Below are 288,358 nucleotides of genomic sequence, written 5' to 3' on the forward strand. Positions count from 1 at the left end.
CATTAAGAAGATTAAAAGAACAGCCACATCTACAATGCCCATTTAGGGGTTTTGAGTGACAGTATTTTGCACACACTTGGCTATCAAAAAAGGTCAAGAAATTGTCGAAACTGTTACTAAAATTGGCTCATGTCCAGTTCCACATCACATTAATTCTGGTGGAAGCCATACTGTATGGAGTTAGGATTTTCCTTTTTCCTTGGAGGAGGAGATCCAGAAATTTTAAGTAGTCAGTAGCACAACTTTCCAAAGTCATTCATGGGTATAGTGAAGAATATGACACACAAAGTTAGCATCTCAACAGACACACAGAAGAGTGATTCAAATATTAATACCTTCATTTAGTAATGCACCTGCTATAAATCACATAGTCTTCCCTGAACAGCCAACAAAGCCACCCCATATCATTAGTGTACAGCAGGTCCAGTGTTTACCTATCCAGCAGGTGACAACAAATTGATTAGTGTGTCTGTGATGGTTAACCCTCAATGTCACCAAGAGGTAAATGTGAGGTGTGGATAGAAAGCCATTTGGCCAACCAACCATAATTTTAATCCGATAAGTCAGATGAGCTGGCTACAGATGCTTTGTTGTTGTGGTCTTCAGTCTAACGACAGGTTTGATGCAGCTTTCCATGCTAATCTATCCTATGCAGCCCCCTTCATTTCTGCATAGCTACTGCAGCCTACATCCATCTGAACCTGCTTACTGCAATCAAACTTTTGTCTTATACCTTCCACCACCCCTCTTCTCTTCACTAACAAACTGACAATTCCTTGATGCCTTAGGCTGTGTCCAATCAATTGATCACTTCTTTTAGTCAAGTTTTATCATAACACTTTTCTCTCCAATTTACCTCTTCATCTGACCTGCTGCCTAATCTTGACCAGTCTTCTGTAGTGCCACAGCCTCCTCTTATTGTCTGAACTGTTTATCATCCATGTTTCACTTTCGCAGGAGTACACTTCAAATACTTTCAGAAAAAAATTGTTAACACTTATTCCTAATCCAATTCCTTACGCATAATCCGATTTAATTTGACTACACTTCATTATCCCTATTTTATTTTTGTTGATGCCAAATTCTCATATCATACCTCTTTCCAGGATACCTGTTCTGTTTAAATGATCTAATTCCCTTCTTGATTGACGGAATTACAATGTCATTGACAAATCTTGAAGTTTTTATTTTCTCTCCCTAAACTTTAATTCCATTTCCAAATATTCTCCCTAGTTTCCTTTAATGCGTCCCAAATGTACAGTTTGAATAATATCAGGGATAGGCTACAATTATGTATTGCTCCCATCTCAACTGCTGCTTCCCTTTCATGCCCCTAGTCTTATAACTGCAGTCTGGTTTCTGTACAAGTTGTAGATAACCTTTCACTCCTTGTATTTTATCTCTGCTGCCTTCAGAATTTCAAAGTGTGTATTCCAGCAAACATTGTCAAAAGCTTTCTCTAAATCTGCAAATGCTATAAATGTAGGTTTGCTATTCTTCGAAGATAATTCATACAGTCAGTACTGCCAGATGTTTTCCTACATTTCTCTAGAAATCGGGCTGATCTACCTCAAAGCCAGTTTCTATTAGTCCTGTGAATAATATGTATCACTATTTTTCAACAATGACTTGTTAACTAATGATTCATTTGTATTAAAAATTGCCTTTTTTGAAACTGGAATTATTACATTCTCCTGAGGTCAGAGTATTTCATCTGTCTCACATCTTGCATGGCAGGTGGAATAGTTTGCTCAAGATACATTCTCCCAAGGATCTCAGTAATTCTGAGAGAATATGTTCTACTTCAGGTGTCTTATTTTGACTTGGGTCTTTCAGTGCTGTATCAAATTTTTCTTGCTGTGTCTTATCTCCCATCTCATGATCATTTACTTCATCAGTGTTATCTTCCAGTTTCTTCTCTTTGTGTAACCCTTCAATATATATTCATTCCACCTTTTCCTGATTTGCTTAATACTGGTTTGCCATCTGAGCTCTTGATATTCATGCAGTTGCTTCTCTTTCCCCAATTGTTCCTCTAATTTTCCTATATGCAGAATCAGTCTTTCTCACAGTCACGCGTGCTTCTACAGGTGTGTGTGTGTGTGTGTGTGTGTGTGTGTGTTTCTTCCTCTCTAGCCATTTTGCACTTTGTCAGTATCATTTTTTCGTGTGACTTTATTCCCTTCATCTGCATTTTTATGTTTTCCTCTTTTTGTCAAATTCAGTATCTGATGGTTTACCAAAGGATTTCAACTGTGTCTTGTATATTTGATACTCTGCTGCCTTTACTATTTCATCTCTCAAAGCTCACCATTAATCTTCTATTGTATTCCTGACACACACACACACACACACACACACACACACACACACACACACAAAACTAAAACAGCTCACATGAAATTTTAATTGGTTCCAAAGCCATTTAAAGGAAATGAAACTCCTGGTGCAAGGAAGAATATTGTGTTTTGAGTTTGCAGGAAACACAATGTAAATGTGCTAGCACATCTGTACAAAGAGGTAATACCCTTCACAGGCAGGACTGAGTGAAGTGGTGTAGTGTTTAGCACATGACTTGCATTCAGGAGGAGCGAATTTCAAATCCCAATTTTCCAAAAATTGGCTGAGGCATTTGCAGGGACAGTACAGGTAATTTCCTTCCCTGCTGTATCCAATCTTTTGCTCAATCTATAATGTCCTCATTATTGACTGGACTTCAAAACTTTAACTTTTCTGCGGGAGATATCACCTTACTGGGAAGAAGGCTAAAAATGAAGTTATTGTTTGTGATAAATATAACTCCTCAGCTGTTGTTCTGGTTAGACTTCTAAGTAGTTGCTGCTCTAGTTCACACACTACAATACTATTTACCGTACAGTCCCAAAAAGCTTTTATGTTATGACACACTCACTCACCCCTTCTACTCTGCAGTTCACACTTTCAATATCCTATGGAGCTCATTACCTACCTGCCTAAGGAGTTATGTTGTATAGGACTTCACGTCTGATGAGCTGTATATAGTAAACAATGGCAGCCTCTTGCAGTTCAGAATCTGCTGCTGCCATACACCTTTAAAGCTGATCTCCAGCCTTGTAAATTCTGTTCACTGGGAAGTAACTGACAGTCATTCCAGTGACCAGTTAACAGTCTGGGCCCATCTACTACACAGAGCAGTCCTGGAATGGAAGCCACCATGAAAGGTGACCAACAGAGCAAACTTGGTGCTGTACATCCAACTGTCTATTTTCCAGCATCAAGACAGCAACCCAGACTGGGTCGATCATATCACTGATTTATCCAGCATTCCCTCACCTCAAAGTACTGGTTCCCAGAGGAAACAGCTTGAACATAGTTGGAGGAAAAAAAAAAAAAAAAAAAAAAAAAAAAAAAAAAACTGCCATTCTGCCATATAAGCCAAGTAGCATGGCAACAGTTTAAGTGGCAATCAACCGAAGATAATCTTGCAGCCTTTAAGGTTGAGAGAATCATCAATGTCCACTAAATAATCAGACAGGGGTAATGACAAATGTTCATAGACTATCAACCATTATAGCAACCATACCTCAAATCTTTAATTCAACTATTGGTAATCAATCACCTTCGGAAAGACTGTTTGCAATTGGTTTACAGTCTTTCACTGTCAATGCGCTTCAGTAAGTGATGAACTTCGTGAACACTGACCAAAACCAATTGATGTTGCAAAACATACTGATGCTGTTGGCAAAAAAATTGACGAGGATTGGTATGTGACTTACTGTGAGACAAGAGATTATTATTTGGCTTACAAAAAGATTGCAGTTTACTCAGTTCCACATGAAGAATTATTCCTGACAGTCTCCACAATTTGAATGAAGCCCAAAAACTGGATCATGTCAATTATAAGTAAACACACAAAAAATTTGACTCAGGAATTACTGTGTGTGTGTGTGTGTGTGCGTGTGTGTGAGAGAGAGAGAGAGAGAGAGAGAGAGAGAGAGAGAGAGGCGGGAGGGGGGGGGGAGAAAAATTTTGGATACATCTGTTTTAGCAGGAAAAGCAGCAGCTATCAATTGTTTTGGATGTTCCAAGATGAACTGAAATCAAAAAAAGTGGTTTGTTCACTAAGCACTTCCAAGGAAATTATCATTTGTTTGTTTGGTTACAATGGACATGTTGCAACCATTGCTTTAGGTGACTGAATAGTACACAAAATAATGTCCATGGTAAGGACACTGAAGACAATTTCCGGATGGTGGTGGTTAAATCACTGTCCAATTACCCAGATTTTGGTTTATGATGGTGTCTCTAAATCCTTTATGGTAAATGTGGCATGGTTCCTTTGAAAATAACAGCTGAAAACCTCCCCCAATCTCTTATGAGCTTGTGGTCAATGGGATGGGAAACTCTCATACTCCTTATTTATGGCAAGGAGTATAGTGCAGTGCAGTACTCTCCTTCATGGATTATTTTGTAATATTGTCTCTTTGCCAACCAGCTGAACATTTTTTGATTAATTTTCCTTTTATTTCTGCATGCATATTACTATATAAAATAGAATGAAAATTACAAATTGTGTGTTTGTCACAAATACTAGTTAGGAATCAGATGTTTCAATTTGTTCTTATTCCTTTGTAGTGTTTCTGATAGCACAATGCTCTTTCCAGCATGGCAAAAAAAGCCATAAAATAGTGAACCACAAAACAAGAATTTCAACCAACACATTATCTGATAATGCAAAATAAGAGCAGCTCGACAATAAAATTGCAAAGGTTTCTTTGGCACGTTAAATTGCTCTTATGTTTTCAGAATTCTTACAGAGTTGTCAATTCTATTTTGACAATTGACCTAGTTGACTAGAAGAATGTTACAGGGAACTTTCATAGTAAAATGTGCGTAAATTTCAGCAAAACCACCTACCTGTTTACTGTTGTATTAAAGAGCTATGCAGCAGCAAATATATTAAGGGCACCTCAGTTTCTAATAAAATATACTCATCAATACAAAATTTGTGACATGAACCAAAACAAGAAATTCACTTTTTTGATATTTAAAAGGTCCACCAAAAATTTAACAGCCTTTTACCACTGGCAAGGATTTATATATGCAAAATACCCCAAGCTGCACTGCAGTTCAGAATCCACTTTGCAGTAGGTCCTTCTATAACTGACTGGGGTAGCCAGTTCAAAGGGTACAGAAAAACAAGAGTATACTTTCACCAACTGGACCATGCCTAGAGAAGCACTAGGATGTTCAAACCAACCTATTGATTGAAGACAACTCTAGTTTAACATCACAGATAACTAGTATGCGGAAAGACCATTTCTAAAGGGTCCTGCTGTTTTGAATCTGGGGTCTTGTTTTAAACAAATTGAAACAGTTTATTGCTTTACATTAAGAGTCAATACACTTGTAAACAATATCGTTTAATAAAACCAGGCAAATTTTGTTCAAACAATATGATAAGCACACACACAAATTCTCTAGAAACACCAATATCCATGTTCATCAAAATATATGTTGGCAAATTCAAACAAGAACACAAATGGTATTCTCTACTTGAACTTCATTGCTTACTGCCTGGTACAAGGTAATTATCTTCTTTTGTAGTTGACAGACATCAGTTTCTTACATTAACACAATAAGAAATAATATTTATTTCACCTCTACTGCAGTAGAAAAAGAAGTCATGAAGACATTCTAACATCACGCCGTTTCAATAGGCATAGCATTAATAAGTGTTCCACTTTGCTTTCTCCCACTCACTTAAAAAAAATTGCACGAAGTTATATATTAAAATTAATAAATACTACTTATATAAAAAAAGATTTTCCACTATTTTTAATAAATACTGCCTGTGTGCCAAATGCATTCGGATGTTATGTCGTCCATCAGGCTTTGTAACTAGACTCACACAATGAAGATCATTTCCAACAGATGGCAAAACAGTTTTATGTATACAAACAGATGTTTAAAATCCTACCTCTTTTACACAGTTACACTGCAATGAATCAGATACTATGCCACTGTCTGCAAAATTCTCTATTCCGAAATATGTAATGTCCAAAAATCTTCAAAACCACTACATATTAAATTTAGAAGTATACAAATATATACATCAAAAAATAAGTAGTTCTTATCGAAATTATATCAATAATATGACCTATCTACACACACTAACATTTTCAGAATGCCAGTATTGATTATAGCTAATCAGATTGCATTCATAATTCATAACTGGCAAGTAACACATAATATGAGGAACAAAAGTGGTGAAGCAAATAGAACATACGAACTGTATTACATAATATTATGATCAGAATTCATGCCACTATATAGCAGTCTAATCAATTTCTTGTGCAAGAAAATGTGAATGAGTTACAATATAGTGGGAACACCACTATTTACACATCCTTATTACAATTTTTTTAAACATTATTGAATTAGTTAACCACTAATATCTCTATAAATATATGACCACAGAAAAGTGTCATAATATGGACGGCACTGACAAATTTCAACCATTTTACTAAAACTAAAGCTCATTTGTAAGGAAGCTTTGAAAAGTTTGATAGTTAAAATACAATTTCATAATACAGTAAATCAAATACAACAACTTCATTAAAATAAATTTTACCACAACAGTAATTTTTGTACTGAATAAAAAGTAGTTTACAAAATTCTGTTCAAAGTAAATTTCGTTACAAAATTTTTTTAAACCAAAAATGAGTAATGTGTAAAGTATTTACGTTGCAAGCCCAGCATACTTAGTGTAGGACACACAACATAGAAAGGAAAACAGAAACATCTATACCTTAAGGATCTATAGATACCTTAACACTGTGTCTAAATTCCATATAACTTAACAAATTAGGAGCAAATACGTAACTTGCTTACCCCACGTGATTTCCTTAGCTATGTGCATCAGTATTCACACTTAAAACGTTATTATAAGAAAGCAATAAACTCTCATTATGATCACTCTCTTTGTTGACATGACATTTCTTTCCTCAATATTTCTTGCTCCTTTAAAACACTACTAAAAAAGTAATCTAGTCAGAGATATTTTATTAGTTAAAATGCAAAATGAAGAGACAAACTATTAACTATGTTCAACCATACACTTCATCAAAATAAAACATTTAACAATATCAACTGTAGTTATTATAGTTCTCATTACAATAATATGTGTAAAAAAACTCTAGGAAGGTTTTACAATGCAGTCTATATTAGGAACACACACTTCATTGATCAGCTGTCTTCAAATGGAGTTTTCTGATCAAAGTTGTGCTACTCAATACTTTCGATGTATAATACAACAGCACTTTGGTCATTACTTAAGTAAGTAAAAACTATTTTCAGAATGTAAGCTTTCTGACCAGAAATTTAAGGGACAGTCAGAGTCACATTGTTTTTTTTTTAATGTCAGCTTCCTATAACAGATAAATTTGAATGACTACAACACAGTGCTTCAATAGAGAAAAAGAAAATACAGAGAAAACCAATGGCAGGTGTTCAAAAACACTTAGTTTTGAATTAAAAAGGTTATTAAGATATAGGTAGTGTATTAGAAATTATAAATGTATTCAGGTAATTCTCAGTTATTCCCTTGTTTACATCTAATATATATGCTTTTCAGCAATGCAGTCTGCTTATATTTTATCAGTGTTGTTGAGAACACGAGGCATACAATTAATGATACACAGGTTCACAACATGTTCCTCTTATTAGAATACAAATTTATGGACTTAAGCTTTAGAGGAAAACAGACTGTGGGGAACATCCTGCAGACTTATAATGCAAATGATCAAAATGTGCAATTACAGACAGTAGTAGATGAAATCATATACTAAAATAGAAAATTTTTGAAAAATTAAAACAATGTTGGTTAAATTGTACTGATTTACTGAATTCAAAGCATGTGGAACCAAAACATCTCTGAGAACAAACTATATTGAGCAAGAACACAAGCAAAATTTTAAATTCCCAAGGAAAGGCATAAACTCCATATATTACATAACTAGTTGAAATATTTAAATGATGATAAAAGCAGATGATTTCTGTTATAAAACAGTTCTGCTATGTACTTTTTGCATTATGTTAATTCAGAATGAGATAAAGAAAATGTGGAAAAAATTTCAAGCTGTTAAACTACCACTGACTGACTTAAGCATTGATGTAATAAAATCTGTGTGGAAATCGAAGTGGATTTCAAATCATAATGGATTTTTAAAATTATTTTGCAGCAGTGATTTCAATTCCAAGAAAACAATACTGCAGGATGCAGCAAAGTTGGTACAGATAAATCAGAAACTGTTGTACTATGCTGGTAAGGTTATCACCAGCTGTACAGATGGGAAAAATTAAACACTTACCATGTATTTACATTTTGATGTTCAATAAAAGTCAATAATGAACAAGGAAGCTCAATGATATTATTTTAAGTGGGAAAGGATTCAAAATGTACTCATATAAAAATCCTTTTTGGAGAGCAGTCTGCTAATTCTTACGGTACTGAATTAAACAGTAACAATGCAAGGTTCTCATGCAATTTTAGTAATTCTGAAATATGAGATTGTAAATGAAAACACTAATGATGTTGCTGTAAGGAGATGAGCGAGCATTGGGCGTATTTAGCAGCCTCATCAGTGCTTGAATAAATGGTTAAGTGCCTTCCATGATGAAAAGTAACTAAAGGAATTTTATAGTTTTCTCTATTTATTTATAAAATAGCAATAATACATCTGATTAAGTTTGTGAATGCCAGATGTTATTAAATGCTAATTACTACTGGCCACATGCATCTGACAGTCTTAGTGAATCTGTCAACATGTCACCTGATAACAGCTTATTAGATTTGAGCAAAATCTTAAAATTATGTTACTTTTGCTTTGACAGGATACTTTGTTTTTAGGATACAAAAAATGAATAAAAGGAGATAATGACAGCAAAGTTGTGCAAGAATGCAATCAAACTAACACCAAATTTAAAAAAAAAGAGGCAGAATCGTAATAGAATAATATTAAGTGTCAAAATGACAACACATTATTCATCTTTCATTGGAAATCACCATTAGATGTTTATAGAAGTTTCAAATTTTATGGTACTACTTTTCAGTGGAAGGTGTTTCAGAATATGCATCTTGTTTTAACACAGTGAGAGAACCTGCAGAACACTTTGATAAGACTTGTATTTTTTAGATAACACTAATGTGAGGATGAATTACAGTTGCATATGCAAATCACAAGCTGCCCTACTACAGTGGCTAAAACACCATCTCTCTCTTCCATCTTGCTGCATAATCTCATTCCTCCATCCCCACTTTTTATCTATACCAATTATATACAATATAGTCTTAGTCTTGACAATTAACTTGTTTCAGAAATTAGCAGCTATGTAAGCCAACTGCACTGAAATAGAAGAAGAAGAACAAGAAGAAGAAAGTACCTGTACATTGAGTTTTTAGCAACTAGTGGAATACCTAAGCGAATCAGTGTAACAGCACTGCAAAGCAATTATGAAATTATATTGCATGATGTTTTCTTATATTTTCTTGGCTTGGAGTTCAATACTTACTGACAGTGACTTTTTGATACAACTGCTGACATTCATCACTAAAGATTTTCTAAACCCTCAGTAGATGGAAGAGACAGAGAGAAAATGTTAAACCACTTTGCAAGTCTTTTGTTTAGACTCATTTATATTATTAAAAGAGCTACTTTTTTTGCTAAGTCATTCAGTATGAAGTTGGCTCCCAGAAGATTACATACAGGGATTTTATAACATTAGATAAAAGAATTTTTTACCGATTTGTATGTTCACTGAAATTACTGTAAATGATATTATAAATATTACTTATTTGGGTTTGACAATTATACAGATAACGCTTGGAATTTATGATCCAAAATGATTTTCCCTCAGTTCTGAGATCTGACAATACATAGGAATTATAAAGACCATTTATTTTTATGACCGGTTACAAAACATTAAAACTTGTAGAGAGTGAACCTGTCCACTGAGACTGAAATTTGTGCATGTGGGTTTCTTGACTAAATGAATGAAACTTCTGAATAGATTTTAAAATCACTTTCTATCTTACCGCCTTTTTTTTTCCTAATAATGGTTGAAAAATTACAGATACCTGGATTAATTAACTCTACCTTGTAGAGAGATATTGATTATGAAATAAAGATCTACAATTTTGAAACAATTTCCGCAATTAAACCATTGTATTCACAGAAATGTTTGGGCTACAAATAGCTATGGAGACAGGGGTGTAACACACAACTGCAGAAAAGAAAATATTTTATTGGCAAAAATACCAACAGAAAAGCAAGAAACTAAAGTAAATTTTTTTGAACTCTAGCACCCTGTAACGTGTATGCAAATCATACGATATAATGTAATAAGTTTTACACATCCAACATTATTCTGGTTGCAAACTACATCCAATGTTAAAAATATTACAAAATACATTTTACTGATTATACCACTGACGCTTAATGTACAATGAGGTAGATACATTCGGCTTAGAAGCAAATAGATCAAATATGTTATGTCACCAATTTCAATATGCTTATTATACTTCAGTAAACGACTTACAGTGACATTTTTACAAAAGATTTATACCATGGTACAATTTCACTGAAGAGTGTGTGTGTGTGTGTGTGTGTGTGTGTGTGTGTGTGCGCGCGCGCACGGGGGTGGGAGTGTGGAGGGGGGGGGGGGGGGAGGGGGTTGCACACGTGCAAAATGGTTTAAATGGCTCTGAGCACTATGGGACTTCTGAGGTCATCAGTCCCTAGAACTTAGAACTAATTAAACCTAACTAACCTAAGGATATCACACACATCCATGCCCGAGGCAGGATTCGAACCTGCAACCGTAGTGGTCGCTCGGTTCCAAACTGTAGCGCCTAGAACTGCTCGGACACCCTGGCTGGCGGTGCACACATGCATTACACAACAATCTGTCCTCTGGGATATTCAAACACATTTGTGGATATGTGTGTGTGTGTGTGTGTGTGTGTGTAAAGCTGTTTAAACCAGGCATCAGTTCAGTACTATTATGACCTAAAGATGCTACTTCTTTTGGATACTGTATGGTTATTTCAAGCACTAAGTATAATCAATTTTTGGATGTCATCAGTGCTTGAGAGCTGATAAGGCATTACATTTTGAGAGCTCTGCTATGAATTAAAAGCTATTAACTGCTTCGTTCAACTAACTGACTTTCACACCCACATCCCCACATTTTCTCTAGACTTCTGCATTACATCAACGTTTAAGTACCACACATTACATATTAAACCTGAAACATGAACAATGACTGGAAGGGAAAGTTAGATGCCTTACACTTGAAAAATTTGGTGGGATTGTTATCAGATGAAAAGAATCAGATAATGTGCACTACCTTGCAGAAGTATGAATCATAAAGGTTTCCTGATATAGCAAGCTATCATTTGCATCTACATTAAGTTGCCAACAAAATTTTAGTACTGACTTGCTACTAAAAATTCCACAGATTACATTACATCAGTATCACTTAAGACCATTTATATTTGAGCTATATCCTTATCACTTGAGTATTTTGCTTTTGTTGCACTGCACCTGCTACTGATTTTTAAGAGATTTCTTCTTCCTTCATTCCTTTCACAATTATTTTAGTCTGTTTCGTATTTTAACAGTGTTAGTAAAGCTATAAGATTAAACTCACACTGAATCCTCTGTTGGAAAGATATGAGATGTTACCTCAGTGTACTGGTGATACTAATGATGAAAAACAAACACATACTACACCCCCCCCCCCCCCCCCCCCCCCACACACATGCATATGCTTATGCACACACTGAAGACACCTGAAAGAAACAAAATACCTGTGGAATCATCTCATTAAATCATTTAGGGGAAAACCTTTTTCAACCAATGCCTCCTCCTTAGACAGAGGAGAGGCTTCATCATGGTGAGGAAGGAACAGTTTAATTTCCTGTAATTATTTAAACAAACTACAGAAAAAAGTGTACTTAAATGGCCCACTAATTTTAAGTCCAGCATTTTATTGCCTATTCATCCAGTTTCGTCGTATCAGAAAAGTGGGAATGCATTATTTATGCTATATGCTGTGTTAATATGATTATTATGAGAACTGTGTCATTATAGTTTTAGTTTGCCCTACATAAATGTTCATCAGTAAAGTACATCACACAATAGTCTTTCCTTGCCTGTGTTACACACACCAAGTTCTATTCCCTCTTTCCCTTCCACTGTGTGAGAACTCTTCCAATACGACTGCTGTTTTTTAACTATCTTCCAATGCAAGGATGCCCGAAGTTAATGTAATGTCAGCCTGTACTCTGACTATACAAAGTGTTACATTAAAAAACTCTGCAGTATGATATTCCGAGATGTTTTTACCTCTTCTCTTCTTAAACCAATTGTTTACACTTCTACCACTCTCTCTTTCTTGTTTTCTTGTAAAATGTTTACTGATGCTTCTCCTCATACATGCCCTTCTTATTGTCTCTTCATTCCACATCTTATAAATTTATTTTGAAACATTCCTCCTACAACTCCACATTTAAATTTTTTCAGGACTGTCTCTGACTTTCACAATAGACATGTTCAAACGTCATAGAGAGAGATGAATGATTTTAATGTTGTCTGAAAATGTAGTATATTTGTTCTATATTATGAAATTTCAGATTTATTTTGGCCTTCTCCTTCAATTCGTTTACAGTTTCGAAGTTGAAAAACAAAGGTTACAATTTTTCACATCTCAACAAAAATGTTGGGTTTCTGCAGCTTCCCAACTTTTATTTACAAGTCGTCTTAGCTTTATAATTCAGAAAATATTCTGTTCAATTTTATACTGTCAGTAGCTACGTCCTGACCTACAATTGCTAAATGTCCGAGTTTTTTCTCAGTTCATTCTTCAGAATTACATTTCACAGCTGCTATTACTTCTTCAGTAATTCTAACTTTTCTGAAATCAAATTAAGTCTCTAGCATTTCTTCAACTTCCCAGTCTAGTGTAAATCATTTGGTTAATTTAACCACACATAGAAAACAAAGTAAAAAAAGTTCAGCTGAATAAGAATGACAAAAATCATTCTTACTGTTGCTGTTGATCACTAACTTGTCTCTTTCTTAAATCTAGAAAGCAGTATAGACATATGAATTTAGCGAGCAATATGTTTATAATAATGGTGTTTGCTTAAAATCTCTCAAACACTACTTCATAAACCTGGATTTGTGTTACACGATTAAACTAAATACATAACGTGCAGCAGTTAGAAAAAATATTAAACATCAACAATTAATGTAATAAATAAAATAACAAGCCATACCAAAAGCTGTTATCAAAATAGTACACAATTCAAGTGAAGAATGACATTACTCATAAGTGAATCCAATCAAAATACACATTTCTTCCGAGAAAGAAAGAAAGAAAGAAAGAAAGAAAGAGAGAGAGAGAGAGAGAGAGAGAGAGAGAGAGAGAGAGTGCAGAAGTTAAACTTTATTTGTATCACAAACTGTCACTCTAATCTTGCTTCAGATTTCACTCGCAATAAACAAAACTAAAATGCTCCTCTTGAAAACGCTTCAATTATAGTGGGCACCTTTTCATCAAATCCTTTGATCTCCAACATACCAGGATCTGCTGGGTCAATACAATTCAATCCACACATATCTAGTCCAACCGCAATATACCTATAACACAATAACTGATGTAGAATACATTCCTTCTTCAAATTTATAACTAAAATTATAATTCTACTTAACAATCTTAATAGAACATTATCACAGACATTCTTTAGTGAACTTTTTAGTTATTGGTTATTTCTAATTCTTTTAATTTCTCATATTTTGCGAAAAAACTAATGCAAATTGGCAATTTTCACAAAAAATCATTAAATTTGTCCTTCTCTGTATAAAAAAAGTTACAAGTCTGAGGAGTTTGCCAATATTCACAACTTATAGTTACTGAATCTTTAAACTGAATTTTGCCTTCTTTTTACCTCAAGGCATAGGCTAATCCTAAAATGACAGTTCATTTCCCACTTAACAAACTAAGTTGTGATGTCAAAAATACCACCAAAATTGCCAATAATAACATCAGAATTGGCAAAAACACCGAAGTTGGCAATACGTGTACCGAAATTGACAAAATAGAACAATATAATTGGCAAAAAACCAAATATCACAAAAAATATATATAATTTAGCAAAAGATACACCAAATCTGGCAAAAATAGTAAGACTGAATCTGTCAAACAGGTGACACTGAATCTGGCAGTCAAAAAACAAACATCAAATATGACAAAAAATAATCTCGAGTCTGGGAGAAAGTAACATGAAAATTGACAAAACTAGCACCAAAAATTGTAAAAAACATAAGCACAGAAATGTGAAAAACATAACATAACATCGAAATTAGCAAACAAATAACGCCGAAGCTGACAAAAACACTGGATTTGGTGGGAGGGGGGGAACACTAGGGAAAAATAGCACCGAAATTGGCAAAACGACAACACCGAAATTAGGGGAAAAAAAAAAAACATCACACTGAAAATGGAAAAATGTATCATTATAAAAGAAACAATTGGTAGAAGAATGAAGAAACTGACAAAATGAATGATTTTTTTCCTACCCTAGCTATTTCTGTATTTAATCTGCTACTAAAACCAGTGCAGTTCTTGACTTAAAATTAAACCATTTCACTAACTGATCGAATTACAAGGAGACAGATCGGCTAGGCAGCGCTCTCATTCAGGATACCAAATTCCAAGGATTGTGATGCACACATCAATAAGTGGAAAAAAAACTATACTCATATTTTAAAACTGTTCCTTGTTTCCTTAGAAAAGAAAGCCTTAGTTTTGGAGAAGTTTTCTCAAAAGATTTTTCGCTTTTGGCATCATTAATTTATCATTTTGACAATTGAGATAGTAAATGCATCAAAGTAACTGACCAGTGTTCTATTGTATGTAATAGTTATGATTTGCACTTTTTTTTGCCAAAATATCCACTGAACTCTGATTCCGAGTCTGTGTGAGGGCATATGGTAAGCTTATCATTCTTCAGATGGAGTTATGACAGAGGAAAGAGGCAGATTAGAGCTTTATGTCATCCTAGCAGCAAAAAACCAGCTCAGGATCTACCTGACATGATTTATATGGCTTTCACATCATTCCTCCTTAACATGACTCAAGTATTTTACCATTGTGTCACCTTGTATGTCTGTCACAAGAGCAAATTCAAAATGTTGCTAAAACTATGATCTTGCATAAAACCTGGTGCGGCTTTCAGTGCCGTGATGGAGGATATTTCAACATAGACAAGTCAACTAAAAAAATTACCAAAACTATTTAATATGAACATTGTCATCACAAATGATTCAGTGCGACATGATCTTTCACAGCGGTGGTGTGTGAATAAAGAAATTCAATACTACAAGCTAAGAAACTGTGCAATAAGTTTAACTATGTAAATCTGCTAGATCTAAGTACTATGAACTGTGATAACCACACAAGCCACACACTGCACTTAAACAGAAAAGGAGAGGCCAAGCTAGGTTCCCTCTGAAGTGAACTGTGCAACAAAGATACCAGCAGTAAGGAGGAGGATCCAATTGCTCTGGACTACAACCATGAGACTTTTTCAGGACAGTAGTACATTTTCCAACAGGGGTAATTGATACTGTCACAATCTGACATATTACATACTGATGGGGGAAAAAATCACAATACCAAAAAGTAATTAATAGCAGTAATGAAATTTTGGGAATACATTTTTCTAGGGAATATACTTAAGTGATTAAGTTGGAAGATCAGAGGTTAATGTAAGTGCAAGATAAGCCATTGCAAATGTGAAATACTGGTACATTAATAACCGGTGGAACCACCAGAGTGTTGAACGCAAGTATGTAGATCTGCACGCATTGTGTTCTACAGATGGAATGGAGTTCCAAGTCCATTGCACCTGGTCGGTCAATACAGGGACGGTTAATACTGTGTGTGGATAGCGCTGGAGTTGCCGACCCGTGAGGTCCGATATGTGCTCGATTGGAGACAGATATGGTGACTGAGCAGGCAACATGTTGACACCCTGCAGAGCATGTTGGGTTACAACAGTGGGATGTGTGCGAGTGTGATCCTGTTGGAAAACACTCCTATCTGTTGGAAAACACTTCTAGGAATGCTGTTCATGAAAGGCACCACAATGGCTCAAATCACAGACTGACACACAAATTTGCAGTCAGGATGTGTGGGATTACCACGAGAGTTGTCCTACTGTCACACAAAGTCGCACCTCCAAACCCCAAGTCCAGGTGTAGGTCTGGTGTGTGTAGCACACACACAAGTTGGTTGCAGGCCCTCAACAGTGCCACCATGGCACTGAGGCAGAACCAGCTTTCATCAGGAAACATAACTGATCTCCACCCCGCCCTCCAATGAGCTCTCACTTGACACTAATGAAGTCGCAAATTATGGTGGTTTGGAGTCAGTGGAACACATGCTACAGGGTTTCTGGCTCACGTCTGCCCTCGAAGTAACCAATTTGTAACAGTTTGTTGTGTCATTGTGGTGCCAGTGCTGTTCAGATTGCTGCTGCAGATGCAGTATGAGATGCCAAAGCCATACACCAAACATGGTGGTCTTCCCTTTCAGTAGTGCAATGCGGCCATCCAGGGCCTGGCCTTCTTGCGACCGTACATTCTCGTGACCACCACTGCCAAGTCTTTTTCTGTAGTGTCACACATATGGAACATCAAGCTTCTCATAGCATTATTACACAACCTCATTCAAACTCAGTGAGATGTTGATAATGGCGTCTTTATAACGTTAAAGATATTTTTGACTAACATCAGCTCACCATGTCCAATCTCAAAGGTAGATAATACTCACGACCGTAACAGCGTGTATTTAATGCAAACCTGATTTGTATCCTCATAGTGGCACTACTAGCATCACTCATATGCAATTGGTGTGAAATTTGAATAGACATCATCTTTCAAATGTAGAAACATGCCTACCAACTTTCGTTTGTGTCACAATTCCTTCTCGGTGTTGTGATTTTTTTTTTCCATCAGTGTATTTATAGACAGGTCAAGATCAACAGTGACAGTGTACATTCACTTGTTAATGCCCTTTCTGGCCACGACAGTCAATTGCTTATAGTAACCGACATCAATCTGTGCAACAATTCTGTACATTCTTGGAATAAATGATGAGACCATTAAAAATTTTAATTACAGCCAGAAAGAGGTAGACTGAAGTCCAGTTTTCAATGAAACAGATGTAAATAAAAAGTATAGTATGTTTTTAAATGAATTCATGTTGCTCTTAGAAGCTACCTTTCACAAAAAAATAAAATAAAATAATAAAAGAAATCAGAAACAGCTGTGTAAAGACTGACAAGAAAACATGGCTCACTGCAGGAATAAAACATCTTGCAGAAAGAAGAGATGCTATATAATTGTCTCAGAACTTGCAATGACCCAAAAATACAGCAGAACAACAAACTTAACTGTGTTGCCTTAAAAAAGGTAGTTAACAAGTCTAAAAGTATGTGCACAAAATCTGAAACTGAGAAATCAGGAAACAACATAAAAACCATTTGGAATGTGATAAAGCAGGAAACTGGCAGAAAAACTGGGAACATGACACTCTCAGAAATTTTTTTTGAAAAAAAAGGTGACAACATTGTAAACAAACCTGAAGTGGTTGGAGAAATATTAAGCAAACATTTTTGACAGCAGCACAGAAGGCTGGCTGTAAAGGATCTGTGGATGAAGCAATGGTGGTGCTACAGCAAGCTATTAGAAACAGAACACTGCATATATCTCTCCCTTATGTTACAGTATGAGAGACTGAAAGAGTAATTAAGCCAACAAAAAATAAAATATCTGTTGGTATGGATAATATTGCTAGCAAAATATTGAAATATTGTTCTAAATATGTAAATCCAGTATTCTGTAAAACATTCAATACACCTCTGCAAGAAGGAATTGTCTCAGGTTAAAACTGACTGTAGTGATACCATTATTTAAAAAAGGTGATAAAAGTAATGTCACGATCTATCGCCCAGTCTTCCTTTAAACTGTATTTTCAAAACTATTTGAAAATCTCACGCACAGAATGATGTCAATCATCTAAATATCCACATCATCCTCGCCAAGTCAGCTGAGGGTTTGTGCTAGTCTTTCTACCAAACAAGCAATATTCTCTTTTAAAATCAAGTTTTGGAAGCTGTTAACAAAAAAAATGTCCACCAGTAGGTATTTTTGTGTGATCTCTCGTAAGTCTGACGTTGAAAGCAGACTGCAGTACTGAAGGGCTTATCTGGAGAACAGCATCATCTGAGAGGGACACCTTAAGTTGTGATGGATCACAAGACTATTTTAGGTCCACTGTTATTTCTTATTTTCATTAATGAGCTCCACTTTGTTCCAATAAGATGCATAAATCTACCCTTTTTGGAAGATATGACAATTCTCCTTGATGAATTGCCAAAAAGAGTCCTGAACACAGTTTTCATTAAAATATTAAACTGATTTTCTTAAAGCTGTCTCTCACTCAATGCAGATAAAACCCATTACACAAAGAAAGTGACAAAGTGTAGAGATCAATCCATACACAAAGTGGAGGATACAACATCCTTAGGTTCTTGTATAAACAGCAAATGTAATTGGTCAATCCATATTACGAATGACAATAATGACACTCGACACTCAATCGTCAAATTATCATAAAAATTACAACAATTAAAAAGTCAAGAATGATGAAGTGTTTCCAAAAGCCGCACTGCTGTACGAAGGTGCTTTATTCACAATCACTGGTTTCACGTCAGTATAGATGCATCTCCACGATTATAGTGTTATATTTCCACAATATAGATGGACAATACGAAGTCCTAGCTTTGGCACGTTATCTACATTAAAAGTCAAACCACAATGGTGGATTGTTATAACAAAATTGAGTACACCCAAAAATGCTTGTAAAATGTACACAGTACGACTGCTGAGTGAGCCAGGCCTGTTAGAACCATTTACGATATCTTATAAGATCTGGTAGACACCAACTGATAAAACTGACCAGGTAAAACTTAAAACCCTGTGTAATGTTTGTACTTCTGTCTTATTGCTAACAGACCGATGTGGTGTAAGCAGCCCATGGAGGCTCACAATTAAATGAGAGATTGTTTGATGAAAACCGGTTTAATATTTCAGCGAAAACTTTGTTTGGGACTACTTTCTGGCAATTCGTCATCGAGAATTGAGGTATAATCTGCAAAAAGGGTAAATTTATTGAGTGTACTGCTAGCCTCCACAGGCTGCTTACACCTCATCAGCATACTAGTAATACAGAAGAAGTAAGCTGGTCAATCACGGCCAGTAGGATGGTGCCCATAATGACCGGACATCAGGAAACTGCACTTAAAGACTGCACACGTGAAAACCATTCCAAACTCACCCTGAATCGTGTAGTAACAAAGTAATACATGAAACTGATCCAAGTAATACAAATATGGCTTTACTCATAAACCTCTGAACAATAGCGGAACAAAACAAAAGAATCATGCAGAAGGTGCAACATAAGTAATACACAGAGCAACTGATATGCGTGATACAAACTAAGAGAACATAGTGAGAGGGAGTCACTGCTGCCCTGTGCGTATATAGGCACGAGTCACCAGTAGGCAGTGCAGCAGAGACCATGCCACAAGCACACTTCCTACAGGAGGTCTCTAGTGGTTGACCCATGCCGATAACACTCACATGCACTAGCAGCAGGATACAGCAGTCTGTGACATGTTTATTATCTTTCTCGTCATTGCTAATATTACAATTGTTTTGGAACTAGTATTTATTAATTTTGTGTCATAGAGCAACAAGTTGCCCCACTCAAGGACAGTGCAACTTACAGTGCAACTTACAATGTCCTTGTGGTATCGATAGCAATGATGCCACGGCTTAGGTGCAAGTTATTTAGTTCGCACTACGACAGACACTGACGACAGCACCCTCTAGCCAGTGCTGTGGAGGTCTACGAGCTCCGCTACAGATTATGCCCCATTTCATCAAGAGCTGACGGCAGGACATTTCGCTTCAGCTTCGCACCTACGTACTAAGTTATGTATGCCTCTGTAAATATTCATGCACCAGTAAACCACTTTTACTTTCTTGCAGTTCCTATGTGTATTATCTTTTCCTGCTCCTGCCCAAGCACCGCCTTCCAGGTGGGATACAAAAGATGGCAACAATCAGAGATTAAATTTATTTTTTTTCCTTTCATTTCCTATCATTCCCTATTTTTCTCAGTACTGCTTTGGTTTTTTTGTTTTGTTTTTTTGTTTGTGATATTCTCATGTGCCTGAGTGACTGTACCTAAGTGCTCCAACCTTTCGCTATATAGAATTTCATTTGTGTAAACCATGACTTCACCACATGAACAGGCTTCGCTGTCCGATCTTGTTCATTTTCAGGCTCAGCAAATGATGCAGCTGCTTGCTGCAATAAATGGACTGGTCACACTACAAACTGCAACTACTTCAGCGCCTCCGACGCCACCGCCTGTACCAACGCCGTCGCCGACGGCGCTGCCATTTCGTGCCTTCAATTCTGACATTGAACGCTGGCCAGAATACATTGGCCAGTTCGAGGCACACTTCGCAGCTTACAACATACCAGGAACAGAGCGGCTTGCTCTTTTCATTGACAACGTGAGTGTTGTGCTATACCGTGTGCTTGTGAAATTGTTTCCCACCACCCGCCCAGAAACTAAAATGTATGACGAATTGATTGATGCTTTGAACTCCCACTTCCATGACAGTGTAAATGTTGTAGCTGCACGTTACAAATTCTTTTGTCTCTAGCATCTCCCTACTCAGTCGAATAAATCTTGGTTAGCGGACCTTCAGGTATTAAATTCTGATTGTGACTTTAATTGCTCATGTAGACGCTCATATGCAGATATAATGATTAGAGACGCTATTGCGCAGAATGTGGTGGATCAACCGCATCCGCAAACAAATCCTCAAATTTAAAAACCCGTCTTTGCAGGAAATAGTGGACTTGCTAAACAGACAGACATGGCTACTTCCGCGTTCAACGTGACCCCGGGTGTGTGTACTGTTAGTGCGGCAAAACACACGCCCTCCCGCACGGCCAGCCACGTTGCACCGCTTGCGCACACGTAAACACGTTTCAAGCCAGGCACCTACTCAGAAATCATGTCCGAACTGCTTTCGTGCCCACCCACGGGATGGTTGTCCATCCCATCAAGGAGAGCGTTACTTTTGTAGTAAGACAGGACATGTGCAAGCTGTGTGTAGTAAGAGAAACACTAATTCACAACTTGTCTCCCATTCACGTGACTCGCACAGGCGTCACCACAATGGCAACCGCCAAGATCATGATTCACATCAGCCTATGGACTTTAATGCCATTTATTCAAAGCCTTCTGCTTCCCATGCTTCAACAGCTCGTCATGTGAATCAAGTTTTGCCAGACACTTCCTCTCGCATTCAGTGCGATGCGAGGAAACTTTTTGTGACTTTGCACATTTGTGGATGTTCTGTTTGCTTGCAGCTGGACACTGGTGCATCAGTTTCTTTACTGAACAAATCGACTCATGACTTGCTTGGTTCGACCCCACTACGTCATTCACATTCCACGCCGACTGCATTTACTGGACAGGAAATCCTAGTGCTCGGCATGTGTAGTTTGCTAGCCATGTATGGTGCAATGACCTGTACAGTGTCTTTCATGTGCTCCGCTCTAGTGATGCTACGAACATTTTTGGCATGGACGCATTTGAACTTTTTGGCCTCGTGATTCAGGACAATGTACTTTGCATCAACGCTAGTGACCATGCAGACAGTGTTGCCGTCCTATGCAATGACTTTGCTGAACTCTTTTCTGATGGCCTTGGTTGTGCCACAGACTTCGCAGTGCATGTTGTAGTTAAAGACAATGCCATGCCTATTTTCTGGCGCGCACGCCTGGTACCGCACACACTGCGCGACGCCATAGCTGCTGAACTTACGCATTTGCAAGACATTGGTGTCATTGAACCTATTTCTGCTTCGCCATGGGCTTCGCCTATAGTGTGTGTGAAAAAACCAAACGGTCGTCTCTGTATCTGTGCTGACTAAGTCTACAGCAAATCCCCCCACAGTGGTAGCTACATTTCCCTTACCGCGTCCTGAAGACATTTTTGATAAGCTTGGTGCGGGAAAATTCTATTCCACGATCGACTAACGGGACGCATACTTTCAGATTCGGCTTGACGAACAGTCGCAGAACTATTTTGTGATCAACACCCACCTTGTTCAAGTTTCGCTGTCTTCCGTTCGGTTGTGCTTTGGCTCCTACTATTTTTCAGTCTTACTTGCAGCAGTTGTGTGCCACTGTCCCTGGTTGTTCCAATTATCTGGACGATATAGTCGTATCAGGTCGCACCCCTGACAAACATTTGCAGAATTTGCGTGCCCTATTTACTGTACTTTTGCAGGCAGGACTAATGTGAACAGAGACAAGTGCAATTTTTTTCAAACTGAGATTCAGTATTTAGGACATATGATTAATGGACAGGGTATCCACCCCTCGGCGTCGCATCTCAGTGTGATTAGAGACTTGCCAGCGCCCAGGAACTTGAAAGAACTTCAGTCTGTGTTGGGCAAAATCACTTACTACATTCGGTTTATACCAAATGCAGCGCAGATTGCAGCACCTTTTCATCACCTTCGGTGTAAGAACGTCCCTTTTGTTTGGTCTTCGGAATGTGACGCTGCTTTCCATAAGCTCAAATCTGCTTTGCTGAGTGATCACTGTTTGATTTCATTTGATCCCTCCAAACCAGTTGTTTTGGCTGTTGATGCGTCTTCTCATGGCATTGGCGCAGTTCTCTCACACCGAATTAATTCTGTCGATGGCCCAATCGCTTTTGCGTCTAAGTTGCTCAATTCTGCCCAGCAAAACTATTCTCAATTCGAGAAAGAAGCTATAGCTATTGTCTATGGAGTGACAAAGTTTCATGAATTTTTGTACGGTCGAAAGTTCTATTTGGCCACCGACCATACGCCTTTGACTTCGTTGTTTCACCCGTCAAAGCCAGTTCCGGCCCGTACGGGACAAAAGTTGCAATATTTGTTTTTGTCTAACTACAACTATGAAATCTTGTTTCGGCCTACGGCCCAGCATGGCAATGCTGATGCTTTGTCTCGTCTGCCTATTGGTCCTGATGAAGTGTTTGATTCTTCCGAACTGTCCTGCATGTTTATTGATTCGCAAGATAAGTAATTAGTTGATGGTTTTCCGGTAGATTTTCGTCACATTGCTTATGCGACAGCCGCTGATGCTTCTTTGCAGATTCTTTTGCAGTATATTCATACTCAATGGCCTCAACCTGCTACGCAAATTGGAGATCCCCTTGTATAGCGTTACTTTGCGCACCGTCACAACTTATCTATACACCACAGTGTTATCTTGTTACGATCTGACAATGCTCAGTCTCATGTGGTTGTGCCTTGTTTGTTGCAGTCGGAAATCCTCCGCTTACTGCACGCTGGTCATTGGGGGTATAGTGCGGATGAAGCAATTAGCGCGTGTCGTCACTGCTCTTGGGTCGGCATTGATAAACAAATTGAGAATTTGCTTGCTGACTGTCGCTCTTGTGCGGAGCATCAATCTGCTCCCTGCAGCGCTTATTTGCGTGGCCGACTCCTACTGTGCCTTGGCAGCACGTTCATATTTATTTAGTGGGTCCATTCTGGGACACCCGCTGGTTGATAGTTATTGATACGTACAGCAACTTCCCTTTTGTTGTCCCTATGTCTTCTACTACATCTGCAAGTACTGTTCGGGCTTTGACGTCTATTTTCTGCATTGAGGGCATTCCTGAAGTTATTGTCCCAGACAATGGCCCCCAATTCGTGTCCTCAGAGTTTGAAGCATTCTGTGTTGCTAACGGCATTCGCCATCTGACCTCAGCCCCGTTCCACCCCCAGTCGAACAGCAAGGCCGAACGCTTTGTGGGTACGTTTAAGTCGCAGATGAGCAAGTTGCGCGCCACGCACTCTCGCGAGCGCGCGCTCTGGACTTTCCTTGCTTCCTACTGCTCTCAGCCGCGCGGCACCCATTTCCCAGTGGAATTGCTACATGGCCACACCCATCGGTCGCTCCTGCAGCTATTGCACCCGCTGCCATGCACTCCCGCTGATTCGACTCGTTCTGGCTTGACGCTGCTTGATTTGGTGTTCTATCGAGTTTTCTCTGGCAGGCAGCGCTGGGAGCAGGGGCGCATTCTTTGCCAGCTTGGCCATGCCTTATTTCTCATTTCTGGTCCCTCCGGCACTGTCAAGCGACACCGGAACCAGATTAGTTTGTGCTATCCTCGGTTTTCTGCTGCTGGTTGTTTTCCGGCAGAATTGGAGGCTTTCCAGCTTCCGCCACCTCAGCCCACGACTCCACCGACGGCGCCTCTGCCGCTCGCACCTCCACAGGCACACCTGCCGTCGTTGCCGCTGCCGGTCCAGTCACCTGCACCGGACAGGCGCCTCTCGCCGGCACCGCTGCGTTCCTCAGCAGTGCCAGAACCGATGGATGCTGAGGCTGCTGTCATGCCACCGCCGCCCTTGGAGGTCGTTGCTCCGCCTCTTCATCCAAGCATACCCAGAGGCGGTGTGCAGCCTGGGCAGGTTATCCACCGGTTGTTTACCTCATCCCCTTGCGAGCAATTTGGGGTCGCAGGTGGACAGCGTGCCCCGGCGTTCCGCTGTCCACCCCCTCAGATGCACCCTCCACTCGCCGTCGGAAGCCATACTCAATGACGGTATGTCATTTCAGGGGGGAGGGATGTAGTACCGATAGCAATGACGCCACGGCTTAGGTGCAAGTTATTAAGTTGGCACTACGACAGACACCGACGACAGCGCCCTCTAGCCGGTGCTGTGGAGGTCTACGAGCTCCGCTATAGATTCTGCCCCATTTCATCAAGAGCAGATGGCTGGGACACTTCGCTTCAGATTCGCACCTATGTACTAAGTTATGTACACCTCTCTAAATATTCATGCACCAGTAAATCACTTTTACTTTCTTGCAGTACCGACGTGTATTACCTTTTCCTGCTCCTACCCACACGCTGCCTTCCACACGGGATACGAAAGTCCTTATCATACACTATGTGATCAAAAGTGTCCTGACACCAGGCTGAAAATGACTTACAAGTTATCGAGCGAGGTGGCGCAGTGGTTAGCACACTGGACTCTCATTCGGGAGGATGATCGTTCAACCCCGCATCCGGCCATCGTGATTTAAGGTTTCCTGTGATTTCTCTAAATTGCTTCAGGCAAATGCCGGGATAATTCCTTTGACAGGGCATGGCTGACCTCACTGTTTGGTCCCTTCCCACAAATCAACCCAACCCAACTTACAAGTTCGTGGCTCACTCCATCGGTAGTGTTGGAATTCAATATTGTGTTGGCCGATCCTTAGTATTGATGACAGCTTCCACTCTCGTAGGCATATCTTCAATCATGTGCTGCAAGATTTCTTGGGGAATGGCAGCCCATTTTTCATGGGAGCTGCACTAAGGAGAGGTATCAATGTTGGTCAGTGAGGCCTGGCACAAAGTCGGCATTTCAAAGCATCCAAAAGGTGTTCTATGGGATTCAGGTCAAGACTCTGTGCAGGCCAGCCCATTACAGGGATGATGATGTGGCATAACCACTCTGTCACAGGCCGTGCATTATGAAAAGGTGCTCGATCGTGTTGAAAGATGCAACTGCCATCTCTGAATTGCTCTTCAATATATGGAAGCAAGAGGGTGCTTAAAACATCAATGTAGGAATGTGCTGTGATAGTGCCATGCAAAACACCAAGGGGTGCAAGCCCTATCCATGAAAAACATGACCACACCATAACACCACCGCTCAGAATTTTACTGTTGGCACTACACACACTGGCAGCTGATGTTCACCAGGCATTCGCCATACCGACACCCTGCCATCGGATCGCCACATTGAGTAACGTGAATCATCACTCCACACATTTTTTCACTGTTCAATCGTCCAATATTTACGCTCATTACACCGAGAGAGGCGTCATTTGACGTTTACCAGCATTATGTGTGGCTTGTGAGCAGCTGCTCGACCGTGAAACCGAAGTTTTCTCACCTCCGTCTAAATGCCATAGCACTTGCAGTGGACCCTGATGCTGTTTGGAAGTCCTGTGTGATGGTCTGAATTGATGTCTGCCTAACACACATTAAGATCCTCTTCAACTGTCGGTAGTCTCTGTCAGTCAACAGACGAGGTCGGCCTGTACGCTTTTGTGCTGTACATGTCCCTTCACATTACCACTTCACTATCAAATCGGAAACAGTGGACCTACGGATGATTAGGAGTTTGGAAATCCCATGTACAGACATACGACACAAGTGATACCCACTCACCTGATCATGTTCGAAGTCCATGAGGCGCCCATTCTGCTCTCTCACAATGTCTAATGACTAATGAGGTCGCTGATATGGAGTATCTGGCAGTAGGTGGCAGCACAGTGCACCTAATAGCAATAACGTTTGCTTTTGGGGGTGTCCGGATACTTTGATCACATAGTGTATGTTTCATCTTTATTGTCTTCTAAAGTATATGTTAGGTTCTAACTCTTACCACACTTAGCCAAGTGAAAATTTGGTTTTTGTATTCATGTAACTATTTATTATAAAATATAGCATAACTTTGCTCCCTGTATACAGGGTGAGTCATCTAACATTACCCCTGGATATATTTCGTAAACCACATCAAATACTGACGAACCGATTCCACAGACCGAACGTGAGGAGAGGGGCTAGTGTAATTGTTTAATACAAACCATACAAAAATGCACGGAAGTATGTTTTTTAACACAAACATACATTTTTTTTAAATGGTACCACGTTAGTTTTGCTAGCACATCTGAACATATAAACAAATACGTAAACAGTGCCGTTTGTTGCATTGTAAAATGTTAATTACATCCAGAGATATTGTAACCTAAAGTTGACGCTTGAAACCTCCGACGTTCAGTTGCGTGTTGTAACAAACACGGGCCACAGTCGGCGAGCAGCATCTGCAGGGACCTGTTTATGATGACGACTGTGTTTACGAGTGTGGCTGTAGTGCACTGTTGTGGTTTTGTCTAGCTGTCGCAGTGTCCGCATGTAGCACTTGCTGCTATTGTTATTCTGCATTCGTCTCCGCACGCACACCAACTGTAGTACACCGTGTTACCAGACGTCTGTGATAGTGTAGTGTTGTAGGAACTGTGACCATGGTGTATTTGAACTCTGAAAAGGCGGAGATGATATTCATTTATGGTGAGTGTTGACGAAATGCAGCTGAAGCCTGCAGGGTGTATGCAGAACGGTGCCCGGACAGAGTGCATCCAACGTGCCGCACATTGCAAAACATCTACCGCCAACTGTATGCAACAGGTATGGTCGTAGCACGCAAACGGGTCCGTAACAGGCCTGTCACAGGAGAAGCGGGTGCAGTTGGTGTCTTAGCTGCTGTTGCCATGAACCCACACATGAGTACACGGGACATTGCGAGAGCCGGTGGACTGAGTCAAAGTAGTGTCATGCGCATACTGCATCGTCATTGCTTTCACCCGTTCCATGTGTCGCTACATCAGCAATTACATGGTGATGACTTTAATCACCGAGTGCAATTCTGTCAATGGCATTAACAGAGAATGCGTTGCAGTTCTACCTGTTTACCGATGAAGCGGGTTTCACAAACCACGGGGCAGTGAATCTACGGAACATGCATTACTGGTCCGTGGACAATCCTCACTGGCTCAAAAAGGTAGAGCGACAGCGACCGTGGACTGTAAATGTATGGTGCAGAATCATTGGCGACCATCTCATTGGTCCTCACTTCATTGCAGGGGCCCAAACAGCTGCAACATACATCGCGTTTCTACAGAATGCTCTGCCAACGTTGCTCGAAAATGTCCCACTGGAAATGCGTTGACGTATGTGGTATCAGCATGATGGTGCACCTGCACATTCCGCAATTAACACTAGGCTGACCCTTGACAGGATGTTCGATGGGCGTTTCATAGGACGTGGAGGACGCATAAATTGGCCAGCCCGTTCTCCTGATCTTACACCTCTGGACCTCTTTATGTGGGGTACGTTAAAGGAGAATGTGTACCGTGATGTGCCTATAACCCCAGAGGATATGAAACAACGTAGTGTGGCAGCCTGCAGTGACATTACACCAGATGTACTGCGGCGTGTACGACATTCATTACGCCAGAGATTGCAATTGTGTGCAGCAAATGATGGCCACCACATTGAACATCTATTGGCCTGACATGTTGGGACACACTCTATTCCACTCCGTAATTGAAAACGGAAACCACGTGTGTACGTGTACCTCACCCCTCATGGTAATGTACACGTGCATCAGTGAAAAAGACCAATAAAAAGGTGTTAGCATGTGGACGTAATGTGTTGCAGTCTCTTCTGTACCTAAGGTCCAACACCGTTCCCTTTGGATCCCTACGTAATTCGGTGCTCTCCGATACACACGATCAAATAGCGGAGGAGTGGTACTCAAGCGTCAACTTTAGGTTACAATATCTCCGGATGTAATTAACATTTTACAATGCAACAAATGGCACTGATTACGTATTTGTTTATATGTTCAGATGTGCTAACAAAACTAACGGGGTTCCATTTAAAAAAACGTAGGTTTGTGTTAAAAAACATACTTCCGTCCATTTTTTTTATGGTTTGTATTAACCAATTACACTAGCCCCTCCCCTCACGTTCGGTCTGTGGAATCGATTCGTCAGTATTTGATGTGGTTTACGAAATATATCCAGCGGTAATGTTAGGTGACTCAGCCTGTATATTACTCAACATCCCATAATGATACACAATTTTCCATTTATTCAGTATATATTCTGGAACTGATTGGTTGGTTGGTTGGTTGTTGGGATGTTTAAGGGGGACTAAACAGCTAAGGTCATCAGTCCCCCATTCCAAAAACAGGCGAGACAATAATGCACGAAGCAGGTAAAACCCCAAGGGGAAGGATGCTCCCCCCAAGGCCCTAAAAGAACACAAATGCGGTAACGAATACGACAGACACGAAGAGTACAGATGAACACCAGACAAAAAGAAACAGAAGAAAAGAAGATGGCCGGAGACTGGTTGACTGACCACGACAACAAAAAAGGGAAAGAGTGAACCAACCGACTACACACTAAAATCTGCAACCAAATACGAGAGACTCGAGGACAAGAGACACACAAAGGGAAAGGAGCAGGACCTCCCTAAATGGAACCATAAAAAGGACTACCACGGATAAAATTTAAAACGTCATCAGCCACGGAGGCATTGTCGCTTAAAACCAAAGGCAAAGTGCCCGGGAGATTAAAAGACTGCCGGAGGGTGCGCAGTCGGGGACACTCCAATAAAATGTGGGCGACCGTCAGCCGGGACCCACACCGACACAGGGGGGGATCCTCCTGACGCAAAAGATGGCCGTGCGTCAGGTAGGTATGGCCGATGCGCAGCCGACACAGGATTACAGAGTTCCTGTGAGAGGCCTACAGGGAGGAGCGCCACACATCGGTCATCTCCTTGACAGCCCGCAGTTTATTAGGCACTGTCATGCCTCGCCACTCAGCAGACCACACCCCAAGCACCTTATGGCGCAACACCAGCTGCTGATCGCGAGCTGTGAGGCTGATCTCCAAAGCTGGGGCGTCGATCGCCCCTTTGGCCAGCCTGTCAACACGTTCGTTCCCCGGGACGCCAACATGACCTGGCGTCCAAATCAAGACCACCAAACGACCAGAACGGGCAATGGCGGAAACAGACTCCTGAATAGAGGACACCAGAGGAGAAGAGGGATAGTAGCGGTCGATGGCCTGAAGGCTGCTCAGGGAGTCTCTGCAGATGACGATGGACCTAGCTGAGCAGAAACGCATATGCTCAAGAGCGCGCAATATGGCCACCAGCTCTGCAGTAAAAATACTGCAGCCAGCCGGCAAGGAGCACTGCTCAACATGGGCAGTGTGAGCAAAAGCGTAGGCAGTGCGACCATCAACCAGGGAACCATCAGTGTAGACAGTCTCACAGTCCGAAAATGAGGCGAGGAGCGCAAGAAAACGGCGACGGAGGGCCACAGGCGGAACCGAGTCCTTGGGTCCCTGTGCCACGTCCAGACGGACGGACGGCCGGGACAAACACCAGTGAGGTGTAGGTGCACGGACCCGGAAGGGGGGCAGAAGAGGGAATGACCCCAGTTCCGACAGCAGGGACTGGACGCGGACAGCTACGGAAAGCCCAGACCTAGGTCGCCGTTCGGGCAGATGGAGGACCATGGCAGGGAAAAGCAGGCGACGACTGGGATGGCCTGGCGAGCAATGCACGTGGACAGCATAGTCGGCGAGCAGTCGATGGCGGCGAATCCGCAGCAGGGGAACCCCAGCCTCCACCAGTAGACTATCCATGGGGCTGGTACGAAAAGCGCCAGTTGCAAGCCGAACCCCACAGTGGTGTATGGGGTCTAACAACTTCAACACTGAGGGTGACGCAGACCCATAGGCCAGGCTCCCATAATCAAGCCGGGACTGCACAAGGGCTCTGTACAATCGCAGCAGCGTGCAGCGATCTGCACCCCAAGACGTGTAGCTAAGGCAGCGGAGGGCGTTGAGGTGCCGCCAGCATTTTTGCTTCAGCTGAGTAATATGAGGAACCCATGTGAGCCGGGCATCAAACACGAGTCCCAAGAAGCGGCAAGTGTCCACCACTTCAAGCAGGTGGCCGTCGAGGTAAAGTTCAGGATGAGGGTGGACCGTCCGACGCCTGCAGAAGTGCATAACTCGAGTCTTGGCTGCAGAGAACTGAAAACCACGGGTCAGAGCCCATGATGCTGCCTTGCGAATGGCGACTTGCAGCCTGCGTTCGGCGACTCCCGTAGTCGTGGAGCTAAATGAGATGCAGAAGTCGTCGGCATACAAAGAAGGAGACACCGACAACCCCACGGCTGCAGCCAGACCATTAATGGCCACTAGAAATAAGGAGACGCTCAACACCGAGCCCTGCGAGACCCCATTTTCCTGTATATAAGATGAACTAGAGGCGGCACCGACTTGCACCCGGAAAGAGCGGCGCAATAAAAAGGTTTGAAGAAAAGCCGGGAGCCGACCACGAAGACCCCACTCATACAACGTGGCGAGGATGTGATGCCTCCATGTGGTGTCATACGCCTTCCGCAGATCGAAAAATACGGCAACGAGATGCTGACATCGGGCAAAGGCCGTACGAATAGCAGATTCCAGCCGCACCAAATTGTCTGTGGCAGACCGGCCCCGACGGAAGCCACCCTGGGACGGAGCGAGGAGACCGCGTGACTCAAGGACCCAACACAAACGCCGCCCCACCGTACGTTCGAGCAATTTGCACAAAACGTTGGTGAGGGTAATGGGACGATAGCTGTCCACCGCCAGTGGGTCCGCACCGGGCTTCAAGATGGGGACAATAACACCCTCTCGCCATTGCGACGGGAACATGCCTTCGCTCCAAATGCGATTAAATATCGCGAGAATGTGTCTCTGGCAGTCCCTGGAGAGATGCTTCAGCATCTGCGCTTGGATGCAGACTGGTCCTGGTGCTGTATCAGGGCAATCGGCGAGAGCAGCGAGGAATTCCCTCTCGCTGAAAGGAGCATTGTATTTTTCAGAACGACGCATGTGGAATGAGAACGGCGTCCGCTCGGCTCGCTCCTTTAGAGAGCGAAAGGCGGGGCGATAAGATGCAGTCGCAGAGCTCTTAGCAAAGTGCGCGGCAAGCCGTTCAGCAATGGCGGCAGCGTCCGTGCAGACAGCACCGTCCAAGGAGAGCCCAGGGACACCCATAGGGGTCTGGTATCCATAAATCCACCGGATCCGGGACCACACGAGCGAGGGGGAGACATGGGAGCCCAAGGATGAGACATACCTCTCCCAGCATTCCTGTTTACGCCGTGCAATAAGACAACGGGCCAAGGCACGGAGCCTCTTAAAGGCGATGAGGGTCTCGAGAGACGGGTGCCGCCTATGACGCTGGAGAGCCCGCCGACAGTTGCGAATAGCCTCAGCAATCTCCGGCGACCACCAGGGTACAACCTTCCTCCGAGGGAGGCCAGAAGAACGGGGGATGGCAGCCTCAGCCGCTGAAATGATGGACGTGGTTAAAACACGGACCACCTCGTCAATGTCACCCTGTGGGGGAGACTCAATGGTTGCAGCGGAAGTAAAAGACGGCCAGTCAGCCCTGTGGAGAGCCCAGCGGGGCAGGCGCCCAGAAGAATGACACTGGGGCAGTGACAAATAGATGGGAAAATGGTCACTACCACACAGGTCAGGATGCACTCTCCAGTGGAGGGATGGGACAAGTCCAGGGCTGCAAATAGAGAGATTGATGGCCGAGAACAAGCCATGGGCCACACTGAAATGCGTGGGAGCACCGGTGTTCAAGAGGGTAAGGTCGAGCTGAGCCAACACATGCTCCACGGCACGACCGCGGTCATCGGAGACAGTCCCACCCCATAGAGGGTTGTGGACATTGAAATCGCCCAGCAACAAGACGGGTGGCGGCAGTTGGGCTATCAGAGCAGCCAGGACATGCTGTGCGACAGCCCCATCCGGTGGAAGGTAAATACTGCAGACGGTAACAGCCTGTGGCGTCCACACCCGAACAGCGACAGCCTCTAAAGCTGTTTGTAGAGGTACAAACTCGCTGTGAAGAGAGTTAAGGACATATATGCAGACGCCACCAGACACCCTTTCATAAGCTGCCCGGTTCTTATAATAACCCCGATAGCCACGGAGGGCGGGGGTTCGCATTGCTGGAAACCAAATTTCCTGCAGAGCAATGCAAAGGAAAGGATGAAGGCCGATAAGTTGGCGGAGCTCAGCTAGATGGTGGAAGAAACCGCTGCAGTTCCACTGGAGGATGGTATTGGCCATGGCTGGGAAAGGCGTGAAGGGACTGGGGAGGCAGATTACGCCTCCGGGGCCCCTGCTGCTACTGAATCACCACCTGTACAACAGCCATCCATCGCGTCCGAGGGACTGGCAAGATCCAGGTCCTCAGCGGACGCCAGAATCTCCACCTCATCTTTGGACGCAGAGGGAGAAGGTTGCGGTGGGACAGGTGCCACCGCAATTTCAGGATGCTTGGGAGCCGTTTTCTTCGACTGCTTTGCGCGCCGTGCCTTAGGTGGGTCTAGCTGGGAGGGCCTCACTGGGTCAGTCTCAGGGACTGAAGATGACCGTGACGCCCTACGACCAGCGACCGGTGGGTGTTTGACAAACTTGCGGGTGTCTGCTTTGGCACTGGGCAAAGCCTGGGATGGGAGGGCCCCAAGGGACCCCTTCCGGGCGAGAGGAGCCGAAGAAGGCTCACGCTTCTCCGGCTGTGAAGGGGGAACAGATGTCCCCGGTGGTTGGGGTGGTGTTGCTCCTGAAGTAGATGGAGCAGGAGCAACAGGGGGTGAAGTGCCCCCCGCAACCAAGGAGGCCGGTGAATTATGGCAGAGCTGAGAGCGAGCTGGTGTTGCAGCAGCGGCATAGGTAGACGTCATGGGCACAGGATGTAGCCGCTCATATTTCCGCCTTGCCTCGGCGTAGGTCAGGCGGTCCAGGGTCTTATATTCCATTATCTTCCTTTCCTTCTGGAAGATCCGACAGTCTGGTGAGCAGGGGGAATGGTGTTCTCCACAGTTAACACAGATGGGAGGCGGAGCACATGGAGTATCAGGATGCGAAGGACGTCCACAATCCCGACACGTGATGCTGGAAGTACAGCGAGATGACATGTGCCCGAACTTCCAGCATTTAAAACACCGCATCGGAGGAGGGATATATGGTTTCACATCACAACGGTAAACCATCACCTTAACCTTTTCGGGTAAGACATCACCCTCAAAGGCCAAGATGAAGGCACCGGTGGCTACCTGATTATCCCTCGGACCCCGATGGACGCGCCGGACGAAGTGAACACCTTGTCGTTCGAGGTTGGCGCGTAATTCATCGTCGGACTACAGAAGAAGATCCCTGTGGAATATAATACCCTGGACCATGTTGAGACTCTTATGCGGCGTGATGCTAACAGTAACATCCCCCAACTTGTCACAATTGAGCAACCTCCGCGACTGAGCAGAGGATGCCGTTTTGATGAGCACAGAACCAGAGCGCATCTTGGACAAGCCCTCCACCTCCCCGAACTTGTCCTCTAAATGCTCCACAAAAAACTGGGGCTTGGTTGACATAAACGATTCCCCATCAACTTGCGTACACACAAGGAACCGGGGGGAATATTCTCCACCGCCTTCTTTTGCCATACGTTCCTCCCATGGAGTGGCCAGGGAGGGAAATGATCGTGGTTCGTATTTCCTGCCGTTGAGGTTAGACCTCGATCGCTTAGAGACTGCTGGTGGAGGCCCACCAGCGAGAGATGATGTACCACGCTTCATTGCGGGTCATCCGCCCTGATGCCACCTACTCCGACCAAGGGCCCTCCCCACGGGCGCCACCCAGCTGCAGCAACAGCCACCTGGTAGGATGGCCATTGCCGGGAGTCCCGATGCCCCAGGGAGATGGGCATCTACTCCTTGGCATACGTGGGGAGTGAATGGCGCAGGCATCAGTAGAGCGATCCCTGTGTTGTCAGGGGGCTACAACCAAGAGGGTACATGGCGGCCCCACCACAACGGACTGGCTACCGTGCTGGATCTTAGGTGCAAAAATGTCCAAGGTCGTCGTCGCAGTTAAAAGCAACACTGCAGAGTGCAGCGTGGTAATCGCACCCAAGGACATATCCTCGCCCAAGAGATGGAAAACGAGCGAGACACCATTGCAACGATGAAAAAGCCGGCTAAAGGTCTCAATGCATGAAGGATACAGTGCACCATGTAAGGCGCCCTTCCCCAATAATTTAGAAAGATGGAGGTCAAACCCGAGAGGGGACCATCATATAAGGCCGAAACATGTGAGACTCCTTTTAGTCGCCTCTTACGACAGGCAGGAATACCGCGGGCCTATTCTAACCCCCGAACCCGCAGGGGGTCTGAAACCGACATTTTATTTCCATTGTATCATTATTGTCATGTAAGTTATAATTCAACGTAGTGCAATTGGACACTTTCCACATTGTTGCATTTCACTCGCTACCTGGATTTATAAAAACACAATAAATAAAGAAAATTGTATTTCACATAATATTCTAGAGACCTCTGCCCACAGGAAACATGGATATGATTCATATAAAGTAAGTGGGGAATAAAAAAAAAAAAAATTTATCATTCATCAGTTGCTTCTTCACAATTTCTCAGCACACCACATGAAAGTTATGTACTTTTAAATCCAATTAAAAACAAACAAAATGAGCTAGCAATGGGATATATTTTCTCAAGTTTTCAATTAGATGGTTTTGTAGCTATCTGGTACTATGTTCACTCTTCCTGTTCTCTCCATCTCAACAATCACCTATGGATTCTTTGCATACAACCATTCACTTCACTTCACTAATCCAATCATATAACAAAAATGAATGTACATGTGTATTTATATATGTATATATGTGCATACCGCATGTCCCTGTAAACCACTGGAACTGCTTCAACCAAACTTTGTACACACATCACTGACTGACTGGAAAGAACTGCTGTGGGGACAAGAACTATTTACATACCAAAGGGGGAGGGGGGGGGGGGGTTGTAAGGGTGAGAAAGCAGTGTAACATATGATGCACAAATACCCATACTTTATTCTCCCAGTACTTGAGAATGAGAGCACTTAGTGCCTTGCAATGAACTAGACACAGAATTTCAAACCTTTACGAAACAACTACTCGTTGACAACATGCAAAATGACAAAAGGAGAAAGTTTATCACTTGCTAAATTTTTGCTGTTCATGCAGTGAAACTGCTGCGCAAAGCACAACATTTCAATTTTTTCCTTCTTTGCTACTAACTGTATTCGCCACAAATTTTTCAGGCAGTATTTGTGGTGTCATCTGAAGAATGAGGTGCCAAAGCAAAGCTGATATCACGCAATGCAACCACAAGAAACGATATTCGCTGCAAGCCCCACTGACAAATGAGCAGCACCAGCGTATAGTCATGTCCACAAACATTTTGCTACACTGCCACATCTGGATTTCTACTTATGGCTGAGTACAGGACAGTTCTTGCCAGTCTGAGATCATCGACTAAGGCAACAGCATTGTCTTCTAGTAGGCCAGCTGTGTGTTCAATGTGTTAGGCAAAATTCAATGTGAAATTTATTGTAAAATGTACTCTGGGCGAGAGACTATCTTCAGAAAAAGTTGTAAATCCCCTTGACACCCCCTGTGGAAAGTTAAGTAAATTTTCTTATCAATGCTGGAATAAAGTGAACTAATATTTTATGAGTTGTAGTATCCACTCAGTCTCCGCCTGGAGCAAAACAAAGAACCCACAATTGTCCGGTGAGTGTATTTTCATCTGGTACAACAGTATTCAATGTATTGGTAAAATTATATCATAGTATGACGAGTGTTCATGACAGATGAAACTCTGAGATGCACAAAATTAAACTGCATTGTGCAACTCGCTAGGTATGCAGGTGAAATATGCAAACACCTATGTGTGAAATTTACTAAATGTATGTGAAATATACGTGACACTAATACGCACAGGAAAAGCCATGGGTGTAAACCTTATCCTAAACCCCTAGAACATTATCAACCAAATTTGATAAACATTTTGGGCAGAGGAGAGCGGCAGAGGAGATGGGTGGAGGAGGGGGCGGAAGAGGAGAGGGGGCGGAAGAGGAGAGGGGGCGGAAGAGGAGAGGGGGCGGAAGAGGAGAGGGGGCGGAAGAGGAGAGGGGGCGGAAGAGGAGAGGGGGCGGAAGAGGAGAGGGGGCGGAAGAGGAGAGGGGGCGGAAGAGGAGAGGGGGCGGAAGAGGAGAGGGGGCGGAAGAGGAGAGGGGGCGGAAGAGGAGAGGGGGCGGAAGAGGAGAGGGGGCGGAAGAGGAGAGGGGGTGGAAGAGGAGAGGGGGCGGAAGAGGAGAGGGGGTGGAAAAGGAGAGGGGCGGAGGAGAGGGGGTGGAAAAGGAGAGGGGCGGAGGAGAGGGGGTGGAAAAGGAGAGGGGCGGAGGAGAGGGGGTGGAAAAGGAGAGGGGCGGAGGAGAGGGGGTGGAAAAGGAGAGGGGTGGAGGAGAGGGGGTGGAAAAGGAGAGGGGCGGAGGAGAGGGGGTGGAAAAGAAGAGGGGGTGGAAAAGGAGAGGGGCAGAGGAGAGGGGTTGGAAAAGGAGAGGGGCAGAGGAGAGGGCTTGGAAAAGGAGATGGACGGAGAGGGGGTTGGAAAAGGAGATGGACGGAGAAGGGGTTGGAAAAGGAGATGGACGGAGAAGGGGTTGGAAAAGGAGATGGACGGAGAAGGGGTTGGAAAAGGAGATGGACGGAGAAGGGGTTGGAAAAGGAGATGGACGGAGAAGGGGTTGGAAAAGGAGATGGACGGAGAAGGGGCTGGAAAAGGAGATGGACGGAGAGGGGTTGGAAAAGGAGATGGACGGAGAGGGGGTGGAAAAGGAGATGGACGGAGAGGGGGTGGAAAAGGAGATGGACGGAGAGGGGGTGGAAAAGGAGATGGACGGAGAGGGGGTGGAAAAGGAGATGGACGGAGAGGGGGTGGAAAAGGAGATGGACGGAGAGGGGGTGGAAAAGGAGATGGACGGAGAGGGGGTGGAAAAGGAGATGGACTAATAGAGGATTGGGCATCAGAAGTCGAAAGAATTAATTTCAGCTCTGCAATGAAGCTGACCACAGTACTTTTCTCGCTTGTGAATAATTGATACTTGACATCCATTAGTTGAAATTAACTTTACTAGACTACTAATTACAGTCACACAATATACAATATCCATATTTCACATGCTGAAATGCCATACCACACAGTTTCTACAATAAAACATTCTATATCTGAGGTGTTCAACTTGAAACGCCAATGGAGTCTTTCGAAGTGGCACATCTGAATAAAATCTTATCGTATTTCATGCTGTGTCAATTTATTCGAATTGATGTGTCTTCAAAACCGGGAAATTTTATTCTGAAATCCCAACATTTCCAATTTTTACAAAAACTATTTTTATGCCATTTTGTTGTCCCTGCAGTAAAATCTATCAGTAAATGTATGAATAACGTTCACACATCTACAATTATTTGTTATTTTGTTGTATGAAAATCATAGGTTAAATGCAAACCCTGACAATTCCAATGGTCTGTGAATGTCAGAAAATCATTTCCCTTTAATAAGCTCTATCAAATAGACAACTTCACATTTCCTTTTGCCAGCTTCTGCTCTCGTACTTTGATTTGAGTCTCGAGGTGAACTGCTGCTTACGTCTGTAGTTTTATGTAGAAAAGGATCTATGGTTATTACAGTAATTCCATGCACTCCAAAAAGGAGAAGTAAGAGAGAGAGAGAGAGAGAGAGAGAGAGAGAGAGAGAGAGAGAGAGAGATGTTGTTGCCACAAAAAGAGTTGAGTTAAAATTCAGATGGATAGTTTCTGTCACATTTGTTAAGTTACTAAGTCTGTTAGGTTTGTTTACTTTTACTGCTTGTATTTTTATACTGATAGCATTTCACATTCATTATTTATAGGTACTGTACCACTTCATTTCTGCAGTTCTCCAAATGCAGGCACTATGATAAGAGACATACTTATTTCTAGTGGCATCTATTGATGATTAACGACATGAAGCTGTTTCAGTATTTGTTTTACAACAATAAGGATAAAAATCAAACAATTATTTTATTTTGTCTCAGTAAGGTAACCAAAATAACTGTCACAGTTTACAGGGATGCTTTTCTTAGCAGTCTTGGAAAAGTCAGGGTAAGCACATGAAACATCCAGGACAGTGGCACTACAAGTTTTAAAGAGTGAATGCGCAGCCAAACCTCAGAGACTTTACTACCACAAGGTAGGTGTGCTTCGCCAGTCCTGTTTACCTATGTAAAATGATGTTGTCATATGGGATCTGCACATAAACTACCAATGAACCACTGTGTGTTGCCCACATGATAAATGTACTCATTTTGTACATAACAAACACTGGGACAATATTTACACTACAAATTTCAAGAATTAAATGAATAATTTTCACTCATTCAAGAGAAACCGTGAAGATAAGAGGCAAACTTTTCCAAAAATCTGATGTTGATTCAGACTAGTAACCCCCGCCACACACACACACACACACACACACACACACACACACAGAAACAAACATTATGGTGGTGACCAAAAAGACTGTAATGATGTGAGCTTTCTCATCAGATCACCGAGTCAACAGAAGAATGTGATTACATTGAGATAGATGAAGAGGGTCTCTACAACCCAATGGATGAATGCTGAGTGTTATGTATTTGAGGGCTGGTTATTGCAGGAACAATACTCATTCTGATGAGAAAGATTGCAACTTGTTTTTCATAAATGTTCAAGAATTGTCTGGATTCCATTTTAGTGGTTTCATAAAAAATACACAACCTATGTAATATTCTTTGTTTACATGAATACATTTTGGATTCAGCTTCAACATGATGAAATATAACCAGTCTATCAAGTAACCACTGGAATAGTGAGTATCAGATTCAATAGTAAATCCAAACATTTCCAAAATATAAGTTCCTTTATTCTGCACACTATGCGTTTCTCTTGTCTATTTCATACGAAATTACACAGCTGACAACACACAGATCATGTGACAAAAGTATCAATAATATAAAGCACAAAGATTTCACGTAACATGTTTTTCATCTTTCCTGAAAAGTTAGCAGAAGCGAGATGACGATGATGATGTCTGATGACAAAGATTTCATCAAATCTAGTCCATATCAAGTAAAAATGTTGCAGTAGATTACTACTTTATTAAAGGTACTCTGACAACACGCAAAAAGCATGCTAGATATAGTGACATTATACACCATGTGTACCATCAAGATGCATTTAGCAGTCTGTTAAGATGATATGACAGACCAGAACAGGTAATTCATTCCACAGAGTTCATGAATTTCCAAGACGAGCAGATGAATTCCTGAAACAGGCATAATGAATCAAGGCCACAATTTTAATTCACCTAATTATATCCAGGTCAATTATTTGTGTGACCTGTCCACAACTGCAACGAGCTGACTTAGGCAAACTTTCAATCATCCACTGCAGTTCTCACTGAGGAACTGCATAATGTTAGGATATTCTCCTGGTGCCTTGAATATTCAATGTGATGTATGGGAACTTGTGACTAAGTAGCCAGAAACACACCAAATAACACTGGTAAATGTTGGGTGTTGTCTCTTATTGTATATGCAGTGACGACAATCAACTAGGAGAGAGAAAAACATTTTGTGGAGCAATAATTAACATAACACACTGTGGCAGTTCTATTTAAGAAGATGGGCTCAGAGAATAGCTGACTGATGCCATTTACCAGCTGGTGAAGCAGCTATAATGACATCTGAGAAGTGGCCATTACATGTAGTTCTGTTTTGATAAGTGGCATTCCTGCAAATTGGAATCTCATTAAAGAAAGTTAAAAAGCCCACTCTCAACACTTACTACATGGCAATACTCAATTCACGACAACGAACAGCTGCCAATGTACTGGTCTCCTACCAGTTCTGGTATGAACCAAACTCAACATCTATAGTGGAGATGTGCACATAAAAGCACAGAGTATCCTAATATATGAGCCAGACAAAAGCTAATTTCATTTAAAATTTTCAGGAATGTCATTTGCTGCAGAAGACAACCCTTGTAGATCTGGTACAAAGATAACAGAATGAGCCCTCAAAGGACAAAAGGACTCATCAGATGGTCACAGTTGTCCAGAAGTCACTGATCACAATAGAAAGATATACAACATTGCTTAAAGCTACCATTTATTCATCACACAACAAGAACAAGGTTTTATGTATCTGCAGTATAAATGTGGCAGTCACACAAGCATATGTGCACCTAGTGGATGTTTGAGTGAACAGTGAAATTTAGTAAACCTGGCGTGATGGCCTAGGGCTGTTTTACCTGGTGTGAGCTGGGACTACCAATTTGGTTGATGGAAAAAGGAACACAGTTTTTTTTCTAAACATTTTAAGCACTAGTAATGACAGAGGGACTTTTTCAGAAAGACAATTCTTCTATCTGCAAAGCAATGATCCTTTCCTCATTGCGTGGGAAAAATCATGAGGCGTGCTAATAGGCATGGCTTGAGCCCTACTCAACATCTTGCTGGGCTACAGTACGTGTTGTGGGGTGGATAAATTTGCCCAAAATGTGGAACCCCTATTCAAACATGCTTCAGCAAACTAGATTTTAGTGTGAAGTTCTGCTCAAGGATTAAAGATGGAACTGAACAGCAAAAGGAGGTCTTACACCTCTTGATGGAGAGCAATGAGTATCTAGATACTTTTGGTGACATAGTGTAACTAACTCCAGACAAGTTCACAGGATTTGGTCATCAACTTAACACAGATATGTTATCAAAAAAGAGGAATGTAATGTAAATAGATGTTTCAGTTTATTTGGACTTACTTTGTTTGAGGAAGATTCATTTCAGTTCTATACTGATTTAAGTATGTTGGTAAAGAGGCAGAACTTGTTTCATTGTTGTTATTTGTTATAACAACAAACACATCAACTGCCTTTTTGTTTTTCTGTGCCCACATTACAGGTTGTGCCATGTTCACTTTAGCAGCAGAACAACGCTAGAAACAAAAATATTGCACAATTGGAATACTTTATAAAGCTTTGTTAATGTTACATAAAAATGAACATGTGATTAGACAATGCATCAGTAAAAGCATATATCAATAAGAATTATTTCAGTATTTAATGTAAAAATTACTGAACAATTAAAAACTTTTTATTTATTTCCAAACACAAAGAACATGGGTTCCGCACGTTAAATTACCATTGATCAGATGACTGGTTTGATGGAGCTCTCGATGGTAGTCTATCATGTACAATTATCTCCACCTTGCCATAACAACTGCAACCTACAGCCATTTGAACCGGCATACTATACTGTACCTTTAGCATATCCCTCTCCAACTCCCCCCCCCCCTCTCTCTCTCTCTCTCTCTCTCTCTCTCTCTCTCTCTCTCTGCCGCCCCCCCCCCCCCAGCCCCCCCGAAAATAAGTCCTTTCTTCAGCATTCTTCTGTAACACCACAGCTCAAAGAGTTTCTGTTATCTTACCACATTTCACTTCCTTGTAAGGCCAAGACAAATACTTTCAGAAAGATTTTGTAACGCTTCAGTTTATATTCAATGATAATTTATTTCTCTTTTCCAGATAATATTTTCTTACTACTGCCAATTTATATTTTATATCCTATTTACTTTTGCTGTAAGTTACTTTGCTCCCCATACAATAAAACAAAACAATATAATACACAATATGTAATAACCATAAAAGAATTTGCTTATCTTCATAAATATGAAGAGAATCAAAGTTAACACATGTAGTGGTGCCATAACTTCACTAATAATGACTACATTGACACATTTCTACAACAACAACGACTGTAACTCACATTTTAGTACACATAATGAATCATTGTAGAGTGAGCCACACTTTAGAAAAAGAGGTGTTATGAGGGAGAGAACAATGATAATACACAGAGGAAAGACAAACCTATGAGATGACTGCACTATGCAGCATGAAATGTGCACATTGGAAGAAGCATCAGGCAGTTAGAATTTGGCTAAGTAGAAAGCACACATCCTCATTCTATTTAAGTGAGGCAGGGAAACCCTGGAAAACCTAACTCTAGATAGCTATGATGGTTTCTGAGGATGGCCTTCCCTATATTCCATCCTATTTCAGCTGTCATGTGATACATGACATCATACAGAAATTCCATTGGACAGTTCAAGAGAAGACACCTGTGGAAGGGTGATTGTATGAATGGCTACCACCTGCCTCTGACTGACAGACAACAGCAAACCTGAAGCTTGTAACCAGGGACTGCCCTTCCTGAGCACAATGTTGATGCTGTAAAGCAGTTCTCTTGTGGCTACGACTCCAGGTCTTGAGAAGCTGCTGTCTGGTGAATACACAAGGCATACCCAACTTGGGATTTCTGGCAGTCAAAGTCTTTAGAACACAAGATCACAAATTTAAAGCTGATTAACAAAGTCTTAATACACTGGCAGACTGGAGAGTACCATCTTCCTTCCTTGCCCACAGTATTTATTTCTATATCCCTCATATTTTTGCAAAATATTTGCTGTAAATAATTGCTGTGCAGCACACCTTACAGTTTCAGAATATGGTGACATTAATCTACCTCTATTTAATGTCTTGGAATTTGAAATGCTCATTCATGGTTAATGTTCATAAGGTAAAACAAAGATGACAAGTGGAACTTATAGAGCATGACAGACGTCAAGAACATTTTTCCCCTGGTGATATTCTGCACAAAACTAAATCTACAAAATGTAAAAGGTCAAGTCAACTGCATTATGCTCAGCTGCCACAGTATGGCCAGGTAGGAAGACAAATGTCAGAATCATATCGATGATGATATTAGAAGACTATATTCTTCACATAGATATGTTCATAATGTAGTTGCATCAAAATTCTTGGCAATAGCTTTCAACTGAAATAAAAGACATTTGTAAAGGAAAATGTAATTTTATTAACTGTCACATTATTCTCGTAGTAGTTTAATATGAATGCTATTTTTCATTTTATCTCCACAGACCCATCAGCACATCCGAATTTTTTGAAGTACTATACCAGTAAGTGCATTCCACTTCATCAAGGTAATTTACAGAATTCATATTTTATAGAGCAACATTTATTATGATAATAATGAGATAAAAAATTGAGTAAAATGTTATTTTGGTGACAGGTGGGAACACTCGTATATAAAAGCCAGAGCTCAGGCTGTACATGTATCTGGACAATGGCAGAAAACTGTTATGAAAATTTTATCAAATAAAACTATTTTCCAATGAACAGAAACCACTGAACCTTTACTTCTCAGACAATTCTTATAGCAGTCTTATTTGCTTTCCAACATTTTTCTGTATTACTATAAAACAAATTTCTCTGCTCAGACTTTTCTTTGACATGTCTCTGCCCTACCTGCAATATTCATAAGTAGTACAATGTCTGTATTACATTTCTACACTGACACTACTTAATGGTTCTTGGAAGAGTTCCTTTTACAACTGCTGATTCACTAGATTCATCACAGCCGAGTAAAGTAGCACACTGGTTAGCGCACTGGACTCGAATTCAAGTTGACAGTTCAAACCTGCATCTGGCCATACTGATTTAGGTTTTCTGTGATTTCCCTAAATCGCTTCAGGCAAATGGTACCTGTGAAAATGCAAAGCCCACTTCCTTTCCCATCCTCCCCTAATCTGTTGTGACCAATGACCTCGCTGTTTGGTCTCCTCCCCCAAATCAGCCAACCAACAAACCAACCAACCATCACCATCATATACAGAGTTGACCCCATACTTGTTCCACATACTTTTAATTCTTACTCAAATCAAGTCTCCACAGCAATGTGTCCAGAATAGGAATTGTTAAGCATTAGGTACACATCCAGGAGATATATATATATATATATATATATTTATCTATTTATTTAAATTTTATATGGTTATGAAGAAATACGGTAGCCTCTAAAACACACTTTGCGGATTTAGTGACTGACCATAAATAATATAGTTCAACTCATTTATGCAATGATGAGAACATCCTGGCATTGCAAATAGTGAGTGTGCAGTGGCATTAAAAACACACACACACACACACACACACACACACACACACACACACACACCACTGCAAAGGGAGAAGAGGGATTCGTGGCTGAGCTATGGCATGCAGCTCCATGTTTATATGACCACCTACTACTTAATGGTCTTGTGCACAATAAAATACTGGTAGACAATGGTTTACAGTACGGTATTTCTATCAGCTTCAAAAATCAATTACATTCATTTGGCAGTGAAAGTAGCTACACCTGCATGGGCAGATGACCAATAACTTTGAATCAGAATACTTTCAGCATAAATCACATGACCATGTATATATCATCAAATAGCATCTCTTCTATATGGTGAGTAACAATTTATCCTTTTCATAATACTGTTGTTATCCTATTGTGATTTTCCATTGTTTGACATTAAATAACATTTAAGACAAGACAACATCACACCTTTCTGAGAACTTTTATACTTTTAACTTTTCTGAACACATTATTTATTGAGCCTGAGATGAATATAAGTCTTTAACCTTTACCTGAACTTGCAGTTATGAAATCAACACACTAGTATTCAATATAAAGTCTAAACTCATTCTTAAGATATTAAACTTTCTAAAGCGTATACACTACTTTTTGATCCTTGGTATCACGTTCAGTCAATTCAATCTTACCGCTCTCATTGTTGAAATTGTTTCATTGAAAGACAGTGATTTATCCAATGGCACTTCCTCCATATCTGATGCTGAATATATAAGAACAGTAGCATCTGTCTCCGTTTTGTAAATACAATATGTTATCAGGAGTGCAGCCATACAACATGTCAATTCACGACACTGCCAACACTTTGTCAGTATCATATCAAATCCATTGTTGACTGCTATTATATACTTCAAGCCAGTTGGTTTAAGAAGCTGAAACATTTTTCAAAAAATAATCACAAAAAGTACACATCTTTTTGTATTCTTTTAAAGGTTGCAAAATATAATTAAATTTTAGTTTAGATACAAACAGAAGTAAATTAGATCCTGGTAAACATAAAAGTAATACAAGTTAGTTAATGGAGAAAATACTTTTAGGAAAACTGTCTATGAAGTGCACTTACCACCACAACAAGTAACAAATATATTATTTACAATGAAATGATGTTTCTTTCATCAAATAAAGTCATATAGGTACAGTAAGCAACAAATCAAGCAAGATGCCAATACTTTCCATTTTATACAGATCGTATTAGAAAAGGTATATGTTGTTTCACGTGCAACACTGTGTATCTGAAGAGGTGGTGGTATGGGTAGTTTGACTAAAAAGTTAATGTAACAGAGAGAGAGAGAGAGAGAGAGAGAGAGAGAGAGAGAGAGAGTGTGTGTGTGCGCGCACGTGCGTTTTAAATCTGTTGATGCCAACTGTTGATTAATTCTACTAATAAAGCTAGTTAAGCGACATTTCTACATCACATCAATAGTAGATCAAAATTCTTGTGCTAGAAAGTTCTGGTAGAATGTTAACTACTTCAGGAGCAAAGGAGACCACTCACCGAAAAGCAGAAGCATTAGAGACTAAAAGCAGTAACACAAGTACACACACATGTGCACGAGAGAGAGAGAGAGAGAGAGAGAGAGAGAGAGAGAGAGAGAGAGAGACCCATTTATCTTGACCACCATAAATAACTGTTTGTCCAGATGCAAATTACAAAATGTTTCAAACTAATGCTCTTTAGCCATCAGGGGGACATCAATCAGCACGACTGCCTTCATTGTAGCTTTGTTTTTCACAAAGACATGAACAGTGGTACGACTCTCTTAAATGGCACCCTGTATTTTTTATTCAGTAATTCATTTCCTCTCCTAAAGACCTATTCAAAAATTTATCACAGTGTACCAGTCACTGAAACACATTATTAATTACATTACAGAACACTGACATTGACGCTACCAGCACTTAGTGCAGGTACTTGGGGTAATGGAACACATCCACGAGCTGGCGTTGATAGAGGACAAATGTAAACATAAGTAGAATGCACACCTGTCATTCCGTCAACCATTGTCAGTTGAAGAGTTGTGTGAGTAGAATGTACACCAACGAATAGAAGGTAGAAATGCTACTCATCTATGGGGAATGTAGGTTAGCAGAACAGTAACTGCAATACTGTTTTCTTATGTACGGGCACATGTAGTACAGTAGTTTAGTCCTTTTAAAGTCTGTTGTGTAGAGTAGGCATACAGTAAAGGCTGTCCTTCCTACAAACTGCATCAACATAACGTTTCTTTTATTGTTTGCTGTTGAAGGTAGGCAAAATGTTACACAGGCAGCGGAACTCTACAGAGAGCGATATCATGACAAGAACCCACCTTCCCGACGGATGTTTTCTTATCTTGTTGCGATGCTTCAGGAAACGGGAAGTTTCAACCCACGACAATGCAATCGTCATAGCACTCGCACAGAAGAAGCTGCCAAAGTTACTGTTCTCACTCCCGTTGCCATGAATCTACATGTGAGCACATGACAGCTTGAACACGAGATTGGCTTTCCTAAAACCAGTGTACATCATATTCTTACACGTCACCAGTTCCATCTTTACCATGTACACCTACAACAAGAATTGCATGGGAATGATTTCCAGAATCGTGTACAGTTCTGTCAGTGGGCACAGCAGCAAATCCTTGCCAACCCGAACTTCTTCTCCAATGTTCTATTTACTGATGAATGTTCCTTCTCAAACAAATGACAGGTAAATACAAGAAACCTACATTATTGGTCCAGTGACAGCCCCCGATGGCTTAGACAGGTGGAACATCAGCATCAATGGAGAGTTAACATCTGGTGTGGGATGCTTGGTACTACAATTATTGGCCCTTATTTCATCAATGGCAGTCCAAACAGCACAGTGTATGCCAACTTCCTCAGACGAATTCTTTCTCCTCTTCTGGATGAAGTGCCCCTAAGAACCAGAATGCTTATGTGGTACCAACACTATGGATGTCCAGCACATATTGTCTTGCGTGCACGTCATGTTCTGAACCGAAGGTATCCTGCCAGAGGGATTGGTTGATGAGGAACAGTTATTTGGCGTGCTAGGTCTCCTGATTTAAATCCTCTGGACTTTTTTCTTTGGGGATGCATTAAAGACATTGTCCATCATGATATTCCATCAACTCCAGAGGACATGCAGGAACGTATCATGCTTGCTTTTAATTCTCTTCAGCAGGTAACACTGGAAGCAGTAAATGATTCTTTCATTCAATGAGAGCACCAGTGTAACAGTGTCCAGGGTCACCACTTTGAGCACCTTTGAATGTTCTACTCCTGGGTAATGATACAGGAGTGTCAAATTCAATTTTATGTTATTTTTTTTACTTGGTTTTCATTTGTTTTCTGACAACTCCAGCAAATGGACGAGTTTTTGATCCTGGGGTCAAAGTCAATGTTGTGTTATGTAATTAATAACGTTGTGTTTCAGTGAATGGTACACTGTGATACATTTTTCAATAGGTCTTTGGGAGAGGAAATTAACTACTGAATAAAATATACAGGGAACCATTTAAAAAAGTCATACCGCTGTTCATATCTTTGTAAAAAACAAAGCAACAATGAAGGCAATCATGCTGATTGATGTCTGCCTGACGGCTAAAGAACATTTGCTTGAAACATTTTATAATTTGCATCTGGACAAACAGTTATTTAGGGTGGTCAAGATAAATGGGACACCCTATATAGTACCGGCTGGACACATGACTGTGTGTGTGTGTGTGTGTGTGTGTGTGTGTGTGTGTGTGTGTCTGGAGGGGGGGGGGGGGGGGGGTGCGGACTTGTACTCTAGCTTGAGAAAGCATTTATTCCGAGAACTATCAAGTTTTCTTTTCTTGTTGCGCATGTCCCTTCCAGCGACTCAATACTTCTGATCTTCAGTTAGTGGTCTCCTTTACTCTCAAAGCATGTACATCAAAATTTCATATTGCATAATTAAAAAATACTTACAGAATCACTTTTCTATAAATGACTGGTGTCTTAGAAACTAATTTAGGAGAATAATATACACTATGTGATCAAAAGTATCCGAACATCCCCAAAAATATACATTTTTCATATTAGGTGCATTATGCCGCCACCTACTGCCAGATACTCCATATCAGCCACCTCAGTAGTCATTATGCACCGTGAGAGAGCAGAATGGAGCACTCCGCGGAACTAACATATTTCGAACGTGGTCAGGTGTTTGGGTGTCACTTGTATCATATTTCTGTATGTGAGATTTCCACACTCTTAAATATCCCTTGGGCCACTGTTTCCGATGTGATAGTGCAGCAGAAAAAATGAAGGGACACATACAGCACAAAAGTGTACAGGCCGACCTCGTGTGTTGACTGACAGAGACCGAGGACAGTTGAAGAGGGTCATAATGTGTAATAGGCAGACATCTATCCAAACCATCACACAGGAATTTCAAACTGCATCAGGATCCACTCCAAGTACTATGACAGTTAGGCGGGACATGAGAAAACTTGGATTTCATGGTCGAGCAGCTGCTAGTAAGCCACACATCATGTCGGTAAATGCCAAATGACGCCTCGCTTGGTGTACGGGGAGTAAACATTGGACGATTGAACAGTGGCAAAATCTTGTGTGAGTGACAAATCATGGTACACAATGTGGCGATCCGATGGCAGGGTGTTGGTATGATGAATGCCCGGTGAACGTCATCTGCCAGCGTGTGTAGTGCCAAGAGTAAAATTCTGAGGCGGTGGTGTTCTTCATGGAGGGGTCTTGCACCCCTTGTTATGCATGGCACTATCACAGCACAGGCCTACATTGAAGTTTTAAGCACCTTCTTGCTTCCCACTGTTGAAGAGCAATTTGGGGATGGTGATTGCATCTTTCAACTCAATCGAGCACCTGTTCATAATGCACGGCATGTGGTGGAGTGATTACATGACAATAACATCCCTGTAATGGACTGGCCTGCACAGTGTCCTGACCTGAACCCTATAGAACACTTATGGGATGTTTTGGAATGCCGACTTCGTGCCTGGGCTCACCTACCAATGTAGATACCTCTCCTCAGTGCAGCACTCCGTGAAGAATGGGCTGCCATTCCACAAGAAACCTTCCAGCACCTGAATGGAAATATGCCTGCAAGAGTGGAAGCTGTCGTCAAGGCTAAGGGTGGGCCAACACCATGTTGAATTTCAGCATTACCGATGGAGGGAGCCATGAACTTTTAAGTCATTTTCAGCCAGGTGTCCGGATACTTTTGATCATGTAGTGTACGTAAACTTCCTGAAAAGAAGATAACAACTTCTATCACTGTTGGAAAGATTCTAATTTGTCTACAATATTAATTATGGTCTCTTAACTTGACAGAGCCACTGCACATTCAGCCATGAGTCAGTACCTCCACTCCACTACATGTACTGATCACAGCTGTCCAGTTCAGTGGCCACCGAACTCCCTATCTCTTAGTACATCTAACGTCTGCCTGTGAATATGGAGGGAAACAGTCACATGATTGTTTGCATTATGTATATTGATGCTTTAGGAAAGAAAAATGGATATTCTTCCAAATGAACAACACAAATTGTCTGGTACAAATGTTTACACGTGGTTATATTTTTATGTGTAAGGAATACGATAGATTTCTATGCTGTTGAATACAAACATAATTAAGTTCATCTATCTCTGACTACTGTCAAGTGCACCAGCTTCAACTGAATATTTGAATTCCATATAGTACGTGAATGGATGACAAAGTCATTATTAAAAACATCTTATGTCACCATGGCACTTGAAAGTGAAAGTGTTTACCAAAACCACGCCAACCTGCATGCACTAAGGCAGTATTATCCTTGCCAAGAAATGAAAGTGAGTGTTCAGTGCTTCTCACTTTCATAATACCTGCAACACCTTCATACCTCACAAGACCATTTAGTGACAGCATATCACCAGACACTTCCAGTTGTGAAGCTGTTAGTGATACGAGATGATAGGTGGTTAAGACACTGATATTGAAATGAATGCTTCATCTGAGAAAAATGGCAATATTATGGTACTCATACTAATGCTGCTCTTGAACATTATTACAAAACTGACTGTTGTGAAAAAGTGATCTCTGCTGGATAAAATACACCATAAATAATAAGTTTAGTGGCCCACGTTGGTCAACAGAAATAAAGTTTAGAAAATGGAATTTTCTTTCTAGTGTGTTTATAACTTTTTTGTAGTGAGACAGTTCACCAATTAAGCTGTTTTCCAAAATGACTTTTTGTTTGTTTAGGCCAAAATAAACTCCTCACTTCAATTTTCATTGATTTATGAGTGAAGTATACTGCATTTTGGTTAGACTTCTCTTTTGTCACATTACTAACATCTGACATTTCCTGATCAAGTATGACATTTCATTACCGTGACATCTTAAATGTTACAATATAACAGACAATGATTGAATGTTACACCCAAATGAAACAATGTATGACTTTTTGTCTACTCTATTAAAGTATATGATACGAGGATATTCTAGTGTGGTTTGTAGAATAAAAATTCTGGCTTTTGTAGCCACATGGCAACTGGTAGATACACAGACAGAATGTTCATTTCTGTAGCCATTTGCAACACACAGCAGCTATACGAGCTAAAAGTGAATCAATCACATGTTGACAGAACAGTCCATGGATGTACTGCAAGTTCTCACTATAAAATGGGCACAATATTTCCATGAGCAACCCTGTTGCCATCATCAGGTGCACCGATGAAGTGACCTCATGAGGACATGCAGCTGAGTTATATCCACTGCCCCTGGGTCTCTGGAGTAGCGTTCCATACATCATCCATGCCCAAAGTTGCATGCCTGTGGCAGCAGCTGTAGAGACGGTATCAGCGGCGTAGCTGTTTGTACTCCACCCACCTCTCAAGTCATCTCATTGTGTCTGCTGAAAAACTTCTTGTTCTCTCTAATCATAATGAGAGTGGGTTCCCAGGCCTTACTGAGAAAGTAGCTGCAGTCACAAGTTTACCAGTTTGTTTTTGACATTTATTTTGGTGGCTTATTTTATGAACTGTCCCAATATTTCAAACAATAGAAAATCCAGGAGGGAATGTAACAATATTAGAGAAGGAAAGTTGCTACACATCTATAGCGGAGATGCTGTGTCGCAGATAGGCACAACAAAAAGATTTTCACATTTAAAGCTTTTGGCCAATGGCCTTTTGTGTGTGTGTGTGTGTGTGTGTGTGTGTGTGTGTGTGTGTATTGTTGACAAAGGCCATTGGCCAAAAGCTTTAAGTGTGAAGATTCTCACAATTATAGCTTTCGGCCATTAAAGTCTTTATCAACAAAAGACACACACACACACACACACACACACACACACACACACAGTGTGAGTGCATGTGTCTATTGCTGACAAAGACCTTAATGGCTGAAAGCTATAATTGTGAGAATCTTTTTGTTGTGCCTATCTGCAACTCAGCATCTCCGCTTTATGGTGAGTCTCAATATTTGGATGTTCATGCCGAAATCTCCAGATTCCATAGAGTATATTTCAGATAAACAGTGCTCTGCAACTGCCAATTTGTTAGGCTGTAGTAAACAGGTATGCCACTGATGTTCACAGCAACAGCCTAGAAATGTGTTGATCATTTGACCTATATACAATACAGTGTCAATTATCCAAACTAACAAGCTGACATCTACTCGTCATAGGAAGCAAAAAGTGTGACACATCAAAGGAACATGTATCTGCATCACCTTTCAGCAATAGTCTAGTTTCTCAACTGTCCAGGAATTTTCTAGTATTTCCCAGTGTTACACCACTGACAGCAAGTCTCTGTCTGTTTTGATTGCCACATGAAGATGGTTTCACAAAACTGTGACAGTACACAGGATTTGCCCTTTTGTTTATCTAGAAAATAAATTGTCCCACTGTAGCACATTAACTGGCCTTCACAGATTGTTGCGGTTGACATGTCACACCAATGGTGATGACTGAAGCACACAGAGAGAGCCTGAAAGTCCTCCAACACACACTTACTTCATAACTGCACATTATCTGACATACACTGTGAACTATGTATTGTAGACTTCACATCTAGGAGTTAACTGTAATATGTGACCCAACATAATGTTCTACAGTTTTTAATGAATGAGTACCCACATTTTCACCCTTATCACCAGAGAGATAAGGAAATGAATTGTTCAGTTACTAATTGCCTATTAAAATTAACTACCAACATTTATATTTGTAATAAAATAGCAATATATCATTACTTTAATTACTCATTTCTTGATGAGGACTTAATCACTTTCAAAACTTTTTCACTCTTCCATTTTTACAGGAATTTTCTTGTTTTACCAGCGTCTGATGGATAATTTCTTTCATTTGCTCACATTCATACAGAACTTTTCTATATGTATTGGTCCAGTGGGAAATGAATTTCTGACAATTGTGCCATCATATATGAGCACTGTTCTCTTAAGAAATACTTGTATACTGATTAGAGAGGTAAATTTGCACAAAATTTCACACAAATAGTGACTTTCTGAACAATTTTTTGCCTTTTAGTAAACACACTTAACAACAGCACATCAATTTTAAAATTAGTACTGCAATAAGGACCACATTTAGGATCTGAAGAACACTAGGCTGAATACATGATGTGTGCCAAACCAGGGCAATGTTTACGATACATGACATGCAAAAGATAGCATTTCAGAGAAATTTTCAAATTAAAAGCCTATTACACAATCTTCAAGGTTTATTATTTATGAAACTTTACTGTGAAATTGTATAATTTAGTTAATTTCTGAGATTAGAAATGAAAGGATTGGTTGGTTGGTTTGGGGAAGGAGACCAGACAGCGTGGTCATCGGTTTCATCGGATTAGGGAAGGATGGGGAAGGAAGTCGGCCGTGCCCTTTCAGAGGAACCATCCCGGCATTTGCCTGGAGCGATTTAGGGAAATCACGGAAAACCTAAATCAGGATGGCCGGACGCGGGATTGAACCGTCGTCCTTCCGAATGCGAGTCCAGTGTGTAACCACTGCGCCACCTCGCTCGGTAATGAAAGGAACTGAAGTAAGTATGGTATTCAACACTATTTATTAACATAGTTGCGAACAACTATATTTTTTAAAAGGAAAACAAGAAGTGAGATTCATGTCCTGGCAAACATTAGTGTAACATGTGATTTGAGACTTTCTCGGCGTATTCCATTCGTGAAATCTTCTCGGGTGATCAGCCGAGTAAAGGCGTCGTCTTCTCGCAACGTTTTGAAGGGTTTCGTACCCATCATCTTCAAGCGAAGTGTCGAGATGCTGTGTTGCGCGGTCCTATAAAGGCTCCTGGACCAGTGACCACCACTGGCGCGGCGGCCGATTCCGCAGGTACCTGATTGGTCGGCGCTCGGAATCAGTCACTGGTCCAGGAGCCTTTATAGGACCGCGCAACACAGCATCTCGACACTTCGCTTGAAGATGATGGGTACGAAACCCTTCGAAACGTTGCGAGAAGACGACGCCTTTACTCGGCTGATCACCCGAGAAGATTTCACGGATTAGTGTAACAGTTTTAAAGTAACATATCTTAACTAGAGTAAATTAGTAGTAATACAATTATTATGACAAAAATGTTTCTTATAAAAATACCGTCATAACTCTTTTTAAAAACACATTTGGTTTGAATTGTTCACGATCTACTGTCAGATACCATGAATTTTAAAGTATCTTTTACATTTGTAACGATAACTTGTTAACAAATGAAGTTACCTTAAAGGTTTTTTGTTTTTTTTTTTGTTTGAGAGAGAGAAAAGGAGTCCATGTTTGGATGTAAAACAGTATGGAAGAAATTGATTTTTTACAGAACCAACCTCACATGAAACTGCCAAAATTCGGGTAACCACTTTTTTCCAAAGTGTTAGAGACTTTTCAAATTGGAGTGCCACACATTTGACAGTGTACCAGTGGGAATTAGGTGAGAGGAAATGTGATGTCATAAGTGAATGTTAACTTAATTCATATCTCTGTCCACTGAGTAATTTAGCTGAATAAGCCCATACAAAACAGTTATGTCTATGTCTTTTTTAATTATAAGAGGGTCTGCACTACAGTATTAAAACAAAATTTTTATTTTAAATTTCTGTAGTGCAGGCCTCCTTGTGGTGTAAGCCCCTACGCTGCAACCTCGGTAGCCTGTGCATAAATATAGCCCTCACAGCAATACATTTCTTCATAACAACCTATGGTTGTTCTTGAAAACAAAATAATATTTACTCAAATGCTAGCAGGACATGGATACCTCTAGAATCATAACAAAAGAGAAGCTACCAAACCCACATTGAGGCTAGTACCGCTGTTAAAGCACATTGGCAATGAATTTGGAATGTTGGCAGTCAGTGGGGGAGTAGATTGAGCAGGTTGGTATATGGTGGTGGGGAGGGCACATTTATCCTCTGTTCACCTTTAAAAGATGTCGTGCACCATGAGCTTATTGTAGCATAAAACGGGCTCTATAGACAGTAATTAGAAATATTATGATCACAGAGATGTCATGATTTTCTGTCATGTGATACAACAACCAAGCAATATCATGTATTCAATAATTTCTGACATGAGGTACAATTCACACAACAGGTTTTACATATGTTTTACACATAAATAAAAATAAAAATGTAAAGCATATTAAATTTTTGCTTTATACTGCTCAGTAAAGTCATAAAGAAAAGTTGCCAATACAACTGTTCAAACACAGGACAATAAAATTGGTTTTTAGATTTCTGAAATTGCAAGTGACAACTCTGCCACAGACTAAAAATAAATGACATGGCTGGTATTGTATTAGGCAGCTATGATAGACAAAAAAGAAAGTTGCTGTCTCAACCAAAATAACATGTGAATGGAAACTGTGCTCTACAGCCACATGTTGCTCTGGCATGTTGAGTTATTTTATCTATCTTCAACATTTTATGTCCATAAATGGAGGAATATTAATTTCTGAATTAGTTTTGAATCTCTTAAAGTTACACAGGTTACTCACACTGACTGATGTATTCAAAAGTGCATTAGCCGCATCTACGACAGCAGGGTTGACTGGTGGTGGGGGCTTAACTGGTCTTGATCTGTCAATAAATCTCAACCTAAAGAAAAATAATGTACATCATCATGACAGAACAATCACTGCTTCATCAAGAATAAACACAGCAAAGTATCATCAATTATTGACTTTTTACAGAGAGCAACTATGATCATACAGCATTAATTACTTAGAATGGAACTGAATTAAAAGGAATGAAGACTAGGTTTGAACATCCTGTCAGACAGATCTGCTCAAGCCCAGATAGGGCAAGGACAAGGGAAGAAAATTGGTTGTGTCCTTTTTCTAGAATCCATCCCAACACTCACCTGAACAGATTTTGCAGAGCCACAATAAACCTATACTTATATGGTCGCATGCGAATTCGAACACCACTCTTTTATGATGTAAGTCCAGTGTCTTAGCCACTGCACAACACAACTTAGCAGTTGAGTTAAAGGTAGCTCCTAGTTTGCTGAGAGAACACTCCAGAGCTCATGAATAAACATTCTTTAATAAATAAGGTAACAGAGAATTTTAATTTTCTAAATGATGAAAGCACATTTGAAAATTACTGTGTAGAATTTGCTGGTCACAATATTCTAATAATTTCAATACATAGAATCCCAGACAAAGAAATAACTAAGCTATCTCTTTTTAAACCCAGGAGTGTCTTATGTAAACTCACAAAAGATAAAAGAGAAGGACTATGATAGGTGCCAATTTTAACATAAACTTAATAAATGCATTCAGCGAATACAAAGGATTTAGTGATACGATTCAATTATGCGATTTCGAGTTAAACTTCACATAATTCACAATAGAGAAAGTGTGAACTGCAACCTGTACAGATATCATTCTGACAAATTATGCATTTGATTATACAAGAAAGTTCTGCTTTGATTTATGGATCTCTGACAATATTGTATTAGGGGGTGGTGGTTGAGGCATTATGAAAATGTGCATCAAATGACACTTCAACAAAGAATATATGAACTTCCTGAAAGACTTTTGCAAAATATTTCTCCCTTTAATCTGCCATAAAAATGGCAAGCAAACCGGCACTAGCATAAAAGTGTCAAGTTCTTGAAAAAGGCAATCACACAATGAACCAAAAAGCAATACAAATGCAAACTTTATAAATTGTAACTACAAAGTTATAAATATAACTATAAAGTTAAACTGAGAAGGATGGTAAAGTTGGCAAAAGAAATTACACACAAAAGATTCATTCTGAACCACGCATCAAAAAATCAAAAGCATTATGGCCAGTTATAAAATTTGAACTTAGTATCATAGTTGGGAATCCATACATCTCCAAAACTAAGTTCGGTAACACCACCATTATAAATACCCCAAAAATATAAGAATATCAATGATGTTTTAAAAAAAATAAATGAATAAAAATCACATGCTGATGTAAGTTGGAACCTAGGCAATGCACATCCCTTTGGTTTGGATCAGGATAACAGTAGGGCACTATCTAAATTTGAAATAATCACACCTAAAGTAGTAGAAAAGTATATTTTAAAAAAATTTAAATTTTATATGTTTATTTATATCATGAAATAGACAGCAACTAAAAACGATGTTTAAAATTCATCTGTATGTGATGAAATACCTGCTACAGTAATTAAAGGTGTTTCTAGTATATCATCAGGAATCAGATGCACTAAAGTATGCAGCAGTACAGCTGCTCTTCAAGAGAGGCTAAGAATGAGATGTAGGAAACTATCAAACAGTAAATCTTCTCTCAATCAGTATGTTTAAGCAATTATATGAGGAATAGGAAAAATTAATCAAGAGAAACATCTACCCGCAGCAACAGCAAAAATAATAAACAAGTTATACCACAAGAAAGAGTAACCATGATTATCAAACAAATAACTTGAACAAAGTGTTTGAAAACACTGCTGCAACCCAGATCCAAAATTTCATACAAAAATTTATCACCACACTAAATCAGTTTGATTTACAGAAAGGCAAGGCTACAATGCGTGTCGTCATGAAATTTATAGAAACAACGTGATTATACTGATTATCTTTGGGCAAGTCTCAAAAGATCACAGAAAGTTTCTGTGACCTTACAAAGGGATATGGCTCTGAATCACTGCCTACAGCTCCATAAATTACATAGATTTGTCATCTACGACTCTGCTTTGAAATGGTTTAAATCATATTTAACACACTCAAAGCAAAGGGCAGCTGTCACACCATGCAAAGGAATTATATTTCACACTGGAAAGTTATTTCACAAGCAATTCCATTTCAGTTACAATCCTGTTCTAATGTACATAGTTGATCTGCCCTTAAATATAACTTCACACTCAGTTTTATTTGTTGATGGTACATCTGTATTCACTGAAAGTGAAACTATGGAACAAAAACCCTAAACAGATTAAAACATTGGTTTGATCTAAATGGATTAAAGTTAAAGACCAAACTAATGTGATTTCAAACCAAACTGTCAAAGTAACTCGCCAATTACCCATAAAAATCAGAACTTAAGGAAGCACATTCCACCAAATTCCTGGGGGGACACATTTAAGGAAAAAATTATTGTAATCTTCGCATAAACTACTTGGCAAACTAGTTAAAACATTTTTACACTTTCAATCCCCCATGAACCATGGACCTTGCCGTTAGTGGGGAGGCTTGTGTGCCTCAGCGATACAGATAGCTGTACCATAGGTGCAACCACAATGGGGGGGGTATCTGTTGAGTGGCCAGACAAACGTGTGGTTCCTGAAGAGGGGCAGCAGCCTTTTCAGTAGTTGCAGGGGCAACAGTCTGGATGATTGACTGAGCTGGCCCTGTAACACTAACCAAAATGGCCTTGCTGTACTGGTACTGCAAATGGCTGAAAGAATGGGGAAGCTACAGCTATAACTTTTCCCTAGGGCATGCAGCTTTACTATACGGTTATACGATGATGGTTTCCTCTTGGGTAAAATATTCCGGAGGTAAAATAGTCCCATAGTCAACACATTATTGTAGAAAAGATCGACATGAAGCCCATGCCTACCACAGTAGTACAAGTTTATGTGCCAACTAGCTCCGCAGATGATGAAGAGATTGAGGAAATGTATAATGAGATAAAAGAAATCATTCAGATAGTAAAAGGAGAAAAAATTTAATATTCATGGGGGGCTGTAGTATGTAAAACGAAGAGAAGGAAAAGTAGTAGGTGAATATGGAATGGGGTTAAGGAATGAAAGAGGAAGCCACCTGGTAGAATTTTGCACAGAGCACAATTTAATCATAGCTAACACTTGGTTTAAGAATCATGAAAGAATGTTGTACACATGGAAGAGGCCTGGTGACACTGGCAGGTTTCAGATAGATTATATGAAGGTAAGAAAGAGATTTAGGAACCAGGTTTTAAATTGTAAGACATTTCCAGGGGCAGATGTGGATTCTGACCACAATATATTGGTTATTAACTATAGATTAAAACTGAAGAAACTGCAAAAAGGCGGGAATTTAAGGAGATAGGACCTGGATAAACTGAAAGAGCCAGAGGTTGTAGAGAGTTTCAGAGTGGGAATTAGGGAACGATTGACAAGAACAGGGGAATGAAATACAGTAGGAGGAGAATGGGTAGCTTTGAGAGATGAAATAGTGAAGGCAGCAGAGAATCAAGTAGGAAAAAAACGAGGGCTAGTCAAAATCCTTGGGTAACAGAAGAAATATTTAATTTAATTCATGAAAAGAGAAAATATAAAAACACAGTAAATGAAACAGGCAAAGAGGAATACAAATGTCTAAAAAATGAGATCAAAGGGAAGTGCAAAATGGCTAAGCAGGGATGGCTAGAGGACAAATGTAAGGATGTAGAGGCACATATCACTAGAGGGTATGATAGATATTGCCTACAGGGAAATTAAAGAGACCTTTGGAGAAAAGAGAGCCACTTGGATGAATATCAAGAGCTCAGATGGAAAACCAGTTCTAAGCAAAAAAGGGAAAGCAGAAAGGTGGAAGGAGTATGTAGAGGGTCTATACAAGGGCAATGTACTTGAGGGCAATATTATGGAAATGGAAGAGGATGTAGGTGAAGATGATATGGGAGATATGATACTGCATGAGAATTTGACAGAGCACTGAAAGACCTAAGTTGAAACAAGGCCCCGAGAGTAGACAACATTCCTTTAGAACTACTGATAGCCTTGGGAGAGCCAGCCCTGACAAAACTCTACCATTTGGTGAGCAAGATGTATGAGAAAGGCGAAATACCCTCAGACTTCAAGAAGAAAATAATAATTCCAATCCCAAAGACGTGTTGACAGGTGTGAAAATTACTGAACTATCAGTTTAATAAGTCACGGCTGCAAAATACTGACACAAATTCTTTACAGACGAATGGAAAAACTGGTAGAAGGTGACCTTGGGGATGATCAGTTTGAATTCCATAGAAATGTTGGAACACGTGAGGCAATACAGACCCAACGAATTATCTTAGAAGGTAGATTACGGAAAAGCAAACCTACATTTCTAGCATTTGTAGACTCAGAGAAAGCTTTTGACAACGTTGACTAGAATATTCTCTTTCAAATTCTGAAGGTGGAAGGGTTCAAATACAGGGAGTGAAAGGCTATTTACAATTTGTGCAGTTATAAGTCGAGGGGCATGAAAGGGAAGCAGTGGTTGAGAAGGGAGTGAGACAGGTTTGTAGCCTCTCCCCAATGTTATTCAATCTGTATATTGAGCAAGCAGTAAAGGAAACAAAAGAAAAATTCGGAGTAGGTATTAAAATCCATGGAGAAGAAATAAAAACTTTGCGGTTCGCCGATGACATTGTAATTCTGTCAGAGAAAGCAAAGGACTTGGAAGAGCAGTTGAACGAAGTGGACAGCGTCTTGAAAGGAGGATACAAGATGAACATCAACAAAAGCAAAACGAGGATAATGGAATGTAGTTTAATTAAATCTGGTGATGCTGAGGGAATTAGATTAGGAAATGAGGCACTTAAAGTAGTAGATGAGTTTTGCTATTTGGGGAGCAAAATAACTGATGACGGTCGAAGTAGGGAGGATATAAAATGTAGACTGGCAATCACAAGAAAAGCATTTCTGAAGAAGAGAAATTTGTTACCATCGAGTATAGATTTAAGTGTCAGGAAGTTGTTTCTGAAAGTATTTTTATGGAGTGTGGCCATGTATGGAAGTGAAACATGGACGATAAATAGTTTAGACAAGAAAAGAATAGAATCTTTCAAAATGTGGTGCTACAGAAGAATCCTGAAGATTAGATGGGTAGATCACATAACTAATGAGGAGGTATTGAACACAACTGGGGAGAAGAGGAATTTGTGGCACCAATTGTCTAGAAGAAGGGATAGGTGGGAAGGACATGTTGTGAGGCAGATTCAGAAGGATGTAGGGTGTAGTAGTTATTTGGAAATGAAGAAGCTTGCACAGCATAGAGTAGCAGGGAGAGCTGCATCAAACCAGTTCAAAATGGTTCAAATGGCTCTGAGCACTATGGGACTCAACTGCTGAGGTCATTAGTCCCCTAGAACTTAGAACTAGTTAAACCTAACTAACCTAAGGACATCACAAACATCCATGCCCGAGGCAGGATTCGAACCTGCGACCGTAGCGGTCTTGCGGTTCCAGACTGCAGCGCCTTTAACCGCACGGCCACTTCGGCCGGCCGCATCAAACCAGTCTCTGGACTGAAGACCACCACACCAACAACAATCATAATACTGTCTTGTGAAAGAAAAATAGTTTACCACAGATACATCGAGTCTGTTGTAAAATATGACATTATCTTTTGGGGAAATGTAAGTAGATAAATACAATATTATTACAGCATAGAATTATTATTAGTAATACATTTAACAATAACCTTAAGGATTCACGTGTCCACTATTTAGGGTTCTAAGTATTTCGAATATTGTGTTTATTTACATTTACGAATAATTTATCTTCATATATAACAATTTAGAATTATTTACAGGGAACTCCCACAATGTGTATGACAATAGAAACAAAGATGATTTCAGGTTTCCCTCTCATAGATTAAAACTAGATGGCCAGAGCCAACAGGACATGGCCATGAAAATTTATAATACGCCAAAAGAGAAACAATTCCACAGTAGGTTTAACATGAAAAAATTTGTTATTCAGTTGGAGAATTTTTAAATGATGATAAAGCATTCTTTTGTAACATAATGCGATTACTATAGCCACGAAAATTTCATGAAAACTATAACATGAAATTGTCTGTTTTTAGCAAAATAATGTGAAATTGGTAATTTTTATGAGATTTCGAGAAATTTGTAATTTTGCAGTATCAAAATGTTATACATCTGAGAGTGGCAATTTACTAACATTCGTAATGGAAACTTATTGACTGTCGAAACTGCATTCCAACTTCAAATCTCCTGAAGGTTGAATTCATATATAATCTTGGAATGACAGTGCCTTTCCACACAAATTTTGATGCCACAATGAAAATAGCACCAAAACTGGAAAAAATCTGTGAATTTGGTAAAAAGTTAATGGTGAATTTGCTAAAGAAAATTAATATCAAATGCTGTAAAAAATTTACAATGAATTTGGCAAAACATACTAAATATTAACAGTGAATTTCAGTTGTTTATGTGCGTACGTAATAAATACTGGAACCAGAAGAATAAAGTAACTGACAGTTTGTTGTTTACAGGACAGCTATAAAACAACAACCACTCAGAGAATGAGCTTAATCATTCCACCTGTTCTATTCACTGTTGCCATATTGCTCTGCTATTCCAGATGCTGGTTACCATAGAGTAGCTGCAGATGGTGTCTGTGGCCAGTAATTACTGTGATTGCTTTTTGATTCTCTGTGAGGCATATTTAATTTTGGCAATATATTGTCTGAAACTATCTATGATACAGCACATATAAATTATAATCCTTCTACAATCTTGCGAAGGAATCTCAATAATGCACATTATCAGAGGATTGTGTCTATGAATGCAGCATGAAACAGCTTTTGTTGCAGCAGCAATCAATTGCTAACGCAACTAGTTTCACGGCACGTGGCCTGCTGGCGAGTCTGGCTGCCGTGCCTGTGGTGCGGATGAAAGAGTACATAGTAAATATAGTACGGTTGTCACATAAATTATCATACGTGAATATTCTTTGGTGAATAGAATACTTACATTTCTCCCATTTTACTTGAAACATTTACACACAACACACTGTACTGCGTTGTCTAATGAACAGTTGCTACCTGCCCAAGATTTCTACACAAACAACGACTTCGCAGTGGAGGGAAAATATACCCCTCACCAGTGCCACTTCCAGCTGGCAACCAATGGGAGAAAAAATTCCCCACCAGCTGGATGGGTTAAGAACTGATCATCCTGTATTACGCAAATGGGTATGGGAGGCCAATATCACCACCACTTTCTATGCTCAACTGTCTATTATTATTATTATTATTATATTTTAAAATCATAGTACATGAACCATGGACCTTGCCGTTGGTGGGGAGGCTTGCGTGCCTCAGCGAGACAGGTAGCCGTACCGTAGGTGCAACCACAATGGAGTGGTATCTGTTGAGAGGCCAGACAAACATATGGTTCCTGAAGAGGGGCAGCAGCGTTTTCAGTAGTTGCAGGGGGCAACAGTCTGGATGATTGACTGATCTGGCCTTGTAACATTAACTAAAACGGCCTTGCTGTTGTGGTACTGTGAACGGCTGAAAGCAAGGGGAAACTACAGCCGTAATTTTTCCCGAGGGCATGCAGCTTTACTATATGGTTAAATGATGATGGCGTCCTCTTGGGTAAAATATTCCGGAGGTAAAATAGTCCCCAATTCGGATCTCTGGGCAGGGACTACTCAAGAGGACGTCATTATCAGGAGAAAGAAAACTGGCATTCTACGGATCAGAGCGTGGAATGTCAGATCCCTTAACCGGGCAGGTAGATTAGAAAATTTAAAAATGGAAATGGACAGGTTAAAGTTAGATATAGTGGGAATTAGTGAAGTTCGGTGGCAGGAGGAACAAGACTTCTGGTCAGGTGAATACAGGGTTATAAATACAAAATCAAATAGGGGTAATGCAGGAGTAGGTTTAATAATGAATAAAAAAATAGGAGTGCAGGTAAGCTACTACAAACACCATAGTGAACGCATTATTGTGGCCAAGATAGACACGAAGCCCATGCCTACTACAGTAGTACAAGTTTATATGCCAACTAGCTCTGCAGATGACGAAGAAATTGAAGAAATGTATGATGAGATAAAAGCAATTATTCAGGTAGTGAAGGGAGGCGAAAATTTAATAGTCATAGGTGACTGGAATTCGACAGTAGGAAAAGGGAGAGAAGGAAACATAGTAGGTGAATATGGATTGGGGCTAAGAAATGAAAGAGGAAGCCACCTGGTAGAATTTTGCACAGAGCATAACTTAATCATAGCTAACACTTGGTTCAAGAATCATAAAAGAAGGTTGTATACATGGAAGAATCCTGGAGATACTAAAAGGTATCAGATAGATTATATAATGGTAAGACAGAGATTTAGGAACCAGGTTTTAAATTGTAAGACATTTCCAGGGGCAGATGTGGACTCTGACCACAATCTATTAGTTATGAACTGTAGATTAAAACTGAAGAAATTGCAAAAAGGTGGGAATTTAAGGAGATGGGACCTGGATAAACTGACTAAACCAGAAGTTGTACAGAGTTTCAGGGAGAGCATAAGGGAACAATTGACAGGAATGGGGGAAAGAAATACAGTAGAAGAAGAATGGGTAGCTCTGAGGGATGAAGTAGTGAAGGCAGCACAGGATCAAGTAGGTAAAAAGACGAGGGCTAGTAGAAATCCTTGGGTAACAGAAGAAATATTGAATTTAATTGATGAAAGGAGAAAATATAAAAATGCAGTAAATGAAGCAGGCAAAAAGGAATACAAACGTCTCAAAAATGATATCGACAGGAAGTGCAAAATGGCTAAGCAGGCATGGCTAGAGGACAAATGTAAGGACGTGGAGGCTTATCTCACTAGGGGTAAGATAGATACAGCCTACAGGAAAATTAAAGAGACCTTTGCAGAAAAGAGAGCCACTTGGATGAATATCAAGAGCTCAGATGGAAACCCAGTTCTAAGCAAAGTCGAGAAAGCAGAAAGGTGGAAGGAGTATATAGAGGGTCTATACAAGGGCAATGTACTTGAGGACAATACTATGGAAATGGAAGAGGATGTAGATGAAGATGAAATGGGAGATATGATACTGCGTGAAGAGTTTGACAGAGCACTGAAAGATCTGAGTCGAAACAAGGCCCGGGAGTAGACAACATTCCATTAGAACTACTGACGGCCTTGGGAGAGCCAGTCCTGACAAAACTCTACCATCTGGTGAGCAAGATGTATGAGACAGGCGAAATACCCTCAGACTTCAAGAAGAATATAATAATTCCAATCCCAAAGAAAGCAGGTGTTGACAGATCTAAAAATCACCGAACTATCAGTTTAATAAGTCACAGCTGCAAAATACTAACACGAATTATTTACCGACGAATGGAAAAACTGGTAGAAGCCGACCTCGGCGAAGATCAGTTTGGATTCTGTAGAAATGTTGGAACACGTGAGGCAATACTGACCTTACGACTTATCTTAGAAAAAAGATTAAGGAAAGGCAAACCTACATTTCTAGCACTTGTAGACTTAGAGAAAGCTTTTGACAATGTTGACTGGAATACTCTCTTTCAAATTCTAAAGGTGGCATGGGTAAAATACAGGGAGCGAAAGGCTATTTACAATTTCTACAGAAACCAGATGGCAGTTATAAGAGTCGAGGGACATGAAAGAGAAGCAGTGGTTGGGAAGGGAGTGAGACAGGGTTGTAGCCTCTCCCCCATGTTATTCAATCTGTATATTGAGCAAGCAGTAAAGGAAACAAAAGAAAAATTTGGAGTTGGTATTAAAATCCAGGGAGAAGAAATAAAAACTTTGAGGTTCGCCGATGACATTGTAATTCTGTCACAGACAGCAAAGGACATGGAAGAGCAGTTGAATGGAATGGACAGTGTCTTGAAAGGAGGATATAAGATGAACATCAACAAAAGCGAAACAAGGATAATGGAATGTAATCGAATTAAGTTGGGTGATGCTGAGGGAATTAGATTAGGAAATGAGACAAAGTAGTAAAGGAGTTTTGCTATTTGGGGAGCAAAATAACTGATGATGGTTGAAGTAGAGAGGATATAAAATGTAGACTGGCAATGGGAAGGAAAGCGTTTCTGAAGAAGAGAAATTTGTTAACATCGAGTATAGATTTAAGTGTCAGGAAGTCGTTTCTGAAAGTATTTGTATGGAGTGTAGCCATGTATGGAAGTGAAACATGGACAATAAATAGTTTGGACAAGAAGAGAATAGAAGCTTTCGAAATGTGGTGCTACAGAAGAATGTTGAAGATTAGGTGGGTAGATCATGTAACTAATGAGGAGGTATTGAATAGGATTGGGGAGAAGAGAAGTTTGTGGCACAACTTGACTAGAAGAAGGGATCGGTTGGTAGGACATGTCCTGAGGCATCAAGGGATCACAAATTTAGCATTGGAGGGCAGCGTGGAAGGTAAAAATCGTAGAGGGAGACCAAGAGATGAATACACTAAGCAGATTCAGAAGGCTGTAGGTTGCAGTAGGTACTGGGAGATGAAGGAGCTTGCACAGGATAGATTAGCATGGAGAGCTGCATCAAACCAGTCTCAGGACTGAAGACCACAACAACAACAGTACAGGGAAAACCACCACTTCCAGTCAACTGCTGTGAGCAATTATGTTTTAATGACAGAGGCTGCCTTCGGTTATTGTGGACTGCTATAGCAGATTGCCAGCCCAGAGTTCAGCAGATCTTTCACCTATTCAGTGCAAAACTATAGCAACAACACAAAAAGTGAGTAGTGATACTATCCAGAACCACCTCTTCACTATGGAGTACAAAACTTACTCTTACCCATGTAAAATGTCAACTGTATGATGAGCTGCAGTATGTATAGGTTCATGCCAGTGACAGTGACAGGTACAGGTACGCCAAATTCCACATAACACAATGATTCACTTGTGAACAACAGAGCACATTTTTTCTATTTGGCTTGATGGCCAAACACTGGTGACGTAGTGCCAGTATTCTTGTGTGACTGACATTTACAAGGAATGAAATGAGAGGCCTTGACACAACTGACATTGTCTATCACCAGCATTTGATACAGGAACATATTGTCCAGTAATGTGTGCCCATTTCTCCGATACAGCATTCCAACGTGAATTTTACCTTCTGCAAGATAATTTACAACTCCATCACTCTGAAATTCTGTCATAATAGTTTTATATACACTTCAAAGACATGACACGGCTTGAGTGGCATCCTCAGGTCACTTGATCTAAGCCCTATTGGGCACAATGGGACACCTTGGAGCCACATACAACCTTCTCTGGGAGTTGTAAGTGGCAGCTTAGAGATCATGAATCAGGACTGCTCCATCGCACTTTAGGTACCTCTAGAAGCCATCGCCTGATGCAATGCCACTGTCATCAGGCCAAAAAAGGCGCCACATACTAATATGTATGTCAATGTTATACATATAAATGAACTGCATAGTGCACTGTACGCTCTTTAACTATTACATCACAGGCAGCCCACTACACGTTTGAGAGTAGTACCTGCATGAAAAAATGCAAAAATGATATGTTCCTGTGCATATGTGGATCAGCAAGTAGTCACTAACATTTATTTTCATCAACATTAACTGAATTTCTGGGTGTACCAACAGGTAGGAGTTTTCCTTTTCTGGTGTTTTGATAGCAACTCAGTGCTCAGAATTGTGGCTTTATGGTCATGGATGGAGAGAGTTAAAGAAAGTAGAAATTATTTTGTGGAAGATACAGAAACCAGTGCATATGCATTCAGGAAAAAAATCAAGTAAGTGAGTGAGTGAAGCACATTCCAAGTAAGTAAATCTATGAACTCTATTTTTGATGGTTGATGATGACATCAGAGAATACCAGAGGAGAAAAATCCTACAACTCTTAACTTCTCAACTGGAAGCATGTGGCCTTCATCCTTAAAGTTACTTTAAAATAAACAAAATAATAAAATAATTCTTTAATTTCTCAGGTCATCACAAACAGAAGTTAATTTTTATCTTGGGGAAACTGGTGAAAAATCTGATAAGCTTCAGAAGTAGCTTAATGTTGATGTAAATCAGAGTTTCTCAAAACATACTATTTGCCCCTTAAACACTTCAAAGAGACTGTTGTAGCCACACACCTACCAGCTGACTGCATGTGCATAACAGTGTTCAATTTGACATGCATGCATCAAGAGCAGTGTGCGCATCCACTGTCTTACGCCACCATGCAGAAACATCTAATGCTTTTCTATTTAACTGCAAAGTGGAGTGCTTATGTCTCATTCTGTAATGTTTCGTGAGCTAGCTTATCTCTCTCTGCTCACGGATCACTGTTTGTCCGTCTGGTACTGACCAGGCAATGTACCAGGATGATGTATTGAGCATGGTTATGGTTCCTACCCTTTAAGTGTTAGCACAAAAATAGTGATGAGTTAGGTTCATTTTTCATGTGTTTTGTGCAAAATAATGGCAATGTATGCATGTGCATGTTTGGAGGTCATTCTACAAAAGTTACAGCAACAGTAAATGGAAAATCAATGTCACATACAAATGCAGAAAGAAGAACACACGATCATGCTGGACAGGGTTTTGATGGGGCTGATAACGAGACATCAGACTTTACCAGCCTACCCACCTCGGTTCCCTGCCTACTCTGCTATTGCCGAATACTGGCAATCACATGAAAAACATCTATGGCAATCCTTCATGGCCCTCAAGGTAATGACACCGACTCCATTAAAGCTCTTTTTGTGTCTGGGTTCTCCCTGCACATGCATCACTTGTTAGGGAAGTTAGGCCCCCCTCAGGATCTGGAATCTCTATCATCTGACAAAATGTGTTGTTTGCTGCATTCTTAAATCGCAAGTATACTCACATTATTTCTGTAAGAGTGGAGTTTTATCAGTGCACAAAGCAATCTCATCAATCCTATCACATTTGGGCTGTGCAACTGCAGGGGTTAAGGCACAGGTGTAGGTCTGTTACTGGTAAATCTCAGGAATCTTACACAGATAGTATGGGTTTAGGTGCTGTCATGTGGGCAGTCCCAGATAAAGAGGTTCCACAAAGGGCATTGCAATTTGAGGATCCCTCTTTAGAAGAAGTACTCAAGATAGCACAAACACTTGGAGTTTCTCATCCCACTGGCCATCAATTAGATTCTTGGGCCGACACAGCCACAGTCAACTCTAACAGCAACAGGCATACATGTTCTTGCATGCCCTCAGAAGAGGTGGTTGCGGCAGTGCAGCATGCTTTGCTGCTATGTTCTGCACAAACACTAGCATGGTGGAAAATTTTCCACAAGCTCCTGTCCTCCTTGTTTTGTTCAATGTGAGCTTGTCCACAGTGTTGCATGTCATGCTGTATATATGTTGTAAGAAAGATTACATTGCAACTGTGTGCAATACTCAGTCTCCTTCCACAATGCTTCACACATCTCAACCTATGCATATCTACACTGTTAGTCATGTGTGTGAAGATATTACAACTGTTTCAAACAAACTGTCCACTGATGCACATATCGATGAGACACTCTTACGTCTTCAGGTGGATATTGGCACAGCAGCCTCGCTCCTGAATTCTACCACTTATCTACTCCTTAGGGAACTCCACAGTCAGCTACTTCATGCTGTCTATTGTAACTGTACAATAGAAAGCAGATTCTTCTTCTAGGTCAGTTCACTGTGGAAACCACATACAAAGTGGTGGCTCGGCGAGTAACATTTCTGGTAGTGAACACAGCATTTACAGAAAATTTGTTCGGTTTGGAAATTTCCCTGGATTTTGGTTTTTGGTCTCAGATTCCATTCATTTAGGGCCACATCTTGTACCGTATCAGGAGTTGGATTATTTATGCAAAGAATATTCTGTCCTTTTTTCACCCAGACTTGGTAACCTTCTGACTACATAGAGCACATTACATTCAAATCTATGACCCATCCCCATTTTTTCTGTGTCTGGCCCGTACCACTTGCACTTCATGCTCAAGTGATGGAAGAATTACACGGATTGACAGCTTAAGGTGTCATGGAACCAATTTTGCCCACTCAGTGGACTACACCATATTTCATTATCAAGAAGCAGATGCACTAACTGTGTCTTTGTGGTGACTTAACTTCCAGTCCATAGTTGATACATACTCCATCCTCCACCCAGATGAACTCCTGATGAAGCTTGTGGGTAGACAACATTTTTCCAAACCAGATTTGATGGAAGCGTATTTATCGATGCCACTTGATGAGGAAACACATCACCTCCTTGTTACAAATACTCAGTACGCCATCTACAGCTACAACCGATTGGTTTTTGGTGTTTAAAATGCACCTGCCATTTTTCAACGTTACTTACAAGGGAACCTCCCCATCACACCCCCTCAGATTTAGTTATAAGTTGGCCCAGTGGATAGGCCCTGAAAAACTGAACACAGATCAATCGAGAAAACAGGAAGAAGTTGTGTGAAGCTCTGAAAAAAATACGCAAAATATACAAACTGAGTAGTCCGTGGCAAGATAGGCAACATCAAGGATAGTGTGCGCTCAGGAGCGCCATGGTCAACGTAAACAGCTGCGGAACGAGAAGTCCTTGGTTCAAGTCTTCCCTCGAGTGAAAAGTTTAATCTTTTATTTTCAGACAATTATTCTAGTACCTTCCGCCGCGGAAGTCGAACACGCGGCAGAACAAATGGACGCGGTCAGCCCATAGAGGGCTCTGCCTCCGCGGCGGCTATTCCGCGCAGCGGCTCTCACGCTAAGTCACGTGCATACAGCGGCCAATAGCCGCTACCTCTGGTTTCGAACATAGGGGCCCGCTCTGCCCTAGTCCAGCCAGTCTGGTACTCGCTCTGGATTTCATTTCTATCTCAGCGGTACTGCGTTCTGGTCGTTGCTCGTTGTTGACATTTGCCTGGCTCTGGTTCCGAGTGTATTTACGTTTGGTGTTTGGTGTTGTGGTTTCCACAAGCCTCCGTTGTTTATCTCTTCCTCGTTGTGTCGCTCATAGTCGGTCGTTGTCGGCTGTTGTCAGTTGTTGTTGGTCTGTCGTCCGACTTGTCCTGTGTTTACCCGGTGGTTCGTGCTCCACCGCCGGCGGCTTCCCCGCCTGGCGGCTCTGATCCGCAGCCCAAGGCGTTCCCGCTGTTGGTTATGGTTATTACAATCATTATCTGACAAACTCCTATGTTTTCATCACTTTTTGGGAGTGATTATCACATCCACAAGAAAACCTAAATCAGGCAAGGTAGAAGAATCTTTTTACCCATTCGCCAAGCATACAAGTTAGGTGGGTCGACAACATATTCCTGTCATGTGACGCACATGTCGTCACCAGTGTCATATAGAATACATCAGACGTGTTTTCCTGTGGAGGAATCGGTTGACCTATGACCTTGTGATCAAATGTTTTCGGCTCCCATTGGAGAGGCACGTCCTTTCGTCTACTAATCACAGTTTTGCGGTGCGGTCGCAAAACACAGACACTAAACTTATTACAGTGAACAGAGACGTCAATGAACGAACGAACAGATCGTAACTCTGTGAAAATAAAAAAAGTAAACTTTCACTCGAGGGAAGACTTGAACCAAGGACCTCTCGTTCCGCAGCTGCTCACACTAACCACGGGACCACGGCACTCCTGAGCTCACACTCTCCTTGATGTTGCCTATCTTGGGCATGGACTACTCAGTTTGTATATTTTGCCTATTTTTTTCATAGTTCCACACAACTTCTTCCTGTTTTCTCAACTGATCTGTGTTCAGTTTTTCAAGGCCTATCCACTGTGCCAACTTATAACTAAATCTGAGGGGGGTGCGAAGGGGAGGTTCCCTTGTTAGGACTGCCTACTCAACACATTCCTTGTTGTATCAGATATCTCAGTGACATAGGTATTACAGGTTCCTCTACCGGGGATCATTTTTGCAACCTTTGCCTTTTGTTTCAGATCTTGTGACGTGTCTTAAGTGCAATTTGGAAAATCACATTTCTTCCAATTCTCTATAGAATAGTTGGCACATATTATTTCTCATCAGGGGATTCAGCTGACTGACAGTCACATCATGGCTACTGCGACCTTCCCACACACTTTGAATGTGAAGAACTTCAAGCATTCTTAGGCTAAGTCATGTTATTACCACAAGTTCCTTCTGCTGGCAACTTCAGTTTCCTAGCCTCTAAATCAGCTGCTTAAGAAAGGTGCAGCATTTGAGTGGACCCCTGCTGGTTCCCATTTTGCCCTGTGCTTGGCCACCTATCAGAGGGGACTCCAGCTTTTGGTTGCAACAGACACACTGTAGTATGGCATGGGAGCCATTTTGTCTCAATATCATACTGATGTTTAAGAACAGCCTATTGCTTTAGTGATGAAGATGCTTAATGATGCAGAGAATAATTATTCTCAAACAGAAGAGAAGTCTCTTGCTATCATCTATGCTATGAAGAAGTTTCATGTGTTTCTCTATGGTGTTATCACTTGGTGACTGATCACATGCCTGCTTTAGTCCTGTGCCACACCTGGCATATAAGGTAGCTCACAGACAGCAACAGTGGGCCCTGCTCCTTTAAAATTACAAGATTCATTTCCATTCTATGGCACAGCATTAAAACACAGGTGCTCTCCTGGGTCTGTCAGTGGGACCTGACCCTGGTTTTAATCAAGAGAGAGTACTTTGTTTTTACCTCGACAATAAAGCTGGCAGTACTGTGGATGGATTCCCTGCTACCAGTTCTTGCATCGCTCATGCTGACACTTCTAACCCTGTTCCTCATCAATTGCGACGAAACGTTCAGCAATGGTGGCCTAAGTGACTTTTCCCCCCACCCCCCTCCCCCCAGTATATACAATCTTGTCTGCAATTAATTTTTGGTACAACACTCACTAATGCTCTCCGACAGTGTCCTTTTGTTGTTCACAAAAAAATGCTGTTCCTCATTCCGGCAGCTCTCAGTTGTGACATTCTTCACCTTCTGCATCATGATCCGTGGGCATCTCCTGCAGGAAGATGCTGATTCACCACCATGTCTACTGGCCTGGACATGATAATGAGATTGAATATTTAATAACTGCTTGCTCTACACATGCCGACCATCAGGCCTCTACCTGTCAATGTTACTCGCCGTGACTTGAGTCACCACAGCTGTGGGAATGTGTCCATTCTCCAGGCCCTTCTTAAATGCTTATTGATTGGTCGCCATTAATGCCTACTTCCGCTTCCCTTATATAGTCAACTGCGGCACCACTACAGGGGATGCAATGGTGTGGACTTTACTCTGACCTCCACTAAAGACCTGGTCCACACCCTGGTATCTGATAACAGTTCTCAACTCCTCTCTCAGACTTTTCACAATTTTTGTGCTTACCACAGTATACAACATTGAACATGGAGGCAGAATGCCTCATCTGCACTTTTAAAAGGCAACTGAAGAAGTAATGATGCCTCTGTGGATGAAGCCCTCACACGCTTTTCAGAGTTCCTACAGGTCCACGTTTATGAGCAAGAAGAGCCTGGAGGAGCTCCTACATGACTGTCAGCTATGTACAGTGCTGAATCTCCTGTCCTCTACTCTGAGGCAGCACAAGGGGCCTCTGACAGCATGTTACATGCCTGGGACTCCGGTCCGGGATGTGTGTTTGGTCACCGGGAGTGCTGGGCCCGGCAATCATCAGCAGCCAGTGACGTTGGTATATCATTATGCTGCAGGTGACTGACAGATTGGTGACATGACACCACAATCAACTCTGTCACCAAGTGGGGAACCTGCCTTCTCTGCCTCCATGCACACCTCCAAGTACATCTGCTCTTCCTGCACCTGGACCTCCTTCGTTGCCTCCACCTTCTTTCTGTGCCCCTTCCACTGTTTTTGCTCCTGTATGCTACTACGCTGTACTCACCCTCCACCAGCTCATTAGAATCAGGACACGGATGGGCACACAGAGCAGCCGCTGGAGACATGGACCCTTCATCAGGAGCCGTCCCCTGCCCCATCCCCAGCATACCTCCACATATTCCAGTACCAGCATCCGTGCCCCCAGCAGCCGGCGTATCTCCCACGAGCATCTGCCCACAGTCACGCCATCATGCCAGGGTCACTTCTGGATCTAAGTGGAAGCTGACTGAGAGCTCTTTGTGGCACAGACGGCACCCTCCGGTGGCACTCCAGAAGCACTTCCCAGCACAGAGCGCCATCCCCCACAACAGGGAAGGGATGCTGGGATGGTACTGGGTCACACGTGCCCTGACAACAGGCGAGGACTGCCGTAACCCGTGGTTATCACATGAATCATACTGGCACCTCACCCTCTGTCAAAGCTCATCAAGACGCATGGTGCCGGCCCGTCACATGTTATTTAATCAGCCTGCAATGGCGCATGGCAGCAAAGCTTGGACACCAAGCGGTGGCACTTTTAGACAGCACTGGCAGGTGTGCATCAAGAGTGGTGAGTGTGTCTGCCATCCAATGCCACCACACGGCATCATCTAATGCTTTTGTATTTAACTCTGGAATGGAGTGGCTTCTGTCTCATTCTGTAATGTTCCATGCATTAGCTTCTCTCCACTCGTGGATCACTGTTTATCTATCTGGTACTGGCCTAGCAATGTGCAAGGATGGTGTATAGAATATCTCTTCGGTTTCTACATTAAAGTGTTGTTATTGTTACTTACTTTCTCAGTTGTGTGTGTTACTATAATAAGTTTCAGAAGATCCTTCCACCTTACATGAATTTAAACCGACACAAAAACATGTTTTATTGGTTGTGGTGACTAGTGAGCTATACTCACACAATTCTAGGTTTAGCTGTCAACTTATTTGCTTCATGGTCTACAAAAATTATAATACCATCTAGATTTTTTGAAGTTTTTTTCTTTTCAATTCTGGAATCAAGTACACTATAACATTAATTTTCTGTGAATTTACCTGAATTTTACAGAAAACCACAAATGTTGTGAAAATATGGTACACCACTCATCTGTTTTAAAATCAATATAAGAAATTCATATTGATAAAATGGAAATTAAACAATAAAGGGCCACCAACTTTGCTGCTTTTATGTTCGCCGATGTTTGTTCACACTTCCCAGTCTACAGCACTAAAATGTTTTCTTTTCTGATTTATCCATATCTCATCAACAATAACAAGCAAAACCATTTTAAGTTCACTTAAGATGCTCAAACAACAACTGAATTTTCAAGTCACTCTTAAAATTAATAGGAGCAAATGTGATATCAAGTGTGTGTTCAACTTTTAATTAAAATTTTCCAATGAAACATTTGACACAAAGTTATAAAGTATTTGAACAGGAACCTCCACTATCTCTACAAAGTTCATAAATGATAGTCTCTCAACTTTTGGTGTCCTTCATTAAAGATTGCCTCTGTCATGGTTCATGGTTGTCCAGAACATTATTTCTTAGAGATTTTTTCAATCTCATTCTTGTAATACCCTTTTGATTTCCATTGAAATGGAAAGAAACAAACTGATTATTATACGGACATCAGTTTTAAATCTTCACGTTTTATTAAACGTTACTTGGGTAAACAGAAGCATGAAACAATCACACTATGCATGAAACATTCCAGTTATTAACAATTTATCACATAAGTGATTTTTGTGTTAGAGTTAAGTCCTTATTTCTCATTATCTATGTTACTATGCGCTAGGTACCCATTATATGATGATTAAGAATATGGATCCCTCTATGTTCTCGGTGCTTTCAGTTTTGCTTCTAAATTTATTAATATATATGATAGGTAAAAAATTAACACTACTGACTTACCTAGATGATGACTCATACTTTTTTAAGTAGAGCAAGATTTCCGCAGGCTGTACTTTCTCCTCTATAATGGCCTCTTCCTCCTTTAAACGATCCACAATAAGTGGAACAATCACTGACTTTCGTCGAAGTAACCGATATCTTGACAAACGTCGCAGAACCTTCAATATGGTCACCACAGACATCTTTGGTATTAACACATGCCAAATCTGTAAATGTTCAATAAGACCTGTAGATCAAACTGTGTGATCAAGTTTAAATGGCAAATTCAGTTGTAAAATACTGATGATGCTCACATTAGTTAACAAAGTCAATTTATCAATTTACACAATACAGACATGCCTTCATAATATACCCATCACAGGTCAATTCAGATGCTCAATGTACAATTTTAAAATGTTCAAACACCATACTAGAACTGCATTCAAGGAATTGTTCAGAATACGACATGTAGTCAGCATCTTCTGTTTTAGCTACTCTTTTAATAGTGCAATAACTGCTTTGCAGGCAACATCATTGTTTTCCTTGGCTATAAGAACACAATTTGTCTGTTTGGTGACTATAGGTGATGACTTTGTGAAGGTTACCACAAGAATAGCCTGTCATCAGAAAGTCACATTTCAGCATCTGATATGAACAGGTTGGTTGGTTGTGTTGGGGAAGGAGACCAGACAGCGAGGTCATCGGTCTCATCGGATTAGGGAAGGAAGTCGGCCGTGCTCTTTGAAAGGAACCATCCCGGCATTTGCCTGGAGCGATTTAGGGAAATCACGGAAAACCTAAATCAGGATGGCCGGACGCGGGATTGAACCGTCGTCCTCCCGAATGTGATATGAACAGGTTGAGAACAGATTGGTTATGAAATTTCCTAGCAGAGACTGGGACTTGACCCCAGAACCTTGTCCTTCACGGACAATGCTCCTGTCAACTGAGCTATCCGGGCATGACTCATGATCACCCTCACTGGTTTATTTCTGCCAGTACTTCTTTCCTAATTTCCCCACTTCACTTCACAGAAGTTCTGCCACATACCTTGCTGGATTAGCAATCTTTAAGGAAAAACTGTATTAACCTCAGTATAAGATGACCTGAATATAAAAGACTGCCCCCCCCTCCCTTTTTAATAGGCTCCTTGGGAAAAATTTATTTTTAACATATTATGACTAATCAAAATTACAGTTCTATTGACAAAGTATCTGCCAAAAAGTCAACATTATTCCTATTCTAAACTTATGTCATTTATTGTCTACATATTGATAAAACTAGGAGAAATAAAATAAATAAAAAAGTTGGTTTACATTAATTTTCAGACCATTTCCTATCCTACCTTTTTGTTTATTAACCCTGTAGCTTGTGGTATCACTATTTTTAGTTATCATCATCATCCTAATAGCACAGCTGTGAAATTTATGCCTTCATTGTCACAAATATTTGTGTTTCTTCTGAATATTGCTATTTCTGAGGCTGCCGTTATGGTGGGGCCTGAGAATAAATATCGGATTTCTCTCCTGTATTGACATGGGACTGGTTCAATGTATCTTGCTTCCAAACGTATCACCTGCCTGCTGCTCTCTCATTGGCTGCGTAGAACCAGCTGACACACTTCCCTTTCATTTCTGACATTTGTCACAGTGTTGACAACATTGCAGCAAGAAACACATAAGCATGCCACTGGCCCATATATAGACTTTTACCATCTCCTGCAGAAAAGAATACTATTGTTGAGTATTTTCCCAACTTTAAAGTCAATTCAGTTTTAACAACAAATGGATTCAGGAAAATTGCAGTTTAAATCTGGCAGATGTTAATAAGAAGCCAAAATACGTGGTATAGATTCCTATGGTTGGCAACATGACAGAAGTTGCTGTTTGCTCAGTGCTCCCCTCACCTCAATCACCACAGCTTTCACCTGAGCCTTTGTCACTGTTCCCCATCCAAACCTTTCATAGCACTGAGCTTGAGTAACTGTGAAAAACAGACTGCAATACCTTCTAATGTGCAGGTCATATGCAACAATACCAACTACCACATAAATAAAAGATCACAATTACAAATCAGTTCCGTTCTCAAGCTTTTACTCGTCCAGTGATTTAGTGATGTCTGTTGGTACTATCTCCACAACAGGTTTTGCTCCTGTAATTTATTCTCCCAACAACAATTACAGTCAGTTAATATGATTTATTTCCTTTGTTAGACATTTCAGTCTGGATTAATTTTCCTTCTTGTTTCAATTGGATGTCACCATCATGTTCTAAAGCTCATATCCAAATAAACTATTGGTATGGGTTCTGAAGCACTTTTTTTAAGTACAACATTTCTGTTTTTGAATATTACCTTTATTTAAAAAGTGGCATTGTTGTTTGTATACAGTATCCATACATGTATGAGGATGTTTATTGCAAATCTGTTCAGACACAACAAAAATTTGTAATATGGTAGAATTTAATGTTATTTCCTCCTACGTTTCACAAAAATTCCAAATTTGAAACAGAGCTATAGACTGTTGTGGTGGCAAGTCCATACTTTCTTGTGTATCTCTTGCACTAATGCTGCGCAAGTCAGTGTCGCGTGATGTCCATATTGTATCAAATGCTTCAGTGTGCTGGGAAATATTGAGCCTATTGGAACGAGAGTATCGTTTGCTGAGCCCTGTCCTTCAGAGATCTTCAAAATAAATCTGCACATGACCTCAATAGCCAAAGCTTCTTCTCTAAATGTATGACAACCACTATAAATGTAAGACTACTCCTATACACACTACTAAATTGCACAAATGCTGACCTCAGCAGCAATAATTTAATCTGCGAATATAAGGCGACCCTGTATTTTTTGAGTGATGAATTTGGGAAAAAACTTTGTCTTACAATCAGGTAAATACAGTACATTGTGGACAAATGGCTTCTGTAAAGTTCAGAAAGTATGAAAAAGGCACCAGACGAAGTAAAGCTGTGAGGGTGAGACTTGAGTCGCTCCTGGATACCAGTCAGTAAAAGTATTCCCATGTTTTTCACAGGTTATTATGAATGAATGATTCCAAAATTTCATTGCACTGTACATTTTTCTATTTTATTTTCAGTAAAACTGCAAAAAGCAACAGTTTCTCATCAGAATTCATTCTGCATCTGTCTTGTGCAAGTACATAGCTCTTGCCATAGAGATTCAGTAATGCAGATTGATTGCATGCCTAGCAGTCCAATCACATAGTAGTCACACATTTCAGCAAATCAATTATGTGACTAAACGGCAAGTGTGAAAGCAGCTTAAAAATGCTCAGTAACATAGTTGTGGGGCAAACAACAAAAGAGTGACATTCTCGCAGTCATTAATTGCCTAAAAGATGTACAAGTTTCTGAAATAAGGTTGAGAAAAAGAGTTTGTGTTTCCTGTGGTTTCCCTAAATCCAAGACAAGTCTCTAAAAAAGACATTAGTCAGTGGTTTTCCCTCCTTGTCCAAGTGATGTTTTTGTTCAGTCTCTAATGGCCCCAATGTCTGTGAGAAAGTGTAACCATCCTTTTTTACAAACTCACCTTTGCAAAAAGAACTGTTTGAAGCTACAAACAATTTTATAATTGTCATCAGCAGAACTGTGCATGTGGATTGCATAAGTTCTGACTTAAATAAGAGTTATTTTATACTTAAACAAAATTTATGTTCTCACAGTACACTTGCTCAAGAATTGGTCAAGTTTCTTTAACATTTTACTACTGTACACAATATCAAATTTTTATGATACAGATAACAATTCTGTTTTGTACAATTTTGTTGTCAAAACTGCTTATCTGTGACCCAGTCGTCTATTTTTGACGGAAGTGCAGTGACTGACAAGTGATCCTCATATTGAGTTAAGTAGCATGAGAAGACACAACAAAACTTAGGTAAGATAGGTAAACCAGATAAAAATCCAGAATAACAACACTGAATTAGATTATATTAACAAAACACATCTGTGCCAGCTCAAGTGTCATTGGTTGGCTTATTGTTTCTGGATGCTCAACAATTTTATCAGTGTCAATGTTACAATGTTGGATCAACCAACTGCCGACATTTTAACATTGATTGTAACAACTATGACCTTGTATCCATTATGGACGAAATCAAAGTTTATCAATGTTCTTGCTAAAATGGTCAGGTCTACAAGATATTTAAAATATAAACAGACAACATGCATGAAAAAAGAAATACAACACACATCATGCACGAAAAAGGAACTGCACCACCATATCCAAATTCATTCCTGAGGAGGAGGAGGAGGAGGAGGAGGAGGAGGAGGATGATGAAATATAACTGCTTAAAGAAAAAGGGGGGGGGGGGGGCGCTAAGTGACTGGTTGCATGGACTAGTCAGCAACCCTGCTGCAATACATAAAAAAATCTACCCTTCTGTTGCTACACAGAACCTTATAATCTGCACCACAACCCCTTCTCCACCCATATAGAGGGCACATCCTGTATTAAAACAGACAATAACATCTTGCCAATATGTAGACTGTAGTTACTTAAAAAATGGCATAAAAAACTACTGCACTACAAGCATCACAAGCTAGTCAGTCTTGTTGAAGAATGCAGGAATGATATTTTTGTGGGTAATGCCCTGTTCTCAGTCTTGTTACGGTGGCGTCTTTCCACCTGAGGTTGGTAAGAGGTTCTGAAGAACCCGACAGTTGGGTATATGACAATTTTGTGTGTACATTCAGCCACTCCAGTTTCCACTGACAAAATGAACCTCCCTCACTAAAGCATGGAGATTGATTCAGCGGGATGGTATATATTGCTAAAATAATTCACTCATATGCCTCTTTGACCAGTGAGTGAACTAAATCCTTCCCTTTGACCACCACATACCTGGTATCCAGCAGAATGAGTATTAGTTTTTTAGTCATTATAAATGTGTAACAGTGATCTAACTGTATAGTACAACTTTCTCTGCCAGGTATATTTGTATGACACCATGCAGGGAATTCAAAAATCAGAACAGATGTGATACTTATTATTTAGGTGAACCTTCATCTGCCCCAATGTCCCAAAACACACAAACCTCTGCACTTCAATGTAAAAATTTGTATAGATTGCATACATTTCTGCATTTTAGTGTACATTTGAAAGGAATGCAAATACAAAAGATATGGCTAGAAAATATGACTAAACATCTAGCACTGACCTCCATTTAGATCTCGTCAGTGTACATTACAGTAAAGTCACACAGTTCACCATACGTGGAACAAAACTTTATTGTTGTTGTCATGATATTTACTGCAACTGCAAACATTTATGTTATAACTACTACTGGGATGGGTAATCAAGTGTTGAACATTAACTCCAGAATGCACTGTGGAAGTAGATGATCAGTCCTTTAGTTGGCAGAACCCATATTAGATAAGAGTTCATTCATCTCCAAGGGTTCCACATGCATTTTATTAAAGTAATGAACTTTAAGAGACAGAAGTCTTCCTTAGCTTTAGGAATGGGATCACAAAGGTCTTTGGCTACAGACTGCAATACTTTCCATCAAACAGGCTGCTGCTGCTACTGCTACTGCTACTGCTCCTACTACTAATACTACTACTACTACTACTACTCATAATTATCACAAAAAATGCTGGCCTGGTTCCAAAATTTCACCGAAGCAGCTATAATTACAAGCATATGAAGCAAGAACAGTGTTATCAACCTCACTTGTTTCAATAAAAGATAATGCTACCAGCAGAAAAATTGCTTTCATATAATGAAATCATGCAAATCTTAACAAATATGATGCCATGTTAAAGAACTTCAGTCCCATAATTAAACTTACTCGTTCATTATTTAATTTAAACATACTGACGTATCATCAAATACTCACTTCTTTCGATCTATAGAGGCCTGATGGCACACACTCAAATGAAAATGAATGTGCTGATATAAGTAATGACGCTGTAGTGGAATTTGTGCTATGTTTAAGATTCTCAACATTTTTCAGGTACTCAATTATTGCTTGTGCCTCTGGCTTATCATTAAATAATTTCTGAGCTGTCTCAATACCATTTATCACATAACTGATGACAGCATTTTGGGCTAAACAAAGAAACAAGGTGACATAAATGACATATGTTACCAAACCAAAATTAATTCTAATGTATAAATAAATGTCACTAACTTTTTTAAACAAATATTTTCATATGACAGACAACACAATCTGGAACAAATAATTTTAAGATTGCAAAATTTATTCCATTTTTGTAAAATATACCAATACGAACAGCTAGGCAAAAGATGTTTTGGGCTCAATGCTAGCATATAAACACGTAACTGCTTCCACACTGGTACATGGTTTCAGAGTTAATATACTCTTCCAGTTTAATTCACTGCAGGTCATGTTGCAACCACAAACCTAAGAATTAAATTTTCGAGTTGCTTTACACTGACACATCATTCATTAAAACAACAGTTTTATGTGGATTCTTATTCTGATGCATATGAAAATTTACACTCACATTACTTCTGTTATTTATAATTGGCAGATTATGGTGTGCCCAACTATTTAGTTGATTTGTGAAAATTTACAGATTGCTATAACTCTCCACTATCGAAAGCTTTTGTATGTTCAATGAAGAAGACAGTCTTTCATGCATCCACATTCACACTCGCATATACAGAGCACCCCATACTCGACTGCATATTCCTCTTTACAGTAATTCAGTTACTGCTTTGCAATCTGATCAGTTAGCCTCCGAAACACACACAGAAATAAATAAACTGGTAACAGTAAACCTGTTTCATTCAATATCAATAACAGCCATGGTAAAAAAGGCTAACTAAACACTTAAAGGAACATAGCTCATGCCAAGTGTATTTTATTGCTAAGAAATAAACTGATTCACTTTTAGTGAGGCTCTACATACAATTATGTTCTCTTTTAGGGACATAACTTTTGTAATAAACCACATAAAAAGCCTTTTGGAAAAAATTCCTTTTGTTAATTTTTGTCAGTCCGATTTAACGTACTGTTGAGGCATTTGTAGGTACTGTCTCATGATCCTGCACTTCTGAATACATGCTGATCCAGATAGTATATCACTCTTATGCATAAACGAAATCAGTTTTGATACTTAATATTCTCTAAAACATTAAACGTAATACTGCAACACCAAATAGATGATAGCAATTAACAGTGCCCTCGTGTAAATATGAATGATTTTAGACATTTTCAATGGCTCAAGAAAAGATCTGCTTGCAGTGAAGAGTTTTGCAATTGCAGTAATATTTTGTTACATTCTATTCTAAGCACAATTCTTCAAAATTATCACATCAATGTAATCAACACATGCTGAATGACCAAGCGAAGTGGTGCAGTGGTTAGCACACTGGACTCGCATTTGGGAGGATGACGGTTCAATCCCACATCAGGCCATCCTGATTTAGGTTTTCCGTAATTTCCTTAAACTGCTTCTCAGGCAAATGCCAGGATGGTTCCTTTGAAAGGGCATGGCAGACTTCCTTCCCCATCCCTCCCTAATCTGATGAGACCTATGACCCCACAGTTTGGTCTCCTTCCCCCCAAATAAACCAATCAACGAACTATGATGAATCAATTGTTTTTCAGTTCACTTAGTACATGAAAGATCACCTCTGGTGGCAGTGTTAGTTTAAACATTGATCTGGGACACGATTTTGTTCCATATTGCCTATGAACATGTTTCACTTATATTCTTAGGTAGTTTTCTCAATGGCAGAAAAGTAATTATAAAATATTTGTTATATCAACAGTTTTGATTTTTTATAAGCTAACAAATAGCTCATCTGACAAAATAAAAACGATGTATGAAATCACTGTTTTGCTTTCTTTTCTCAAGTCTTATAATATGATTGTGAGCTGTGGTGCATGCAATGTGACAAAGCAGTTTGGGTTGCTAGCTGTCGTGCTTCAGGCCGTCAGACCAAGAGTGCTATGAGGGCTATCCACAAAGTACATTACGTTTTCGTTTGTGTCCGTTAGGGGCGGGGCTAGCGCGGCCATCTTGGTGTCATGGCATTCCACCGCTCAGTCGGCATCCTGCCGTGCTAGTGAAAGGTTCATGCTGTACTCCGTTGAGTTACTGTGACAGTTTGAAATGTCAGCGTTAATTGAAAATGTCACAAAGTGTGAAGTGCATGCTGTAATAAGGTTTCTGACTGCAAAAAACTGTACACCGATAGAAACCTATTGGCAGCTTTGTGAAGTGTATGGGGACAACATAATCACTGAATGTGGAGTGCGTCAATGGGTCATAAAATTTAAAAATGGCCGAACTAACGTTCACGATGAAGAGCAAAGTGGAAGACCCAGTATAGTGACTGCTGAACTTGTCGAAAAAGTCGATGGTGCGGTCCGTGAAAACCGTAATTTCACAACAACAGAACTCTCTATGAGTTTTCCACAAATTTCACGAAGTTTGTTGCACGAAATCATTACCGAAAAGCTTGGTTACCACAAGTTTTGTGCAAGATGGATACCAAAAATCTTGACAGAGATTCACAAAAATCAGTGAATGGCTGCAGCGTTAACGTTTTTGGACACTTACGAGAAAGATGGCGACTCATTACTCGATCGCATCGTTACTGGTGACGAAACGTGGGTTAAGCATGTGAACTGCGAGACAAAATTGCAGTCAATGCAGTGGGGCACACAAATTCCCCCCAAAAACCCAAGAAATGCATGCAGACAATGTCGGCAAGGAAGGTGATGGCCACTGTCTTTTGGGACAGAAAAGGTGTGATTTTTGTGGATTTCCTGGAAAGAGGCACTACACTAAACTTTCAAAGGTATTGCCAAACTCTGCACAACCTCAGAAGAGCAATACAAAACAAGTGCAGGGGAAAGTTGGGCTCAAAGATCTTGCTGATTCACGACAACGCCCGGGCCCGCACGGCAAAAGCCACTCGTGAAGTTCTCAAATCTTTTAAGTGGGAGTTGTTTCCTCATCCGCCGTACAGTCCCGACCTGGCACCGAGCGACTTCCACTTATTCCCAGCAATGAAGAAGTGGTCAGCTATGCAGCGTTTTGATGACGACGCACAGCTCCAAGAAGAGGTAACCACGTTGTTGAAGGCGCAGGCAGCCGAATTTTACGACGAAGGAATTTCCAAGCTCGTCCATCGCTACGATAAGTGCCTTAATTTAAATGGCAACTACGTAGAAAAGTAGTATTTAAGTGTGGCTTTCATCTGTATATAATAAAAAAAATTTCCAATATTTTGTTTATTTTTAATTCCAAAACGTAATGTACTTTGTGGATAGCCCTCGTATAACACAAAGCACCAGCCAGTGAGATACAGCCCAGGATCTTTGTATGGATTTTTTACAGTTTGGGGAAAGTGGGACTATCAGAACAGTTACTAAAGCATTAGTTTGGGCTGTATCATATCCTTCATCATTTATTAAACGTAACATACAACATACAAAGTCAAGGATTATGACACTGCGTTCAAGACAAAAGCACAGAGACATCATCCTTGTCCTCCATATGAAGCCCTACTACAGCCCTGAGGCGCAGATCAATGATGCGGCTTCTCATTCAAGGAAACTGAAGACTCAGTTGACAACTGTAAAGCTTTAATGGGAGAGGTTAGCTCCATTGCTCATGATAGTGAAGAGGATGTGACAACACAACCAGAATATGAGGCTGTGTCAGTGTCGCCATAAAGAGGAACACTGACAGGATTTACATCCAGGGTGCTGTAATCAGCTCCAATGAGAACTTCTGAAATAATGGAATACTGTTTCTCCAGGAGCAAAAGCATTGCTGTGAGCTGTGGTGTATGCAGTGTGGCATAGTGGTTAGCATTGCTGGCTGGTGTGCTTTGGGTCACCAGTTCAAATCCGACCACCAGTAATTATTCTTTTATTTATTGTTTTGCATTTCTGGAAGGTTCTCGAAATGTCTTATGTTTGTATATTCTGGAATATTCAATGTTTCTATAAATAGCACCACTCTCATTCCAGGAGATCAGGTTCTCGCATTGGTGTTCATAATAAACATGTTTTCCAGAGCTAAATGTTGTAATTCATTGACAACCTAGATTTTGGATTTGAACTTGAATGTTGTTATAACGTGGCAAAATTATTTAATACAATAGTATGTTTTTGTGGTAAACCTGTAGCTCTTTTGATGTAATGGTCTATTTACATATTGTGCACATCACATACTTTATGGGAACTACTTATCCTTGTTGTGATCTAGTTAGTGTAACAAGCCGTCCTTTTACTACTTACAGTTTTCTGTGGAAATCTAAAGTTAAAGCACTGACAAAATGCTCAATGCCCAATCCTGTATTTAATAAATGTTTAGCAGTTTCTCTTTGGAGAGTAGGCTATTAAAAAATTAATATTTATGTCACAGTAGAATTTATGGGTGAGTTTTTTATGTGCGTTTTAGTTCATCAATATTTCTACTGCCAAGCACTTAAATGTGAATTGCAGAGTAATCATGTAGATGTAGATTTGTAGTGTTTGTGCAACGTCGCCTCTCCTACAAGCCACCCTGTACTCCAAGTCAAGGGAGACCCGTCTTGGCCAAAAAGCTTTATTTTTTCACATCTCCAACAGTTTTACTGCTCTTTGACGATTAAGGAGAGTTGCTTGCTTAACAAACTGGTAACAAAACCAAATTTAGATGGCTACAGGACAGACATTTGTTGAATTCTAACAAAAACCAATATGAAAACAAGTTTCTCGGCAATATTTGGGTGGTTTTAAAACCCACCAGGGTAGTCAAGAGCGCTAATGCGCTGCTTCCTGGACTCAGGTAGGCGCGCCGGCCCCGGATCGAATCCCCCTGGCGGATTAATGACGATAGCTGGTATGCTGGCCATCCTGGATGTGGTTTTTAGGCGGTTTTCCACATCCTGCTTGATGAATACCGAGATGGTCCCCAGGTTCCGCCTCAGTTACATGGTTCGCAGACGTTTGAAAATGTTCGCACTATTACATCGCTTACACTAGATGCAGACAGTTGGGGTTCACTAATTCCGTCCCAGGGCATTCGGGGTAGTGGCAGGAAGGGTATCTGGCCACCCTCTGTAACTAACACTGCCAAATCAATAGTAACATGGCCGACCCCGCGTTGAAGCGAGACTAAGGCCTCGAGAAAGACATTTGGATGGTTTTAAACAAAATTCAACAACTCTGTATACTAATTTATTGTTAGTTTTATGATGTGAAAATAATAGCTAGAAAATACTATGCAAGTCTTCTGGATCAAAGTGATAAAAAATGTTTGAGAAGAGGCCAAAAAGAGTCCTGACTTTCGAAACTCTGCTGAGGCAGCAACCAGGTTACTTCACTGTCATCACAGTGTTGTTAGGTTTCTTAACAACTCATTCCCTCATTCCTACTCTGTGAGGAAGATGATAATGTTGTTTGTTAGGTAACACTTAACTGCATGGTTGGCTAGAGAGTGCGTTGAAATGAGAAGTCAACTTCTCACCAATTTAGCATTACAGGTGAGCTACTTAAGTCATTCATTCTGACAGAGTAAACAAAATAATCTTAAGTGTGACAATTTTGAAAGTATACTATTACCAACTGCATGTCTGCCGCTGGTAGCTGAGTGGTCAGTGCGATGGAATGTCATACATAACGGCCTGGGTTTGATTCCTGGCTGGGTCAGAGATTTTCTCCGTTCAGGGACTGGGTATTGTGTTGTCCTTATCATCATCATTTCATCCCCATTGGCATGCAAGTCACTGAAGTGGCGTCAACTCAAAAGACTTGCACCAGGCGAACAATCTACCTGATGGGGAGCCACACAGCATTTCCATTTTACCAACTGCATGAAGCTCTCAAATATGCTCTGCAGCAACTGGTACACAATATTTAAAATTTTACAAAACTGGAAATAACTTTCTAACTGCCTGTACATCAAAAGCTGCTGACTTGAACATAATATTTTTCCACCTTAAATAGAACACTATGTTAGTACATTTAAGGATAATTTAGATCAGGTATGACTTCTTGGCACAATTCTCTAGGTCTTCCTAATATTAACTTCTTACTTACACAGTTACTGAAGAAAAATGCTTATGCTAATTTTTGAAATGCAATTATATGTGCAAACAAATCACACTGTTTATTATACATGCAGTAACTGTTAATGTTTATTGAATTTAAAATTAACTCTTCAGTAATCTCCGTTGTATTCCTAATAAGACAGTTATATTTACAACAAACATACTGTACCAGGGGTAATAGGAAAGTCTTCTAAAGTGCTCCAGTTAGACATTTTAATTCTCCCTTCTCTGTATCTTGGAGCTGTTCATAGACAAATTGCAGCCAAGAAATTGAGCTGCTCTTATCAGTTTTGACAGTCATTCATGCATCAAAAGATCTAGCGAAAAAACAAACCCGATAAGCAGTTTTGGTACAGATTCTTTCTCAACAGCTAACAGTGATCTAAGAAAATTTCTATAGTGTTGTAAGAAGATTATACATATTTTTCTACTATAAATGAGCTATTCAGAGCGGTAGCATTAGCCTCACCCAACTCAGGTGAACCTTCATTGAGCGTAGCAGAGTACTGCTGCTGATTGTGGGGATTTGAAGAGAAAGATCAGTGTACGTCCTCTCATCAGATAAGGTAGTCCTTAGGTATATTTGCACATCATTCTGCAAGACAATACTGTCCCCCCCCCCCCCTTTTAAGAATATAACCCTTCTTGACAGAGGAATGAACAGCGTAATGTTCCTTGTGGTGCAAAGGCACACTCAAAAGATTTTAAAATCGAACATTTCAAGAAGAATGGCACTGTTATACGTGTTAAACCGGGATTCATTAGCGGAACATTCTAACCAAGCAGCAACAAAAATGTGATGGTTTCAACATGAGGTGGCATCTCTCGCAGGTAGTAATTACAAGTGTGTCAGGCAGAAAATGGTGAATTTTTTCCCCACTGGAAGGGAGACTTTGGCGATGTTAATATTGGTTCTACTTCATTTTGGCTGTCTGATGCAGCAAAAAAAGTTATGAATATTTTTCAATAAAAACAGCCTCAATTGCAAATTTATTTTTATTAATAACAATGATGCATTTTGCTCTCAAAGCATCATCAGATTATATAAAAATGTAGTAGGATAAGATTCATCTGCCAACTGCTGCTGAAGAGTATTAAACAAGAATAAGGTATGTCTTGATATATTATCTGGTCATCAAATATCTTATCAAATATATGAAGGACCTTACAAGCACTAAAGTAGGCTCAGCACAGTGCACACAGCACAGAGCCACATGTACAACATGTGGATGTAGAACAGTAAATGATCTGCTAAGCAGGTCTGCCCAGCACAGGAACAGAACTGACTATAGTTATTTTATGCTCTGACTAGAGTTCATAGACAAACTGCAGCCAAGAGATTGAGTTGCTCTTACCAGTTTTGACAGTCATTCATTCATCAAAAGATCTAGCAAAAGAACAAACCTGATAAGCAGTTTTGGTACAGATTATTTCTCAACGGCTAACAGTGATCTAAGAAAATTTCTAAAATGTAGTCATTTTATGCTCTGACTAGAGTCAGTTCTGTTCTTGTGCTGGGTGGATCTGCTTAGCTGATCATTTTCTGCTCTACATTCACATGCTGTAAGTGTGACTCTGTGCTGTGTACACCATGCTGGGCCTGTTTCAGTGTATGTAATGTCCTTCAGGAATCTGATATGACATTTGACAACCGGATGTCATATTCAGATGCTTCTTATTCTTGTTTAATGCCCTTCATTGGCAATTGACAGATGAAGCTTATCCTACTACATGTTTACATAATCTGAGTGTCCTTTTCAAAGGAATCGTCCTGACATTTGTCTCAATCGATTTTGGGAAACCACAGCAAACCTACATCAGGACGGTTGCACAAGCATATGGTGGCAAATACTACTGAATGAGTGTCCAAATCCTTTAGCACTAAATCAATTAGTTCAATCTAAGATTCATATTAGCACATTGGCCACATGTTCCATTGGACTATTTGGTTATAAGAGGCTTCTGGAATACTCTCCTTACAGTGCTAATCTTGTCCCATTTAACTTGTTTCTACCTGCAACAACTTCACAAAAGAATAGCCATTTTATTCTACTGAGGCACTTGTGCAGACACATTATGATGAGCAATTTCAAAATGTGATATGATGTGATGGAAAATAAATATGGCTCTCCTGCAACACTTCTGTAGTGTCCTCTGTACTCTGATGACAATGATGGCAAAAGTTACCTTAGTTCAAGTCTTTTTCAACCTTCAGCTATTTTACTTTTCAGTGTGGCTTTATTAGCATTTCCACATAGCAACATGCTGGTTCTCAAAATCAGGTGCTTTGAATCTACCTTAATTTAAGTGACTTTCATATATAAAAAAACAGCAGAGTCTACAAAACAGGCATTGTTTCAAAAAGTTATCTATCTACACTCATCACAGAAAGTGTAACTTACCTGGATTTTTAGAACATGTATGAGCCAATTTCAGAATATCCTTGTGTGTCCAGCTATGCATTCCTACAAAACGAGTAACATTTTCAGCCATTTTCTGTGGTTCTTGATGTAAATACCAGTTATTAACTGCACGGCGTAGCCCTCTTCCCCAGCCTTAAAAGAAAGTGGAAAATAAGCCTAAGAATGCAAGTGCCTTTCAGACAGTCAAAAAAGATCTGTGTATGACAACAAGCACATACGAGGTGCTAGATTTTTAAATATAATAAACAATTTATGCCAACTAAGAACATACAGTTATATGGACAATACAGAAATTCTTTCTTTGGAACATGTTAAAAACAGATGACTGCTTGTGTCAGTGAAGATAGGAAGTTCTGTGGCATAATACTGAATAACTCTAAATGCCAAACCCAGAACTGTGTAAAAACACGCTTAGACTCCACACATAACTCACAGGTCTCTCTCACAGTAACTGTTTCCATTTCTATTTTCTCTGGATTTTTATGAAGTATCGTGTATATCATATAGGCCATGCATCCTTCTTGCTAGGTCAAATTGGCCAATAAAACTCCCATACCACAATTTCAATAATAGCACAACCATAAAAGTGGTAATTTCCACATTAGAACTGAAATAACAGAAACCAAAGTTGCATTTTCACAACAGTGTACTGGAGAGAAACTAACAAGAACACCTCAGGTACTTTCACAGTTATGCTCCTCCACATTCCTCGAGGGAGGGAGGGAGGGAGGGAGAGTGATTACCTTTACTTCTTCCATCATTTCAAAGGGGCAAATATATTCTGATGCTGAGTACTACCAAAAACCACTCAAAAGCTGTATATTGGCTATAGTTTTTGCCACAGAGAACTAGTAACAAAAAGAGATGTTAGTCACTCAGTGCATCAGTCCTTCTCCACCACTTTTTGCTGAGTAGTACAACCAATGTCATTGACACACAACTTCTGAAATTATCAGTCTACATGGAATGCTGATTGATTACTAACCTAAATCATGCTATGCATACGTAGACACACATTACTTTCTCAGTTTAGTCCACGACAAATAATTTACTTGTATTAACAAAAAGCAATCCCCATTGGCTCAAATCTCAGTTGACAGTTTCCCTCTGCCACACCTTACCTTTTCCATTCTGTTCACACCACTCATTCCCGATCCAGATCGTGTACTGACTTCTCCAAACACTCTCCTCCTCCTAAATTCTCTCTCTCTCTCTCTCTCTCTCTCTCTCATCTTGCTATACTTTCCTCCCCACCCTTTCCCCTCCCAACCTCTTATATGCTCTACCCCTTGAACTACTTTCTTCTTCTTCTTCTTCTTCTTCTTATGCAGATGCTGAGTCATGTGTGAAAAGACCTGCCTGACTCTACCCCACAATCCTGAGGGACACCATTTTCCTGGATAAAGGTGTTTGACTAGGCAGAATCCACATTTACCTTGAAAAATCAGTCTTTTAAAAATTCCTGAAGGAAATGGGGCATATGGCCACAGAACTCCCACATGTAGAGAGTACAGAGAATACCAGTCCTCAAGCAGGTGTCTTGGGCTTTCTCCTAGTAGAAAAACACAGCCACAGTCTGGTATTTCCACAGAAAATCATTCATGACATGGGTTGACAAAGTTACAAGATGACCAACTGCAGAATGGTGCACTTGAAATCCACACTGTGCGGTGGTCAGCAAATTGTGAGACTCAAACCACCATACCCAGCCAGGCATGAATCATATGTTCCATCACCTTGCAAACACAGTATTGAGAAAATGGAGCAATAATTGGAAGGAAGGTGTTTGCCCTTACCAGGCTTAGGTATGGGTACGACCTGGGCTTCTTGCCAGCGTCTGGGAAGCGTGTCCTCTGCCCAGATGTGGTTGTACGTATGGAGGAGAAAGTGCTTGCCCACAAGAGAAAGGTTCTGCAACATCTGAATGTGAACATCGTCTGGCCCTGGTGCCGAGGATTGGGATGAAGTGAGAGCATGATCTAGCTCCCTCATAATAAAGGCGGCATTGTAGCCCTCATGATTCCGAGAAGAGTAGGGTATTGTCCGAGCTGCCTCCACTTGTTTCCGATGGAGGGAGGCAGCGTAATAGTGGGTGGAGCTCGAAATCTCCACAATAAAGCAGTCCAAGGTGTTGGAAACAGCAATAGGGTAAACTATAACATCACCTACTATGGTCAGGCCAGAAATTGGGGAATGGACCTTAGTCCCAGAGAGCCATCGGAGGTTGGCCCACATGATGGAAGAGGAAGTGGAAGCGGAACTGTTAAAAGAACTAGCAAAGGAAATCCAGCTAGCTTTTTTGCTATTATAAAGAATGCAACAGCACTGTGCAAGTAACTGTTTATAATAAATAGAGTTTGCCATCACAGGATGATGGTTAAAAATGCGGAGAGCGTGTCTCTGTGCAAATTGCATCGCGGCACGCCTCAGTCCACCAAGGGAACGGGACATGGAGTGGTAAAGAGGAAGTGCAAGGAATGGAACGTTCTGCAGCAGTAATGATAACGTTTATAAGATATTATACCTGGTCATCACAACTGTTCATCGAAGGTCACCAGGGGGGAGTAAAGCCTCTAGTCAGCCTTACAAAGCTGCCATTTCGGTGTGCACTTAGATGGGGTAGGAGTCAGCAAACTGATAGCACACGGAAATGGTTGCTCGAGTATGTGTCAGAGAGAAAGGGCCACTTGAGACAATGGGCAAGCTGGACAGTGCAGAAGGAGAGGTCCTAATGGGAATAGGTGTGTGTGTGTGTGTGTGTGTGTGTGTGTGTGTGTGTGTGTGTGTGTGTGTATTCTGAAAAGAATATGGGTGCTCCCGTGTTAAGGCAGATGAGGTTAAGTTGATCGAGAAGGTCAGCCAGGAGGGTACCTCTCAGACAGTTTTTTTTTGTGCACTTAGATGGGGTAGGAGTCAGCAAACTGATAGCACACGGAAATGGTTGCTCGAGTATGTGTCAGAGAGAAAGGGCCACTTGAGACAATGGGCAAGCTGGACAGTGCAGAAGGAGAGGTCCTAATGGGAATAGGTGTGTGTGTGTGTGTGTGTGTGTGTGTGTGTGTGTGTGTGTGTGTGTGTGTGTATTCTGAAAAGAATATGGGTGCTCCCGTGTTAAGGCAGATGAGGTTAAGTTGATCGAGAAGGTCAGCCAGGAGGGTCCCTCTCAGACAGTTTTTTTTGGAAATCCTCAAAGGGGATGGTGTGCATTAAAGTCACCAAGCAGCAGAAAGGGGCAAAGGAGATGCCCAGTAAGCTTGATGAAGTCTGCCCTGGTGACACCAAATGATGGAGGGATGTAAATAGTACAACAGGAAAAGGTCAAGTAAAGTAGGAAAATGTTGACTGCGACAGCTTGCAGCCAGGTGTTCAGTGAGATGGTTTGACTATGAATGTCGTCCCAGATGAGCAGCCTGACTCCCGCAGGAGATGGAATGCCATCCTCAGGGGAAGGTCAAGGTGGACCAGGAAGAAATGCGAGAGCTCAGGGCAGTTGTGAGGGTGCAATTTTGTTTCCTGGAGCCAGAGAACAAGTGTACGCTGTGATTCCTGGAGCAGCTGTAAGCCCTCTTTGTGGGATCAAAGATCATGAACATTTCATTGGAGAAGAGTCATGATGAGGAAAGGGGAGGAGGGAAAAAATGAAGAGGTATCACCTTGGCAGCTGCCGAGTGCCACCCTTCAAAGACTCACCGCTAAAGGGCACGGAGGTTGGAGGATCCTGCTCCATGAGATCTACAGAGGTGTTGGCATTCTCCTTCTGTGAGTGTGTGGAGTCCAGGGCAGAAGAACAGTTAGTGGGGCACACTGGTCAGCTGGGCGAGGGTATTACATGGCGACACCATCGAAGTGGCTCTCCAAGTTGGCAAATCAGAAGACCATTTGCCTTTGTCCGATTTTGTGGAGCCTCTCTGGTTGGCAGAGGAAGACTCAGATGTTTGTTGCCTGGAGGGAGTATTCCTTCTGTTTTTTCTGGCCTGCCAGTTGTGAAGCATGTGACTTCGGCCCGTGATGTGAAAGTCTGGTGGCTTGCTGCATAGCTGCAGGAGGAGACGGGGATGCTACTGTGACACTGGCGATTTTACAACCACAGTGCTGAATTTGATGAGGTATGTCTGTGTGGCCATGTCCTTCATGGAGCAAGATGTAGCAAGAACAGTACTGTAAGTGCCGGATGGTAGAACGCAGGGTTTCTGACTAGCCAACAACTTGTAAGCGATCAGGTAAAGTACTATTTGCTTCACCCAGATCTCCTGGATGGCCCACTCATCGAAATATATGGGACAATCTTGGGAGGAGACAACATGTTCGCCATTGCAATTGGTACAGTGAGGAGAAGGAGGTGGACAATCACCCGCATGAGCATCCCTACCACAGGTTACAGATTTGGCCAGGTGTCGACAGGACATTCGAGTGTGGTTGTAACAATGACACTGTAGCGCATCGGGTTCACAATGTACAGTTGGACTGTGATAACTTCGTAGCCTAATTTGATCTTTGACGGAAGCATGACTCTATCTAAAGCCAGAAAAAGAGTGAATGTGGGCACTAAGGATGCATCTACCTTTTCCATCACCTGATGGACTGCAATGACACCCTGATCAGAGAGATACATTTGGATTTCCACCTCTGTCAGATCATCAAGCAGCCTAGTGTAAATAACATCACGGGAAGAATTCAGTGTTCAATTGGACTTGACACAAACAGGATAGCTGTGGAGTAGCGAAACTGCAAGCAGTTGTTGTGCTTGAGAATCACAAGTTGTTTCCAAGAGCAAAGTGCCATTGCATGAATGAGAGCAGGATTTCACAGGGCCAGCAACTGCATCAACACCTTTCTGAATAATAAATGGCAAAGGACTGCGTTTACATTTAGTACACGTTAACTGTGAAGATGATGATTGGCTCATTGCAAGAAAATGCCCATTACTGCCAGCATCTCCGATGGCTTGCTCCTTCCAACTGGGGGCCCACCCTCAGAGGGGGTGCACCTGCCTTGGGCGATTGTTCACACCTGAGGTCACACCTCACGAACACCTGACAGAGGGACCAACTGGCAATTTGGGACAGTAGCAGCTCATGCGATCACCCCTCCCTGGGCCTGGCCTGTACCAGGGGGTACGTGCAACCCCTACCTGTCAACCCATGGCTGGGTCACCAATTAAGTGTCAGACGTGTGGGCCAGCCTTCAGAAGCACAGAGGGAGGAAGAAGAAAAAGAGGAACTCCAACACTGAAGTGGAGGAAGGATAGGAGAAGGGGAACAAAGAAACTAAAAACTGAAGAAACTGTTCTGATACAGGCAACTAAAAATACACAACACATTTCCAATAAGATCCCAGACATGTTCCCCAAGGGAGGGGAAAAAGAATAGCAAGAGGATCCACTTGCAGCATGGAAGGGAAAAGATGCTGCAAAGGATGCACCATGGTAGCCAAGAGCAAACCTGCCAAAGAGTGGCGAGCCACATGGGGGTTGATGAATATGTGCAGACAAACAAATGATTACAATCTTAGAAAAATTGGATGATTTATTCACGCGAAAGAGCTTCACAAATTGGGCAAGTCAATAACGCGTTGGTCCATCTCTGCCCCTTATTCAAGCAGTTATGCAGCTTGACACTGATCAATAGAATCTTTGCTGATCATGGGGGCCCAATTCGAAGTGGGAATCATCACTAAAGGCAATTCTGCTCCAGTCAATGATATTCTAGGCTAAAGACGTGTCTGGCGATGCCCCAGACAGCAGTGAGATATCATCTTGACTGTTGCCCTCCATATGGCCTGACAGCCAGGTGTGATGGTCTGAGGTGTCATTTCATTTCATAGCAGGACCCCTTTGGTTATCATCCTCTGGCGTCCTTACAGCATCATGGTTTGTCGACGATATTCTACACCCCATTTTGTAGCTCTTCACGGCTAGCCATACTGGACATACATTTAACCCTTTTGTGGGCTGTGGGGGATATACTAAATGTATTTCTTTATAGCATTTAAGGGAATATGTGTTACCACTTCTGTATGCTCCTGGTATCTAGTGGCAGTCCGCTGCACCAGCTGTAGTGCTGTTTATTGTGCAATATAGCCTTCAGGACTGTACGAAGTATATATCCCATCAGATGGTGATTTAATGGTTACTGGGAAGTAGGGTTACCACCAAAGTAGTTTATGGAAGGGGCTTGGGAAGTATACTTACCACAAAATTAATGTGTCATTTGTGATTCTTGCAAAGCATACAACTTAGGGGTATCCCAAAGCTCTTGGGAATACATCTTACCTCCTCTGCCTATGCCTGACATCTTGTGGTAGTACACTGCACCAGGTGTATGAAAGCTGTTACAACAATCAGTTTCTATTTATCATGGGATCACTACTGTTGTCAGAACACACTGCTTCCCTTCTGCAATATACAATACTGTGACCTATGTCAGCTCATACCTTTATTGCATGATAAAATTTCAAGGATTGTTTTCAGACTGTGCTACGTAAACTTTAATATCAGTAACAAGTACTTTTTTAAATAAAGTAAATTTTTTAACGTGTAATGGCTGCACACAACAGCTCACAATAGGGAAGGGGTAAATCCATTTACTACCATAGTTTTAATACCTCACAAAGGTGCCATGGTGATATGCGAACCACCAAAAAATAAATATAGTCAGTTGATCAAAATTCCAACAGGACAGCAAAAAAATTATCTTCGTTCAGTTGCTACAAAAAATGCACTTGCGAAAGGGTTAAGCACAATAGAGCTTGCCTGCGCATGGTGAGAGTTTCTAGTGCTTGTTTTCATCCTTGCCAAACCATACACTGACCAGGAAGTCCACCAGATGTCTCCACCACTGACAACATTTGGAACATTATCAGCGGGGTCCTCCAACCAGCTCGGGATTTTGATGATATAACATGCCAATTGGACAGAATTTGGTACGATATCCCTCAGGAGGGTATCCAACAACTCTATCAATCAACGCCAAGCCGAATAACTGTTTGCATAATGGCCAGAGGTGGACCTATGCATCATTGACTTGCTCGATTTGTGAAGCTCTTTCTCTTGAATAAATCGTCCATTTTTTCTTAAATCGTTTGTCTGTCTGTACAGGTACATCACATCTACTGAGGTCTGTCCCATTCAGATAATTCCTTGGTTGTGTCTTGTTCTTTTGACTTAAGAGTGTATTTTCCTTCCCACACTGTCTTGTGCTGAATAGAAATTAACATCTAACATATCCAGAGACCATGACAACAAACAAGAGAAGAAATAATGCCTTTATGCATATTCAGATGGTAATAAATGATACAGCCTTCTCAAATGATTCTTTCACACTGCAGCTGAGGGAGCTGCTGCTCCTTTTTGAGTCGTCAGTCTTGTGATTGGTTCGATGTGGCCCACCATGAATTCCTCTCATGCCAGCCACTTCATCGTAAAGTAGCACTTCATGCTACGTCCTCAATTATTTGTTGGATGTATTCCAATCTCCGTCCTCCCCTACAGTTTTTACTCTATAAAGCTCTGTCTGGTACCATGGAAGTTATTCCCTGAAGGCTTAACCCATGTCCTATCATTCTCTCTTTTCTTACTGTCAGTGTTTGCCAAAGTCCTCACCCCCCCCCCCCCTCCCCCCCACTAATTCTGCGAAGAACCGCCTCATTTCTTATCTTATTAGTTCATCAAATTTTTAATCATCTTGCTATAGCACCACATCTCAAACAAGTCTCAAGGCTCTTCTTTTCCATTTTTCCCACAGTCCATTATTCACGATTATACAATGCTCTGCTCCAAAGGTGTATTCTCCGAAATTTATTCCACAGTTTAAGGCTGATATTTGATACTTCTGTTGGCCAGGAATGCCCTCTTGCCGTCCAAGTTATTTAGGCATGACATACAACCTGCCATCACAGATTCAATTCTGCTAGCCCTGCTATGCACACAGCAGAGCTTCTAAAAACTTATGAAAGTATGTGCAAGTACAGGCAGACCTGAAGCTGATAAGGGAAGCCATGAGTTGTGCGTGGATACCTTAAGCATTATGAATATTTCCAGTGAAAGACAAGGATCTGAAATCAAGCCCAGTCCAGCAGAAATTTCAATATTGCCTTCTTTCTCATTCTCCAGTTTTCTTTCCTGGGATGCCAACTCTTAAAATATACCCAACTCATAGATGGCAATAGTTGTATTTACCTGTTGTTGGCTTCGACAAATCAGTTATGTACTTCACAAAAGCAAAAAATGCCTTTGGTGTCTTATACACTGTTTCAATAGCAGCATAGGCTGCTCGACGGACTTCTAATGACTGACTCTGCTTCATGCATAACACCAATGCAAACAAGATGGCTTCTGGTTCAGCGGAGTAGCCACCATTGTAAGCCTGAAATATAACAAGACAAATAGCCTTTTGTTGAAAAAGTATGAGGCAAAAACACTTGCATACCACATACAGTTACTTCAGGAAACCTTAGGCATTTTTTCACAGTTCATATGCGATACTAATAACATGTGTTAGAATAGCATATTCTACCAACACACTGATATATCAGGCATTTAATAAAAAGGATGTAGTATTAAAAAACTATATACTAGAAATAAAGACAACTTACGCGAATCTGAAAATTTCACAGAGAGTAAAGAGTTATATAACAAATTTTAAAATTGTGTACGTAGCTGAAGTGACAACTGTAGTGTGAAATCTTCATGAAGAAATAATAAGCAGGAAATTAGTTGTAAAATGGAAAGCTTATTTAAGAAGGGGCACTAGTAATATCCACCAGGAGAATGCACTTTAGTAAATGAACATTATTATGCTAAACTTGCTTAAACTGTTAAAATTAAAATTATGACATTTAAAATCAGATCATACTTAGTTATACAGGGTGTTACAAAAAGGTACGGCCAAACTTTCAGGAAACATTTCTCATACACAAAGAAAGAAAATATGTTATGTGGACATGTGTCCGGAAACGCTTACTTTCCATGTTAGAGCTCATTTTATTACTTCTCTTCAAATCACATTAATCATGGAATGGAAACACACAGCAACAGAACGTACCAGCGTGACTTCAAACACTTTGTTACAGGAAATGTTCAAAATGTCCTCCGTTAGCGAGGATACATGCATCCACCCTCCGTCCCATGGAATCCCTGATGTGCTGATGCAGCCCTGGAGAATGGCGTATTGTATCACAGCCGTCCACAATACGAGCACGAAGAGTCTCTACATTTGGTACCGGGGTTGCGTAGACAAGAGCTTTCAAATGCCCCCATAAATGAAAGTCAAGAGGGTTGAGGTCAGGAGAGCGTGGAGGCCATGGAATTGGTCTGCCTCTACCAACCCATCGGTCACCGAATCTGTTGTTGAGAAGCGTATGAACACTTCGACTTAAATGTGCAGGAGCTCCATCGCGCATGAACCACATGTTGTGTCGTACTTGTAAAGGCACATGTTCTAGCAGCACAGTTGGGGTATCCCATATGAAATCATGATAACGTGCTCCATTGAGTGTAGGTGGACGAAACTAAAATGAGCTCTAACATGGAAATTAAGCGTTTCCGGACACGTGTCCACATAACATCTTTTCTTTATTTGTGTGTGAGGAATGTTTCCTGAAAGTTTGGCCGTACCTTTTTGTAACACCCTGTATAGGTATGTGAAATTAACAAAATGGCAATAAATAATAACCTACCATCAAGAAACGATTACTGTAGTTCAAACAAATTACAGAAACTGTGAGATAATGTAAATAATATCCAATACAATAAGACCAGTGAGGGAGAGGAAAGGGGAGGAGGGGAAGAAAATGGGGGCTAGAGGGGGGGGGGGGAATGGTACAAATGTGTACAACTAAAAAATACAGCATATCTGATAAATTGTGAACATCAAAACCTCAAGAAATACATTGTATAGGGAAAGTAAAGATACAGATTTGACATCTTAGAAGTATTAGAAATTTTTAAACAGTTTGCTCACAAAGATGGATCCATTTTAAATGAACAGGTGCAACTCAAAAATAGAAATTTGCTAGATATTTTCAGACCCCCATTTTTGTTAATGTAAAAGAGAAGTGACCCAATCTTCCATATGACTGTTGGATATGTCATTTTTCTCATCTGTTCATGGTGGTGATGCTCTGCTTCTTCTTTGTCATGACATTAATGTATTTCTTGAGATTTTTATGCTCACAATTTCTCAGATATGCTGTATTTTTTAGCTATACACATTTGCATTATCTTCCCCCTCCCCCCTGGTCTAATTGTACTGTATATTATTTACATTATCTCATGTTTTATGCAATTTGATTTACTACAATAACCTTTTCTTGATGGTAACTTACTATTTATTGCCACTTTGTTAATTTTCCATATGTACATAGCTAAACACGATCTAGTTTTTAACGTCATAATTTTTTAAGCAAGTTTAGCATATTAATATTCATTAACTAATGAGAACCCTCCTTGTGCATACTACTAGTGCCCTTCTCTCATCAGAAGCTTTCCTTAGCCCAAGTGTTATGTACGCAGTGCTAGTGCATAAGTTGTACATTGGTGAGGTACTACTCAAAGACAACCACCACGTTGAGCATGTTTTTAATATTATAGAGGTGAAACTTTATATTTTAATGACACCTTTTGGCTATTTTTTTATGCACCTCTGCTACAACATGTCACCCAGCAAGTACAAATAATTTTTGTATCCGTAATGAGTTACTATTGTTCCTGTGGATATACAACTGAACATGTATTCACTTTTAACCCGTTTAGGTTGTCACAAATTTCCTTCTGAAGATGTTTTTATAAATGTTGAAACCATGGTCAAGGGGTTTAAATAAACCTCTGTATTGAAACTGATTGGCTGCATATTATTTCTTCACAAAGAATAATCAGTATGGGGGGAAAGCTGAAGTAGAAAAACATAGCGTAAGTGACTCAAATACACTGCTAACAGCAAAGATAGTCAAGCAATCTTTAAAATAACAGTAAAACAAACCAGTAAACCAGCTTTAAGTGAAAAATGTTGCAAGCAGAACAGCTGAAAAAGAAATGTGAACAATCTGGCAAACAAAAAACTTTACTCGTGTAAAATTAAAATTCAATGGAAATGCTACAAGGTTCAAGCTCACATAAAAGAAGCAATGAAGGGACTTCAGTAGATTTACAGTAAATTGGCACAAATTCTCACAAATCACAATGAGATAAAAAAAAATCTACATTTTGCATCTATGTGAAGCATTTTTTAATTTTAATTATTTATGTGGGGGGAGGTGGGGGGGGGGGGGGGGAAGGAGTTTAAAAAATGTGACACACAAGTTTAGTTCATGCAAGCCAAATGTTGGCTTGACAAAAATATTAACTGTGAATTTCTATATCTTGAGAATATCCCTGACATAACATCAAGTAGTATAGACTAATATATAAAAGGGACTACCATAGATAAAATTAAAATCAAATACTTCCAGCAATGAAGTACTTTATCTCCTGCCTGTTTAATTCTATCACTTAATCAACACAAGAAATGTCAAGAAGTCCCTATCATGTAACTAGTCGAGGCACAAGAATCTAATAGCACAGATGCAGCTGCAATGACATGTCCTAGTCATTTTATACATTGTATCACGACGACGTAAAACTTCCTGGTAGATTAAAACTTTGTGCTGGACCAAGACTCGAACTCTGGACCTTTGCCATTCACAGGCAAGTGCTCTACTGACTGCGTTACCCAAGCATGACTCACGACCCATCCTCACAGCTTTACTTCCACCAGTACCTCGTTTCCTATCATCCAAACTTCACATAAGTTCTCCTGCGAACTTGCAAGACTAGTACTCCTGGAAGAAAGCATACTGTGGAGACATAATTAGCCACAGACAGGTAGAGCACTTGCCCCTGACAGCCAAAGGTCCCGAGTTTGAGTCTCAGTCTGGCACACAATTTTAATCAGCCACGAAGTTTCATATCAGTGCACAATCTGCTGCAAAGTGAAAATTTCATACATGATGAAGTAGTTTACTGAATAACACTCTGGCTATAAAGGCATGCTGTCATATAGTCACAAGAATTAAATGTTTTAGGATCTGCAACAAAAATTAATGTGAAAGTTATAAAGCCGAGTCCAAGAAAGCAGTGATTGAGGTTGATCAAACACTACTTTTAAAGTGGTCTAATTATGGAGGTGATTGGCTACTGCCTTTATCTGATCCGATGTGTCACATAACTGTACAATGTGGACGGCTAACTACCTGTCCCATCCCAGCGAGACTAGAGCTGCAAGTATGTAAATGCTTGAATATATTCATATTTTTTCCTTGTGCATAAACTGTAACACCATGACATGTCCAGTATCATTGTAAAAGTGATCCAAACATGAATAAACTTTACTAATTCTTCTTCTCCTCCTCCTCCTCCTCCTCCTCCTCCTCCTCCTCACAAATAACTTTCTAAAGGGAAGGACATTAACCATGTGCTGAATTACAACCTGCAATTTTCTAAGAACAGTAAGGAGGCTTCGAAGCTTAGCATTCCTCATCACAATTAACAGTGTCGAATGACCTAACTCTGAGGAATATTGAATAGGTCCCAAATTTTAAGCTTGTAATTACAAAACTTGCATTCAGCAAATTTAAATCACTTCTTTTCTTCAAGCTGTATGTAGGAGGTTTCTACCAATAAGATTTGCACAGCTTACTTCTGTGTCAGCACGAATCACACCACCATCAAAGATACAGAGTAATACAAAATTTACACTGGACTTTTAATTACGGGGACACTTATTACTGAAGTAAATCTCAGCAAAGAATAAAATAAAAAAAGATTTGAATAACAGAAGATCTAGCAATGCTGAAACTGGAAGAAGGAAGGAACTCTAGTAGCCCAGTACTCCAGACATATAGAAAGACTTTTAGAGTAACAGCGACATTATATGTGTGTGACATAGTTTTGCTCTCCACTGCTGTGTCTTCAGGGGTCGTGGCAAACATGTCACATGGGAACGGCCATTGACCCGCACAGTAAATGAACACCCAGCCTGGCAGGTGGATTGGAACTTCGTATCTTGTTACTGAAGCCTCTGTATGTTGTTATTTTGCTTTCCAGACCTGGACTGACTTGGAATTCTGTGTGATTGAGTGTTGCTGTCTAAGATAATGCTGGCTTTTATTGCAAAGGAAATAGTCAATATGGAACTCAGTCATTTAGTGACATCAGATGTTGTGATGATAACTGCTCCTAACCAATGGGAGAGGCCCATGGTAGTAATTAAAAAGCCAAATGGCACAATTCAGATTTGTGACAATTTTAAAGCATCTATCAATGCTCACTCTAATATGGATGTTTATACAATCTCGCATTCAGAAGAGCTACTAGCTAAGTTATCAGGGGAGTGGTTCTAGTCTAAGATAACTTCAGCTGACACTTCTCTGCAATTACCCTCAGATGTAGAATGAAAGCATTTTACCTTAATTGGTGCATCAGAGGAAATGATTACCTTTTGGTGTTGCAAGTACACCCACAGCAGACCAGCCTACACAGGAGATACCACAAGCTGTGAAATATGTAAATGACATAGTAGGTACTTGATCTACCCAAGAGCAACAGCTCAGCAATACTAAATGAGCTATTTAGTTAGTGGATTCAAATGTAAATTAAGTAAGTGTATTTTTTCCAATCAACTTTGCAATAACTTGGCTACAAAGACAGCAAAGATGGTTTCAGGCTCATCTCAGTTTATACTTAACAACTGTCAGTCTCCATATCCCAAAGGTCTGAAGGAGTTCCAGTCGTTCTTGGGCAATTACTGTGGTAATTTTATACCAAAAGCCACACAAATATTATAACGCCCTCAATTAGCATCAAAATACGGAGTAAAATTTCAGTGGTTTATCACATGTCGGGCAGACTTTCTTGAAAATGAGAAAGTGTTTAATGCCTACTCCTTGTCTGGCCACATTTACGCTAGGAAAATATTCACTCCTGCTGACAGATGCTTCACAATTTACAAGAAGCACTGTTTTACCACAATTTCCCCAAATAAATAGATCAACCGAATGCACACACATCAAAAATTGTAACAGTGACACAGAGGCATTACAGCTAAACACAAAAGGAGGCACTGGCTATTATTTACTGTAGCAAAATAATCATTATTCTATTATATGGAGAAAAAACTCAATCTGGTCCTCGACCACATGTCACTAATTCTGCTTTCTGGACAGCAGCAAACCTACGAAACATGCACATGAAACCAGATGGATCTGTTATGACATTTGTTTTCATAGCCCACTACCAATCAGCCACAGGGCTGCCTGCAGATTGACTATGCAGGCCCATTCGAGATGGCTATGTGGTTGCTTGTTATGAGTGTTCTCCAACTTGCTATACATTGTCCAGATGTCATCAGCAGCTACAATCTGGGCACTAGTGATGATGACTGCCAAACCAAATACAAATCATCATACCTGACATTGCCCTGATGTTCACATTAGGCGAGCTCTATTCCTTTCGCCAAAGGAATGACATACCACTAGTCTTTTTTATGCCGTGTGAAACTCTAAAGCAGCTGAGTTGCTGCATGGGCACAGACATCATACCCTTTTTGGTCCACTGTATCGGATCAAGTGAGCTCAGTCGTTACACAACATTTGCATTACCATACCCACCCACTCAAGGCCATTGCAACTGACTGCAGAATGATTTTACCGCTGCTAATAAACATTTCGCGTAAGGACCACAAAGGCAAGATAAGAGAAATTATGGTTAATACAGAAGCACATATACAGTCATTTTTCCCTTGCTCCATTTGCAAGTGGAATAAGAAAGGAAATAACTAGTGGTGGTACATGGTACCCTCAGCCATGCAAAATATGGTGGCCTGCAGACTATGTATGTAGATGAGGATACACCAGGATGGACGCAAGGGGTTGTTAATTGTCATGAGAGTAGCCAGTCATTTGAAGCAGCAGCCAGATAAGGGCACCTCATACAACATCAAAAACAGCTACAGCTGTGACAACTAAAGTACACTACACTCCAAATATGATCTTTCCAGGATCCAAGTATCCATCCAAGACCACAACCACTGCCGGCTATGGCTCCCAGCAGGTCCATGTTCATACTGCAACCTCTCAGACTTTCACACAGTCTCACTCAAGACCCTTGCTTCCATTTATTTATTTATTTATTTATGAGGGTTGGTACTTTAATAGTGGCAACTATTTATTTACAGTTCGTACAAAATAGATGTGTGTTTCAAAGTTTTACTGACCTTCAAAGTAGTCACCAGCATTGTGTATAATCCGTTGCCAGCAATGTGGAAGTCGTAGAATACTCTTAGCAGTGCCAGTTGTATTGACAGTTCGAGTGGCGCAGTCTATTGCCCAACTGCAGAAAGTGTCAGCACTTCTGTCTCTATGCTGCTCATTTTTGGAACACAACCTACAACAAGCTTAGAGACGGCAGTGAAGACACTTTCTGCAGGACATGACCATCATTTTGCAGAACAATTCTCAAGCACGTACAGTGCAAGCTGATACTGATTTGTTTGTTTGATGGGGCTGCTAAGTGCTATACCACCTACTGCACTCCCCTGACTTAAGCCCTCGTGAGTTCAACTGTATTTCTAAACTGAAGGAAACAGTTAACGGAATTTGCTTCAGAACTGCTACAAATTTGTCAGGCAATAGACCGTGCTGCTCGAACTGTCAACACAACTGGCACTGCTAAGAGTATCCTACAACTTCCACATCGCTGGCAACGGCTTATACACAATTCTGGTAACTACTCTGAAGGTCAGTAAAACTTTGAAACACGTATCTATTTTGTACAAGCTGTAAATAAATAGTTGCCACTATTGAAGTTCCAGCCCTCTTATTTATTTACACGTCAAGTTCCATAGGACCAACTTGAGGAGCAAATCACCAAGGTCATGGAACGTGTCAGTACATGAAATTACAACACAAAACTAATAACCATTAAAAATAAAATGTTTATGAACCCAAAAAAGTTAAGCCATAAGATGAAGTAAATGCAATCAACAATCTAACATAAGAATCAGCTTAATTTTTCAAGGAACTCCTCAACAGAATAGAAGCAGTGACCCATGAGGAGACTCTTCAGTCTCAATTTGAAAGCGCATGGATTACTGCTGAGATTTTTTAATTCTGGCGGTAGCTTATTGAAAATGGATGCAACAGTATACTGCACACCTTTCTGCACAAGAGTTAAGGAAGTCCAATCCAAATGCAGGTTGGATTTCTGCCAAGTATTAACTGAGTGAAAGTTGCTTCTTCTTGAGAATAAACTGATATTGTTAACAAGAAGCGACAGTCAAAATACCCAGACTAGTGAACAGGGGTCAACAAGAGGTTTGCAAACTTACACCACTTATTGCCCAAAGCGCCCATTTCTGAGCCAAAAATATCCTTTCAGAATAGGAAGAGTTACCCCAAAATATAATACCATATAACATAAGCGAATGAAAATAAGCAAAGTAGACTAATTTTTGTGTCAAATGATCACTTGCTCCAGATACCATTCGAATAGTAAAAATGGCAGCATTAAGTCTTTGAACAAGATCCTGAATGTGGTCTTTCCACAACATAACACACAGAAATTTGAACTGCTCAGTTTCACTAATCATATGCCCATGCGGTGAAATTAAAATGACAGGTTTTGTTGAATTGTGTGTTAGAAACTGTAAAAACTGAGTCTTACTGTGATTTAGCGGTAGTTTATTTTCTACAAGCCATGAACTTATGTCATGAACTGCACTATTTGAAACTGAGCCAATATTGCACACAACAACCTTTACTACCTTGCTAGTGTCATCAGCAAACAGAAATATTTTAGAGCTACCTATAATACTAGAGGGCATATCATTTATATAAATAAGGAACAGGAGTGGCCCCAACACTGATTCCTGGGGCACCCCCAATTTGACCGTAACCCCCCCCCCCCCCCCCCAGACCCCACATCACAGCCATTCTCGACACTGTGAATAATGACCTTTTGTTGTCTGTTGTTGAAGTAAGAGGTGAACCAATTGTGAGCTACTCCCCGTATTCCATAATGGCCCAACTTCTGGAGCAATATTTTTTGAGCAACACAATGAAACACCTTAGTTAAATCAAAAAATATCCCTAAAGTTCGAAACCTTTTGTTTAACCCATCCAGTACACCTCACAGAGAAAAGAGAATATAGCATTTTCAGTTGTTAAACTGACTTCTAAAGCCGAACTGTACATTTGATCAAACTGTGTGATATAAAATGATCAATTATCCTTACATACACAGCCTTTTCAATAACTTTAGCAAACAATGATGGCATAGAAATAGGTCTAAAATTGTCTACATTATCCCTTTCTCCCTTTTTATAAAGCAGCTTTACTACTGAGTACTTTAATCGTTCAGAAAACTGACCATTCCTAAAAGAAAAATTGCAAATATGGCTATGTACAGTGCTAACATGTGCAGCACAGTACTTTAATATTCTACTAGGCACTCCATCATATCCACGAGAGTCTTCAGTGATTTCATCATTGATTCAATCTCCCCCTTATCTGTATCACAGAGGAGTATTGCAGACAGCAATCTCAGAAAGGCATTTGCCAAGAGTGTTATACGATTCCCTGTAGAAACTAAATTTTTATTTAATTCACCAGCAATGCTCAGAAAATGATTGTTAAATACTGTACATATATCTGATTTATCTGTAACAGAAATATTTTTACTACAAACTGATTTTATATTGTCGACCTTGTGCTGCTAACCAGACATTTCCTTCACAACTGACCATATGGTTTTAATTTTATCCTGTAAAATAGCTATTCTATTTGCATACCACATACTCTTTGCCTTCCTAATAACATTTTTATGCACCTTACAGTACTGTTTGTAATGGGTTACTGTAGTTTGATTGTGACTACTTCTAACATTCTGATATAATTCCCACTTTGTTCTACATGACGTCCTTATTCCACTAGTCAGCCACCCAGGCTGCCTTTTTACTGCTAGTACCCCGCTTAGAATGTTATAATGGAAAGCAACTCTCACACAAAATTAATATTGTAGTCACCACATATAACAAATTTTTGGTACTTCCTATAAAGTGAATCAAGAACCTTCTCTAGCTTGAGCAGAAATGCTCTGATGTCAGAGTTAGGGGACCTATTTAGTTTCACTAAATTCAACTGCTCCTGCACAACATTCAAATACCTTTTCAGTGCAGTGCTGTGATATGTCTATAGACTCAAATGGAATACTGGTTTTTTTTTTTTTTTTTTTACGTACATGGCCACTCCCCCCCCACTTCATAAGGAACTCCTTGAAAAACAGCCAGCTAATCTGTATCCCAGTAAAGGAAGTCTCTGAATTGTCAAATTATTTAAGTGGTGCTTCGATATACCAACAATTTCTGAGTCAACATTTATAAGCAGTTCACTAACTTTATCTCTAATACCTCTTATATTTTGATGAAATGTGCTAATTCCTTCTCTACTTGGAAACATGACGTCCTCTGAAGGTGATTCCTTAGTTAGAGGAACTTCCTTTAAGCAGGTATACCTATCAGCTGACTTCAATCTAAAAGGGGTGCAGCTCTAACACCAACTACTACAGGAATTTTTGCATGAGTGATCTCACCACCACCCACTACACTGTCACCTATAAGCTTTGCCAGCCTACCCTTCCCTTACCACTTAAGGTGCACACCATGCCTAGTGAAACCTGATCTACTGATAGACTCAACTGGCACCACCGCAATGTGACCCATGCCCTCTGCCATCAGTGCCTTCTCCAGCCCCATGTTAACGTGCCCAACAGCCACATTAAGATGATGCCAATCATGACGCTGAAACAGTTGCACGAAATGCACATCAGTGCCACCAGTCTGAGTAGCTATGTTTACCAGGTCCCACCACCTACATCATATTCCCCGTCCCTATCAAGACTATTCCCTACTCCACCCACTATTACTACCTGATCCTTGTTTGTAAAATTCCTACACAACTCCCCTGTGCTGTCAATCACCTGAGCCAATCCTGCACTAGGCTTCACAATCCTGGCGACCTGGTACTCACTCCCCAACACTTCCCTGCAACTGCAGGCCCACACCTCTACCGTGTGGAACTACCTAGCAACAGAACCTTCTTCTTTCTGTTACGCTTTGTAACTGACTTAGGTCTCCTAACTGCTGAGAACTGATGCATGTTCCCTACACCTACAGCTACAAGAGGTTCCTCTCCACTCAACTCTGACAGTGTTGGTCAAACCTATTGCATATACACACATGGGCAACTGTTTGAATATCTCCACCTCCTCCTAGCCTGCCTTCTTGCCAACAGCCCTGTTCCCACTCCCCAGCACCCTTCACCCTCCTCAATCTATCTAGTTCCTCCTTTGCCTGTTGTAACTGCACCCGAAGGGCACAGATCTTATGCTCTTACTCCTCTATCAATATATTTCTACTACAGACTCTGCACTTCCAGGAGAGGATCTTGCTAGAATGTCCACTGGCTTCTCCATTCTCCACTTCATCTCCCCCCCCCCCCCCCCCCCCCCCCCCCCCCAATGAAAATACTTTGAACAAATACCACACTGTAACCCACTATTCACAAACCTACGACAGGGCCCACACTTCTCACTCATGGTAAAATTTTACAGTTACTGAAAAAAACAATAAGAAACGAAAGCTGAAAACTAAAGCACAAAATTTACTAAACGACTTCAACACACAGAAAAAAACTAAAAACACAGTGAGCAAACATTTCCAAAAGTTTATTAAATCATTATTTCGCCACAAACAGCACAAAACACCATTGAAAACTATTAGTTTAATAACTGTCTAACAGTGTACAAACAACTTTGTCATTACTTAGCTTCATAACCGGTACAGCTGCAACAGCATGCCACAAAATGTAAACACACTACTGAGGCATGAGACTTGGAATAGAGACACGAATACAGCTGCCACTCCTGCCATACGCCCCACTATGGCCAGACCACCATGGAAAATTAACTATGAGGAGCCTATCGAGATCAAATCACTGCCCCCAGTTCTGAAAGGACAAGTCCCTGAGGCCCTATCCACTTCCCCTCAATGTCACTGGTTCTGGTTCCATTCCAGGCACTACCGCCCCTAGAGGTTAGAGGTCAGTTAAAGTGGGGGGGGGGGGGGGGGGGGGGGAATCTATTACCCCACTAGCCCAGTAACACAAAGATAGACTCAGAGTGGTGATGACATTTTTTGAGAGACAGGAAGTTCCATACTCTGCAGTTATGACACTAGGGATCACAACAAACATGTCACATGGGGTTGGCCACCAGTTCGCTACAGAAAATAAATAACCACCTAAGAAGGGGTACTGTAGGTTTGCACGTTGCTATTAAAGCCCCCCATACGCCAATTCTCAGATACAACTGTTACCTCACTTTCCAGAGCTGGATGGTTGGTTGGTTGTTTTAAAAGAGGGGTGAAGGGGACCAAACTACGAAGTCATCGGTCCCTTGCTCCGAAGGAAACAATGCCACAAGGGTGAGAATAAGACAATGAGACTTATACAACGCAAAATAGAATGAAAGGAAAAACCACAACAACGACTGAAGGGCAACAAACACTTAAATGGACAAAAGGGGACAAGAAAACCACAAAGACACAAGAAACAGGTGGAAGAGGTTTAAAACAAGAAAGCAGGTGACCATGGCTGGTTGACCATGAGGATAAAAAGGAAAAGCCAGTCACTCCCACTCTGCAACACATTAAAACCCCCACCCCAAAAGCACTAGGGTGGAGCTCACACAGGGACAAAGGATGTGATGTCACCCGCCAGACACCACACTTGCTAGGTGGTAGCCTTTAAATCGGGCGCGGTACGTTAGTATACGTCGGACCCGCGTGTCGCCACTGTCAGTGATAGCAGACCGAGCGCCACCACACAGCAGGTCTAGAGAGACGTACTAGCACTCACCCCAGTTGTACAGCCGACGTTCATAGCAATGGTTCACTGACAACGACGCTCTCATTTGCCGAGACGATAGTTAGCATAGCCTTCAGCTACATTTGCTACGACCTAGCAAGGCGCCGTATTCAATTGATAATTAATATTATGAAGCATGTACCGTAACGAGAGATGTTCTACAATTGTGGATTAAAGTTAAGTATTATATCAACTACGTACTTTATTTGCAATTCTCAAGATATTGTCCTGTTCCAGACCTCACGCCAGTCAGCGTGTAATTAAACGCGTGCATTTCGGCCTCCTCTAGCAACCCAGTGTTGGCGCTTCTGCCAACACTACAAAGGACATGTGCTAAAACTTAGAGCAAATGATAACACTCACCCTCACGAATAAAACGTGAAACTAAAGCTGCAGTTGAGGCATTGTCGCCGAACACCGAAGGTAGGGTGCAGGGAAGGTTAAAAGTCTGCCACACGGTGGCTAAAAGTAGGCAGTCCAGCAAGAGATGGACGACCGTCATTCGTGAGACACAACGACACTAAGATGGGTCCTCATGACGGAGAAGGTAACCGTGCGTCAGCCACGTATGGCCAACGCAAAGCTGACAGAGAACCACAGCGTCCCTGTGGGAGGTGCGCACAGAGGTCTTCCACACATTCTTAATTTCCTTAAAGGCACACAGCTTGTTATGCGTACTGAGACTATGCCATTCTGTCTCCCAAAGTCGCAAAACCTTGCGGCCTAATACTGAATACATGTCAGTTTCAGAGAAGCCGATCTCCGTAAGCGGTTTCTGCATAGCCTGTTGGCAAGTTCGTTGCCTCGGATTCCGACATGACCTGGGGTGCAGACAAACGCCACTGAATGATGACTTGACTGTTCCAGGGCACAGATAGACTCCTGGAAGGTCGCTACCGAAGGATGACAAGGGTAGCACTGGTCGATAGCCTGTAGGCTGCTCAAGGAGTTAGTACACGAGAGAAATGACTCGCCTGGGCATGAGCAGATGTGCTCAAAAGCACGAGATGTGCCATACAGGGTCTGCAGTGAAAAAACTTCAGCCACCTGGCAAGAAGAGCTGTTCTGTATGTCCTCCATGAACATAGGCAAAGCCAACATGACCATCAGCCATTGAGCCATCGGTGTAAACCACTTCACAGGCCTGGTACATGTTGAGAATCGAGAGGAAGTGACAGCGGAGTCGCAGGGTTAACTGAGTCCTTAGGGCCATTTGAAAGGTCCAGACGAAGCCACAGGCTAGATGTACACCGTGGAGGGGTTCGTGAATGAACCTCAAGTATAAGTAGTAAAGGCAAGGACTCCAGTTCGGAGAGAAGGGATCACACATGAACTGCCATTGTAAGCCCTGACCTGGGTCACCAATGTGGGAGATGAACCGCCACGGGCAGGAAAAGGAGACGGTAATTCGAATGTGCAGGAGAACTACGAACATGTGTAGCGTGGAGAGCAATTGTGCATGCCTAACATGCAATGGAGGGACTCCAGCCTCCAACAGGACGCTGGTCACTGGACTCATCCTAAAAGCTCCTGTCGCTATGCGAACACAGCAGTGGTGCACTGGCCTGAGCAAACGCAGCGCTGAGGATGCTGCCGAATCATAAACCAGACTCCCATAGTCAAGGCGGGATTGAACAAGGGCTCTGTAGAGCTGCAGCAGCGTAGAGCAATCTGCACCCCAGTTTGTATTGCACAGGCAGCAGAGGGCATTGAGGTGCTGCCAGCACTTCTGCTTAAGCTGACAGAGGTGAGGAAGCCAAGTCAATCGAGCATCGAAAACCATTACTAAGAAACAATATGTCCCTACAACAATGAGTGGATCGTCATGAAGGTAAAGTTCTGGTTCTAGATGAATGGTACGATGCCGACACAAGTGCATGACACACGACTTAGTGGCCGAAAACTGGAAACTGTGGGCAAGAGCCCATGACTGCACCTTGTGAATGGCTCCCTGTAGGCACCAATCAGCAACACCAGTACTGATGGTGCAGTACAAAATGCAGAAGTCATCTGCATACAGAGACGGCGAGTGGACGGCCCTACAGCTGCTGCTTGACCATTAATGGCCATTAAAAATAGAGATACACTCAATATGGAGCCCTGCGGGACCCCATTCTCCTGGATATGGGGCGAACTATGGGAGGCACAAACTTGGAGATGGAAAGTACGAAGCGACAGAAAATTTTGCATAAAAATCAGGTGCGGGCCTCTGAGACCCCACTTGTATAATGTGGCAAGGATATGATGTCGCCAGGTGGTGTCATACACTTTTCATAAATTAAAAAAGACTGCAACCAGACGTTGGCGTCTCGAAAAGGCTGTTCGGATGGCAGACTCGGGGGACACAAGATTATCAGTGGTAGAGTGACCCTGGCAGAAGCCGCCCTGACATGGAGCCAGTAGGCCACATGACTCCTGGACCCAACCCATCTGCCGACACATCATACGTTCCAGCAGCTTACAAAGAACTTTGGTGAGGCTGATGGGCTGATAGCTATCCACATCAAGCGGGTTTTTACCAGGTTTAAGCACCGGAATGATGGTGCTGTCCCGCCACTGCGATGGAAAGATGCCATTGCACCAGATCCAGTTGAAGATGACAAGGAGATGTCGCTTGTAGTCAGATGAGAGACGTTTAGTCATCTGACCGTGGATCTGATCTAGCCCAGGAGCTGTGTTGGGGCAATGTGCAAGGGCACTGAGGAGCTTCCACACTGTAAATGGGGTGTTATAGGGTACACAGTGGTGTATAGCGAACAAGAGGACTTTCCTTTCCATCTGCCTGCCGTTTGAGGGTGCGAAAGGCTGGGGTGTAGTTCTCCGACACAGAAGCTCGAGCATAGCGCTCAGCAATCGCGTTTGAGTTGGTAGACAACACGCCATTGATGTTAATGCCAGGGACACCTGTTGGGGTCTGGTACCCAAGAAGACATCTGATCTTCGTCCAGCCTTGAGAAGGTATCCAATGGTCGAGACGTATATCTCCCAACACTCTTGCTTCCATCTTTTGATAAGATGCCGGACGCGGGCGTGGAGCCGCTTAAAGGCTATGACGTGCTCCAGAGAAGGGTGCCACTTACGCCGCTGTAGAGCACGCTGAAGCTGAATTGCCTCAGCAACTTCCGGCGACCACCGAGGGACTGCCTTTTGCCGGGGGCACTCTGAAGAGTGAGGGATTGTGTTTTCCGCTGAATTAATGATTGCTGTAGTCACCTTGCTCAACCATCACATCGATGTGACCATGTGGGGGAGAGTAAACGGTGACTGTAGAGGTGAAAGTTTCCCAGTCTACCTTGTTTAAAGCCCATCTGGTCAAGCGTCCGTGGACCTGATGCCGTGGCAATGACAGGAAGATGGGGAAGTGGTCACTATCACACAGATCATAATGTGCTCTGGGCTGCAAACAGATAAATCAATGGCCAAGTAGCTACCAGGAGCCACACTAAAATGTGTGGCAGCCCAAGTATTTAAGAGGCAGAGGTCGAACTGAGACAGTAAAGTTTCGACATCTCTGCCTCAGCCAGTAACCATGGTGCCGCTCCACGAGGGGTTATGGGCGTTAAAATCTCCCCAAAGTAGGAAGGGTTTAGGGAGTTGATCAATCAGTGCATTTAATGGTACTGCACCATCTGGAGGAAGATATACATTGCAGACAGTTATTTCCCATGTCGTCCTTATTCCGACAGCCACGGCTTCAAGAGGGGTTTGAAGGGGGCACAGTTGCACTACAGACTGAGTTTAGGACATAAACGCAAACTCCACCTGACACTCAATTATAGTCGCTACAGTTCCTGTAATATCCCTTACAGCCACTGAGGGCAGGGGTCCGCATTGCAGGGAACCAGGTTTCCTGGGGGGGGGGGGGGGGGGGGGGAGAGCAATGCAGAAAGCAGGTGTAAAGCTTAACAGTTGGCATAGCTCAGACAGGCGGTGGAAAAAACCACCGCAATTCCACTGGAGGATGACATCGTGAGACTGGGAAGGCATGGAACATTCAATGAGGCAGTTTACGCCTCAGGGTCGCCTCCTGCCACCGACTTATTGCCTGAGCACTCTATATCCATTGTGTCTGCGGGTCCGGCAAGATCTAGGTCATCAGCGGACGCCAGAATCTCCACCTCATCCCCAGACGCAGAGCTTGTAGGTAGCGGTGGTATGGGTGCCACAGCAATTTCCTTGGTCTTAGGGGTCTTCTTTTTGGACTTGACTCTCTGCTCCTTGGGTTTCTCTCGCTGGGAGGGCTTCACTGAATCAGTTTCTGGGACTGAGGAGGATCACAAAGCTTCTGGGCACTTCAGCCAATGGCGGGCATTATCGTTCCCACTAGCAGAAACCTGGGAAGGGAGTAACCCCAGGGATCCCTTCTTGGCGAGAGGAGCCAAAGAAGACTTACACTTCTCCGGCTCAGTCCCTGATGATGGTTGGGGGGAGGGGGGGGGGGGGTGGTTTGCACAGTGCTAAACTCAAAGCCAGACCGTCGTTCTATTTGTGGAATGTACTCTGCCTGTGGTAGGAGTGAACTTCTGACAGGCTTCCAGAATGAGATTTTCACTCTGCAATGGAGTGTGCGCTGATATGAAACTTCCTGGCAGATTAAAACTGTGTGGCCGACCGAGACTCGAACTCAGGACCTTTGCCTTTCGCGGGCAAGTGCTCTACCATCTGAGCTACCGAAGCACGGCTCAGGCCCGGTCCTCACAGCTTTACTTCTGCCAGTATCTCATCTCCTACTTTGCCCGCAAAAGCAAAGGTCCTGAGTTCGAGTCTCGGTCGGCCACACAGTTTTAATCTGCCAGGAAGCTTCATATATCAGCCGCACCACTCCGCTGCAGAGTGAAAATCTCATTCTGGAAACATCCCCCAGGCTGTGGCTAAGCCATGTCTCCACAGTATCCTTTCTTTCAGGAGTGCTACTTCTGCAAGGTTCGCAGGAGAGCTTCTGTAAAGTTTGGAAGGTAGGAGACGAGATACTGGCAAAAGTAAAGCTGTGAGGACCAGGCGTGAGCCGTGCTTCGGTAGCTCAGATGGTAGAGCACTTGCCCGCCAAAGGCAGAGGTCCCCGAGTTCGAGTCTCAGTCGGCCACACAGTTTTAATCTGCCAGGAAGTTTCTGACAGGCTGTCGTTTAGCATACTATCCAGTAAGGGAATGAGTTTGTGTATGGGACTGTTTCATTAAAAGTACTCTTCCCCAGACTGTCACACACAGCAGCCAGTCTAGAAAAGCCATGACTGTTTGTTTCTTGTCAAATCTAGTTTCCTCAAAATTGGTTATTAAAGGGTGAACCTGATCAGTGCAGCAACAACACTGGTGTGATCCAGATTGATCTACTGGGTTTAACATTTCAACCATTATTCTGTGTACAATCAACCTTTCATGAGTGGGTGAGGACGGGCAATATGATTAGTTCAAAGCTTGTGAAAGGTCAGAGTATTTCCGCTGTTTCAGATATGTAATAATTTTAGGCTTGCAACAGTCAATGTGATTATAATAATGCTGTTGAAAAAGAAAGCAAGACAGATTTTCTGGAAACTCAACAGTATTTGAATGGTCACTTCCTCAGTGGTGTGGACCAGGAGCCCAGTTGTCATGCTGGAATGGCTGAAATTTATACTCACATCAGTTTTCAACTATTTAGCTTTCCTGGCATGATTCGGTGATTTCTGAAGCTTTGGCACTGTTTCATAGGAGTTTGTTCAATCAAATTCAGCAGCAAGTCCGCTTGTCTCCTCATGCCATACTGGCATATAATCTTTTTGGACTTCTCTGGTAGGCTTCTCTTGGCTGCTGCTTTATTTAGGTCACAAAACCTTCCATAGTTCCAGAAAGAGATTTTCACTCTGCAGCAGAGAGTGTGTTGATATGAAACTTCCTGGCAGATTAAAATTGTGTGCTAGACTGAGACGAACTTAGAACTATTGCCTTTCATGGGCAAGTGCTCTACCAACAGAGCTATCCAAGCACAACTCACACCCTGTCCTCCCAAGCACTGGTGGAAGTAACATTGTGAGGATGGATAATCGAGCCACACTTGGGTAGCTCAATTGGTAGAGCAAATGCCCACGAAAGGCAAAGGTCCTGAGTTCGAGTCTTCGTCTGACACATAGTTTTAACCCACCAGAAAGTTTCATTTCCTTCCATAGCTCTCTGGAACTGACTTAACACATCTTATATTAGCACCTGAGTTGACTGTGAGTGAAGTCAACTAACAATTGCCTCCATATTCTTGAAAACTAGATAGTCAAATTAGGAGAAGTGAAACCGAGCTCACGTGAATAGTCCCATCTCTACCAAGATGAGTGAAGTGTGTCTGTCTCTTTGGCATTGTTTACAAGACTTAATTATTTCTGCCCATGCACTAGTGATGCTGAATAAAATGTGAAACAAGTTGGAAAAAAGTTGGATAAAAAGGAAGGAGATATGAAGGCAAGACTGAAAAAGAACAGAATGAAACAACAGCTAAGAACATGCTAACCAACATACCCTGCTCTGATCAGTCATCTAAAATATCAATATTTTTTCTTAATCCTTCATTATTCCTCCTTATATATTCATTCCTTCACCTTATTTCAGTAGGAATCACTAACATGATGTAAACATTAATACAAATTAATTTCAACTTCCACAAATTATTATTCTTACCTCGATTATGTGTTTTACTACATCACTTCCTTTCCCTTCAGAAATTAGAGAATCAATTGATGTCAGTTCCACTGCTTCATAGTTTGGAGAGGCAATATTTATTTTCCATGCACCAGCTTCATAGCATGGAAGTTCAGATCCATAGTGTAAGAACCTTTTCAGTCGTGTTTCCGCTGATACCGCCATTTCCTTGAACACAGAGAGTTTTTTTTAGTCAAACAGCCAAACAATGGACTTAAATTTATGGAAAAAACTTGAATATCGATGAACTTGAAAGTTAAAGAAAATTCTTCATGTGGGTAGAAGAGAGTAGAACATAATACTTCAATTGTGTGCTGTAATTAGATAGGTTGTACTGCTGAGATAGACAAGGATGGGGGAAAAAAATCAGTACAGCCTTGTTGAATGAATCATCACAGCATTTGCCTGGCAAGATATAGATAAACAATTTTTGCATGAAAAGATAGCATGCTCTCTATTAGTTGTATCCTGCACAAATCTAACTGATGATGCATTGCAGATTTTTAGTCGATCCAACCCCCCCCCCCCCCCCCTCCTTCTCCTCCTCCTCCTCCTCCTCCTCCAGATGAAGCAGATTGATTCTGGGCACAAGACATGGATATACCACATGACATGAAGTAGTTTAGTGCATAGCACTGTGTTTTAACTTCTTCATTTGCCTTATTGTTGACCTTGTGCCAGGATTCATGCAACAGATCTAACTTTGTTGAAATGGTTGAACTGTGACTGGCTACAATTCCAATTTCATTCTATATGTTTACCATATGATGGCTCAACATCACATAATAGTACAGATTCCTTGCAAAGAGAGGAATGTTTTGTTCCACAATTTGTGCTCTGTCGGAGTTGATTTCTCCTTCAGTTCAATCTGTGTAGCACTGTTTTACAGTGTCCATTGTAGTATCACTTAACTTTCAGCTATACCATATTTAGATTACGGCAAACTCGGCTAATTTCACAGTATTAATGTTTTTTGTCTCTAGTATTTAAAAGAAATATATTAAAAATTGAATTTTTGTATCAAATGATAAGTTAAAGTAGTATAATTCGTTGGTATAAATGTTAAGTATTGAAAGCTGAATTTCAGATACAAAAAAGCTTTATGAAAATAGTGCTAATTTACTGTATTAATAAGAACTCAGGCGATTTTACAACACCACTTGAGTAATTTCATAGTAGCAGTTATAATTCTAAAAAAAAAAAAAAAATTACTTTTGTATCATTAGAACATCATTTAACGTAAACAAAAACTTCATATACTTCACATGTACTGTATTCACTATCACCAAATTATTATAAGTGATGTAATCAAAGGTAATGTGGTTAATTAATTACATACTTTAACATAAAAGTGAATAATAAAATTAACAAAATTAATTACTGCAGCCATACAAAACCTTAAAATCGGAAATGTAATTGAAGTTAGTTCTTAAAATCTGAAATGTGATTCTAGTTAATCAGAATCAGCCTCAGTGCATGAACAGCATGTGAACTGTACTCTTTCAGTCTTTGGTAAGACTGATGAAACCAGCACTCGCACTTCAACAACAAATCCACTCTTGGCCATCATCATCATCTTCGTAATTTCCACTACATGACGAACAAATATTGCCATCCTTTCCTTCATTTCTTATTAATCTTCTCCGTACAGGCATACATCGTCTTGAACAAGACACTACTTGTGCACATGCTTGCTGTTGTCCCATTCTAGTTTTTGAGGTGCTCACTTTTCCTTGTTGCCTCTCTGCTGAAAAATTCCCCTTTTATTTGGACTTTTCTCTGTCTGCTTCCCTTTTTTCAGGAGTCTTTAGGCCTGTTGCAACCAACATGCCTTCATCAGCAATAACTCTGGTTGAAGCAGCTGCATGTTTCCTCTTTTTCCATGATTTTACGGATTTTGGAAGAGGCATGTTAATTTCCTCCTGGATATTTTCAGTTTGATCTGTTGATGCTTCTATCTCACATGGCACATTATCAACAGCTCCTTCTTCCTCTGCTGATATGCATCCATCTACTGTTCTTTCAGGTAGCTCTACTTGCACATCATTAATGGTCTCTTGAACTTCGGAAACCTTTAAAGCAACATCCAGAATGGCATCTCTATTCATGGGAAAAATTCCAGTTTTGGGAAAATCACTCTTGATGGTGGCTGGAGCTATAGTTTCGTCCATGGACTTCTTGAACATATGGTAAAAGTCTGTCCTTGTAAGCCTGTAACAAGAAGTTTTCATAAAGTCTCTCACATTCCTTTTTCAAGCCAGTTTTAGAGGACCAAACATGGGCACATCACGTGGCTGTAAAATCTGAGAGGTATGTGATGGAAAGGTAACAAAAATAATGCCAATTTCTTGTCTGAATTTTAGAGCTTCTGGAGAGACATGGCTAGAAATGAGTGGGAGGAATGTGGTTAATGAAGTGCTTCAAGAGCTCCAAGAAAATTTCCAAATTTATCCAGCCATTTTTTGACACTGCTGCCTGGCTCAATGGAGGAGCATTTTCCTTCAAGCTCCAAGTGACACAAATCCCCTTGGAAATAAACATAAGCGGCACTGTTTGTTCTATAGCATTGGCAGCAATCACAACTGTTGTGGTCTCCCCCTTTTCAGTAGTTCTCTGCTGGTGGGAATGTTCTGCTCTTTCCGGTGAAACAATTTAGCTCAGCTTATTCACCATTGGAAATCCCGTTTGATCTAGATTCCAAATTAGCTTTGGCTTTGTCCCTAGCTCTGTTTTCCCATACACAGAACTTAGCAAATCATAAAAATTGTTCAAATTAGAACGATTCAAAGCTGTGGCCCTCTGATATGATAGATTTTCTGGCTGACGTAAACATAAGAAATACAGTTTCTCAAATGAACTCCATCAATTCCATCCTGCCTTGTGTCTTTCTTCCCCAAATAGGTTCCCTTGAGGTCTCTTTGATGCTAATTTGTGAGTGTAATAACACATATCACTTGCCGACAATTCGAAGCCCAGTTCTTGCATTTCAATTGCATTCTTCACCAATTTAGTTTCCTCTTCCTTTGTTAAAAAGGAGTGACCCTTTTTCAAGACAGCACAGTCTGCAGGATCAGCACAAACTCTTAGTCTATCCTTGATGGTGTTGTAAAGTATGCCAAAATATTTACTGGGTCTGTAAACTGACCAGCCATCCTTTAACACCCTTCATACAGCTTCTTCCAAATCCTTTCTGCTGTACTGTTCTCCATATTTCCCTCTACACTTAGACCTCCGTAACAAATTAAATCTATAAATACTTTTATGAATGTGAGTATTGCATTCAAATCATGAAAGCACCTTAATTCGGCATAACAACATGTAAAATACATTCTTTTGCAGGGATCCAACACTAAGCTCTTTACAGCAGCTGCTTTTAGATTACTCAATTGTCCAAATTGTTTGGCTCAGCAACTTTCGCTTTAAGTGTAATTGTAATTACAAAAGGTGGAAACTTAAAAGTACTTCCATTCATTACAATCAAAATGGACTTTCAGGATTCAGAAGAGAACAATCTAAACTACTTTTTCATTATGTTTGCCAAGTCTGTTTAGTTCTATAGAACAAACAGTAACTGCTATAATATCCAAGTACAACACATGAATCTAAGGCAAGGGTGAATTATTGGGTTTATGACACTGTGGCCTTAATTTCACTGTAAGGAGCCAAATGTTATATTGCCATGAGCTCTGGTGTACACAATGTGGTGTGGTGGTTAGTGTCGCTGGCTGGTGTGCTGCAGGTCGCCAGCTCAAACCCAACCACCAACAATGCCTACAATTGTTACTGGAATATAGATTTCTTTTGTGAGCCAGAGTAGCTTTTTGAAATCGATGAAAGCTTCACCATTTAACTGTGCATCATGACTGATGACTGAAACTTGTCTTGTTAATGACGGCGGGATAACAACATCTTCAACGGCAAACAATCACCCAGTAAAAACTTTGTTACATTGGTTTGTTGGAATAGCTTTGTAAGTCTGGAACTCTGATCTTCCACAGTCCATGCTTGCTTGAGATTCCTGCAAGAAGTTGCATGAGATAATAATATCATGACTACATTCTGTTAAAATGACAAATCTGAAGGGCTTTCTTCCGTCATTGACAGTTATTTTTGCAATATATGTTCCTGTTGGCTGAACGTATTTGCCATTCGCTACCTTCAACATAATCGCTTTTGTATTTCGAAACAGGCTTCTTTAGCTGGTGATGATAAATATTTGATATTACACAAAATGAAGCCCGTGGGTCGATTAGCACCAGGAGTGGTTGGCCGTTGATGAGATTCCCTGTCACCTTGGTAACTGTTGTTTATGGAGGATTTTCATTTGTGGTGGCCTAACCTCCATTGCTGGTTGCTTCACTTAGATTTACTGAATTTGGTGGCTAGACATGCTGCTGGTACCTCTGCATGGTGACGGGGAATGACAACAGTCTTTGGGAGTGACCTCCTCCAGGGTACTGCGATCAGCTCCATCCCACAGGTCTACTATAATCATCTACAGTTCACTGGAGTGAACAGGACTATTGTGATAGTTGACATATTGCAGCATAATAGCCATCTTTCACTGTAACAGCACACAATGAGTCCAAGGCATCCACAGTAAAAATAAACTAGCATGTTGTTGTACTTTATACTTCAAAGTCTGTTCTTCTGCAGGGGATTTTACTCCATGGAAAAGCTCCTTGTACGTAAATTGGTTGGATGACGGGTGGTTGTTTGACAGTAGTGGTGTAAGTCTGTGTTGGCCACATACAGTCAGTTCCACAAGGAAGTGTACGTCATATTTTAAATGTAACATTCACAGTGATACCTCTGGTAGTGGTCTCGGGTCTGTAATCAATGCGATTTTGCACAGTGTATAGATAAACAGTGTGAGAGTTGAATGTTTTGTTTTGTCGATTGCAGTTTAAAATGAGTGCAAAATATCTGAAGCATCACGAGGCAGTGTTTCTTGTAAATCATCCAAAGGGATCAAAGCTTTCATATGGAGCTGCTGCTAAAGTTCTTAGAAATTCAAAGACACTCATTGCGAAGTGGGTCAAATGATATTTAGAGGTTCGAAACAGGGATGATTTACTGGAGAGAGGGCTAAGGTGTCAAGTTATAATTGATAATCATGGTAACTGGATTAACTATTAGGTAACTGTGTAATTAGTAATAACATATATTTTCATGTAAACATATATTTATAATAGTGTTTTTTATTTCATACACATAACGGCATACACCTTCTTGTGGAACTGACTGTACATTCTTCACTATGCATTGCACTGGTGGTAGAGTTTGGCACCAAAGATCAACAGACCCTCTCTTCAACAATCTGCACTACCTGCTGACATTCATGGTTGATGTCTCTTCTGTATTTGGTCCAACAATTCTCATTCCCATATCTGCTGTATCTCTTCTCTTATTATATGGCGCATGAGAGAAGTGTGGCCATGGCGGTCTTCCACAACTGCCGTAGGTACCACTTTTGAGAGTCAATTATAACTCCTTCATCTGACTCATTTCTGGTTTATTTTCTCAATGCGTCCGCACCACTTAATGAACTCTTCTGTTATTATGACACCCTTTACATGTCTTCTACAATTCTTAATTAAATGTGAGGTTCTGATAGCTTTTGTAATATTCGGATTCACAATGTTGTAAAGAGTCAAAACATTCTGTATGTATAACTATGAAATTTTACCATGACATTGGGCTGTGTTCTTCACTTGCTCTTGTGCTAAGTGGACTTGCTGTTGATTGCCAGTAAATGTTTTCTCCAATTCGGCCTTGAATTTGCCTGAGCTGCTCTTTGTTATTCTCTAAGCATTACTGGTCTGTGCTGCCAAACACACTGTCTTATCCCAACTGCTGTACTTGGCAACTGCGTCGAATCCTTTCAGACATTTTGTTGGATCCTGGAAAATACTCTTTGATGCCTGATATGCAGCTCACTTACTCCTCTTCTGGAATCCATCAGTTTCCTGACTATACAGACCTTAGGAATGATGTAGTGCTTGTATTCATACAAGCACTGAATATTCCAGATATACAAATTTAAGACATTTCAAGAACCTTCCAGAAATGACAAATAGGAAATAAAAAATAATTGTTGAATGCACAGTTTTGCGGAAGATGTGCTGATAAAAGTCTCTCAAGCTTCCAGCCACATCAAGTAGTTTAAAATGCATGAGTTTCTGGCTGAGTACTCCTCAGCCATTGTCAAGTGGATACTGTTTTTTGGTTGCTGCTACTGTCCTTATGTAGCCACACTGCCTTCTATGATGTCACTGGTGCCCGCTCCAATGCCATATAGGGTAATGTTTTTGTTGTGCGCCCACCACACCTGCTGCAACTTTCCGATGGCCAGGTCCCAAGCTGCACTAAGCTGTAGGCCATAGTTATTATTGAGGGTGTTGTCATAAATTTTTATGTCAAGCACTTCTTTAATTACGCAGTCCCAGAAACAACTAGTCCATGTAATAACTGATATCTCTTCAAATACAACAAGATGTCCGTTTTCTAGAGCATGCTCCGTTACCGCTGATTTCTCAGGGTACTGAAGGTGCTGAAGGTGAAAACATCTCGTGTTCTACACAGTGTTGTTTAATAATATGCACGGTCTGTCCAACATAAAACTGCCAACACCCATGTGAATTTCATACATACTCTGAGGGCTGCATCGTTTTCACATGCCTCATGAGTTGTCGAATTTTTGTTGGAGCCCTGAAGACAGAATTGATTTTATTCCTCTTTAGGAGCTAACTAATCTTTCTTGTTACCAAGCCATAGAAAGGCAAAAACATAAGCTCATTTGAGTCCTCCTCTAGGTCCTTCTGCTTCCGTGCTTTCAGAAAGATGGCTTGCAAAACCTGGCAGTTGTCGTAGCCATTTTTCTTGAATACTTTCCCTAAGTGACTCAATTCCTTTGACAGGTTTTCAGCATCTGACACAGCTTCTATTCAATGCACCAAGGTCCTCAGAACAGAACCTTTCTGTGATGGATGGTGATAGCTGTTAGCATGTAGATATTGGTTTATGCAGCTGGTTTCTGGTTAACACTGTGGCTCAGAAACCCTTTTGCTTTATGGCGTATAAGGACATTAAGGAAAAGCAAGGCACCGTCGGTCTCTACTTCCACGGTGAACTTAATGTTGTTATGGATATTGTTGATGTGACCCAAGAATTCTCCCAGTTTTTCGTGCCCATGATGCCAGACAATGAACGATGAATCAGACAGATGGTGTCGTAATTGGGAGCCCAATAGCTCCAGTTACGGCCAACCTGTTTATGGAGCACTTTGAGGATATCGCCCTGGTCATGGCTCCTGCAAAGCCTACTTTTATTGTTATGTCGATGACATGCACATCGTCTGGTCTCATGGATGTGAAAAAACTGGGAGAATTCTTGGACGCCATCAACAGTATCCATAACAACATTAAGTTTATGATGGAGGTAGAGACTGGTGGCGCCTTTCCTTTCCTTGACCACCTCATCTGATGTAAAGCAAATAGGCATCTCAGTCACAGTGTTCACCAGAAACCCACCCACACAAAGTGATATCTGCACGTTAACAGCTATCACCAACAGTTGCGGAAAGTTTCTGTTCTAAGGACCTTGGTACATCAAGCAGAACCCATCTCAGATGCTGAAAACCTGCTGACAGAACTGAGCCACTTACGGAAAGTATTCCAGGAAAACGGCTACGGTAACCACCAGGTTTCATAAGCCATCTCTCTGAAAACACAGAAACAGAAGGACCCCAAGAAGGACTCAGACGCTTGTGTTTTTGCTTTTCTATGGCTCAGTAACAGGAAAGATTAGCCGGCTCTTAAAGATGCATAAAATCAATTCTGTATTCAGGACTACAACAAAAATTCAACAACTTATGAGGCCTGTGAAAGAGAATGTAGGCCTCAGAATGTCAGGAGTATAAAAATACCATATGGGTGCCAACAGTTTTATGTTGGACAGACTGCGCATATTATAGAACAGCACTGTGTAGAACATGAGAAGCTTTTATCTTCAGGACCCTGAGAAATCAGTGGTAGCGGACCATGCTCTAGAAATCAGACATCTTATTGCATTTGAAGAGATATCAATTATCACATGGACTAGTAGTTTCTGGCACTGCTCAAACAAATGCTCAAGATAAAAATTTGTGACAACACCCTCAACAATGGTGATGGCCTACAGCTAAGCACGGCTTGGGGTCTGGTCATCAGAAGGCTGAAGCAGGCATGGTGGGTGTGCAACAAAAGAATTACCATAAATGCCATTGAAGCGGGCACCAGTGATGTCACAGAAGGCAGCGTGGAGCACCCTGGGTCTAGCTAATGTCCATGACCCTGCTACAGCCCAGAGGCACACATCACACATCAACAATGGGAGGTTCAAGTAAACTGAATACCTACTTGACAGATGTGAAGCTTTGCCAGGAGAGGCTACTTTTGACGCTCATCATATTTAAGACGATATAACCGCAAAACCGGAATACAGGGATCCACCAGTGTTACCAAACAGAGGACCACTGACAATATCTAAATTCAGGGTGATGTAGTTGGCTCCAAAGAGAACTTCTGAAACAGTGGGTCGCTGTTTCTCCAGTAGAGGGAGCAATGCAGTGAGCTCTCGTGCAGGGTAGTGGGGTGCAGTGGTTAGCATCGCTGACTGGTGTGCTGTATGTCAGTTCAAACCTGATCACCAGCAATTAGTCACTATTTCATATTTATTATTTCTGGAGGATTCTTGAAATTTCTAACATTTGTAATGTTTGTATATCACCAACATTCGATGGTTGTATAAATACTATCATCCATTTAGTGCTTGTATAAATAACTGCATTCTTTGCATACAAGATCAGTTCTGTTCCAGCTGTATATTTGTCAATAATATACATACTTTTGGTTCTAAGTGTTGAACTTCACTGTGACCCAGCCTTCAGATTTGGACTCAAATTTGGTTCCAACTTTGTAATATCATCTAAAATTTAATGCCTTCATCTTTGTAGCTTACGTAAATTACATGCAGGGTACAGTTAAAGTTAAGACACCTGACAAGATAAGTGCGTGGTGTCACCTGAAAGGCTTGCACCAAGTCATGAGCAACACCAGAAAAGAGAACTATATACTTTATATTGTGATATGGAATATGAAAGAAGGTGATTATCTCGACCAGGTATACAGGATCTCTCCACCAAGAATTGTCAGGCTCATTTTCTCTGGTGTTTTGGCAGCGTGTAGCTGGAGTTAGCCAAAACAAATATTGCTCACCACATCTCTCATGAGATGAACAGTGTCGACACAGTGTCAATTTGTTTCCAGTTATGAACAAAACTATTTTTAAAGTGGAATTTGAGGTGCCTATTCAACAGATCAGCCTCAAATTAGTCTAGTGTGATATTCATGTTATCAATATGTATGTACAGTGACAGTAAAACACACAATAATCAGCACCCCAGCAGCAACAGCACTGCCCTGACTTCTCACCATGCAGCAGCACTGCTCACTCACTGCTGAAGAACTGGTTATTCTTACTTAAGGTTACTGTCGCTGTTCATACACGTCGCTAACACAAATATAGCACTGGACTAATTTGAGACTTTCCAATTGAGTAGGCGTGTAAAATTTTGCTTTGAAAATAATTTTCTTTGGAACAGTAAATGAACCGACGCTTTCCGTTGCATGAAAAATGTGATGAGCAGTATTTGTTTGGACTGACTCCAGCTACACATCGCACAAATTACATCACAAATACCTACTGAAACACCAGAGGAAATGCACCTACCAACTTTTACGACAGAGACCCTACATAACTGGTCGGGTAGGTCAGTTCAAAAGTTGGAAGTAAGTAAGAGTATACCACATCCAACAACACCGAGCCTAGTAAAGTTCTGTGGTGTACAAGGCCAATCTTTACTGAGCTTGATTAGAGCTTCTTTGGCATAAAACTACAGCAAACGAGAAGCACCAGTACTTTAACATTAGTGTTAGAGAGAGAGAGAGAGAGAGTGTGTGTGTGCGTGTGTGTGTGTGTGTGTGTGTGTGTGTGTGTGTGTGTGTGTGTGAGAGGGAGAGAGGGAGAGAGAGAGAGAGAGAGAGAGAGAGAGAGAGAGAGAGAGAGAAAGCCTGCAAATGCTTTTTAAGGTCATTTAATACAGATATGGCACTGTATGCATGCAAAAAATATTAAAAGATTAGAAAACCTTAACAAATCGTGCAAATTGTCAGCATTTCGTCATATTTACCACTGAGAATATGTAAAATGAACTCTTTCCATATCATAGTAATGGGTTGCAATTATGATCCCTGGAATATACAAATAACTAACTATGAAGCAAGGTGTTGTGTAGTGTTTTATTTTCAATGAACTTTGTTTCACGTTTAAAATTCTCTTGCCTTTTAATTTATTGCAGCTTTTCATCACCACATTCTGGGGTGGTGCGAGGTCTGTCAATAGTTGTAAGTTTTTCAATAATTAGGAGTGTGGTTCCTTTGACTGTGCATCATATACCTCCATAATCTTCCCCCCCCCCCCCCCCCCCTGTAGCTCCAGAATGCACAATATGTTAGTAGAGTTTTCCCCAAAATCAATATTATACTTCGTATCTAACTGTGATATAAAGATGTCAGCTTGCAAATCATTATGAAGCTCATACTGGAGATGACTGACTAGCCTCTTGACACTGTTTAAAACAAACCAATACCACACTGAAGAAAACGTGTCAATAAACCAATGATTGGCTGGTACATTACAAGACTACTCTAGAAAAAAGATTGTCAGAAAGGTAAGCACATGCATTTCTCTGATCTTTGCACTGGCTACAATTGAATGTGAAATCCAAATCATAATTAAATTTAGAATTGCTCAATAAATGTACTGCACTACCACATGTGAGAGGCATAACAACAGAAATAAATCTAGCGCCTGGGAAGAAAGACTAATGACAACAGACAGAACGTAAAATATTAAATTTTACATTAAAAATTCATTCACACAACAGGATACTATTACAAAAACAGTGTTTTACTGGACCATAAACTCATAAATGAGAGATATAGAAACAAGCATTCATGTACTTAAAAAAATATTCAGACTACAAAAAGCTAATAAGGCTTGTAGATTTCTTTTGATTATGCTGCAGAATTAGCACCCTCCATAAATAAGGAAGGATATGAATACAGAAATCAGTCGCAATCACATTGGTTCTTTTATTCTTCTTGAATATACAGATTTCAGCTATAAATAGCCATCTACAGAGCATTTTAGTGGATATCATCCAACAAACTCCCAATAGTACATGTCACCATATGAATTTACTATTGTACAGGCCGAAGCTCCCTTCTGTAGACAAAGTGTCAAAGAGTTGAAGTGTGCTATTACAGACAACAAAATCATCATCATCTGTCTATTGCAGAATCCCACGGCATAAAATCTCTAACATAATGACAACCCTCAATCAAAGAAGCGTCTCTGAAAGAATACGCAGTTTCTAGAAAAACAACTTGTGTGAAACAATGCTTTCTTTTTCCATACACGATATATTGCAAATGGTAGATTCTGTCTTCCTAGATTCCAGAAAGGCATTTGCCTAGTAACTGAAATACAATCATACAGAGGATCTGCATGCATATGTGACTGGTTCCATAATACACTCCTGGAAATTGAAATAAGAACACCGTGAATTCATCGTCCCAGGAAGGGGAAACTTTATTGACACATTCCTACGGTCAGATACATCACATGATCACACTGACAGAACCACAGGCACATAGACACAGGCAACAGAGCATGCACAATGTCGGCACTAGTACAGTGTATATCCACCTTTCGCAGCAATGCAGGTTGCTATTCTCCCATGGAGACGATCGTAGAGATGCTGGATGTAGTCCTGTGGAACGGACTGCCATGCCATTTCCACCTGGCACCTCAGTTGGACCAGCGTTTGTGCTGGACGTGCAGACCGCGTGAGACGACGCTTCATCCAGTCCCAAACATGCTCAATGGGGGACAGATCCGGAGATCTTGCTGGCCAGGGTAGTTGACTTACACCTTCTAGAGCACGTTGGGTGGCACGGGATACATGCGGACGTGCATTGTCCTGTTGGAACAGCAAGTTCCCTTGCCGGTCTAGGAATGGTAGAACGATGGGTTCGATGACGGTTTGGATGTACCGTGCACTATTCAGTGTCCCCTCGACGATCACCAGTGGTGTACGGCCAGTGTAGGAGATCGCTCCCCACACCATGATGCCGGGTGTTGGCCCTGTGTGCCTCGGTCGTATGCAGTCCTGATTGTGGCGCTCACCTGCACGGCGCCAAACACGCATACGACCATCATTGGCACCAAGGCAGAAGCGACTCTCACCGCTGAAGACGACACGTCTCCATTCGTCCCTCCATTCACGCCTGTCGCGACACCACTGGAGGCGGGCTGCACGATGTTGGGGCGTGAGCGGAAGACGGCCTAACGGTGTGCGGGACCGTAGCCCAGCTTCATGGAGACGGTTGCGAATGGTCCTCGCCGATACCCCAGGAGCAACAGTGTCCCTAATTTGCTGGGAAGTGGCGGTGCGGTCCCCTACGGCACTGCGTAGGATCCTACGGTCTTGGCGTGCATCCGTGCGTCGCTGCGGTCCGGTCCCAGGTCGACGGACACGTGCATCTTCCGCCGACCACTGGCGACAACATCGCTGTACTGTGGAGACCTCACGCCCCACGTGTTGAGCAATTCGGCGGTACGTCCACCCGGCCTCCCGCATGCCCACTATACGCCCTCGCTCAAAGTCCGTCAACTGCACATACGGTTCACGTCCACGCTGTCGCGGCATGCTACCAGTGTTAAAGACTGCGATGGAGCTCCGTATGCCACGGCAAACTGGCTGACACTGACGGCGGCGGTGCACAAATGCTGCGCAGCTAGCGCCATTCGACGGCCAACATCGCGGTTCCTGGTGTGTAGGCTGTGCCGTGCGTGTGATCATTGCTTGTACAGCTCTCTCGCAGTATCCGGAGCAAGTATGGTGGGTCTGACACACCGGTGTCAATGTGTTCTTTTTTCCATTTCCAGGAGTGTAGATCATGATCAGTAAAACCTGTTTCTTTAAAGAATTGTACTCCCATGTATACAACAGCTCGAACGTCTGATTATTTTACCAACGAGTTAATATGTTAAATGGCATGTAGCAATTCCACGGAAATCCTTGACCACTAAGAACTTTATTTGTGATCTGTTTTGAGCCATCATCATCATCCTCATCATCAGATGACAACTGTGGCATAGTTTACACAAAACACAAATTAGAAATGGTAATAAATAATAATTAAAAGGCAAACGTAACATCAGGAACGAAAGTATGTAATAAGTACAAGTACTTACAATACGCTCAGGAAAGCTCATACAAGTCTACATCTACATAATTACTCTGCAATTCACACTTAAGTGCCTGGCAGAGGGGTCATCGAAGCATTTTCATACCACTTCTCTGCCATCCCACTCTCGAATGGCGCGTGGGAAAAAGGAGTACAGTATATGCTCCAAAATCCTACTGCAAGTTGAGGTCAGTGATATGGGTCTGTAATTCAATGGGTTACTCCTATTTCCTTTCATGAATATTGATGTGACCTGTGCTACTTTCCAGTCTTTAGGAACAGACCTTTCGTCAAGTGAGCGGTTGTATATGATTGCTAAGAAAGGCGCTATTGTGTCTGAATACTCTGAAAGGAACCAGTTTGGTATACCATCTGTACCGGAAGACTTGCCTTTATTAAGTGATTTGAGTTGTTTCCCAACACCTAAGATGTTATGTCACTCATGTTAACAGCTGTTCTGGTTTTGAATTCTGGAACATTTACTTTGTCTTCTTTCGTGAAGGAATTGCGGAAAACTGTATTTAGTAACTCCACTTTAGTGGCACCATCATCAGTAATATTTCCATCGCTATTGCGCAATGATGGTATTGACTGTTTTTTTGCCACTAGTGTACTTTACATACAACCAGAATTTCTTTGGGTTTTCTACCATATTTTGAGACAATGTTTCATTGTGGAAACTTAAAAGCATCTTGATGTCCGCACTAACTTTTGAGCTTCCGTGAAATAGCCAGACTTGGGGATTTTGCATTCTTCTGAATTTGGCATGCTTTTTTCGTTGCTTCCAACGTGTTTTGTGTACCATGGTGGACCAGTCCCATCTCTCATTAACTTATGTGGTATGAATCTATCTATTGCTGTCGATACTGTATCTTTGAATTTGAGCCATATCTGGTCCACACTTACATAATTAGCTTGGAAGGAATGGAGACACTCTCTTAGGAAGGCATCAAGCAAATTTTTATCTGCTGTTTTAAATAGATATATTCTGCATTTATTTTTAGTGGTTTTGGTTGATACGATTTTGAGCCTCACTACAATGACCTTATGTTCACTAATCCCTGTATCCATCATGACAATCTCTATTAGATCAGGATTATTTGTGGCTAAGAGGTCAAATGCGTTTTCGCAACAATTTACAATTTGTGTGGGCTCAAGAACTAACTGCTCAAAGTAATTCTCAGAGAAATCATTTAGTACAATTTCGGAAGATGTTTTCTGTCTACCACCGGCTTTGAACATGTATTTTCGCTAACAAATTGAGGATAGATTGAAGTCTCCACCAATTATAACTCTATGAGTGGGGTACTTATTTGTAATGAGATTCAAGGTTTCTTTGAACCGTTCAGCTATTATATCATCTGAGTCAGGGGGTCGGTAGAAGGAGCCAATTATTATTTTGCTACAGCTGTTGAGTATAACCTCTACCCATAGTAATTCGCAGGAACTACCTATTTCAACTTCACTACAAGATAAACACTACCAATAGACACAAACACACCACCACCTACTTTATTTAATCTATCCTTTCGGAACACAGTTTCCGCCTCTGTAAAATTTCAGCAGAATTTATCTCTGGCTTTAGCCAGCTTTCTGTTCCTATAACGGTTTCAGCGCCAGTGATTTTTATAAGCACTTGAAGCTCTGGTACTTTTCCAACACAGCTACAACAATTTACAACTACAATACCGACTACTGCTTGGTCGATTCTCGTCGTTTCTTTGCCCTATACCCTTTGAGACTGGAGCCCTTTTTGATCTTTCCCGAGACTGTCTAAGCTAAAAAAAAAAAAAAAAAAAAAAAAAAAAAAAAAAAAAAAAATCACCCAGTCCACGTCATACAGCCACTGCTACCTGGGTAGCCACCTACTGTGAGTAGTAGACACCTGACCTATTTAGCAGAACCCGAAACACCACCACCCTATGGTGCAAGTCAAGGAATCTGCAGCCTACACGGTCGCAGAACCGTCTGAGCCCCGATTAAGACCCTCCACTCGGCTCTGTACCAAAGGTCCAGAATCGGTCCTGTTGACGATGCTGCAGATGGCGAGCTCTGCCTTTATCTTGCTAGCAAGACTGGCAGTCTTCACCAATTCAGATAGCCGCCGGAAACCAGAGAGAATCTCTTCCGATCCATAGCGACACACGTCATTAGTGCCGACATGAGCCACCACCTGCAGTTAGCTGCATCCTGTACCCTTCATGGCATCCGGAAGGACCCTTTCCACATCTTGGATTACTCTCCCCAGTATGCACACGGAGTGCACATTGGCTTTCTTCCCGTCCTTAGCTGCCATATCCCTAAGGGGCTCCATCACCCGCCTAACATTGGAGCTCCCGTAGCAATAAAAGAAAAATGTACAATTCCGTCTTTAACTGCCATTATGTGTAGTTGCAAAAAATGTTTTTTGGAAACTTTGAATGCCAGACTGAAGACAACAGACTCTAGGAGCGTATTATATCAGCTTGGTGGCAGATGGTGATGATGTCAAAGATCAAGACAAACCAAGACATAGCTTTTATAATACACAAAACAATGTAAATATCCCTACAACATTACATCTGGATTTTTCGTTTACAATAAGTATCATGTTGTTGTGGTCTTCAGTCCTGAGACTGGTTTGATGCAGCTCTCCTTGATACTCCATCCTGTGCAAGCTGCTTCATCTCCCAATACGTACTCCAGCCTACATCCTTCTGAATCTGCTTAGTGTATTAATCTCTTGGTCTCCCTCTACTATTTTTACCCTCCACGCTGCCCTCCAATACTAAATTAGGGATCCCTTGATGCCTCAGAACATGTCCCACCAACCGATCCCTTCTTCTAATCAAGTATCATATTGTCAATGAAAAAATAAAACACAGAATATGTTGAGAGTCAAAACCAGTCGTGGGACATATACAAAGATCATACAGCACATTGCACAGCTAGGCACAATGTTCAAATATTCCTTCCAGCGAGAAAGCAATGCAAAGGCTACCATTATAAAGAAAGACATTACAATTTTTTAGTTGCAGTTTTCCAAACAAAGCAAGCGAGCTTCAATCTACTGAGGCCACAGATTGGTCATATCAAAAACAAAAAGCTATCACAAAACAGTAATTTTTCTAATGTGTCAAGAGTGGACAGGGGATGGATAGGAACAAGGGGGAGTGGCTGTCGGGGTGGGGAGGTGGTCAAGGGCAGGCTAGGGGGCAGTTGGAGACATGTTGAATTACTTGAAGGGGGGGGGGGGGGGTGTAAAGGGAAACAGGCAGGGGTTGTGGAGGGGCGGAAAACTGAGGAACTGGATGGAAGGGCAGCATGAAGGGATAGGGAGGAGAACAAAGAAGGAAAGGGGGGAGGGAGTAGGAAATGTTGCTCCAGTGGTACATTTTCACTAGCTTCATATAACAAACATAATGACATTAAAACTACATTGTAACAGGAGTGACAAGAGTGTTCTCTCTCTCTCTCTCTCTCTCTCTCTCCCCCCCTCCCCCGCAGTACATTATTATCTTTCAAAGTAGACCATTATGCTGAAACCTCTTCAATATATTCACAAGTATAACAGTGTCATTAAAGCATATTACAAGGCGAGGGCATGGAAAGGGACAGATGTTGAATGAGTTGGGGGCAGAGCATATTACTGGGAGGGAGGTGGGAGAGGGATGTGGGGAAGAGAAGGATGGTGAAATGAAAAGTTAATTGAGCAATATGCAAATACATGACAATATTAAAATACAACAAGCAACTACACAACATTATTCATATACACACTATTTGAAGAGGAACATTGTATACATTTCTTTCCTCTTATATCTGGGTCATGCATAAAATGTTTCCTCTTTAAATAATACATATTTGAGTAATGTTATTTAGTGCCATATTGAAAAATGTTACGTATTTGCATATTCCACTTTCCATTTCCCCTTACAGGTCTTCACCCTTCACCCTTCACCACCAGTAATGTGCTTTAATGACACTTTTATACTTGTAAACACATTCAAGAGGTTTCAGCATAATGGTCTACTTCGAAAGATGATAATGTACTGGGTGGGGGAGAGGGGGAGGGGATGGGAGGGGGAGAGGGACAGGGAGGGAGGGAGAGGGGGAGGGAGGGGGAGAGGGAGGGAGGGGGAGAGGGAGGGAGAGGGAGCGCATAACAGAACTGTTTACATTATCAGTACAAGTACTGGCACAGTAAAATAAATAACTGGATAAGATTAAGATAGCAACTGTTCACTGATAATTCTGCTCACTGCAAAAGTGTCATTGCTGGATGATACTAATAGAATACAGAATGACTGGCAGTATTTCCAGTTGGTGCATTAAATGACAGCCCTTTCTAAATGTGGATGACTGTAGGATTGTGCACATAAACAAGACAGGGAAACCACTAATATATGATTAAATATTAATGGCAAATTATGAAAGCTTGTCAGATTATTTAATTATCTAAGAGTAGCACTTGGTGGTGATGTGAAATCTGTAGTAACAAAAAGTGTGAAATCATCCACATGAGTACAAAAAGGAATCCGCTAAGTTTCAGTTACATGATAAATTGCACAAATCTGTAGGCTGTAAGCTCAACTAAATACTTACGGATTACGATTATGAAAAATTTCAATTGGAATAATTATACAGATAACGTTGTGGGGAAAGCAAATCAAAGGCTGTGATTTATTGGCAAAACATTTTGAAAATGCAACAGGTCTACTAAAGAGACTGCCTACACTACACTTGCCCGTCCTTCTGGAGTATTGTTGTGGGATGTGGGATCCACATCAGATAGGACTGATGGAGGACATCGAAAACGTTCAAAGAAGGGCAGCTAATTTTGTATTATGACAAAATAGGGTTGAGAGTGCTCTGGATATTATATGCGAATTGGGGTGGCAATCATTAAAACAAATGCATTTTTTGCTGCTGACAAACTTTCTCTTCAAAGTGTAAAAATATTTTATTGGTGCACACTTACATATGGAGAAATGATCATCATAATAAAATAAGAAAAACCAGAGTTCGCAAGGAAAGATTTAATTGTTTTCCTCTTTTCCCTGCATGGTGTTCAAGAGCAGAAAGGTACGAAGGCCTGAAGGTAGTTTGATGAACCGTCTGCCAGCTACTTAACTGTGAATTGCAGAGTGATGATGTAGATGTAGGGAAGCCAAATAGAGAACATATATTTTTATTTATGGGGGGTGGGGGGCTGGGGATTATGGGAAAGAGCATGACAGCCATTACAAAAACTGCATACCAGAAACTAGTCTGACTGACTGAGCATCTTGTGGGAACACAAAGGTAAGCGTTATTGCTGTGTTTTTTGAGTTATAGGGCAATCATCACGACCTAAGAACAAAAGAGTATAATACATGAAGAGAAAGTTCTAATTTCACTCTATAGATGTTTCATGTTAAATGCCAATGGCTGCCTGCCACAGAATCATAATGGCAAGCCACAGGCAAAATGGTTGGTGCTAGGAGGGACCCACATATGTTTTCCAAGATTATGGCCACATTTGATGAGTTACCACAAAAAAAAAAAAAAAAAAAAAAAAGGAAGATGTTCTTAGCAGTCCTGATGTCTCTTACCAGGATCCTGAGTACAATCCCAATGGCACTGAGATGACTCAAGAGGTATGTAAATTTGCAAATCTGTTGTACTTAGTACGTTTCATGATGATAATGGTAAGTGCATGCACATGCCATAATGTTTCAGAAATGCATGAAATATGAGGTTATTACTGAAAGGCTATTGTTGAAAGTTTTATCATGTGTGTATAGGCATAGTTCATTTATATTTTTACAGGTAATAATAATAATAATAATAATAATAATAATAATAATAACATTAATAGTAATAATCTTTGTTGGTATTATGACAATCTGCAAAAGATTGCAAATTGGCTTTAATATCGAGCAGTCCGTCACTGTCTCAGTTGCCTGTCATGAAGGGACAGAACAGACAGAGATCTTCTAGAAAAATGCTGAGATGCGCCGCACAATGGAAGTTTAAGCAGAAGATGTGTAATACAGATGAAGAATAAGTATCTCATCACGGAAAAATTATAAATAAAAATGATGTAGGACCTAATTGCCACTGTCCCCTTAAATCATTTGAGAAAACAGGTGAATGCAATGTGAGGCAAACGTTCAAAACATTCTGTTAAATTGGTGACTCTGATGTCCAGAATTGATGTGGCTGTCACCCAAAGGAAAGCATGCAGCTGACTTCTAAATACCCACCCTCTTTATTCATCAGCGAGACATTGTCATGAAATCCGGAGCAAATTAAGTTTCAGAAAACATGGAAGGCAAAACCTAGTTCTCACTTCTTGATTAAAATATGATGCACCCAGCTGCAGCCATTCAATCCCTCTCAGATTACATCCCTCCTTTTTATCATGGATTTTTCTTGTCGCTAAACCCAAAACATTTGCGCAATGGGCACACATGTGATGAGAGTGATAAGTGATTAAGTACTTTCAAGCAACAAGCTATACAGTTAATTCTTCTAGAAACTCTGTGTAAATGTTCTCATATGATTATCTGTCATTGTGTTTTGTTGTCAATGTATGTGATTTGGGTAACACAATGGTATCTCCACTACAGCAATGTGTGTATTTCTTGTGTTATCTGCTTCTTGTTCTTTTTATGACTGTATAGAAGACTATAGATGTCAAAAGCCTGTCTAGCACAAAATCGATGTTAGATTAAAATTATTCAGATTTGTGGATTAATTGCAAACTTTAAACCTCTGTATCTTCAAATCCTATTTCGGCTTTTACCATTTTCTCCCTCAAACAGCTCAATTACAGAGCATGTGGTAACCTCATCAAGTAGGTATTGCAGCAAGCACTGTATAATTCAGTGATGCACTGTTAGCAGACCAAAATAATATGAATGTGTTGTATAGATGGTCAGGAAACACAAATAGGAAGCTTTGGAAGAATAGCAATTTGGTAAATTCTGAGAACAGATGTTAGAGGAAGACTGTCCCATAATTCTGCTGTCTCTATCGTGAACTGCACTTAGGATCAGCGAGAAGAAGGTATGAGATATTAAGGCATAAACTCAGGAACAGGGCATGAAGTTGCTAATACTGCTGTGCGCAGCACTCTCTCTCTCTCCACACACACACACACACACACACACACACACACACACACACACACACACACACACGAGAGAGATTCAACTCACCTCTGTGAGATTAGTTACTATCATCCATCAAAGCACTAATAAGTGTACATCCATCAAGGACCATCTGCAACAGAGATGAATTATTATAGTAAGTAAGGTTTTTATCATAGCGATTTTGATCGTGGGGAAAATAATGACAGACTTACAAACTAGTTTCATCAATCATTCCTCATTAAACAATGAGTCTCAACTCTTGCAAATAAGTAGCCTACATCATAAACAACAACTATAATGCTGAGCGAGACCACTATTTAAATTACCAATAAAAGAAGAGTGGTCAATGAATCCGGAAATCAAAGAAACTGACTGATGAGATTTTGTCTGTCTTCTCTTGTTAGACAGCCCATTCCATTAAACTTCATTCAAATTACAAAGATTTATTAAACATGCAGGAATTCTCTTTCTTTACTTATGAGAGTGCAACAAAACTAATTCACTATCATTCCTTCAGTAATAAAAATCTACTACTACTACTACTATTATTATTGATGCATATACTTCATAGCATTTCCAATTTTTACAAAAACTAATTTTATATTTTCAGAATGTTTGTGTGTGACTTCTAGACACATGATACACCCTTCAGGACTGAATATTATCAGTCATTATCATCATGTGTAAGGTCTCATAACCTATATCACAAACCTTACAACAAGTTATAGGACACTTTTGTTATACGGATTTTCAAAAAAATTGTTTCCCATTCTTCAAGCCCGCAGAGCACTTCATTGATTTTCTAGCTCATGGTACTAACTGAGCAGTACTTTTCTTCCACTCCAATTTAAATCAGTTGGCTGGTTGTGTGGTTCTATAATATCCTACTATGCTACACTTCAGCTAAAGGAATCACTTGAATGGTTGTTTAGGAATAATAATTCCTACATTCATTCACAAAATTTTAAGCCAGCTGTCAAACCCACATTGTGTAGTAACTCAAAAATTTTATGCAAGCTTGTTAACAGATAAACTAATCCGTTTGTCATACATTCATGTAGAAACTGCTGGGGAGAGGCACGTCAGATAGAAGAAAATAAACAGATTAGCCAACTGCTCCACAGATTTGTCACACTACTGGAGACCCACAGCGTTATAGAAATAATAACTTTAGTACTCTGTTTACAGTTCAACTAGACAGCGATAAAAAATCCTATTACAATATTCTGAACAACTGAGATTTGATTCAGACACCAACAAGTTTGTATCTGGCCAGTAAAAAGCAGCTAACTTTTCCAATATGAAAGAAAAATCATTAAATTTAGTAAAGTCAAGGACTCTTTAAGATGATGTACATGAAAAGTTAATTACCCCTTTCAATTTTCATATTTTATGTGCTATATATGCACTTAATATACAGTGAAATACTCTTCTGAATCTTGTCTGTTATCTAACATAAGTTTTTGTCAACTCTCCACCAAATTATCACCTTCCAACAACCTAACAGAGGCCTTCTGCTACACTACAGATCAGTCTGAGCACAAATAATATCAGCGGCTAAAATCTTACCCAGAAGACATGCAGCAAATTGTGACTTTAAGGCATGATAACATTAAAGAAAATGTCATTACAACAACACACCTATCAAATAAATCACCAACAGAGTATGGTGCGCCATGATGCTCTGTCCTAGGACTTCTACTGCTCCTCCTTTACACTGATGATTTACATGACTACTACAGTGAAAAAAAAACAAATCATATTTGATGATGACACCGCATTTCAATAACAGCTGCTGACAAAGTCTTTATGCAGGTAGCAATAGATTCTTCAGTGTCCCTTGTTTCAACAAAATAAGGTAATAACAAATAAAGAAAAAAACTGTCTTATGAATTTCCACTCTTCTCCACTTGAACAAAAGTTTCATACAGTACCATATCTTGACAACACATTATTGAAAGCATTTACTGAAACTAAGGTGTCAGGTATGTGGTTGCAAGACAATTTAAATTGGAACTGTTATGTGAAAGAGCTCAGAAAAAAATACTTTCAAATTCTTATGTTCTTCGTGTGTTAAGCCAACGTACAAGCAGATCAGGAGTCATTCAGGCATATTATGTATACTTCCATTCATTACTCTGGTATGGGCTAATTTTATGGAAAAACTTAGTCACCAGAATAAAAGTCTTTAGGATGCAGAAAGTGCAATCAGGGTTATTTGCAACCTAAAGAAACTGGAAACATGTAGACCACATTTCATACAGCTGAAAATAATAAGCCTGCCAAACCTTCACGCACATGAGTGTATCCCATTTGCAAATAAGTATTTCTTAAACATCCCAGGCCATCTATGGCAAAATAAGCATATCCATAGCCACAACACAAGAGACATCAGTAATACCCACATCTCACAATGGCGTAAAAACAGTTCTGTATAAGTGAAGTGTTTCACAGATAACGGTTCAATTATTCAGTAGTCTACCTAGTGAGTTAAAACTGCAATGGCATAAAAATATGGTTAAATATAACTTTACAGCATTTCTGAGGAAACAGAGTTTCTACTCAGTATATGAATTTTTGAACTGTAAAAAGCAGCCTTGTAAATTAAATATGTAATTATGTCTAAATTAAAATTGGGTTGCTTTTGTTACTAGTAATTTACGATTGTTATTTGTAAATTGAACTTTGTCTCTATATCTTTCTCCCCCCCCCCCCCCCCAATTCTTCTTCCCCAAATTTGACTTGGTCTACGGTGGTGGTGGTGGTGTGTGAGGGGGGGGGGGGGGGGGGGGGGTTTGAGCATATACTGATCCGCTGACGTCATGAGAAGGGGGTGAAGCATGATGATTGTACAGACATTGTGATCGGTGACACTGTGGTCGTTACATATCTATTCTATAACTACAGCTACTGCTAAAAATCTTATAACTCATTAAATATACTGTTTACAGTGTTGCCCAGGAAACCGCTCAGGTCTCTATAGGCTATAAGGAACTGTGCCCTCAAGAATGCCGCAAGCAATGCTACTGCCGTCTATAAACGTCAAATTTTAAATCATCCGAGTTTTCAAAACACATTATTGAGTTAAGATGTGTAACTTTTATTGTGTTAATTATAAACATATAATCCATCAAATATTGGTGTTGCCGGTTCGTGGATAAAACAGATTTAAATACTCCCGATTACTCACCCGCTTAGTACAAGGTTTGTGACACACGTAATGCCTGGTTTCTATGCCTCCTCAACAGCAGCTTCATTCTAATTTTTACTGACAGCAATGCTTCGAACTGTCACTTAAAATATACAAAATTGTCGCACTGTATTATTCGGATACACTCGATAAAAAAAAAGGTTTTAGTAAGTACAGCAAAAAGAAAAAAAGCCCTATTAACATCATAACAAAGAGCTTAGTAACAACACTATTTGCGGAAGATAATTTTTTGTTTATTTACCATATGATTCAAACACGCTACATGCACACGCACACTCACACACACAGCCTTAAACCAATAAACCTTCAACAGCAAGAACCTCCAGCACGCACGAAACGAGAAACAGCGATATTCTTTCGTTACTCTGCGTTTCAACACTTACTTGAGCATTTAAACACTACCCGAAGAAACCGACGAAATAAAACAATAATACAACACGAAATATCTGAAAAGTCACGTACCCTCACTTCTTAAAAGATTAGTCCACGAGAACAGATATTTACTTCTGGATCGCCGAGTCGTCGTTAACTGTGTACGGGTGTGTCATACTAACGGCATTTAGTGCCGCTTTGGCATTCGCGTATTGTTCCGACGCAAGACGAATACACCGCGGCCTCCTGTACACAAACAAGAATGCACTGCAATTTAGTGTCTTCCGATTTCCTAGTAATACATATCAGAAGATGCTGGCGTTTATTATTGGAAGCTTCCTCCAGAAAATTCGGTGGCTGTATCTCATAAAATATTGAGAGCTTTTCTTCCAGCAACTGTATTATTATACTGTCCAAAATGTGAACAACGCTCTATTGAGATTTGGCGTACATTTGTCTCATCAGTTGTTCCGATTTTCTCTGCGTTCGATATCCTTTATCGTCTTAATGTGATAGAAATTCCATTCACCTTTTGTACCTGCAGTCATAGGTGTCCACAAAAATGTTTCCAAGTGCGCAAGATAGAAAATAGCCAATTTTTATACAAATGATTCGATGAGGTTAACGAGTCGTGCGCCAAGAACAAAATTTGACAAGAAATGCACAAAACGTATTGTACCGATACCGCCAAAGATTGATAATTATCTGCTTTTTGTTTTACAGCAGATTTCTTGGGTATCTAAACGATAAATATAGTTCAATAGTATACCCGCATGCAAAAAACATCTTTTGTTTCGTTAATATGAATGCCACATTTTTGACTCGATGATGTGGAATTACACTATATTTCTAAGTCGACTGGCAACGCAGAACAAACTGTAGTTTGAGAGCTATTTTTTGTCGTCTGGGTGAAGTACAGCCCAGGGCCAATATGCGACTATATGAATGTGGGAAACCACCCAAAACCACTCTTACAGTGGCTGGTAGAGTCAACTTTTAACAGCTTAGAACTGAACCTAGGTAGTCCTCATTTCTCCAGTTTTCCGCGTTACTCCGCAGCCGCGCCAGCTGGAACGCAGAATTCGTAGCTCTGTGACTGTATCTGATGCCATGTTGCTCATGAACTTCGACAAGGTCCAAGCATGGAAAGCACAAGTTCCGAAAGTATCCGGACACCCCTATACAATGCGGAAATGACCACTAGATGTCACGAAGGGCGGACCCACTGACATAAAACGAGCCAGGAGAGTATTGCGTTTGCAATACAGAAGCTGTAAGAGCAGACTTGGTTTAAACTGAAATGGAAATTGATTTGCCTCTGGACAACTGTGACATTGTATAAGGCATCGCCAGTACACACATAATTATACAAAGGCTAACATTTCTAAATAATATTTCATAGATGTTGCTTGCCACATAATTAGATTTAGATTATCACATGTCTTGTTACATACATAATGTAGGCTACATATAAGACTGTATTCACGATCACTTTAATAAAAGCTCATCATCTTTTCAGTACATACGAATTAATTTATGTTATAAAGCGCTTTTTCATTCGGCCATGTCTCTACCACCATTTTAAATTTATTTACATGTAATTCAACTGCGCTAGTCTTGTGCCAGATAAAGACCTCTTTTGCCCCAGCAGAGTTTCCCCAAAGAAGTATATCATAATGTAATTGCATATATTAAAAAAGGCATAGTATGCCATAAGCATGAGCTCTTTATTCACACAATCCTTGCCAGCCGGTGTGGCCATGCGGTTCTAGGCGCTTCGGTCTGGAACCGCGTGACCGCTACGGTCGCAGGTTCGAATCCTGCCTCGGGCATGGATGTGTGTGATGTCCTTAGGTTAGTTAGGTTTAAGTAGTTCTAAGTTCTAGGGGACTGATGACCACAGATGTTAAGTCCCACAGTGCTCAGAGCCATTTGAACCACACAATCCTTCAGTTTCCTTGAGAGCTTTAATGCTTCTGCCAGTTTACTGGAGAGCTTTTCTGTGTGGGTGTTCCAGTACAATTTACTATCAAGGTAGAAGCCTAACAACTGTACTGAATGAGTTATGACCATTATTAATATTTCTAAGAGAAAAGAGGATACATTTAGTTTAACAATTGTTACATGTCATCATATTTTTCTGAAACCACTTACTTGCCTTTTCTGTCATAGCATTGTTCATTTGTTTGACAGCATTCACATCATTACATGATATGATAAATTTGTACCATTAGCATAAACTAAAGATTTATAGGGTAGTAAGTTACAGAGGTCAATCACATAGAGAATAAATGAGAAAGATCCCTGCACAGATCCTTGTCGGACCCCATATTTTACTTTCAGAATGTCAGGTTTATTATTTGAAGTTGCAACGAACATCTGGTTTCTAATTGCCAAACATGATTTTAGTAATGCTAGACCCATTTTAGTTATTCCATACGTTTTAAGTTTCTTAATCAAAACGCTATGTGAGATCTACTAGTGTGGCATAGCTGTGATGCCTGTTTTCAAATCAAGGCAATACTGATAATACAACTTCTTGTACTGCCTTAATTGTTGATAGTCCACTTCAGAACCCATACTGAACTTTGTTGAGTAGGTTGTTACACTCAAATAAATCAATTAACTGGTCTTTCGTTAATGCTTCAATAACTTTCGAAATTATTGGTACTATTGCTATGGACTAGTGATTTTAGAAAGAATTTCTTTCTCCTTTTTCGTATATGCACAAAACAATTGTCAGTTTAAGACATCTGGAAATGTTCCCTCTCTAAAGTGGACAGTGGGATAGATGTTAACCTCTATTATCCTTTTTATGAACCTTGCCGATGGTGGGGAGGCTTGCGTGCCTCAGCAATATACATAGCCATACCATAGGTGCAACCACAACGGTGGAGTATCTGTTGAGAGGCCAGACAAATGTGTTGTTCCTGAAGAGGGGCAGCATCCTTTTCAACAGTTGTATGGGCAACAGTCTGGATGATTGACTGATCTGGCCTTGTAACATTAACCAAAACAGCCTTGCTGTGCTGGTACTGCGAATGGCTGAAGGCAAGGGGAAACTACAGCTGTAATTTTTTCTGAAGGCATGCAGCTTTGCTGTATGGTTATATGATGATGGCGTCCTCTTGGGTAAAATATTCCTGAGGTAAAATAGTCCCCCATTCAGATTTACAGGATACTCAGAAGGACATCGTTATCAGGAGAAAGAAACGTGGCGTTCTACGTATCAGAGTGTGGAATGTCAGATCCCTTAATCGCGCAGGTAGTTTAGAAAATTTAATAAGGGAAATGGAAAGGTTAAAGTTACATATAGTGGGAATCAGTGAAGTTCGGTGGCAGGAGAAACAAGACTTCTGGTCAGGTGAATACAGGGTTATAAATACAAAATCAAATAGGGGTAATGCAGGAGTAGGTTTAAGAATGAATAAAAAAAATAGGAGTGCGGGTAAGTTACTCTGAACAGCATAGTGAACACATTATTGAAGCCAAGATAGACACAAAGCCCACACCTACCAGAGTAGTACAAGTTTATATGCCAACTAGCTCCTCAGATGACGAAGAGATTGATGAAATTGATGAGACAAAAAATTATTCAGATAGTGAAGGGAGACGAAAATTTAATAGTCATGGGTAACTGGAATTCGATAGTAGGAAAAGGACAAGATGGAAAAGTAGTAGGTGAATAGGGAATGGGGGTAAGGAATGAAAGAGGAAGTCGCCTGGTAGAATTTTGCATAGAGCATAACTTAATCATAGCTAACGCTTGGTTCAATAATCATGAAAGAAGGTTGTATACATGGGAGAGGCCTGGAGACACTGGAAGGTTTCAGGTAGATAATGGGAAGATAGAGATTTAGGAACCAGGTTTTAAATTGTAAGACTTTCCAGGGGTAGATGTGGACTCCGACCACAATCTACTGGTTATGAACTGTAAGTTAAAACTGAAGAAACTGCAAAAAGGTGGGAATTTAAGGAGATGGGACCTGGATAAACTGAAAGAACCAGAGGTTGTAGAGAGTTTCAGAGAGAGCATTAGGGAACGATCGACAAGAATGGGGGAAAGAAATACAGTAGAAGAAGAATGGGCAGCTTTGAGAGATGAAATGGTGAAGGCAGCAGAGGATCGAGTAGGTAAAAAGACGAGGGCTAGTAAGAATCCTTGGGTAACAGAGGAAATATTGAATTTAATTGATTAAAGGAGAAAATATAAAAATGTAGTAAAACAAGCAGGCAAAAAGGAATACAAGGCATTCGAGAAGCATCATCGATGTGGAAAATGATTAATTTAAATTTCTGTTGCATCTTAAACCGAGCGTTGTACATAGAACAAACTATTATCGTTTTTATATGTGCAATGCTCATTTTCTAGAGTGCAGCCATCTGTTTGTGACAGTAAGAAAGTCGTGTTAAGAGATCGAATTAGGGTCGTTTTCTACCGTTCACCCATCTGTCGGTGACAGCAGACAAAGTTATTTCGCGTTTTTCTGAGTTACATGAGTAAAACTCATGTTAGACAACTACATATTCTTAATTTCTAATACATATTTCATAAGTAAATATTGGTTTTTAATTATTTATAGAAGAATATGCTATCTACCCGTTCCAATATCCCATGGTGAATGATATGTACTTGCAAATGAAATTTATCAACACGATTGGTGAGCCACTCCTTAAACAAATTTTCAGAAGTCAGAATTACATATAATACAACTTTATTGTTGCTCGTATTTTCATAGAGGTCTCACATATTTCGGTAAGGTTGCATACTGTGTGTGTATTTTAATAATCTATACAGACAATTTAGATGCAGCAATATTTAATTCGAAGCCTCATTGTGTTTGCAATGAGTGAATAATGTTATGTGTTATGCAGTTTTATTTTGCTTGAATTTTTGTAGAGAGCTTGCTTATAATATGATAAGCAACCATTTTAATTAAGTAATACAGATGTCAAAGTTACATCTACTATGTATATTACTGAAGAACAGTGCAACCCACCCTGACCTACCAACAGACATAGTCCATAGATATTTCTGACAGAGCTGTAACTGGCAGCAGTTAAAACCCCCAACGAGAGAGAATTGTTGCAATAAGTTCCAATAATTACTATATAACCCAGTCCGGTGAGACTAAGATAAACAGGACTGCTTTTAAAGCAATGTGAGGTGGTCTCTCCACGAGGCTGGTCAGCACTGCTACTCAACACATCTTCATGTGTCATCCACGTAACATGGTATGCAAAACATTTCACACAGATGTCATGGCCGCCCCAACGCAGTCGACTATTTTTCCACAATTTGGCCATTTGCAAGGCACTCCACCTCCTACAGTAATGAACCAAAATGTAAGCTGATTGATCTGGTCATGTTTGTATAGTGATATGTTTACTGCAATATAGGCCACATTCCAGATGCACTATACACATGTGGTTCGTAACTGACCAAAACATCTAACACACTGATTGTTGAATTCTCATAACTCCAAGCTCCCTAATTATGTGTAGAGGGAAGCTGCATTGCTGCACTCTGTCATCAGCACATTGCACTATGCTGGAGGTAAGTGAATTCTAACGTGTGGAACTGTATCCTACTGTTTGAACACAGTATATGTACCAAAACCTTAAGAACAAGTCTCCCGTCTTTTAACAATGATACTACTGAACCTGTTTCAGTAGAACCAAGCGTTGTATAACATTTATGGTGGAGTCTGTGTTACTGATTGTTCCATATGTCATCTTGTTAGAACAAAATTGTAGTACAGCACCTTACATTGTAGTGACTGCATGGTAGCTTCTGATGTAAACAATTTGCTTCAGTAGTTCTACAAAGTTTCGCAGGTGGGGCGTAAATTTTGCTTGGAAATGGCTTCTTGCATATAAAAAGACACCTAAGGCTGTACTTTAGTAGACACATGGGACGATTTTTATGCTGTAGGTATCACTTTCCAGTGCAATAATGTGCAAGCTGGTGGGTTGGTTTTTATAGTGTTTACAGACAATACGTCAGCTCGACTGTTGTGTATGCCATATGTTTCAGTTTTGGTTTCTTGAATTTGAGGTCTAAATTTCTGGTTTTCTTTTTGTTCACCTACATGACACATTAACAGTGCTTAGGGGCTTGTTACTACAGTATACAAACTACAGAGTACAACACACAGATTGGCTTTTTCTGTCTCCAGGGAGGCTCCCCATTGGAATATGACAGCAGGCAGCTATGGAGTGCTTCCAAATTACTGTTATAAGCCGTTATTCCATCAGTTTTAAACTCTGAAAATGGATATTATATTGCTATCGTCAGAACTCTTATGTACTGGAATAGAATACCACAGATTTTGAACTCCGTATAAAGGGTACAATCGAATCTTATATTTGTGAACAGGGTGGAGCATGTGTTTTGACCCTGTTCAACACCATAAAACAGTATCTATGATGTGCTCCACTGTACTCTGTGCCAATTGCTTCCATCTGATGTGACTCAGCGAATAATTTACAGAACAGCTGTTCTTGGTGTTTAATAATGTTTCTGCTGTTTATCTACTGTTGGACAGATAAAACATTAACTAGGCTATATTCTATCTGTACACAGCTTTATTAAGTTACTCTGACTCCGACAAATACGACGCAGAAGTGCTATTTTAAAGCATGGGGAAAACATCATTCACCACAGTACTGCCAGTGGCACCGTCTATCCATCACGATTTGGCACTCTATCACAAACAAATAATGAAATATACCAGTAAATTATTCCACTAAATTATTAATCGCCGCCATTTTGCGGAATATGCTATGACGTCATTAATTTATACACACTGCATGTGGAATTTACATAGTATTCTGCCTCACAAAACGATAACATAAATCCTCATTACGGATTCAAGATGCTCTCTATGGTTCTTCATCACCCTGCAGCAGTCATGGGAACTGGCCTGCTTTGGTAGTTATATAAAGTTTCCTGGGTGGAGCGTAATTTTCGCTTAGAGTTGATATTTTACGTATAAAATGACGCCTAGGATTATACTATGTGATAAGACAGTTCGGAGTGACTATTTAAAGTCGATAACCTCCAATTGTACGCCCCCAGCAGCTGAGTGGTGCCGGCACGGTAGCTCAGCGTGTTCGGTCAGAGTGCTAGCTGCCCTCTGTAATAAGAAAGCTGACTTAATGGATCAACAAAGAACTGAAACGGGTGTCTTTCGAAGTCCGCCCAGAGCAGATACAACGAACGAAAACGAACAAAATGAGAATAAAAAAATTTAAAAAAAAGTGGTCAGCACAACAGAATGTCAATTTTAACGGCCGGAGTTCGATTTCCGGCTTGGTCAGAGATTTTCTCCGCTCACGGAGTGGGTGTTGTGCTGTCTAATCATCATCATTTCATCCCCATCGACGCGCAAGTCACCGAAGTGGCGTCAAATCGAAAGACTTGCACCTGGCGAACAGTCACGCGACATTTCCATTTATCTCCAATTGTACAGTGAAACTAATAGAATTTATAAAGTGTCCAGACATGCAGCTATTAGAATCGTTTATGCCTTCCTTGCGTAAAGGACATGGTACTACCAGGTTGGACACCACAATATACAGTTACAGAATGGGTCATGTATTTGATCCCTGTTAAAGACTGTTTATGTATGTTCACAATGACTTGTATCTTTCTTTTCAACTTCTCTGTTATTATTACGTTACTTTGAGAATTATTAGTAGTTCCCAACTACTATTGTTGCTGTAATCACATTATTTCATCTCTGTTTCCTGTGTATTACGATGTTGGTATCATTGTCTCTGCAAACTGGCAATGGACCGGTTGTACAACGTCCAGTTAGCAGCCGGTTAAGTTCTAAGCGACAGTCTAACGTAACAGTCGCGACACTCACTGCTAAAAAAGTTGTTACCGTTTGACAGGTGGAGCGACACTAGCGCTCCAGGCGACGAGTAAGATGAACGTAAGACGTGTCGTAAGCATGTTTGTTTTGCATCCATTTCCTACGTAATTTACGAAATATTTGAGTTATTTTCTTTCCTCTAAGGGTTTGTGTAGTATCAGAAGGCATATGTCTTTCTAAAATGATTCTAAAATAAGCGCAAGTATGGACAAAAACCGTGAATCGAGTGACAAGCTACAACACATTCGTGAAGAAACACTTGGGACATTGGATAGAGCTGCAGTTTACCACGTTGATATCAAAAGAATATAAACACACATATTCACGCGTAAGAAGCACAGACATGTACCTCTATATGCAAAAGCGATCGACAGCTCAGTTATCGTTCTGTAGGCCTACTGTGTTTGTCATTGTTGTCGCCTGTTGCCACAAGTACGACCTTCATTTTTATATTATTCTAAGTGGGAAAAGCAACTGCCAAATAGTGGGAGAAATATGTTTAAAAATTATAATGAGCTGATTACATTAAATTTCACGCAAAACTAAATATTTGAATAGTTTTCAAACGATCTGTCAGTGCACAAGGTCCTAACAAAATAATGTCATCACACGAAGGAAGCAAGGAAAATTAAGTGACTAACAACAGAAGTGAATGAAATACATGCCAAACGTTTTTGTAAGAGACGAATAACTCCACTTAATCTAACCACTTCATCATCAAAGCATGTCTGTGTTGACGATTCACACGAATTTGGCACTGATACATGGAGAGTTGAACTGACTGCTTCTGTGTCATAGGACTGTTTTACAGCTTTAGATGGACTGTCGAATCTTTGTGGCAGTTTCCTCTTCATCGTCAGTTGAGGTGGCTTATTTGGGATGTCAAACAGTGTGGGTACTGCATTCTACACGAGTTTATTATTGTCTGCGTTCATGAACTGGTTTTGTTCGAAATGTAGCGAACAAAACCTAATATTATTATACAGGTAAACTGGGTCTTTTTTCATAAGGTCTTCTCGTCTGCTACTAACTAACCATTTTCTGCTCCTAAAACGAAACATTAATCATTAATACACATGTAGTTTGCAAGTGAATCCTGAAGATACAGTTTAGTAACATGATGGTATATACCTCGCAGGATCCTCAGGAAACGTAAAAAAGACAGTTGTGGTGTCTTCTTCCTGTTGTTGCTGCAATTTATTGCACTACAAACGCTCCAGCTTGTAAAAACCATTGTAGAAATCAAAATAAACAACCACTAATAGCTTTCACGATCGTTCCGAACTCACAGCTTAAATTACTGGCCGATTGGGGCGCTGCTGATGCGGTAGGCGACAAAATCGAGGCGAAGTGTCGTGACTGTTATGTTAGACTGTGCTCTAACCCCGGAATAGCGCGAGAAACGCGTTGTACGAACCCGGGCTAACGCCTAACCGGAGAATAAACTCTGGGATAGCTTAGCCGGTGATTTCTGGCCGGTTAGCGAGCTTAACCACGGAATAAGTTTTAAAGATGGCAAGAATACCCATAGATTCAGACAGCGGTGACGAGTTTTTGGCTGAAGTGTTCATAAAAATGAGGAAGGACAAGAAAGTGAGTCGCCGCCCGAATTATTTTGATGAATTCGACGACTCAGAATTTATATGCAGATTTCGCTTGTCAAAGGAAGCCATGCTTCGTCTTTTCAATCTTGTAGGTCAGAAATTGGAACATAGGGTGGACAGGTGAAAATATTTCTCTGTTTTCTAAGGTAATACTCTTAAATTGTGTAAAATGTATTGCCTTTCCGTGCTTCGTGAATTCCGTTGTGTTATTTCTGTAAATTAGGCACATTAAAACGGCAATTCGTGTCAAAATAGTATTGCGTATCTGGCGTGTGTTACAGTTGTTGCAGTAGTAGTAAGGACTGACTCGTTTTATTTAGAAGACAGTCCCATAATAGACTTAACGAAATCGAAAATCCACACCAGTTATGGGTACTATTTGTATGGCAGTTTTAACAAAAACGTGAATTCTCATGTTACAAAACGCTTTGATAAATTGTTTGCATTGAGCTTATGCACGAGACACAACATATCTGGAAATGAATACATCATTTGAAACTACTGTGTTTCATTATGAACAAAAATTAGGCGCTATAATATTACAACATTAACTTTTGAGACAACTGTACGAAGTGCTACCGTATAATGACTTATTTTGAAGTAGTTTTCATGTTTCTTACCTGATGGATGTGTCTCCACAAGCAATAGCACGCTTACTTCGGACATGTGTGAATAGGGATTCATAATCTGAAAACAAAAGTGACAGTTTTAAGTAGAGATTATTGTAGAAAACAAGGAAGAACAGAGTGAAGATCTTACTTCTCCAGTTACTTCCCCCTCCCCCTGTATTAGACATAGAAGCTAGAGATAATTGTAAAGCCATAATTATATATTTAAAAGGAACTGTTACTTATATATTTAGAAGACATTAAATGGCAACAGCCTCTAGTTAAGATATGACCCATAAGTACATTAATTATACCCCAGCAATATAAAGAGGTATATGGATGTACACTGTAAATATTGACAACCTATTCTCCATATGCATCCCCCAATAAAATATTTAATTACCGCCTCATCACAAGAATGGTATTTGTATATGGGAAAAAGAAGCAGTAGAAGTGGAGGAACAAACAGTGCTCAATAATTCAGTAAATGTACTATACTTCCTGTAAAACACCCATTGCTACTGTAGTGAATTAATCATTCTAAAATTTAATTACGACAGAGAGCTAGCCCGTAAATAACACACCTCAGAATAATCGGCCAAATTAAACTCCGTGACGCCTGTGTTGTCGCTGGTTGTTTCAGCCTCTGAAAAGGTGACATGACGTTCATTATTTCAAAAAGCTGCTTGCCTTTCAAAATAGTTACTACATTAGCTGCCTACGAAAAATTCATCATCTACCATATTGGACGGAACATTCTTACCTTGAAACGTTGCATCAGAATCAGAATGACTAGTGTGGCCATCTGAAGAAAGTTTAATTAAATTGTGTATTTTTGTATACACCATCACAAATTTATGTTCGACAAAAGGCCCACCGCCAGTCTGGAGTGTATGCTGCCTTAATGCTGCATAATATTTTCTAGTATCTTTCTTTAGCGTGTCATATTTCTGTCGCAGCTGATCACTGGTTCTGCATGATGTTGTTTGTGAATTATAGAGATCGCATACTTTCTCCCATGTTTTGTTCTGAAATTTGGAAAGTTATCTTATTGGCCAAACAACGAAAACTTAATCATTTAACCAATTTCAAGAGATATTTCATTATACATACATTACAAGCTTAGTTAAATGTTTTGACTGACCTTTTCACAACATGATACAGCATCCGTTTTCTTGTTCTCTATTATGCTTCTGAAATCTTGAACAATATCGACAAGCTTTAATATATCTTCCAGGGAATAGTTTTGGAATCTCGATCGCTTTTTACTCATTTCATTCGAGCTCTTTTTGCAGACGACGAGATGTAAATAAACTTCAAAAACGCGCGAAAATACCCAGAGTGCTCTCCTGCTGTTGCCAACTAAACTGAAGGAGTTCGCTATTCCAGGGTTAACTAACCAGAGAATAAAATGGCATCGTACAATGCGCTGCCTGAGTTATACCGTGGTTAGCTTATTCTGTGGTTAGCTAACCTCATAATATTTGCAGCCATTTTGTTTAAGCCTTGCTTATTGGAGGTCTGAACATGAACGATGTGGTTGAGGAATTGATATTAAGAGTGGGTTTCAATTGTAGCTGCATCAAGGGTGGGTAGAATCTCTGATGTCATTTCCGGTTGTGGCGCTCTAAATTTCAGAACACAACTACATCTACATATCCGAACGTTATGGAGAATAACATCACTTTAATACATGTTGCGAGATTTGTTTAGCCTTTACAGCAATGGAGGTTGGTCAAACAGTGGTGTGATTACAGAGATAGTCTTGTGTTAGACGTGATGCATTATGAGTTAGGCATATTTGTTGCCTCAGTGTGCTTCCAACGTGTGCGAAATCATGCATAAAATACAACTTTTTTTTTTTTGGTCGAATTTTTGTGGAGATCTTGCATATTACAATAAGCATGTATTTTAATCCGTTGTACAAATGTTTTAGATGCAAAAAAAATGTTTAATTTGAAGCTTGATAGTGCTTCCAATGTGTGAGAAATACTGCATATAATGCAATTTTATTTAGCTCGATTTTGGTAGAAGTCTTACGTATATTATGATAAGCACGCATTTTAATGAGTAATACAGACAATTTACATTCTGAAATATTTCGTTTTTGGAACTTCATTGTACTTGCAAAGCGTGAGCTATCTCACAGTAGATGGTAAGTAATTTTATGTATTTCTGGGATATCATCTGTGACACTGTCTTTGGAAATTTCACATTTGTCATTGTTACCATCTTCAATCATCTCTCTTGTGAGTGTCTGTTTACAGACAGTCCAATGTCGTCATATAGCACCTCATTCCTTCCTAAAATCGAACACCTTATCCCTTCCTTCTCTATTAAGATAATTTTAATAAGTAATATAGACGATTTGCATGCAAAGTGTGAACTATCTCGCAATAGATGGTAAGTAATTTTATTTACTTCTGAGATATCAACTGTGGTATTGCCTTAGGAAATTTCACATCTGTCATTGTTACCATCTTCAGTTGTCTTTCTTGTGAGATTGTGTTTATAAACAGTCCATGTCGGTCTGGAATTTAAGTGGCACATCACCATATAGCATCTTATTCCTTCCTAAAATCAAACACCTCATCTCTTACATCCCTACTAAAACAACTGTGTTGTGTGTGTGTGTGTGTGTGTGTGTGTGTGTGTGTGTGTGTGTGTGTTTTGTGAAACTTTAATTATAATAGTTGTTGATATAGCTGATTACAGATTTTATTTTTGCAAGCCATAGTTTCCAAAATGCAGCAGCAGTTCGTTTGTAGTACTTGGCATCGATTTCATTTTCTTTAGTGTATTATCGTCACTCCTCCACCTAATCTAGCGTTGAACGAAAGAAACGTTAGGTACTGACAGCGTCATACACATATTATCAGACGAGACACAATTTACTTATTTAGATACTGTTGCAATATGAATGTAACATTTTCTGATGCATTTTAGAATATTGCAGCATCATAGATGGGGTAATATAATTATTTTAAGCATTACAAATACTGCAACATCAACTAGGTCAGTTTTGCAATATTTTTGTAGTTATATATTTTCTTCCTCTTTGCTTCCTCCTTTAGAGCCTGCAGTCATGAGGAGATATGTGTGGAAAATAATTTTGATCTAAACACACTGTGACAATCAACATGAACACTGCATTTTTTACAGGGATTAAGTAGAAACTTTATGTATTTATATGCTGCTGAAATATAAACATTGTATTTTCTGACACATTTTAGAATATTCTGATATCATAGACGTGGTAAAGTAATTGATTTGACTCTTACAGCGTTTTTTCTTCTGCTAACCTCAGCTAGGTCATAGATAATCGATGTATACATTGCACTTTTCGAGTTACTGAAATATTTTGGAGACATTTTAGAATACTGTGAAATTATAGATGTGGAAAATAATACAAGACATACAGTCTATGAAGCTTTTAACGATCTTTAGCACCATAGTCTTGACTGCGAATTTTATCAAAAGTTATTACTGTACACCGCCTCCAGTAGGCCTGTGTCATTTGTAGTAATAGCAACAATTATCAATTAGTATTAGTTATATTTTTTAAGTGTTTAGCATAATGCATTATCTTTCCCACTTCAAACAGTGGTTGAGAACAATTTAAACAGAATTGTGGACACCAATTTGGCGACTATACGTATATGTGGGAATTAATATCATGATACTTGAACTTTCTTACAATGCAGATATATTTTTGCAGACTTTTAGAATATTGTGGCACCTAACAAGCATCGTTATGTAGAGAGTGGTTGGAAAGAATATTGTGGTATTTGAGAAGCATCATGGATGTGGAAAACAATTAATTTATGGCTCTGTTGAGGCTTAAACCAATGTTGTACACAGAATGACCAATCATCGTTTTTACCAGTACAATGCTCATTTCCTACAGTGCAGCGATCTGTTGGTGACAATAAGAATCTCATTGTACAATAAGCAACAAGTGCACATTTTCTACAGTGCAGTCATATGCTGGTGACACTAAGAAGTTCGTAGTATAAAGATCGAATTAGGCTCGTTTTCTACAGTGCACCAATTTGTTGGTGACAGGAGCAACTGGGCTGTAAAACAGCAGTTGGCCTTATTTCGCGTTTTTCTGGGATTGAAGGGTAGTATTTAAGGTAAAATTCATAGCTGACTACTGTATATTCCTAATTTGATATTCATATTGCATAAACAAATGCTGGTTTTTAATTATTTATAGAGAAATATGCTATCTACTCGTATAGTGGCTGCAAATGAAATTTGCCAACATGACTGGTGACCCAGTCCTTGGAAGTCAGTAATGCAAACATGGTTGACAAAACTTTTGATACTTTATTCAAATCAGATATTCTATTGCATTTGACTCTTATGCCGGTATTATGCACTTTATGTATTAAATTATTCACATGATCCCACCAGGTCACAGCTTCTCTGCAGTACAGCAGTGAGAAGACTGCACTGTATCCAATTGGATGCCAAATTGGGGGTAGGTGCACTGAGAAGTGATGCTGTGGATGCATACAGTACCCAGTATGACGTTGTAGATAAGGAACTGGTGATGCTGATGTCAGCGAAATGTAACAAACACAACTGCCTGTGCAGTGTAGGGTTTCTGGAATGACCTTGGTTATAAGATAATGTTGATGCTGATATCAGCAAAAGTGATGTGTCACCCAATGGTTAGTGTGGCTAGCTCTGGTAGTGACCCACTACTGATGTCAAATATTTAATTCTCACTTGTATTTTCACCTCAGCAAGTACTGCATCCCTAATCCGAGTACTGGATTTTTGATACAGTTCAATACACAATAGGAAGTACTTGAAATTTACTTTTGTTATTTGAAAGTGTTTCCAGAACGGATTTTCATTTATGATTACTACTTCATTTTTAAGCGTTTCTGATGTCCCTGTGTTATTTCTGCACAAAATACACTTCCAAATCCAACATTTATACATTCGCTTCTTATTACTGGAGTCTTGGGTCAATTCCAAAGCCATAACACGAATTACAACACCAGTGTATTTCCGAATAATCTGATTTGATGCCATACTGAAAACTATGCAACTAAAATTTTGACAAGGGCCTTGTAAAACAGTAGCACACAGCACCACTGCCAAATCATCCTGTATTCCATTTGCTTTGGTGTCTGTGGAAACCTGGCTTTTGATTCTAGACATCTCTCTAGACGATTTGAGTATGGGTTCAGGACATACTTTCAATTACTTGATAGCCTTGCTCTGTTAGAGCCTGCTGTACAATAGGCTTTCTTACGGAAGCATCATGTAATAGATTGTAGTGATGGAAATTTCTTTGGCCCCATGTTGGGTGCCAGTTTTGTAGAAACGGAATTTTAGACAGAGTTATTCGCAAATTCACTGTAGGAAGGTGTTTTGAAAAGATTCATCCGATTTCAGAAGACTATATTTTCTACATGAGGGAAAACAGAAACTTGAGATGCATTTTAATTTGCGAATGGAGACTAAAAAGTTCACCTTAGTAACAGTTAGTTGTCTCTGGTTCATCCATTGGCGTTAGATGTCTTCCTGGTGCAGTTAGCTCGCTCGTTCATTATTAAATATGAGTCGAGTTGAGATCTCGGTAACTCTGGAACCAAAGGAATTTTGCGTTAAGAATATGGCACTGTGAATTCAACAGCTCAATTTGTTCGACGATGGTACCAGCAGATGGCGATCACACAGCGACAAAAGATGTTTTGAGTTCTTAATTCCACAGGCGCATTGCAGTTGCAACTTTGCGACATTATTTTCGTTGAGTGTTTGCCACTAAACCTCTTACAACTCAGTGCAGTCGACTATGGAGCTGCTGTCAGTTTCAAACACTAGTTGTTTATGTAAGGGGAAATCTACAGGTTGCACCCATGAGCTCATTCAATATGTAGAGCGTGTTCAGTAGAGTTTTGCTTGTAATTCACTCTTCGTGCCTACCAAGAGGTAACCATTCCTCATACGTCTGTCTGCCATGTTTTGCTGATATGTGTATTCCAAACGATCCAAGATTCAGCTGCAACAGGCCCTTTAATGTACTGATAAACAACAAGGTATAGATTTTAGTGAATTCATTCAGAGATTGGAAATAACAGGTTTAGTGTTCAGTGATGAGGCTACTTTCCATTCATGTGGATAAATGAATTACCACAACACAAGGCTATAAGGAACACAATAACCATATACCATAATTGTCCATGAGAGAGCCTCTACAAAGCTTCATGTATTTTGCAGCATTCTCCAAGAATGTGTTTTCGTCTCATTCTTTTTTATGGAAGTGGCAGATGCCTTCATGCCATAGACATCAGGCTTTGATGTCACCATGCACATCATCTAAGTAGATTGGGTTGTCACAAGCTTTGTTACTGGGACCAGACGCTGTGAGATATCTGAGTTCTAGAACTCCACAGCCAGACCACCAGGTGGTGACAACAGCATTCTGGTCAGACAGTCAAGCAGTGCGCATGACGATGGTAAAGGTCGCTTATGTAGTGCATCTCTTCCTGTATCCATAGTTAGATGTGCTGAAAATAAGCCCACATGCATTCTACCATGTGGTACCTATTTATGGTGACACATGAGCTTAGGAAGGCAACCGACAAGTAGATTTCAGCAATGCCTTGCTATGGACTCCGCCACCTATCTTTTGGGACTGTACACCACCTCCTCCACCTCTTCTCCAACCATCTGCCATGCTCCTCCACAGCTTCAGCAATGATCTCATAGCAGTCATGCAATCCTTCACAGTCTGTATCCAGTATGGGCCAACAGTTCTCACTGCGAGGATCCTTGTAGAGGCCACGCATGGAGCCTTAAATTTTCTTGGCCTTGGCCTCTTCAACATCTTGCGGTTGGAGATTCACGATGCTGAAATAACTGTCAGCATCTTAGTCCACAGCTCATAAACATTAGATCATTTTTCCAAGTTTCCATCAGTATTTTCTCAGCCTGACACCAGAGCACCGACTTTGAGGTACATGTCACCCTGTTGCCCACACATGTCCTCAAATTTTATAAAGCACAGAATGTGCTGTTTATTCTTTAAGACAAGTCATGTCTAGAAATTCATTGTCTCCAAGATGAAGGAATTTTGACACTTATCTCCAACAGCAGATGGGTGATGCCTATCATAATAGTGGAAAAACCTAATGGCACACTTAGAATTTATGGTGATTTCAAAACAATGATTAATATGTTCTCAATAAATGATACACACTTAATCTATTCCCAAAGTGGAGGACATTATGACTAAACTAGCTGGGGGTAAAGATTCCGTGAAAATTGAACTTTGTGACACCTATCTCCAACTCCCATTGCATGTCGCATCCCGTGAAGTGATGGCCATTAATACCCTGTTTGGATTTTATCAGTACACCACACTTCCGTTTGCAATCACAAGTACACCCATCATCTTCCAGCAGTAACTCAAACATTTCATTTGGGATGTTCTAGAAAAGGTGAACTACTTTGGCAACATTCTGGTACCTGGCAAAAATGCTGCAGACCTCATCAAAAGCCTGAATATGTTGTTCTTCTCTTTGATCATGTGGACTAGAAATTAGAAATGCCTTGTCTTTTGCATCCGGTGGAATACCTGGGACACATCTTAAGTGCCTCTGGGATTCGCCAACTCCACAATATGTTGTGACTGTTCAGAAAGTGCCAGTAACTGAAGACATACTTCAGTTGAAATCCATCCTCGGGCAACTCAACTACTGTCATCTGTTTGTATCACATGCACCAGCATTGGCTGAACCACTGCACAAAATTCTCCAGAAAAATGTCCGTTGTAAGAGCTCAAGTAGTCTTTTGGGACTTACTGCAGGCGCTGTTATGGCCCACATGCTTGATTGTCTATGATTATACAAAGTCTCTCAGCCTGGCCACTGATGCCTTGGACTACAGATTGGGTGTTGTGTTGTCTCACGTGGTTGATAGTGTGACATGTCCCACTGCTTTTCTGTCTAAGACACCATATCGAACAGAAAGTCCATATAATTGTCTTCAGAATCAAGAAATTTCACGACTATGTATGTGGCAGAGCTTTCATGTTCTTAACAGACCGCAAGGCCCTGCTGACGTTATTCAAGTCCTCCATCCCCATCCCAACCGAGACAGCACCCCACCTCCAATATTGGACATTGTTCCTTTCCAGCTTCAGTTGTGATATCAAATACAGATCCACAATAGACGACACTGATACTGACTTCTTCTCATATCTGTATCTATGTCAGGAACCAGATTTAGATGCTGATGCTGAAGTATGCTTCTTCATGGACTTGGAAGTGGAAGAAGTGGTCGCCAAGGTCCCCTTAGATGACATCTTGTCTGGCATCACGCAGTGGAAGATACAGTGACATGGGAGGTACTGCGTTATATCCATCATGGCTGGCCCTCCAATAAGAAGATCATCACTCAACTGGATATCCAGGCTTTCTGGTCCCAATGGCAGGACCTCTCCACTCTACAGGGGGTTGTCCCCCTAGAAGGAGACAACAGATGGATCAGAGTCATCATCTGCCAAGTGCTACAATGACAAGTCCTTGAGTTGCTTCACGAGGGCCACAGGGTATTTAAAATAGGCTGGTATGCCAACATGTCTACTGGCGGAATGGATTCAGACATAGCTGATTATGGACTCAGACATAACAAATATGGTCACAGCCTGCTCTACATATCAGAGCAAGCAGGTTGCACCAGCGAGGCATTACTTTCCCTGGCCAAACACCTCTTCTCTGTGGTCCAGAGTGCACTTAGATTTTGCCTGTCCCTTTTTGGGAACTTTTGTGGCTCGTGGTAGTTGCTGGTGGAATTGGCTTCTCCTTTGTCACCAAGATGACTTCCACATCCTCTGCTCCTACAATACAAGTCCTTGCACGCATTTTCCCCTTAGAGGGCCTGCCTGACTCCGCTGTCACTGACAAACATGACACCTTTTCTTCCCACTTCTAATGGCATAACCAAGAGATTTGTTCAAACTTGTGATACACAGTTGGCAAAACTCTGCTGCCACCATTCAGTGGATGATGCTCTCGCCCTTTTCCTGTCTTCTTACCCAGCCACCACATAAGATGGCTCCTCGCCTGCAGAAAAACTGCATGAGCGTCCACACCGTTCACAGCTCTCCATTATACACCCTCAGGTAGGCTTACCACACCCTCTGCAGGCTCGCCTACGAGATCCTTTCTGTGCGCTCACCTTCTTTTGAGGCCATCCCCAGGTGCCCCCAGTACAGTCACACACTTAACTTGGCCAAGCCATGCTCAAAGCTGAATTACAGGATGGCACCCAGTGCATGTTTAGTTGTGTCAGATTCTTAAACATGCTGCAGGAAACCTTACAGAACTCTGTACCAGAAACACAAGCCATCATTGATTCTTGTAGAACCATCGCCTATCTATCACCTCCTCTGGCTGAGACAAATCAGCATGATGGGCATCGGGAGTTACATCACGACATCCCCATGGAAGTAGACCCATACACAGGCTCATCCCCCCCCTCCCCTCCCGATGGAGGACTCCGACATCACGCTAAAGATTATGATGTCTGCCTCCACCTTCCACCTCTCCTCCTTTGCCTGGGGGGTCGGAGGAATGTTGTGGCACGCTCCAGGTGCCAACAGCACCACCCACAACATCTAAATAGTTTGTGTTGTTGAGAGCTTCATTCCTATTGAGTGAGCAGTGCAGGAAATCTGAGTTCCCAAAATCCATGGTTAGATCACCAGGTGGCGATAACAGTGTTCTGGGCAGGCCATCAGGCAGAGTGTACATCGATGGTAGAGGTCGTTGACGTATTGCATCTCAGTGTCAAGTGCCGAAAATAGGTTTGCATTTATCCTATTGCAGTGGAGCTATTTAGACTGGCATGGGAGCTTAACAAGGAAGTTCCATCGCACCAAGTGACTGACAAAAAGATTTCAGCAAAGCCTATGGTCACCACCATCATCTTCCATGACAGCACACTGCCTCCTCCACCTGGATTCTAAGTGTGATTGGCGATGTGATAGCTGTGCATACCGGGTGGAGTCATTAAAGACATGGAAAGGGTTTTTCCAGATCCCATGAAGAGCACAGGATGCAGCCAACTGCAGGTTGTGACTCACGTCGGTACCAATGATGTGTGTCACTTTGTATCAGAAGAGATTCTCTCTCGTTTCAAGTAGCTAACAAAAGTGATAAAGACTGCCAGTCTTGTTTGCGAGATGAAAGCAGAGCTCACCATTTGCTGCATAGTCGACAGGAATGATTGCAGACCTTTGGTACAGAGCCGATTTGGGGGTCTGAATCAGAGCTTCAAACACTTTTTCAACCGTGTCCTCTGTAGATTACTCGACTTGCGCCATTGGATGGTTGGGTATCCGGTTCCGCTGAATACTTCAGGAGTCCACTACATGCAGGAGGCAGCTACACGGGTAGCAGTGGCTGCGTGGCGTGGACTGGGCGGGTTTTTTTAGGTTAGAGGGTCTCGGGGAATACAAAAAGGGCTTCAGTCTCAAAGGGTGCAGATCGAACATAGGAAGAAGGTAAGTACAGGAACCATCGGTATAACAGTTGTAAATTGTTGTAGCTATGCTGGGGAAGTACCAGGGCTCCAAGTGCTAATAGAAAGCATTGATACTCAAATCGGTATAGGCACTGAAAGTTAGCTAAAACTGAAGATAAGTTCAGCCAAAATTTTTGCGAAGAACCCAACAATGTTCCAAAAGGATAGGCTAAACACGGTTGCCGGTAGTATTGGGACAACCTGCGTTCTGCCACAAAGAAGCGTTATCCATGATGGTGACGATGACGTCATCAACTGACGTCAGATGATGACGTCATCCAAGTTGGCGTCTGTGACATCACCCAACCCCAACGTGCATTCTGCCCAAAATTACTGTTATCGAAGATGGCTGGAACGTGCCACACCTTCCTGCCACGCCCCCTGACATGCCCCCAAATTTCATCAGGACAATGAAACCTCTACTAACCTAAAAACATGGCGACAAAGAAAGGTCGCTTAGGTTACCTCCACTAATCTAAGTCATCCGACCGCCACCTCATTCCTAGGAACTGACGCCAAGTTTGAATTTTGGTGGGAAGATAGGTCACTTCGGGTTTCTCTACTAAGCTAAGAAAATGGCACGAAAGAAGGAACACTTGGACTACCTTCACTAATCTATGTCAATCGACTGCCACCTCGTCCTAGGAACTGGAGCCAAGTTTGAATTTTGGTGGCAAAGAAATGTCACTTAGGGTTTCTCTACCAACCTAAGAAAATTGCGGGAAACAAAGCTCACCTCCACTAACCTAAGTCACCCAACCGCCACCTCTTCCTAGGGACTGGTGAGAAAAGGTCTTAGCCTGGGCTGGGCTGAGAGAGGAAGAAGTGTACTTTATTTATTTTGGAACAATTTATTTATGGATGGAGTATATTTATCACAATGATACAGAACACATGCTCTGACATGCCACACACCATACAGACCTGCAAACTACACCTAAATAACTCATGTATAATGCTCTACACAAGTGCCTGCTGATTGTAAATTGTCAAAATAACGCATTGCACAGCCTAAGACATGCAAACCACTCGTAGACAATACAATACATTTACGTCCAGAAGGCCAAACAACTCCTACTTTGTCAGGATAATAATCCATCTAAAAGGCTCTGCAAACATGCTCGCTAATCGTCAACTGTCGAAGTCATGCACTAGTCTTTATTTAAACAATTAAAGACAGCACAACCATCCAGTGTGTTCGCCAGGAGGTCTGCACTCCAACTGACCTAGTACACAGTACCACCACCAGAGGGTGCTGTCGTCCATTTTGTGATGTAATCCAAGATGGCAGCCATGATGTCAGCTGATGACACAAGTACCGTTATCCAAGATAGTGGCAAACAGTGTGTTCACCACGAGGTCTGGACCTAGTACACAGTACCACCACTAGACAGCGCTGTCGTCTGTTTCGTAATGTATCAAAGATGGAGGGGGGAAATGGTGAAAAATCGACTCTGCCTGTGCTGGACATAAGCTTTTATTTTGCAGACAACGTCTCCACCACGAGATCTAGTCTCCAACTGACATAGTATACAATACTACCACCAGAGTGTGCTGTCATCCCTCCTGTGATGTAATCCAAGATGGTGGTCTGGAGGGAGAAAATGGCGCGAAAATGACTCAGCTTGCGCTGGGCTGTTGGATACAGTAAGGAAGGAGTGTGCTCTATTTATTTTGGAACAATTTATTTAGGGATTGAGAATATTTATCACACTGATACAAAACACGTTTGGGCTCACGCTACACAGCCCGCAGACCTGTAAACTACTCCTAAATAACGCTGTGCAGACATGCAAACCACTTCTAATTTACCGAAATAATTTAAGTACAGACATGCAGACTCCTCCTAAATAATGCAATACACAGGTGTGCATACACGAAATCGTAAACTGTCCAAATAATGCATAGCTCAGCGTACAGACCTGCTTGCAAAATAATGCAACACATGTGCAATCAACGAGTGCAAGCACCCTCTGCAGCCCCCTGTCCACTAGACCACACAGGCTACAGGCAGCCCCAGCGAAGTGAAGCGGCCGTCAGCTGTCAAACCACGCACAGCTGCCCCCCCAAGCATGAGGCAGCGACATCCCATTCATACTTGGTACCTGAGAAATTCCTCTCGAAATACACTCCTGGAAATTGAAATAAGAACACCGTGAATTCATTGTCCCAGGAAGGGGAAACTTTATTGACACATTCCTACGGTCAGATACATCACATGATCACACCGACAGAACCACAGGCACATAGACACAGGCAACAGAGCATGCACAATGTCGGCACTAGTACAGTGTATATCCACCTTTCGCAGCAATGCAGGCTGCTATTCTCCCATGGAGACGATCGTAGAGATGCTGGATGTAGTCCTGTGGAACGGCTTGCCATGCCATTTCCACCTGGCGCCTCAGTTGGACCAGCGTTTGTGCTGGACGTGCAGACCGCGTGAGACGACGCTTCATCCAGTCCCAAACATGCACAATGGGGGACAGATCCGGAGATCTTGCTGGCCAGGGTAGTTGACTTACACCTTCTAGAGCACGTTGGGTGGCACGGGATACATGCGGACGTGCATTGTCCTGTTGGAACAGCAAGTTCCCTTGCCGGTCTAGGAATGGCAGAACGATGGGTTCGATGACGGTTTGGATGTACCGTGCACTATTCACTGTCCCCTCGACGATCACCAGTGGTGTACGGCCAGTGTAGGAGATCGCTCCCCACACCATGATGCCGGGTGTTGGCCCTGTGTGCCTCGGTCGTATGCAGTCCTGATTGTGGCGCTCACCTGCACGGCGCCAAACACGCATACGACCATCATTGGCACCAAGGCAGAAGCGACTCTCATCGCTGAAGACGACACGTCTCCATTCGTCCCTCCATTCACGCCTGTCGCGACACCACTGGAGGCGGGCTGCACGATGTTGGGGCGTGAGCGGAAGACGGCCTAACGGTGTGCGGGACCGTAGCCCAGCTTCATGGAGACGGTTGCGAATGGTCCTCGCCGATACCCCAGGAGCAACAGTGTCCCTAATTTGCTGGAAAGTGGCGGTGCGGTCCCCTACGGCACTGCGTAGGATCCTACGGTCTTGGCGTGCATCCGTGTGTCGCTGCGGTCCGGTCCCAGGTCGACGGGCACGTGCACCTTCCGCCGACCACTGGCGACAACATCGATGTACTGTGGAGACCTCACGCCCCACGTGTTGAGCAATTCGGCGGTACGTCCACCCGGCCTCCCGCATGCCCACTATACGCCCTCGCTCAAAGTCCGTCAACTGCACATACGGTTCACGTCCACGCTGTCGCGGCATGCTACCAGTGTTAAAGACTGCGATGGAGCTCCGTATGCCACGGCAAACTGGCTGACACTGACGGCGGCGGTGCACAAATGCTGCGCAGCTAGCGCCATTCGACGGCCAACACCGCGGTTCCTGGTGTGTCCGCTGTGCCGTGCGTGTGATCATTGCTTGTACAGCCCTCTCGCAGTGTCCGGAGCAAGTATGGTGGGTCTGACACACCGGTGTCAATGTGTTCTTTTTTCCATTTCCAGGAGTGTACGTGTTCACCTAGGCACCGTTGATGACGCGAGCAGACAGAGTGAAAACCTATTTCCAAAGCACAGATGCTCCAAGGTGTGCCGCATGCACGTGTATTCGCCACTGCTGGTGTGAACCTCCCTTTACTTGCGGTGCAGCAAAGAGCTAATTGCTGAACGACGCTGCAGAAATCTGTTCCACAATAGCACAGGCTTCTTCCCCCTAGCGATTCTATCGGGTCATGCGTGACGTTGGGCTGACGTGTCGCCGCGCGTAGCTACATACCAGCGCAAGCGCATCTAGCTACGTTCTCAATGTCACACTGATATCACATAGCTATGTAAAATAAGAGTTAAGTCGACCTCTCGGAAATTGTATAGTGTCCCAGAAATAGTTAACAGTCGTTTCTGTAAGAGCTTTCCCAAGGTCTCGGCTTGTATGCTCGGAAACTCTTATCCTAACAGAACCTGTTTACAAAAATAGTGCACAATAAGCCAGTCTGTCACATGTTACCCTTCCTGCTCTCAGTATACGCAAACGTTCACACCAGCACAAAGAATGTCTTGTGAATGAATCGAGCATTATGATTGACTCTTATCGAATTTACCCGCCGAATTACTGATGCCGCTGGTATCGAAGCACCATCCACCTTTTCTTTCGTTCTGCAGACGGGACTTTCAGCGGTAAAATTATTTTGCACAGATCACTAAATTGCATTGACAGTTAAACCCGTAAAGTTGTCCACAGATCATCAAATACATACGAGACTCACAAGAATATTGGAAGCCAGGAAGATATTTAACAGAGGAACTACAATTAAATATCACTATTGCTGCTTAAGTCTGACGCCAATCGATGTGCAGGTAATGTCTCCTCTTGACAGCTGTGTGCTGAATCTGTACATCCCTCTCGATAGGACACACAGTCATCCTCTCTAGTCATGCCACAACATAAATCACAGTAACTTTACAATGCAATATATACACATTTTACAAAACATAAGTCACAGTAACTTTACAGTATAATGTATACACATTTTACACAAACATTGCAGTTATCTTTTATATGTCTATAGCACCAAAAAAAAAAAATAAATGGTATGCCTGCAATCACAACAGCCTTATGTCACAATGCTCCTCAGTCCTAGGGAAGCACCGTCAGCCTTTTCTTTCTTTCTACAGACGTGATATTCAGCGCAAATAAACTATATTACACTGATCACCATATTGCAACAACAACTAAACCTCGCAAAGTGCCATACACATCATAATATACGGAAAGACTCTTACTCAATTCCACTGCTCTCCCACTGAGGACAGGAGCTTGAATATTAGAGTGTGAAACCGATTTCCAACCCAGCAATATATAACTGTGTACCATGTCGATGTAGTAAACACGCAATTCATATCCTCCGCCACACACAATCATCCCTTTTACATCAGAAAGCTGTCAATGGGTCTAACTCACTCTCAGAACTGTTGTGCAAAGACTGGCTCATCTCCCCTCCTCGGTACAAACACGTTACTGTTTCTGGTCCAGACCTACCCGCTTCCTCGCGTTTCTACACTCATCTCCAGACTTTGGGATTACAAGAACATATCTAATTTCGCATGGTTTGCACACAGCAGTATCCTACCGATCGCTAGCGCAACTTAATTCCAAAGATATAGACTGGGAATTATTTCTATACAAACCAGAAAATTTAGCTACGTGGAGCGTGTTCTAGACCACTGAGTAACTAGAAACAAAAAGACGAAAAATGATATTTCCACCCGCAAATACCGATCTCAGTGATGTAACAGATTCAAAATCACCCCTATAATTTACAAGGTCAACTGAAGTGTTTCTCATGTCTAGAGAACCAACAAACATGTCTTCCACATGCTAGATGCACACCCCACAATCGATCTACTCTCAACTAAATAAAGGTGCAAAATGTGCAGAAGCAGTCAACCGAACTATTTACATGGGAGGGAATAATGGTCCAGGGCAAACGCACCTCCACATTCATTCTCAAATTTCCACGCGATCACGAAAGCTATCCAACACATACTAAGTATTAGTTCACTATTCGGTAGTCTAGAGGACAACACCTTAATTCATCTACATTCCTACACTCCAACACGCCTCTCCATTCTTAGATCTCCTACTGTTAAAGGGAGACATGAATCACCCCCGCACAGGTCACTGACACTGCAGGCTGAGCACGCACAGGTAGAATCAATCATCCTAAGAGATCGGTCATGTATATACTTCATCCCTGTACTTACAACTAAATGTTACGATCGCGGTCTCAGTTGAACGACATTCGACAATGAGCGAAGTATCGGAAATACACCCTATTGACGGCTATGGCTCTGGAAATAGAAATATCAGTACCATTCTTACAACTTGACATACTGTTCCCTTTGCTGTCACAAGCGATCTTGGTACAACAGATGCATACAAGTATCAATGTTAAAAGCTATACCCGCTTTACAAATCGAGGTACGGTTCAAAATGGCTTTGAGCACTATGCGACTTAACTTCTGAGGTCATCCGTCGCCTAGAACTTAGAACTAATTAAACCTAACTAACCTAAGGACATCACACACATCCATGTCCGAGGCAGGATTCGAACCTGCGACCGTAGCGGTCACGCGGTTCCAGACTGAAGCGCCTAGAACCGCACGGCCACACCGGCCGGCAATCGAGGTACGACATTACCTCTGAATGAGGTGGTTTTTTGCCCAGACAAATACCGTGACGGCGATCGCAGGAGTGTATAGTATCAGACCAACACGTCGCCGACGGTGCAACTTCGTAATAAAATTACTCAATTTAGAAAATGGTTCAGCTAAGGAATGTGACATGAAACCGGTATTTGTGAATCCCTGACACCACTGCAGCTAGATATTTCTACAGTATTTGTAATGCATTCTGTCTCGATCCCTTATCAGAGGTTCGGTGATATATCCACTGAGCTATAGGCGATGGTTGATTGAGAAGGATAACAAACAGTAGTAGATGGCGTGCTGATTGAGGTCATAAGAAAATGTACACTAGCTTCTCAGTTCTCTAGTGTTACACTATCTGCTAGAAATGATATCCGGGATTTGGAAACAGGTCCTTCCATTCAAGCACATACCTGCGTTGGATCCTACTGAGCCGAATGGTGTGGCCGAGCGGTTCTAGGCGCTTCAGTCTGGAACTGCGCGACCGCTACGGTCGCGGGTTCGAATCCTGCCTCGGGCATAGATGTGTGTGATGTCCTTAGGTTAGTTAGGTTTAAGAAGTTCTATGTTCTAGGGGACTGCTGACCTCAGATTTTAAGTCCCATAGTGCTCAGAGCCATTTGAACCATTTTTGATCCTATTGACAATTCCTTTAATGATTGCAACCACTACTCAATCATATTTCTGGCACTCCCATATCTCGAAACGAGTCACCTTTTCCGATTCTAGCTGCTACAGTAAAATTCTAACGTGGGTTTAGTCACCCCCTAAGCATCTTGCAAGTGATTACACTTCTACAGATTTCCACATGTGATCGTTCTGTTTTAAGTCGGAACTGAGCAGAAGTCGGAGAAAACCATATCCACCACCTTCTGCAACCCGTGTAGAAACAGAACGACCTGAGTTAGTACAATAGGACCGTGTTTTATCCATTCGGTGGAAATGCGCGGACTGTGGTGCGTAACCAAACTACATACAAGTACTAGAGATCCACATCCATTCAAATCAATCAGCCCAACATGCTATCATCGTTATTCTCTACCCCCCCAACAGAGAAAAATTACTAACTATAAAAGTTGCACTAACTTCATGCGATACAGAAGTCACTTAGGTACTGATGCTGGCGCAATGACGCATAGCTGTGGTGCGGTCCAGCGTGGAGAAAGAAATTACGCAATTCTCCTCAGAATAGCATTCCTAACGGGTCACCCCATCCTGTCAAACTGCTGCTGCTACTGCTGCCTGTGTGGCACGATCCTATTAAATATGCAGGCACTGCAGAGGCCACTTTAAAGGTGGATCACCTATACTCTAGGCAAATGACTATACTAAGTCGCAGAATATGCTCCTTCTGGTCCTGTTTAGTTATTTGAAACACTGTTTTCTAACACGCTTCTGTACAATGCCAAACATTTGGTTTTTCTGCCACGACTTCGAGGCCTAAGTCACGTTGTAAACTGCCGTTAAGAGGTTCTGATCCACGGCCGTTCGCAGGAAACTTGATGTTGCACAGCGTAAATCATGTTGTTACGATTGCTACCATAACACGCCACACACTCGACGATTTTAAATAAAAGACAGTTACAACATAAGGAAACTAGAAGAGTTTGGCCGCATTGTGGAGAATTTCCAAATTGATGTTCGAAAGTGATTGACGACCTATACATTTAAACTCATCTGTCACAATGATGGAATAGATGATGGCTCTACATTCCCTTTCGACTGATACCTCATATTGCTCTCATGTACATAATCACTGTTTCGATTCTAGCAACCGTCACAAGATGTCACCCATCCACAAAACTCATTCCCCAACTCAAACAAGTGCTGTCAATCAATCATAACCAACAGCATGCCAATGCACGGATGGGATGGAAAAGACACCGCCGATGTACTGTAATGCCGGCCGGAGTGGCCGAGCGGTTCTAGGCGCTACAGTCTGGAACCGCGCTATCGCTATGGTCGCAGGTTCGAATCCTGCCTCGGGCATGGATGTGTGTGATGTCCTTAGGTTAGCTGGGTTTAAGTAGTTCTAAGTTCTAGGGCGCTGATGACCTCAGAAGTTAAGTCCCATAGTGCTCAGAGACATTTTTTTTTTGCACTGTAATAATAAGCATCACTAGTGATAGCGCGAAAAATTTTAGCAATTTTACAGTAATTTCAGCACCAGCCAATGATATGTCAGCATGTTTCCCCATTTTCAGTATCATAGCTAAACCGCTCCTTCTATACTTTGCGAGCATAATTGTGAATGCAGATAGATGACTGTGCTGTATGTCCATTCTGTGTTAATTCTTGAACACATAAATCATCAAAGTATACCAGACAGCACTCTACAGATTTCTATGTTCTCGAGCACAGTGCTTAATTTACGATCTACCTCTCTGGGTATGAGAGTCACAGAGCATTCTCGCTGTCTTAGGGTAAAATTAGAGAGTGAAAGACCCATATCACACTGTCATTGGTTACTGAATTAATCTGCAACCGATCAGAAGTACACTGCAGCACTCCACGTCTCGTGAATGAATAGAGCTTTCCGCGTCGTCATCCATCCAAGTGCACAAGGTTCCTCGAGATGCACCCATATCGAGGAGCGTAGCACTCCTTATCGATGTATAGTGACAGATTTCAAAGTGTCGTGATGTAATAGCAGACGGTTAAGAAGGACAAGAAATGAATAATTTTTATGCGCGATGGATATCCAGACAGCCGGCCGCTGTGGCCGAGCGGTTCTTGGCACTTCAGTCCGGAACCGCGCGACTACTACGGTCGCAGGTTCGAATCCTGCCTCGGGCGTGGATGTGTGTGATGTCCTTACGTTAGTTAGGTTTAAGTAGTTCTAAGTTAGGGGACTGATGACCTCAGATGTTAAGTCCCATAGTGCTCAGAGCCATATTTGATCTCCAGACGGATTGAGTTCGACGCATTTTTACGTAAATCAACCAAGCTATCAACTCTAAAGTATTGTTCTAGAGTTTAAGATCGGTACCTGGAAGGTATTGGTAAGAGAGAACATTAACATATGCACTCCTAAGCCTACAACGTTCTGCACTTAAAACGGGTTATAATGTTAGATTGCCTGTATTTCCAAAGTATCAGTCGTATGGAATGTACCGCTGTTAATATTCCAATGTAAGAAATATATTTCAAGCGCAGGACATACATTCTTCTTCCCAGTTTCTCTACGATAAACTACGTTATCGAACCGTAAAATGAAAGAAACTACTTCCTTAAAACATTGTCTCTGTGTGATACGAGTACAATACAGCTTTCCGGAGATGTATAGCGCCCGCTGTTCTCATCCGATCATGCCTCAGAAAGTATACTATACCTGCATCAGCCCTATATAAAATGATCGTTAGTAATGGCGAGTACCTCTAACAAGGAAACAGATAAACACATAGCAGCAGCGTCCGACACGCGAAAATTTCAAGTCAATCTGTCACTAACTCTGTAAACAGCACACCTGTCAGATAAATGTGTACACAGGGATTGCAGTGCCTCACAAAGACCTATTGCTAACTTAGTTATGACGCTGAAGTCTCGATTTTACATCCAAGATGCGACAGGGGGAAATGGAGTACATCACATAAATCGAAGTTCGTTTAGAGGAATGTGCCACACTTCATCACACATCAGATGGAAGTCCTCTGATGACCGACAGGTTTACCATTAACGTTCGCAAGTAAACAGTGCTTTAAACCACATACAGAACACATGGCTGCATACGAGTAGAACACAGACTATGTCACATGACTGATGCATCCTGACAGAACAGTGGAAAAATTGACCTCCAGCAACTCCTCCTCCTCTAAAATACATCATCAGTCAATCATTAAATTGTACCTTGTTACAGCTCTGCATGCCTGTGTGTCTGCAGAGCGTTATTTGGGAGTAGTTTACAGGTCTGTGGGCTGTGTAGCGTGACCCCAAGCATGTGTTTTGTATCAGTGTGATAAATATACTCAATCCGTAAATAAATTGTTTCAAAATAAATAAAGTGCACTCCTTCCTTACTCTATCCAGCAGCCCAGCGCCGGCTAAGTCATTTTCGCGCCAGACCACCATCTTGGATTACATCACAAGGGGGATGATAGCACCCTCTGGTGGCATTATTGTGTACTTGGTCAGTTGGAGTCAAGATCTCGTGGTGGAGATATTGTCTACAAAATAAAAACTTATGTCCAGCACAGGCAGAGTCCTTTTCCCGCCATTTCCCCCCTCCATCTTGGATTATGTCACGAAATGGATGACAGCGTTCCTGGTGGTGGTACTGTGTACTAGGTACAGATGTCGTGGTGAACACACTGTTTGCCGCCATCTTGGATAACGGTACTTGCGTCATCAGCTGGTATGGCTGCCATCTTGGATTACGTCACAAAATCAACGACAACACCGTCTGGTGGTGATACTAGGTTCGTTTGAGCAGTTACCAGAAAGCGCCAGACAACAGGCTGCACTGCGCATTCGCAGCTACAATGACGTAGGCAGCCTGTGCTTGGTGCTTGCTCTGCTCATACGCTTTTCGTCTCATTTCTGGTGGAATTTCGTGCGTGGTGTGGCATCACGTGACCATGTGCAACTCTGCGGCATGTTGTTGAGAGGACATACTGAGTTGTACTTAGAGCAATTGTTCTATCATATCCCACACAGATAAAGGATGCAAATAAAGGAAGTAGTTCTTGGCAAAATATCATTTCAAAATTAGACTCCACAGCTCGAAGTACCATAAAATTTTGCTAAGGAGTGACTTCAGCAGAATTTTTTTTTAATTCATACTCTGCAAAATTGTTATGTAGCATTTCCAACAGGTTTACATCTACACAGCACTGCAAAAAACTAGTAGGATGGAATACAAATTTCTTGCAAAAAAAATGAGACAGTTTCTTGTGTAGCTTACATCGGAATAAAGGACAATAAATTTCATCACTATTTCAAAATGTGAAAAAATTAACATGGTTATCTGTGAGGCAAAGAAACTGTACAGCTGACAGTTTATATTCTACTCTAGGAATAAATATGAAGCCATGTGGGGAGTTAAAACGATAAAACACGGTAAGCTGCGAGTCTAAAATTTAGCATAGAATTGCATTCTATAAATTTAAGATGTAAACACAAATTAAGAAATAACTTCAGGCCTAGAGTAAGTACTAGACAAGTGCCTTATGATCGAAAAACACTTTCACAGAAGGCAGATTTGTAAAGTTCTGCTACAGCTGTCATTATATTTGAAACAAAATATTTAGCTCAAAACTACTGACCAAATTTGCCTGCTTAGTCAGCTTCAAGTCAATGTTTACCTATGTTCGTACGTATATAGTATTGAGAGATCTTACAGTGTCATAAAAGGAACAGGACATCAGAGACTACTCCAGCAGCATCGGAATATTATAAATCATACTAAAATCCTTCATTCCGCTCTAATTGCACATTTATATGTCCAGATGTACTCTGAAGTACCTGATATTCAGCTTTTCATGTGGTTTTCGTGATACCAATTTTCTTGGAAGTCCAGTACTGTATTCTCATATTTGGTTCTTTACTATGGTATAACGTCATTCGTCCCAGAAAATGAAAATTTGGACTTTAAATTGAACGAGGCTGAAAGTAGCCAATAGTGCGGAATGAAACACTTCGTTTCAAATAAACTAACTGCCTCAGCGGAAAAATATTAATAGAAGCAAATTTCTCGATAAAACAGACAGAAATGCTTCATTAAGACATTAATGGTTGATTGCTAATAACGTGGAAATAATATAAAGTCAGAAAATTGAAACTACTAAGTTATTTTGGTCTTCCATGGTTATGAGAATATATATTAATTCACTTGAAGGCTCCCGGCCACAGAAATGTGTTATCTGTTTTGATTTCATTTGACGTGGGAGCTGTAAACGAAGAGACCAGCAACTTTATGAAGACACGAAACATGTACACGGGTCACGTGGGAAAGGAACCCCCCCACTATAACTCAGCTTGCTCTGCGCATGCGCGAATCTGGCAGCTTGGGCGCGCCAGAAAAAAATTTCCGTGTAGCTTCTGGCTACTTGCTGCTACTGCTCATACAGCAAACAGCCACGCTTCAAGTAGCCAGAAGCGGGAGGAAGGCACTGCTCATACACGAATTCAGCTCTGCGCATGCGCACGAGCCCGCTGGCAACTGCTCATACGAACCTTGGGTGTACTAGGTCAGTTGGAGTGCAGACCTCGTGGCGAACACAGTGGATGGTTGTGTTGTCTCTAATTGTTTAAATAAAGACTGGTGCATGATTTCGACAGTTGACGATTAGCAAGCATGTTTGCAGAGTCTTTTATATGGATTATTGTTTTGACAATTTACGAGTTGTTTGGCCTTCTGGACGTAAATGTATTGTATTGTCTACGAGTGGTTTGCATGTCTGTAGGCTGTTCAATGCGTTATTTTGACAGTTCACACTTAGCAGGCGCGTGTGTAGAGCATTATACATGAGTTATTTAGGAGTAGGTTGCACGTCTGTATGCTGTGTGGCATGACAGAGCATGTGTTCGTATCATTGTGATAAATATACTCCATCTGTAAGTAAATTATTCCAAAATAAATAAAGTACACTCCTTCCTCTCTGCACCAGCCCTGTGCGGGCTGAGTCCTTTTCCCACCAATCCCTAGGAAGAGGTGGCTGTTCGGTCACTTAGGTTAGTGGAGGTGAGCTTTGTTTCCCGCAATTTTCTTAGGTTGGTAGAGAAACCCCAAGTGACCTTTCTTTGCAGCCAAAATTCAAACTTGGCTCCAGTTCTTAGGACGAGGTTGTAGTTGGGTGACTTAGCCTAGTGGAGGTAGTCTCAAGTGTCCCTTCTTTCGCGCCATTTTCTTAGCTTAGTAGAGAAACCCCAAGTGACCTATCTTCCTGCCAAAATTCAAACTTGGCGCCAGTTCCTAGGATGAGGTGGTGGTCAGATGACTTAGGTTAGTGGAGGTAACCTAAATGACCTTTCTTTGCTGTCATTTTTTTAGGTTAGTAGAGGTTGCATTGTCCTGATGGAATTTAAACTTCCCATTACAGGGGGCGTGGCAGGGGGGCGTGGCAGGAGGGCGTGGCACTATCCCGCCATCTTGGATAATGGTAAGAAAGGAGTGAAAATCTCATTCTGGAAACATCCCTCAGGCTGTGGCTAAGCCATGTCTCCGCCATATCCTTTCTTTCAGGAGTGATAATCCTGCAAGGTTCGCAGGAGAGCTTCTGTAAAGTTTGGAAGGTAGGAGACGAGATACTGGCAGTAGTAAAGCTGTGAGACCGGGCGTGAGTCGTGCTTCGGTAGCTCAGATGGTAGAGCACATGCCCGCGATAGGCAAAGGTCCCGAGTGCGAGTCTCGGTCGGGCACACAGTTTTAATCTGCCAGGAAGTTTCATATCAGCGCACACTCCGCTGCAGAGTGAAAATCTCATTCTTCAAGAAGCAATATGCTTGAATAATTCTGGTATCTCAACTGCAGATTTTTCAGCGCTCATTTAACTTTAGGACTCTGTATCTCAAAATGAACAAAAATGGACTTGTACCACTATTGAAATAAGCCCTGCAAATAATCCTGAGCTAATAACGAGGGTCAGAACGAATATAGGGATTAGTGAACACATGGTTGTCGTAGCGAGATTGAATATTGTAATCCCCAAATCCTCCAAAAATAAATGAAAAATATACCTATAAAAAAAAAACAGATAAAAATTCACTTGACACCTTCCTGAGAAACAATCTCCACTCCTTCCAGATTAACAGTGTAAGTATAGACCAGATTTGGCTTGAATTCAAAGAAATACACTCCTGGAAATGGAAAAAAGAACACATTGACACCGGTGTGTCAGACCCACCATACTTGCTCCGGACACTGCGAGAGGGCTGTACAAGCAATGATCACACGCACGGCACAGCGGACACACCAGGAACAGCGGTGTTGGCCGTCGAATGGCGCTAGCTGCGCAGCATTTGTGCACCGCCGCCGCCAGTGTCAGCCAGTTTGCCGTGGCATACGGAGCTCCATCGCAGTCTTTAACACTGGTAGCATGCCGCGACAGCGTGGACGTGAACCGTATGTGCAGTTGACGGACTTTGAGCGAGGGCGTATAGTGGGCATGCGGGAGGCCGGGTGGACGTACCGCCGAATTGCTCAACACGTGGGGCGTGAGGTCTCCACAGTACATCGATGTTGTCGCCAGTGGTCGGCGGAAGGTGCACGTGCCCGTCGACCTGGGACCGGACCACAGCGACGCACGGATGCACGCCAAGACCGTAGGATCCTACGCAGTGCCGTAGGGGACCGCACCGCCACTTCCCAGCAAATTAGGGACACTGTTGCTCCTGGGGTATCGGCGAGGACCATTCGCAACCGTCTCCATGAAGCTGGGCTACGGTCCCGCACACCGTTAGGCCGTCTTCCGCTCACGCCCCAACATCGTGCAGCCCGCCTCCAGTGGTATCGCGACAGGCGTAAATGGAGGGACGAATGGAGACATGTCGTCTTCAGCGATGAGAGTCGCTTCTGCCTTGGTGCCAATGATGGTTGTATGCGTGTTTGGCGCCGTGCAGGTGAGCGCCACAATCAGGACTGCATACGACCGAGGCACACAGGGCCAACACCCGGCATCATGGTGTGGGGAGCGATCTCCTACACTGGCCGTACACCACTGGTGATCGTCGAGGGGACACTGAATAGTGCACGGTACATCCAAACCGTCATCGAACCCATCGTTCTACCATTCCTAGACCGGCAAGGGAACTTGCTGTTCCAACAGGACAATGCACGTCCGCATGTATCCCGTGCCACCCAACGTGCTCTAGAAGGTGTAAGTCAACTACCCTGGCCAGCAAGATCTCCGGATCTGTCCCCCATTGAGCATGTTTGGGACTGGATGAAGCGTCGTCTCACGCGGTCTGCACGTCCAGCACGAACGCTGGTCCAACTGAGGCGCCAGGTGGAAATGGCATGGCAAGCCGTTCCACAGGACTACATCCAGCATCTCTACGATCGTCTCCATGGGAGAATAGCAGCCTGCATTGCTGCGAAAGGTGGATATACACTGTATTAGTGCCGACATTGCGCATGCTCTGTTGCCTGTGTCTATGTGCCTGTGGTTCTGTCAATGTGATCATGTGATGTATCTGACCCCAGGAATGTGTCAATAAAGTTTCCCCTTCCTGGGACAATGAATTCACGGTGTTCTTATTTCAATTTCCAGGAGTGTAGTATCGAGAGGAATTGAGAGATTTATATCAAATAAATTAACGAACGACGAAACTGATGCTCCTTGGTACACAAAACGGGTCAGAACGCTGTTGCAGAAAGAGCGAAAAAAACATGCCAAATTTAAACGAACGCAGAATCTCCAACACTGGCGATCTTTCACTGAAGGTCGAAATTTAGCGCGGACATCAATGCGAGTTGCGTATAATAGTTTCCACAGCGAAACTTTATCTCGAAACCTGGCAGAAAATCCAAAGAGTTTCTAGTCGTATGTAAAGTATGCCAGTGGCAAGACACAATGTATGCCTTCTCTGCGCTATAGCAATGGAAATTATATCGGCGACAGTGCTGCGAAAGCAGGGTTACTAAGCACAACCTTTCGAAACTCTTTTACCAAAGAAAATGAATTAAATATTCCACTGTTAGAATCAAGAACAGCTGCCAACATGAGTAGCTTAAAGGAAGACACCCTAGGAGTAGTGAAGCAACTTAAGTCACTTAATAAAAGCAAGTCTTCCGGTCCAGACTGAATACCAATTAGGTTCCTTTCAGAGCATGCCGATGCAATAGTTCCATACTTAACATTCATATGCAACGGCTCGCTCGACGAGAGATCCATACCCAAAGACTGGAAAGTTGCACAGGTCACACCAATATTCAAGAAAGGTAGTAGGAGTAATCCACTAAATTACAGGCCCATACCATTAACGTCTATATGCAGAAGGATTTTAGAACACATATTGTGTTCGAACATTATGAATTACGTCGAAGAAAACGGTCTATTGACACACAGCCAACACGGATTTAGCTCTTTACACACACGAAGTGTTGAGTGCTATCGACAAGAGATTTCAAATTGATTCCGCATTTCTAGATTCCAAAAGGCTTTTTACACTGCAACAAAAATCGGCTTGTAGTGAAATTGCGTGATTATGGAATATCGTCTCACTTATGTAACTGGATTTATAATTCCTATCAGAGAGGTAACAGTTCAAAAAATGGTTCAAATGACTCTGAGCACTATAGGACTCAACTACTGAGGTCATTAGTCCCCTAGAACTTAGAACTAGTTAAACCTAGCTAACCTAAGGACATCACACACATCCATGCCCGAGGCAGGATTCGAACCTGCGACCGTAGCGGTCTCGCGGTTCCAGACTGCAGCGCCTAGAACCGTACGGCCACTACGGCCGGCGGTAACAGTTCGTAGTAGTAGTAGCAGTAGTAGTAGTAGCTTTATTCATCCGTAACTGACGGAAAGTCAACGAGTAAAACAGAAGTGATTTCTGGCGTTCCCCAAGGGAGTGTTATAGGCCCTCTGCTGTTCCTGATCAATATAAACGATTTAGGAGATAGTCTGAGCAGCCGTCTTAGTTTGTTTGCAGATGATGCTGTCGTTTATCGTCTAGTAAACTCTTCAGAAGATCAAAACATATTGCAAAACGATTTAAAATGGTGCGAAACTTGGAATGGACTCTGAATAATGAAAAGTGTGAGGTCATCCACATGAATGCTAAAATGAATCCATAAAACTTTGGTTACACGATAAACTAGTCTAATCTAAAGGCCATAAACTCAACTAAATACCTAGGAATTACAATTATGAACACTTTAAATTAAAAGAATACATAAAAAATGTTGTGGGGGAAGAGAAACTAAAGACTGCAATTTATTGGCAGAACACTTAGTAAATGCAACAGACCTACTAAAGAGACTGCCTAACTACGCTTGTCCGTCCTCTTTTAGAGTACTGCTGCGGGGTCTGAGATCTTTACCTCATAGGTTTAACGGAGTACATCGAGGAAGTTCAAAGAAGAGCAGCACGTTTTGTATTATCATGAAAAAAGAGAAAGAATGTCACGCATATAATATAGGATTTGGGATGGACACCATTAAAACAAAGTTATTTGTCGTTGCGACGGAATCTTCTCACGAAATTTCAGTCTCCAGCTTACTCTTCCGAATTCGAAAATATTTTGTTGACACCGATCTACTTAGGGAGAAACGATCATCGTAATAAAATAAGGGAAATCAGAGTTCGCACAGAAAGATGTAGGTGTTCGTTTTTTCCGCGTACTGTTCAAGAGTGGAATAATAGAGATTGTGAACCTGGTTGGATGAACCCTTTGCCATGCAGTTACGTGTGATTTGCAGAGTATCCATGTAGATGTAGATGTAGGTTACAAAACCTGTTTATGACCCACTGCGAACATCACTAATCGTCATCCACTTTCGGAGGAAGCTTGTAATCGTAGGAAGTATAACGTCTTCAAAAAATGGTTCAAATGGCTCTGAGCACTATGGGACTTAGCTGCTGAGGTCATCAGTCCCCTATAACTTAGAACTACTTAAACCTAACTAACCTAAGGACATCACACACATCCATGCCCGAGGCAGGATTCGAACCTGCGACCGTAGCGGTTGCGCGGTTCCATACTGTAGCGCCTAGAACCGCTCGGCCACTCCGGCCGGCATAACGTCTTCGTTTTCAGTTCGTTTACAGAAAGTTATGTGTATTGGTGTTGGCATTATTATAACTTTATTATTTGAGATATTTTCACAATGCTATGCACACACATACAAAAACTCAAAAAGTTTTTTTAGGAATTCACAAATGTTCGATATGTGCCCCTTTAGTGATTCGGCAGACATCAAGCCGATAATCAAGTTCCTCCCACACTCGGCGCAGCATATCCCCATCAATGAGTTCGAAAGCATCGTTGATGCGAGCTCGCATTTCTGGCACGTTTCTTGGTAGAGGAGGTTTAAACACTGAATCTTTCACATAACCCCACAGAAAGAAATCGCATGGGGTTAAGTCGGGAGAGCGTGGAGGCCATGACATGAATTGCTGATCATGATCTCCACCACGACCGATCCATCGGTTTTCCAATCTCCTGTTTAAGAAATGCCGAACATCATGATGGAAGTGCGGTGGAGCACCATCCTGTTGAAAGATGAAGTCGGCGCTGTCGGTCTCCAGTTGTGGCATGAGCCAATTTTCCAGCATGTCCAGATGCACGTGTCCTGTAACGTTTTTTTCGCAGAAGAAAAAGGGGCCGTAAACTTTAAACCGTGAGATTGCACAAAACACGTTAACTTTTGGTGAACTGCGAATTTGCTGCACGAATGCGTGAGGATTCTCTACCGCCCAGATTCGCACATTGTGTCTGTTCACTTCACCATTAAGAAAAAGTGTTGCTTCATCACTGAAAACAAGTTTCGCACTGAACGCATCCTCTTCCATGAGCTGTTGCAACCGCGCCGAAAATTCAAAACGTTTGACTTTGTCATCCGGTGTCAGGGCTTGTAGCAATTGTAAACGGTAAGGCTTCTGCTTTAGTCTTTTCCGTAAGATTTTCCAAACCGTCGGCTGTGGTACGTTTAGCTCCCTGCTTGCTTTATTCGTCGACTTCCGCGGACTACGCGTGAAACTTGCCCGCACGCGTTCAACCGTTTCTTCGCTCACTGCAGGCCGACCCGTTGATTTCCCCTTACAGAGGCATCCAGAAGCTTTAAACTGCGCATACCATCGCCGAATGGAGTTAGCAGTTGGTGGATCTTTGTTGAACTTCGTCCTGAAGTGTCGTTGCACTGTTATGACTTATTGATGTGAGTGCATTCCAAGCACGACATACGCTTTCTCGGCTCCTGTCGCCATTTTGTCTCACTGCGCTCTCGAGCGCTCTGGCGGCAGAAACCTGAAGTGCGGCTTCAGTCGAACAAAACTTTATGAGTTTTTCTACGTATCTGTAGAGTGTCGTGACCATATGTCAATGAATGGAGCTACAGTGAATTTATGAAATCGCTTCAATCATTTGTAATAGCCCTGTAATTGGCAACTGTGTAAATTAAGTGTGCATCGAGGTGTCATACTGTGTGGGTAGTGAAGATTTATTTGGAAAATTAACGACTTCCCACACAGACGAAGAGAAACGGTATACTAAAATCAGAAGGTTTGAATCAACTACTACATGAACTACATAAATATACTGGGGGATCGTCGAAATTTAAAAAATGAAAAGAAACAAGACTTTTTTTTTTGGAAAACCTCGACGGTCGCGCAGAGTGACCGTGCGGTTTGAGGCGCCATGCCACGGACTGCGTGGCCCGTCCCGCCGGAGGTTCGAGTCCTCCCTCGGGCATGGATGTGTGTGTGTGTTGTTCTTAGCATAAGTTAGTTTAAGTAGTGTGCAAGTCTAGGGACCGGTGACCTCAGCTGTTTGGTCCCTTACGATTTCTCACACACATTTTGAAAACCTCCACGAATTAGCATACGTCACTGCTTTGAAGAGCGTTGCAATCGAAAAAAGATAACCAGTTTTTGAAGAGTTATACAGTTGAAAAGCGTCCCAAGGTACATGCGCGAAATCAGCCATCAGGTATTTGAGAAAGAGAACCTCTGAGCGAGAACAGGCTCCCATTAACAGACGAGAGTGAAACGAATATCAAAATCAACAAATCAGTGAATGACGTACACACAGTTTTGCATCACCTCGGTTCCGAGCGTTCCGGAACCTGTATAGAAAATTGGTATAGAGATCAACATAAACATAATTTCCGCCCTTTTTATTGCTCATGAAAACCACACATTGCATGTTGCACGACCATACAGCGAGACCTTCAGAGGTGGTGGTCCAGATCGCTGTACACACCGGTACCTCTAATACCCAATAGCACGTCCTCTTGGATTGATGCATGCCTGTATTCGTCGTGGCATACTATCCACAAGTTCATCAAGGCACTGGTGGTCCAGATTGTCCCACTCCTCAACGGCGATTGGGCGTAGATTCCTCAGAGTGGTTGGTGGGTCACATCGTCCATAAACGGCCCTTTTCAATCTATCCCAGGCATCTTCGATTGGGTTCTTGTCTGGAGAACATGATGGCCACTCTAGTTGAGAGATGTCGTTATCCTGAAGGAAGTCATTCACAATACGTGCACGATGGGGGCGCGAATTGTCGTCACAAAGAAGAATGCCTCACCAGCATGCTGCCTAAATAGTTGCACTATCGGTCGGAGGATGGCATTCACGTATTGTATAGCCGTTACAATGTCTTCAATGACCACCAGCGGCGTACGTCACCCCACATATTCCACCCCAAAACAGCAGGGAACCTCCACCTTGCTGCTCTCGCTGGGTAGTGTGTCTAAGGCGTTCAGCCTGATCAGGTTGCCTCCAAACAGGTCTCCGACGATTGTCTGGTTGAAGGCATATGCGACACTCATCGGTGAAGAGAACGTGATGGCAATCCTGAGAGGTCCATTCGGCATGTTGTTGGGCCCATCTGTACCACGCTGCATGGTGTCGAGTTGAAAAGATGTTCGACGCCATGGACGTCGGGAGCGAAGCTGCGTATCATGCAGCCTATTGTGCACAGTTTGAGTCGTAACACGTCGTCCTGTCTCTCTGTATCTCCTACATGTCCGAACAAAATCCCTTTGGTTCACTCCGCGTCGCCTGGACACTTCCCTAGTTCAGAGCCCTTCCAGGCACAAAGTAACAATGCGAACGTTAGCGAACCGCGGTATTGACCGTCTGGGTACGGTTGAACTACAGACAACACGAGCCGTGTACCTCCTTCCTGGTGGAATGACTGGAACTGATCGGCTGTCGGACAACCTCCGTCTAATAGGTGCTGCTCGTGCATGATTGTTTACATCTTTGGGGGGGGGGGGGGGGGTGACATCTCTGAACAGTCAAAGGGACTAAGGGACTGTGTCTGTGTTACACTATTCACAGTCAACGTCTATCTTCAGGAGTTGTGGGAACTGGGGTGATGCAAAACATTTTTTGATGTGTGTATTATTGTACTAAAAAGATATATTTTACACGCAAATATTTCTCAAAATAAAAGTTAGAAAAGTCCACTACTAGTTCAATACTGCAGGAAAGTTGTCCAAGGTGTGGTGTATGTTTTCTATAAAGCTCTTTATATGTTAATGAAAACGCGTAGTCGTCATCATGACCGAGTGAATGAAACAGCCCCATTGCAAGAGCCTTGTACTAATTTAATGGTCCTGCAATGATACCAGAAACTGGGAGAAGAAGAAGAAGATGAAGAATGGTTAACTATTTTCTCACGGTATACACTGAGGTGACAAAAGTCAGCGGACTGATTGCGATATGAACCTATACCAGTGGTAGTTGTATCGCGTACACAAGGAATAAGAGAGCAGTGCATTGGTGGAGCTGTCATACGTACCCAGGTGATTCATGTGAAAAGGTTTGCGACATGATTAGAGCCGTATGACGGGAATTAACGTACGTTGAACGTGGGATGGTAGTTGGAGCTAGACACATGGGACATTCCTTTTCGGAAATCATTAGGGAGTTAAATATTCCGAGATCCACGGTGTCAAGAGTATGCCGAAAATAAATTTCAGGCATTACCTCCCACAACGGACAACGCAGTTGCCGACGACCTTTACTTATCGACCGAGAGCAGCGACGTTTGCGTAGTGTTGTCAGTGAAACAGGCAAGCAACACTGGGTGAAATAACCGCAAAAATCAATGCAGAATGTACGATAAACATATCTGTCAGGACAATGCGGCGAAATTTGGCGTTATGGGCTATGACAGCAGGTGACCGACGCGAGTGCATGACATAGCTTGCAGCGTCTCTCCTGAGCTTGTGGCCATATTGACTCGACGCTAGATGACTAGAAAACCGTAGCCTGCTCAGATGAATACCGATTTCAGTTGGTAGGGGCTGATATTCGAGTGTGGTGCAGACTCCACGAAGCCACGGACCCAAGGTGTAACAAATCACTGTGCATGCTAATGTAATTCTTCATGCTTTCCCGGCGATCTGTTGACATCTTGGATATTTGGGAAGCCAGCCGGATTTTCGCGTCGTTCTCGCACGATATTTCAACAGCGTGCCTCGCTGTCTTCTTCAGGTGCTACCTGAGACTGGTCCTTGGGTCGATCGAGTCCAGTATTTATGCCTGGAAGGAGCTGGACGTTCCCTAATCGGTCCGCGCCGAGTCGAGTGTTCCGTCTGTGGTCCGCGCCCGCAAGACTCGGTTTCAATGGGCCGCTCCAGTCGTGGATATTCCGACTGCCGTCCGCGCCCGTTTTGGCCGTCCTCAACGGTTGTGGTCGTCATCTGAGGTGTGTCAGACCCGATCTGAGATGTTGGGTACTCTGTCTCATGCCTGTTACTATTGAGACAGACCCAATCTGAGATGTTGGGTACTCTGTCTCATGCCTGTTACTATTGAGACAGACCCAATCTGAGATGTTGGGTACTCTGTCTCATATCTGTTACTATTGAGACAGACCCAATCTGAGATGTTGGGTACTCTGTCTCATGCCTGTTACTATTGAGACAGACCCAATCTGAGATGTTGGGTACTCTGTCTCATGCCTGTTACTGTTGACACAGACCCAATCTGAGATGTTGGGTACTCTGTCTCATGCCTGTTACTACTGAGACAGAGTACCCAACATCTCAGATCGGGTCTGACACACCTCAGATGACGACCACAACCGTTGAGGACGGCCAAAACGGGCGCAGATGGCAGTCAGAACATCCGCGACTGGAGCGGTCCATTAAGCCAAGTCTTGCAGGGGCGGACCACAGACGGAACATTCGACTCGGCGCGGACCGAGTAGGGAACGCCAAGCTCCTTCCAGGCATAAATACTGGACTCGATCGACCCAAGGACCAGTCTCAGGTAGCACCTGAAGAAGACAGCGAGGCACGCTGTTGAAATATCGTGCGGGAACGACGCGAACATCCGGCTGGATTCCCGAATATCCAAGATGTCACTGTGCAAGCTGGTGCTGGCTCTGTAATGGTGTGGGTTTACATGGAACAGACATGGTCTTCTGATCCAGCTGAACCGATCATGGTTATGTTCGCCTACTTGGAGACCATTTACATTCATGGATTCAAGTTCCCAAACAACGATGTTACTAGGCCACAGTTTTTCGCGATTGGTTTGAAGAACGTTCTGGACAGTTCGAGCGAATGATTTGGCCACCCAGATCGCCTGACGTGAATCCCATTGGACACTTATGGGACATAATTGAGAGGTCAGTTCGCGCACAACATACTGCACGAGCAACACTTTCGCAGTTATAAGCGGCTACAGAGCCATCATGGCTCATTATTTCTGCAGAGGACTTCCAACGACTTCTTGAGTCCATGCCACGTCGAGGTGCTGCACTACGCTGGGCAAAAGGGGGCCTGACACGATATTAGGACGTATCCCTCGACTTTTGTCACCTAAGTGCACATGCTTTGATTGTTGGACCATGTGACTGTGGGAAGACTAATCTTGTTCTGCTATTGTTAACATGTCCTAAGGGGATCTACTTCAAGCACATGAGCACATATACAGGGTGGTCCATTGATCGTGACCAGGCCAAATATCTCGCGAAATGAGCGTCAAACGAAAAAACTACAAAGAACGAAACTTGTCTAGCTTGAAGGGGGAAACCAGATGGCGCTATGGTTGGCCCGCTAGATGAAGCAGCAATAGGTCAAACTGATATCAACTGCGTTTTTTTAAATAGGAACCCCCATTTTTTATTACATATTCGTGTAGTACGTAAAGAAATATGAATGTTTTAGTTGGTCCACTTTTTTCGCTTTGTGATAGATGGCGCTGTAATAGTCACAAACATATGGCTCACAATTTTAGACGAACAGTTGGTAACAGGTAGGTTTTTTAAATTAAAATGCAGAACGTATGTACGTTTGAACATTTTATTTCGGTTGTTTCAATGTGATACATGTGCCTTTGTGAACTTATCATTTCTGAGAACGCATGCTGTTACAGATTACCTGTAAATACCCCATTAATGCAATAAATGCTCAAAATGATTTCCGTCAACCTCAATGCATTTGGCAATACGTGTAACGACATCAACAGCGAGTAGTTCGCCTTCCGTAATGTTAGCACATGCATTGACAATGTGCTGACGCATGTTGTCAGGAGTTTTCGATGGATCTCGATAGCAAATACTCTTCAACTTTCCCAACAGAAAGAAATCTGGGGACGTCAGATCCGGTGAAAGTGCGGGTCATTGTATAGTGCTTCGACGACCAATCCACATGTCATGAAATATGCTATTCAATACCGCTTGAACCGCCCGCAAGCTATGTGCCGGACATCCATCATGTTGGAAGTACATCGCTATTCTGTCATACAGTGAAACATCTTGTAGTAACATCGGGAGAACATTACGTAGGAAATCAGCATACATTGCACCATTTAGATTGCCATCGATAAAATGGGGGCCAATTATCCTTCCTCCCATAATACCGCACCATACATTAACCCGCCAAGGACGCTGATGTTCCACTTGTCGCAGCCATCGTGGATTTGCCGTTGCCCAATAGTGCATATTATGCCGGTTTACGTTACCGCTGTTGGTGAATGACGCTTTGTCGCTAAATAGAACGCGTGCAAAAAATCTGTCACCGTTCCGTAATTTCTCTTGTGCCCAGTGGCAGAACTGTACACGACGTTCAAAGTCGTCGCCATTCAATTCCTGGTGCATAGAAATATGGTACGGGTGCAATCGATGTTGATGTAGCATTCTCAACACCGATGTTTTTGAGATTCCCGATTCTCGCGCAATTGGTCTGCTACTGATGTGCGGATTAGCCGCGACAGCAGCTAAAACACCTACTTAGGCGTCGTCATTTGTTTGCAGGTCGTGGTTGACGTTTCACATGTGGCTGAACACTTCCTGTTTCCTTATATAACGTAACTATCCGGCGAACGGTGCGGACACTTGGATGATGTCGTCCAGGATACCGAGCAGCATACATAGCACATGCCCGTTGGGCATTTTGATCACAATAGCCATACATCAACACGATATCGACCTTTTCCGCAATTGGTAAACGGTCCATTTTAACACGGGTAATGTATCACACAAGCAAATACCGTCCGCACTGGCGGAATGTTACGTGATACCACGTAGTTATACGTTTGTGACTATTACAGCGCCATCTATCACAAAGCGAAAAAAGTTGTCCAACTAAAACATTCACATTTCTTTGCGTAATACACGAATATGTAATAAAAAATGGGGGTTTCTTTTTTAAAAAACACAGTTGATATTCGTTTGACCTATGGCAGCGCCACCTATTGGGCCAACCATAGCGCCATCTGGTTTCCCCCTTCAAGGTAGACGAGTTTCGTTCTTCGTAGTTTTTTCGTTCGATGCTTATTTCGTGAAATATTTGGCCCGGTCACTATCAATGGACCACCCTGTATATATTTTCGAAAACACAATTTCAGCCCAAATACCAGTTATTACAGGAGAGTTTGCACAACATTGATGGAATATCTTACCAGACATTAAGCGAAAGAAGTGATATTCCACCACCTGAGAAAGTATAGCCAAACAGTGTATTCATATTTGACGACATTGCAATGGGAAACCAAGAGCAGGTACGCACATATTTTTTGTCTTGGTCATCATATGAAATCTGATGTCTTTTATTTAAGCTTGGCATACTTCAGGATTCCAAAGCATTTGATATGGGATGATGCAAACCGTATTATCATATTATCACCTTCAAATAGGACAATATGAATTTAAAACGTATTTACCAAACGCATGTTGCAACCGACATGGCATTCAACGAATTTGTTACCATATGTAGGGATTGCTGGAATCACACGCAGTGTGGCTTTCTGCTTATTGATAGATGAGGAAATTGAATGATGGTCAATTTAAAAGAAATTTCCAGAAACTTCTGCTTAAAACATAGTGTACTAATACGCAACTGTATCATTATACTGTAGCTGTAGACACATACGTACGCATGTCACAGACTAGTTTCGAGGATGTGAAGCACAGGTCAATTATACATCTCTACATTGATAGAAATTCGAGGCTATCAACGCAAAATAAATGGAACTGTAAAGTATTATCAGTGTAGTTCAAAAATGGCTCAAATGGCTCTGATCTCTGTGGGACTTAACATCTGACGTCATCAGTCCCCTAGAACTTAGAACTACTTAAACCTAACTAACTTAAGGACATCACACACATCCATGCCCGAGGCAGGATTCGAACCTGCGACCGTAGCGCTCTCGCGGTTCCAGACTGAAGCGCCTAGAACCGCTCGGTCACACCGGGCGGCGTATCAGTGTAGTAGCTAGAGAATGCGAGATGTAGAATGACAGAATCCAGCAACCTGGCTATATGTCGATGGAAAAACAAGAAATCAATGCAAGACCAACAGATATCGTCAGTGTTATCCAAGCTGTTGATATGGAAGGTGTGTCTCATCAGCATCAATAGTCTCTGGCTATATAGTCGTATGCTATTTCAAAACCGGTTTATTATATGATAGCATGTCGGCAAAACATAAAGTTATAAAGGTGTGGAAGACTATTCGTAAAAAATTGCGACTGTTAACAGTTCCTCTCGGAATGCTTAAACCAGTAACTGAAAGCCTCAAAAGGCTAACGCAAAATACAGATGGGGGCGGAAGAGAAGAAGAAGAAGAAGATGATGATGGTGATGATGATGATGAAGGATACGCTATTACCAGTTTAATTAACCACCACAGTGATGGAGAGTCAGAAGATATCGAGTCAGCAAGGGCAAATAATATAGGCTGGGTAAACAGCCTATACGTTTAAAGGAGCATGCAAAACAGATTGAGAATGAGAACAGCTGGTCTGTTGAATCTAATATTCATAAAAACTTCGAACACAAGCAAGTATTCACGAAAAGATACACAAACATATGCTGTAATATTATGTATGCCTATTGCACATATGTGAAACAACAACACAAATAGATGAATAAAAAGCCAGAAAGTAATAAATACATGAATATTGTTGGATCTGCAACAGCCTGTGAAAATGGCAGGGCCAAAGGTAGGCCTCGTGGAATTCAGCATAAAATAATGGATAATCTATCTCTGGACTATATATACAATGATGAGCCGAACAAAATAATAGAGCCAGGGTATCTACTCATGGTATGTGCAGACACAGAGAACACAGCTCACATAAGTGAAATCATGTCAGTCATCTCAGAGCTCTGAGAAAGATGTATCATTGAGTGGTCACGGAGACAGTTGTTTATGAGCTCCAAAACCTACATTCAATATATTCTTGCATAGCTGCATCTTAATACGAGGTTTAGATGATTCATGGCAAGCCAATCACGTGGATATGAACCAGTCAGTATACAATAAGTGATGAGATTTGATATTCGAAGATCATGCAAATGGCTAGATATTCTCCCACAAATTATTGGGGAATTTAATCGAAATTAGCACCATACAATTGGAATAAGGCCAATTGTTATTCATCATAATGAGCTTCTGAATACAGTATACAATCATATTAAGATGGTGGATCCAGAAAAGTAGAAATTCAGTGTAGGTGACTTGGTGCATATTCCAAAATACAAAACTGTCTTTGAGAAATCTTACCTGCCAAACTGGTTAATGGAGATATTTACGGTTATCAAAGCGCAACACACAAACCGGAGATTTTCCATCTTAAAGGAAAGTGAAGGTAAAGAAACTGCCAGAGGCTTCTACACAGGGGAAATACGGAAATGCAGAAAATCTCTGAACCAGGTATTTCTCCAGAATGCGTGCGTTAAAACATCGAGAGAACAAGGCTTTAGTTTAAGTGACCCGGTTTCCCATCGAAACACAACAGTTTGGTGAATGTTCACGTACAGTAGCATGACGTGAGTGCTAGGAAATATATCAACAGAGGCATTGGCAATATTCTCGAAAGTTACCAGTTGATTTGCACGTCCATGGATACAACTTCTGTGGACCTTGAGAGAAACTGAAAAAGCGCCTGGCTCGTGGTTATAAGGGATTAATATACTAGATAAAGCCTGCAGGGAGCAGGATTTAGCATACACTGCAAATCAGGATTTGGCAGAATGTCACGTTGCAGATTGAATTTTAGCAGATATAATAGTATGATTACATTCGAAGCAACGTGGGTATAAAGTATAAAACCGAGGCACTTTCCCAATAGAACACCACCTTACATTGCAAGCAGAAAGTGATATCACCTAAGAATTATGAGTTTCTTAAATCAATAAAATTGAAACCTCACAATGGCGTCATTTGACATAATAACTCCCATTCCGTATGAGAATCGAATCATTCGTTAGGAATATTTCTCCCACAAACTTTTTTCTTCGGTGCCGTTTAATAATAAATATGGGAGAATAATTACCGCTATACATCAATATTTTCTGCATTTGGAAGGAAAATTTGTTACCAAGAAGAAGAATGGAAGCTCTCCAACACCATCACGACACCTGTAAACTATCCAAAGCAAAAGCGTAGCCAAATTCTGAGTTTTTTTCCATATGATAACTTACAACTTGACTGGGACACTAACAATGTCGGTCTACTGCAAGGTTTTGCTCTTCTTACTACGAGGGCAATGAATTTGAATGCACGCCCAGCACTAATAAGGTTAAAGAATTAGCGCGCTTTGGAGTGATAGATTATTGCATTTGCCTTTCTGCTTCAATAAATAAGATACAAAATTATTGTTATCTTCGTTGACTGCACAAAAAACCTTGGCATTGCATTGAACCTCAAAACATACGTCTCTATATCAACGTCGGACGTGAATAGTTACAAAATGCGGGATGGTTCATAGATGGATCGATAAGCGAATCACTTTAGTGTGTGCATTCTACTCAAAACGTTAATGTGCTCTTTTGAGAATAACAAACACATCATTTCGAATGTCAAACAGGAATAGATTCTGGTAGGATAATAGCTCGTACATTCAAGGAGTGTCAGAAGACGATAATAAAATTACGTTGGATAAATTAGTGAGGAATGTACCCCAATATCTGTACCAGACAAAGGGCATCTGAAATTTTTACTTGTGTTGAATGCAGGTGTTTCACTGCCATTAATTTTCTGCTCATGGGAACTATACGACAGCCAAACCTTCCATAGACATCCAGACAAACATGGACAATTAAGACATCTGTTCCACTAGAAAACGTCTTAAATTATTGCTATGACACTGGAAACAGACAAGAAGAGCAATTTGTAAAGGGATTCCAGCATACTTGACACCTGTAAACTATCCAAAGCAAAAGCGTCGCCAAATTCTGAGTTTTTTTTTCCATATGATAACTTAGAACTTGACTGGGACACTAACAATGTCGGTCTACTGCAAGGTTTTGCTCTTCTTACTACGAGGGCAATGAATTTGAATGCACGCCCAGTACTAATAAGGTTAAAGAATTAGCGCCCTTTGGAGTGATAGATTGTTCAAAGCAAAACGAGACAGTGAAAACTGGAGCTGTGGATGTACGTATTGAATTTGAATCAACACAAAACTTCCGTCCAGGCACCACAGCGTTTGTGTTATTGGTACATGATGGTACAGTAAACTACTGACCTCTCACAGGAATCATACAATGTGTAGCATAAATGTAGAGGTGCAACATATTTCACGATGACGCCTCAGGGTGCACGGGGGTTTTATGGCAACTGAGAACAATTTGTTTTTAAGGATGTTGCAGTCATTGGAGTCTGCAATGCTAGACAGTATTAACAAAGTATTACACAATCGTCGCTTCACCCATACCGTTTAGTACTATACGTTGTGCTAAGACTCAGAAACTGCTGCATGGTTGACTCACTTTCATCATGCATCAGAAGGGGACCAAAAATGGCCCTCTTCTGATTCACTTCCTGCAGCACGAGACAACAGTGAATGCCCAGCGTTACTCGTAAACCTTGATCACCCTTCGCCAAGCGATCAAATCAAAACGACCAGGCAATCTCACCCATGGAGTCATTCTGCTCCACAACAATGCAAAGACTCATACGGCCAACACAGTCGGGCACTCCTGCAGAAATTCAAATGGGAGGTTATCGGCCACCCTCCATACAGTCCGGACCTCTCTCCCTGTGATTACGCCAATTTTGGTCCCCTTAAGGGGAGATGGAACGCCCTATCCCGACAATGTTTAATTTAGTGACTTGGCTTCCCTGTATTTCGCGAACCATTGAAGCCATTGACATGAAACTTTTACAGGACATTAAACTGTATGTTCTGAGTGTACTGAAATACAATATTTGGATTTCAGGCACTGCTTGGGGAAAACAATTTTTAAATTACACGGTTAAAATTTTGTGTACTTTTTTGTACGTTATCCTAAATAATTTTAATTATACATAACATTATGTTCTTCTTTTAGTTCAGTAGACGCAGGATATGTATTTTATAGCTCCCTGAAAATTAGAATACTCTACTCGAAGTGGTTTCTGAGATTTTGGACAAAATGCAACAGAAAATGTAAATTTTCAGGAACGGCTTCTAAAGTTTATAAGACTGTAACTCACTTAATGTATGCTTAATTTTTTACTTTTAGTCACTCAGTAGCACCCTGCACCATACTGTATATCATCCTCTTGATATTTCCGTTCTAACTCCCCTTAAAAAGGCTCTGAGGGGCAAACGATTCACCTCGGACGACGACGTCCAATTGGACGCGCGGAACTGGTTCACATCGCAGCCCCAGGAATTTTATGAGACAGCCATTCACCGCCTTGTGTCACAGTGGGACAAGTGTCTCAACAGCCAGGGTCAATACTTCTAACATGCAGGTACTGGTTTCTGTAATTATGCCTCGGGCTCGTTTCTTTTTGAACGCCCCTTATAATTTAATGATTTGTCTGTACGATGTCAGAAGCGGCAACGATCGATGGTTGCTCGTACCCAGGGATCCATGCGAGTCTCTCTGTTTATAGAAAAATGACAATCATTTAATAAGTGAACTGATGTGCACCCCTCATTCTGCCGGACGCTGTGGCCGAGCTGTTCTAGGCGCTTCAGTCCGGAACCACGCAGCTGCTACGGTCGCAGGTTCGAATCCTGTCTCTGGCATGGGTGTGTGTGATGTCCTTAGGTTAGTTATGTTTAAGTAGTTCTCAGTCTAGGGGATTGATGACCTCATATGTTAAGTCCCATTTGAACCATTTTGTTTCAATGTCGCACTATACACTGGTTGCTAAGGTATCACCAACTGAACTGCATACACGTACCTTAAAGATAATTACGCATGACACAGTAGCTAAAGGTGCAGGGAAATTGGTTTGGGTATCCGTAGATGCTGATGCGTCACAGCAGAGGTTATAGGTGGTTGGTCCTCTGCAGAACAATGAAGCATTAGATGAAATGGATTATTTTATACGAAAAAGCTTTGTGCACATAACCAACTTCAATGGGGAACTGAGGAGCCCAGTAAGCTTTGATAACTTTGAGACAGTTGGAGTGAATTTACCGAAAGCATTAGTAACAGCTACTTTAGAGATACTAGTAGATGAGGATGTCGGTGGATCACGAGGTGATCGAAGCCTCAAGCAAACCTACTTCGTGCCAAGTTTCATCACTTCAGAGACAGTAAGAAGGAAGCTATCGAAGTTTTGTTCTTAGGGTATTTAGCCTCATTCAGTTCAGATGGTCCTTTACCAGCAACACCTATTGTACAACAGTACATACCAACAGGCGACGATAAAGCATCAGTCCATAGGAAACCATACAAAATAGCTAAACACTTACTGCCACTAGTAGACCAATTTATAGATCAGCAATGACGTGAGGTCAGTTTCGAGCATAACGGTAGCCCATGGTCAGCAAATATTGCTACTGTACAGAAAAGTCTGTTGATGGCACGTAAAAGAATCGATTTTGTTGTGACTACCATTACTTGAACGAATGAACCGCAACGCATGCATATCCAATCTCAAACATTGCGTGTATATTAGTCAAACTAGGAAGATGTAAATATATTTCAACAACTGCTTTTAGAATTTGTTATCACAAGCTGGAAGTGTTTCCCAAAGACGGACGCAAAAAAGCTTTCACAACACATTCAGGTCATTACAGATACCAAAGAACGCCATTCAGATTGAAAAACGCTTTGGCTAAATTTCGATGCCTATTAGATGGGGTATTTCGTAGATTAAAACCAAGAATCTGTATGGTGTAGTTTGACGATATAATCGTTTATTCCAGAACTATAAAAGATCATGTTAAACGTCTCGATGAAGTATTTAGTAGATTGAGGGCAGCACACCTTATACTTACTGGAGATAAATGCCATTTTTCTCAGACACGGGCATATCGTCAGTCAAGATGAAGGAGGACAGATCCTCGACTCACTTGCGTTCTGTGTGATTTTACGATACCACCGACTACTAAACAGTTACAGTCATTTATTGGATTATTTAATTATTATCGTAAGTTCGTGAAGAGATTCGCGGAAACTGCCCAGCCATTAACTAAGTTGTTTCAGAAAAGTGTTAGTTTTCAGTGAACATAACAGTGTCAAGAAGCATTCGAGAAACTCAATGAGATATTAATATCAGATCCTGTGTTAATATTCCCTGAATCTGAACAGGAATTTATACTTTCGTGTGATGCCAGCATCAATGCTTTATGTTGTATTTTAAGTCAGAATGTTGATGGGTAAGAACATCAAATGTCATATGGCTCCAGACAACTAAGTATGGCTGAAACTAATTATTCGACAACTGAAAAAGAAATTTGTGAAATAAGAATGTTTTGAAAAAAAAAAGGTTTTAAATGCTACACCGCAATATTCTCATTACAATTAAAGTACGATAACTACTTTCTTTTGCTTTCTACAAACATCTTCAGGTCTATAAACAAATGGTTCAAATGTAGCCTATGAAAAATTTGTACGAAACATCATCATGAGCTATATCGTAATCTCGCAGGATGACGGTAATAATGAAAGAAAATGGTCCGTTGCATGAGTAGAAGTTGCATAAAATGTAAATACTGAGCATACGCAACTGGCCATTTTCCTTCATTATTACCGACATCCCGCGAGTATACGGTATAGCTCATGGTGATGTTTTTAAACTATGTACTGTCATTGTCTTGGTGTTCACGAATGCATGTCATCGCACTACTACAGCTAATGATGTTTTTCAATGCAGGTTCACCGCTTTTTCACATTTTGAGTAGTATGTTATCTTATAAGCATTAACATATTTTGTGCTAAATTGTTAAATAGATGTGTCAAATATTCACTTTTACTATTGGAACTGGCTCCCCATTACATCTTTGGCGAGCTTTTATACAGTGATTTTATATCCTACTTGATTGTACAAATTTTTCGTAGGCTACTTTTACTTCACGTTTCTTGTAGCGGCCATTTTCGCAGCAACTGTATATAAACTGCAGTTGTTTCAAAGAAAATGCCTTTTTTTCATGCTGCACATCGAAATTTTTATTTTTATTTATGCACTCAGACGCGTTTCGCCCTTTTTACAAGGCACCTTCAGTGGGTGTCCTGAAATATTACATCATTTGTCCATTTTTACACATAGGTTATGGTTTTCAAATCTAGGTTATAGATTTAAAAACAGTTTCTTAACGTTTTTTTATGAAATGGAAAGGTACTTACATGTAACTTCTAATTGATTGCATGTAAGCAAACTGCTTTTTGTCATCTGGCAACCAGGTGGACATCTTAGAGTTCGCTTTCAGTTCACTGTTCACATTACACATCACTGTAACTGCCATCTTTTTAATACAGAGTTTCATTTGTTTTTCTAAGTGTGACCAAAGTTCTCAGTTTTCTGCATTCAACTGTATTGTGAATGTGTGTGTGTGTGTGTGTGTGTGTGTGTGTGTGTGTGTATTAGAGAGGGAGAGAATTTTTTTATTACTATTTTTTATTCATTTATTTATGCTTAAAAATAATAATAATAATAATAATTGTTATTATTATATTTTCCTGTATATACTTATGAGAGGAATCACATGTGTAATCATTTGTCGGGATTCCTGTCCATTATATGATCAGTCAGTGTAAACAATGAGTTGTTAATCATATTTACTTGATCATGTAGTAGTTGTTTCTTTTCAGCCTTTGTTTTGTATATATGATAATTTTCCTACATCTACGTGATTACTCTGCTATTCACAATAAAGTGCCTGGAAGAGGGTTCAATGAAACACCTTCAAGTTGTCTGTACCGTTCCACTCTCGAACGGCACGCGGGAAAAACGAGCACTTAAATTTTTCTGTGCGAGCCCTGATTTCTCCTATTTTATCGTGATGATCATTTCTCCCTATCTAGGTGGGTGCCAACAGAATGTTTTCGCAATCGGAGGAGAAAACTGGTAATAATTGAAATTTCATGAGAAGATCCCGTCGCAAAGAAAAACTTTGTTTCAATGATTGCCACTCCAACTCACGTATCATGCCTGTGACACTATCTCGCATATTTCGTGATAATACAAAACGAGCTGCCCTTCTTTGTACTTTTTCGAAGTCATTCGTCAGTCACACCTGATGCGGATGCCACACCGCACAGCAATACTCCAGAATAGGACAGACAAGCGTGGTGTAAGCAGTCTCTTTAGTAGACCTGTTGCACCTTCTAAGTGTTCTGCTAATGAATCGCAGTCTTTGGTTTGCTCTACCCACAATATTATCTATGTGATCGTTCCAATTTAGGTTATTTGTAATTGTAGTCCCTAAGTATTTAGTTGAATTTACAGCCTTCAGATTTGTGTGACTTACCACGTAATCGAAATTTAGCTGATTTCTTTTAGTACTCATGTGAATGACTTCACACTTTTCCTTATTCGGGGTCAATTGCCACTCTTCGCACCAGGGCGCTGATAACCTCGTTGTTGTGCGCCCTAAAACACTAATAATAATAATCTTCGCACCATACAGATATCTTATCTAAATCATTTTGCAAGTCGTTTTGATCATCTGATGACTTTACAAGACGGTAAATGACAGCATCATCTGCAAACAATCTAAGACGGGTGCGCAGATTGTCTCCTATGTCGTTAATATTGATCAGGAACAATAGAGGGCCTATAACACTTCCTTCGGATATTACTTCTGTTTTACTCGACGACTTTCCGTCTATTACTACGAACTGTGACCTTTCTGACAGGAAATCATGAATCCAGTCGCACAACTGAGGCGGTACTCCATAGGCACGCAGTTTGGTTAGAAGATGCTTGTGAGGAACGGTGTCGAAAGCCTTCTGGAAATCTAAAAATATGGAATCAATTTGACAGCCCCTGTCGATAACACTTATTACTTCATGGGTATAAAGAGCTAGTTGTGTTTCACAAGAACGATATCTTCTGAAACCGTGCTGCCTATGTGTCAATAAATCGTTTTCTTCGAGGTACTTCATAATGTTCGAATGCAGTATATGTTCCAAAACCCTACTACAAATCGACGTTAGTGACATAGGCTTGTAATTCAGCGGATTGCTCCTACTTCCCTTTTTGGGTATTGGTGTGACTTGAGCAATTTTCCAGTCTTTAGGCACGGATCTTTCTGTGAGCGAGTGGTTGTATATAATTGCTAAATATGGAGCTATTTTTTCAGCATACTCTGAGAGGAACCTGACTGGTATACAGTCTGGACCGGAGGCTTTGCCTTTATTAAGCGATTCAAGCTGCTTCGTTACTTCGAGGATATCTACTTCCATGTTTCTCATCCTGGCAGTTGTTCTTGATTGGAATTCGGGAATATTTACTTCGTCTTCTTTGGTGAAGGAATTTCGGGAAACCGTGTTTAATAACTCTGCGTTACTGGCACTGTCATCAATGACTTCACCGTTGTTATCGCGTCTTGCCACTGGTGTGCTTTATGTATGACCAGAATCTCTTTGGGTTTTCTGCCAGATTTCGACACAGAATTCGTTGTGGAAATTATTGAAAGCATCTCGCACTGAAGTATGCTCTATATTTCGTACTTCTGTAAAACTTTGACAATCTTGGGGACTTTGCGTTCTTTTAAATTTGGCATCTTTTTTCGTTGCTTCTGTAACAACGATCTGACCCGTTTTGTGTACTATGGGGGATCAGTACCATCACTTATTAATTTATGTGGTATATATCTCTCAATTGCTGTCGATACTATTTCTTTGAAAACATTCCACAACTTTTCTACACTTACATGATCAGATCGGAAGGAGTGAAGAATGTCTCTTAAAAAGGCGGTAAGAGCATTTTTTCCGCTTTTTTAAATAGATATACTTTGCGTTTCTTTTTGATGGTTGTAGGTGTTACGGTATTCAGCCTAGCAGCAACTGCCTAGTAGTCGCTAATCCCTGTATTCATCACACTACTCACTATTTGTCCAGGATTGTTTGTTGCTAAAAGGTCAAGTATGCTTTCGTAGCTGTTTACGCTTTGAGCGGGCTCATGAACTAATTGTTCAAAATAATAAGTTTTACAGAAAGTTGGGATCACTGGATTTACTCCACATTTACACCTGAAACAGTAAAAGAATGGTTCAAATGGCTCTGAGCACTATGGGACTCAACTTCTGAGGTCATCAGTCCCCTAGAACTTAGAAATAATTAAACTTGACTAACCTAAGGGCATCACACACATCCACGCCCGAGGCAGGGTTCGAACCTGCGACAGTAGCGGCCGCGCGGTTCCAGACTGTAGCGCCTAGAACGAGTCATCCGGTCGGCACCTGAAACAGTAATTATCACTTATTATGAAACGGTAAACCAACCAGGATAATGAAACTAGAGCTACAGGGCAATGGATTGTTAATTAGTGGAACTAGATTCCAACTACCATCATGGGCACAACAATGATTGATGCGTCCTGACCATAGTTGTACTGGCTGAAGAAATCACCACACATAAGACCTATCAAAAGCCAAATTTTACTATCGATACCTCAGATTCCTTCCCCATGAACCATGGACCTTGCCGTTGGTGGGGAGGCTTGCGTGCCTCAGCGATACAGATGGCCGTACCGTAGGTGCAACCACAACGGAGGGGTATCTGTTGAGAGGCCAGACAAACGTGTGGTTCCTGAAGAGGGGCAGCAGCCTTTTCAGTAGTTGCAGGGGCAACAGTCAGGATGATTGACTGACCTGGCCTTGCAACATTAACCAAAACGGCCTTGCTGTGCTGGTACTGCGAACGGCTGAAAGCAAGGGGAAACTACGGCCGTAATTTTTCCCAAGGGCATGCAGCTTTACTGTATGGATAGATGATGATGGCGTCCTCTTGGGTAAAATATTCCGGAGGTAAAATAGTCCCCCATTCGGATCTCCGGGCGGGGACTACTCAAGAGGACGTCGTTATCAGGAAAAAGAAAACTGGCGTTCTACAGATCGGAGCGTGGAATGTCAGATCCCTTAACCGGGCAGGTAGATTAGAAAATTTAAAAATGGAAATGGATAGGTTAAAGTTAGATATAGTGGGAATTAGTGAAGTTCGGTGGCAGGAGGAACAAGACTTTTGGTCAGGCGAATACAGGGTTATAAATACAAAGTCAAATAGTGGTAATGCAGGAGTAGGTTTAATAATGAATAGGAAAATAGGAGTGCGGGTAAGCTACTACTAACATCATAGTGAACGCATTATTGTGGCCAAGATAGACACGAAGCCCACGCCTACTACAGTAGTACAAGTTTATATGCCAACTAGCTCTGCAGATGATGAAGAAATTGATGAAATGTATGATGAGATAAAAGAAATTATTCAGGTAGTGAAGGGAGACGAAAATTTAATGGTCATGGGTGACTGGAATTCGAGAGTAGGAAAAGGGAGAGAAGGAAACATAGTAGGTGAATATGGATTGGGACTAAGAAATGAAAGAGGCAGCCGCCTGGTAGAGTTTTGCACAGAGCATAACTTAATCATAGCTAACACTTGGTTCAAGAATCATGAAAGAAGGTTGTATACATGGAAGAATCCTGGAGATACTAGAAGGTATCAGATAGATTATATAATGGTAAGACAGAGATTTAGGAACCAGGTTTTAAATTGTAAGACATTTCCAGGGGCAGATGTGGACTCTGACCACAATCTATTGGTTATGAACTGTAGATTAAAACTGAAGAAACTGCAAAAAGGTGGGAATTTAAGGAGATGGGACCTGGATAAACTGAAAGAACCAGAGGTTGTACAGAGTTTCAGGGAGAGCATAAGGGAACAATTGACAGGAATGGGGGGAAAGAAGTACAGTAGAAGAAGAATGGGTAGCTCTGAGGGATGAAGTAGTGAAGGCAGCAGAGGATCGAGTAGGTAAAAAGGCGAGGGCTAGTAGAACTCCTTGGGTAACAGAGGAAACATTGAACTTAATTGATGAAAGGAGAAAATATAAAAATGCAGTAAATGAAGCAGGCAAAAAGGAATACAGACGTCTCAAAAATGAGATCGACAGGAAGTGCAAAATGGCTAAGCAGGGATGGCTAGAGGACAAATGTAAGGATGTAGAGGCTTATCTCACTAGGGATAAGATAGATATTGCCTACAGGAAAATTAAAGAGACCTTTGGAGAAAAGAGAACCACTTGTATGAATATCAAGAGCTCAGATGGAAACCCAGTTCTAAGCAAAGAAGGGAAAGCAGAAAGATGGAAGGAGTATATAGAGGGTCTATACAAGGGCGATGTACTTGAGGACAATATTATGGAAATGGAAGAGGGTAGATGAAGATGAAATGGGAGATAGGATACTGCGTGAAGAGTTTGACAGAGCACTGAGAGACCTGAGTCGAAACAAGGCCCCGGGAGTAGACAACATTACATTAGAACTACTGACGGCCTTGGGAGAGCCAGTCCTGACAAAACTCTACCACCTGGTGAGCAAGATGTATGAGACAGGCGATATACCATCAGACTTCAAGAAGAATATAATAATTCCAATCCCAAAGAAAGCAGATGTTGACAGATGTGAAAATTACCGAACTATCAGTTTAATAAGTCACAGCTGCAAAATACTAACGCGAATTCTTTACAGACGAATGGAAAAACTGGTAGAAGGCGACCTCGGGGAAGATCAGTTTGGATTCCGTAGAAATATTGGAACATGTGAGGCAATACTGACCTTACGACTTATCTTAGAAGAAAGATTAAGGATAGGCAAACCTACGTTTCTAGCATTTGTAGACTTAGAGAAAGCTTTTGACAATGTTGACTGGAATACTCTCTTTCAAATTCTGAAGGTGGCAGGGGTAAAATACAGGGAGCGAAAAGCTATTTACAATTTGTACAGAAACCAGATGGCAGTTATAAGAGTCGAGGGGCATGAAAGGGAAGCAGTGGTTGGGAAGGGAGTGAGACAGGGTTGTAGCCTCTCCCCGATGTTATTCAATCTGTATATTGAGCAAGCAGTAAAGGAAACAAAAGAAAAATTCGGAGTTGGTATTAAAATCCATGGAGAAGAAATAAAAAATTTGAGGTTCGCCGACGACATTGTAATTCTATCAGAGACAGCAAAGGACTTGGAAGAGCAGCTGAACGGAATGGACAGTGTCTTGAAAGGAGGATATAAGATGAACATCAACAAAAGCACAACGAGGATAATGGAATGTAGTTGAATTAAGTCGGGTGATGCTGAGGGAATTAGATTAGGAAATGAGGCACTTAAAGTAGTAAAGGAGTTTTGCTATTTGGGGAGCAAAATAACTGATGATGGTCGAAGTAGAGAGGATATAAAATGTAGACTGGCAATGGCAAGGAAAGCGTTTCTGAAGAAGAGAAATTGGTAGCATCGAGTATAGGTTTAAGTGTCAGGAAGTCGTTTCTGAAAGTATTTGTATGGAGTGTAGCCATGTATGGAAGTGAAACATGGACGATAAATATTTTGGACAAGAAGAGAATAGAAGCTTTCGAAATGTGGTGCTACAGAAGAATGCTGAAGATTAGATGGGTAGATCACATAACTAATGATGAAGTACTGAATAGAATTGGGGAGAAGAGGAGTATGTGGCACAACTTGACAAAAAGAAGGGACCGGTTGGTAGAACATGTTCTGAGGCATCAAGGGATCACAAATTTAGCATTGTAGGGCAGCGTGGAGGGTAAAAATCGTAGAGGGAGACCAAGAGATGAATACACTAAGCAGATTCAGAAGGATGTGGGTTGTAGTAAGTACTGGGAGATGAAGAAGCTTGCACAGGATAGGGTAGCATGGAGAGCTGCATCAAACCAGTCTCAGGACTGAAGACCACAACAACAACCTCAGATTCCACTTTGCTGCAATCCCTAGACGAATTAATTACTTCAGAAAAAGAACTGATTTCAGTCACTCAAATATTGCAAATGTGTGACAATATCACTAGAACTGGAGACAAAATACAGTTATTTTCAGTGACTCAAAGACAAGCATAATATTGATTCTAGAATTTGTTTGCACAACTTACTTATGTATAAAGTGTAAGATATCTCACTCAAATGTGGCAACAGTCCATCAGATGCCAATGGAAAGAATAGAACCAGTAATAAGTGATAGAAGTGGGGAGTGTAAATAATGTATGTAACCAGGACAATGTAGATCAAGCAATCCAGAAAACATTCGTAAATTTTTAAATCCAAAGAAAGTCTATTTTAATTAGTATAAATAAAGAGGGAAAATTCCGGACAAGTTTGTCATAGAGGAGGCTCAGAGTAGTAAGGGCAGGAAATTAGAAATTTTTATTAACGCTCATTCGCATGGCCACAGGCAACATCAAGTTAAGCCAGAAACAGGGGCTGAAGCAGTAAGGGTACTGATATGTTGTAAATAGGTCCGGTCTTAGTCACGTCAAACACCGTCCGCTGAGTGAGAAATGCACATTCAGCAGAATGAAGACTGCAACAGAAAACCAGGGAGGGAAAGACAAGCATGTTCGTTAGCTCATAAGACATGGTGCAAGAAACTATCTCTTATACAAGTGCAAGGACTCGGTATAGCAGTCAACAGCCTGTTAAGTGAATAGAGCATAATAAGGAGGACATATGCAGTCATTACAAACTGAGCCTCACGTCAAAGTCTCGTGCTAGCTTCCAATAATTACTCCAGTTTTCCAGCTCTTGTCAGTTGATCACTGGTATTGACGGCATTCACAGTAACAGCACTCAATTCTGAGATTATGATACTGTAGCGAAACTAAGTTCTAGATACTCCAGCACAGTCTATGAACTAGCTGAAGATGTACTCAGTGCGATGGCCTTCACCTGATGAACTTCGCGCTGTTCGCCGCCTACCATCTACTGACATAGAAACTGTCTTTCGACATCATCATATTGTTGAGAGCCGTCAGCACTGAACTGCAACGTGGAAGTATGCAATAGGGCCTCTTGTGGTCCACGTTTCTATTCAACATACAGACTCCTCCGGGTGCTGAAACCGAACGGTTTGTACGCAGGACGTCGATCACCCAGATGACTACTGACACAAGGATCATCAGGGATGGGTCATTGAGGCCCATCGTAGAATTTGGAGTGGGCCTGAGGACTGTCTTGACATCCAGCGTAAGACCAAACCTTCGCACTGGGCACAGCCACCGCCTGTCAGCCGGAAACCCACTGCAATGACAACCAAGCTAACACCAATGCCTGGCCGCACAGACACTGAGCTGACTAAACAGATGTCAGCTAGGATCCAACAAGCACTGAGTGAAGCATTACAGATGGCTGGGACTGGAAAGCAACGAATTGCAACCACAGTGAATAAATGATTGAACTTTAATAATTATTTACTAGTCTTGAAGATGCTTCACAGATTCCCAACGGTTATCCTGACCTCACATAGGGATGTACCTGTATCCACTCAGCCCCCATGGAAAATTATAAATATAGTGTGTACCGTGCACAGTGTTTCAATGGTCCATTGATAGTGACCGGGCAAAATATCTCACGAAATAAGCATCAAACGAAAAAACTACAAAGAACGAAACTCGTCTAGCTTGAAGGGGGAAACCAGATGGCGCTATGGTTGGCCTGCTAGATGGCGCTGCCATAGGTCAAACGGACATCAACTGCGTTTTTTTTAATAGGAAACCCCATTTTTATTACATATTCGTGTAGTACGTAAAGAAATATGAATGTTTTAGTTGGACCACTTTTTTCTTTTCTGATAGATGGCGCTGTAATAATCACAAACGTATAAGTACGTGATATCACGTAACATTCCGCCAGTGCGGACGGTATTTGCTTCGTGATACATTACCCGTGTTAAAATGGACCGTTTACCAATTGCGGAAAAGGTCGATATCGTGTTGATGTATGGCTATTTTGATCAAAATGCCCAACGGGCGTGTGCTATGTATGCTGTTCGGTATCCTGGACGACATCACCCAAGTGTCCGGACCGTTTGCCGGATAGTTACGTTATTTAAGGAAACAGGAAGTGTTCAGCCACATGTGAAACGTCGACCACGACCTGCAACAAATGATGATGCCCAAGTAGGTGTTTTAGCCGCTGTCGCCGCTAATCCGCACATCAGTAGCAGACAAATTGCGCTACAATCGGGAATCTCAAAAACATCGGTGTTGAGAATGCTACATCAACATCGATTGCACCCGTACCATATTTCTATGCACCAGGAATTGCATGGCGACGACTTTGAACGTCGTGTACAGTTCTGCCACTGGGCACAAGAGAAATTACGGGACGATGACAGATTTTTTGCACCCGTTCTATTTAGCGACGAAGCGTCATTCATCAACAGCGGCAACGTAAACCGGCATAATATACACTATTGGGCAACGGAAAATCCACGATGGCTGCGACAAGTGGAACATCAGCGACCTTGGTGGGTTAATGTATGGTGCGTGCGGCATTATGGGAGGAAGGATAATTGGAACCCATTTTATCAATGGCAATCGAAATGGTGCAATGTATGCTGATTTCCTACGTAATGTTCTACCGATGTCAGTTCAAGATGTTTCACTGCATGACAGAATAGCGATGTACTTCCAACATGATGGATGTCCGACACATAATAGCATGCGGTTGAAGCGGTATTGAATAGCATATTTCATGACATGTGGATTGGTCGTCGAAGCACTATACCATGGCCCGCACTTTCACCGGATCTGACGTCCCCAGATTTCTTTCTGTTGGGAAAGTTGAAGAGTATTTGCTATCGAGATCCATCGAAAACTCCTGACAACATGCGTCAGCACATTGTCAATGCATGTGCTAACATTACGGAAGGCGAACTACTCGCTGTTGAGAGGAATGTCGTTACACGTATTGCCAAATGCATTGAGGTTGACGGACATCATTTTGAGCATTTATTGCATTAATGGGGTATTTACAGATAATCACGCTGTAACAGCATGCGTTCTCAGAAATGATAAGCTCACAAAGGTACATGTATCACATTGGAACAACCGAAATAAAATGTTCAAACGTACCTACGTTCCGTATTTTAATCTAAGAAACCTACCCGTTACCAACTGTTCGTCTAAAATTGTGAGACATATGTTTGTGACTATTACAGCGCCATCTATCATAAAGCGAAAAAAGTGCTCCATCTAAAACATCCATATTTATTTATATACTACGCGATTATGTAATAAAAAAGGAGGGTTCCTATTTTAAAAAAAAGGTTGATCTCCGTCATCTAGCGGGCCAACCATAGCGCCATCTGGTTTCTCCCTTCAAGCTAGACGAGTTTCGTTCTTTGTAGTTTTTTCGTTTGATGCTTATTTCGTGAGATATTTGGCCCGGTCACGATCAATGGACCACCCTGTATATATATATGGGGGGAAAGGGGGGGGGGAGTATTTCTTCACCTGCTGCTGTTCGCAGTGCACCCATTTACTATGTATTGTGTATATTGTAGATAGAAATGAACAAACCAAGCAGAATGAAAATGATTAAAGGATTAAAGGTGTAAACATTCTATAAAAACTAATCATTAAATGTGAAACATAGTGAATTGAGATACTTCACTAGTTTTATTTTTAGAAAAACGAATATAGTGAAATGTAAATTTTGTGTAGAAAGTCAACGATAAAAAGGAAACGTATATAAATCCTTTATTAGTACTAGTTTCAAAAAACATTCTTTGTAGATCATGTTTTTAAAGTACAAAAATTTCTCTGAAAATTGACCGAGAGCAACAGAGCGTGATTGATAAATACTTCACCACAGGCTGCTTTGTGATGGGCTGTTGCCTGAGAACATTGACCGACCTCCCCCTCCCAGGAGACTGACCTTGAATATGACATGCGCAATTGCATCAGCTGTGACATGACACAGGAAGTGTTGCCATCGCTTTTTCCATTCTCTTTTTCCATTCTCTCCTTGCTATCCTACTAATAGCAGTGAATGCAGTAACTCCAGACATACTCATGAACGTTTTGGACGTGTTTCGCCATCGTTTGGATGCTTATTGTGCATCTGGCGATGGGCACGCAGAACATTTGTGAAGAGGAAATGAAAAGTTTGATCCTAAAAATAATTGTAAAAAGTATCTGTGGGCTGTATGGGCATGCATGTAAAACATGCACTCTTGTAAAATGAGACGATACTTTTCAAAATAGAAGCTTAGCAGTCCTATGCGTACGTTAAAATTTACCACAAATTTTTAACTTCATTCGGGTAGAAGAGCATTTATGAGCCGGTGTAACGTGGAATATTGGGATACAGTGGAGATCATTCAAGGGTTCCATGTAACTTCTACGTCGTTTCTAATAATGCTCAAGAAAGTAATCTTAAAAACCATAACGATTATAGTCTCCCCGATATTAAAACATAGTACAACAACTAACGCTCTCTTACACTTACTAATTTGGATAGTAGGTACGAATGCGACACAACAGCAAATAAGGCTGTATTATTAGTAGGAATGAGTGATTAACTGTAATTAATAGATTATCGTAATTATCCCGGAAATCAGTTACAGATATATCGATATTTACTTCACTTGATTTAATTTTACATTATCGATTATCCCTACGATTAACTGTTTCACTGTTTTAGTGTTTTATTGCAAATATGCTGTGCTGAGTTGGTATCCTGTGTCCCTTGGACAGACTTGTCGCTCTGTGGAAGACAGATGTGTCAAACATCGACGACACAGACCAGCCAGAGAAATCTGCAGTGATCCAGCATTGTCTCAGAACAAGACACAGCATGGAATACAAAAACAGCAAAATTCTCTCGTCGATATCTTCGTACTGGGACAGCATTATTAAAGAAGTAGTGGAAAGTCGTAGCTCGACTAATCTGTTTAACAGGGGCACATGATATCAAATAAGCACGGCGTAGGATCCAGCGCTGGCCATGTTAAAATCATAGCGACCGCCAAAAAGAACTGTTGGTTGTACAAGGGATGACGCTGCGGTGGCGCCATAGAAATTTATTTGACAAACAGCGAGGAAGGGCACCCGCCAGTGAAGATACGTATTTCAGCAAGCGGCTCCCGACAGATGGCTCTGGGGCGGCCGAAGGCAGCGCACAGTATGACTGATCGTCTCTGCATGTGCCTGCACCTTCCGACAGGTGGCATAGCTGTGTCTCTTGCTACCGATCTGTATATCTGTGCTACTAGTCATCAAATTTCGCGCCTTTACGCCTGGGCATTTTCTTATCAGACTGTCATCAACAGGAGGCTTCGGTGTCAACCGCAGCAGTGTGTTCGGCACGCATAAAGAAGTTGGTCAGTTGTGCCGACTAAGTATTGTGGAAAATTACCCAATGGTTTCCGACATCTCGCCCGAGAAACATTTTTGCAGCTAGACAGTCGGGAAAGCCTCATGCAACATTTTCCTTTTTTGTTCAGTGTCCACTTTCTGTCTTTAAGCTGCTTACGAAGAAAGTCCGATTGTCCCATAGTACTCATCATGAAACTTCGACGCAAATTGGTACAGTTCATGTCGACTGTGTTTTGTCTACGTTTGCTGAAAAAAATATATATATCTGGCGAGCTAATAGTAGCGTCTCAAGTATTATAGCAAAGTCTTGAAGGTGTAAATTCATAAATAAATAACGCATCTAGTGTATTTGAACATGAACGTCTTTTTGATGTGCTTTGAGCAAACCTTCTTATTTCTGTCGCAATTTATGCCACAGCTGCTGATCGGTACGAGATAAGTGAACCTGTAAGTTGTCAGGACTGGACGTAAATAAGTATACATTCCTCTCACGTACCCTGACCACACCACTGCAATGTCAATATGTCATTCTTCCTCTGCTCCCCACCCGCCTATGAGCCAGCTGGACCTCCATCTGTAACAAAGCCTCATTATTGTGTTCCGCTTCCCAAGTTATTGTGTGCAGACACGCACTAAGTTGAAATCATGACACCAGAGAAACTACGAATAGCAGGAAATATTTTGAGGAAGGTGACGCAGGTTTATGTAAATGTAGGCTGTGCTTCAAGACCGTGGAATGTATAGGAAATACAACAATTATCGCTTGAAAATTAACCATGCATTTGCAGAAGACAATCACGCCAGTACACCTTTCGTAAGGTACAACATTGTTGAGTAAACAGTACATTGTCTTTGCTAAACATACAGCATATGTGCAGTGATTCTCGTCGTTGTTCCTGACACTGCAAAGCTTTCACTGGCTCCGACTACTTGCAAGACCTTAAGTTCCTGTTCCATAGTTGCTGTATTTCGACTCCTCTATCAGTTCCTTCATTTTACCCGCCAGGGTAGCCGAGAGCGCTAACGCGGTGCTTCCTGGACTCGGGTAGGCACGACGGCCCCGGATCGAATCCGCCCGGCGGATTGACGACGAGAGCCGGTGTGCAGGCCAGCCTGGATGCGGTTTTTAGGTGGTTTTCCACATCCCGCTAGGTGAATACCAGGCTGGTCCCCACATTCCGCCTCAGTTACACAGGTCGCAGACATTTGAACACAGTCACACTATTTCATGGATTCCACTAGACACAGACAGTTGGGGTACACTAATTCCGTCGTCCTGGGGGGGGTACGGGGTGGCGGCAGGAAGGGCATCTGGCCACCTCCTACAATTAACATGCCAAATCCAATTAACCATACCGGCCGGGGTGGCCAAGCGGTTTTAGGCGCTACAGTCTGGAACCGCGCGACCGCTACGGTCACAGGTTCGAATCCTGCCTCGGGCACGGATGTGTGTGATGTCCTTAGGTTAGTTAGGTTCGTTAGGTTTAAGTAGTTCTAAGTTATAGGGACTGATGACCTCAGAAGCTAAGTCCCATAGTGCTCAGAGCCATCTTGAACAATTAACCATGGCCGCACCTGCGTAAAAGTGCGACAAGGTGCAAGCGATAGTATCAGTTCCTTCATTTTGTGTGCAACGTTTTGAATCATCCTGTACACTGAAGTGTACCTCTTAATATCGTGTCGGACCTCCTCTTGCGCGGCATAGGGCAGAACGCGACATGGCACGAAGTCAACAAGTCGTTGGAAGCTGCAGTAATACTGAACCACGCTGCCTCGATAGCCGTCCACATCTGCGAACGTGTGGCCAGTGCAGGAGTTTGTGCACGAACTGACCTCTCGATTACGTCCCATAAACGTTCGATAGGATTCATGTCAGGCGATGTGAGTGGCCAGATCATTCTGTCGAATTGTCCAGAACGTTCTTCAAACTAGTCGCGAACAAGTGTGGCCTGGTGACAAGACAACATTGAAACTTCCTGGCAGATTAAAACTGTGTGCCCGACCGAGACTCGAACTCGGGACCTTTGCCTTTCGCGGGCAAGTGCTCTACCATCTGAGCTACCGAAGCACGACTCACGCCCGGTACTCACAGCCTTACTTCTGCCAGTATCTCGTCTCCTACCTTCCAAACTTTACAGAAGCTCTCCTGCGAACCTTGCAGGACTAGCACTCCTGAAAGAAAGGATATGGCGGAGACATGGCTTAGCCACAGCCTGGGGGATGTTTCCAGAATGAGATTTTCACTCTGCAGCGGAGTGTGCGCTGATATGAAACTTCCTGGCAGATTAAAATTGTGTGCCCGACCGAGACTCGAACTCGGGACCTTTGCCTTTCGAGGGCAAGTGCCCGACCGAGACTCGAACTCGGGACCTTTGCCTTTCGAGGGCAAGTGCTCTACCATCTGAGCTACCGAAGCACGACTCACGCCCGGTACTCACAGCTTTACTTCTGCCAGTATCTTGTCTCCTACCTTCCAAACTTTACAGAAGCTCTCCTGTGAACCTTGCAGAACTAGCACTCCTGAAAGAAAGGATATAGCGGAGACATGGCTTAGCCACAGCCTGGGGGATGTTTCCAGAATGAGATTTTCACTCTGCAGCGGAGTGTGCGCTGATATGAAAGGCTGTGAGTACTGGGCGTGAGTCGTGCTTCGGTAGCTCAGATGGTAGAGCACTTGCCCGCGAAAGGCAAAGGTCCCGAGTTCGAGTCTCGGTCGGGCACACAGTTTTAATCTGCCAGGAAGTTTCATATCAGCGCACACTCCGCTGCAGAGTGAAAATCTCATTCTGAAGACAACATTGTTTGGGAACATGAAGTCCGTGAATGGCTGTAAATAGGCTCAGAGTAGCCGAACATAACCATTTTCAGTGAATGATCCGGTCGGTTGGACCAGAGGACCGAGTCCATCCATTTAAGGACAGGCTACACCATTATGGAGCCACCACCAGCTTGCACAGTTCTGTGTTGACAACTTGGGTCTATGGCTTCAAGAGGTCTGGACCACACTCAGATCCTACTATCAGCTCTTACCAACCGAAACCGGGACTCATCTGACCAGGCCAAGGCTGTCCAGTCTCTGGGATCCAACCAGTATGGTCACGAGCCCAGGAGAGGCGCTGTAGGCGATGTCAAGCTGTTAGCACAGGCTCTCATGTCGATCGTCTGCTGCCACAGCATATTAACGCCAAATTTCGCCGTACTGTCCTGACGGATACATTCGTCGTACGTCCCACATTGATTTCTGCGGTTATTTCACGCAATGTTGCGTGTCCGTTAGCACTTACAACTCTACGTATACGACGCTGCGCTCGGTCGTTAAGTGAAGGCCGCCTGCCATTGCGTTGTCCACGGTGAGAGGTAATGCCTGAAATTTGGTATTCTCGGCACACTCTTGACACCTGAGATCTCGGAATATTGAAATCCCGGACAATTTCAGAAACAGAATGTCCCATGCATTTAGCTCTAATTATTATTCCGAGTTCAAAGTGTGTTAATTCCCATTGTACGGCCATAACCACGTCAGAAGCCGTCTCACATGAATCATCTGAGTACAAACGATAGATCCGCTAATGCACTGCCTTTTTATACCTTGTGTACGCGAACTACCACCTTCTGTATATGTGCATATCACTATCTCATGACTTTTATCTTCTCACTGTAGTCTTGTGCAATCAGATGACTCTGTAGATTAAGTCATAATCATTTATTTTCGCAAAATATATTTGGGCTATGGCTGTTGACTTGAGTTAACCTTTACAAAGCAAAAAGGCCAAATGCCGGCCGCGGTGGCCGAGCGGTTCTAGGCGCTTCAGTCCGGAACCGCGCAACTGCTACGGTCGCAGGTTCGAATCCTGCCTCAGGCGTGGATGTGTGTGATGTCCTTAGGTTGGTTAGGTTTAAGTAGTTCCAAGTTCTAGGGGACTGATGACCTCAGATGTTAAGTCCCATAGTGCTCAGAGCCATTTGAATCATTTGAACCAAATGGCCAAATCATTAATATCAATTACATCAAATGGTTCAAATGGCTCTGAGCACTATGGGACTCAACTTCTGAGGTCATCAGTCCCCTAGAACTTAGAACTACTTAAACCTAACTAACCTAAGGACATAACACACATCCATGCCCGAAGCAGGATTCGAACCTGCGACCGTAGCGGTCGCGCGGTTCCAGATTGAAGCGCCTAGAACCGCTCGGCCACACTGGACGGCTCAATTACATCCATTATAGATTATCCTCCGGGGACTGCAACCGTATTATAGCATAGAATTCTGCAGAAGTCACGACCATTTATTTTATCCACTTAGCGCTTCTGCAGTTAACAATTATCATCTTCTGTATCCTCGTTAGCAGGGCCTTACCGAGGGCGCAGACATAAATGGGGCGCGAAAACTGACAAAAAACAATAGAAAAGGAAGACAGTTCAAGAATTAACTGGAGAGACCAACGACAAGAAGATTTACCCTCAGTACGTGATTTCAAACGCACGCTGTTGTCACAATGTCATTTCGGTCAAGTAGTATAACCAAGAATCGACTACTTCTGAACAGACGTCTATCATTAACATGCTGGGGGACACTGCAGGAGCCTCCACGAAGATTGCGTTCACCACTCGAACAACAAGCAATCGGGCGTCCCCTGGAAACGACCTAGTCGGCCAATCCTGCAAACACCGGAGCACCAAAACCAAAGATGACAAAACAACTCTCCGAAGAGACTCAAAAAAGGCCTTTATCAAGACCATCACTAGTGACAACTTCCTGCAATATTGAAGGCTTATCTGTAAATAAAGAAATTTTATTATCTGACATGTGCAAACGAAACAACTGTGATGTTTTAGTGTTACAAGAAACACACAGAGCACCAACTAGCCATAGACCAAAAATACAGGGCATGAAATTAGTTCTTGAGAGACCACACGAAAGGTACGGAAGTGCTATATTTGTGAAACCGAACTTAGACGTACGCTCCTGTGCTCTGACCTGCGAAGAAAACATAGAAATTTTAACTATTGAGCTACATTCATGTACTGTAACATCCGTGTACAAACCACCCGGTGCGAGGTTCAAATTTACGGAGCCTGGAAATTTCCATTCAAAAAACATGAAAGTTGTACTAGGAGATTTTAACTGTCACGGTCTTGCATGGGGTTATAAAGAGACAAATGACGATGGTGAAATGCTGGAGACCTGGGCAGACCAGACTAAACTGAAATTGATACATGACCCAAAGTTGCCTGCATCATTTAACAGCGGAAGATGGAAACGAGGATATAATCCAGATAACATCTTTGTCTCCGAAAAGGTATCCCTGCAAACTGTAAAGCAAATCGAGGACCCAGTTCCAAGATCGCAACACAGAGCAATAACTTGCTGCATTGCTGCAGTAATCAAATCAGATGTAATGCCCTTCAAGAGACGCTTCAATTTCAAAAAAGCTCATTGGGAACTTTTCACAGAGGACCTTGATAAGGAGATCCTGGAAATTAAACCAGAGATACAAACATATGAAACTTCTATAGACCTTGTCAAGAAAATCTCTCGTCGGCGCATACGTAGAGGGTGCCGCACCCAGTATATCGCTGGACTCAATGGTAGCAGCAAGGAAGCTCTGAAAAAGTATGAAGAACTGTACAATAAGGACCCCTTCTCAGAGGAAACGATCCAGGCAGGTGAGGTACTGATGTCTGGTATCTCCGAAGCGAGAAAGCAACAGTGGTGCAACCTCCTACAAGAGACGGACATGAAGCACAGCAGTAGGAAGGCATGGAAACTGGTCAAAAGTCTCAACAACGACCCAACAGAACCACAACCAAATTACAGTGAAGTTACACCTGATCAGATAGCTCACCAACTACTCATGAACGGAAAAACTAAAAGGAAGATCAGGAATGGCAAAATTAAAAGAAAATTGAACGAGGAGATTAGCTTCCTAGCTCACCCGTTCTCCATTCAGGAGCTACAAGATGCCATCAAAGATTTGAAAAACAATAAGGCTGCTGGCCTCGACGATCTGAGATCTGAGCAAATTATACATTTTGGACCGGGAGTACAAGCATGGATCCTAGAGCTAATGAATAACTGTATTACAACAATGCAAATTCCTAAACTGTGGAGGAAAGCCCGGGTTATTGCGTTACTAAAACCAGGGAAAGACCCAGCTGAAGCTAAAAATTTCCGGCCTGTCTCACTGCTTTGTCATTTATTTAAAGTGCTGGAGCGAATGATCCTCAAACGCATAGCTGATTATGTGGACAAAGCCCTCATTAACGAACAAGCTGGATTCCGACCAGGAAAATCATGCTGTGGCCAAATCCTGAATCTCACACAGTACATCGAAGACGGCTATCAGAGAGGAGAAGTAACTGGGGTCGCATTCCTGGATCTCAGTGCTGCATATGACACAGTTAACCATAAGTTGCTTACCCAGAAAGTGTATAATGTCACTAAGGACTACACCCTTTCTATGTTCGTGCAATGCATGCTACAGAACAGACGCTACTATGTAACCTTACAATCTAAAAACAGCCGATGGAGGACACAGAAAAATGGACTTGCACAGGGCAGTGTCTTGGCTCCAATATTATTTAACATCTATACGAATGATCTCCCCATCAGCCACCAGACACGAATGTTCATATATGCTGATGATGCAGCAGTGGCCACACAGGATAAAACCTTTGAACAAGTGGAGGAGAATCTCACAGGAGCCTTAACAGAACTTGCTACCTATTACGACGGCAATAATCTCAAACCAAACCCCAGTAAATCACAAGTATCCGCCTTCCATCTTAGGAACGAACAAGCCAAACGGAAACTCCGAGTCATGTGGCAAGGGGAAGAGCTGAAACATACAAACAGCCCAAAATACCTGGGAGTAACATTGGACAGAGCACTTACTTTTAAGCAGCACTGTCACAACACTAAAAAAAAGGTCTGTGCCAGGAACAACATACTGCGGAAGCTAACAGGTTCATCGTGGGGAGCTCAACCACATGTTTTGCGCACCACAGGTCTGGTGCTGAGTATCTCAGCTGCGGAATATGCGGCGCCAGTTTGGAGGAACTCTGCCCACGCTAAGCAAGCTGACGTCGCCGTAAACGAAACTGTACGTATTGCCACAGGATGCCTCAAACCAACTCCCACAGACATCATTTACCCCATCATAGGCATAGCACCACCCACTATCCGCAGACAAGTAGCCGCCGAGATCGAGAGATCAAAACAAAAGAATGATCCTCGACACCCGATGTATATGCACCGAAAACAACGTGTCCGGCTGAAATCCCGCAGGAGTTTCATGGAAACTACTGAAGAGCTCGCCACCAAGCCCGTCGCAAGGCGACTATCTCTCTGGGAAGAAATGGTGCCACACTCCACATTGGGACTACTTGAGGAGGGATCTGCAGGATTTCAACTACCTTTTACAACTTGGAGGTCATTAAACCGGCTGCGCACTGGAGTAATTGGGTGCAAATCAAACCTATTTAAATGGGGTTACAGTGATAGCGATAGGTGTGAATGCGGAGCAATACAGGACTTGGACCACCTACTGATCTGCCGAGACATGTCTATAACATGCACTAAAGATGATATTTTGAAAGTCAATGACAAAGCAATCCACGTTGCTAATTACTGGGAAGGGAAGATATAATTGGTGCATCCGGACACGGAAGAAGAAGAAGAATTAACATGCTTAATGTGGCAACAGCGCACTTGGTTCACGCATTTGCCACGTACACAGCTAGCTCATCTTCAGCAACAGAGTTCTTGTTGCTACTTTGCTATGGTATTGTATGACTTCAAACGTTGGCGGGAAGGAGGCGAAGGAAATATGGTGTTTCACCAAAGACTTCGATTTTACCCGATTTCTGACGACAGAGTAGCGATAACTTTTAAAAACAGTGACATGACGTATTGCCATCCATAAAAATCCAACCGTTGTTTGGGAACATGAAGTGCATGTATGGCTGCAAATGGTGTTCAAGTAGCCGAACATAACCATGTCCAGTCAATGATAGGTTCAGTTGCATCGGAGGACCCAGTCCATTCCATGTAAACACAGCCCACACCATTATGGAGTCACCAACACTTCGCACACGCCTTGTTGACAACTTGGGTCAATGGGTTTGTGGGATCAGCGCCACACTCGAACCCTACCATCAGTTCTTAACAATTGAAATCGGGACTCATCTGATCTGGCCATCGTTTTCCAGTCGTGCACGGTCCAACCGATATGGTCTCGAGCCCAGCAGAGCCGCTGCAGGTGATGTCGCGCTGTTAGCAAAAACACTTACGTCGGTAGTCTGCTGTCGTAGTTAAAACCGACTGCCAGAAAGAAATCAATCCCGCACAAGTTCACAGCAGAGGACAACACAGCACTTTCTTCCTCGCAGTCGGTTTTGACAGAAAACCTATACATCGCTGTTTAAAAAATACATAGCTTATGTCCGACTGTATGTTCATTAGAATATCGTGTAAAAATGTGAAGTAAATCGCTCAAGAAATTTTCCAGATTTTTGATGACAACATTTCTCGTTCATAGCTTCGTAACTCCATCTCTCTGTGAAAACCTTATGATTCCAATAACTACACTGCTGGCCACCGTAAATGCAACACCAAGAAAGACAAGAGGTAGCACAACAAAATTTATTTTGTAGATAACATGTTGACCAAGTATCAAATGATTACGTTTACAGACGTCTGTGACATGTGGTTTCTGCCAGAATCAGTAGCCAGAGTAGCCGCCATTGTTGGAGATCACCGCTGCCACACGTCTCGGCATTGAGTCAAAGAGACGTTGGATGTGTTCCTGGGGTACAGCAGCCCAAGCAGCTTCCACACGTTGCCAAAGATCATCTGGTGTGGTAGCTGGGCATGTAATCTGGGTCACTCGTTGAGCAACCATGAACGACATGTTTTCTATCGGCGAAAGATCCGGAGAGCGAGCCGGCCAGGGAAGCAATTCAATCTGGTTATTGACGAAGAACCTTTGGACAATGCGTGCCACGTGTGGTCACGCATTATCCTGTTGAAATATGGCTGTGGCCGAGCCCTGAAGGTAAGGAAGGACAACTGGCTCCAGCACCTCGGATATGTAGCGCCGGCTATTTAAAGTACCGGCAATGCGTACTAGAGGCGTGCGAGAGTAATATCCAATACCGCCCCATACCATAATACCCGGTGCAAGACCAGTGTGGCAGTGCATAATGCAGCTGTCCAGCATCCTCTCTCCACGGTGTCTCCACACTCGAATCCGACCATCGTGGTGCTGCAGACAGAAGCGTGCCTCATCAGTAAAGACAACGTCATTCCATTCTGCCGTCCACATCCGTCTGTCATCAAACCATTGGCGACGGAGACGTCTGTGGTTCTGCGTCAATGGTAGACGAAGCAATGGACGTCTTGCGGACAGACCTCTCTGCTGTAAACGGCGTCGAATGGTACGCGCAGACACAGGATGATGCGTTACAGACGCAATGTGCTGTGCTATGGTTCGGGATGTCGCTGAGTGATCCGTCACTGCCATGCGCACAACTTGCCTATCAGCACGTGCAGTGGTGCACCGAGGTGAATGCGATCGACCACGTCGGTCCGTCGTATCCTCCTGCATCCAACGGTCGCATATCCGCATTACAGTTGTTTGGTTTCGTCCAACACGACTAGCGATTTCTCTGTATGATAATCCACAATCTCGGTAAGCCACTATCCTTCCTCTGTCGAACTCGGATACTTGATCAAAAGATGTTCGCTGTTGTCTACGAGGCATAACTGATCGTCTTGTGAAACAACCACAAGGTCAACACACGTGCCGAACGTACACTCGTCGAAATCGCCAAGCCTTAAATGGCGCTATGAGGTGGCGCCACAGGCGCGCGTGATGTGCGTCTGCGCTGAAATTCTAATCAGTTGCATATCTCATCGCTGCAAACCCATGGTGTAAATTTCACTTGATTCGGATGCTTCCTTCAGGGTGTTGCATTTACGGTGGCCAGCAGTGTACGTTATGAAAGAGAGATTTGAAAGTGCATAGATTCCTCTAATCTGGCAGTAACTAGGTTTCTACTATAAGAAATCATTATTGGTTCTCCTGATAAATTTAACAAAATGGAGTTACGAGGTTTTCATTGCCTACCAGCAATATATACAATGATAAGCCAAAAACATTATGACCACTGCCCACCGCTACGTTAGATACCGCCTGGTGGCGTTGCGGGCACGTAACGCCGTAACAAAAGTACGTAGGTAAGTGGAGCAGACACGGACGGGGGATCACGTTAGCGACGATATGGGCTGCATATAGAGAAATCCATTGAGCTAAGGGCAGATTATTATTGCCCAGAGCCTGTGGACAAGTATTCCCAAAACGGCGACGCTGGTCGAATGTTAAAATGCTGCTGTCGTGAGCATCAACGGAAGAAGATAGAAGGGCAGTGAAACTACCATTAGGCCCTAAATGGTTGGACGTCCATGACACTTTACAAAAAAATGGTTCAAATGGCTCTAAGCACTTGGGACTTAACATCTGAGGTCATCAGTCCCCTAGACTTAGAACTACGTAAACCTAACTAACCTAAGAACATACCGAGCGAGGTGGCGCAGTGGTTAGCACACTGGACTCGCATTCGGGAGGACGACGGTTCAATCCCGTCTCCGGCCATCCAGATTTAGGTTTTCCGTGATTTCCCTAAATCGTTTCAGGCAAATGCCGGGATGGTTCCTTTGAAAGGGCACGGCCGATTTCCTTCCCAATCCTTCCCTAACCCGACCTTGCGCTCCGTCTCTAATGACCTCGTTGTCGACGAGACGTTAAACACTAACCACCACCACCACCTAAGGACATCACACACATCCATGCCCGAGGCAGGATTTGAACCTGCGACCGTTGCAGCAGCGCAGTTCCGGACTGAAGTGCCTAGAACCAATCGGCTACAGCGGCCGGCGACACTTTACAGAACGTGGGGCTAGGAAGTTAGTCTGCCCTGTGAAGTAGGATACATGGTGATTTGTGGCATCTCTGCCGAAAAAGCACAATGCTGATACACGCACAAGTCTTTCGGAGCACACCGTTCATCGTAAATTGTTGAACGTGAAGCACCACAGCAGACCACACCTACGTGTTCACATGTTAACCCATCGCCAATTACGATTGCAGTGTGTACTGGACCATTAGGATTCGACCGTCGATCAATGGAAAAGTGTCTGCTGTTCGGGTGAATCACATTTTCGATGGTCGTCTCCACAAACGCCATAATCGAAGTGAACGGCGGCTCGAAACGTGCAGCGTGTCACGGACGCAGGCTTATCGGAGCAGTATTATGCTATGGGAGACATTCTCCTGCGCTTGCATGGGACCAGTGGTAGTAATCGAAGACACGCTGACAGCTTTCGAACCACCTGCTTGATGTCTTCCCCGGCGGCTATGCCATCTTTCAGCAGTATAACTGTTCTCGTTTCGGAGCCAGGGCCGTGCTACAGTGGTTTGAGTAGCATTATAGCGAATTCACGTTGCTGCCTCGACGACCAAATTCGCCTGATGTAAGTCCTATGGAACCCACATGGGTCGCAATCGGGCGTCATCACCGCGTATGCAAATCAACGTCCCGTTATCTACGAGAATTACATGACCTGTGAGTGGGCATCTAACGCCACATACCTCCACAAACCTATCAACAAACCGTCGGATCCCTGATACGCAGAATCAGTGACTTACTTTGTTCCAAAGACGGACAGAAGCTATTAAGTAGGTGACCACAATGCTTTGGCTCATCAATGTACACTACTGGCCATTACAATTGCTACACCAAGAAGAAATACAAATGATAAACGGGTATTCATCGGACAAATATAGATTACTAGAACTGGCATGTGATTACATTTTCACGCAATTTGGGTGCGTATATCCTGAGAAATCAGTACCCAGAACAACCACCTCTGGTCGTAATAACGGCCTTGATACGCCTGGGAATTGAGTCAAACAGAGCTAGAATGGCGCGTACAGGTACAGCTGCCCATGCAGCTTCAACACGATACCACAGTTCATCAGGAGTAGTGACTGCCGTATTGTGACGAGCCAGACATCTAGCCACCATTGGCCAGACGTTTTCAATTGGTGAGAGATCTGGAGAATGTGCTGGCCAGGGCAGCAGTCGAACATTTTCTGTATCCAGAAAGGCCAGTACAGGACCTGCAACATGCTGTCGTGCATTATCCAGCTGAAATGTAGGGTTTCGCAAGGATCGAATGAAAGGTAAAGCCACGGGTCGTAACACATCTGAAATCTAACGTCCACTGTTCAAAGTGCCGTCAATGCCAACAAGAGGTGACCCAGACATGTAACCAATGGCACCCCATACCATCACGCCGGGTGATACGTCAGTATGGCGATGACGAATACATGCTTCCAATCTGCGTTCACCGCGATGTCGCCAAACACGGATGCGACCATCATGACGCTGTAAACAGAACCTGGATTCATCCGAAAAAATGACGTTTTGCCATTCGTGCACCTAGATTCGTCGTTGAGTATAACATTGCAGGCGCTCCTGTCTGTGATGCAGCGTCAAGGGTGACCGTATCCATGGTCTCCGCGCTGATAGTCCATGCTGCTGCAACCGTCGTCGAACTGTTCGTGCAGATGGTTGTTGTCTTGCAAACGTCCCCATCTGTTGACTCAGGGATAGAGACGTAGCTGCACGATCCGTTACAGCCATGCGGATAAGATGCCTGTCATCTCGACTGCTAGTGATACGAGGCCGTTGGGATCCAGCACGGCGTTCCGTATTACCCTCCTGAACCCACCGATTCCATATTTTGCTAACAGTCATTGGATCTCGACCAACGTGAGCGGCAATGTCGCGGTACGATAAACCGCAATCGCGATAGGCTACAATCCGACCTTTATCAAAGTCGGAAACCTGATGGTACGCATTTCTGCTCATTACACGATGCATCACAACAGAGTTTCACCAGACAACGCCGGTCAACTGCTGTCTGTGTATGAGAAATCGGTTGGAAATTTTCCACATTTCATCACGTTGTAGGTGTCGCCTCCGGCGCCAACCTTGTGTGAATGCTCTGAAAAGCTAATCATTTGCATATCACAGCATCTTCTTCCTGTCGGTTAAATTTCGCGTCTGTAGCACGTCATCTTCGTCGTGTAGCAATTTTAATGGCCAGTAGTGTATATAGCCTACGTCCGTGTGAAAGTTCATTAGAGTATTGTGTAAACTTTGAAGTAATTGTGTCAGATTCCATTGGTAAAACAGTAATATGCCCTTTATATTTATTAAAATCTGCCGGTGTCGTTGTGAGGGTTTTAGTTGCTGCTACTCTGAGCCAAACGGAGCAGTGGCAGGCGGACTGTGACGGAAGTGCTTAAGTGCATGTCGTTAGGCGATGATAGGTCTCTGACGTCTGCTCGTCTGTCGAGCAGCAGCCGTGCTTGCCTTTCGGCTGCGGCCAATTCTGGACCGCAGAAGCTACTGCTGGCTGAGTGTCGCCAGCAGTAATAGCGCTCGCAAGCTGCGTACTAAGCGAGCTACTAGTTGTAGTCTCTCATGAAACAACGAATCCAAGCCTTTACACCCAAGTCTAGCAGTGAAGTGCCTCGCACTACGACGATATCCCTCTCGCGTTCTGCAAAGGTTTCTTTGGTTGTATCCGTGCATTTTATTGGTCGTCTCATCTTATTCTCGTCAATTGGATTATTTAAACAATAACCTTCAAAGGATAATTCGGGACGCCCTCTTCATTCCACGCTTAAAAGAACCAGACACTCACGAAGAAAGTTTTCATTGGAAGGCATTCCCTCATTACGGCAAATTGTATTTTATCCGGCAACTGCAAATCACCCTTGTCCGGTGGTGGATGTAACTTTTATTAAGCTCTGCTTTCGAAAGGCTCTTGTTATTGCGCGGACTTCCGTCTGCATGGGCCGGCGTAAGCTCGACTTGGGTTCAAAATGGTTCAAATGGCTCTGAGCACTATGGGACTTAACTACTGTGGTCATCAGTCTCCAACAAATTTTACATATTCACATACACCTTTGCCTTTAATCCAAATGAATACAGACTCATTTACAGATATTTTACGTCTACTACGGGTGTAGAGGGATAGTGGGGAAGGTGACATATACACAGATTTACCAAAGTCTTTATTTGCAAGTTCTCCAATATGATAGGTACGGTAGGCTATAATGTCTCTGTCGACGAAACTCTCGAGGCCACCAACAGAAAGAACACCAGTACCACCTCTTACAATGGCTACAGTTAACCATCCGTTCCCATGGGTAAAGGAATCATTAATGCCTATGCTGAAGTTAAGTCTGCATCCACGAAAGACACATGGTCCGTCGACGAGTGCAGTGGCAGCAATGTTCTTCACAGTATTCTTCTTCTTGTCAGCAGCAGATGTAGTGAATTCGATGTTTTCTATTGTTTTGTAGACTGTTTGACGTGAACGTCGAACGTCGACGGTACCTTCTGTACGGCATCTTGGCAGCGTTCAATGCAGTTGCCTGTGCAGCAGCAGCAGCGCGAGTGATCCGCTCCGCCTAAGGACATCACACACATCCATGTCCGAGGCAGGATTCGAACCTGCGACCGTAGTGGTCACGCGGTTCCAGATTGTAGCGCCTATAACCGCACGCCCACTCCGGCCGGCGCTCGACTTGGGCGTGTAACTGTTACACACCGTACAAGAGCGCTTCGAGGCCGCCCGGAGTGGCCGTGCGGTTCTAGGCGCAACAGTCTGGAACTGCGAGACCGCTACGGTCGCAAGTTCGAATCCTGCCTCGGGCATGGATGTGTGTGATGTCCTTAGGTTTAAGTAGTTGTAAGTACTAGGGGACTGATGACCTCAGATGTTGAGTCCCATAGTGCTTAGAGCCATTTGAACCATTTTTTGATTCTTTGGCAGAACACTTAGAAGGTGCAAAAGGTCTACCAAAGAGACTGCTTACACTACGCTTGTCCGTCCTATTCTGGAGTATAGCTGTGCGGTGTGGGATCCGCATCGGGTGGGACTGACGGATGACATCGAAAAAGTACAAAGAAGGGCAGCTCATTTTGTATTATAGCGAAATAGGGGAGATAGTGTCACAGACATGATACGTGAATTGGAGTGGCAATCATTAAAACAAAGGCGTTTTTCGTTGCGACGGGATCTTCTCATGAAATTTCAATCACTAGTTTTCTCCTCCGATTGCGAAACCAATCTGTTGGCACCCACCTACATAGGGAGAAATGATCATCACGATAAAATAAGAGAAATCAGGGCTCGCACAGAAAAATTTAAGTGCTCGTTTTTCCCGCGTGCCGTTCGAGAGTGGAACGGTACAGACAACTTGAAGGTGTTTCATTGAACCCTCTGCCAGGCACTTTATTGTGAATAGCAGAGTAATCACGTAGATGTAGGTGTAGAACGGGTGACGGTGTGGTGTGCAATGTCCAGTTACGGAATAATCAGTGTGATATTCCTTGATGCCACGGTGACTATCGAACGGTACGTGAAGGCTTTGGAAGATTATTTCATCCCTATTATACAAAGTGACGTTAATTTTGACACGATGTGGTTCATAGAAGACGGAGCTCGACTCCATCGAAGCAGGAGAGTGTTTGATGTCCTGGATGAGCACTGTGGTGACAGAATTCTCGCTGTGTGGCACACAGAGGCCGCTGGTATGCGCCTCAATTAGATGCCATATTCTCCGGATCTGAACACATGCGACTCCTTTTTGTGGGGTTATGTGAAAAACAAGGTGTACATCAAGAATCCCAAAACCATTGCTGAGCTGAAAACAGCCATTCAGGAGGTCGTCGACAGCATCGATATTCCGACACTTCAGCGGATCAGGCAGAATTTCGCTATTCGTCTGCGCCACATCATGCCAGTTATGACAGGTATATCGAACATGTCATAACCTAAATCCAAACATCTGTAGTGACGTTTACATGTTGAATAAAGTGTGTGTACGCCGCAGTTTGTAAGTAATTTACGCTTTTTCATATACAGGGTGGCGCACGAAATGTGTTACCATTTTGTTTTTGAATATTAACTTAATTGTCAATACAATCTGAAAGGAACATATACTACAATGAAGAGCCGTCAATGGAAATTTGTTCTAACTCAGCAGCCGGCCGGGGTGGCCGAGCGGTTCTAGGCGCTAAAGTCTGGAACCACGCTGCTGGTACGGTCGCAGGTTCGAATCCTGCCTCAGGCAAGGATGTGTGTGATATCCTTAGGTTAGTTAGGTTTAAATAGTTCTAAGTTCTGGGGGACTGATGACCTCAGAAGTTAAGTCTCATAGTTCTCAGAGCCATTTGAACCATTTTTTTCTAACTCAGCTGCAGTCATGGGTTGTGCGGCTGATACTGGCGGAGGTTCTAGTCCTCCCTCGGGCATGGGTGTGTGTGTTTGTCCTTAGGATAATTTAGGTTAAGTGGTGTGTAAGCTTACGGACTGATGACCTTAGCAGTTAAGTCCCATAAGATTTCACACACATTTGAACATTTTCTAACTCAGCACATGCTCAATATGTCCACCATTTCGTTTCCTAACTTCCTTCAAACGAACACTGAAGTTAGTGATTACCCTACGGCACATGTCTTCCGTAATTTCACTGCAAACTTGAAGAATAAGTCTTCTGAGCTCCATTAAATCACGTGGACGTTTCGGGAAAATTTTTTCCTTTAGTTACCCCCAAAGAAATAAGTGACATGGATTGAGGTCTGGGCTATTGGGGGGACTGATGACCACAGCAGTTAAGTCCCATAGTGCTCAGAGCAATTTTTTTTGGACTATTGGTGGGCGAATTTTGTCCGTCATTTAAGCGACCTGGAAACCTGAGTGAAATGATCCGCATGTCGAAATGCTCGTGTAAAAACTCCAACACAGTGTTTGCAGTATGTGGACTTGCTCCATCTTGCATGAACCACTGTGTGTTGAAGGGCAAGGCAGTAGCAAGAAGCTGTGGAATGAAGCTATTGCAAAGCATACTCAAATAACTCTCGCTGTTCAGTTTCTTCAAAGAAAAAGGGTCCAATAAGTCCGTGACTGGAAATTGCTGCCCACGCTGCAATCCTCGGAGCACAATGTTGTCCTTCATGAAGCACTTGTGGGTTTTCAGTGGCCCAAAAGCGTACATTTTGTTTGTTAACGACACCGTCTAAATGAAAATGCGCCTCGTCTGAAAACCAAACGTTGTTGTGAGTTTCTTCCCTATCCTCCGCCCACTGAGTAAACAGTAGTCTCTGCTGCTTGTGTTCTTCAGTGAGCTTCTGTGCACAGGTCATCTTGTATGGGTACATATGGAGGTCACTTTTAAGAATGCGTTGAACGGAGCGTCTGGATATTCCCAGTTGCACTGCTGCCTTTCTCCACGATTTCCTGGGACTTCTCTGTACTGCAACTCGTACCGCTTCAGTATTCTACGGCGAACAAACAGGCTTAGGCCGAGGTCGCTTCGCTTCCAATACTGTTCCTCCCTGTACAAATTTAACGTACAACCTGTGGATGGTCTTCTTGCAAGGGACCCATCGTCTGTTAAACTGTTGTCGAAAACGCCTCTGAGTCACACATTTCGTTTCATGAAAAAGTAACACAATTGCCAATCGTTGCTGTGTCGTCTGTCTTCCATTGTCAGCCATATTTGCATCCTAGCGGCAGTATCGTGAATTACACGCCATTTCATAGCTCATTTGTTTTTCCAAGCGCTGCTGGTACTGCTGTAGAGATCCCAGTGGGATATATAATGTGCACCGTAAATTGCGAAAGAAACAATTGGTAACACATTTCGTGCGCCACCCTGTAGTTCAATAATCGTCACCCTATAAGTATAGAAATCTAAATCGCTGCTATGTTTAAAGTATTTAGAGCTTTGTAAATCTCCGATAGGCCTATATTTGCTGCAATGCTATTTCCTAGCTGCCTTCTAATAACACCTGTTTACGTTAACCTCTGTTTCTATTCTTACGTATAACTATTGACAATGTTGGGTGATTATACTATAGTACTTACGTCTAGTTGTTTTTCACGTCTATCAAACATCGATTGGTGCTGTCACTGTCTAATTATTTGGTTATGTCTTACAGGTTGCGTGATTATGTGAGTATGGCAGCTATACAGCCCTTTCTCGATCGCTAATGTTGTTGTAGACGAGATTGTTTTGTTCGCCGTGACGTTTCTCTGTTTACAAGCTTTTGTACTTTTGATAGCTTTTTCTGACAGAACATCATCGATTTTATAAGGCTACAGTTTCGTTTTAATTTATTAATCTAAATGGCTCTGAGCACTACGGGACTTAACATCTGAGGTCATCAGTCCCCTACAACTTAGAACTACTTAAACCTAACTAACCTAAGTACATCACACACATCCATGCCCGATGCAGGATTCGATCCTGCGACCGTAGCAGCCGCGCGGTTCCGGACTGAAGCGCCTAGAACCGTTCGACCACCGCGGCCGGCATTTATTAATCTCTGAGTTTCTTTGTACTAATGATCTGCTCTTTACTGTTGATTTTATCTTTGCTTGTAAAATGTTAGTGGTTCTGTAAGTTTATCCATTATCTATATTTAAGATGTCAATAAAATTTTTGATATGGCGTTTATGTTTCAAATTAGATTTCTCGTTTAATATGCTCTGTGGGTAGTTATTGAAACGCACCCAGGAGGTAGGATAAAGGGGGGGGGGGGAGGTGGTGAGATGGGGATGGTACTTAACTTTGAAGCTCATTTGCTTGGACTTTGTGGTCCCTGGAGTGGAAGGCCACGAAGTTCTTTTCAATATTTATTTAAACACCAAGGCAAACTGTACAGACATCGGTGCTTGAGCATTACAGGAAAATACATGTTGCTGTTTGTTGCTGTGGTCTTCAGTCTAAAGACTGGTTTGATCCAGCTCTTCATGGTACTTTATCCTGTGCTGCCCTCTTCATCTCCGAATAGCTCCTGCAGCCTACATCCTTCTGAAGCTGTTTAGTATATTCATCTCTTTGTCTCGCTCTATGGTTTTCACTTTCCACACTTCCCTTCAATACTATACTGGTGATCCCTTGATGCCTTAGAACGTGCCTATCAACCTTCTTCTAGTCACGTTGTGCCACAAATTCCTCTACACCCCAGTTCTATTCAGTACCTCCTCATTTGTTTCTACCCATCAAATCTTCAACATTCTTCTGTAGCACAAAATTCTTTTCGTGTCTAAACTGTTTATCGTCCATGTTTCACTTCCATACATGGCTACACGCAGTACAAATACTTTCAGAAAAGACTTCGTGACACTTAAATCTATACGCGATGTTAACAAATTTCTCTTCTTCTGAAACGCTTTCGTTACTATCGTCAGTCTACATTTTATATCCTCTGTACTTCGATCATCATCAGTTATTTTGCCTGCTAATATCAAACCTCGTCTACCGTTTTAAATGTCTCATTTCCTAATCTAATTCCCTCAGCATCACCTGATTTATGTCGACTATATTAAATAATCCTCGTTTTGCTTTTGTTGATATTCATCTGACATCCTCCTTTCAAGACACTGTCCATTCCGTTCAACTGCTCTTCCAAGTCCTTTGTTGTCTCTGACAGAATTACAATGTCATTGGCAAACCTCGAAGTTTTTATTTCTGCTCACTGGATTTTAACCCCACTCCCAATTTTTCTTTTGTTTCCTTTACTGCTTGTTCAATATACAGATTGAATAACATGGGGGATAGGCTACAGCCCTGTCTCTCCCTTCTCAACCACTACTTCCCCTTCATGTCCCTCGACTCATAACTGCCTTCTGATTTCTGTGCAAATTGTAAATAGCCCTTCGATCCCTGTTTTTCCCCCTGCCACCTTCGGAATTTGAAAGAGAGTATTCCAGTCAACATTGTCAAAAGCGTTCTCTAAGTCTACAAATGCTAGAAACGTTGTTTTGCCTTTCCTCAACCTATCTTCTAAGATAAGTTGTAAGGTCAGTATTGTCTCGCGTGTTCCTATATTTCCTGATTTCCCCCGAGGTCGGCTTCTACCAGATTTTCCACTGTCTGTAAAGAATTCGTGTCAGTATTTTGCAACCGTGATTTATTGAACCGATGGTTTGTTAATTTTCAAACCGGTCAGCACACGATTTCTTTGGAACTGGAATTATTATATTCTTGAAGTCTGAGGGTATTTTGCGTGTCTCATATGTTTTGTCATGGCTGGATCTTCCAAGGCTATCAATAGTTCTAACGGAAAGTTATCTACTCCCGGGGCCTTGTTTCGACTTAGGTCTTTCAGTGCTCTGCCAAACTCTTCACGCAGTATCATGTCTCCCGTATCATCTTCATCTACGTCTTCTTCCATTTCCATAATACTGACCTCAAGTACATCGCCTTTGTATAGACCTTCTACATAATCCTTCCACCATTCTGCTTTCCCTTTTTTGCGATTAGGACTGGTTTTCTATCTGAGAACTCGATATTCATACAGGCGGTTCTCTTTTCTAGAAAGGTCTCTTTAATTTTCCTGTAGGCGGCATCTATCTTGTCCCTAGTGATATATGCTTCTATATCCTTACATTTTCCTCTAGCCATTCCTCCTTAGCCATTTTGCACTTCCCGTCGATCTAATTTTTGAGACGTTTTAATCCCTTTTCGCCAGATTCATTTACTGCATTTTTATATTTTCTCTTTTCATCAATTAAATCCAGTATCTCTTGTGTTACCCAAGGATTTCTACTAGTCCTCGTCTTTCTACGTACTTGATCCTCTGCTGACTTCACTATTTCATCTCTCAAAGCTATCCATTTTACTCCTACTGTATTCCTTTCCCCTGTTCTCGTCAATTGTTCCCTAACGCTCCCTCTGAAACTCTCTACAATCTCTGGTTCTTTCAGTTTATCCAGGTCCCATCTCCTTAAATTCTTACATTTTAGCAATTTTTTTCAGTTTTAATCTACAGTTCATAACGAATAAATTGTGGTCAGAGATTATGTAATCCATCTGAAACCTTCCGGTGTCTCCAGGCCTCTTCCACGTATTCATCCTTCTTTCATCATTCTTAAACCAAGTGTTAGCTCTGATTAAGTCATGCCCTGTGCAAAATTCTACCAGGCGGTTTAGTCCCTCACTCCTTACCGCCAGTCCATATTCACCCACTACTTTTCCTTCTCTTCCTTTTCCTACTATCGAATTCCAGTCCCCCACGATTATGAAATTTTCGTCTCCCTTAACTAACTGAATAATTTCTGTTATCGCATCATACATTTCTTCAATCTCCCCATCATATGTGGAGCTAGTTGGCATATAAACTTGTACTATTGTGGTTGGCGTGGGCTTTGTGTCTATCTTGGCCACAATAATGCGTTCACTATGCTGTTCGTAGTAGCTTATCCGCATTCCTATTTTTTTTATTCATTATGAAACCTACTCCTGCAATACCCCTATTTGATTTTGTATTTATAACCCTGTATTCACCTGACCGGAAGTCTTATTCCTCCTACCACGGAACTTCACTAATTGCCACTATATGTAACTTTAACCCATCCATTTACCTTTTTAAATTTTTTAACCTACCTGACCGATTAAGGGATCTGACATTCCACGCTCCGATCTGTAGAACGCTAATTTTGTTTCTCCTGATAACGACGTCCTCTTGAGTAGTCCCCTCCCGGAGATGAGAATGGGGGACTATTTTACCTCCGGAATATTTTAACCAAGAGGACGCCATCATCATCTATCCATACAGTAAAGCTGCATGCCCTTGGGAAAAATTACGGCCGTAGTTTCCCCTTGCTTTCAGCCGTTCGCAGTACCAGCACAGCAAGGCCGTTTTGGTTAATGTTGCAAGGCCAGGTCAGTCAATCATCCTGACTGTTGCCCCTGCAACTACTGAAAAGGCTGCTGCCCCTCTTCAGGAGCCTCACGTTTGTCTGGCCTCTCAACAGATACCCCTCCGTTGTGGTTGCACCTTCGGTACGGCTGTGTGTATCGCTGAGGCACGCAAGCCTCCCCAACAAAGGCAAGGTTCATGGGGGGAAGGAAAAGACATACATAATTAAAAACATTTCTTTCGAATAACACAAAGCAAATACATTACCAGCGGAAAAATGCTCCTATCGGTGCACAAAGAATATTGCTGTTTATTTAAAAGCCAGGCTGATAGTAGGGGTACCAACCACCTCAATCCACCTTGCTTAGCACCTTTTGGCAAACATTTTGGCATGTGAATATATTCGCGTTTTTTTTTAACATGCACCTCACCTAAAACTCCCACAAGCTCCCTTCGTGTAACTCACTAACACCCACTAGTCCATCGCTGTAAGTCGCTCATACCCATCCGAACTCAGTTGCCCTTTCTCATTCACTCATTCTGCCCAACTCATTGTCTTTATCTCTTTGCGCCTCTCTGTCATTGTCTCCTGTGTCACAGCCAACTGTCCTCTTCGTTCTGCCCTACTAGTACGGTCTCCTCTCACTTTCACTGTCTCCCTCTTGCCCTTCTTACTGTTAATATCTCATTCCTTCCTACTGCTGATGTCTTTCCTCACTGTCACTATCTCTCTCTTCGTCGTCGTCACTGTCACTGGCTCTCATCCACTTTCACATTCTCCTCTCTATATTTCTCCCCGCCCCCTCCCTCTCACCTCCCCCCACCCCCAGCCCCCTCCCCCCACCACCACCCATGGCACTGTCTCCTTCACTCTTTTCCCAGCAATCTTCTGTCACTGTCAACTATGCTCCACCGTAACTGTGTCCCTTTCTTTCACTCACAATGTCATTGTCTCCTTCGCTGTTTCTATAACACAACCACTGTCTACTACACTATGTGATCTAAAGTATTCGGACACCCCCTAAAACATACGTTTTTCATATTAGGTGCATTGTGCTGCCACCTACTGCCAGGTACTCTGTACCAGCGACCTCAGTAGTCATTAGACATTGTGAGAGAGCAGAATGGGGCGCTCCAGTGAACTCAAGGACTTAGAACGTGGTCAGGTGATTGGGTGTCATTTGTCTCATACGTCTGTATGTGAGATTTCCACACGCCTAAACATCCCTAGGTCCACTGTTCTCGATGTGGTAGTGAAGTGGAAACGTGAAGGGACACGTAAAGCACAAAAGCGTACAGGCTGGCCTCGTCTGTTGACTGATAGAGACCGCCGACAGTTGAAGAGGGTCGTAATGTGAAACCGGCAGACATCTATCTAGACCACCACACAGGAATTCCAAACTGCGTCAGGATCCACTGCAAGTACTATGACAGTTAGGCGGGAGGTAAAACTTTGATTTCATGGTCGAGTGGCTGCTCAAGAGCCAGGCGAATGCCCGGCGAAAGTCGTTTGCCAGCGTGTGTAGTGCCAACAGTAAAATTTGGAAGCGGTGGTGTTATGGTGTGGTCGTGTTTTTCAGGGAGGGGGCTTGCACCCCTTGTTGTTTTGCGTGGCACTATCACCTCACAGGCCTACATTGATGTATTAAGCACATTCTTGCTTCCCACTGTTGAAGAGCAATTCGGGGATGGCGATTGCATGTTTCAACACGATCGATCACCTGTTCATAATGGACGGCCTGTGGCAGAGTGGTTACCCGACAATAACGCCCCTGTAATTGACTGGCCTGTACAGAGTCCTGACCTTAATCCTATAGAACACCTTTGGAATGTTTTGGATCGCCGACTTCATGCCAGGCCTCACCGACCGACATTGATATCTCTCCTCAGTGCAGCAAATGGCTCTGAGCACTATGGGACTTCACAGCTGTGGTCATCAGTCCCCTAGAACTTAGGACTACTTAAACCTAACTAACCTAAGGACATCACACACATCCATGCCCGAGGCAGAATTCGAACCTGCGACCGTAGCAGTTGCGCGGTTCCGGACTGAGCGCCTAGAACCGCGAGACCACCGCGGCCGGCTCAGTGCAGCACTCCGTGAAGAATGGGCTGCCATTCCCCAAGAAACTTTCCAGCACCTGATCGAACGTATGCCTGCGAGAGTGGAAGCTGTCATCAAGACTAAGGGTGGGCCAACATATTATTGAATTCCAGCATTACCGATGGAGGGCGCCACAAACTTGTAAGTCATTTTCAGCAAGGTTTTCAAATGTGTGTGAAATCTTATGGGACTTAACTACTAAGGTCATCAGTCTCTAAGCTTACACACTACTTAACCTAAATTATCCTAGGGACAAACACACACACACCCATTCCTGAGAGAGGACTCGAACCTCCGCCGAGACCAGCCGCACAGTCCATGACTGCAGCGCCGTAGACCGCTCGGCTAATCCCGCGCGGCCAGCCAGGTGTCCGGATACCTTTGATCACATAGTGTATCTTCCAGTATTTATTACTTTTTGGTCTCTTTGCTACTGCCACTGTCTTTTTCTCTCACAACATAAAAAAGAAATATGTTCGTATGATAAAATTTTCAGGAAAAACTTGAAAGGTACTGAGGAAGGTAGAATGGGACAGCTGGTACCCTACTTTTCAGAGTTTTTTAAGTAAACAGAACATGTTCGCATTTTTTGCGCTCCGATAGCAATGTTACTCCACTGGTTCCTTTGTTTTACCTGCTGCAGTAGGGCGTGTAACTCGTATGAAAGAAATGTATTGGTCAGTAAAATTTAGTTATTTTACTCATTATGTGCAACTGAAATAACGCAAAAATAATATTACACCTCAAACAGCGTGACAGACAAAGATGTGCAAAAAAATTCTGGGTGTGCTTCAGTACTACAACAAGCGGTTTCCAGATGATAATTGAGACTCTTTACAGCATATTTCTTCGTGCTACGTCACTTTATAAACTATGTTTTCACCTCACCTCACACGTACTTTACGTGTACAAGTAGGGTAAATTTGAACTTCTGTATTTCGGAAATGGATAAACATATGAAGAAAATGTTTAAGATTGCTATAGATCGGTATCCTAGGAATACATCATAAAAATTGCAGCCACTTGCGGTGAATAGCCGTTTCGAACTCCGCGGCTGGGTTTTGGTACCCTAAAAACAAGTTTATAGGGTGTTTCTCTGTAACAGATAAAGATTGTTGAAAAGGGGGGAGATGGTTCTCCTAGCTAAATGCCTAAAGAATATACCGTACGATTAGAGCTCTTTTGTTTGAAAATACGGTTTCAATTAAATCTGTGTTTGTATTAAATTACTTGACTGAAATGGGTTCTGGACAATAACTCTTTTCTCAAAAGAATTTAAGACCACCAATTCCAGAGAGCCGTCTCAATTCTGTCTCCACGTAAACTTTCAAATTATTTGTTAGAATTCCTTATCACAGACGGCTCTGATGACTATTAAAACAGTTGAATTAAAAATTAAAAGGAAAAATAACATAGCCTTAAATAAGCGGCTGTTACTGACCGTACTGAGTAGATTAGACAATACAAAGCGTAACTTCCTGTGGGAACGCCTGTGACCAACTAGCAGAATCAGTATATGATAACACAAATTTTGCTAAGCAAGAACGGCCGTGACAGGCCAGCCACAAAAGTTAGATTAAATATTGAGGAAAAATATAATAGCATTAAGCAGGCGGCTGTAACTGACCAATAAAACAGATTAATTATTTAAAGCAAATAACACAGAATTAAGGTAGTGGCCGTTATTAACCAAATGCTAATCTACTTACACAATACATGGTGGAATTTTACTGAGCCAACACGCATGAGAAATAGGCAGTATGAGGAAATTGTAAACTCCTGTGATATTTGTAACGTATAGCGTGTGTATATGTGACTGCCTAATGTTGTCTCCGTAATGGAATTTTCACGTCTACAAATGATTAAGATGACCCTGCCATTGACAGCCTTCCTCTAGAGATTTCCGTGAAACGAAGTATTATGTTGAGGTTTTACTTCACTTCAGTACAGCACATCAAACCAACCATTCCTATTGAAATGCAATTAGAATAATCACAACGTGAATACCTTAGCCGGCCGGAGTGGACGAGCGGTTAAAGGCGCTACAGTCTGGAACCGCACGACCGCTACGGTCGCAGGTTCGAATCCTGCCTCGGGCATGGATGTGTGTGATGTTCTTAGGTTAGTTACGTTTAAGTTGTTCTAAGTTCTAGGGGACTTACGACCACAGCAGTTGAGTCCCATAGTGCTCAGAGCCATTTGAACCAATACCTTAAATTATTTACGTTCAAAAAATATGCAGAGTGCAAAAGATTGTATAAATATGAAGAACATTATACACTCCTGGAAACTGAAATAAGAACACCGTGAATTCATTGTCCCAGGAAGGGGAAACTTTATTGACACATTCCTGGGGTCAGATACATCACATGATCACACTGACAGAACCACAGGCACATAGACACAGGCAACAGAGCATGCACAATGTCGGCACTAGTACAGTGTATATCCACCTTTCGCAGTAATGCAGGCTGCTATTCTCCCATGGAGACGATCGTAGAGATGCTGGATGTAGTCCTGTGGAACGGCTTGCCATGCCATTTCCACCTGGCGCCTCAGTTGGACCAGCGTTCGTGCTGGACGTGCAGACCGCGTGAGACGACGCTTCATCCAGTCCCAAACATGCTCAATGGGGGACAGATCCGGAGATCTTGCTGGCCAGGGTAGTTGACTTACACCTTCTAGAGCACGTTGGGTGGCACGGGATACATGCGGACGTGCATTGTCCTGTTGGAACAGCAAGTTCCCTTGCCGGTCTAGGAATGGTAGAACGATGGGTTCGATGACGGTTTGGATGTACCGTGCACTATTCAGTGTCCCCTCGACGATCACCAGTGGTGTACGGCCAGTGTAGGAGATCGCTCCCCACACCATGATGCCGGGTGTTGGCCCTGTGTGCCTCGGTCGTATGCGGTCCTGATTGTGGCGCTCACCTGCACGGCGCCAAACACGCATACGACCATCATTGGCACCAAGGCAGAAGCGACTCTCATCGCTGAAGACGACACGTCTCCATTCGTCCCTCCATTCACGCCTGTCGCGACACCACTGGAGGCGGGCTGCACGATGTTGGGGCGTGAGCGGAAGACGGCCTAACGGTGTGCGGGACCGTAGCCCAGCTTCATGGAGACGGTTGCGAATGGTCCTCGCCGATACCCCAGGAGCAACAATGTCCCTAATTTGCTGGGAAGTGGCGGTGCGGTCCCCTACGGCACTGCGTAGGATCCTACGGTCTTGGCGTGCATCCGTGCGTCGCTGCGGTCCGGTCCCAGGTCGACGGGCACGTGCACCTTCCGCCGACCACTGACGACAACATCGATGTGCTGTGGAGACCTCACGCCCCACGTGTTGAGCAATTCGGCGGTACGTCCACCCGGCCTCCCGCATGCCCACTATACGCCCTCGCTCAAAGTCCGTCAACTGCACATACGGTTCACGTCCACGCTGTCGCGGCATGCTACCAGTGTTAAAGACTGCGATGGAGCTCCGTATGCCACGGCAAACTGGCTGACACTGACGGCGGCGGTGCACAAATGCTGCGCAGCTAGCGCCATTCGACGGCCAACACCGCGGTTCCTGGTGTGTCCGCTGTGCCGTGCGTGTGATCATTGCTTGTACAGCCCTCTCGCAGTGTCCGGAGCAAGTATGGTGGGTCTGACACACCGGTGTCAATGTGTTCTTTTTCCCATTTCCAGGAGTGTATCAGATTCTACCCTACATGTAATTTCTAGATTGGCAGTACGTATGTTTGACTTTCTTTAGGCCGCACCCCCATCCCATTTCTTAGACGAACACAAGTTGGCTGATACTGATTAGTGTTGGGAAACAGAAGTCCTGCTCCCTGATTGGCACCTTCAGAAAACGCTCAGTGGACAAGCAACTGGAACTTAACACATTTACGGTGAGGTTTTTGATGTGTTGGTAAATGTGCCAACACCTTGTAGATAGAGGAGGCCTAAATGCACGCTATCTAACGCAGACGGGCGTGAATTCTGGAACAGGATAAGTAGTGAATGCTAATAAGAAAAGTATGCAGCTCCTCGAATACTTAACTTTTATTCCTTATTGTGAATACAGCATTCTTGATGAGACATTTCATACGATAACTATCAAACTATGTAAGGCTAATGGCGCCTTGCTAGGTCGTAGCCATGGACTTAGCTGAAGGCTATTCTAACTGTCTCTCGGCAAATGAGAGAAAGGCTTCGTCAGTGTAGTCGCTAGCAAAGTCGTCGTACAACTGGGGCGAGTGCTCTGCCGTATCTCGAGACCTGCCTTGTGGTGGCGCTCGGTCTGCGATCACACAGTGGCGACACGCGGGTCCGACATGTACTAAATGGACCGCGGCCGATTTAAGCTACCACCTAGCAAGTGTGGTGTCTGGCGGTGACACCACAGTTTTCCTATCCGCAGAACCGGATTGCGCATATCACCGATTGAAGTACGGACAGAAGTCATACTGCACCGATGATCTGGTCGCTGTGACGTCGGTTCCTGTGCAGGTGACGTACGTGGCATATCTACACATGCGATTCTCTGCCTACACAGTGGACGCAATACGCTGTCCGCAAACTCCTAGGGCTGAAAGTGCTCCAGTGCAAGACAGAACACGATACAAGATTGTTTGCCCACTAGACTGGAGCAGAAATACGACTCACGTTTTCTCCAGTAGAGAAGCAATTCAGTGTGTGTTGACTCCATAGAGAGCTAAAGAATCGCCTCTTGAATTACCAGAAAACGGAATACCTCGCTAGTTATCCAGATGACTTATATATAGAGGGAAAGAAAATTAAGAAGGCCAATATCTCCTTATTTGGGATCCATTTTAGGGTTGGGTTGGTTTGTTTGGGGGAGGAGACCAGACAGCGAGGTCATCGGTCGCATCGGATTAGGGAAGGACGGGGAAGGAAGTCTGCCGTGCCCTTTCAAAGGAACCATCCCACCATTTGCCTGGAGCGATTTAGGGAAATCACGGAAAACCTAAATCAGGATGGCCGGACGCGGGATTGAACCGTCGACCTCCCGAATGCGAGTCCAGTTTGCTATTCCACTGCGCCACACCTCGCTCGGTCCATTTTGAAGATGGAGGAAAAACCAGAGGCAGAAATTAATAAAATAGTTAGCAGTGGAAGCAAGGCCATTGGGATGCTTAACTCAGTCTCATGGAGCAGAAATATAATAAACCGAACCAAAAAAAATCACATATGAATCGACACTAGAGAGCATAGTTATGTGTGGAGTGGACACTTGGAGTAGCAATCTGAAACACACAAAAAAACTGCAAGCAGTGTAAATGGACTTCTGGAGAATGTCAGCAAAAATTTCTAGAAAAGAGAAAGTAAGAAACGATGAAATAATACCGAGAGCCGGCCGGTGTGGCCGAGCGGTTCTAGGCCTCTCAGTCTGGAACGGCGAAAGGCTACGGTCGCAGGTTCGAATCCTGCCTCGGGCATAGATGTGTGTGATATCCTTAGGTTAGGTAGGTTTAAGTAGTTTTAAGTTATAGGGGACTGATGACCTCAGATGTTAAGTCCCATAGTGCTCAGAGCCATTTGAACCATTTAATATATAGGGTGCTCCATTGATACTGACCAGGCCAAATATCTCATGAAATAAGAATCAAACGAAAAAATTACAAAGAACAAAACTCGTCTAGCTTGAAGGGGGAAACCAGATGGCGCGATCGTAGGCCTGCTAGATGGCGCTGCCATATGTCAAACTGATATCAACTGCGTTTTTTAAAATAGGAACCCCCAATTTTTATTACATATTCGTGTAGTACGTCAAGAAATATGAATGTTTTAGTTGGACCACTTTTTTCGCTTTGTGATAGATGGCGCTGTAATAGTCACAAACGTATAAGTACGTCGTATCACGTAGCATTCCGCCAGTGCGGACGGTATTTGCTTCGTGATACATTACCCGTGTTAAAATGGACCGTTTACCAATTGCGGAAAAGGTCGATATCGTGTTGATGTATGGCTATTTTGATCAAAATGCCCAACGGGCGTGTGCTATGTATTCTGCTCCGTATCCTGGACGACATCATCCAAGTGTGCCGGCCGAAATGGCCGTGTGGTTCTAGGCGCTGCAGTCTGAAACCGCGAGACCGCTACGGTCGCAGGTTCGACTCCTGCCTCGGGCACGGATGTGTGTGATGTCCTTAGGTTAGTTAGGTTTAACTAGTTCTAAGTTCTAGGGGACTAATGACCTCAGCAGTTGAGTCCCATAGTGCTCAGAGCCATTTGAACCATCATCCAAGTGTCCGCACCGGTCGCCGGATAGTTACGTTATTTAAGAAAACAGGAAGCGTTCAGCCACATGTGAAACGTCAGCCACGACCTGCAACAAATGATGATGCCCAAGTAGGTGTTTTAGCCGCTGTCGCGGCTAATCTGCACATCAGTAGCAGACAAATTGCGCGAGAATCGGGAATCTCAAAACCGTCGATGTTGAGAACGCTACATCAACATCGATTGCACCCGTACCATATATTTATGCACCAGTAATTGCGTGGCGACGACTTTGAACGTCGTGTACAGTTCTGCCACTGTGCACAAGAGAAATTACGGGACGATTATAGATTTTTTGCACGCGTTCTATTTAGCGACGAAGCGTTATTCACCAACAGCGGCAACGTAAACCGGCATAATATACACTATTGGGCAACGGAAAATCCACGATGGCTGCGACAAGTGGAACATCAGCGACCTTGGTGGGTTAATGTATGGTGCGTGCGGCATTATGGGAGGAAGGATAATTGGAAGCCATTTTATCAATGGCAATCTAAATGGTGCAATGTATGCTGATTTCCTACGTAATGTTCTACCAATATTATTACAAGATGTTTCACTGCATGACAGAATGGCGATGTACTTCCAACATGATGGATGTCCGGCACATAGCTCGCGTGCGGTTGATGCGGTATTGAATAGCATTTCTCATGACAGGTGGATTGGTCGTCGAAGCACCATACCATGGCCCGCACGTTACCGGGTCTGACGCCCCGGATTTCTTTCTGTGGGGAAAGTTGAAGGATATTTGCTATCGTGACCCACCGACAACGCCTAACAACATGCGTCAGCGCATTGTCAATGCATGTGCGAACATTACGGAAGGCGAAGTACTTGCTGTTGAGAGGAATGTCGTTACACGCATTGTCAAATGCATTGAGGTTGACGGACATAATTTTGAGCATTTATTGCATTAATGGGGTATTTACAGGTAATCACGCTGTAACAGCATGCGTTCTCAGAAATGATAAGTTCACAAAGGTACATGTATCACATTGGAATAACCGAAATAAAATGTACAAACGTACCTACGTTCTGTATTTTAATTTAAGAGACCTACCTGTTACCAATTGTTCGTCTAAAATCGTGAGCCATATGTTTGTGACTATTACAGCGCCATCTATAACAAAGCGGAAAAAGTGGTCCAACTAAAACATTCACATTTCTTTACGAGAATGCAGTAAGGGAAGGAATACATGACGTGAGGGATAGAAGGAAGTTACAATGGTACGGGCATGTAACAAGAATGGAGAAAGCCAAAATTCCGAAAACGATCCTGGAATGGGAACCGGAGGGAAATAAGGGAAGAGGACGCCCTATGACCACCTGGTTAAAAAATGTACGATTAACAACGAGAAGACTTGGCGCATAGGAAGAAGATATACAAAATCGGAACACCTGGAGGGACATCCAGAGTAGATAAATTAAGGTCTAATACAGCAGATGTAATTTTTCTATCGTGGAGAAAAACCTCTGTATAGAGGAATATCTCAATTAATAAATAATTAACAAGATAACAACTCTGCCATAGAAAAACGAGCTCACGCTCCCCTTGGGTCGAAAGCAAAACTTCGCAAAATTGAACCACCAGGTTCTCCACTGTGGTTCTCGCCAGTGCAGTCTCTACGTCGATCCCCAGAGGAGAATGTCTTCGATCGATCCTGACAGGGAAGCATCCTCGACCCATCCCCACATCTTCCTCTGTTCCCTCCTGGACACGCGCCATCTACGTTTGCGATCAGTCGACGCATCTCAGTGGCCGTTAAAAAAAAAAAAAAAAAAAAAAAAAAAAAACGCCTCCCACTTCACGGGTCATGAAACTGCCAGCGAATCACCTGAAGCTCACAGTCCTTTCAGAAGATTTTATGTAAATTTTCATTTCCACTCCTACATCCTTAGCACTCTGCCAATTAAAAACGCGCTTTCCGGCGGGAAGCGTGTGCTGGCTTTTTCTGTGAGAAGATTCCTCAGAGGTCAGCTCGCAACCATTGTTTGTGACCCGCACATTCCTTTGCACTAAAAGGACGTTTTTTTACCTTGTTCCACCCCTGACACTTTTTCCAGGTACGCTATTCTGAAATTTTTTCTGTCCCTCCAGAGAGCGACTTCCCACCCACTCTGTCCGCAATACAGGGGGTTCTGCGGCCTCCAGCATGTAAACCGCGGCCTCCACATACTGCTCTCTCTCAGGGCAGTAAATTTCCGCCCCCGCAGAGCATGACAAGTCCCTCCCATACCCTCTTTAGCCGACAGTGGCTTCTAACGAAAGCATGGGCCACTACGACTTTTCTGTCAGTGCTCAGCTCTAATTAACTCCCAGACATGCAGTACTACCGAAATTGTTAGTACATGGTGCTAGCCATTGAAATGATTAATAATCCAATTGTGCATCGTAAAAATGATCTAAAATAATATAAATCTAAAAGAATATTAAATGTATATTTGCAAAACCTTGTATTGTATTGTATTGTATTGTATGTTAACCGGGGGCCTAGAAACGACGCAGAGGCTCCGTCCCCGCCGCAGCCGCAGTGATCCACAACCTCACGACGACTACCGCAGTCCACTTCACCCCTCCGCCGCCCCTCACCGAACCACTCTTTCAGGGTTATTGTGCCGCTCAGCCCCCTGTGGACCGTGGACACCTCCCCCCCCCCCCCCCCCCAGGGAACGTCTCACACCAGACGAGTGTAACCCCTATGTTTGGGTGAAGAGCAATGGTGGTGTACGCGTACGTGGAGAACTTGTTTGCGCAGCAATCAAATGGTTCAAATGACTCTGAGCACTATGAGACTTAACATCTGAGGTCATCAGTCCCCTAGAACTCAGAACTACTTAAACCTAACTAACCTAAGGACATCACACACATCCATGCCCGAGGCAGGATTGGAACCTGCGACCGTAGCGGTCTCGCGGTTCCAGACTGAAGCGCCTCCTAGAACCGCTCGGCCACACCGGCCGGCGCGCAGCAATCGCCGATATAGTGTAGCTGACGCGAAATAAGGGGAACCAGGCCGCATTCGCCAAGGCAGATGGAAAACCGCCTAAAAACCATCCACAGGCTGGCCGGCTCACCGGACCTCGACACATGTCCTCCGGGCGGATTCGTGCCGGGGGCCAGGCGCTCCTTCCCAATCCGGGAAGCCGGGCGTTAGACCGAACGGTTAACCGGGCGGGCTCTGCAAAACCTTACTGCCTTACACTACCGACCTCTTAACTAATTTTCTGCTATGAGCGCAGAAGTGTTGTGGTGTTACTTGATCTAGCAGAAAATTATCTCACAGATCATATTCTGCGTGTTCTTGAGAGCAGCCCACTTGAAACATCCCGTTTGAAAAATTAGTGAATTACTGTGCTGATATAACTCTTACATTATTTGATTTTCAAACAGCTGAGCAATTCCGCCATTTCTCTCTTTACTTATTCCGATCATCACTAAACTGACACACAATATTTTTTTAGCGCAGCGCAATCTGACTTTCAATAATCCCTACAAAAGAATGGTCTGACTATCAATAACCTATACCTTTCATGAATCACTTACCTCACAGAAATCTTCGTTACACAAACTACTGCAATACAGCGTGCGCAAATACTGCCAACTGAATAAATCTTCGTTACACAAACGACTGCAATACAGCGTGCGCAAACACTGCCAGCTGAATAAAAGATTCTAACTACTGAAGGCACTAACTACTGATAGGCATAGTTAGCAAATGAAAGATTTTGATGGAGAACATACAATGTATTTACCTTAATAATGTTCAAAAGTCATCATATATATATATATATATATATATATATATATATATATATATATATATATATATATATATCAGTTCATGCTATCCAGTATTACAAATTTACTCTTTCTGATAGACACACGTCCAGATCGTCCGCTCTCAAAATTCCGCCATCTCTCACCCACATCCACCACTGCTGGCTGCTGGCGGCTCACCACCAACTGCGCAACGCTACGCGCTGTTCACATCCAACTGCCCAACGCTACAATAGTAAATATTCCAACAATGCAAACCAGCCACAGACTTCACACAGCATAGTCAGTGATTTTCATATAGAGCGCTACGTGGCGTTACCAACATAAAAACCTAAACAGCCCACCTACACACTTTCGTGTTGTGCCAGTCTTCATCACACCCCTTGTTTAGAGATTGTTTTCTTTTCTCATTAACACTGGACATTAGTTGCACCCCAGCCAGCACCTCACAGTAGAACCCACAGTTCTGTGTCGTGGCAAGTACTGATCAATAGCAAAATGACCTGTAACAAAACAGAATTTACCAACAGATCAGCATCAACGTTAACATAGTCTCTACACTGTCTGTTCTTACAACGGCAGCCTCCAATCTATCTATAGTGCACTGATGGAACTCAATCTCAAGACCTAACACATTCATTCCCGAAACATTCATATGACATCACACTCAAATACTGAAGCATGACGGACGTTCAGTTATGGCCGTCCAATAATTATCAAAAGTCAAGCACAACCAGTACGTGAGAGTGTCGATGTAAATAACATAAACTGTGACTGAGTTCAGATAATTAATAGTCTGTTGGAAGATACTGGTGATCTGCAGTTACCTTTAAATTAAGTAATTGGACTACAATTGTGGTCAGATATATGATCTTATAAATTAAGATGTGTACTTAACAGCTAAAATAGAACATATTGACACAACTGGATAAAATACATATGATGATTAAGAGACAGGTCATTTCGACGAGATAAAAGCGAAACAAACAATGGAACCAAATATAAATTGTAGTTATTAAGTGGATAAGACAATTGTTTGTTATTGACGTTGTGTGTAATGGACACGCTATTCTTGTCGCACATGACATTCACACTTACCCGCTGAGATGTGACACTTTCCAGGAAAGGAGCAACTGCTTTGGTTTGGCAGAGTATGACACTAGAATCACACAGGGTGTGGAGTTTTACAGCAACCTGTACTATCAAGCTGCTGTGATGTATGCATCCTCTCAGATCCAAGACGAGCTTATGAACTAATTTTAAGTACATGCCAACTCTCAAAGACCTTACTGTGGCAGTTGCTCAACTGCTGCCAAGGCTATCGTGCTGTGTAATAAATACACTGTATATTCTCGAAGTCATGGTTAACCTTCAGTGTTCAAGGCATCAGTGACATATTGATAAGACCCCATGGTACCGTGGTAGAAGGAGACATGTGGATTGTATTTCTGAACTACCTCGTATTTGGAGACTACACTCTGTTGTTAGTGTACTAAGCATCTTGATATTGTGCTTGTACTGTACAAGCCGCCCGGAGTGGTCGAGCGGTTCTAGGCGCTTCAGTTCGGAACCGCGCTGCTGCTACGGTCGCAGTTTCGAATCCTGCCTCGGGCATGGATGTGTGTAATGTCCTTAGGTTAGTGAGGTTTAAGTAGTTCTAAGTTCTAGGGGACTGATGACGTCAGAAGTTAAGTCCCATAGTGCTCAGAGCCATTTGAACCATTTTGTACTGTACAGACCTAAGCTATTACATTCACAAATTGTAGCTGCTTAAGGTTGTGTGACCGAGCGAGGTGGCGCAGTGGTTCGACACTGGACTCGCATTCGGGAGGACGACGGTTCAATCCCGCGTCCGGCCATCCTGATTTAGGTTTTCCGTGATTTCCCTAAATCACTCCAGGCAAATGCCGGGATGGTTCCTCTGAAAGGGCACGGCCGACTTCCTTCCCCATCCTTCCCTAATCCGATGAGACCGATGACCACGCTGTCTGGTCTCCTTCCCCAAAACCAACCAACCTAAGGTTGTGTGGCAGAACCCCCCCCCCCCCCCCCCTGTATGTCAAGTGGTTTTCTGGAATTGAGCCTCCTTCTTCATCTTGATGTCTTCTTTTTCTTGAGCTCTTCGCTTCTTGCGTCTTGGGCCCTCTTTCTCGAATTTCTTCTTCTCTTGTGATTTCAAATTCTCTTACTTTCACTCTTCTGAGTTTTCTTATCTTGTTTTGGGATCAAATTTGGATTCAATGTGGTTCTACTTTTGACAGTGGAAAAATGATAAATGGAATTGTCAGATGGGTAGGGCTACTCCCCACGTACAGATGTTTCTGCTCCATGCGCCGTCGTGTATGGCTGCAAGACGCAGGTGTAAAGAGACCTGCCAGGTGTATGTTCGCGACACTGTCACGTCGTAAGACTTCCTTGTGTCCTAAGTAGCCTGTTATTACTGTCGAGGACTGTAGACTAACGTGATTACGATAATCTGACAGCATCTATCATTTCCAGTTGTCACCAGTATTGCGCAAGTCTCCTTCGTCAGGGTACTCGGATCATTGTGGTTTTCATAGCGATTCCTTCGCATCGGCTTCTGACGTCATCTGCCTTCGCGGCCGGCGCATCTGTTCGCGAGGACGATGCCCTGTGGCACGATCGTTGCCTTGCTGTCGATAAAGCACTCCCCAGGGATAGCCTCAGGCCACCTCCTTGAGCCCGGGCGACTGTCCTTTTTGTACAGCCTGTTGCAGCTGTTATCTGTCCGCTCTGCCACAGACTTACTCCCTGCTCCAGCTGCCTCTGCTTTCGTGATGTGTGCCTCTGCTGGGCTGCGGTCACCACAGTCCTGCTTACAACTGTCAACACTCTGCTCATACTGCACAAGATTGCTTAACACTATGCGCTTATACACACATCAAAGAAAAGTTTTGCATCACCCGGTTCCCAGAACTCCTGAAGATAGACGTTGACTGTGGATGTTGTATCACAGACGCAGACCCTTTGACTGTTCAGAGATATCGCTAAGCCCGCCCAATGATGTAAACAACCATGCATGAGCAGCGCCTATTACACGGAGAGGATCCGACGGCGCATCAGTTCCAGTCATTCCACCAGGAAGGATGTACACGGCTCATGTTGTCTGTACTTCAACCATGCCTAGAGGGTCAATACCGCGCTTCGATCGCGTCCACATTGTTACTTTGTGCCAGGAAGGGCTCTCAACACGGGAAGTGTCCAGGCGTCTCGGAGTGAACCTAAGCGATGTTGTTCGGACATGTAGGAGATACAGAGAGCCAGGAACTGTCGATGACATGCCTCGCTCAGGCCGCCCAAGGGCTACTACTGCAGTGGATGACCCCTGCCTACGGATTATGGCGCGGAGGAAACCTGACAGCACCGCCACAATGTTGAACAATGCTTTTAGTGCAGCCACAGTACGTCGTGTTACGACCGAAACTGTGCACAATAGGCTGCATGATATGCAACTTCACTCCCGACGTCCATGGCGAGATCCATCTTTGCAACCACGACACCATGCAGCGTGGTACAGATGGGCCCATCAACATGCCGAATGGACAGCTCAGGATTGGCACCAGGTCCTCTTCACCGAAGAGTGTCGCATGTGCTTTCAACCAGACAATCGTCGGAGACGTGTTTGGAGGCAACCCAGTCAGGATGAACGCCTTAGACACACTGTCCAGCAAGTGCAGCAAGGTGGAGGTTCCCTGTTGTTTTGGGGTGGCATTATGTAGGGCCGACGTACCCCGCTGGAGGTCATTGAAGGCTGTACGGCTGTACGATACGTGAATGCCATCCTCCGACCGATAGTGCAACCATATCGGCAACATATTGGCGAGGCGTTCTTCTTCACGGACGAAAATTCGCGCCCCCATCGTCACGTTTTGTGAATGACTGCCTTCAGAATAACGACATCGCTCGACTAGAGTGTCCAGCATGTTCTCCAGACAAGAACCCAATCGAAGATGCCTGGGATAGATTGGAATGCGCCGTTTATGGATGACGTGACCCACCAACCACTCTGAGGAATCTGCGCCGAATCGCCGTTGAGGAGTGGGACAATCTGGACCACCAGTGCCTTGATGAACTTGTGGATAGTATGCCACGACGAATACAGGCGTACATCAACGCAGGAGGACATGCTGCTGGGTATTAGAGGTAATGGTGTGTACAGAAATCTGGACAACCATCTCTGACGGTCTCGCTATTTGTTGGTATAACACGCAATGTGTGGTTTTCATGAACAATAAAAAGGGCGAAAATGATGTTTATGTTGATCTCTATTCAATTTTCTGTACAGTTTCCGGAACTCTCGGAACCGAGGTGATGCAAAACTTTTTTTGATGTTTGTATAACTAATACACAATTTGTATTTTGGCCGGGCCTTACATTTAACGCAAATACTTAAATCAGATTTAAAATATATTACATAGTGAAAGGTACTATTGAGATATTGGTGACAATGGTAGACGGGCATCGGAGGGTGAAAACGTGTTGTGATGATTAGTACATTTTACCAATTCATGCAGTTAAGGTCTTTGCTACGCAGCATAACTGTAGTTCCACTATTAAAGTTAGTTACAAAATTATTAAGGCTATTTCCCTGTTACTTGAACTGGCCTCTCGACGTGCAAGCAATGTCGCAGACCGGCTGGTGTTACCATCTGTGAACAGGACAGAATATGCTGGTCCATGTAATAATGTTTCTCATACTGTTCTTTTGTTAAACTGTGTAACACATTTTAATCTTTAAATGAGATGGTATCTTAATACACATCATGAAATCATATTGAAAGTGCTATGTATCTTTTAAAGTTAATGTTTCAGCTTCTAGTTTTATCTCTTGTTCTTTCTTTGCCATTCTTTACGTCATGGTCATTCCCAACTTCCTTCTCGGTGCTAACTTTATTTCTCACACCTGTTGAACATTTCTTCATTAGTTTTTCATAGAATGTTCCTTAAATAATACAGGTTCGAACATGGTTGTTTCTCAGCAACCGTATATAAGTTTCAACGGAGAAATAACTCATCCAACCAGTTGTAAATAATTTTTGATACATTGAGCTAGGTTTCGACATCTCATGGGATGTCTTCATCAGAATTAAATTTTAATAATCGTAAAATCACATTGCGGGCAGGCTCAGGCAGTAGTCAAAATTACGAGCAGACATGCTCAACTAAAAAATTAAAAATTAAAAATGTTCCAGCGTTTGGTAAGTATACCTTGTAATGAACAACATAAATTTTACGGTTATGAAAATTTCATTCTTTTTGTAAACACTTGTCGCCAGTTTTGTGAAGGCCTCCTCGCTACTGCTGTGGAGGCCGAGTTGCCACCGTTGTTACGGCAGATCGAGTCTTTTGAGTTCGTGAAACTGTTTCTGGGGCGGTACACCGCTAAGACCATTTCTCCCTGCCACTATTACAGAGCTACGACCCAGGGTGAGGTAACAGGATAGGAGGACGAACGTTCTACAACACTCCAACAAATCAGTGACAAAGTCACACAAATGAGTTAAAAAGGTTTATTTACAATGAAATGAATACCCGTAACTGCATACAGGCGTTGGCATAAGTCAACGGGGCAGTTGAAAATGTGTGCTCCGACCGGGACTCGAACACGAGGTCTCCTGCTTATATGGCAGACGCCCTATCCATCTTCCTCTTCTTCTTTTTTTTCGGTGAATTTGTTGGGGCGGACGTCCGATGACACCCATTTACGTTCTCCGTTGATCTGTTCACTCAGTTTTTTTGTTACAGAGAGTAGCTAACCCTCTGACAGAACACGCTGAGCTACCGTGCCGGCTTTCCATCTGAACCACCGAGGACACAGACGACAGTGCGACAGCAGAGACTTATCTCTGGCACGCCGCCCGTGAGACCCACATTCTCAACTTATTGTCCCGCACTATATTCATAGTGCCCCTGCCCATTATACTCATTACTGGCGGCTTTTTGCCGATTCCCGTAAGAGTACGGGCACTGTTTGTGCATCCGCACAGAAGAAGATGGTCAAATGGCCGGTGAGCCTTATATATATATATATATATATATATATATATATATATATATATATATATATATATATATATACTACTGGCCATTAAAATTCGCTACACCACGAAGATGACGTGCTACAGATGCGAAATTTAACCGACAGGAAGAAGATGCTGTGATATGCAAATGATTAGCTTTTCAGAGCATTCACACAAAGTTGGCGCCGGTGGCGACACCTACAACGTGCTTGTATGAGGAAAGTTTCCAAGCCATTTCTCATACACAAACAGCAGTTGACCGGCGTTGCCTGGTGAAACGTTGTTGTGATGCCTCGTGTAACGAATAGAAATGCGTACCACCACGTTTACGACTTTGATAAATATCAGATTGTAGCCTATCACGATTGGGGTTTATCGCATCGCAACATTGCTGCTCGCGTTGGTCGAAATCCAATGACTGTTAGCAGAATATGGAATCGGTGGGTTCAGGAGGGTAATACGCAACGCCGTGCTGGATCCCAACGGCCTCGTATCACTAGCAGTCGAGATGACAGGCATCTTATCCGCATGGCTGTAACGGATCGTGCAGCCACGTCTCGATCCCTGAGTAAACAGATGGGGACGTTTGCAAGACAACAATCATCTGCACCAACAGTTCGACGACGTTTGCAGCTCGGAGACCACGGCTGCTGTTACCCTTGACGCTGCATCACAGACAGGAGCGCCTGCGATGGTGTATACAACGACGAACCTGGGAGCACGAATGGCAAAACGTCATTTTTCGGATGAATCCAGGTTCTGTTTACAGCATCATGATGATCGTATCCGTATTTGGCGACATCGTGGTGAACGCACATTGGAAGCGTGTATTCGTCATCGTCATACTGGCGTATCACCCAGCATGTTGGTATGGGGTGACATTGGTTACACGTCTCGGTCACCTCTTGTTCGCATTGACGGCACTTTGAACAGTGGACGTTACATTTCAGATGTGTTACGACCCGTGGCTCTACCCTTCATTCGATCCCTGCGAAACCCTACATTTCAGCAGGATAATGCACGACCGCATGTTGCAGGTCCTGTACGGGCCTTTCTGGATACAGCAAATGTTCGACTGCTGCCCTGGCCAGCACATTCTTCAGATCTCTCACCAATTGAAAACGTCTGGCCAGTGGTGGCCGGGCAGCTGGCTTGTCACAATACGCCAGTCACTACTCTTGATGGACTGTGGTATTGTTTTGAAGCTGCATGGGCAGCTGTACCGGTACACGCCATCCAAGCTCTGTTTGACTCAATGCCCAGGCGTATCAAGGACGTTATTACGGCCAGAGGTGGTTGTTCTGGGTACTGGTTTCTCAGGATCTATGCACCCAAATTGCGTGAAAATGTAATCACATGTCAGTTCTAGCATAATATATTTGTCCAATGAATACCCGTTTATCATCTGCATTTCTACTTGGTGTAGCAATTTTAATGGCTAGCAGTGTATATATGAAGATGGTATATATATGAAGATGGTATCTGTTCTTTAGGACATTTCAGCAAGGGCGCCCTCAGATTTTCATATCAATAGGGACAAAACATTTTCCCCATACAGGTGCTCTCAGAAAGACATATTTTGAGGCGCATCGCCTTTTCTGTAAGTCCACTGTTGTCGAGAGTCAAGGCGAATTAATAGGTACTCAAAACAAGTAATAACGATTTCATATTTTTAATCGGTAAAAGTAAAATAATTTATTTTGTCTTTTTAAGAGACATGAACAATATTGCAGTAAGAGTAATTCGTTCATTGTCGCCTGTTTGTGTATTATGAGACTTCCTGTATTTCATGTTTTCCTACATTTTAAAGTTTTTTGTGAATATCTTCAAAAGTGGAAAAAAACATGGCTTTACTTTCTATTTCATGCAGTCATAAATTAAATGCATACAAAGATTTCCTATAATGCACAACAAATTCATTAGAGCAGATGTCAGTCAAAATTTTGCGGGTATCTATTCTTAAGCTTGGTCAGTTTGATTGAAACAGTAATAAAGAAAAAGGATACTAATTGTAAAAATCCAATACACCGTAAAGCGAGAATGGCACTGGCACCGCATATTTTGCCTACTGAAGATTTGTTTACAAGTCTGATGTACTGAAGCAGAACATCTCCGTGAATGTTCTCGGTCCATACCTGTTGATTTTGTATTTTCTGACGATTCCACTCGGAACACATTTGAAGATAGAATTTAAATAAATTTAAATGCCTTCTATGACGTGTCGGTGCACCAAAGTCTCGTTCTCGTTCAGCAGCGAGAAATCCCGCCTAAATAAAATGCACACGAACGAACCGTTTCCTTTGGTGTACCAACACTGCACGGAATATGTTTGCTATTATCGAGCGGGATGGCGCAGTGGCTACCACAATGCACCCGTATTCGGGAGGACGACAACTTAAATCTACTTCCGACCATCCAGATTTAGGTTTTCCATGATTTCTTTAAATTGCTCCAGATAAATGCTGGGATGGCTCCTTTGGAAGGGCAAGGCCGATTTCCCTCCCCATCCTTGAAGTTATTGTATCACGTCTTCTGGAGTAGGGAAGTCCTGCTCTAAAACAAGAAACAGCCGTGACACAATCCTTAGTTAATACTCGCATCTATATTGACAAGAACTTAACTCTGAGATATAGAAAGTAGCCCATGTGAGAGCCGTACAGTTATTGAGTATGACTGAGCACTAGACAAAGTACACTGAGTCCATTGCACTAAAATTCCTTCTCCGGTAAGACGTTGTGACAGAATCTGACTGTAGCAGGCTCCACGAATCGCGACTAACGCCACTGAACACACTGTCCTGTAAAGAAGTGCCGAGCGTACTTAAACAGCGGCCGGTGGCGGCGGCACCGTGATGCTTCTTGGAGGCGTTTGCACCAAGACCCGCTGTGGTTGGAGGCTCCAGGCTAGCCTCAACGCTTTTAATAATTCAAGTGGTGTCAACATTGGAACCCCTGATTTGAATTAAGATTACATCACATTACTCCCCCTCCGCCCCCCAACCAACCCTCTCAAACCTTCGCACCGTCGCTATATACTGTGGTGGTTGGGGGTAAGGTCTGGACGCAGACTTTGATGAGGGGACGGCAGACCTCTGTCCGCACCCCGGCGTGGCCAGAAACACTAGCCAAAAACCCAGCCACATGGGTGCACACTTGCGTCCTAGGACTCTGACTCTGCTGAAAGGGCGTCCAAGATTGCAGCTGGACATTCTGTAGTGTCACAAAATGATTCAAATGGCTCTGAGCACTATGGGACTCAACTTCTGAGGTCATGAGTCCCCTAGAACTTAGAACTACTTAAACCTAACTAACCTAAGGACATCACACACATCCATGCCCGAGGCAGGATTCGAACCTGCGACCGTAGCGGTCGCGCGGTTCCAGACTGTAGCGGCTAGAACCGCTCAGCCACACCGGCCGGCGGAGTGTCACAGAAGGAGGCCCGACTCAGTTATGCCGTAGGCGACTGCTCAGCATGGGCCCCATGGTTGCCTCGACTAGAGGTGGGGACTGCGCTTGGCCAGCAGAAGCCAAGAAGGATGCATTTTGTTCTGATGCCACCCGGCCGGAGTGGCTGAGCGGTTCCAGGCGCTTCAGTCTGGAACTGCGCGACCGCTGCGGTCGCAGGTTCGAATCCTGCCTCGGGCATGGATGTGTATGATGTCCTTAGGTTAGTTACGTTTAAGCAGTTCTAAGTTCTAGGGGACTGATGACCTCACCGGTTAAGTCCCATAGTGCTCAGAGCCATTTGAACCATTTTCTGATGCAACCGGGGCAGCCCTGACGGCGCATGTACCGTATAAGACGACATGGTTAACATTCGTGACGACCCTTGGTGAACACTGAAACACCTCCTAGGGCTGAAACCTGAGGCGATATGGCGGAACGTAGGACCTCTGCGAGGGTGTGCAGGAGGTTCAGGAGGGTGCGATGCTGACGACCATGTACAATTTCCGCCTGTGACTTGCCATCACATGGCAAAGAACGATAGGTATACAGACACATCAGGAGGGCTTGGTTCCTTGTGTGAGACGAAAGCAGCTTGTCCATCTAAGTCTCAAACGTAGGTACCAAACGTTCGGCTTCCCCATTGGATTGTGGATGAAATGGTGCAATCATGACATGCTGAGTACCACTGGCTTGGCAGAACTGACGAAAGTCGACCTCCATGAACTGTGGACCACTGTCGATCACAACGACTTTGGTTAGTCCTTATGTACAAAAGACTAAGGTGAGGGCATGCTGTGTGGAGGCCTTGTGCCAATCTCAGCCAACAACCAACAACATAGAAGGGTTATGTTCAAATGGTTCAAATGGCTCTGAGCACTATGGGACTCAACTGCTGTGGTCATCAGTCCCCTAGAACTTAGAACTACTTAAACCTAACTAACCTAAGGACATCAAACACATCCATGCCCGAGGCAGGATTCGAACCTGCGACCGTAGCAGTCGCACGGTTCCGGACTGCGCGCCTAGAACCGCGAGACCACCGCGGCCGGCCGAAGGGTTATGTTGGCAGACCTTGCAGGTGACAGCACTTTGAATGACAGAAAGTTTATAGCTGCACTCTGCCAATGGCTGCACTTCACCTGGCCACCAGGTGACAACTCATGAGCCACCAGAGGTCACTGGACATGCACAATTTACTCTTACGCAGGACACATGAATTAAAGTTGTACCAGCAGTATCCTGGTGCCTGGACAGTATTTAGGCCAACCCCTGGGCTCCACTCGAGGAGTTCACTCTGACTGAGTTTCCTGGGGCAGATGGCGATTGTGAAAGAATGTCCACGACCTAGATCTCACTCTGGAGAAACTGTAACGACAACACCGCCATCGATATCGACATTTGCTCCAGGCGCTGTCAGCTATGGACCTACACAATTCATGGCGTCTACAGTGAATAGATGTGGCCACAGGTGCCACGACCAGTAACTGCACTTTGTAATATTTATCCGTGCTTTTAATGGGTAATACACCAAACAAAAACTTTTTTTGAAACAGGTGTCGAACCATGTAGTTCGTCATCCTTGTCGGACAGAGAGCTACAGATCCCGTCTACAGTGAAACGAAGTAAAGGACAATAGTTGTCTAAGGAGCAGGTAGTAAACGTAATTACGTACATAGAAGATCGTCCGCAGCATAGTAAAAAAAAAAGGTTATGAACAGATTTCGGTAAGTCCGCAGCAATATGTCCATGTAGTACACAAGAAAAACTACGGATATCGAAGGGCGGACGAGGTACACATGCCACAAAAAGTGGTGTTTGCGCGTTTCGAGGATAGTGAATACAATTTATAGTGATAGTGACCTACTACGTAATGCAATCAAACTGCGCGCGACATAGATTACAATGGTTTCAAGGGAAGCAGTGAATGGCTGCATAACATATGAAAAGTGCTATAGAATTGAAAGACGTAAGATCGAAATTTCAAACAAAGCGTCAACTTTACGATGCACAGAAAACTGCGGAATAGGCTTCAAAATTTGTAGGTGAGTTAAACTTATCCCATCATTCAGTAAGGAATTTGTGTTCAACTCCTACCAATCGTGATTTGAAGGGGAAATGTATATGAAATAAACCCTGGAAATTAGAGGTACAAAGAGAGTTGTGCTAAGATCACCTAACATCATCAATATCTTAACGCAGTCATATATAATTATGCCGACTGTAATATGGATGGTATATTGGCTGGAAAGTTATTTATTGTGCTGCGGGAAGATTGGGCTTTGCTCCGTACGATTCTTTCTCGTGTGCGTGGTCTTGCTAGGGCAGTAGTGAATATTTTCATCACAGCAAGCAAGAGTGTGAGAGTAGGCGTAAGAGAACTACAACTGTCGTATGAGCAATGTTTTTGGCCAATAGATGGTCAAAATAACTTGCTTTTGCTTCATTCCTGGTCTGCGTATAAACGTCATACTCCTTTAGAGCAAACCGTCCCTCCTGAAAAGTATGTGACATTACAGTTCACATTACCTGGAACCACTAGACAAATTTAGCCTCTGGATGTTTGTTTTTTCCATGCTTATAAAACATATTACCACACTGTCTGCACTTTAAAGGATGGCCAGTTTGCTCTGAATTTTGTTCAGAAGATTAGAGGCAAAGGCAATGAATCTGTCTATAGACGCAGTGGGAGATCACTGCTCTAATCCCATACGACGGTCCATCCACCACAAGTACGACAATCTTGTTTAGATTTTAAAAAATCAGATATCAGTCACTGAGTAGGACATCCTTGAGACGCTGTAAACTATGCTGATATTCCACGGAAAACACAAAAGGAACGTTCTTCCGGTGCAGTCGATCAGCAATCTGCACTCTGTTAGGTTTGGATTTTGTATAATGTGTAAGCTTGCCCATCTCCGCTTGCTGCCCGTGGGCACTGCCAGGTCTGGTAAATCCTTAACAGTCAACAAATACGAGTGTTCAGGGTGAATACCTTCTTCGTCAATGACTTGACTTAAAGGGTCAATCTCTGTTTGAAGAAAGGAACATTTTGTCTTGCTACACTCGAGGCCGGAATCTGAAAGCACCTTGAAGAGACATTCCAAATTTGACAAATGTTCTGTAGGCATGTGACCAGAAACTACAATCTCATCAACGTAGTTCTACATCTACATCTACATGGATACTCTGAAAATCATATTTAAGTGCCTTCAGAGGGTTCATCGAACGATCTTCACAATTCTCTATTATTCCACTCTCGAACAGTGCGCGAAACAAACGAACATCAATATCTCTTCGTGCGAGCTCTGATTTCCCTTATTTTATTACGATGATCGTATCTCCCTTAGTAGATCGGTGTCAACAAAATATTTTCTAAATCGGAGGAGAAAGTTGGTGACTGAAATTTCGTGAGAAGATTCCGCCGCAACGAAAACGTCTTTTTTAAATGATGTCTACCCCAAATCTTGTATCATTTCAGTGACACTCTCTCCCCTACTTCGCGATAAAAATGGTTCAAATGGCTCTGAGCACTATGGGACTCAACTGCTGAGGTCATTGGTCCCCTAGAACTTAGAACTAGTTAAACCTAACTAACCTAAGGACATCACAAACATCCATGCCCGAGGTAGGATTCGAACCTGCGACCGTAGCGGTCTTGCGGTTCCAGACTGCAGCGCCTTTAACCGCACGGCCACTTCGGCCGGCTTCGCGATAAAAGAAAACGTGCTGCCCTTCTTTGAACTTTTTCGATGTACTCCGTCAATCCTATCTGGTAAGGATTCCACACCGCGCAGCAGTATTCTAAAAGAGGAAGAACAAGCGTAGTGTAGTCAGTCTCCTTGGTGGATCTGTTATATTCTCTAAGTATTCTGCCAATAAAACGCAGTCTTTGGTTAGTCTTCCCCACAACATTTTTATGTGTTCCTTCCAATTTAAGTTGTTCGTAATTGTAATTCCTAGGTATTTAGTTGAATTTACGACCTTTAGATTTGACTGGCTTATCACGTAACCGAAGTTTAACGGATTCCTTTTAGCACTCATGTGGATGACCTCGCACTTTTCGTTATTTAGGGTCAATTGCCAGTTTTCGCACCATACAGATATCTTTTCTAAATCATTTTGCAATTTGTTTTGATCTTCTGATGACTTTAATAGTCGATAAAAGACAGCGTCATCTGCAAACAACTGCTCAGATTCTCTCCCAAATCGTTTATATAGGTAAGAAACAGCAAGGAGCCTATAACACTACCCTGGGGAACGCCAGAAATCACTTCAGTTTTACTCGATGACTTTCGGTCAATTACGACGAACTGTGAACTCTCTGACAGGAAATCACGAATCCAGTCACATAACTGAGACGATATTCCACAAGCATGCAATTTCACTACAAGCCGCTTGTGTGGTACAGTGTCAAAAGTCTTCTGGAAATCCAGAAATACGGAATCAATTTGAAATCCCTTGCCAATATCACTTAACATGTTTGCTTCTGTTGCCACATCTGAAACAGCTGCTCTGCTGGACGAATATTACCAGCTATATCAAGAAAATCTATACAGCGAGGAAACTTATCTGGCTGCGCAGAACACTCTCTCCTCAATCTCTGAGGCGAAGAGAGAAGAGTGAACTAAACTGATGACAGAATGTGAGATGAGTAGAGGCAGCCAAAAGACCCGGAGATTGTCACGACGTCTCAACAAAAATTTCTCACAATAAAATACACATGCAAATGTGGAGGCAGACCAGATTGCATACCAGCTCTTGAAAAATGTTAAACCTGGCTATACCAGTAAAATCGGGAGACGAACCCTGGAAAGGGAGGGCAACTTTCTGTCTCGACGTTTTGGTCTGAACGACTTCGACTCGGCTCTAAACAAGTGCAAAGTCGGACAAGCAGCAGGGGTAGATTATATAAGAACAGAACAGATCAAGAACTTTGATCCAGGCGCAAATTGCTGGCTACTCGAACTAATGAATAATTGTATCAAGAGCTGCAAGATACCTAAATCCTGGAGAAAAGCAAAAATTATAGCTACACATAAGCCAGGAAAAGACCCGGATGATCCCAAAAGCTCTAGGTCTATCTCCCTTCTATGCCACCTGTATAAGGTGTTGGAAATTCTGGCCCTCCAAAAAGTAACAGATATGATAGACCCATTACTGATCCCCCAACAAGCAGGATTCAGACAAGGGAAGAGCTGCACAGCACAGGTGTTGAAGCTGACACAGCATATAGAGGATGGCGTCGAAAGGCGGCGGATCATAGGAGCTGTGTTTATGGATCTCTCATTAGCCTGCGACACTGTCAACCATAGACTCTTGTTGCCGAAGTTATGCAACCTCACCAAGGATTACCAACTAACCTGTATGATTAGAAATCTGCTGCAGAATCGAAGATATTTTGTGGAATATCAGGGACAGAGAAGCAGATTGAGGCAGCTGAAAAACGGGTTGCCACTGGGCAGTGTGCTGGCACCCTCTTTGTTTAATATATACACTAACGACCAGCCGTTACCAGAAGGAGCACAAAGCTTCGTATATGCAGATGATCGTGTAATCACAGCTCAAGGATATAGCTTTGAGAGTGCGGAGCAGAAGCTCACTGATGCATTGAAAAAATTGTGTGTCTATTACAGGGATGATCAGCTGAAACCAAATCCATCTAAAACCCAGACTTGCGCTTTCCACCTTAGAAGCAAACAGGGTAGCAGAACCTTACAGATAGATTGGGAAGGAACATCTCTAGAACACTGAAAGACACCAAAATACCTCGGGGTCACTCTGGACTTTGCTCTTACACACAAGGAGCACTGAATAAAAACAAAGCAAAAAGTGGCTGCCAGGAACACTGTTGTTAGGAAGCTGACAGGAACAACATGGGGAGCACAACCAAATACAAGCTGGCCGCGGTGGTCTCGCGGTTCTAGGCGCGCAGTCCGGAACCGTGCGACTGCTACGGTCGCAGGTTCGAATCCTGCCTCGGGCATGGCTGTGTGTGATGTCCTTAGGTTAGTTAGGTTTAAGTAGTTCTAAGTTCTAGGGGACTGATGACCGCAGCAGTTGAGTCCCATAGTGCTCAGAGCCATTTGAACCATTTGAACCAACCAAATACAGTGTGGACATCTGCATTAGCCCTATGCTACTCTGCAGCTGAGTATGCTTGCCCAGTATGGTGCAGATCCACACATACCAAGAAAGTTGATGCTACTCTGAACGAGACATGTTGTATCACCACGGGTTGTCTGAGAGCCACACCTGTGGAGAAACTGCACTGCTTATCTGGCATAGCCCCTCCGGACATCTGACTGGATACAGCAGCACAAAATGAAATGAAAAAGGCATTAACATCCAAAGCCTACTCACTACATGGCCATCAACTGGCACAGCAAAGACTTCTGTCTAGAAAGAGCTTTCTTCACAGCACAGAAGCACTCGCTGACACTCCACATCAACATCAGGGAAGAGATGGCAGGCTAGATGACAGCATCTGGATGGGTGATTGATTCCACAAGAAGCTCTTACCCCAGGCCACACAAAGAAATGGTCCACATGGAAATCACTTGATCGCCTGCGTTCCTGTTTCACAAGATCGAAGAGCAACCTGTAGAGGTGGGGCTTCCAGATGGAATCTGTTGTGGCCGTACATGGACATCGTAGCGCCTACTGCAGCGGCATCCCACTTTACGTCGAACCATCACGGGATGCCTGCATCACAGGGTGTATATTCACCCGGAAAACCTACGTCGTCTGTGTTGTCAAAACAAAGACTTACTGGCGGCCACAACACAACACACCACCAGGTCTCCAACAACGGCCGCCAGGGACGGCTACCCGTTCGCGGAGCCTGCAGAACAGCTTCACCAGAGGTCGTAGCTAGCCTAGGAACTACTTTGCTGCGCCAGGCACGTGATCGCAAATAGATCCGGCAGATACATCCGCCAACGGGCTTAATGAGGCGGCACACAGCCGGCAAAAGGCAGTTCGATGCACCGCTCGGAATGATACAGAGATGCCTCCCCGGCAGCCACGACCAGACGCCTCTTCTAGCTGACTGATCTCTTGGTATAGTCGACGAACCTCTTGACGTTGTAGAACTGTTTGTGTTCGCTCCCTGTGAAGAGTCGGGTCTTTTTTATTATTATTTGCTATTTTGTATTTGTGTCGATCCGCAGTTGGGATCGAGTCGGTTGTTCTTTTGGATATCGTATTATTGTTTCGATTTGGTGAGTCCAATAAATTGTTTTCGGACATGTTTTTTTCGCATCTCTATCCTGCTAGCGCAGATACTTCAGACTCTCTCAAGTGTGACTGTGGAGCTGCCGTGCAGACATCATCACATCTGCTGCAATGCACATTACCTCCAACTGTGTGCACTACGGAAGATCTTGTAAATGATACACAAAGTGCACTGGACGTTGCTAATTTTTGGGCATCCACTGTATAGTTCAATTAACCAATGTTTGTTAATATAATCTAAGTGTATATATATTTTATTCTTTGGCTGGTTTAATTTATAAACCATAATGTACGTAGTAATGTAATGCAGTAATGCATGCAATGATGTTTTTCTCTGCTTCTGCTTCTGGCTTATAAAACACTCGTTCGACCTATACTTGAGTATTGCTCATCAGTGTGAGATCCATACCAGGTCGGGTTGACAGAGGAGATAGAGAAGATCCAAAGAAGAGCGGTGCGTTTCGTCACAGGGTTATTTGGTAAGCGTGATAGCGTTACGGAGATGTTTAGCAAACTCAAGTGGCAGACTCTGCAAGAGAGGCGCTCTGCATCGCTGTTTAGCTTGCTGACCAGGTTTCGAGAGGGTGCGTTTCTGGATGGGGTATCGAATATATTGCTTCCCCCTACTTAGACCTCCCGAGGAGATCACGAAAAGCACTCAACACTTCATGCGAGTAAAGAGCTACTTGTGTTTCACAAGATCGATGTTTTCTAAATCCGTGTAGTCTGTGTCTTCCAAAATCCTGCTGCATATCGACCTTAATGATATGGGCCTGTAATTTAGTGGCTTACTCGTACTACATTTCTTGAATTTAGTTTGAACAAGAAAGGACTTTCGCCGTCAGTTGTTCCAAAAAACATTGAAAAATGGCTGTAACAGACGCACTACTGAAGAATGGGCGTTGAAACAGGAATAACTCCATGCAAGAATTGATAACAAAAAAAAGGTTTGGACTTTCTGTCCAACAGCAGTTTTAAATACGCTTTCCGCAAATCTGTATTGGGAAAGAACTGGTACTTTAGCAAAGGTGATGCCCACTGAACTGCTGAAACAGAGTTAACGACACCATTGTCCTGCCAACGTAGCAGGAACAGTGAGATTTGATCGTGAATTGCATGTGGGACAGGCCTAGCATGACAAAATCTTTGCTGAGCATTGCCCTTAAGACTAACATAAACCTCAAAACCATGAGCTTAATCAAGCCCTTCCTGGAACAGCTGACTGTACTTGTCACATAATTAATTTACATTGTCTTGAGGCACCGTCGAATTCACTTGTAGCACGTTATCTTTCATTGAAGGACCACACACATCAAAGCAATAAATTAGAGAAATGTCTGGACTGTCCTAGGAACACAATATTTGAAAATACACTGTTTTTGTCACATTTCAGAACATTGCTGTTTGGCTGAAAACACCTAAGACAGAAATGTAAGTTCCATTGTATGCTGATTGCGTGGCATGAGGCTTCTATGGCTGCGGGTTTCCTAATAACTCATAAGTATGCCTGTTCAGTCGTGTAACCGAAGCACCCGTGTCTAACTGCGTTTTAAAAATACGCTGAGACACCGATTAATGTACGTAGAGTTTCTTCGACTGTCGTTGAATCGCTGCCGATTGCTTCGCACCGTGCGCGACAACCACCGTGTTGGAATTGTGCTTATGTTTACGTGAGGGACAAGCCAGATGTAACTGACGTGAAGGCTGCGCTAATGACGCCGTCCCGTGCAGAGGCTAGGCTGATAACATCTTAACTTCCACTACAGGAATCCGACAGCACGACGTCATTGTAAGCAGACTGACTGAATGTGGTGCGTCTTGCCACACAAAAGGCAGTTGGACTCCCGGCACAGACCCTGTTTGCTATCATGCTCACAAAGCACTGTCGGACAACCTTAGTATCATTAACCGGGAAAGTGGCGCAATTACGACGCCCTCGGTGGTGACGGGACTTTGCTTGACGTGCGTCACCTGCTTGGCGATTTGACTGACTATGCTACACACTTTGAACCACAGAAACAGCCAGAGACTCTAAAACTATCTTTGCGACATCTAGAATCCTTTGCAAACCTAATACTGATAGCACAGTATCGGGGATGGTGTCAGGCAGCTTTAAAATTGTAACGCAAATGAGTGCACCAGACAAATTTTGAGTATTGGCATCATGGAGCACAGCATCACTGTATGAAGGTCTTCAAGAACACTTGAATCTACAATGTCTAGCAAGACTCCGCAATTCGGCTTATCACTGTATGTACACTACTCGCCATTAAAATTGATACACCAAGAAGAAATGCAGATGATAAAGGGGTATTCATTGGACAAATATATATTACTAGAACTGGCATGTGATTACATTTTCACGCAATTTGGGTGCATAGATCCCGAGAAATCAGTACCCAAAACAACCACCTCTGGCCGTAATAACGGCCTTGATACGCCTGTGCATTGAATCAAACAGAGCTTGGATGGCGTGTACAGGTACAGCTCCCCATGCAGCTTCAACACGATACCACAGTCCATCAAGAGTTGTGACTGGCGTATTGTGACGAGCCAGTTGCTCGGCCACCATTGGCCAGATGTTTTCAGTTGGTGAGAGACCTGGAGAATGTGCTGGCCAGGGCAGCAGTCGAACATTTTCTGTATCCAGAAAGGCCTGTACAGGACCTGGAACATGCGGTCGTGTATCATCCTGCTGAAATGTAGGGTTTCGCAGGGAACGAATGAAGGGTAGAGCCACGGGTCGTAACATATCTGAAATTTAACGTCCACTGTTCAAAGCGCCGTCAATGCGAACAAGAGGTGATCGAGACGCGTAACCAATGGCACCCCATACCATCACGCCGGGTGATACGCCGGTATGGCGATGACGAATACACGCTTCCAATGTGCGTTCACCGCGATATCGCCAAACACGGATGCGACCATCATAATGCTGTAAACAGAACCTGGATTCATCCGGAAAAATGACGTTTTGCCATTCGTGCACCCAGGTTCGTCGTTGAGTACACCATCGCAGGTGCTCCTGTCTGTGATGCAGCGTCAAGGGTAACCGCAGCCATGGTTTCCGTGCTGATAGTCCATGCTGCTGCAAACGTTGTCGAACCGTTCGTGCAGATGGTTGTTGTCTTGCAAACGCCCCCATCTGTTGACTCAGGGATCGAAACGTGGCTGCACGATCCGTTACAGCCATGCGGATAAGATGCCTGTCATCTCGACTGCCAGTGATACGAGGCCGTTGGGATCCAGCACGGCGTTCCATATTACACTCCTGAACCCACCGATTCCATATTGTGCTAACAGTCATTGGATCTCGACCAGTGCGAGCAGCAATGTCGCGATACGATAAACCGCAATCGCGATAGGCTACAATCCGACCTTTATCAAAGTCGGAAACGTGGTGGTACGCATTTCTATTCCTTACACGAGGCATCACAACAGTGTTTCACCAGGCAACGCCGGTCAACTGCTGGTTGCGTATGAGAAGTCGGTTGGAAACTTTCCTCGTGTCAGCACGTTGTAGGTATCGCCACCGGCGCCAACCTTGTGTGAATGCTTGTAAAGCTAATCATTTGCATATCACAGCATCTTCTTCGTGTCGGTTAAATTTCGCGTCTGTAGCACGTCATCTTCGTGGTGTAGCAATTTTAATGGACAATAGTGTACGTATGAACATCTTGCATGTATTATCTACTGTCTCGCTCTGGATGTATCGTAAAATTTTTATCTCAAACCAGAAGACACTAAGCAAAGTAAGCATTGTCGGAATGTTTCACAATAACAATACTGTAGGATTACAGGTTTTGTACCCTCGGCTGACGACCTGCCACGCTATTTTTCTGGTTTATGCAGGCACTGGGTCCATGAGGTACAGAAACACGCGTGCGCTGAGTAATTAACCTTTATCACTTCATTCCACAAAAGCAATTTATAATAATAACGCTCTCGCTGCGCCGACCCGTCATAACTATGTTTGACGTCCTAGCACGGATAATACGAATAACCGGGACTCCATTGTGAGCCGAAGAAAACATATATTCTGTGTCGAAACCAGGCGAGTTAAAATAGCTCTGCTCCGTCCAGGCAGCTAGCGACGCGACTCGAGTCGACTGCGTGTGGAGGCGCTCTGCAGCAGGCGTATACTGAACACCGCAGTTCGTAGCAGTCCAAGATGCGCCAGCTTGCACGCGTATATGGACGAGGCGGCTGCGTCCATGTCTGTAACCCTTACGGCACACTCCCCTCAAACAAGATGGGTTGCCAAATGTGACTCAAAACGACCTCGTGGGCACCATGAGTCTGTTTTGCCAGTTGCGGCCTCAGAAGGCATTGCAACTTTTATGTCATTTGCAGACACAGTAACAACTGGTACAGACGAGCGGGCTTTAAAATTCACAGCTTGGTGCATGACTTGCGTTGCAGAAACAAGACAAATTAATGAAAGTAAGAAGAACACTACTGACGATTAAGTACCGGGTGGTCAAAAAGTCAGTATAAATTTGAAAACTTAATAAACCACGGAATAATGTAGATAGAGAGGTAAAAATTGACACAGATGCTTGGGATGACATGGGGTTTTATTAGAACCACCCCATATTGCTAGAGGCGTGAAAGATCTCTTGCGCGCGTCGTTTGGTGATAATCGTGTGCACAGCCGCCACTTTCGTCATGCTTGGCCTCCCAGGTCCCCAGACCTCAGTCCGTGCGATTATTGGCTTTGGGGTTACCTGAAGTCGCAAGTGTATCGTGATCGACCGACATCTATAGGGATGCTGAAAGACAACATCCGACGTCAATGCCTCATCATAACTCCGGACATGCTTTACAGTGCTGTTCACAACATTATTCCTCGACTACAGCTATTGTTGAGGAATGGTGGTGGACATATTGAGCATTTCCTGTAAAGAACATCATCTTTGCTTTGTCTAACTTTGTTATGCTAATTATTGCTATTCTGATCAGATGAAGCGCCATCTGTCGGACATTTTTTGAACGTATGTTTTTTTTGTTCTAATAAAACCCCATGTCATTCCAAGCATGTGTGTCAATTTGTACCTCTCTATTTACATTATTCTGTGATTTATTCAGTTTTCAAATTTATACTGACTTTTTGATCACGCAGTATATATTAACATTATTAGAAGATTCGAAAGACTTCATCGTATTAGATGCTTCAGTGAATTTTGCTCATTGTTAGCATCGTTACATTTTCTTGGATATCCAGAATTAAATCATTGTCCTTGGGGGAGCTGGAGTGGGAATGGTTTTCATATGTTACTATTTATGATTCGTTATAGTAAACTGTTATCGGTAATGAAAAGCTTTCCAGCTGCATGAAAAGTAGTTGGCAATACAGAAGGTATATCAAACAGATCACATGATAAATCACAGTGGGTGGTACTTAAAATCAATCCATTGCCATTGAATTTGAGTTTGAAAGGCAGTTCAGGTATACCAAAAGTTGTACATCAAAATGTGACATCGAGAGTCGAACTGAAAGGGTAATTTGTACGTTCAGAATATCGTTTAATCCTCTATAGGTTTGTGGTCGATATTTTATCCACACCACGTAAGATTCAAAATCTCTGTGATCTGATGCCTGTAAACGGCCCTTATCACTTTCAGCTACTGCATGGGAAAATTCTTTGCCCAACGAAGCAATCATAGTCAGCCTACATTGTATTGTCAACAGACGGTAAACTCGTACTTTGTGGTCGATAAAGTAACCACAAAGCAGACTCAGTTTTCAGTGCACTGACTGCTTCGTACTTTTGCTGGTAAGTCGTTATATTTACAAAATCAAGTCGATTTATTATGATTTTTATAGTTAATATAGATATGGTTACAGTAATCTATCTTCAGTTTCACTTTGCCCGTTGCAAACCGCTCTGAAATTAATTTTTTGTCTCGTGTGTGAAAGAAGACGTACATAATCTCAATTTTCCTTGAGTTTCTACATCTATATATCTACATACATACTCCGCAATCCACCATACGGTGCGTGGTGGGGGGTACCTCGTACCACAACTAGCATCTTCTCTCCCTGTTCCACTCCCAAACAGAACGAGGGAAAAATGACTGCCTATATGCCTCTGTACGAGCCCTAATCTCTCTTATCTTATCTTTGTGGTCTTTCCCCGAAATATAAGTTGGTGGCAGTAAAATTGTACTGCAGTCAGCCTCAAATGCTGGTTCTCTAAATTTCCTCTGTAGCGATTCACGAAAAGAACGCCTCCTTTCCTCCAGAGACTCCCACCCGAGTTCTTGAAACATTTCCGTAACACTCGCGTTATGATCAAACCTACCAGTAACAAATCTAGCAGCCCGTCTCTGAATTGCCTCCATGTACTCCCTCATTCCGACCTGGTAGGGATCCCAAACGCTCGGGCAGTACTCAAGAATAGGTCGTATTAGTGTTTTATAAGCGGCCTCCTTTACAGATGAACCACATCTTCCCAAAATTCTACCAATGAGCCGAAGACGACTATCCGCCTTCCCCACAACTGCCATTACATGCTTTAGGTAATATTTCAGTTGTGAACAAACAGCTTCTGCACAATTTATATTATGTTATTATGGTATCTCAGGATTTGCTTGACATTTTATCAAAGAGTTGCCAAAAAGCACTGCGCTCAGAGGCTCTGGGCAGTTTTCACAGAAGCTGACTCCTACGTTAATATAGCGAGGTCAACTTTTTGTGAGCAGTCAGCTGCATAGAGCATGGGAAGCCGAAGGATCAGTTTTCAGTGCACGAATTTCGTAGAATTTTGTTGATAAGTCTTTACATTCACAAAACTAAATCGATTTGTTATTATACTATAGTGTAATATACAGTAGATACTTTAACAATAATCTGCCTCCCTTTTCACTGTGTCTAGTGCAAATGACGCTTCAGCTCTTCTGAGATAGAACGACTTCTTTTGGGAGATGTGCTTGATGACATTGGCTCCAATTATGAGTATGGAAGACACACAGATGCATAAGTTGTTCTAGTAGGAACTTCCAGAGGCACTAATAACCACAAAACACAGCTGAGTTTTGATGAAGTTCCAGCAATAACGAAGTATTATAATATATTTCTAAATCATAATCAGTTTCTGAAATTTCTGATATGTCTGTAGTTACTCCATATCAGCTGAAGTCTTCTAAACAGGGAATGACGCCATGTCAAAATAACATTCACACGTTTTTACTACCATTTGGTCCTAGACTTCATCTGAATTTGCAGTCCCCTTTAGGTGCCGTTAGATGAAAATTTTCTATTACTTCACCTATACAGCAACGGTAAATGCATATATATTTTATAAGGAGACTAGCTTTCCTGTTGGGAACACTAAACCTCCGTCATATTTCAAATTTAGAAATATTCTGGGCAATGAGCTAATTGGAAATTTCTGCTTAAAACTGAAAATGGGTCCAACATCCACCCCAAAAATAGTAATTAGCAGGTCAAAATTTCAGGAAAGTGCTACAAGATTCCAATGGATGATATTCAGGAATGGCGTGAGCATATGCTTACAGCAGGTACATCAAGGAGGTGTGTATTTGGCAGCACACGAAGCAAACCTAAACGTAGTAAGTTAGCATGCAGTACCTGAAATGTAGCGTTGTGCAGACAATGCTTTGGACCCTTCCACCAGCAGAACGCCGGCCGGTGTGGCCGTCCGGTTCTAGGCGCTTCAGTCTGGAACCGCGTGACCGCTACGGCCGCAGGATGTGTGTGATGTCCTTAGGTTAGTTAGGTTTAAGTAGTTCTAAGTTCTAGGGGACTGATGACCATAAATGTTAAGTCCCATAGTGCTCAGAGCCATTTGAACCATTTTTGAACTAGCAACGGAACAAATCTGGTTTATGCGTGTGTATTTTGTATGTGTTTTCAAGAAGGTATATAAAATAACAACAAATAAATCTTTGCTTTTCTCTGTTTACTGTTACTTTAAAAGACCCATTTTCACAATGGGGTTGAAATATAGATTGGATTGTGGTGGATACGAGGGTTGGAACTTAAATAGTGGTAACTATTTATTCACAACTGATACAAAAGAGTTACATGTTTGCACCTGTTACTGTCCTTCAAAGTAGTCACCAGCGCTGCGTAGAACCCCTTGCAGCGATGTGGAAGGCGTAATATACCGTTAGCAGAGCCTGTTCTGTTGATCGTGCGAATGGAACGGTCTACCGATTGTCGAATCTCTGGAACATTTCTGAAGCGAATGCCACGAAGCCAAAATTGAAACGCGAATCCGGCGAATGACGTCATTATGGGTCGCCGTGAAAGTCGAAATTGCGTCAGAGCCCCAGTATGGTGAAAGCTGTGGTGATTGTCGTGTACGACTGTGATGGTGTTATCCTAACGCATTACGTTCCTCCACGGAAGACCACCAATGCAAGTATTACTGTTCGTTGTTGCAGCACCACCTGCGACCAGCTTTGCGAAAGAAACGGCGACACGTTCTGCGCAACCCCCCCCCCCCCCCCCCATCCTTTTACACGACAATGCGCTGGCGCGTACAGCGCAAGCTGTGGCTGCTCTGTTCGGTCGATGGGACTGGGAAGTACTGTACGTCCACCATACTCCCCGGACGTAAGTCCTTGTGACTTTGATTTGATTCCGAAGATGAAGGAACCACTTCGTGGCATTCGCTTCGGAACTGTTCCAGAGATTCGACAGGCAGTAGACCGCTCCATTCGCACCATCAACAGAACAGGCTCTGCTAACGGTATACTACGCCATCCACATCGCTGACAACGGGTTCTACACAACGCTGGTGACCACTTTGAAGGACAGTAACAGGTGCAACATGTAACACTTTTGTATCGGTTGTGAGTAAATAGTTGTCACTATTTAAGTTCCAACCCTCGTATTCTGCCGAGCATAAAAATTTATAATAATTAGAGCCACAAGATTTTTCAAATCTTAAATATTTTTATATATCTGGGTATTATTAGTAATCTAACAAATTACATTTCAACATTCTCCTTTAAAATGAAAGTTTTCCCTATAAAGGGTTAAGAAATGGCTAATACAGATGCATTAAATTCTTAGGCCAATCATCCCTTGGAGGATTATTCATAAACAGTTCTTCCTCACAGCTGTACACTCTGCTATCTCAGAATACTGCCGATTCTGGGCAAATTAACTTATCACTACGCTTACATATGAGTAGATGATGTTCATTGAGGCACAAAGAATACCTTCGATCTTTACAGATCACTAAATAATCCTTTACCCGATACATGACATGAAGTCTTGCTTGTTGCCACATGACATGGTAAGTATAAATCTTATAGACTTCAAAATTATACTTTGGTGTAACAGTTGGTATGAAACAATAACAGTTAATTCATCTTCAGTCACTAAAGAGTGTGTAGTAGTCAATTTGTAGTAAACATATAAATTATAAGAATTAACAGGGTAAATCATAGTAGATGTTTCATTTAACTTACATTCAGTTAATAGTAGAATCTGTAAGAACTGGTCTGGGTGCAATAGCACACTGCTTAAGCAATCATTTGAAGTACTTTCTAGAGTTGCTCCGAAATTGAGCGCATCAATTCTAGCATTCGATAGACTGACAGTATTCTTGGCAACAGGGTATTTAAACCTAGCTGCGCACTTTTAAACATTTAATCTTCGAAATGACTCGTGGGTGGTTGCATTCATCTCACAACGAATTATGCTGAAATGTGTAATGAGCGTCGTTATTAATGGTCCTTTGCATATTCTTTAACGCAATTACTTCATTAGAGAGATTAATTGAATTCGTACTAAACTATTGATCTGACGGAATTACGTTTCTCCGGAGACATATGAGTTTCAACTTTATCCTCGATATGGATAGAAGCTGAAGCAATGAATTAAAATTTGTGCCATGACCGAGACATCTACCTCGTAAGCAGGAGAGCCGGGTTCAAGTCCAGGCAGCGGAACAAATTTTAATTCATTGCTTCAGTTCTGGTTAAACTACCAAATACGAGGTGCATTCAAGTTCTAAAGCCTCCGATTTTTTTTTCTAATTAACTACTCACCCGAAATCGATGAAACTGGCGTTACTTCTCGACGTAATCGCCCTGCAGACGTACACATTTTCCACAACGCTGACGCCATGATTCCATGGCAGCGGCGAAGACTTCTTTAGGAGTCTGTTTTGACCACTGGAAAATCGCTGAGGCAATAGCAGCACGGCTGGTTAATGTGCGGCCACGGAGAGTGTCTTTCATTGTTGGAAAAAGCCAAAAGTCACTAGGAGCCAGGTCAGGTGAGTAGGGAGCATGAGGAATCACTTCAAAGTTGTTATCACGAAGAAACTGTTGCGTAACGTTAGCTCGATGTGCGGGTGCGTTGTCTTGGTGAAACAGCACACGCGCAGCCCTTCCCGGACAATTTTGTTGCAGTGCAGGAAGGAATTTGTTCTTAAAAACATTTTCGTAGGATGCACCTGTTACCGTAGTGCCCTTTGGAGCGCAATGGGAAAGGATTTCGCCCTCGCTGTCCCAGAACATGGACACCATTATTTTTTCAGCACTGGCGGTTACCCGAATTTTTTTGGTGGCGGTGAATCTGTGTGCTTCCATTGAGCTGACTGGCGCTTTGTTTCTGGATTGAAAAATGGCATCCAGGTCTCATCCATTGTCACAACCGATAAAAAGAAAGTCCCATTCATGCTGTCGTTGCGCGTCAACATTGCTTGGCAACATGCCACACGGGCAGCCATATGGTTGTACGTCAGCATTCGTGGCACCCACCTGGATGACACTTTTCGCATTTCAAGGTCGTCACGCAGGATTGTGTGCACAGAACCCACAGAAATGCCAACTCTGGAGGCGATCTGTTCAACAGTCATTCGGCGATCCCCCACAACAATTCTCTCCACTTTCTCGATCATGTCGTCAGACCAGCTTGTGCGAGCCCGAGGTTGTTTCGGTTTGTTGTCGCACAATGTTCTGCCTTCATTAAACTGTCGCACCCACGAACGCACTTTCGACACATCCATAACTTCATCACCACATGTTTCCTTCAACTGTCGATGAATTTCAATTGGTTTCACACCACGCCAATTCAGAAAACGAATGATTGCACGCTATTCAAGTAAGGAAAACGTCGCCATTTTAAGTATTTAAAACAGTTCTCATTCTCGCCGCTGGCGGTAAAATTCCATCTGCCGTACGGTGCTGTCATCTCTGGGACGTATTGACAATGAACGCGGCCTCATTTTAAAACAATGCGCATGTTTCTATCTCTTTCCAGTCTGGAGAAAAAAAATCGGAGGCCTTAGAACTTGAATGCACCTCGTAGCTACGGCCGGAAAAATATCCTGCAACAATGGGACCAACAACCACTGAAGAGAATCGTTCAACGTGACACAAGTCAACCCTTCCGCAAATTGCTGCAGATTTCAATTCTGGGCCATCAATAAGTGTCAGCGTGAGAACCATTCAACGAAACATTACAGATATGGGCTTCCGGAGCTGAAGGCCTACTCGTGTACCCTCGATGGCTGCACGACACAAAGCTATACGCCTCGCCTGGGCCCATCAACACCGACGTTGGACTGTGATGACTGAAAACATGTTGCTTGGTCAGACGAGTTTTGTTTCAAGTTGTATCAAGCGGATGGACGTGTATGGGTGTGGAGACAGCCTCATGAATCCATGAACCCTGCATGTCAGCAGGAGACTGTTCAAGCTGGTGCAGGCTCTGTAATGGTGTGGAGCATGTGCAGTTGGAGTGATAAGGGACCCCTGATACGTCTAGACATGACTCTGACAGGTGACACGTACTTAAGCATATTGTCTGATCACCTTCATCCACTCATGTCCATTGTGCATTCCTACGGACTTGGGCAGTTCCAGCAGGACAATGCGACACACCACACGTCCAGAACTGCTACAGAGTGGCTCCAGGAACACTCTTCTGAGTTTAAACACTTCCGTTGGCCACCAGACTCCCCAGACATGAACATTGTTGAGCATGTGTGGGATGCCTTGCAACGTGCTGTTCAGAAGACGTCTCCACGCCTTGTACTCTTATGGATTTATGGACAGCCCTGCACGATTCATGGTGTCATTTCCCCCCAGCACTACTTCAGGAATTAGTCGAGTCCATGCCACGTCGTGTTGCAGCACTTCTGCGTGCTCGCGGGGGCCATACACGATTTTAGGCAGGTGTACCAGTTTCTTTGGTTCCTCAGTGCATTTGGGTGCACTACAACAGCGTCCTGGATGATAAGGATCAATCCCCCAATTCCAGTAAGTGTCACGAACTGGGAACTCTGGGCTCCGGTCTTCATGTCGTTGACACTTGGGAACAGTTCCACGGCCCCCGCTTCGCATTTACCCGCCTGCCTTACTGTGTAGCAGACTGACTAGATAGGCTATATGACTCTGCAGCCGCAAGTCACGAGCGATGACATAGCGCCAGTCAGTTTTTCTGACCACTGTGCCTATTCCCGTTTTATAAATCTTCAACGACAACAGGTCTCTCGCGGTTTCGGCTAGTGGAAGCTGACTACTAGCCTCCTTCAGGACCTTGAGGCTGGAAATGAAATAAAACTCAACTGAGATCAAATTCTTCTACAAAGACACCGCCATCCCGATGCTTTGACATGATGGATGCGCTATACAAAATCTAGGCTTCAGTCACTAGTGAAATAGTACTCTCGGTGGAAACGATTCTGGCAAAAATTGAGCACAATGTATCAGAGACCTTTACCAAACAGCTGCTGTCCTAGACTTTGTATCATATGCAAGTTGAAATCATTGACGCAGCTCTCTGGAGTCTTCGTTTAGTTTCGACCAAAAGACACAGCGGCCGGAGAAAATGTTTTAGATGTTCCACCTTTGCGTCTTGCACGCCGACGGAAAGCTCAGCTAATTACTGAAGGCGTGAATGATTGCGGCCGCCGAGTAGATACCCAGAGGGGGATTATGGCTCGTGCCCACGCATATTATAGTACCCTGTATGGAAGACAAGATATCGACGATCGAGCTTGACGCGTAGAGCACCTGCAAGAGTCGGAGACATTCTCTCTGGAAGCGCCATTCTCGATCGACGAAATTGAGGAAGAGACTTCCCGCACACTCAAGGAAAAGTCGGCCAAGACCCAATGGCCTCGGAGAATAATTCTACCAATGCTATTGGGGCGTGCCCAAAGTGTATCTTCAGGCTATTGCTAATGACGTGTGGTGAGGCGTAACTCTACCCGCTGCTCTGAAAGAAGAGGTAGTCGTTCTTCTCCCGAAGCCTGGCCGGAGCGCCCACGTGTGCAACCCACGCCCTTTCACGCTGGTTAATGCAAATTTCAAAATCGTCACACGCGTCCAAGTTTCATATGGCATCACTATTGGAGGAGACGTTAGGCAGCTACTAATATTACGCTATCCCTCGTAGAAACATCCTTACTGCAGCATGTCGACTATGTGACGTGATATGCTCCGCAGCAGCGGCCGGAACTGAAGGGGCAATTGTATTTTTAGACTTTTGATGTGTTGAAGAAGATGGGATATGGCGATCGTACTACAACAAATTTCCGCGGTATGTTATCAAATGCTTCCTCTCGGATTTTAATCAATAGTCATCTCACGAAGTCTCTACACATTGGTCGATCTGTCGGTCAGGGATGCCCACTGTCGATGACTCTGTATGCCATAGTAACTGAACCACTACTACGTCTCACTGAAAACCGAATTAGAGGACTAGTGGTACAGAAAGCGTCGATCTGTTGCACAGCATAAGCAGACGACGTATCTGTTGTTCTGTCTTTCAAATGGGGTCAAATGGCTCTGAGCACTGTCGGACTTATCATCTGAGGTCATCAGTCCCATAGACTTAGAACTACTTAAACCTAACTAACCTAAGGACATCACACACATCCATGCCCGAGGCAGGATCCGAATGTGCGACCGTAGCAGCAGCGCGGTTCCGGAGTGAAGCGCCTAGAACCGCTCGGTCACGGCGGGCGGCTTATGTCTTTCCAACGAGACCTGGCCTTCTTGGAAGACGTACATAAAATTTATACGAGGGCGTCTGACGCTCATATTAACTCGATCCCTGAGTCAACAGATGGGGACGTTTGCAAGACAACAACAATTTGCACGAATAGTTCGACGATGTTGGCAGCAGCATGGTCTATCAGCTCAGAAACCGTGGCTGCGGTTACCCTTGACGCTGCATCGCACACAGGAACGCCTGCGATGGTGTACTCAACGACGAACCTTGGTGCACGAATGGCAAAACGTCATTTTATCGGATGAACCCAGGTTCTGTTTACAGCATCATGATGGTCGTATCCGTGTTTGGCGACATCGCGGTGAACGCACATTGGGAGCGTGTATTCATCATCGCCATACCGGCGCATCACCCGGCGTGATGGTATGGGATGCCATTGGTTACACGTCTCGGTCACCTCTTGTTGGCATTGACGGCACTTTGAACAGTGAACGTTACATTTCAGATGTGTTACGACCCGTGGCTCTACCCTTCATTCGATCCCTGCGAAACCCTAAATTTCAGCAAGATAATGCACGACCACATGTTGCAGGTCCTGTACGGGTCTTTCTGGATACAGAAAATGTTCGACTGCTGCCCTGGCCAGCACATTCTCCAGATCTCTCACCAACTGAAAGCGTCTGGTCAATGGTGGCCGAGCAACTGGCTCGTGACAATACGCCAGACACTACTCTTGATGAACTGTGGTATCGTGTTGAAGATGCATGGGCGGCTGTACCTGTACACGCCATCCAAGCTCTGTTTGACTCAATGCCCAGGCGTATCAAGGCCGTTATCACCGCCAGAGGTGGTTGTTCTGGGTACTGATTTCTCAGGATCTATGCACCGATATTGGGTGAAAATGTAATCACATGTCAGTTCTAGTGTAATATATTTGTCCAATGAATACCCGTTTATCATCTGCATTTCTTCTTGGTGTAGCAATTTTAATGGCCAGTAGTGTATAAACAATTCATGTATCCATCGCAAGCTAAATGTACTATATGGCCCAAGTACTTCCGCTCCTTGAAGCTTTGGCGGCGAATATTCGTCGTGCATTCAGCTGGTTTCTTCTCCTTGGCAACATCTTTAAATTACTGTTCGCAGCAGTCGCCTTGTCTCTCTCACGGGGCGGTTTTGGGCTAACCAGCGTTCGACACAATTGCGCGACGCTCCTCTTCAACCGAATTAGAAAAGAAATACACGCCTCCACCGCAGTCTTTTAACCAGCATGAGACCAACGAGTCTAGCGCCACCGGCACGACTAGCAACGATTCCTCTGAAATATCGACACATCCAGAAATATTTTCTTGAATTTACTTATGTGCGCGTCAGTACCCCAAACACCTCATAGCACCTAAACAAAGCAATACAGGGTGTTACAAAAAGGTACGGCCAAACTTTCAGAAAACATTCCTCACACACAAAGAAAGAAAATATGTTATGTGGACATGTGTCCGGAAACGCTTACTTTCCATGTTAGAGCTCATTTTATTACTTCTCTTCAAATCACATTAATCATGGAATGGAAACACACAGCAACAGAACGTACCAGCGTGACTTCAAACACTTTGTTACAGGAAATGCTCAAAATGTTCTCCGTTAGCGAGGATACATGAATCCACCCTCCGTCGTATGGAATCCCTGATGCGCTGATGCAGCCCTGGAGAATGGCGTATTGTATCACAGCCGTCCACAATACGAGCACAAAGAGTCTCTACATTTGGTACCGGGGTTGCGTAGACAAGAGCTTTCAAATGCCCCCATAAATGAAAGTCAAGAGGGTTGAGGTCAGGAGAGCGTGGAGGCCACGGAATTGGTCCGCCTCTACCAATCCATTGGTCACCGAATCTGTTGTTAAGAAGCGTACGAACACTTCGACTGAAATGTGCAGGAGCTCCATCGTGCATGAACCACATGTTGTGTCGTACTTGTAAAGGCACATGTTCTAGCAGCACAGGTAGAGTATCCCGTATAAAATCATGGCGGTGAATCGAGGAAGTACAGTACATACTGACGAAACTAAAATGAGCTCTAACATGGAAATTAAGCGTTTCCGGACACATGTCCACATAACATCCTTTCTTTATTTGTGTGTGAGGAATGTTTCCTGAAAGTTTGGCCGTACCTTTTTTTAACACCCTGTATACGCTATCATGACAAAGACCGCTCGTGGAAACCACGTCAACGAAAGGGAACCAAAGGCATAGATAACATCGGCGCTGCGCCGTGGCGTGGAAGCAATGAGGCCTTGGTAGGCCGCTGGAGGGAGTTGTCACCACGTCTGGACACACAAGTCGCCTAATTCCCGTAAATTCCGAAGAGGGTGGCGATGACCTCTGATGCCACCTTCAATCACGTGCCACATGTGCTCGATCAGGTTCAGATCTGGCGACTTGGGGGGTCAGCACATCAATTGGAACTCGCAACTGCGTTCCTGGAAACAGTCCATCACACTCCTGGCCTTGCGACATGGCGCTTTATCTTGTAGAAGAATGCCACTGCCGTCAGGAAACATGATCATCATAAAGGGGTGTACGAGAGCTGCAGCCAGTGTACGATACTCCTTGGTCGTCTTGGTGGCTTGCTGCACGAGCTCCACTAGACCCATGGATGCCCACATGAATGTTCCCCAGAGCATAATAGAGCTGCTGCCAGCTTGTCTCCATCCCGCAGTAAAGGCGTCAAGGGGGTGTCCCCGTGGAAAACGACGGATTCAAGCCCTACCCTCGGCATAATGAAGAAGGTATCGGGATTCATCAGACCATGCAACGTTCTGCCACTATGCCAACGTCTTGTGCCGATGGTCACATGCCCATTTCAGTCGTTGTTGCCGATGGTGATTGGATTGAAGAGTTCCTAGAAAACAGATCGCAGCATGTCATTCTCAATGGAGAGAAGTCTTCCGAAGTAAGAGTGATTTCAGGTGTGCCACAGGGGAGTGTCGTAGGACCGTTGCTATTCACAATATACACAAATGACCTTGTGGATGACATCGGAAGTTCACTGAGGCTTCTTGCGGATGATGCTGTGGTATATGGAGAGGTTGTAACAATGGAAAATTGTCCAAAAATGCAGGAGGATCTGCAACGAATTGACGCATGGTCCAGGGAATGGCAATTGAATCTCAATGTAGACAAGTGTAACGTGCTGCGAATACACAGAAAGAAAGATCCCTTATCATTTAGCTACAATATAGCTGGTGAGCAATTGGAGGCAGTTAATTCCATAAATTATCTGGAAGTACGCACTAGGAGTGATTTAAAATGGGATGATCATATAAAATTGATCGTCGGTAAAGCAGATGCCAGACTGAGATTCATTGGAAGAATCCTAAGGAAATGCAATCCGAAAACAAAGGAAGTAGCTCACAGTACGCTTGTTCGCCCACTGCTTGAATACTGCTCAGCAGTGTGGGATCCGTACCAGATAGGGTTGATAGAAGAGATAGAGAAGATCCAACGGAGAGCAGCGCGCTTCGTTACAGGATCATTTAGTAGTCGCGAAAGCGTTACGGAGATGATAGATAAGCTCCAGTGGAAGACTCTGCAGGAGAGACGCTCAGTAGCTAGGTACGGGCTTTTGTTGAAGTTTCGAGAACATACCTTCACCGAGGAGTCAAGCAGTATATTGCTCCCCCCTACGTATAGCTCGCGAAGAGACCATGAGGATAAAATCAGAGAGATTAGAGCCCACACAGAGGCATACCGACAATCCTTTCCACGAACAATACGAGACGGGAATAGAAGGGAGAACCGAAAGAGGTACTCAAGGTACCCTCCGCCACACACCGTCAGGTGGCTTGCGGAGTATGGATGTAGATGTAGATGTTGTGGCATTACATTGGCACATGCACGAGTCATAGGCTGCGGTGGCACATTGTGAGGAGTGCTCTGTGCACCGTATGTTGAGACACATTTATACTCTGCCCAGCATCAAAGTTTGATATTAGTTCCACCACAGTTCGCCGTCTGCCCTGTTTTATGAGTCTGCCCATCCTGCGATGTCCGATATCTCTAACCAGGAGTATCCACCCAACCCCACGAGGTCTGCACGTGATTTCGCCACGTGTTGAAGAAACACCACAGTACTCTTCGAACATGCGACAAGTCGTCCAGTTTTCGAGATGCTCGTGCCGAGCCCCCGCGTTATCGCAATCTCCCCTCGTTCAAACTCAGACAGATCGCGCGCCTTCCCCGTTCTACACACGGACAGCACGTTCTCTAGCACTACATGCATCGTGCGTGTGTCTGATTAGCAGCAATTCCTTGCCATGTGACGCTGCTATCGCCTCGACCGGTTTATATCGATAGTGGGTCGCTGGTCATAATGTTCTCGCTGATTAGTGTTCACTGGTGCTCACAGAAAAATATCCGACTGATGCCTGATATTTTGATTTCTTTGCCCAGTGGGTGCATCTGACGCAGATCAGATAAGTAGCGGATAACTAAGAGTCCGAAGACAGCTCAGCGTCACCACCAATTACTCCCACACCCGTCCCCTCATCATCAATTCAAGACGGCGGATCTAGCTCATATGTCCCTGGATCCAGAAGATTTTGGGTTGGAGTCCCAGCATATTTACTTTTCTTACATTTTACCTGTGTTTCACAAATTCGGTATTTGGGCATACCAGTCGATAGCGTTCCTAGATAAGAACGTCGCCTTACCTTCGGAGGTTCCCATTTCAGTTCCTGAAGCATCTTTGTAATACTTGCACGTTGTTCAAACCTACCGGTAACAAATCTAGCAGCCTGTCTCTGAACTGTTTCGATATCTGCAGCAAAAAGAATTCTACAGCAAACCTATACTAAGGATATTGGTCTGTAATTCTGCAGGTCCGTTATTTTACCCTACTTATATACAGGAGTCACCTGTGGTTTTTTTTTCAATTGCTTGGGACCTTGCACTGGACGATAGTGATATCACCTTTGCACACATGGTGAAAAGACGGAAGTACCTTAGAGGTGGTAAGCTAGAACACAAGGTCCTGGAGCGAAAGTCACTGGACTTTTAGAACAACAATTTATTAACAAACGAAATTACAAACAAAATTTCACTGAGCAACATTAATCTTTGTTAAACAACATATGCTGAATATTAAACACTTTAAAATATTACGACTTTCCTCAAGATGCAATTTACGGGCACTAACCCGCAGCAGCAGTTACTCTTTCTTGAAAAGAATGTAGTAAACTTGCAGCGATCTCAAAGGCAGCACTTCAATGGAACAGTTGCCTTTAAAGAATGAACCGGTGTATACAACCCGTGCAAACTGCCCGACTGTTAAAGGTTTACGACATACTTACAAGAAGCAAAATTCAACTCCATTTATGAACGCTACAGCCTGGGGCAGTTACTGCCAAAGCAACGGTTTTTTTACAGTGCTTATCAAATACGTTAACCACCGCTAAAAGATAGCAACACATATTCTCTAACTAGAGACACACATTCAAAAGCATTTATGGGTGCTAACACCCGGTGACAACTACTGCCATATAAAAACGGTTTGTGGTAGCCGTTCCAATTTACATTTCCGCCATTAACACATTCTGACACTTTAACTTGAAACAAATGTTTAGATGCATTGACGTGCGCTAACACACTTTGGTAGTTACTCTCAGAACACACACACCGTTTTGTAATGTTGTCCAAATTAAAAATTTCGACCACTAACACTCTATGACATCCATTATTTAACTTGCAAGAACTGTTCAGATACATTTACGTACGCTAACACACCGTGGCAGTTACTCTCAAAACACATACAGCCTTATGCTAACTATTCAAATGAAATATTCAGCCACTAACACACTGTGTCACCTGCTGCTTAACTTGCAAGGATTGTTCAAACACATTTACGTGCGCTACCACACTGTGGCAGTTACTCTAAAAGCCACAGTGGAGTGTTAGGGGACCATTGCTTTTCACAATATATGTAAATGACCTGGTAGATAGTGTCGGAAGTTCCATGCGGCTTTTCGCGGATGATGCTGTAGTATACAGAGAAGTTGCAGCATTAGAAAATTGCAGCGGAATGCACGAAGATCTGCAGCGGATAGGCACTTGGTGCAGGGAGTGGCAACTGACCCTTAACATGGACAGATGTAATGTATTGCGAATACATAGAAAGAAGGATCCTTTATTGTATGATTATATGATAGCGGAACAAACGCTGGTAGCAGTTACTTCCGTAAAATATCTGGGAGTGTGCGTGCGGAACGATTTGGAGTGGAATGATCATATAAAATTAATTGTTGGTAAGGCGAGTACCAGGTTGAGATTCATTGGGAGAGTCCTTAGAAAATGTAGTCCATCAACAAAGGAGGTGGCTTACAAAACACTCGTTCGACCTATAGTTGAGTATTGCTCATCAGGTCAGGTTGACGGAGGAGATAGAGAAGATCTAAAGAAGAGCGGCGCGTTTCGTCACAGGGTTATTTGGTAAGTGTGATAGAGTTACGGAGATGTTTAGCAAACTCAAGTGGCAGACTCTGCAAGAGAGGCGCTCTGCATCGCGGTGTAGCTTGCTGTCCAGGTTTCGAGAGGGTGCGTTTCTGGACGAGGTATCGAATATATTGCTTCCCCTTACTTATACCTCCCGTGAAGATCACGAATGTAAAATTTGAGAGATTCGAGCGTGCGCACGGTGGCTTTCCGGCAGTCGTTCTTCCCGCGAACCATTCGCGACTGGAACAGGAAAGGGAGGTAATGATAGTGGCACGTAAAGTGCCCTCCGTCAGGCACCGTTGGATGGCTTGAGGAGTATAAATGTAGATGTAGATGTAGATACAGTTTTGTACTGTTCAAATGAGATTTGTGGGTGCTAAACACTGTACAGTAACTAAATCAAAAACAAGGAGACAAACCAACGAAGAACCATGGCAAGCCTCCGAATCTTGTAACCAGATTTCAATCGGACAGTGAAAGTTACATTACTTAGTAGATCACCCGCTGTCCTCGGCTCGTAGCAGGTTGTGCCACGGTCCTGCCGCATCAACCAACTTGGCCGGCCGCGGTGGTCTCGCGGTTAAGGCGCTCAGTCCGGAACCGCGCGACTGCTACGGTCGCAGGTTCGAATCCTGCCTCGGGCATGGATGTGTGTGACGTCCTTAGGTTAGTTAGGTTTAAGTAGTTCTAAGTTCTAGGGGACTGATGACCTCAGCAGTTAAGTCCCATAGTGCTCAGAGCCATCTGAGCCATTTGAACCCAACCCACTTGCGCTTCCCTACTGTGACGACCACCGCCGCTTCCTCTCTGTCGCTTAGCGTGCCAAACCCCAGTCGACAGTGTGGTACTTCAAATCGACGGGGCCATCATCCCGTTGCTCTCACACGCGACTGCTTCCACCGCCCGCCGCCAACAACTATACTATGTTATCAAAAGTACCCGGACACCCCTCCCCCCCCCCCCCCCAAAATACGTCTTTCATATTAGGTGCATTGTGCTGCTACCTGCTCCCAGGTACTCCATATCAGCGTCCTCAGTAGTCATTAGACATTGTGAGAGAGCAGAATGGGGCGCTCAGCGTAACTCACGGACTTCGAACATGGTCATGTGATTCGGTGTCACTTGTGTCATGCGTCTGTACGCGAGATTTACACACTCCTAAACATCCCTATGTTCTCTGTTTCCGATGTGATAGTGAAGTGCAAACGTGAAGGGACACGTACAGCCCAAAAGCGTACAGGCCGACCTCGTCTGTTGACCGACCGAGACTGCCGACAGTTGAAGAGGGTCGTAATGTGTAATAGGCAGACATCTATCCAGACCATCACACAGGAATTCCAAATTGGATCCACTGTAAGTACTATGATAGTTAGGCGAGAGGTGAGAAAATTTGGATTTCATGGTCGAGCGGGTGCTCATAAGCCGCGCATCACGCCGGTAAATGCCAAACGACGCCTCGCTTGATGTAAGGAGCGTAAACATTGGACGACTTAAGAGTGGAAAAACATTGTGTGGAGTGACGAATCAAGGTACACAATGTGGCGATCCGATGGCAGGGTGTGGGTATGGCGAATGCCCGGTGGACGTCATTTGCCAGCGTGTGTAGTGCCTACAGTAAAATTCGGAGGCGGTGGTGTTTCGGTTTGGTCGTGTTTTTAATGCAGGGAGCTTGCACCCCTTGTTGTTTTTCGTGGCACTATCACAGCACAGGCCTACACTGATGTTTTAAGCGCCTTCTTGCTTCCCACTGTTGAAGAGCAATTCGGGGATGACGATTGCATCTTTCAACACGATCGAGCATAATGCACGGCATGTGGCGGAGTGGTCACACGACAATAACATCCCTGTAATGAACTGGCCTGCACAGAGTCCTGACCTGTATCCTATAGAACACCTTTGGGATATTTTGGAACGCCGACTTCGTGCCAGGCCTCACCGACCTGACATCGATACCTCTCCTCAGTGCAACACTCCATGAAGGATGGGCTGTCATTCCCCAAGAAACCTTCCAGCATTCCGGCTAGGTCGCCATAACGTTCTGGCTGATCAGTGTATGAGATTTGTAACATAGAAATACACTTCTGATTATTAGAATTTGCAAACACCATGATGACGGCATGCAACAAATGTCCAATTGGCATGAAATGTTCTAAGTGTTTGGATATGCAAATGATTAGCGATTCAGTGCGACCACGCAGAGGAGGTGAGAGTAATGTCACCTACATTCCGTGTACAAGGAAAGATTACACAGCTGTTTTCTCATTTTGAAATCGCATGTGAATGTCGTTTGTTTGTGAGAAAACTGTGTTATGCCTCGTGTAAAAAGAAGACATGGTAGACATTGCTACCAGCATGTGTTGTAATTCGACACCTGCATGATTGTGGGCCACAACACTGCAGTTTATCGTTCTGTGTTATTTCTGCATGTATTGGTCGGAATCCCACCACTACCGAGCGATGTGGTTTGTATGAGTTCACGATGACAGGTCTCAACGACATGCAGTATCTCAGTGGCTCCAAATGAATAGCACACTAGAGGTTGTGCAGGTAGGGGAGAGTCGTGCAAAATCGACCAGATTAATTTTTTTTTACTTTACTGTATAACTGTGGCTGTTAATCGGAATATTAATATACCATTCACTTACCTCGTGAGATGTTCTATGAGTAGTACAGTGTGATAATTTTTATTTTTTCTTTATAATACTTAATTACATGGAAGGTAGAACAGCTTTAATTGCAAGGATTGTAGAAAGTATCTTCCAGTATCGCCCATTGTCTTTTCTGTAAAATATCGGTTGTTAATGATACACTGCACTCATACTTATTGAATAATAAAAGAACACATAAGCATGGCAACTTGTTACTGTTGCAGCTCTGTTCACCAGTGCTTAGCTCACTGTTTTACAGAGATCGCAAATAAAATCAAAAATATTCTCCTGATCCACGTATCGAACAGTTGGTGCACACGACCCAGTCCTCTTCAAATTACTGCAAACATGTAATGCTCTTCTCAGTCTCTTCTGTTGGCCGCGCGGGACTAGCCGAGCGGTCTTGGGCGCTGCATTCATGGACTGTGCGGCTGGTCCCGGCGGAAGTTCGAGTCCTTCCTCGGGCATGGGTGTGTGTGTGTTTGTCCTTAGGATAATTAAGGTTAAGTAGTGTGTAAGCTTAGGGACTGATGACCTTAGTAGTTAAGTGCCATACGATTTCACACACATTTGAACAGTCTCTTCTGTTGACTCATTATTTCCAGTAAATGCCAGTTCTCTTCACCACTTTGTAATTGGCTTTCCATGGCCATCTTCCCTTCGGTGGTGATCTTTTTTATTTTGAACTGTTGAAAACTCTTCAGCTGTCTCCCTTGCTGCCATTTTGTTAGACATAACCCTGCTCACAGCCACGTTCATGCACTCTTCATTCCTTTTTCTCTTACTTTTGCCCCATTTCTGCAATTTCAATGTGAAAAGAAGTAAGAAGAAGAAAATATAACTTATAAATTCAAATTGCTTCTGGCCGATACTGAAAGACAGTCAGGTGGCCGGTACTGCAGGACAGACACAGCATAGGATCTAGACATACTGTACGGTCTTTTACAGAAATTATCATGAAATGTTTGTTTAACTGAAATGTAGCAACGAAAGTAGTTACTTTCCTTAAAAGTGGATATCACAGGCCTCAGACTACCTTCGTTGCGGTAAGAGCTACAGCAACACCGTCAAACACTCGGAGCAGACAAAGCACTCAAGAGAGAAAGTGTGTGACCTCTGCTTGGACTTCATCGTGGCTGTTGAAGCGTTTGCCACATAAGTGTTCCTTTAGCTTGGGGAAGAGGTGATAATCGCTGGGGGCTAGGTACGGGTTGTACGAGGGATGGGGCATAACAATCCACCCAAATTTTTCAAAAGCTCCTGTGTTCGACGAGCGACATGGGGTCAAGTGTTGTCATGAAGAAGAGCTACTCCCTCCTTGAGTCATCCTCTCCGGCAAGTCTGGATTGCTCGCCAGAGTTTAGTCAATGTTTCGCAATATCTGCCTGAGTTTATTGCCGTCCCAGGTTACATGAAATTCATGAGGAGTAACCCCTTTCGATCCCGAAATACAGTCGCCATAACCTTTCCTTCCGGCTGCGTTTGTTTGATTTCCTTGGTGGCAGTGAACTGGAGTGCTGCCACTGACGAGATTGTTGTCTTGTTTCGGGGGTGTAATGAAACACCCACATTTCACCTCCCGTGATGATAGAGTCGAATAACTTCTCCCTGTTGCCTCCCCCTCACGTTGTTGAAGAAACTTGCGAGCACAGTCAAGGCATTGCTCCTTGTGTCTGTCAGTCAGCATCGGGGGACTCAGCGAGCACACACCTTGTGATAACCTAATGTTTCAGTTAAACTTCTTTCAATTGAGCCGTGGGAAGCTTCAGGAATGCGATCAACAAGCTCACGGACAGTGACCCTCCGATCTTTGAGCAGCTCACTGTTGATCTTCTGGACAATCGCATCCGAAACCGGCGGCATTCCACTCCGTTCTTCATCGTGAACTTCCGTACCACCCTCAGCAAAAGCCCTGCACCGTTTGCGGACGTGCCGAACGGACATGCACTCTTCGCCATAAACCTCAGTCAGTTGCTGATGAAACGGTCGATAACTTCCTTGCGTGGAGAAACCGGATTACTGCTCGAACCTCGCACGTGGCGGGAGCGGCGATCAGCACTTCCAACTCTGACGGCTGTCCCGCCAACACTGAGCGACGTAGCGAATCGCAGAGGGGCGGACTCGAGAGTGGGGGAATCACTGCACACGGCACTGTTGTCGGATTTAGCCTAGCACCTTCCCTCGAGGCTGTAGCTCATTGGGAACCTTACTTTTGGTACAACCGTTGTAGATAGCACAATGTTGTGTGGAGCACCACGGTTTGTCAGTATAGTGACCATTGTGGTGGCTTACCTTGATGTGGCAGCAAAGAGAGTTGCACGAACAGCAGACAGCCCAATGGCAACAACGGACACAGATGTGGCACCATGATATCCTTTATGACGAGTTCTGGTTCTTTGAATAGTATCATGATGGACGTATTTGTGTGTCGAGACTTTGAGTAAATTAAACTTCGGCAGATTTGCGTTCATCACAGTCATACAGGCCCAGACCGTGGCGTTATGGTAAGGCGTGTTATTGGGTGCACAACATGATAATCTCTGGCAAGAAGGGTACTCGCTGCGTTCATCACAGTCATACAGGCCCAGACCGTGGCATTATGGTAAGGCATGTTATTGGGTGCACAACATGATAATCTCTGGCATGAAGGGTACTCGTTTACCAAGGTCCAATGAGCTGTGAGATGGAAACCACAGGGAAAATAATTTTTTTTTGTTTGCAACAGTTACCTACACATTTCAGCTACACTCCTGGAAATTGAAATAAGAACACCGTGAATTCATTGTCCCAGGAAGGGGAAACTTTATTGACACATTCCTGGGGTCAGATACATCACATGATCACACTGACAGAACCACAGGCACATAGACACAGGCAACAGAGCATGCACAATGTCGGCACTAGTACAGTGTATATCCACCTTTCGCAGCAATGCAGGCTGCTATTCTCCCATGGAGACGATCGTAGAGATGCTGGATGTAGTCCTGTGGAACGGCTTGCCATGCCATTTCCACCTGGCGCCTCAGTTGGACCAGCGTTCGTGCTGGACGTGCAGACCGCGTGAGACGACGCTTCATCCAGTCCCAAACATGCTCAATGGGGGACAGATCCGGAGATCTTGCTGGCCAGGGTAGTTGACTTACACCTTCTAGAGCACGATGGGTGGCACGGGATACATGCGGACGTGCATTGTCCTGTTGGAACAGCAAGTTCCCTTGCCGGTCTAGGAATGGTAGAACGATGGGTTCGATGACGGTTTGGATGTACCGTGCACTATTCAGTGTCCCCTCGACGATCACCAGTGGTGTACGGCCAGTGTAGGAGATCGCTCCCCACACCATGATGCCGGGTGTTGGCCCTGTGTGCCTCGGTCGTATGCAGTCCTGATTGTGGCGCTCACCTGCACGGCGCCAAACACGCATACGACCATCATTGGCACCAAGGCAGAAGCGACTCTCATCGCTGAAGACGACACGTCTCCATTCGTCCCTCCATTCACGCCTGTCGCGACACCACTGGAGGCGGGCTGCACGATGTTGGGGCGTGAGCGGAAGGCGGCCTAACGGTGTGCGGGACCGTAGCCCAGCTTCATGGAGACGGTTGCGAATGGTCCTCGCCGATACCCCAGGAGCAACAGTGTCCCTAATTTGCTGGGAAGTGGCGGTGCGGTCCCCTACGGCACTGCGTAGGATCCTACGGTCTTGGCGTGCATTCGTGCGTCGCTGCGGTCCGGTCCCAGGTCGACGGGCACGTGCACCTTCCACCGACCACTGGCGACAACATCGATGTACTGTGGAGACCTCACGCCCCACGTGTTGAGCAATTCGGCGGTACGTCCACCCGGCCTCCCGCATGCCCACTATACGCCCTCGCTCAAAGTCCGTCAACTGCACATACGGTTCACGTCCACGCTGTCGCGGCATGCTACCAGTGTTAAAGACTGCGATGGAGCTCTGTATGCCACGGCAAACTGGCTGACACTGACGGCGGCGGTGCACAAATGCTGCGCAGCTAGCGCCATTCGACGGCCAACACCGCGGTTCCTGGTGTGTCCGCTGTGCCGTGCGTGTGATCATTGCTTGTACAGCCCTCTCGCAGTTTCCGGAGCAAGTATGGTGGGTCTGACACACCGGTGTCAATGTGTTCTTTTTTCCATTTCCAGGAGTGTACTTCTTCATGTAGTCGCCACACAAACTGAGACATCTGTCGTAGTGTTTTACCAACTTTCCAATACTCTCGTCATAGAGCACAACTGCCTGTGCTTTCTGCCTATTCTCTACGCTGGTCTGCAGTTTGCGGTCTGTGGCAAAATGTTGTCTTCATACACAGCGGTTCATGTAAGCAGAGATGAAACTCAGAGGGAGCCAAGTCCAGGCTATATAGAGGATGAGCAAACACTTCCCACTGAAAACGCTGCAGAAGTATCGTCATTGTCCCAGCAGTGTGTGGACGAGAACTGGCATGAGGAAGACAATGTATGAAAGTTACGCCATGTGGGCTGCATGAAATCAGGCGAAATCTTCAGCAGCCACTCATTCTTGGCCGGAGACACTGTTTTCTAGCCACATCTACGTGCTCACTGAGCGCTCAGCACTGAAAAGAGCGATGTTATGCGATCGACAGCCATAATAGATACACACCTGAACACATCTGTGCTAAGATTCATCGAATTTTCACTGTGGTTTTCATTTCGCGATTGATCGAACCTTGACAAACGAATGACGCTCGTAATACTGTAAGACGTTGTGATCTCCTGACCTTCATTGCTTACATATTCCTCCCTCACAGTCATATTCCACACATCAAGACGCTTCATTCGAACCCAAATTCGATAAGATAAAGTCAATATTGTATGAATTCATGTAAACGATATGCAAATAACTAATAAATCGCAAGTGCGCACCATGGTTGAAATACTCGAGGCTGGCGTACACTCATACATTCCAGACACGACGGTCGCAGGGGCTTGCTTTTAGTTCGAGAGAGGCAACCGCACGCCAGGAGGCCGGTCCCAACCCATCTACATCAGCCAGTGACCGCCCGTAGAGCAGACAGCGTTTGCCCGAGTGAAAGGAACGACCCCGTGTTCGGCTTAAAAGCAAATTCCGCTACATTGTGTGGGAGCGGACAGCCTACGCATTCTTTGCACATAGCACACGGTTTCAGAGATTTTCACAGGGAGACAGCAAACGCCAAACGCCGATACTACAGATTTCCGGATTGGTCGCCTTAAACAAATCGTCATTCTCCCGTTTTAGAAGAGCAATGCTGATTGGCAGACGATATTTCTGAAGCCTTGAGCTGAAGGAGTAATGGAAGAGACCAAAAGATATACCCCTTCACGTCTGGCGTGGAGAGGCGCCGTTCCGTTGTTGCTCTTGGAGCGAGAACATGTAACGAGAGCGTGCGCGCTCGTACGTGTACTCAAAGAGTGAGGAATAAGTCTCTTCTCAGTACTTCACTGGGAGAGCACCTCTGTCGAGAGCGAATCGAAGTGCGACTCTATATTGAGTCCTTGTGATTAAGCGTTGTTCACTGTGTTGGCCAACGCACTTATTGTGAGGTGTGAACAGACAGAGTTATAGTTAAACGCCTGCGAGCGAATTTTTGAGTGGCATCGTGGTGGACTGGTTATCTGACCCGTGTACCACGCCAATAGTTAGACTAGGGGCGAGTAGGAGTCCTTGACTTCATCAAGCTGTGGGGAGAGTTTGATTGGCAAAGGTCAATCCAGATAGAACGAGAGTTATCTTATTTGTCAGCAGCGAGTGGTGCAGACAGCAGTCATCACAGCTTACGGTATTGTGCGCTACAGCTCTTGCGAGCCCCATATTTCCTCCACGACAGTACACTTCACTGCATTTCTCAGGTGACAGCCTCGACCGTACCTAGCAACATTCTAACGGATAATTATACAAGTTGAGTAGGCGCTGCTCTCAGCCATTCTGCCAAATCAATAGCAATCTTAAACTTTGTATAGAAATTTCATTAGCGAATCCTATCCTTGAGAGGTAACTTCACATTCCGAAAAGAACCAGGATATAACTTGTTCAATTCATAACTAAAAGTGCCATTGTGATTTCTCAGAAATTTTGCAAATTAAATAATAATTTTCGTTAGTTTTATGTTATTCTTACACTAACTAGCACTACTCCCGTACCCAAGTATCCCACTAGTTACGTAAGAAATGTTTTGAATTTT

The 288,358-nt window shown here is 42.6% G+C and overlaps 1 protein-coding gene and 1 non-coding gene across 4 annotated transcripts; both read right to left on the bottom strand.

The window, feature by feature from the left end:
- Nucleotides 1–12,608: 12,608 nt before the first annotated feature.
- On the bottom strand, nt 12,609–142,040 carry LOC124554887 (60 kDa SS-A/Ro ribonucleoprotein-like). Of its 3 annotated transcripts, XM_047128560.1 has the most exons (12): nt 141,734–141,873; nt 141,472–141,574; nt 138,348–138,411; nt 117,788–117,976; nt 98,371–98,557; nt 90,174–90,326; nt 81,587–81,798; nt 75,751–75,956; nt 55,813–55,912; nt 45,463–45,702; nt 41,596–41,768; nt 12,609–13,685 (listed from the first exon to the last, which is right to left on the bottom strand). In XM_047128560.1, the coding sequence occupies exons 3-12, from the start codon at nt 138,369–138,371 to the stop codon at nt 13,553–13,555; spliced, it is 1,617 nt and encodes a 538-aa protein (XP_046984516.1). In that variant the 5' UTR covers nt 138,372–138,411; nt 141,472–141,574; nt 141,734–141,873; the 3' UTR covers nt 12,609–13,552. The 3 variants fall into 3 exon arrangements, with proteins under 3 accessions (XP_046984516.1, XP_046984518.1, XP_046984517.1); XM_047128562.1 differs by lacking the exons at nt 141,472–141,574; nt 141,734–141,873 and adding an exon at nt 141,955–142,040; XM_047128561.1 differs by lacking the exon at nt 141,472–141,574 and having other exon boundaries at nt 141,734–141,814.
- A 68,680-nt stretch (nt 142,041–210,720) lies between these two features.
- On the bottom strand, nt 210,721–210,795 carry Trnas-cga. Its single transcript has one exon. It is a non-coding gene; the product is annotated as a tRNA-Ser (tRNA).
- Nucleotides 210,796–288,358: the final 77,563 nt, after the last annotated feature.

The sequence above is a fragment of the Schistocerca americana genome, chromosome X, assembly GCF_021461395.2.
Source record: "Schistocerca americana isolate TAMUIC-IGC-003095 chromosome X, iqSchAmer2.1, whole genome shotgun sequence".
NCBI lineage: Eukaryota > Metazoa > Arthropoda > Insecta > Orthoptera > Acrididae > Schistocerca > Schistocerca americana.

Bases quoted from the DNA above. Each gene is read 5' to 3' on its own strand.
- LOC124554887 (XM_047128562.1), bottom strand. From the start codon at position 138,371: ATGATAGTAACTAATCTCACAGAG. The intron at 45,703-55,812 runs GTGAGTAACCTG...AAAATGTTTCAG, and splicing joins TTTTGAATACATCAGTCAGT to CTTCTTAAACCAACTGGCTT. The intron at 13,686-41,595 runs GTAAGTCCAAAT...ATTGTGTTATAG, and splicing joins ATGAATCTTCCTCAAACAAA to GTATATTGCGGTTGGACTAG.